Here is a 279,682-nt window from a genome sequence, read left to right as displayed (position 1 = left end):
TTTCTCTAATTCACTTAGTCAACATTTATCAAGCACCAAAATGTCTTTGGAAACAAAGACAAATAAAACCATAAAATAAATTCTTTCTTCAAGGAATTTTGGTTCTAAAAGGGAAAGTAGACACACAAACAAATCATTAAAATACAAAAGTGCAAGAATGCAGATTTGCACAAAGTATGTAGTTGGAGCATTGATTGAAAGAATAAATGAAGAATAAATGAAAAAGGAAGTGGCAAGTACACTGATTAGGGACATAGTGGGGTGGGAGGTAATCACAAGGAAGGAATATTCTGAGAGAAGTAACATTTATACCAATCATAAAGGATTATAAATTGCCTTTTTCCTATAAAAATACACTGTGAACATTAATCCATGTCAATAGACATAGCTCTAAATCATTTTTGACAACAGCAAAGCACTTCATAAGAGAAATATACCATAACTTAATCATAGTTCATACATTTACATGTACAGATTCCACTTTTGCACCATTTAAAGTACTTAATGACCAAAGTTGAGCACTCATGCAATTATTTTCTTAGGATAAATATTTATAAGTGGAATTACCAGGTCAGTGGATATGTACCTTTAAATTTTTGAGTGTCCTTCAGAAAGGTATTAATTTGTACTCCCACTAAGAGTGAATGAGAATGCATCTTTCCCAAAATATCCTTCCTAAATAGATCAATCTGGTAGATATATAGAGAATGAATTAGAGGATGGTATGGACTGAATTGTGTACCCCCCAAATCCATATGTTGAAGCCCTAAGCCCCAGTGTGAATGTATTTGGAGACAGGGCCTTTAAAGAAGTAATTAAGGTTAAATGAGGTCATAAAAATGGAAGCCTATTCCAATATGACAGGCATCTTTCTAAGAAGAAGAGAGACACCAAAGATGTGTGCCCACAAAGGGAAGACCACGTAAGGACACAGTGAGAAGGCAGCCATGTGTAAGTCATGGAGAAAGGTCTCAGGAGAAACCAAACATGCTAACACGTTGATTTTAGACTTTCAATCTCTAGAAATGTGAGGAAGTAAATTTTTGCTGTTTAAATCACCCAGTCTGTGGTATTTTACTATGGCAGCCCTCACAAATTAATACAGAGGAGATTGAAACTGGAATCGGTAGGCCCATTTAAGATGCTGTGGCAGTAATCTGAGTAAGAAATACTGCAGTTCTAAACTGAGGCAGTGAGAATAGGGATGCAGTTAAGGAGTCAAGCTCAAGATATATTTAGGAGGTGAAGTTGTCTAGTATTGGTGATTAATGCTATGATGTAATGCTTTGGGAAATGTATCACTTAAAGTTCATGGCTGCTAGTAACAGACACTGGAAATACCAAGGCTTTTTAAAACTGTGTACGTTCTCTCCACACACACAAAAAGTGGCTGCACAGAGAGGGTGGCAGTTCAGAGTCAGTATGATAGTTCCATGGAGTCATCAAGGATACTGCTTCCTTCCATCTTTCTCTGGCCATCCTGAGGTGTCAGTTCCTGGACCAATATGGCTGTTAGAGCTCCAGCCATCATAACCTACATTTCAAGCAGAAGGAAATAGGAAGATCATTTAAAAAAAAAAAAAAAAGCTTTCCTAGAATTTCCACCCAATGAGTTCCACTAAATCTCACTGTCAAGAACTTAATCCTATGGTCAAGACTAGCTGCATGAGGTTAAGTACAATCTGGTCCAATGGTTGAGGGTTTTTACTAAGAAAGAATACTAGAAACCACACTGGCAACTAGTAAATGGTAGATTCTGCCATAAGATACGGCTCTGTTAAAAATAAAAGCTGCTGACATATTAACAAAGCTGTTAATTAAAAAAATGAGTTTGCCCAATAAACAGAAAAATATCTCATTTTCTAGCTGTTCACTCTTACACCAGCATGACCACATACCCACTTTCATCCAATATTTTCCATAAACTCTCATATTTCACTTTTTCTGTGTGACCAGTTAATCAAGAAAACTGAGCATAGAGATAAAAGATGATTTAAAAACTTCCAACAAACAAAAGCTCAGGGCCAGATGGCTTCACAGGCAAATTCTATCAAACATTTAGAGAAGAGGTAATACCTATCCTTCTCAAACTCTTCCAAAATATAGCAGATGGAGGAACACTGCCAAACGCATTCTACAAGGCCACCATCACCCTGATACAAAAGCCAGACAGAGATGTCACAAAAAAGAAAATTACAGGTCAATATCACTGATAAACACAGATGCAAAAATCCTCAACAAAATACCAGCAAACAGAATCCAATAGCACATTAAAAGGATCATACACCATGATCAAGTGGGGTTTATCCCAGGAATGCAAGGATTCTTCAATTTACACAAATTAATCAATGTGATACACCATGTTAACAAATTTAAGGATAAAAACCTTATGATCATCTCAATAGATGCAGAAAAATCTTTTGACAAAAATTAACACCCATTTATGATAAAAACTGTCCAGAAAGTGGGCATAGAAGGAAACTACCTTGACATACTAAAAGCCATATATGACAAACCCAGGGCCATCATCATTCTCAACATCATTCTCAATGAAAAACTGAAAGCATTTCCTCTAAGAACAGGAACAAGACAAGAGTGCCCACTTTCACCACTACTCTTCAACATAGTTTTGGAAGTTTTAGTCACAGCAATCAGAGAGAAAAAAAGAAATAAAAGGAATCCAAATTGGAAAAGAAGAGGTAAAACTATCACTGTTTACAGATGACATAATACTATACACAGAAAATCCTAAAGATGCCCCCAGAAAACTGCTAGAGCTAATGAATGAATTTAATAAAGTAGCAGGATACAAAATAAATGCATAGAAATCTCTTGCATTCCTATACACCAACAATGAAAAACTAGAAAGAAAAATCAGAAAGAAACACTCCCATTTACCACTGCAATAAAAAGAATAAAATACCTGGAAGAAAAAGATGGCAGCAAAGTAGAGGGACATGGAATGCATCCCTCTCCACAGATGCATTGGGAATGCACCGAAGGATGCAATAACTCCCACAGAGTACCAGATGAACACCAGCAGACAGCCTCGGACACCAGAAAGGACTGCAAGGAGCCCGACATAACTGGTAGGGAGGCATCTACGACGGCTCAAAGAGGGTGAAGCGGCAGAGCTGTGGCAGACAGCAGGGAGTGAGAAACATACAGAGGGTCTGCACTGCAGCCCAGCGTTCCTGGATGGAGACGTCAATCCATAGCTGAACAGAGGGTCCAGGAGTGGGAGCGTGGGAACCAGAGAGCTGGTTCAGGGTGAGAAACATTGTTGCCAGTAAGGTGATGGACCAAGAGGACAGGAGGGAAGAGGTCCAAGGCGAGGAGTGCCTGTCCCTGAGAGCTGCCCAGCCGTGATGGCGGCTGGAGGCTGCAGACTCATGGGCGGGGGGGAGGAGCCACGGGTGTAGCCTCTCTCTCTCTCTCTCTCTCTCTCTCTCTTTCTCTCTCGGCACCTCTGCAAGAGGCAGTGGAGAGACGCCCTGTGGGCCACCTAAGGTGCTCAGGGATAACAAGTACCCTCAGGCACTCGGGTGGGGCTAGATTAAAACCCCTTGGAACACCTGCAGCAGGGAGGCTGACGAATAAAAAAAAAAAAAAACAGAGAGAGGCCCAACTCTGAGACTTTCTGTTTACACCTGAGCCACCGGCGTCCCTCTGCAACAGGCACCCCCAAGCCCAACTGAAACAACAGTGCTCCTCTGCTCACTCACTCCCAGGGGAAGGAGCCACTATTATACCCTCTCCCTCTCCACACACCAACACTTACAGACGAACAATAAAGGAAGCTCTGCTGGCCACAGAATAATGCAAAAAAACCCAAGGTGAGTAGAAGGACACTTACAGCTGAGACTCTAAGGAAACAGAAATATTAGTATCAATCCTATTGAACTGGTCCATTCTGAGATCAGTTCTGGATTTTTTTTCTCTCTCTTTTTTTCCTCCCTTTTATTAATTACAATCTTAGTCCTAAGGGATCTACAAGTTTTATAACATAATTTTTTTAATGATATTTTTTATTCCATTTTTATTTTTTTGCCTTTTTATATACTTCTATATCTAGCTAAGTTTTTGGTAGTATGGACAATATATCTCTCATACTTTCCTTTCATTCCTATCTTTTATACATTTCTATTCCTTTCTTTTTATTTCCATATTTCCAATCACACTATGCTCTTCTGTTCCCCTTTCTTACAGCCATTTTAAGTTTATTTTATCTTAACATACTTATAAGCAACACTATTGATCTGCTCAGACTCCTTGCTCTATTCTCCAGGTGACACACCACCTTGGTAGGTAATATTAGCTTTTTGTCTTTATCTTAGTTCTTAGTACAACTGTCTAATTTCATTCTGAGAATCTCCATTCTGTCTGGTGGTACTCTGGCTCTTCTCTATATTTGATCCTAGGTTACAAAATCTCCCTGGATTAGTGCTTGTATATGTAAGGTGTTATTTGTTTGTTTGTTTGCTTTTGCTTTTGTCTCTGATTTGTTCTGTTTCAGTTGTCAATTCCTGTTGGGTGTCTTTTTGAATATCTGATAGCACACTGGGGTTCTGTCAGGTCATCCCAGAGCCTTATGTCCTAATGGATTCAGTAATTGTGTGTCTTATACATGTATGTGTTTCCTAGACTTAGTATTTGTTTAATCCAATACTTGGACATTAGTCTGAGGCTTGGACAGTCTTCTCTAAACACCTCTATCGCCAGGACAAGCAACCCCAAAAGTTTGGACAACCATGAGGAAACAAAGAAACACCATGCAGGCAAAAGAGCAGGGAAAAAACCCACAAGACCAAATAAATGAGGAGGAAATAGGAAAAATGCCTGAAAAAGAATTCAGAGTAATGATAGTAAAAATGATACAAAATCTCAATAACAAAATAGAGAAAGTACAAGAAACAGTTCATAAGAACTCAGAAAAACAAACAGCAATGGATAACAAAATAACTGAAATTAAAAATACTCTAGGTGCTATAACCAGCAGAATGATGGAGGCAGAAGAACGAATAAGTGAGTTGGAAGACAAAATGGGGGAAATAAACGCCACAGAGCAGGAAAAAGAAAAAAGAATAAAAAGAATAGAAGACAGTCTCACAGACCTCAGTGATAACATTAAGTGTACCAACATTCGAATTATAGGCATCCCAGAAGAAGAAGAAAACAAGAAAGGGTCTGAGAAAATATTTGAAGAGGTTCTAGTGGAAAACTTCCCCAACATGGGAAAGGAAATAATTCACCAAGTCCAAGAAGCACAGAGAGTCCCATACAGAATAAACCCAAGGAGAAATACACCAAGGCACATATTAATCAAACTAATGACAATTAAACACAAAGAAAAAGTATTAAAAGCAGCAAGAGAAAAGCAACAAATAACATATAAGGGAAAACCCATAAGGATAACAGCTGACCTCTCTACAGAAACTCTGCAGGCCAGAAGGGAATGGCAGGATATACTGAAAGTGCTGAAAGAGGGAAACCTACAGCCAAAGATACTCTACCCAGCAAGAATCTCATTCAGATTTGAGGGAGAAATCAAAAGCTTTCCAGACAAGCAAAAGTTAAGGGAATTCAGCACCACCAAACCAGTCTTACAACAAGTGCTAAAGGAACTTCTCTAAGGAGGAAACACAAGAAAAGGAAAACACCTACAAATACAAACCCTAAACAATTAAGAAAATGGTAATTGGAACACACATGTCAATAATCACCTTAAATGTAAATGGATTAAATGTTCCAACCAAAAGACACAGACTGGCTGAATGGATACAAAAACAAGACCCTTCTATATGCTGCCTACAAGAAACCCACTTCAGACCAAGGGATATATATAGACTGAAAGTAAAGGGATGGAAAGAGATATTCCATGCAAATGGAAGCCAAAAGAAAGCTGGAGTAGCACTACTCATATCAGACAAATTAGACTTGAAAGTAAAGACTATTACAAGAGACAAGGAAGGACACTACATAATGATCAAGGGATCCATTCAAGAAGAACATATCACAATGGTAAATATCTATGCCCCCAACACAGGAGCACCTCAATACATAAGGCAAATGTTAAGAGCTATAAAAGGGGACATCGACAGTAATACAATAATAATGGGAGATTGAACAACCCACTTACATCAATGGACAGATCATCCAAACAGAAAATAAATAAAGACAAACAAGCTTTAAATGACACATTAGATCAGCTTGACTTAACTGATATTTATAGGACATTCCATCCAAAAACGACAGAATATATCTTCTTCTCAAGTGCACTTGGAACATTTTCCAGGATAGATCACATCTTGGGTCACAAATCAAACCTCAGCAAATTCAAGAAAACTGAAATCATATCAAGCATCTTCTCAGACCACAATGCCATGAGACTAGATATCAATTACAGGAAAAAAAACTGCAAAAAATACAAACACATGGAGGCTAAACAATTCATTCTTAAACAACCAAGGAATCACTAAAGAAATCAAAGAGGAAATCAAAAAATATCTAGAAACAAATGACAATGAAAACACAACAACCCAAAACCTATGGGACGCAGCAAAAGCAGTTCTAAGAGGGAAGTTTATAGCAATACAGTCCTACCTTAAGAAACAAGAAAAATATTGAACAAACAACCTAACCTTACACCTAAAACAATTAGAAAAAGAAGAACAAAGAAACCCCAAAGTGAGCAGAAGGAAAGAAATCATAAAGATCAGAGCAGAAATAAATGAAAAAGAAAGGAAGGAAGCCATAGCAAAAATTAATAAAACTAAAAGCTGGTTCTTTGAGAAGATAAACAAAATTGATAAACCATTAGCCAGACTCATCAAGAAAAAAAAGGAGAAGATGCAAATCAACAGAATTAGAAATGAAAAAGGAGAAGTAACAATGGACACCACAGAAATACAAAAGATCATGAGAGACTACTACAAGCAACTAGATGCCAATAAATTGCATAACCTGAAAGAAATGGATAAATTCTTAGAAAAATACAATCTTCCAAGACTGAACCAGGAAGAAATAGAAACCATGAACAGACCAATCACAAGTACAGAAATTGAGGCTGTGATTAAAAATCTCCCAACACACAAAAACCCCGGACCAGATGGATTCACAGGCGAATTCTATCAAACATTTAGAGAAGGGCGAACACCTATCCTTCTCAAACTCTTCCAAAATATTGCAGAAGGCAGAACACTCCCAAACTCATTCTGCGAGGCCACTATCACCCTGATACCAAAACCAGGCAAAGATGTCACAAAAAAAGAAAACTACAGACCAATATCACTGACGAATATAGATGCAAAAATCCTCAACAAAATACTAGCTAACAGAATCCAACAGCATATTAAAAAAATCATACACCATGATCAAGTGGGGTTTATCCCTGCAGTGCAAGGATTCTTCAATATATGCAAATCAATCAACGTGATACATCATATCAACAAATTGAAGGATAAAAACCATATGATCATTTCAATAGATGCAGAAAAAGCTTTTGACAAAGTTCAACACCCATTTATGATAAAAGCTCTCCAGAAAATGGGCATAGAAGGAAATTACCTCAACATAATAAAAGCCATATATGAGAAACCAAAAGCCAACTTTGTTCTAAATGGGGAAAAATGGAAAGAATTCCCTCTAAGAACAGGAACAAGACAAGGGTGTCCACTCTCACCACTATTATTCAACATAGTTTTGGAAGTTTTAGCCACAGCAATCAGAGAAGAAAAAGAAATAAAAGGAATACAAATTGGAAAAGAAGAAGTAAAATTGTCACTCTTTGCAGATGATATGATATTATATATAGAAAACCCTAAAGACTCTACCAGAAAACTGCTAGCACTCATTGATGAGTTTAGGAAAGTAGCAGGATACAAAACTAATGCACAGAAATCTCTTGCATTCCTATACACTAACAACGGAAGAGCAGAAAGAGAAATTAAGGAAACTCTCCCACTCACCATTGCAACCAAAAGAATAAAATACCTAGGAAGAAACCTGCCTAAGGAGGCAAAAGATCTGTATGCAGAAAACTTTAAGACATTGATGAAAGAAATCAAAGATGACACAAACAGATGGAGGGACATACCATGTTCCTGGATTGGAAGAATCAACATCGTGAAAATGACTGTACTACCCAAAGCAATTTACAGATTCAATGCAATCCTGATCAAATTACCAATGGCATTTTTCACAGAACTAGAGCAAGAAATCTTACGATTTGTATGGAAACGCAAAAGACCCCGAATAGCCAAAGCAATCTTGAGAAGGAAAAATGGAGTTGGTGGAATCAGGCTTCCTGACTTCAAACTATACTACAAGGCCATAGTGATCAAGACAGTATGGTACTGGCACAAAAATAGAAAGGACCATCAATGGAATAGAATAGAGAACTCAGAAGTAAGTCCAAACACATATGGGCAGCTTATCTTTGACAAAGGAGGCATGAATATACAATGGAAAGAAGACAGCCTCTTCAATAAGTGGTGCTGGGAAAATTGGACAGCAACATGTCAAAGAATGAAATTAGAACACTTCCTAACACCATACACAAAAATAAACTCCAAATGGATTAAAGACCTACATGTAAGGCCAGACACTATCAAACTCCTAGAGGAAAACATAGGCAGAACACTCTATGACATCCATGAAAGCAAGATCCTTTTTGACCCACCTCCTAGAATCATGGAAATAAAATCAAGAATAAACAAATGGAACCTCATGAAACTTAAAAGCTTTTGCACAGCGAAAGAAACCATAAACAAGTCTACAAGGCAATCCTCAGAATGGGAAAAAATAGTTGCCTATGAAACAACGGACAAAGGATTAACCTCCAAAATATACAAGCAGCTCATGCAGCTTAATACCAAAAAAGCAAATAATCCAATCCACAAATGGGCTGAAGACCTAAATAGACATTTCTCTGAAGAAGACATACAGATGGCCAACAAACACATGAAAAGATGCTCAACATCACTCATCATCAGAGAAATGCAAGTCAAAGCCACAATGAGGTATCACCTCACACCGATCAGAATGGCCATCATCACAAAATCTGGAAACAACAAATGTTGGAGAGGGTGTGGAGAAAAGGGAACTCTCCTGCACTGTTGGTGGGAATGTAAGTTGGTACAGCCACTGTGAAAAACAATTTGGAGGTTCCTTAAAAAACTACAAATAGAACTACCATATGATCCAGTAATCCCAATCCTGGGCATATACCCAAAGAAAACCACAATCCCAAAAGAAACATGTACCATAATGTTTATTGCAGCACTATTTACAATAGCCAGGACATGGAAGCAACCATCAAGAAATGAATGGATAAAGAAGGTGTGGCATATATATACAATGGAATATTACTCAGCTATAAAAAGGGATGAGATGGAGCTATATGTAATGAGGTGGATAGACCTAGAGTCTGTCATACAGAGTGAAGTAAGTCAGAAAGAGAAAGACAAATATTGTATGCTAACTCACATATACGGAATCTAAAAATGGTACTGATGAACTCAGTGAGAAGACAAGAACAAGGACGCAGATGCAGAGAATGGACTGGAGAACTCGAGGTTTGGGGGGGGCGGGGGGTGAAGGGGAAGCTGAGACAAAGCGAGAGAGTAGCACAGACATATATATAGTACCAATTGTTTCAATAGATAGCCAGTGGGAAGTTGTTGTATAAGAAAGGGAGTCGAACTCGAGGATGGAAGATGCCTTAGAGGACTGGGACGGGGAGGGTGGGGGGGACTCAAGGGAGGGTGTAGGGGGAGTCGAGGGAGGGAGGGAATATGGGGATATGTGTATAAAAACAGATGATTGAACTTGGTATAGCCCCCCAAAATAATAAATAAATAAATAAATAAATAAATAAATAAATAAATAAATAAAATACCTAGGAATAAATCTGGCTAAGGAGGCAAAAGACCTGTATGCAGAAAACAATAAGACACTGATGAAAGAAATTAAAGACAATACAAACAGATGGAGAGATATACCAAGTTCTTGGATTGGAAGAATCAATATTGTAAAAATGACTATACTACCCAAAGCAATCTACAGATTCAATGCAATTCTTACCAAATTACCAATCGTATTTTTCAATTGTTAAAAAAATTTTACAATTTGTATGGAAACACAAAAGACCCCGAATAGCCAAAGCAATCTTGAGAAGGAAAAAAAGAGCTGGAGGAATCAGGCTCCCTGACTTCAGACTATACTACAAGGCTACAGTGATCAAGATAGTATGGTACTGGCACAAAAACAGAAATATAGATCAATGGAACAGGATAGAGAGCCCAGAGATAAACCCACACACATATACCTTATCTTGGACAAAGCAGGCAAGAATATGCAATGGAGAAAAGACAGCCTCTTCAATAACTGGTGCTGGGAAAACTGGACAGGTAGCTGTAAAAGAATGACATTAGAATACTTCCTAACACCATACACAAAAATAATCTCTAAGTGAATAAAAGATCTAAATGTAAGGCGAGACAGTATAAAACACCTAGAGGAAAACATAGGAAGAACACTCTATGACATAAATCACAGCAAGACCCTTTTTGACCCACCTCCTAGAGTAATGGAAATAAAAACAAAAATAAACAAATGGGGCCTAATGAAACTTAAAAGCTTTTGCACAGCAAAAGAAACCATAAACAAGACAAAGAGACAACCTCAGAATGGGAGAAAATATTTGACAATGAAGCAACGGACAAAAGATTAATCTTCAAAACATACAAGCAGCTCATGCAGCTCAATATCAGAGAAAACAAACAACCCAATCCAAAAATGGGCAGAAGACCTAAATAGACATTTCTCCAAAGAAGACATACAGATGGCCAACAAACACATGAAAAGATACTCAACATCACTAATCATTAGAGAAATGCAAATCAAAGCCATAATGAGGCATCACCTCACACTGGTCAGAATGGTCATCATCCAAAAATCTAGAAACTATAAATGCTGGAGGTGGTGTGGAGAAAAGGGAACCCTCTTGCACTGTTGGTGGGAATGTAAATTGATATAGTCACTATGGAGAACAGTATGGAGGTTCCTTAAGAACCTAAAAAAAGAATTACCATATGATCTAGCAATCCCACTACTGGGCATATACCCTGAGAAAACCATAATTCAAAAATACACCTGCAACACAGTGTTCATTGCAGCACTATTTACAATAGCCAGAACTTGGAAGCAACCTAAATGTCCATCAATAGATGAACAGATAAAGAAATGTGGCACATATATACAATGAAATTTACTCAGCCATAAAAAGGAATGAAATTGAGCTATTTGTAGTGAGATGGGTGGGCCTAGAGACTGTCATACTTCACTTCATACAAGTGAAGTGAGTCAGAAGGAGAAAAACAAATACCGTATGCTAATTCATATATATGGAATCTTAAAAAAAATGGTACTGATGAACACAGTGGTAGGGCAAGAATAAAGACACAGAGGTCAAGAACAGATTTGAAGACACAGGGGTGAAGGGGAAGCCGGGATGAAGTGAGAGAATAGCATTGACTTATATACAATACCAAATATAAAATAGATGGCTAGCGGGAAGCTGCTGCATAGCACAGGGAGATCAATTCGATGATTGGTAATGACCTAGAGGGGTAGGACAGGGAGGGTGGGAGGGAGACTCGAGGGGAAGGGGATATGGAGATAGATGTATAAATACAGCTGATTCACTTTGTTGTACAGCAGAAAATGGCACAACACTGTAAAGCAATTATACTTCAATAAAGATCTGAAGAAAGAAGAAGAAAGAAAAAGAAAGAAAGAAAGAAAGAAAGAAAGAAAGAAAGAAAGAAAGAAAGAAAGAAAGAAAGAAAGAAGGAAGGAAGGAAGGAAGGAAGGAAGGAAGGAAGGAAGGAAGGAAGGAAGGAAGGAAGGAAGGAAAGAAAGAATGAAAGAAAGAAAGAGAAAGAAAGAAAGGAAAGACAATGAATGCTGTTATAGCAGTGTGTATAGACTATTTTGTTTAATGTGAAAGTCAAAAGACCAAATATTTAGATAGTAATCAGGAAATGTAATAGAATAAATTATAAGAACATATTCGTTGCATGCTTCTAGTCAACTCAAGGTTCAATAGAAATATACCAAAAGTGCTGAAATAAAGTATGTAGATTAACAATCTCACTGTCTGTCATTGTTAAGAAAACAACATGGAAGATTCTCTAGACTTTTTCCCTAACAATACTATAGAATTAGGCATGTCAGGTTTGTCATGAACTCAGAATTTATTAAAAGAACTTATTGCATTTACACCTAGATTAGAATCCTTGCATGGATTACAGATTTGAAGGCTATTGTAAAATGTTTGAATATTTACTAGCTGCCTGCATCATAGAAAAATGGTGGGTGTGATTATTTTCACTTCCAAAACAGAAGATCCTGAGAGAATACAAGTTCCCTTCAGTTTCCAGTTTGAGATATGCTACAGGACTCACTTTTCTGTCGCCAGGATTAAACATTGTGCTTGTTCCTTCCAGCTAGGCCCACAGCTCCAATTCTATTTAGCAGTCTCTGAAGTGAGAAGTATATGGATGTCAGCTGTGTTAGCCTTGCATGTTATCAGCAGGGCCACTGTGATAACTGTGCAAAGTGTGAACTGCTCAGCTCTGAGGGATGCTGTCTCTTAGGCTGTGATGTGATGGTGCCCCCTGGAGTTGGGCAATGTTCTAACCTTGGCATGCTTTGAGTTGCATATCCTCTCCAAGCCTCAGTTCTTTCATGTGCAGAATAGCGACATTAAACAGAGGCATTTAGAGTATCTACCTAATTTGGTATTATGAAAATTAAGTGAGATAATGCATGAAAAATGTTTAGTATAGGACATGGATACATATGAAGTGTTCACTGAATATTAACAACCATTTTCAGTAGGGTTACTCTCAAAGCTGGCTTTCTGAAACAAAATACCACTGCAGCTTTTGTACATTGACCAGACTTCTTAGTATTTATGTACCTAGAATACAGATATTTCAACCAGTTGTACTGGAATCTTCCATGCTAATAAACCTTAATAGCAATGAGGATTAGAAATTTACAGGGTTTATTATCTGCGTCAAGAAACCATCTGAGAGGTGAGGAGAAAGAGAAAAATAAAAGTCTTTCTAGAGATCTAGTGTCACACTATTTTGAAAGGCTAAGGTTAGGTTATAGTTCATACTTTTGTCAACTGAAATAAAAATGTATAATGTGAGATCTGTGAGTTTCAGTTTCATTCAGGTGACTTAAGGAGGACAATAGGCTGGGAGACAGCCTCTCAGACAGCTCAGAAGAGGTAGGGGGAGAAGTCAGCATATATGTGATTTTAGCAAAGGGGTATATGCAACCAAACATACATCTTGGTAGAAGGTTATTGCTAGTGTTGCTGAGAAAAAGCTGGCCTCTGTTCACCAATGGCAAATAGAAATATGGAGACAGAGCTTTGGAGGAGTAGAAAGGAATAGCTTTATTACTTTGCCAGGCAAAGGGGGAACACAGTAGGCTAGCACCTCAAGCACTGTGCCCCCCTCTCTGGGGAATAGGGAGAGGTCTTATAGTTGAGGCTCTTGATCGGGGTAGGTGATAAGGATCAAGGTAATAACAGACTTGCATTCTTCTGATGGGTTGGTGGTGAGGTAAGTAGGAGTCTTACATCATCAACCTTCAAGTCCAAATGGTCTGGGGTCTACATGCTTGTGGGCAGCATACCATTGTTAATCATTAACTTCTCACACCTGGAGGGGGTTTCAAATTTTGCAAAATAGCCCAAAGATATTGTTGTGGGTATTGATGCTGGGGAAACATGACCTGCCCCAAGGCTGCTCTTGACTCTTTCTCCCAGGTCTCCTGCATCCCCTCCCTTCATTAATTAACAACTGCTTGAATCTGCCCACTGGAACTCATGGAAGGTCATGGAGGCTGAATGAAGGCTGTTTCCTATAATCAAAGAAATAGGGGACACAGAAAGACTTTGTGCCCAGGAGCCCCACAGGGCCATGCTCAGTGTCACCAGTCACAAGGAACAGATATCTCAGTTAACGATTTTAGTACTTTCTAAGTATGGGAGGAGGCAAGAATCCACGTTCATAAAATTTCTCCTGAAATATCTAACTAAGGGCTTGTTTTGCCTATTTTCCCAAAGCACAGAGTATCTTATCCTGTTCTTTGTCCTTGAATTCCTTTCAGGTGTGCTGCAAGTAAGCAACGACAGTGGCCAACGACTTAGTCCTTGTAGACCCGAATGGTGAGCGACATTTCCTTATTTTACACATCCACAGGGTTTTTATTTCTTTTGCATAATGTAAAATTAAGAGATTGCTTTTTCTAAGAATGAGGAAAGGTGAAAGCAAATATTTAGCATGACAAAAATGAGTAATGATTAAATTGGACTCCACACTGACACAGCTCATTCTGCTGAGATTGCACACTGACACAGCTCATTCTGCTGAGATTTCATAGCAGAATTCAAGTTACGTTCTTAGAAAAACTTTTCCTTTTCATTCCAGCTACTTAGTGGAACCGATTTGTTAGGATCCATCTTCCTCTCCCCAGGAAAGAAGAATCATTTGAATAAAAATATAAATTTGTACCCAGAGTTTTATGGCAGGTGGAAGATTTTGTTAAAGAATTTGATATTTTATGATTATTTACAACTATAAATTAATTTATTAAGAACAAAATTTCCTCTTTACTGTTAGAATACTAATAAAAGTGTTAACTTTTCAGTGTTACTTACTGTGATGCACCTACCTCTTATTTCCTGCTTTATCCCCACCTGCATCCCCCTTGATTATTTCTATCATTGATGACAGCATAACAGAAAAGATCTTAACTAAAGGACTCCTAGTTTCAAGACTGAGAACTGGGAACATAATACAGATTCTTTATATCCTTCACCAAACTCTAGAAATGATAAAATAATATACATGTGCACATTCATATACGTCACCTGTCCACACATACACACACAAACACACACATACATTATGTATGCATATAATGAGGATGTACACAGTTATGCTGAGAAATTCTAAGATGACCAGAAACTGAACAATACCTCATAGACTAAAAGCAAAGACTAAACGTTGGTGAAACAAACGTTCAGAATACATGAGGGATTCATGTGAGATTCCACTGGAGAGTCTGCCAAACTTTGTAAGAGCCCAAGCAAGGGAAAAGTCAGAGCTAAGGTGGTAAGAGCTAGGAGATGGAGAATGCCAATGTGCACAATCAGAGAAGTTAATTGACTTTCACACTGAGGGTTTTCAAGTCTCCTATCTTACTCTTCTCTCTAGCTTGAACACATTTAGACCAACTATGACTTTCTCCCCTCAAGTTTCCTATTTCTACACACACACTGTCATTTATTACTCCTTTCCACCAAAGAGCATCTCTCCTGAATTGCAGTTCCAGACCCATTTCCTTAAAGTTTATACTTTTAAATCTCTAACTGGTCAGAATCATCACTGATCCATAACTGTATCTTCTACTCACACACCCTTTCTTCATCTTCTCCCAAAGTATACGATCCCCAAGAGAAAATATACTTGTTCATTTATAAATCTTCCTATAATGTACATTCAATGTCAGCAGTGCTATATATCTAAAAATATGAAATACAGTAATAATACCATTATATTACAATATCATTCACTAAGCACTTTGTGTGAGATGTTTTAGATATATATATATATTTTATACAGATACACACACATATTTATATCTCAATAAAGGTATGTATGTGTGACACACACACATGTGCATGTGCACATAAAACATATATTTGTCGATCACCATGTAAGGTAGGTATTATTATCTCCAGCTCACAGATGTGGAAAATAGGGCACAGAAAAAATTATTGTCCCAAATTTTTACAGCTAATCAAAGTTTGTGCACTTAAGCACTACCCTTCACTGGTTGTACCCTCAAAGCCATTTTTTAGAATTTTTACAATTTCATTTTGAAATCTATTTTTATGATTTTCTAATTTCTGCAATATTAGCTTTCTTGATAAAAGTGTAACTGAGCAGGACCCTATGGGGCCTTTCGAGAACAGATGCCTCCCCTATGTCCTCTGCTTTATCTCCTCTCTGACTTACCTAGATAACAGTATTTGATGCACATTTCCTGAGTTGTTTTATAGATGTTAAAACCTCTACTAAATGGAAGACATTAACTACGTGATGACCATGAGCACATAGGCCTCAGGCCTAATGGATACTAAGGATTGATACTTTAACTCCACTTTAACCCCTGTGCCACCTCCCTGTTACCTCACAATCAACCAATTAGAAAACTGTGCATGAGCTGATCACATACACTCTGACTCCACTCCCTCACCTGCCCTTTAAAAGTGCTTCCCTGAAACCTATCAGTGAGTCCAGCACTAGCTGTCCTGGACTCCTTGCTTGGAACCCTGAAATAAAGCTACACTTTCCTTCACCTTCACCACAACTTGGTGTCAATAGATTGACTTTATGGCACACGGTTGAATGGATTCGAGTTTGGTTCAGTAACAAAAGAAGAGATGTGAATGATGCCAACTTTTCCCACTTTCTACTTTCAACAGAGAATGATGTCCAGAAAGACAGAAAACATTTTGTGACCAAAATGGAATGCTAAAAGAACTGCAAGAGAAGCTGGTCATAATTTTGGGGCAATTAACCAACATAAGAGGTTGCCTACCCCCAGACTTTCCTATAGGAGATAATTAAATGTTTTTAGAGGTTTCAATCCAGGATGAAGACATAGGAGGCTCCTGAATTCACCTCCCCCTATGGACATACCAAATCTACAGCTACACATGAAGCAATTCTCTCTGAAAGAAATCCAGAAACTAGTTGAGTAACTCCTATACAGAGTGAACAAGAAAATACATCAAAATGGGTAGAAAAGGCTGAGACACACTCACAATAAACCCTACCTCTGGCATGATGACATACAATTGGGAGGAAACTCATAACTCTCAGCTTCTCCCTGAGTAGCAAAGGGTTTGGAACCAACATCTAGCATCCCAACTTTCAGACTTACATCTGATGGATGGGCTGCCAAAACACCTAGCTCTGAAAGGCAACGGGGCTTATATCCAACAAGATAATAGCAAAAAAAAAAACAAAAAAGATTCTTAACAGGCTCAGTTCAGAGGGAACAGACAGAAACACCCATCTATCATGCTAAATGAAATAAGTCAGAGAAATATAAATACTGAATGATATCGCTTATATGTGGAATCTAAAAAACACAACATACTAGTAAGTATAATATAAAAGAAACAGACTTACAGATATAGAGAACAAACTGGTGATTGCCATGGAGGGGGAACATAAGGGTGGGAAGTTCAAACTATTGGGTGTAAGATAGGCTCAAGAATGTATTGTACAACACGAGGAACATAGCCATTATTCTTTAATAACTGTAAATGAAAAGTAACCTTTAAAAATTATATAAAATGAAAATGTTTTAAAACAGAATAAATCAGGCAAAAAAAAGAGAGAGAGAGAAGGGAAGGGAGGAAGGAAGGAAGGAAGGAAGGAAAAGAAAGGAAAAGAAATGCCCACCTCCCAGTCTTTCCCTGAAAAAGGCCTATTTGCATATTTTAAAAGCTGCTGCCTGCGGGTCAGGCTTCTAATTCTGCACACATTTAGGAGCTGACAGCAATCCTTCCCAAAGACCAAGGAAGGTGCCATCTTCACATTCTCTGTCTGGCTCTCTCTAGGTCACTAGTGTCTCCCTGAAAGGATCTTGTGGCTTTTGCAGCTACAGCCGAGAGGACATACCACTTGATAACCAAAGCATAAGGGTGAAGTTCAACAATATCCTCAACTTTTTCAAACAAAGATCCCTCATTTTAACAACAAAACAACAAAAAAACATGTAAATCAAAAGATAGGGAATCAAGACCACATTTGTCACGCCTACTGACCTGGGAAACAGAAATAGCAAAAAAGAAAAAGGAAAAGAAAAGAAAATAGGAAAAGTTAAATTTGCTTCGTTAACGTCAACATTTCTCCTAGAAATGTTTCCATGTTCTCAGGGTCAGAATCATGAAAACAAAAAGTATTTCATCAAGCAAGCTTTCTCTAACTGCATATTTTACATGGACCACTTTTGGAGATTTGAAAACGTTTCATTTGAAGCCATTTTTCGCCAGAATCTATAGAATGTACTGGCCATGCGATGTAAACAAAATAATTTCTTGCACCTTAGGGGGACTACAAGATGGACTAGAGCTCGGATTATCCCAGCAGGTGTTATCAAATACCACACAGACAAATGCAATGCAAAAAGGTCTCTAAGGATCGCAGTTCCCTGGCACCAAAGGGGAGATTCCCACCCATTGAAAAGGTACAACCTAAACCAATGTTCCACCACAGCTGAAACCCAACGCAGGGGAGAACGATACCTAGTGTGATCATATGCAAGCTCCGTTATTGACCAAAGACGTCTCAAGCACTCAATGCAAGTGCTGATTCACACACATACAATAACAGCAGAGGTCCCACAGGACTATAAAAAACAAAGAAACAGTTCTTAACCAGATATCATCCCAGGACTCAGCACAGAGGGAACATAGGGAACCACCCATCTCCCAGTCCTTCCCTGGAAGAATATCTGCATGTTTTAAAAACTGCTCCCTGAGGGTCCAGCTTCCAAATACTCTACTTCCAGACACTGACAGAGATACTCCCCTTTGAGACATGGACAGATCTTGGCATACCCTCAACTACTGGAATTCATAAGAACAAAGGTGGCAGCTTGGATAATCACAAGGGTTTGAGAGATGAGAGATAAAATATTGCCTGTCACATGAGTAAACAAAGGATGTCACAGTCATCAGCGATTACAGCCACCATCAAGGGTGAGCTGCTGAGCCTTGATAGAACTCAGGAAGGAAACAAGGAATACCTACCATCTAGCAGCCATCAAACTGCAGAAACTCCCAGTGGTGGACCCTGAGGAAACTCAGGATGTGAAAACACGGGATACTGATCCCAGATAGCTAAGATGCATATCAAAGAAAAGATTTCAATGAGGCCAGAATCTTGCATCTTCCCATACATAGAAAAGCACTAAATTCCTTAACTTGAGGTATCTAGTTTTCTTTTATTAATAGTAATTTTTTTTCCTACTACTGATGCAGGAGATAGATGGACCCCAGGCTGAGCAGCTGGAGTTTGTTCACTGTGGACAGATACATCAAGATAAAGATAACAGGAGGATAATAGGAGAGGCTGAGCCCTGCCCAGGTAAAATATAGAGGCCACATTTTTCTCATTCTTGAGGTCAAGGAGACCTTCCTAAATACACATGTGCAGAAAGGCTCCTTGGAGGTCAAAAGGGGAGTGATGTCAACCTACCCATAGGCCTCTTTGCTGGAATCCATCTTGACTAAGAGATACGCGCACACACAGGAGTATCCTGAGACATACCAAATATAGACTCAGAACCAGGCAACACAAAATGATTGGCCAAAGGAAACTCAGAAGAAATGCCCCATATAAGTGATTTAAACTACCACAAGGGCGTGACTCTCTCTCTGAGTCCGCCTGTATGTCTATCCACATGTACTCTTTTTCCTCCTAATAAACACTTTGTTTCACTACTTTCCATTTCTTCATGGAAATTTGTTTCTTCAAAGCCAAAGGGCCAGGACCTTGTCAATGGCCAGTGGTCTAGTGGTTAGGATTTGGTGCTCTCACTGCCATGGCCCAACCTCAATCTTTGGCTGGGAACTGAAATCCTGCTTTAAGTTGCTGCAGGCTGAGGCCACCAGAGATCACTACCTGACCTTTGTTGCAAAACTCCTACATACCCTAGCTTTCCTCTTGCCTCCCTGAAGCAGTTTTCTCAGGGTTACCTGAGATGCTGCCTTCTGGGCTTGAAGTCCTCAGTATGCCTGCCAAATGAAACAAAACTCTCAACTTTTAGTGTGTGCATTTTTTTTTTCAGTTGAGAGAGACAAGCAAGAGCTTCAACCAGTCTGACTGATAAGGTTAATCTCCTACACAAGATCACTCTGTCGAGAATGGAAGAGGTAGATGTTTTATCTAATGTGCAGAAACCAATACAAAGAGTCAAAGAAAATGAAGAGAGAAATACATTCTAAAAAAAAAAAGGATAAAATCCAGAAATGGAGATAAGCGATATACCTGATAAAGAGTTCAAAATAATGCTCATAAAGATGCTCACTGAGGTCAGGAGAACAGTGCATCAAAAAAGTGAGAATTTCAACAAACAGAGAAAATATAAGAAAGTACCAAATGGAAATCACAAAGCTAAAGAATAACATAACTGAACTGAGAAATTCCATAGATGTGCTGGCTTTAGCAACACATATACTAAAATTACAACAATACAGAGAAGATTAGCATGGCCCCTGCACAAAGGATGACATGCAAATCATGAAGCATTCCACATTTTTCTGTTTGGGAAAAAAGATTGCTAAGACTAAAGAAAAACTAAAAACCTTAAATTAATGAAAATTACCTCTTTCACTGCTGAAAAAAAATGAAACTTTCTGGCTTATAGTTGAAATATATGTGATATTCCAGACTGGAGTATATGTTTCATCTGGTACCATTAAAGCATCACTGACCTTGATTCTAAATATTCGTGAGTCCATGAACAATGAACTTTTGAGTAACTTTTTTTCTACCTGTATATACCCAAAGTCTAAAGTACCTGATTGTGGGGGAAGAGTCAAGATGATGGAATAGAAGAACATGGAATTTGCTATTGCTCACAAATACATCAAGAATACATCTACAGGGCTTCCTAGGTGGTGCAGTGGTTAAGAATCTACCTGCCAATGCAAGGGACATGGGTTCAATCCCTGCTCCAGGAAGATCCCACATGCCACGGAGCAACTAAGTCCGTGTGCCACAACTATTGATCCTGTGCTTTAGAGCCCATGAGCCACAACTATTGAGCCCATGTGCTGCAACTACTGAAGCCCATGTGCCTAGAGCCTGTGCTCCGCAACAAGAGAAGCCACGGCAAAGAGGAGCCCACGCACCACAAGGAAGAGCAGCCCCCACTCACCGCAACTAAAAGAAAGCCCGCGCACAGCAAAAAAGACCCAACACAGCCAATAAAATAAATAAATAAATAAATTTATTTAAAAAAAGAACAAGTAAAAGGGAGTAAACGAACAAAAAACTTTAAAAAAAGAAAAAAGAATACATCTACAAATGGAACAGTTCTTACAGAGCTCCTACTGAACACTAGCAAAAGACCTCGGACACCTAAAAGGATGAAAAAAATCCCCACACAAATGGGTAGGATTAAAGAAAGAAAGAAAAAGAGGAAATGGGGAGGGACTAGCACCCCTGGTGGGGAACTGAAGGTGAGGAGAGGTTCCTGCACTCAGAAAAGTCAATTCACAGTGGGGAAATCAGCTGGGGCAGAAAGGGAACTTTGAGGGATCAGAGCAAAATACAGCAACTTGTCTGCGGAAAGCAGAACAATTAAGAACTGCATGCGTAGTCTGTGCCACTGCCCTGTGCACCCCAGCCTGAGTCATGTGTCTCCTGGTGTGGAGGTGGGCAGGTGCTGGAAAGTGGGGTTTGGAGAACAGACCCAGGGAGGGGACAGCTGCTGGCTGTGAAGAGACAGGCTGAAAGGACAGGAGTAAGGAGCTCTACAACTTGGAACCTTTTCAGAAGAAACCTGGGGCACTATAGAAGGAAGGCGCCATTGTTGAATGGCACACAAGGGGTGGGGCCGCCATTGCAAGCCACTTCCCCACTCACCAGTCTCCTACCTCCGCAGGCACTGGGAGGGGCACCCATCTGAGCAGACTTGCCTGCCCAAGTCAAGGAGTTCTCTGCCACATAGGCTCTGGAGCTCTGAGCATTGCACAGTGTCCGGGGTCCTGAGTGCTTTCAATGCCAAAGCCTCTTCAACTGCACATAGGGCCCACTCACACTGCCCAAACCAAAGCCTCTTCCTGAATCAGTCCTGGGCACCCCAGCCTGAGATGGAAAGCTGCTAATGCTGGGGGGCTGGGTGCTAAAGTGTGGGGTTAGGAGAGTGGGTCCAGGGATAGGACCACTGTTAGCTGTTTCTTCGTTTTTGTTTTTTTATATTTTGATGTATTTTTTTGTTTTTCTATTTTTTTTACTGTGCTTTTTTGTTTTTTGTTTGTTTTATTTTTATTTTATATTGGACTATAATTTGTTTGTTTTTTAAGCTCTTTATTGGAATATAACCCTTGTACCAGGTTTTGAGGTACACCAAAGTGAATCAGCTGTATTTATACACATATATATAACATACAAAACATAACCACGAGGCTATGACTAAGAAAGGCATAATATACTACTGTAATAAGCTGTGGACCTAATATATGTTAGGATCAGAAGAACAAGGGCCCCTGAATGGCTCACTCAATTATTATACAATCTCACAGTTAGAAGTGTTCTGCAAAAGAGCAGGGAAAAAGAGATGAGATTCCCTATGTAGGAGCATTTATGCTATTGCATCAGGAGGAAAAGGAATCAGAGGGCTACCACCTTATGGTGCGGCAGTCTGAAAGCAAACCCAAGGGGAAGTCTGTTCCACAAGGGAAGAGGGAGAAAATGAGAGTGGGGACATGTTATTTCAAAACTTAAACCCCCCTCCATCCTATCCATCTCCCCCAGTGGCAGAGCATGTTGCACTGGCAGTTGTTCCAACTGCCCCCCACGCCCACCCCATGCCACCATCGTATTCACCACCTCCTGTTTCCCCTTCCCATGGGGATCAAATAGAAGTTTCTATGTTAACACCTGGAGCACAGGGACCTGGTTTAGTATCACCATCTAAGACCCGACCAGGCACCCAGTTTGGACTGGGAGCCACCTCTGCAGCAGGGCAATTTCCCTTGCCCCAATATCCTGTAAGAGGCCAGGGGACTTGAGGCATGTGATTCTGATTTCCCTGCAGGAGCCCTGGGTAATACTGACAGTGGGGAATAAGTTCACTGACTTTCTAATAGATACAGGTGCCACATATTCTGTGGTAAACACCAAGGTGGCATAGAAAACATTTCAGTCTATCCCACTCATGGGATTTTCTGGAGAAGTACAAAACCATTTGTTCTTACAAGCTATAGAAGGCCAACTAGGGGACCTCATCCTACAGGGCCATGGATCCCAAACAAACATGGATCCCTCCTCCCCCAAGGTACACGAACTTTTGGCTAGGCATTTCATGGCCCAGTCTGCCCCAGACAACAGGTGCAAAATTCAGAAAGTAACTGCTGGTCCTCAGACTCTAATGAACAATTTGTTCCAGTTGGCTTATTCAGGGATATGGCCCAAAAGGCTGAAAGCACTCAGAGAAATATCCAAAAGGCCCAAATGATTGCAGTGGTTTTGTCTGCTTAGAGACAAATAAAGGGGAAACAAGCTTTCCTGGGAAAAACTTGCCTGTATCTTTGAAATGCAAATGTCTTATCTGGCCTTCTCAGAAACTCTTACCTCTGCCATCTTTTTAAAATGCAAATTTTGAAAAAGAGCGTACAGTAATTTGGAACTTGACTTGTTTTCCATAAATATTAGTGAAAATGGTTTAGCCATCTAAACAAATGAGCTTGGTTTGTTCCATCTGCCAGAAACCCAATTTTAATCCAACCTCTTGTAAACTGATGGGTTTTACATTGCTGTACCTGACTCAGTGCTGAAATTTTGAAATTAGAACTATGATGTTTCTGTGTTTGTGTGTTTGTATGTGTCTTTATCTTTGGATAACACTGCTGAGGTTAATCCACAAATGAGCTTTATTTAATTGACTTAAAGAAAAGTAGGCACTTACAAACCAAACAATTCTAAATATAAGAGAAATTAAGCTAAATGAGTTTCAGGTTATGTTAAATGGGAAATATTTAGTATTAAATTAACATCTGTAATACCTGGAATTAATGTTTAAGTTTGTTGATCTAATTAATATAGTCATGTCTTTAGAGTCATCAACATTAAGTATAGTACTTTCACTGCACCTAGGTTTAATAGAAGTTAAATGAAATCTTGTTATATCTGTTGCAAATTTGTCAGCAAGAAAAATAACTTGATATGATGAAACTTTAAGTAAATGTAAATGAGATAAGAGCTTTTAGGTAAACTATGAGAATAATTTTGTTCTAAAAAATCATCTAAAATAGTTTCTTCAGATTTTGGTAACTATTACTTGTCTCTTGGTTTTCACTAGAAATTAACATTTTTAAGAGTTGGGGATCCTAATTTAAATATACAATTAAAGCTACTGAAAATAATAAAACATTTCAATATGGTAGAATGTGTGTTTTCAGTTAAGAAGTTACGAGGAATGGAATTACTTTTTACTGAGAATGTTTTGTACATAGTCAGGATTAACTAAATTTAGATTGAAGTTAACTAAGTGTATGGATTTTGTTAAGGAAGTTAATACAAGACTGGAATTTGATCTGTTGGAACTGCTCCTTTTTGATAACAGAATGTATGACTTTCTGTGCCCTTAGGTGACCTGTATGTGTTTTCTTTCAATCGTTTTGTAACTTTGGTTAAATGAATAAGTATTGTTTCACAGTGACCTACGATCCTGTTGTTTTCAAAACTTTTTGAAATTTTAAACAAAATTCCCAAATATCTAAATCTGACTAAAGCCTTTTAGCCTCCAGCTGACTCTGGGATACTTCAAAAGAACATCTTTGAGACATCTCAAACTAAGTTTACTTGGTATGTTAAATTACTTCAAAAGCATTGTCAAGTGATTGGAGATGAACCTTAGGTTATAGAGTAGGGATAAATGTCATTTATATAGATACTCCAAAATTTATATGGAATCCCTAACATCTAATATGTCCTGATATGTTATCAATCATAATACTAGTTATTTTAAACTGTTATAATCAAGTTTCCTAATTGCATTGTACTCAAATCTTTAAACATGCTCTTTTAAGTTTTGTCCTGATGCCTTTACAAAATGAAGATTTTCAAGAAGACTGATAAAAAAGGAACTTTTAACAAATATAAGTATCTGATAGTCTTTAGATACTATCACTAGACTGGGTAACGAATGACAAAACTATTGGAAACCTGATGATTTCATCCAGATCAATGGGAATTAATTACATGGGACTAAATGAAGTGGTAAATATAATTTACAACTTTATGACTTTGGGAAATATACTGGCTTTAATCCTTGTTTTTCAGAAAAACCTTTTCTCTTATGCTAATCATTGTTTTAATTTGTTCTTTGTTTCCAAGTTGTTTGTTCTTTGTGTCTCCCTGCTGCACTATGTCTTTGACAATATTATTAGCTGCATTACTTATATTCTGTCTACTTTACAATATTGTAGTCTCTTGCAGTACCCAGTGTGTAACCAGGGCTCCAACAAAACTTCTATGGTTAAACATCTAAAGGAAATAGATCACAGTTATAATATAAAATAACTGATGTGATTCTAGGTATGGGAAGAAGCAACAGGGGAAAATGTCTTCTGGGTCATACTTAGACAGAGGATCCAGAGAATCTTTAATTGTCAATAGGGCCTAATCTGAAAAGTAGCACCTGGGGTGGCATATCAAGAATTTTTGCCTGACCTGGGATGAGCCTCTGAGCACCATGGGACAAAATTTGATCATGAAATGTCTTCCAAATATTGGTCAAATTCCTGACTAAGAGGAAAGTATCAGTCATTAGCAGCTGCAGCTCTCCAATATGAGCCAGTGAACCCTGAGAAAACTCAGGAAGGAGAAGAATACCTGTCATCTAGCAGCCACAGGACTGCAGCCACACCCTATGGTGAGTCCTGAGGAAACTCAGGATGTGAAAGCTATGGTACATATCAAAAAGAAAAAAATGATTTCAGTGAGCTCAGACTCTCACATCTTCCCATACATAGAAAAATGCTAAATTCCTTGGGATGTGGCCTTCTGGGCTTGAAGCCCTCAAAAATTCCTGGTAACTCTCAACTTTTGGGTTGTAAATATTTTTAAGTCTACAGGTGGAAAGTAGACACTTCTGAAGTGGAACAAAAGACAAATCTCAACATTTGGAACACAGACACCAGTGGTGGACACTCCCAGAAAGATCCATCTGATGGAGCAGTTAGAACATAGTCACCCCTTTTCCCACGAGATTGTGGAGTGGACATTGACAGTGGGGAATTGTAACAGGGAAGAGCTAAATCGGACTCCATGTTGGATCTGTTTCTTTGACTTTAACCTTTGCTTTTTGTTGCTTTTGTTATTATAATCATACATGATGGCCTGCCTCAGGGAACTCTGCCCCTCTGCCTGAATGTTAAACTAAAGTGTCACTGTTCAGCTCACAGGCAGACTATCTACCCTGCCCACCTGTGAATGGCTGCAGAAAAGAAGAAATTAACACATCCCCTCACCGAGGCTAGTCATACAAGGAGTTTTGCAAGACTGAGCCCTTTTTACTTTACTTCCTCACCTCCTCTCCCTCTATGATTCTATAAAAGAAACTGGCATCCAGACCCCAATAAGATGGTTTTTTGGAGACACAAGTCTGCCATCTTCTCAGTCTGCTGGCTTTCCAAATAAAGTTGCATTCCTTGCCTTAACACCTTGTCTCCAATTTAATGGCCTGTCGTGTGGCAAGTAGAGTGAGCTTGGACTTGGTAACAAAGAGATATGAAATGTTGCACTAAATTGTTTGGATGTTCATCTCCCCTAGACCTTCTCTGCCTTGTAAGTTCTTCTGTACCTTCAAGCAGGTGGGTTGGTTTTGTATATTATGTACATTTTCCCAGATATTTTAGTTTTCCTATGTGAAAGTTGACTCAAATTTCCCAGTCTGCTATTACCATAGTGACAGCTTTGGTCAAATCTTTAACACTGGAGTCTAAGATGTGTTCCAGGCAAAGAAAATTCTACTGGATATTTACTTTCATCTTCTCGCCTATTAATACTACATGCATTTTTATTGGCACTCATAACAAATAATGTTTTATATTTTTTGCAAGTTAACTTCTACACTAAATTTATACATTTTGTAATATTTGCTGACAGATTATTGAATTACTTAAATATACTCTGTAATATTATTAGTAAGGCCATTGATTTTTTGGGGGGAAGATTAAAATAGGCATCAAATTTCTCAAGCTGAAACTATAATGGCTATTATTTACCTGGCATCAGGCCAAAATTCTCCAAATGATATTCTGGATATCATGAGATTGAGGTCAACGTCATTATAACTTCCTGCATGTGGTGATTACAAAGAAGTGTATTAACACCAGATGTCAAAGAGAATAAAGCAATCTTAAAACATACACTTGCAAAAAACTCAGCAAAATAAGTAGAATAAATGCAAAGGGTTCCACACTCAAATACATAATAGTAACATTTTGAAAGAAAAAAAAGAGTAAATCTTGGAAGCAGCAAGAGAAAAACATTACGTACATGGGAACTTCAATAAGATTAATAACTGACTTCTGATCATAAACAAACAATGGAAGCAAGAAAGCAGCAGGTTTATATGTATTCACAGTGCTCAAAGCAAAGAGCTGTCAACCAAGATTTTTATATAAAGCAAAACTATCTTTCAAAAGTGAAGGTGAAATAAAGACATTGCCAAATATAAACAAAAACTCAGAAAATTTGTTGCACGTAGACCTACCTTACAAGAATTTCTAAAAGAAGTATTTCAGGCTGAAAGTAAGTTACACAAGACTGTGTCTTTACACGCACACACACAAAAATCAAAGAGCAAAGAGATAAAGGTGTTTATGTAATTATAAAGATGTTATAACTGCATATTTTTCTTCCTTCTTTTCTTAACTAATTTTAAAAGTAGCTGTATAAAACAACATGTAATGTATTGTTGGGCCTATGTCATACAGAAATGTAATTTATTTGTCAATGAGAGCACAAAGGAGATGGGAGGGAACCAAGCTGTATTGGAATAATAAAATGACTCTAGATGATAACTCAAAGCCACAGGAACAAATTAAGAAAACCAGAAATGATAAATATGAAGGTTAATATAACAAACTCTCTCTCTCTCTCTCTCTCTCTATATATATATATATATATATACTTGCTCTCCCTTCCCTCAACCTCTTTAAAAGACACAATATTAAATAATAATTGTAAAAATAACCTATTGTAACATATATAGATATAATATGTATAACAATGATAGCACAAAAAGGGAGAGAATAGGGGATAACATCTTAATGAAACTAAGTTGTAATTCTAAAGTAGACTCTGATAAATTAATATGTATTGGTGAGTCCTAGAGCATCCACTAATAAAATAAATGTTAAAATACAGTGAAAAATATTAAAGGAATTTTTAAAATTACATCAGAAATTATTCACTTAATGCAAAAGAAAGTAATAAAGGAGGTACAGAACAAAAACCACAGACATATAGAAAATAAATGGCACGTGAGAAATACAAATCCAACTATATAAAATTAAATGTGAGTGGATTAGATAATGCAATAAAAAAGCAGAGACTATCAAACTGGATTAAAAAAACAAATTCCAACTACATTGTATCTATTACAGGAGACACACTTTAGATTTAGATATACAAATAGGTTGAAACTAAAAGAATGAAAAAAGATGTCTGGCAAAAAGCAATCATAAGAAAGTTGAAGTGACTATACTGATATCAGACAAAACAGACTTTACAACAAAAATGTTACTAGAGATAGAAGCACATTTTGAAACAATATAAGGAACAATCCATCAGGAAGATACAACATTTATAAAGATACATAAACCTAGCAACAGTCTCAAGATACATGAAGCAAAAAAATGACAGAATTGAAAGGAGACATAGACAATTCAATAATTGTTAGAGACTTCAATATCCTACTCTCAATAATAACCCCAATAACCCTCTCTCAATAACGAACCACTAGGCAGAAGATCAACAAGAAAATAGAAGACTTGAATAACACTATAAATCAACTAGACCTAACAGATGTCTACAGAACACTCCAACCAAAAGAAGAAGATACAGTTCCCCTCCTCCCCTGCCAGTGTGCATGGAACACTCTTTTAGATAGACCATAAGCTAGGCTACAAAACAAGCCTCAATAAATTTAAAGGTACTGATATTATACAAATTATGTTCTCTAATCATAAAGGAATGAAATTAGAAATGAAAAACAGAAATAAATTAGGGAAACTCACAAATATATGGAAATTAAACATCATGCTTCTAAATGAAAAAAAAAGGGCCAAATCACAAGGGAAATTAGAAAACAGTTTGAGATGAATGAAATGAAAACACAACATACCAAACTTATGAGATACAGATAAAGCACTACTTAGAGGGAAATTTATAGCTGTAACTATCTACATTAAAAAGAAGAAGAAAGACCACAAATTAATAAACTAAACTTCCACCTTAAAACACTGGGAAAAGAAGAGCAAACTAAACATAAAGCAAGCAGAGGAAGGAAATAATAAAGATTTAGAGTAGAAATGAGTGAAATAGAGAAAGGAAAAACAGTAGAGAAAATCAATACATCAAATGCTTTTTCTCTGAAAAGATCAATGAAATTGATAAACTTTTAACCAAGAAAGACAAGATACAAATTCTTAATATCAAGAATTAAAGTAGAGATGTGGGTTAGATGTGAAGTGTGGGAAGCCAAAAGGAAGACTGCAGTAGTAATGGTGTCCCCTCTCCCTGCAAAAATATACGACCTAATCTCCTGAACTTGTGAACAGTACCTTACTTAGAAAAAGGGCCTTTACATATGTAATTAAGTAAACAATCTTGAAATAAGCTCAATTAACTTTCTTGGGTGGGCCTTAAGTCCAATGACAAGTGCCCTTATGAACAGATACATACACAGAGAGAAGGATATATGAAGATGGAGTCAGAGATTGGATTATGCTGCCACAAGCCAAGGAAGCTAAGGAATTCCAACAGTCACTAGAAGATAGAAGAGGCAAGGAAGGATTCTCACCTAGATGCTCCAGAGGGAGTGTGACCCTGTCAACACATTGACTTCAGATTTCTGGCTTCCAGAGCTATGAGACAATAAGTTTATACTGTTTCAAGCCACCCATTTTGTGGTAATTTCTTACATCTGTGCTAAGAAATGAATATAGAAAGGATGCTAAGATAATGCTTAGTGATGAAACCAGAGAATGCTTCTTATGGTCAAAAACAAGACAACAATTTCTATTCAACATTGTACTGGAGGTTCTAAAAGGGCAATTGGACAAGAAAATTAAAGTCATTCAGACTGGAAAGAAAGAAGTAAAACAATTTCTCTTCACAGATAACATAATCGTGTATATAGGACAGTCTCAGAAATCCACCCACACATATAGCTACAATAATCAAGCCTGTGTAGTACTGGTATAAGAAGAGACATATAGATCAATGGAATAAAACTGAGAGTCCAGAAATAAGTCCTAATACTTATGGTCAATTGACCTTTGACAAGCTTGCCAAGGAAATTCAATGGGGGAAAATAATTGTCTTTTTAACAAATAGTGCTGTGACAACAAAAATAGTGCTGGAATACCCATAAACAAAAGAATATAACTGGACCTCTTTCTCACACCATACAAAACATTTACCTCAAAATGGATCACAGACCTAAATGTAAGCACTAAAACTATAAAATTTTTAAAATGAAAATCCTTATGACCTTGGGTTAGATCCATATTATGACCTTCTAAGGTATGACATTGAAAAGCACAAGCAATGAAAGAAAATATTGAAAAATTGGACTTAATAAAAACAAAACTTCTGTGCTTCAAAAGATGCCACACAGCTATTTTTTAAAAAAAGTGAAATAGAAGATATTTGCAAATCACATACCTGATAAGGATTTGTCAGAATACATAAAAGAGTTCTTACAACTTGTTATTGACTGAATGTTTGTGTCCTCCCCAAAAACTCATGCTGAAGCTCTAACCCCTCCCCCTCTCTCCCTCTCCCTACCATGTGAGGACACAGAGAGAAGATGGCTGTCTACAAGCCAGGAAGAGAGCTCTAACCAGAAATCTACCATGCTGGCACCTTGATCTAGGACCTCAGGCATCCAGAATTATGAGAAAATAAATTTTCGTTGTTTAAGTCACCCAGTCTATGTTATTTTGGTATGGAAGCCCACATTGACTAAGAAACAACTCAATAATAAAAAGACAAATAACTCAATTTTTTTAAATGGGCAAAAAAAGCTGAAGAGATATTTCTCCAAAGAAGGCATACAAATGGCCTATAAGTACATGAAACGATGTGCAACATTATTAGTCGTTAGGTAAATGTAAATCAAAACCAGAATGAGATTCCACTTCACATCCACTAGGATGGCTAAAATCAAAAGGATAGATAATAAGTGTTAGCAAGAATGCACAGAAATTGGAACCCTTAGAAACTGTTGATAGGCATGCAAAATGGTCCATCACTTTGGAGCCTGAAAGTTTCTCAAAAGGTTAAATGCAGAGTTACCATATAACCACTACTTTTCACATACCTAGAAGAAATTAAAACATATTTCAACACATATACTTGCATGCAGATGTCAGCATTATGTATAATGGCATGATTGTTCATAATAGCCAAAATTGGAAACAATTGAAAATGTCTATCAACTGATGAATAGATAAGCAAAATGTAGTATATACACACAATTGAATATTTTTTAGCAATAAAAAATAGTAAGGTACTAAAACATACTACAAGATGGAGGAACCTTGAAAATACTATGATAAGTAAAAGAAGCCAGTCACGAAAGACCATGTATTGTATGATTTCATTTATGTGAAGTGTCTAAAATAGGCAAGTCTACAGCAAAAGAAGGTGACTTAGTGGTTTCCTAGGGCTGAGGAAATTAGGGGAAATGGGCATAGAATTTCTCTCTGGAGTGATGAAAATATTCTAAAATTCAGTGATTGTGATTGTGTTGATAGTTGTATAATTTTGTGAGCATATAAAACCCATTAAACCATACATTTTAAATGGGTAAATTGTATGGTCTACAAATTATATCTTAATAAAACCATTTAAAAAAAACCAAGTCACTGAGCATTCTTATCTTACTTCTGGATTTTAGCTGGAAAGTATGCAGTGTTTTCCAATAAATAAAATGTAATCTTTTGGACTGAAACATACCTATTTTTTAATGTTAAGGAAATATCCATCAATTCTTCTTCTGTGAAGTGTTTTTAACATGAATGTGTGCCAAGTTTTGTTATATGCATTTTCTGGATTATAGAATATGATCATGAGTTTTCTTCTTTCACTTATGTGATTCAATTATATGACAGATACAGAGAACAAACTAGTGGTTACCAGTGGGGAAAGGGAAGGAGGAAGGGGCAAAATAGGGGTAGGAGATTAAGAAGTACAAACTATTATGTGTAATATAAATAAGCTACAAAGATATTTTGTACAACACAGGAAATATAGCCAATATTTTATGGTAACTTTAAACGGAATGTAACCTCTAAAATTGTAAATCACTATGTTGTACACCTGTAACTTATATAATAAAAGTAAATAAAATTTCCTAATATTGAACCAGCCTTATATTCCTGGAATAAAGCTCATTTCACTATGTTATTTTTGTAGTATGTTGTTGAATAGGGTTTGCTACTATTAAAATATAATTTCTACACTAATATTAATAAATGATATGTATGTGTAGTTTTCTTTTTTGGTCCTTTTTTTATTTTTAAGTTTAGAGATCACAGCATGCCCACTTCATAAAACAAGTTTGGAAATTCTTCTTCTATACAGTGAAATAGTTTAGGTGCACTAGGATCACTGGATATTTACAGGATTAGTAAAATCCACTGTAAGATTATCTGGGCCTAGTTCTTTTTGTTCTCGCCATTACTTTGGTTTTCTTCTTCAAAGTTTTTTTGGTTTTTTGTTTTGTTTTGTTTTTAATTATTATATTTATGTTAGAGTTTAGCCTATCTTTCTCTTGAATCTTTTAAATCTTTTATTTAAAATTTTCTCCTTTACATCTTATTATATTTCTGTTAAGTTGTTACCTGCCATGTTTGTGTTTTTTCTAGTTTGCCTTCTTTTTGAAATAATTTTTTACTTTTTAAACATTTCCTCAGTATTGCAGCTCTCATTTAGTTTGTTCTCACTTCCTTTACTTCACTCCATTTCTGATGTTTTACAGTTCTGATATACACTGTTTTCCTTCTTATTTTCTATCATTTTCTTAAAATTTTAAGCTCATTTTGAATAATGAGGTGCAGCTTTCATCTGTTTGGGCGTGCATTTGTCTGAATTCTCATTGTCTGCAGGAAACTTATCTGGCTTCTATTCTTTTCTGTCTTATAAAAACTGTTCTGTCATTTATTTTTATGTTCTGTCATATTTTTTAAATTAATTTATTAGCTGTGTTAGGTCTTCATTGCTGTGCACAGGCTTTCTCTAGTTGTGGTGAATGGGGGCTACTCTTTGTTGTGGTGGGCAGGCTTCTCATTGCAGTGGCTTCTCTTGTTACAGAGCATGGGCTCTAGGCACGCAGGCTTCTGTAGTTGTGGCACATGTTCTCAACAGTTGTGGCTCATGGGCTCCAGAGCACAGGCTCAGTAGTTGTGGCACATGGGTTTAGTTGCTCCGTGGCATGTGGGATCTTTCCGGCCCAGGGATCAAAACCATGTCCCCTGCACTGACAGGCGGATTCTTAACCATTGTGCCACCTAGGAAGTTCCTGAAATAGTCTTTTTGGTTAATTGCTTTGAATTGGTCAATTGGATCAACATTAGTATTGTATCTTCCAAAAAATAAACAGCTTTGGAGGCCTTATTTACGTGGATTCAAGATTGAACAAGAGAGAACCTCTAGGTAGTAAAGGAGAATGGCAGCTACTTACATCTTTGTCTCCCTATATCCACCAGAAACAATAAAGAACAACAAGAACAACAAAGTTTATACAAAAATCATACCCTCAGCCTGAGGAAAAGATAGGTATATCCAAACCTCAAATTACAGTTGATCCTTGAGCAATGTGGGTGTTAGGGGTACGTCAACCCTCCACACAGTTGAAAACCTAAGAAAATAACTTAGAGTTGGCCCTCCATATCTGCACTTCCTCCACATCTGTGGTTCCTCCACATCTGTGGCTCCACATACGCAGATTCAATCAACCAAGGATTCAACCAAGCTCTACCAAAACAAAAATCATAGAAAACTGTAACAAAACAGATCAAACTGAATTAAAACACTCAAATAGCACTTGGGTACATAAAAACCTAACTAATTTGAAAATTCAAAAATTAAAAAAAAAAGAAATAGGTAAAAAAGCTGGCATAATTGAAAGAGAGATGGTTAAATTCAAGAAAGAAATGGAAGATAAGCCAAAAATCATATCATAAATGAAGATTAAATTACAAGGTGCCCATAGAGAACAGACTAAATGAAAATTTAAAAGGTAAAGAAGAATGCAAAAAAATAAGCAGTATGAGAAAGGAAACAGGGTCAGAAAGAGTGAAATGGAAGGTGGACAAAGGAGAAATTACACATATAACTGGGAATCTCTGAAGAAGAAAATGAAAACAATATAACAGAACTAATACTTAAAATTACAATTATGAAAACTTAACCAAATATAAAAAAGATCTGAATTTACATTTTGAAAGGGATCTCAAGGTAACTGGAAAAGTAAACCTAGAATGTCAACTCTGAGACATATCCTGGTAAAACTATTTAGACTTGAAATTTTTCAAAAAAATCCTCAAGGATTATAGGCTACATGACCAAATAAACTGTAAGGGCTAAAGAATTAGACTGGCATCAGTCTTCTCAAAATCATATATATGGCAAGGAACAGAATTTACAGAAAACTGAATAAGTGTGAATCAAGGATTTTATATTCAGCTAAGCCATCCTTCAAGTATCAATACCATAGAAAAACATCTTTAAACATAAGAACTTAGATAACTGTGTACCCATGAGCCATTGATGAGGAATCTAGTAATGAATGAGCTTCATTCAAGCAAGAAATAACTTGAGAAAACTTCACCCAATAAATAAATAAATAAAAATGATGCTGCGCATTTATCACATTTCATAGAAGCTTTAAGACAAATGAATAGTAGGGATGACAGTGCAAAACCAATAAATATTTTATGTTGTGACCAGGTAGAAATAAGATAACTAAAAAATGGAGCATAAAGAAGCAGAATAAGCTCATTGATTACTGTATGCTTACAGGCAATAGATGTGAATTAAGGGTTTTAAAAACCTGATAAATCAGAGTAAACATTTAATGAAAATGAGGATAAAGTAAAAAGGTAACCACTAGAACAAAAATTCAAACCTTCCTAAATATCGAGTTTTTAATAAAATAGCAAATAATGTACATTATATGGAGAAATAAACATAGCAAATGCAATAATTATAAAATTTTGTAAAAGACTTGAAACCTAACATTCAGTCATATTAATAAATATAAATGGGTTTGACTCATCTATTAAAGGAAAAGTGTTTCCAATCTGGCTCTCAAAGCAAGAACCAACAGTATGATACATGTAAGAAACAAAGTGACTTAAGAAGGCTAAAAATAATGGAATGGACAATGGAATGCTAGGTAAATGAAAGCAATAAGAAAGTGAGGGTACCAGACAAAGTATAATCCAGGCCAAAAAAGGAAAATTGTGACAAGGAAGGCCCTCTTTTAATGCTAAGAGCCACATTCACAATAAAGGTGTCATACAGAGTGAAGTAAGTCAGAAGGAGGAAAACAAATACCATATGCTAATGCATATATACAGAATCTAAAAAAATGGTACTGATGAACCCAGTGGCAGGGCAAGAATAAAGATGCAGATGTAGAGAATGGACTTGAGGACACGCTGGGGGGAAGGGGAAGCCAGATGAAGTGAGAGAGTAGCATTGACATATATACGCTACCAGATGTAAAATAGATGGCTAGTGGGAAGCTGCTGCGTAACACAGGGAGATCAACTTGATGATGGGTGATGGCTTAGAGAGGTGAGATAGGGAAGGTGGGAGGGAGGCTCAAGAGGGAGGGGATATGGGGATACATGTATAAATACAGCTGATTCACTTTGTTGTACAGCATAAACTGGCACAACAGTGTAAAGCAATTATACTCCAATAAAGATCTGGAAAAAAAGGATAATAATTATCTATGTGCCAAATAACACTGTAACCAGAAGATGCAGGAAGATAAAGACAGATATGCACTAATAGTAGAAGACGTTAACAAACAAAACAAAATACAAGACAAAATAAGTGTACAAAAAATGATTATGTATATAGAAGACCTAAACAACATAAAGTAGACTCTATGATTATAAATCAAACTTTACATCCTGATAGTAGACTGTATACCATCTAAAGTACATATAAACTATTCATAAAAAGTAAACTTATGAGGCCACAAAGTTCCACAAAGTAGAAATATTAACAAAAAATATCTGATTACAATATAGTATTAGAAATTAACAAATTCAAAAAGCAAAAACGATCTATTGAAATTAATAAACCTTATTTTAAATAATCCTTGGGTGAAATGAGAAATATGAACTGAAAGTAAAATTTTCTAAAAATAATAATGAAAACAGAATCTATGGCATGTAGGTAAAAGAATAAGCAGAAAAATATGGATCAACATATGCATTAAGAAATGAATTAAATTCATAAATTAAGGGAAGCCTCAATGAGTTTACTAAACTTTCAGAATTGTCACTAAAACCCCATGAAAAGCAAAAACTCAGTCATTACCCATATCTTTTTCCTTTTATTTGCCTCCCTTTTCTTATTGAGAAAATACTGGAAATGGCTGGAGATAAATGGGCTAACTTATGAAAAAGTGGACAATGGAGATGACTTTTTGAAGTGAATGCTCCAGTGCTAAACACTGAGTTGGGAAATAAGTTAAATCCCACATATCTTTCCCAATGGGAATGGAAAGATTTCTACTAGACAATATGAACTCTGACACAGAGTATTTACTATGTCAGAGAGAGACTACAGGGCTCAGCAGTTCTAACAAAACATCTCAATCATATCTCCCCTCTCTATCCTTCCCCACAGTTCCTTCAGGCTACGAAAAAGTAGATAGAACAGGAACTATTCAGACTTCAAACTACAGTGCTATGGAAAATAAAATGGTTCACGTTAAAAAGTATGAAGAAAAGCGAAGCAATTTTATTGCTGATAGAATATACAACACAGACCTACAAGCATGAAGAAGATGAAAAGAAACATCCTGACAACTCTGTATACACACCATGGCCAAAAAAAAAAAAAAAAAGAGTAAAAGAATAAATGCATAAATGAACTGAAACAAATAATGCAAACTACAAAGAACATGATTAGAAGAAAACACACAGAAGAAATTTCTATAAAGTGCTTCTTGAGCAACTTGATGAAAATCTAAATGTAGCAAAAGCTCAAAACCAAGATGATTTAAAAAACTGAATTAGGAAGATCACTTAGCTATAAAAAAATTAAAAACCAAAAAAAAAAAGTAAATAACATTGCTACAGAATCAACAAATAAATTAGGAACAACAGGATTCAGGACAGACAAGGCTAAAAAAAAATCAAACTGACTTTATGCCCATTTACTCAGGTGACACCAAATGTGAATTTGGATCAACTAAAAGGAATGCACAGTACTGGAAATTGCAATGGTTGAGTAAATATAACTTTTTTCCTCATTAAAAAATTGCTTTAAAATAGGTGTTTAAAGCAAAAATAACAAGGTATTCTGTGGATTATAATAGACACAGAAATAAAATGTAGAACAACAAAGGGCAAGATGGGAAAAATGAAAGAAGAAAGTTTTAAGGTTCTTAAAATGTGAAGTGGCGTATTTTTGGTGGACAAACTCTTAGGGTGGCCTCCATTATATTCCAATCCTGGTGTTCACAACCTTGTGTGATTGCATCCCCTTGAGTGTGGGTGTCCAGGGTCTGTGACATGTCTCTAACCAATAGTATATGGCAACAGATGTATGTGATTTTGTGTATTATGTAAGAGTTCAGCTGCCATCTGAACTCTTTCCAGAAGAATCTTCCTCTCTGTTGCTGGTTTTAATGAAGCAATAGGCCATCTTAGGGAACCACATAGGGTAAGAAATTACTGATGCCCTAGAGGAGCAGAGGGCAGCCTCTGGCCAACGGCCATTAAGCAACTGAAGCTCTTAGTCCTTGCTGCAAGGAGATGAATGCTGCAAAGAACTATGTGAATGGGGAAGTGAATCTTTTCTGAGTTCAGTCTCCTGGTGAAAACTCTATCCTAGCTGACACCTTAGCCTGGTGAGATCCTAAGCAGAGAGGACCCAGTCAAGCTGTGCCTAAACTCCTGACCCACAGAAACTGAGATATTAAAGATGTGTTGCTTTAAGCTGCTAAGATTGTGATTTGCTATATGGCAATTAAAAATGAATATTGATATAATGTTTAGGTTTAAATCTATTATCTTGCTATTTGTTTTCTCTTTATCCCATCTATATTGTTTCCTTTTTCTGCCTTCATTTAGATTATTATTTTGTTTCATTTTATCCTTTGTTCGGTTATTGCTATAAATATTTGCTTATTTTATCATCTTAGGATCTGCTTTAATTATATATCTTTATCACAGCCTACGTTCAAGTTATATTATACTGTTTCAAGTATAGTGTAACATCCTATAATAGTATACTTTCATTTCTCCCCTTCCCACACTTGTGCTATTACTGTGATTTATTTTGCTTTTACATGTTATAAACCTCACATCGCATTTGTTTATAACAGCAAAATATTTTTTAAAGAAATCTAAATAAGAAAAAATTTTTAAATATTTATCCATGTAGCTGCTTTCTTTGCATGCCTTGTAAATTTTGACTGGATGCCAGACACTCTGAATTTTATATTGTGACTCCTGGATATATATATATATTTTTTTAATTATTTTTTTTTTTGGGGGGGGTACACCAGGTTCAATCAACTGTTTTTATACACATATCCCCATATTCCCTCCCTTCCTTGACGCCCCCCCCTCGAGTTCCCCCCACCCTCCCTGCCCCAGTCCTCTAAGGCATCTTCCAACTCCTGGATATATTTTTAATCCCATAAATACTTTTGAGTTCTGTTTCAAGATGCAGTTGAGTTACTTGGAAACAGTTTGAGACTCTTACCTCTTGCTTTTAAGATTTGTCAAGACTAGATCAGTGCTAACTCTTGGAATAATTATTCTACACTACAAATTACCATCTGTGTCCTCTACCCAATTCCTAGTCAATCTTGAAATTTTCCATTCTAGCTATCAAGGAATGTTACGTCTAATCATCTCAGGTAGGTCAATGTTTTCCCGGCCTTGGGCAGTTTCTTCACATGCACACATTAGAATGCATTAGATACCTGAAGGGGACATTTGAAGATTCTCTAGAGTTCTCACTCTGCATAGCCATCTCTTCTCTAGTAATCAGTCCTGTTGTCTTAGTATCCACAGACTTATAGTTCTACTTCCTCAAGTTCAGCAGGCTCTGCCTGGATTCTCCCAACTTGGACCACAAGATGGAAACTCTCACAGCAATAAGACAGGGTAATCACAGGGCTTACCTCACTCTTTCCCCATCTCTTAAGGCTCATCATAGTTTCTTGCCTGATATTCCATGTCTTAAAAACCATCCTTTCATATATATTGTCTATTTTTAGTTGTTTTGGATGGGAAGATAATGTGGTTACTTTGTCTTAGCTGCAAACGTCTAGGTCTTGAGTTATTTCTTATGAAAAACAAAGGCTGACTCCAGGTTGAACCAAGAGTGCAAAGGGCAGAGCAAGGAGACCAATGGAATCATTCTCAAGAAACAGGACTGGGGCCCTAATCAAGCAATTGGCAACATATGCCTGACTTAATTTTAGAATAGCTAGTGAACAGTGACTGCAATGTGCCTCAAGTTTTCCAACTTTTTCAATGAATGTATTTACTGCAGTAACTATATACTTCTTTTACTATTGTAAATTTGATATGTGTGTGCGTGAGGGTGTGTGTGTGTGTGTATGTGTGTGTATGGGGTACAGATAATCTGTCTTAAATTCACAGGTCTTCAGATTGAAGCACCTGAGTAACTTCATCTCCATCCAGGCCTGATTTAGATGTGATCCTGAATCTTGAGCCTAAGCCTAATGCCCTACCAGAATGGGACTTTCCTGGGCAGATTTGAATATATCTTCACATAGGAGGAGTATAAATTTGTGGCCAGATGGTGGACTGTGGTAGATTAAAGACGACCACAAATTATTTGACACTACTCCCAATGAGATGTAGGGTTATGACCCCTCTTCTTGAATGCAGGTGGGCTCTGTGACAACTTTAATAAAAAGAATACAGCAAAAATTAAGCTGTACCAGACTCTGGAAGATTGGCACCTTCCACCTCTTATCTCTTGGAACTGTCTTTTGGAATGCTTGCTCTGGAGGAATCCAGAAGCCATACAGCAGGTCCAACTACCCTGAAATTGCCAGAGGAGAAAAGAGTGTTATCATCCCACCCCTAGCTGTTCCAGTCATTCCAGTATAGGCATCACACATGTGAGTAAAGGAGCCATTTCCACTATTCCAGCTCCAGCATACACTGTATGAAGAACAGAGGATCCAGACATATGACCCCAGTCATCTTCAGACATCTGAGCCCAACTGAGGCCCTGGACATCTTGCAGCAGAGGCAAATCATCCAGTTGAGCCCTGACCAAACTTCTCACCTACAAAACCATTGTATAATGAAATGGTTGTTATAAATAACTGGAACAGGAAGAAAATTAGGAGTTCGGTTTGGATATGCCCATTACCGATACAGTTACAGAACAGATGTCAAGTTGGTATTTGGATATGTGATTCTGAAGTTCAGTGAAGATGTGCAAAATTAACACAAACATTTGGGAGACATCCTTTGTTCTATTTTCCTTTTTCCATAGTACTTATCACCTCTGACATTTTCTAGACAATTTATTTATTATTTAACGTTTACTATCTGTCTTCTCTGATACAATGTAAACTCCTCAAAGACAGGGATTTTTGTTTTATTCACTAATGTATCCCCTGCACAGAGATCAGTGACCAGCATATAGAAGACACTCAAATATTTGTTGAATAAATGAACCAGCTTAAAAACAGTATTTAAGATGATTTTATTAAGAAAATTACCTTGGGAGAGAGTGTGTACAGTAAAGTTAAGATTTGAGAATGGGCATTTCAACACTTAGAAGTTGACAAGAAGAGGAACCAGCAAAGGAGACTGAGAGGATGCAGCCAGTAAGGAAAGAGGATAAATAAGAGACAGTGATCTAGAGCAAAGTAAAAATAGTGTTTCAAGAAGAGGGAGAGATCAAGTATGCCAATGAAGCTGATAGACAGAGTAAGGTGAGCACGGAGAATAAATTATTCGATTTGGCAATGTGGAAGGAACTAAGGACCTTATCATAAACAAAACTAAAACTAGTAGAATGGTGAAGATGAAGTCTAACTGTACTGAGAATAGGAGGAAGGTGGAAGGAAAGGAAACAGATTTTTTTTTAAATCAATTCTGCTTAACTGGAGAATAGAAATGGCGAGGAGCAGCAGTATGATGCCAGGGCTTGCTGTTGATATATTATAAAAGGTTTTATATGCTAACTGAAATAATCTTATAGAGAGGAAAAAATCTAATAATTCAGACAGTAGAGGCATTTGAGCAGGTGAAAAAGGATGCAATCTAGTGCATAAATGAGCCGATCAGCTCTAGATAAGGACAACAAAATAATTTACCTACAGTTATCAAGAGGAAAAATAGAGTACATGGGTGCAGCTGCAGGTATACTGATTAGATGTGGTAGAAATTCCCTTCTATTTAGTTCTATTTTCTCAGTAGAACAGGAAGCAAGATTCATCAGCTAAGAATGAAGACAGCAGAGGTGTAAAACAGTACTTTAGCACTGTGCTCAAATACACTTGGCACATATCTTGCATTAGAACTTCTATTGTGCTGTAATTATTTTTGTACATGTCTTTTTCACCACTAAACTATGAAACAATTTAAGGTATGGGAAGTAATTTTTATTTTTGTACTACCAGTATGCAACAAAGTGCCCTGAAAACAAATGTTTGTTAACTCACTGATTGAATAAATGAATGTTAAAGATTCCTCTGAGATTTTGCAGCAAGGCCAAAAGAGTCTCAAAGTAGCAATAAATAAAATACTACCAAGTATCAATTTGATAAAAATACTTAAATGCAATCTGCAAATATTGAGAATCTGAAACCATTAAACTTCTGACTTTTATTAAAATTTTATAACTGCAGATAGGACACAGACATTTCTTCTTTTTTAAGATAATAAAGAAATGAGATTTCAATATTAAAAATAACTATAGGGTTATGAGTTACTACAGTACATATCACATTGATTCTAAGTAGTCAACATTTCATGACAAAATGTCAAGGTTTGGCTCCAAAAAAATCAACACCTTTGAAAAAGGCTTCCTACAAAAATAAAGTAGGAACACTCTTAGAGACCATGGCCATATTTTATATGTATAGAGTTTTTCTCTTCACCTACAAAGTATGAAAATAAAGGAAAATGAAGAACCTTAGATCAAACGGGACAACAGAATGTGCTCCTGACAGTTAAAATACATTACTTAAGATTTTGTAATAATCAATATAACCCCAAAATGATAATTTGGCTAAAATTTTTAACTTTGATACAAACCCCAAATAACTGTAAACTCTAATTTTTGGAACAATTACTTTTAAAATCACCAAAATTCAAAGATATTATTTAAAAATGCAGAAATAAAAACAAAAAATAAACATGTTATATACCTCATTTAATTCTTTATTACTTTTGGGACATTCTTTTCTCTTTTAATAAAAAGAATAGCAGTGATATATATGCCATTGGTAGAAAATTAGGAACTTCTATAAAATGCTGTGAAAAGAAATTTCAATTATTAGTAAATATGCCAACTCTTAGTTTAAAAAAATGCAAAAGAAGCTAGTCAGCAGACTGAACAACCTTGAAGCAGACCCACTTTCCTCTGAGCCAATGATTTGCTATACTTCCTAGATAATCCTTCAGAAAAGTCTTTCTATATGTTAACTAAATAGTTCAGAACACCAAGACATAGGTACAGAACAGGACATGAATAGGTCACCCAACATAACTGGTCTTGCTCCATGGTTACTACAGTGAAGTCCACAGAAGCAGGTGTGGAAGGAAACTGATACAAATCAATGATGCAGTTGTCAGAAACCCAGATCGTGACTCTCTTTTCCTATTACCTGATAGTCAGTTGTTTAGATAGATGCAATGGAAATAATACTAAAAGAAATCTGAAGAGGAAATAAAAAATGAAAGATATGCCTCAACATTTTTAACTTTTGGTGAAGTCAAATGGTTTCCACCACTGAGCAAACTGCAGTGCTTTCTTCCTCTGATCCTCAAAGCTTTCTCGGATCCCTTTCTTCCAAAGTCTAGGTTCTATATCCAGCATGCCACCAATGATTTCCTTTTAAAGAAGAGAAAAATTTCATGTATAAATACTGAAAACAGGAATGAAACTATTCCTATTTATTCTGTTACTAAATATAACATTAAGCGGTTCTCTGTGAGGATGCTCAAATTTTACACAAATATCAGTTTTAATTTAAAAAACCTTGTTTTCATTTAGTTCTAACTATGCAAACCCTGTGATTCTAGAGGTCCTAGCTGTGTCTCCTGTCAAACAATTTATCCATTTTGTTGCTTGGTAGCACATCTATCAGACAGCAGCAAAGAGGAGGGAGAAAAATAAAATTTAATAAATTTGGTCCTTATTAGCTGCTCTGGTAAAAGTTTTAAGAAAAAGTTGATCAACATGTAGCAATTATTAACTTGGTTGTTCAACTATAGCTGAATCTCAGGCTAATGTTTTCTCTACTACCCAGTATATTTAAAAGTCAGTTTCTTCTACTATTAGCTGGAGATCTTTTTTCAGGAAACAAAACCATATTTTTGTACTAATCTAAGTAAACCAAGAATTAAAAGTTACAAATCACCTTCATTTAAAAAGTCACATTCCTGGACTTCCTAGGTGGCCCAGTGGTTAAGAATCTGCCTGCCAATGCAGGGGACATGGGTTCAATCCCTGCTCCAGGAAGATCTCACATGCCTTGGCACAACTAAGCCCATGAGCCACAACTATTGAGCCCATGTGCCACAATTACTGAAGCCCACACACCTAGAGCCCATGCTCCACAAAAAGAGAAGCCACCAAAATGAGGAGCTCATGCACCACAATGAAGAGTGGCCCCTGCTCGCCACAACTAGAGAAAGCCTGTGTGCAGCAACAAAGACCCAACACAGCCAATAAACAAATAAATAAATTTATTAAAAAAATTAAAACTGAAGAATCTTAAAAATTAAAAATAAATAAATAAATAAATAAAAAGTCACATTCCCAAGCCTTGAAAGGAATGGATTTCTGATTGTCTGCTCATTATTCTAGATCATTTCCTTCATGATCCTCTTCCTGTGCTACAGAAATTAATCAAATTTATGATAGTGATTATTCATGTACAGAAAGATATGGAGAAGATTTGTAATCCTTTGAGGAAGAGAAGTAAGGTAATACAGGAAAACCCTGGGCTAAGGGTTGAATTCTGCATATTCAGTCTAGGTCTACAGGATTGTGTGGTAAGACTTTGGACATAACCACTCTAAGACATAGGTTTTTCATCTTAACAGATATACTAAAAGGATCTACTATGTACAAGCAAGTGCCAAATATTGTAGGGGATATAGAGATAACTAACATATATTTCTCAGTCTTCAGAAAGCTCATAAAAGAATGCAGAGCTGTGGTGGGAGCCACAAAAATAATCTAACTTTATAAAGGACTGTCTCATAAAGCAGAATAAGGCAAATGCCAAAGCAGACTACATGGAGACTCAAAAAGAAAGATTCTTTTAGATAACACAGGAAAAGGCTTCATGGAAAAGGAAACCTTTTTTCCTTGGGAAAGGCAAATAAAGGGGCCAAGAGAGACATAGTTTAAAAAGAGGGCAAACTTAGATTTAATGAAAGGGTTTCTTGGCATCAGTCAATCACTAACAATGTAGCTTAAGAAAACCTAGCTTATAAATTAACCTAAAACTGTGCATAAAACATCAAGTTTTGTCTCATGTGTACCATATAAGGATTGATTCTTGTTCTGTTACTGAAACAGATGTTAATGGAAAGAGACCAACCCTTCTTAGCCTCTAAACAACTATAGGCTGAAGGGAGTTCTTGGTCTCATAGGCTGTGTTTTTTTTAAGGAATGTAAGTTTATTTATTCATTTATTTATTAGCCGTGTTGGGTCTTTGTTGCGGTACAAGGGCTCCTCATTGCAGTAGCTTCTCTTGTTACAGAGCACAGGCTCTAGGCACACGGGCTTCAGCAGTTGCAGCACGCAACATGTGGCATCTTCCCAGACCAGGGATCGAACCCATGTCCCCTGCACTGGCAGGCAGATTCTTAACCACTGTGTCACCAGGGAAGTCCTCATAGGCTGTTTTTTGAAAGCAAATTTTGGGGAAGATGGATCAACAATGTAATGCTAACTAAAGAAGTTTTCCTTTTAATATTAAAACAGTATCATATAAACCATAGTATATGTATAATATTTGGAGGGGGACAATCTCCCAATTAAAATTTATGCAAAATAAAAAATGGATATTTTATTTCATTTTCACGAGAATCAAGTTTTTTAAAAAAAATAAATGCAGAGTCATAAAGCTTTGAGTTATAAAGCTCTACTGAATAATGGCAGAATTTTTCACAGCAATGAAAACAAATTTCTTTCTAGTTAACTCTGGGAAACAATATTCTGAAAAATTCTCAGAGAAGTTTCTGTAACATATCTCAACAATTCAGAGATGAATGTGATTTTGGGCCTCTAGTTAACCTTTAAGGATAACAGCATAAAAATTTTTGAGTCCAAACCTCTTACGCATCTCTATTCACTACAGAAAATGATCTTACGCTAGAGATGAAATTGGGGAGGAAGAACAGGGAACCATGGACAGAGTTCACCTAGGCTCCTCTAATTTAGAGAGAAAGGCCTGAACTACACTAGATTGAAAGGTCACTTCTAGATATATTGCCCAGATTTCTTTTGACTGCTTCAATGACTACATTAATTTCATTCTAGTCCCTGATACTAACTTACATACTTCCCAGATACGCAGCAGACCTTAAATTTAAAGACTATACCCCTAGAAGGCAATCTGCAGTAACGGAAAGAATCCACTAGCAATTGAAAGATCTACACTCTAGTATCTGCTGAGAAACTATCTGTGTGAAATGAGTGATATACTCTTCTTGGACTATATGGTGCTTAATTATAAATGAAGATGTGAGACCATTTGTTCTCTAGTTCAACCATAAGCTTATGCACCCCTTATTTATATCACTTATTAGCATACGACCCTGGGGAATTTATATAGCCTTCCTGTAACTCAGTTTCATCATCTATAAAACGAAAGTATAAAAATATCTTTACAATAGAGTTATTGTGAGCATTAAATGAGTGCTCAGAACAGTACGAGGCTCACTATAAACCCTCAATGAGTGGGTTACCATCACTACCAATTATCATCATTCTCAGCACAAGCCTGGCTGACTCCACAGGAAAACACTACAGGCACCATTGACACTGTCTACAAATGTTTGGTTTCCAAAGTGATATTCCCGACAGTTACAAATATTCTGGGATATATTTATTAATAGTTTCTGGGTACTCCCTTTGAAACTTGGGTGGAGTAGTAGTCACCAACTTCGCTGTATATTGTGCCCAGAGTTTCGTTTCCTTTCAAAAGAAAACTGTTAGAAAATTACTAAAGTCTGGAATTTTACTAAATTTGTGAGCATACCTTTCCAAAGTAATGAGGGAATTTGTGTTGATTTTCAATGACGTGGGCAAACCCTCCATGGAGGCCAAAATTCACAGAGAAGTAAGGTAAGCCTCTGGGTACCTAAACAAACAGATAAATCACACATGAATATAGCATGAAATCATAAAGCTATGCTTAATCTCTCTTCCTAATAAAAAATCCCTCAACACAAACATATACAATGAATTTCTATAGATATTTAAGCAATAAGCTAACTTCTTAAGCAAAACACTTCATTTGGTAGCCTTTCAGCCAGACACTGCTTCATAATACCAGCAATTATAATCAGAATCAATTATTTTTCTGTCTTTGGGGAAAACAGGAAAGAAAAGGCACTTTTTAAATATATAACAACAGTAATTTTCCTTAGACTATGCAAATAGAGATTAAGGATATGCTTTCCTGTATTTTCCTCACTATGCAGAGCACTCAGCCATATACTTAGAGCTTTGCTTGTAACATCCCTGACATTTTTACTACTATTTATTGATCAAAGATAAATTAGAACAATTCAAGATGGCGGAGTAGGAGGATGTGAGTTCACTCCCTCTTGCAAGAGCACCAGAATTACAACTAACTGCTGAACAATCATCAACAGAAAGACACGGGAACTCACCAAAAAATACACCCCACATCCAGAGACAAAGGAGAAGCCACACTGAGACGGCAGGAGGGGAGCACTCACATTAAAATCAAATCCCATAAATGCTGGGTGGGTGACTCACAAACTGGAGAACAGTTATACCACAGAAGTCCACGCACTAAAGTGAGGGTTCTGAGCCCCATGTCAGGTTTCCCAACCTGGGGGTCTGGCAATGGGAGGAGGAATCTCCAGAGAATCAGACTTTGAAAGCCAGCGGAATTGGATTGCAGGACCTCCACAGGACTGGGGGAAATGGAGACTCCACTCTTGGAGGGCACACAAAAAACAGTGTGCTCACTAGGACCCAGGGAAAAGGAGCAGTGACCTCACAGGAGACTGAACCAGACCTACCTGCTGGTGTTGGAGGGTTGCCTGCAGAGGTAGGGGGCAGCTGTGGTTCATGGAGGAGACAGGGACACTGGCGGCAGGAGTTCTGGAAAGTACTCATTGGCGTGAGCCCTCCCAAAGTCTGCCATTAGCCCCACCAAAGAGCCTGTAAGCTCCAGTGCTGGGTAGCCTCAGGCCAGACAACCAACAATGCGGGAACACAGCCTCACCCACTGGCAGACAAGCAGATTAAAGTTTTACTGAGCTCTGCCCACCAAATCAGATTAAAGTTTTACTGAGCTCTGCCCACCTAGCCCAAACCACCATCAGTCCCCCCCATCAGGAAGGATGCACGAGCCTCCTAGATAGCTTCCTCCACAAGAGGGCAGACAGTAGTGTCAAACAGTATCAGCAGTATTTCATTCTGTGGAACTGAAAACCACAGCCACAGAAAGACAGAGAAAAGGAAAAGGCAGAGGACTTTGTACCAGATGAAGGGACAAGATAAAACCCCAGAAAAACAAACTAAATGAAGAGGAGATAGGCAGCCTTCCAGAAAAAAAATTCAGAATAACGATGGCAAAGATGACCCAGGACTTTGAAAACAGACTGGATGCAAAGATCAAAAAGTTGCAAGAAAACTTTACCAAAGACCTAGAAGACTTAAAAAACAAACAAACGAGATATACAACACAATAACTGAAATGAAAAATACCCTAGAAGGAACCAATACCAGATTAACTGAGGCAAAAGGGAGAATAAGTGACCTGGAAGACAGAATGGTGAAAATCATTGATGCGGAAAAGAATAAAGAAAAAAGAACAAAAAGAACTGAAGAGACCCTAAGAGACCTCTGGGACAATGTTAAACGCACCAACATTTGCATTATAGGGGTCCCAGAGGAGAAAAGAGAAAGGACCAGAGAAAATACTGGAAGAGATTATACTTGAAAAATTCCCTAACATGGGAAAGGAAATAGCTACCCAAGTTCAGGAAGCACAGAGAGTTCCAGGGAGGAGAAACCCAAGAAGAAACACGCCAAGACATATAGTAGTCAAACTGACAAAAATGAAAGACAGAGAAATGTTATTAAAAGCAACAAGGGAAAAATGACAAATGACATACAAGGGAACTCCCATAAGGTTCACAGCTGATTTCTCAGCAGAAACTCTGCAAGCTAGAAGGGAGTGGCACGCTATATTTAAAGTGATGAAAGGGAAGAACCTACAACCAAGAATACTCTACCCAGCAAGGATCTCATTCAGATTCGACGGAGAAATCAAAAGCTTTACAGACAAGCAACAGCTAAGAGAATTCAGTACAACCAAACCAGCCCCACAACAAATGCTAAAGGAACTTCTCTAAGCGGGAAACATATGAGAAGAAAAGGGACCTACAAAAACAAAAACAAAACAATTAAGAAAATTGTAATAGGAACATACATAGCGATAATTACCTTGAATGTAAATGGACCAAATGCACCAACCAAAAGACACAGACTGGCTGAATGGATACAAAAACAAGACCTATATATATGCTGTGTACAAGAGACCCACTTCAGACCTAGGGACACATATAAACTGAAAGTGAGGGGATAGAAAAAGATATTCCATGCAAATAGAAATCAAAAGAAAGCTGGAGTAGCAATACTCATATTAGAAAACATAGACTTTAAAATAAAATATGTTACAAGAGACAAGAAAGGACACCACATAAAAATCAAGGGATCAATCCAAGAAGAAGAGATAACACTTATAAATATATAGGCACCCAATATAGGAACACCTCAATACATAAGGCAAATGCTAACAACTATGAAAGAGGAAATCGACAGTAACACAATCATAATGGGGGACTTTAACACCCCACTTACACCAATGGACAGATCATCCACACAGAAAATTAACAGGGAAACACAAGCTTTAAATGACACAATAAATCAGCTTGATTTAATAGATATCTATAGGACATTACATCCAAAAACAGCAGATTACACATTCTTCTCAAGTGCACATGGAACATTCTCCAGGATAGATCACATTTTGGGTAATAAATCAAGCCTTGGTAAGTTTAAGAAAATTTAAATCATATCAAGCATCTTTTCCGACCACAACGCTATGAGATTAGAAATCAATTACAGGAAAACAACTGTAAAAAACACAAACACATGGAGGCTAAACAATATGCTACTAAATAACCAAGATCCAAAACCTATGGGATACAGCAAAAGCAGTTCTAAGAGGGATGTTTATAGCAATACAATCTTACCTCAAGAAACAAGAAAAACCCCAAATAAACAATTTAACCTTACACCTAAAGAAACTAGAGAAAGAAGAGCAAACAAAACCCAAAGTTAATAGAAGGAGCGAAATCATAAAGATCAGAGCAGAAATAAATGAAATAGAAACGAAGAAAACAACAGCAAAAATCAATAAAACTAAAAGCTGGTTCTTTGAGAAGACAAATAAAATTGAAAAATCTCTAGCAAGACTCATCAAGAAAAAGCGGGAGAGGACTCAAATCAATAAAATTAGAAAGGAAACAGGAGAAGTTACAATGGACACCGCAGAAATAACAAGCACCAAAGGAGACTACTACAAGCAACTACATGCCAACAAAATGGACAACCTGGATGAAATGGACAGATTCTTAGAAAGGTATACCCTTCCAAGACTGAATCAGGAAGACATAGAAAATATGAACAGGCCAATCACAAGGAATGAAATTGAAACTGTGATTAAAAATCTCCCAACAAACAAAAGTCCAGGACCAGATGGATTCACAGGTGAATTTTATCAAACATTTAGAGAAGAGCTAACACCCATCCTTCTCAAACTCTTCCAAAAATTGCAGAGGAAGGAACACTCCCAAATTTATTTTATGAGGCCACCATCACCCTGATACCAAAACCAAAGATACTATAAAAAAAGAAAATGACAGACCAATATCACTGATAAATTTAGATGTAAAACTCCTCAACAAAATACTAGCCAACAGAATCCAACAACACATTAAAAGGATCATACACCATGATCAAGTGGGGTTTATCCCTAGAATGCAAGGATTCTTCAATATATGCAAATCAATCAATGTGATACACCATGTTAATAATTTGAAGGATAAAAACCACATGATCATCTGAATAGATGCAAAAAAAAGCTTCTGACAAAACTCAACACCCATTTATGATAAAAAGTCTCCAAGGTGGGCATAGAGGGAACCTACCTCAACATAATAAAGGCCATATACAACAAACCCACAGCAAACATCATTCTCAAGGGTGAAAAACTGAAAACATTCCCTCTAAGATCAGGAACAAGACAAGGATGTCCACTCTTGCCACTACTATTCAACATAGTTTTCGAAGTCCTTGCCACAGCAATCAGAGAAGAAAAAGAAATAAAAGGAATCCAAACTGGAAAAGAAGAAGTAAAACTGTCACTGCTTGCAGATGACATGATACTACACACAGAAAATCCTAAAGATGCCTCCAGAATACTACTTGAGCTAATCAATGAATCTGGTAAAGTTTCAGGATACAAAATTAACATACAGAAATCTCTTACATTTCCATATACTAACAATGAAAGATCAGAAAGAGAAATTAAGGAAACAATCCCATTCACCAGTGCAACGAAAAGAATAAAATACCTAGGAATAAACCTAACTAAGGAGGTAAAAGACCTGTACTCAGAAAACTATAAGATACTAATGAAAGAAATCAAAGACAACACAAACTGATGGAGATCTCTCTCCATGTTCCTGGATTGGAAGAATCAACATTGTGAAAATGACTATCCTACCCAAAGCAATTTATAGATTCAATGCAATTCCTATCAAATTACCAATGGCATTGTTCACAGAGCTAGAATAAGAAATTTTACGATTTGTATGGGAACACAAAAGACCTCGAATAGCCAAAGCAATCTTGAGAAGGAAAGACAGAGTTGGTCGAATCAGGCTTCCTGATTTCAAACTATACTACAAGGCTACAGTGATCAAGACAGTATGGTACTGGCACAAAAACAGAAATATAGACCAATGGAACAGGATAGAAAGCACAGAGATAAACTATGGTCAACTAATCTATGACAAAGGAGGCAAGGATATACAATGGAGAAAAGAAAGCCTCTTCGATAAGTGGTGTTGGGAAAACTGGACAGCTACATGGAAAAGAATGAAATTAGAACACTCCCTAACACCATACACAAAAATAAACTCAAAATGAATTAAAGACATAAATGTAAAGCCAGACACTATAAAACTCCTAGAGGAAAACACAGGAAGAACACTCTTTGACATAAATCACAGCAAGATCTTTTCTGATCCACCTCCTAAAATAATGGAAATAAAAACAAAAATAAATAAGTGGGACCTAATGAAACTTCAAAGCTTTTGCACAGCAAAGGAAACTATAAGCAAGATGAAAAAACCCTCAGAATGGGAGAAAATATTTGCAAACGAATCAACCAAGGCATAATCTCCAATATATAGAAACAGTTCATCCAGCTCAATATCAAAAAAACAAACAACCCAATCAAAAAATGGGCAGAAGACCTAAATAGACATTTCTGCAAAGAAAACATATGATGGTCAAGAAGCACCTGAAAAGCTGCTCAACATCACTAATTATTAGAGAAATGCAAATCAAAACTACAGTGAGGTATCACCTCACACCGGTTAGAATAGGCATCATCGGAAAATCTACAAACAGGAAATGCTGGAGAGGGTGTGGAGAAAAGGGAACCCTCTTGCTCTGTTGGTGGGAATGTAAATTGATACAGCCACTATGGAAAACAGTATGGAGGTTCCTTGAAAAACTAAAAATGGAATTACCATATGACCCAGCAATCCCAGAGAACACCATCATTCAAAAAGACACATGCACTCCAATGTTCAATGCAGCAGTATTTACAACAGCCAGGACATGGAAGCAACCTAAATGTCCATCAACAGATGAATGGATAAAAAAGATGTGGTACATATATACAATGGAATATTACTCATCTGTAAAAAGCAATGAAACTGGGACATTTGTAGAGACATGGATGGACCTAGAGACTGCCATACAGAGTGAAGTGAGTCAGAAAGACAAAAACAAATATCATATATTAACACATATATGCGGAATATAGAAAAATGGTACAAATCAACCAGTTTGCAAGGCAGCAATAGAGACACAGATGTAGAGAACAAACATATGGACACCAAGTGGGGAAAGCGTGGAGGGTTGAGGGGTGGAATGAATTGGGAGATTGGGATTGCCACATATACATTACTAATAAGAAAAATATACCAAATTGTACACTCTCAAAAAAATAAAAAAGATAAATTAGACATGAACAATCAGTTTTTTATTAACTGGTGAGACAAGTATAGCAATATTTAGTTTACCAACCTTGTTTGAAAATATTTCCAGGTTTAGCTCTTATCTTTCCCTCTCTTTTTTCCCTCCCTCTTTCTCTTCACACTCACACACAGACACAGATTCACACACAGACACACACACAGATACACACACACAAACACACACACACATGTGCATGCATGAAGTATTTTAAACTCTATCTTGATTGGAAAAGGCCATAATTTCTAGCTTTATAAATTAAGTAGATCTTGTGTCCTTGGAAGTTTTTCCTCCAAGCCCTAATTCTGTTACTAGAAAGTATTCAAATTGGTCAATTTAAAGTGATCTCTCTGTCCTTTAATTCCCTCATACAGTCAGTATTTCCCAATTTTGGCAGTGAATTACATATTTCTACTTAACTATATATATTTTGTCTTATGTCCTCAGGAAGGCATGACTTGGAAAGAGATAGTATGGTATGGTGGAAGAAGAGGGGTCATCTTGAAATAGTATAAAGCAATTAAAATTGGGGCTTATAAAGAGTTGTTCAGGTTATAGGAAAAGTGTAAGTAAAAAAAAACTGGTTTACAAAATAGTATACAAGATAAAATGCAGAGAAATGGGTTACTACTTTGTGCTTTTTTGGTTAATATTTTCATATTTTAAAATAAAATGTAAAACATGTATGACAGACAATTAGGAAAAAAAAGAGACAGACATGGCTCTACTCAGCTGATACTTATAACTATGTAACTTCATGCAAGTTATTTAACATCTGGGAGTCTCATGAGAAATATGAAAGGCTCAGAAGTTTCTGTGAGGATCAAACAGAAAAATGCATATAAAGTAGAAAGCCTAAACTTGGCACAGAGAATATTATTCAAATACTACTTTCGCTTCCATCTCCTATTAACAGTGCTTAGTGCAAATCTGGTAGTCAAAGAAAAAAGAATGGAAGGCTCCATTAAAATATTTTTGCTATCTGAAGTAGATTAACATGTGTGAAACATGAATTTGAATGGCTAAAATTATGTTGCAGACTACATCAATTAAAGAACAGTACTTCAAGGAAGGGATAACTTGAGGAAGCAATTTATGATGACAGTGCCCATGCTTTTTGTTTGTATCATACTGTTTGGCAGAAAAATGGCTTCCTAAATATGTCAATGCTCTAATCCCCTATTTGCCATGAATATGTTACACTATATGGCAAAAAGGACTTTGCAGATACAATTAAGTTAGGTATCTTGAAATGGGGAGATTATCCTGGATTATACAGGATATGCTAGGACGGTTTGAGTCAGAGAAAGACTGATAGATCCTATACTTGTTGGCTTTGAACATGAAGGAAAGGACCACAAGCCATGGAATGTGTGGCTTCTAGAAACTGAAAAAGGAAAGGGAATGGATTCTCCTTGAAAGCCTAAAAAAAAAAAAAAGTAGGCCTGCTAACACCTTGATTTTAGCGCAGTGAAACCCATTTCATATTTGTGACTTTCAAACTATGAGACAATAAATGTGTTGTTTTTAAAGCACTAAATTTGTGGTAATTTGTATATATGAATACATACCAAAGCTCAACAACATATAATTGCCAAGATGGCATTAAGAACAAACTACTTCTACACAAAGAACCATTGCTGCTACCAGCAATTCTACTCTCATTGCATGCTTTGAAAGGTAAAACCTACTGTCTTGCTAGAAGAGTTGTGAGTCAGTGGGCTTTGCAAAGGCTCCAGTATCAAAGCATATGTACATTTAGCACTTTCCTTTTCCTCCCAGCCAGAGGGATAGAAGTTGGAACTCTGGTACTATCATGAAGAGTACTGACAAAATTAAAGCAAAAAAATTTTATTGATGAAAAAAAACAGCAGTATTTGAGTTTTCCCCTTTTAATTTTCCAGATTTTAATCCTGACTTCCTATAATTGCCCTCATATTTGAAGGTCTCAAATTTTCCTTGAGGTGGGCTTTGCTTAGTTTTGAAAGTCAAACCCAAGATGTCTTAGATGTTTTTCAACTGCTATAGTTATCAAAGAATTAAATTTATAAATCACATTAAAAAGTTGAGGAAGAATTCATGTGAAATCTCAATAAAATTGTCTTGTAAAAAAAAGGCCACTTTCTTGACAAGTTACTGAATATCATGCAACTCCTCTGCAATGAACATTCAGATCTGTTTCCTTTGCGTATTTCCACGAACTTCACACTACACTGCAAAGAAATCAAAAGACCCAGAGAAAGTAAACAAAATAGACATAAAATGAGAAACTTATACTCACACAAATAAAAACATAAATCAACAGAGAATCAGAATGAATTACAAATATGTGAATCTCTACTAACAGCCAAGAATCCACTATGAAAAAAAAAAAATCACCACACCCCCAATACACACATAAAATACTTTAACTACTAAGGACATAGAGTTTTTTAAAAAGAAGCATAATGAGGTTTCTTCAGAATAAAAATAATGTTAAAATGAATCAAAATTGTTCACTTTATGCTCAGAAACACGATTATCATTTAAAAAGACACTGGAAAGCTTATTAACGTTGTAAAAAGTGACCTGCTTTGAAATTATTCTTATACTCAAGTTCTCTTCACAATTCCATCCACATAATTATTAAATCCTAAGCTAAGAGGGACTTCAAGTGGTCATCTGGTTCATTCCCCAGCTGCTCTCAAATAGTCTCAGATGAAATGCTATGTGGTGATTTTAGAAAGGAAAACAGTTCAAAGTTGAATATACAGCAACCATTCCAAGAAGAATCTGTATGTGTTTCTTACTTTCTATACTGATTAAAAACCTCTAGGTACTTATTTCAGGTATATATCTAGGTTTTAAAAAACAAACTTACAATAGGTACTAGATGGCTTACCAGCAAAAATACTGCACATACAGTGGTTAATCATGGAGTTCATACATGATCTGATCTACTTGTTTTAAACTGGTAGTCATTTAAATTCAAAGACATTCTAAAAGATCTGTATTTTTTACTCCCTCTCCATGTTTTCTATTTTTGATGTCATATTTTACATTTTTATGCCTATCCCTTATTTTTTGTAGTTATACTTAATTTTATAATTTTTGTCTTTTAACCCTTCATTTAAGTGGTTGATCCACTGCCTTTACTATATATTTGCTTTTAACAGTGGGGTTTTTCCCTTCCTATATTTTCTTACTTCTCGTTGCAGTCTTCTTTTTCACTTAAAGAAGACCTCTTAACATTTTTTGTAAGGTCAGTTTAGTATTGATGAACTCTTCTAGTTTTTTTTATCTGAGAAGCTCTTAATCTCTTCTTTAATTCTGAATAATAACCTTCCTGGGTAGAGCATCTTAGGTTGTAAGTTTTTTCCTTTTAGCATTTTAAATATATCATACCATTCCCTTTGGCCTGCAAAGTTTCCACTAAAAGAACTGCAGATAGCCTTATGGAAGTTCCCTTGCATGTAACTGTTTTTCTCTTGTTGCCTTAAAAATTCTCTCTTTATCTTTTCCCATTTTAGTTATTGTATGTCTTGGCGTGGTTCTCTTTAGGTTCATCTTCTTTGGGACTCTGTGCTTCCTACACCTGGATATCTACTTCCTTCTTCAGGTTCAGGATGTTTTCATCCAAAATTTCATCAAATATATTTTCTATTCCTTTCTCTCTATCCTCTTTCTGTGATCCCTACAATGTAATTGTTAAAATGCTTGATGTTGTCCCAGAGGTCCCTTAAGCTAGTCTCATTTTAAAAAATTTTTTATTTTTCCTGTTCTGATTGGGTCATTTTCACTCATCTATATTCCTGATTGCTTATGCATTCTTCTACGTCACCTAATCTGGGGTTAATTCCCTCTAGTGTATTTTTCATTTCAGTTATTATATTCTTCAGCTCTGACTGGTACTTTTTTATATAATTTCCAGTTCTTTGTTAAAATTCCCATTGTGTTCATTTTTTCCCCAAGTTGAGTTAGCATTCCTATTACTACTGCTCTGAACTCTTTACCAGGTAAACTATTTACCTGTGTTTCAGTAGGGTTTTATTCATTTTTTCCCCTTGTTTCTTCATTTGAAATATATTCCTCTGTCTGTATGACGGTAGGCAAAAGAGCTGCCTATTCTGGTCTCGAAGATATGTCTTTGTGTGGGAGCATCCCAATGCAATCTGAGTGTGCACAGTGGTTTTCGTGGGAGCTGGATCTGAAGTGAGCCCAGGATGCCCTGACAGCCACTGCCTTGGTGGGAAGTAGAGCCAGAGCCATGTTCAACCTGGAGCTTTTCCTATGCTCAATGGTAGTCACTGCCCTACTGGGGATGGGATCCAGGCCCAAGGGGCTGGAGCAGGAGCCCTGAGGGACTTGCATTTCTCCTGGGTGTGATGGCAGTCTCCACCTTAATTGTGAGCATGGGTCAGGGATTGAGGGCTTGGGGCTGCATTTTGAAGTGGTTCTGCTTTTTCCTTGGTGCAGGTACTTTGGTAAGAGGCTAGATCAGGGCTGGAGGAGTTGGAAACACACTATTGAGGTGGTTCCACTCCTTCCCAAGTGTGAGCATGGACATGCACACATGAAATGGCAGTCTCCACCCTGGAGCTGATCCTTCTCCCTTCCAAGTATGTTGCCCCCATCTTAGTCAGAGGCAGGGCCAGGATCCAACCAAGCTCTGTTCCCTCCAAGTATGTGCACTTTTGCTGGCAACTGTAGCCCTGACCTCAGCAGAAAGCAACAGCAGAGCAGAAGGGGCTAAAATAGGAGTCCAGTGCAAGCTCAGGGATGCACTGGCAAGCTGACCAGAGCATCATGAAGTTTTCAATCTGCTGCCTCCACCCTGGGACTGGGAGCAAGCAAGTCTGTGTATGAACTCCTCAAGAACAGAGTCTCAGTTTATTACAGCACTCAGAGAAGCCCCACTGGTTTTCTAACCCAGATAGGGCTCATCTTCTCCTTGCTAGACCACAGGGCTGGGGTGCCTAATGTGTGGATTGAACCCTCTGCTCCCCAAGGAAGATCCCAAACACGTGATATCTCCTTCCTCTTCTAGGTCACCCTCTAGGGGTGTCGGTCCCAGCTAGATCCCTTCTCCTTGCCTCCTGCCAGTCTCCTGTGTGGCTCTTTCTTTACACTCTAGGTTGCAGAATAGCCATTCTGCTAGTCTTTAGGTTACCTTCAGTAAGAGCTGCTTTATATGTAGTTGTAGTCTTGATGTGTTTACGAGGAGAGGTGGGCTCAGCATTGTGCTACTGCACCATTTTGATCCCACCCCTCCCCTAAAATATTTTCAAGTGCCATTAAAGTCATGTTCTAGAAGAATATTCAGTGGCACTGGAAATTATATGAGAAATGAAGAACTCAGGCACAAAATATGTATGTACATTAGATACCTTTTTCTATAGGCTCATGAATCAGACATTTGTGGGGGCCTTGTTTTGTCTTTTAATATACTGTCTGCCCCAATTCACCAACAAGGGAAGAGAAAAAGAATATAGAGAAACTAAAATTTTTTGTCTAGTTCTGTGAAAAATGCCATTGGAATTTTGATAGGGATTGCACTGAATCTACAGATTGCCTTGGGTAGTAGAGTCATTTTAACAAAATTGATTCTCCTAATCCAAGAACACAGTATATCTTTCCATCTGTTTGTGTGATCCTCAGTTTCTTTCATCAGTATCTTATAGCTCTTGGAGCAGAGCTCTTTTGCCACCTTAGTTAGATTTATTCCTAGGTATTTTATGCTTTTTGATGTGGTGGTAAATGGGATTATTTCCTAAATTTCTCTCTCTGATAGGTCGTTTTTAGCATACAGAAATGCAGAAGATTTCTATATATTAATTTTGTATTCTACAGCTTTACCGAATGCACTGATGAGATCTAGTAGTTTTCTGGTGGCGTGTTTAGGATTTTTCCATGTATAGTATCATGTCATCTGCAAACAGTGACAGTTTTACTTCTTCCTTTCCAATATGGATTCTTTTAATTTTTTTTTCTTCTCTAATTGCTATGGCTAGGATTGCCAAAACTATGTTGAATAAAGGTGACAACTGTGGAATCCTTGTCTTCTTCCTGATCTTAGAAGAAATGCTTTCAGCTTTTCACCATTGAGTATGATGTTTGCTGTGGGTTTGTCTTACACGGCCTTTATTATGTTGAGGTATGTTCCCTTTATGCTGGCTTTCCCGAGAGTTTTTATCATAAATGGATGCTGAATTTTATCAAAAGCTTTTTCTGCATATGGATTTTACTCTTCAATTTGTTAATGTGGTATATCACATTGATTGACTTGCAAATATTGAAAAATCCTTGCATTCCTGGGTTAAATCTCACTTTATCATGGTGCATGATCTTTTTAATGTATTGTTAAATTCACTTTGATAGTATTTGTTGAGGATTTTTGCATCTATGTTCAATCAGTGATACCTGTAATTTTCTTTTCTGTGATATCTTTGTCTGGTTTTGGTATCAGGGTAATGCTGGCTTCATAGAATGAGTTTGGAAGCATCCTTCCTCTGAAGTTTTTTGGAATAGTTTCAGAAGGATAGATGCTTGGTAGAATTCACCTGTGAAGCCATCAGGCTCTAGACTTCTGTTTGTTAGGAATTTTTAAATTACTGCCTCAATTTCAGTACTGGTAATTGGTTCACCTTTTCTATTTCTTCTTGATTCAGTCTTGGGAGATTGTACCTTTGAAAGACCCAGAATAGCCAAAACAATCTTGAGAAAGAAGAACAAAGCTGGAGGAATCAAGCTCCTGACTTCAAATCATACTACAAAGCTACAGTCATCAAAACAGTATGATACTGGCATAAAAACAGACACATAGGGACTTTCTAGGTGGCACAGTGGTTAGGAATCCACCTGCCAAAGCAGGAGACATGCGTTTGATCCCTGCCCCAGGAAGATACCACACGCCACGGAGCAATTAAACCCATGCACCACAACTATTGAGCCTGCGCTCTAGAGCCCGTGAGCCACAACTGTTGAGCCCATGTGCCACAACTATTGAAGCCCATGCGCCTAGAGCCTATGCTCTGCAACAAGAGAGGCCACTGCAAGGAGAAACCCGTGCACCACAACGAAGAGTAGCCCCTGCTCACCACAACTAGAGAAAGCCCATGTGCAGCAACAAAGACCCAACACAGCCAATAAAATAAGTTAATTAAATAAAATAAATAAATTTATGGGAAACAAACAAACAAACAAAAAACAGATACATAGATCAATGGAATAGAATAGAGCTCCCAGAAATAAACCCACACACTTATGGTGAATTAATATGACAAAGAAAGCAAGATATACAATGAAAAGACAGTCTCCTCAGTAAGCAGTGCTGGGAAAACTGGATAGCTACATGTGAAAGAATGAAATTAGAACACTCTCTAACACCATACAAAAAATAAAATTCAAAATGGATTAAAGACCTAAATTTAAGACAGGAGCTCCTAGAGGAAAACACAGGCAGAGCACTCACTGACATGAATCACAACAATATCTTTCTGGATCTGTCTCTTAGAGTAAATGAAGTAAAAACAAAAATAAACAAATGGGACCTAAGCAAATTTAAAAGGTTTTGCGCAACAAAGGAAATCATCAACAAAATGAAAAGACAACATACTGAATGGGAGAAAATTTTTGCAAATGATATGACCAATAAGGGATTAATATCCAACATATACAAACAGCTCATATAACTCAATATCACAAAAACAAAAAATCTGATTAAAAAAAGGACAGAAGAAAGGAATAGACATTTTTCCAAAGAGGAAATGAAGATGGCCAACAGGCATGTGAAAAGATGCTCAACATTGCTAATCATCAGGGAAATGAAAATCAAAACCCAAACCACAATGAGATATCACCTCACATCTTCAGAATGGCTATCGTTAAAAAGAAAACAAATGACAAATGTTGGCAAGGATGTGAAGAAAAGGGAACCCTCCTACACTGTTTGTGGGAATATAAAATGGTGTCGCCACTGAGGAAAACATTATGGAGGTTTCTCAAAAAACTAAAAATAGAACTACCATATGACCCAGCAATTCTTCTCCTGGGTATACATACTGGAAAAAAACAAAAACAGTAATGTGAAAAGATATATGCACCCCAATGTTCACAGAAGCATTATTTACAATAGCAAAGATATGGAAGCAACCTAAAGTGTCCATCAACAGATGAACTGATAAAGAAGAAATGGTATGCATATATACAACGGAATACTACTCAGGCATAAAAAAAAAATTTGCCATTTGCAGCAACATGGATGGAACTGGAGGGCATTATGCTAAGTGAAATAAGTCAGAGAAAGACAAATACTGTATGATATCACTTACAAGTGGAATCTAAATAATACCACAAACTACTGAATAAAAGAAAAAAGAAGCAGACACACATATAGAGAACAAACTAGTGGTTACTGGTACCAATGCAGGGGACAATAAGGGTGGGGGAGTTGGAGGTACAAACTATTGGGTGTAAGATAGAGTCAAGGATATATTGTACAACATTGGGAATACAGCCAATATTTTGTAATAACTGTAAATGGAAAGTAACCTTTACAAATAGTGTTAATTTTTTTTTAATTTGTAAAAAGAGAAAAGACTATAGACAATGGTTTTACTTTTGAATTAAAATTATCTCCAATAATGCAATGAAATTTCAATCTTTTGTCTGGGATATATAAATATAATAGGGAATTCTATCAGTCATATATGTATCAGGAGTCTGGCTTTCCAAAAGAAGAAATGGGAGAGAAATATGCTAGTGACATAAAATTTTGCTGACCCCTGTTCTGCTAAAAAAGGGGTCGGCAAAATTTTAAAAACTTATAAAACCTTTAAAAAGCTATAATAAAAATTTTAATTTGAATAAAACAATTTTTTTGTTTTGTTCTACTATGTATAAAAAGCACTTAGAACAGTGCCTGGTAAATAGTAGGCACTCATTAAACAATCATATAATACTCTTTGAATCGAAAAAGGAATCCACAGTTCTATTATATATCATCTATTCCATTTGAAGTGTATTTCTAGAAAAGAGGAAGATCATTACAGAGGTACTCAACTTAAGTGTAACTTGTATCTAAAATTTGATCTGCAAATTACGATTCAACTATGAAGCACGGTTAGTAAAGTCTCTAAAAGAATAATGCACCTATAATCTAACTCATCTACTATTTTAAAGAAACATAACAGTGAACCTTTGTATAAATTAAAAAAAAAAAAAAGAGAGAGTTCCAAGTTCAAAACAGAGCCTTTAGGAAAATGTATTTCTCATTATAATTTCAGTAACAAGAAGGCACTTCTCATTTGTCGCACAGAGGCGGAGAATCCCATAAGAGGAGCTTTCATGGCAGTCTCATGACTGTCATAACCAATTATAGGGACTACAATGGCAGAGGGCCAGAAGATCAGGAATAAACATTCAAATAAGCAATTAAACAAATAAGGATTTGCCAGACCAGGTAGGATGAAAATAATTTCTTCTTTATTTGTAGAATTATATTTACTTCACGTTTGGTCACTCAGCCAAATGGTCTCTCAAATAAGATAAGGAAATTACAAAGATCCTAAACAGTAGGGTTATTTCTTATACTAAAAAAAGTAATACTTACAGACTTTCTGATATCTTTTGAAGAGAGATCAATCAATTTCTTATTCATAGACCATTCTTCATCACTTTCCATTATAGCTTTCTAAGAAACAGCCATTTGTTAATGAAAAAATAATATACAAGTAAACACAAAGAGACAGTTTAAAAATAAAGTAATATAGTGAATTAATTATAGGGTATAATATACATGTTACGTTATTATTTTTGAATGAACTTAAGCCTTTAAATTCTGTTATTTAAAACTGAAATTTCTTGATCTCATATAAGTCCTATCTTTAGCTAAAATAATACTATTTTACTCATTCTTAACCTTTGTACTAACTTTATCTCACCTTTACATGACAAAAACAATCCTTAGTAAGACCAAGCAATTTAATATTGAACATAATCTGTGAATACAAAGTTCACAAATTCCTTACTCCATTCACAGACATCTACTCAAATAAATTCATTTTGTTTTATTGCTCTTCTTCCAAATATAAGAACAGTAATTTATGTGCTTTCTGGCAACCAAATACTTGAACTATTTCTGGCCATAGGAAAAATGAGTAAAAATGCATGGGAAAAAAATACATAGAAATGGAATCATAAGACTTTCTAAGCTAATCAATATGACTAGCATTTATGGTAAAGAAATATGTGATAGAAAGAAAAGCCAGGGTAATAAGTATAAAATAATCTCATTTTTATACATCATTATTAATGAAGCAAATTTGAAAGGTGAAATTAACATTCAAATAAGCATAGTTTAAATACACCAGGTATACTTGCTGCTTCCTATTCAAAAGACATGGATTGCTTGTATTGACAGTATAATGTAGCACACTCAATACAAAATTGAAGCCAAATCAAATAAATACATCTTTAATGATCATGTAAAAGATTTAGTGCAGAATAGGAAAATGACATACCATTCTGCTAAGAGATAACATTTCTGTCACCCACCATGAGCAACAGTAGCTGCTCTATGTTGTGCCCTGCGTACTTCAATATCTATAGTCACAATCTCCTAGGACTCTACTGAGGAAGTACAAGAGAAAAAGAAAAAACGGAAGTAAAGCCTAATAATCTCTTTCTCAATCAATTTTGTTTAACACAGGACTGGCATGGTTTTGGGAATTATCTGGCTTGTTCTCCTATACTTTAATAGCATGACTTTTCAAAGCAAATAATGAGATTGTTTTTAAAAATTTCTATAAGAAAAGTGGATTTTCACCACCTCATCAACTTTAACAGGTTTTATAATCCTTTTTTTAAAATAATCCTTTTTATTGGGATTTACAGTCCACATTAAACTTTACCATTCTATACTGTCTAAATGTTGCATCTGCAAGTTTCTAAACCACCTCACAAAACATTATCTTCTTTTTTAAATGTACATGTTACTATTTCATATAAGGTTCTTCATTTACAAATTTATATGAGTCTATAAATTATACTGCACTCAGGTCAGTATCAAAACAAACTAAATATAGTTAAATGTGCTTGAATATTATAAGGACACAATTGCTTAAGAACTCTAATCATTTATTACTATGTTCAAAAATGTATGTCAAGGTTTGATTTTAGTTTCTTTTTACAAATAGCATGATGAGGTATTAAATACTAAAACTTGCAGCAATAACTTGTCTCAGCAATTCTAATTTGCACTGTTTGCACGTAACTATCTTTGGCTCTGATGAGTTTTAATGATGAGTTTTCTAGAGGTATGACTATAATTAGACTTGAAAGTACTTTAAGGTAGAACTTTGATTTTTCATTTGAGAAATGAGAAAATAGAAATTATAAATTACCATTTGATAGTATAGTCACACTTACAAATAAGCATGCTTTTTAAAGGTCAAAATTCCAAATTTCTTTCTATAGAAATCTATACAGCAGAATTTTTTTGTGCTTTACTTCATTTCTTTATATGATGTAAAATTTGATAAGCATATAGGAGAAAAAAATATCAGAATAAAGATAACCATATTCATAAAAGCATAATACAGCAAAAAAATAAGTATGCATGTAAAATTATCTGTAAATACCTTAAAATAGATGGGAGCCATATCACCCACTTCCTTTGGGAGAGGAATGCATTCATAAACCATATGATACTGTTTCTTCATGTTCATATTTGTTTCTAAAAAGATACAGTCCAATCCTTTATCTTCAAACATCTTTACCAATGATTTTCTAAACATCTGAAGAGAGGAAAATGGCTAGGTAAATAAAGTACTGACAGGAGATTCAAAATATGAAAACAATAAAAACTATAATAAATTCTTTTAAAATAAAAAACAAATAGTAAATGATGTTTGAACTGTATAATGTTACTTTATATGTTACTTTACTTTCTAAATCTACCACATAATTTCGCATAGTTAAGCAACATTTTTTTTAAACGGAAACTCACTCTACTCAGTATTATGTATATATTGGGAACAGTTCCAATAAACTAAAATAAGAAAAGGAAGAAATAAAATTAAGTTTAGGTGGTAAAATATACAGAATTGACGGTAAAATCATAGGAAAACATCCATAAACGAAAAAAAGGTACTCTGAGCCAGTAGGCATCCTTAAATACAGTAACAAACAAGCAGAATTCACTTCCAATTGTTTTTCTATCCTCAAAGTAACTTCATTTGCTAGTTCCCTTCACATGCCTGCTGATCCTTCACTTGCAAATTTTCGCTCAGCATAATTTCCTAGAGATTCAACCAGGTTGTTGTTGAGACTCTCCCTTGTTACTGCCACATGGAGACAGAAGTTCAGGTTTTCCATTCAAGCCTCTGTTGACACCCAAAAAGCGGAAAGACTACAAATTAATGCTGGGTAGTGGATGGGAGTTCTGGGTTCTGACCAGGTCTCCTTGATCACTTATTATTGATCACTCATCACTATTCTATTTTCCACTCATTTTATAAAATAAGAGCAAGTAGGAAAAAAAAAATCAGATAATTATAATTTGAGGTGAACTAAAAAGGTACCTAGTAAGCAAAAGATAGGGGATTCATTCTACATTTCTAACCACATCTATATATAAATTCAGCAGTCTCTTTAGAGTATATTTTCGTAAGTCTTTCCCGGTTTAACTGTTGGATGACTGTTCTAGAGTCTATCTGGACAATAGCAAAGAAGACAGACTTAAGATGTCATGGATTATAAATGAAAACTCAAAAGTACTAAATTACGGGGAGGGGGCGGAATGCGGGGATGTGTGTGTGAAAGCAGTTGATTGAACCTGGTGTACCCCCCAAAAAAATAAAAAAATAAATAAAAAAAAAAAAGTACTAAATTAGTAGTTATGCAAGAATAGTTCAATATTATAAAATATATAAATAAACATAATACTTATAGCCTGAAGGAGAACACATACACACTTTTAAGTACTTCTTCTCCTTTATATATATACATAAAAGACTTTAATTTAAAAATATGAGTTTAATGGTATAATTTGAGGTTATCAACTCCATTAAAGTAGGACTTCCCCAAGTTCAATATAACAAATACACTATATACACAGTTAAATAATACGCATTCTTTAAAACTTATATGAAAACTAAACAATGAAGAAAATGTTTTAGCTCACTATCATAAAATACCAAAACTATTTTATGCTTCATAGAGGTATAAAGGTTTCACGTTACTTGGTGACATAATGAAATTATTGCCTTTAATTGTCGAGAACTGCTCAGTACCAGGGCTGGACTTAATCACATAAGTTGTATTATATAGCATATTACCTGATGATTGCCATTACAGTTACTTATCAAAAATCTTACTCATTAAACAAAAGCCAGTGAAACCATACATTTGATCCCAAAGCACCTGACGAGGCAACTAAAGGTGTGGATTTAACAGATCCCCAGAATAAACTTTCTTCAATCAAGGTAGAAAGCCAAACACTGCAGTCATCACCAGGAGAGCTCTCTTCTTCCATTGGCTGTATCCTCTCACCTGTTTTGTTTAAACTACTAAAGCAGTTTAAATAGTTGTGCATGCCTAGGGGATGAAACTAGTATGTAGTGTAAATGAACCTGTTTTATGAATAAAGTAAAATTGTTTTATAAATGTAAAAAAATTCCCATATTCCTAGTAGAAAACATATCATCCTTCGAGTAATCATTATTTTCTATATTTCTAAACTATGATTACTCATCTAATTGCTATTTCTCATTTAGTTAACACATCTGGACTTATATTCCGTACAAATATTTAAGTAAACTATACCACAGAATGCTACAATTCCTACACATTACAAATCACGTTACAAAAAAAATCAGATAAACATGAGTAAGGGAATTTAAAATAAATATTGAAGTATTTTTATTAAAAATATCAAAGCTATTTAGGGCTAATGATATAATATTAACACTATAATTTATTCAAATTTTTTAAATAGAACATGTCTAAAGATTATCCAAAGATAAATGTTATGCAACAGTACAGAACATACACATTTAATTCTATACCATTTATGAAGTGACCCCTCAAAAATGACATTAAAATGATTTTCAAAACAGCACAAAGCTGTCAGAACACAGAAAATGAGGGAAAATATGCTGAAAATCAGATCACCCCATAATATCTGACTTAAACACTAGAAAGCTGGTTCACAGTTGGGTGGTGTAGAAGGAGGGGGTTTAGCAGGGATGGTAAAGAAGAAAGCCATGCTGTACTGCAGAATCCTCAAAAGGCTCAGGAATTGGCAACACCAAGGAATTATGGAACTAGAAGTGAAGATAGAGTGAAAAACAGATGGCACAGATTAAAGTCTTTTGAAAAAATAATAACTAACACACCAGATCCCCTCCTCCACACCAGCAGAACACTACAGGATTATCTTTTAGAGAAGGCAAACAATAAGGTTGCTGGGTTAGAAAAACAAGACACAGTTGAGGGTATACAGTCTGAAAACAAGGGCATCATAAAAAATGTTACTTAGTGTTCTTAAATGTTTGACATTCTGCCACACCAGCCTTCTTCTCCAACTCAGCTCCCAGAATACTGGAAAGCAGACCTAGATGCTCTAGGCCAAAAGACTCAAAGAGTCTTTTCTAGAGAGTCTGACTGGCCTCAAGAAAAAGACCTAAAGGCACTAAAACTGGAAGTTTTCAACTGAAATGGCCCCACAGTGAAGCCCACTGTAGATAAGCATCAATGACCCCACCACCATACCGCTAATTTGAGATATTAAAAAAAATGAACCTACGGTGTCTAACTATAATATATGTTCAAGCACATTTGTCAAACTGATAGGAATAAACTTAAAGGGGACCAAGTTTCACTATATATTTAATAAAACTAAAACTTCAGATCTTATTCATTAGAAATCTGTGATTATTCCCACATGCTCTGCTGAATATCTGTGCATCTTCTATTAAATACAAGGTCTAAAATTAAATTTAAGTGTTACTGGAAGATGGTGATAAAAATCACTTGAAGGACATGGCCCCTGCATTTGCAAACATAATTTTTTGCTAAGTCATTTTTAAAATATATTCTCTAAAAGAGGTGAACAACCATAAGGGTATTAACGAGAGCATAATTAATTTGAACAAAAATCGAAAAAACTACATTTCTTTAAGTAAACTAAAATTCAGATATTTTCTTCATTCACTATCTCAGAGTAATTTACATCTTCTAGCAACTTTTCCTTTTATCACAAAAAAGATCTATGATGCCATTATTTGCATAAAACAATTTGGCTTTTCCTCCCTCACTTAATTTTCTATAACACATCTGGCTTACAAATTCTGCTGAACCATAATGTAACCTGTACTAGTATATACCATACCTTCAGGCAGAATTAATGAGTAATTTTATCTCTGCATTTCTCACAACACCTGGATTATCTTTCACTCATGCACTCAGTATCTGTTGAACTGAATAAATTTCTTCTTTATCCAACTCAGTGTTTTTCATCAAGTAGCTTAATTTCTTACAGAAACAAAACACTAAATTTCTGTATTACTTAAAATCTTTTTGGCACTGTATTTTTGCCCTAAGTTAAGTCAGTTTTACATGTATACATTTTAAAAAAGCATTCCAGAAAAGTTCCCAAATAATTTTGAAAACCAAATCTGCAACAGTTTCCACTTTAAATTATTTACTGCACTGGCATCTACTATTCGAAAAAAAATTTTTTTTCACATGAAATATACTTATCCACACTCTTACCCTTGCTGGGCCATAGATCTATTAAAAACAGTCTGCCCCTTAACTTTCACAGCATAAAATAAACATTTCAGAGAGTAAGAGAATGAATTTCATAAAATGCAGTCAAAATCTCTCCTCTCTTGGTATCTTTATCAGCATGATGCAAAGACTAGTATTAGTCTCTTTAGAAGTCTTAAAATTTTCATGTTTTCTAACTAGGGCTTCCTATAACCCCTATTCATTTGTCAGTCATTAGAAAAACAGGAGCTTTCTTTCTTTCTTTTTTAGTCATTATAAGGTTTTGAATTAATTCAGCAGCAATTTCACCATGTTGTGCCTTTCAATTTCTTGAAGAATCAGACACACACGCACACACACAAAACCCCTGAATCCAAAAGTGAGCCAGGCTATAAGGGAGAAGTGTGGAAATTAAAAGCTGGTAACAAAATCACGACAAAATCATAGCAGCAGAAAAGGTCAATGCCATTATAGGAAAATATGAAAACTGCTGAATATAAACCACTACCTTCCAAAAGTTATTTTTTATTATCTGAAAACATCTTTCCTTTTGCCTGTAATTTATTAGCTTACTGTGGTAAGAATGATTACTTCATGTTCCACAAAAGCAAATATTAGAAATCTTACACTGATTTTTTTTTTAAAGTAAAAACAATTATTACTTGGTCATAGTTTATTTAGTAGACAAAAGCTTTCAGTTGTATATCTGAAACTAATATATTATATGACAATTATACCTCAATAAAAAAAATTTGTTTAAAGGCTTCAATAAAGTAGAAAGGTAGTGACTGGTGAGAACATCACGACCCACAGATATACACAACTATGGAAACATATAAATGTTTAAATTCAGAAAGTAAAATCACTGAATGAAAATATAAAACTTGTTAGAATTTATCACAATAGTGTGTAAAAACTGCTCTTGATCATGACAATGGCCATGATTATTATCATGCTGACCTGAATTTCCTCCCAGATGTCTTCATCCAATAAGGTAGCTGCTCTATGGTGCTGCAAAGGGACTATCAAGCAGTGCCCTTCAGTAAGAGATCGTAAGTTGGGTAAACATAAATAAACCTATAGGAAAAAAGATGCAAAGATGAAATGTTATTGCTATTTATTCTCAGTTCTGAAAGATGAGCTCCTTGTAGGTTAACATGGCTATCATTTAATAAAATATACCTGTTCATAAGTAACGTATTATAGTTTAATATTTTAAAGACATTCACTATTTAAAATTTCAAAACTCATGAAGATATCTTTCAATAAACCAGAAATTTATTGCATAAGTCTCAATTTTGACTGCTATACCTCAAAGATTAAGTTTACCAAAGCGTAGAATGAACGACACTTTACCCTTCATCTGAGAAAGCTATATGTCTTCAAAGCCCTTGAAACAACAAAAATTTTGCAAGAATGAAAAAAAATACATGAGCTCGTAACAATATGGAAGTTAAACTGATGCCTATTAATCAGGTCTTCCTTCTCTCACTGGCTGAGAAAAGGGAAATAATCTCTGTATGGCTTTACAGCACTGGTTAAGTTCTATTTGTTTACATACATGTATTACCTACAAGCTGGCACTATTTTTCCATTTTACACCAACTGTTTTTTTTTAAAAAAAAGGTCAATTAATATGGATGTAGGAACCAAAAGGTGTTCATAAGGACCATAAATATTCTTCAGAGGCTTGATCCTATTTTTTAGAATTTTTTGTCAGGCTTTAGCTAGAAAAATTTTATATAAGAGAAGTAATTAATGAATTAATAAATTTTATTTATTTATTGCTTTACAAAATAATGCAAATTTTTAAAACTTTGCTATAAGAGGAAAAACTAGGAGTGTATGTGGATATGGCTATCTACTTAAATTTACAGTTAAATCACAACAATACTTACAATTAAAAACAATATCAGGAATAAGCATTGGAGAGATGGCCAAGATGGTGGAGTAGGAAGACCCTGAACTCACCTCCTCTCACAGGCACAACAAAATTACAACTAATTACAGAGCAACTATCTGTAAGAACAACCTGAAGACTAGCAGAAAAGATATTCCACAACTAAAGACATAAGGAAGGAACCACAATAGAGACAAGTAACAGGGGTGGAGATGCACTATAGTCAGGATCTATACCCCCAGGTCAGCAACCCATAAACCAGAGGAATTTTACAATCACAGAAGTCCTCCACAAGGAGCAAGGAGTCCAAACCCCACACTGGGCTCCCAGGCAGGGGGCTTGCACCATGAAGATGAGTTCCCAGAATGTCTAGCTTTGAAGGTTTGCAAGGCTTGAATACAGGAGAGACCCCGAGGGCAATTAGGAAATAGAGACTCCATTCTTAATGTCTGTCTGCAAAATCTCACATGCTCTGAGTCCCAGCACAGAGGCAGTAGTTTGAAAGCAGCCTGGTTCAGACCCACCTGCTGATCTCGGAGAGCCTCCAAAACAGGCAGGAAGCAACTGTCCCTCTGGGGACAGAAAAGCTGGCAGCAGTCACTTTTGGCAGCTCATTCTACCTCAATAACACCAGCACCAGCAAGCACCATTTCAGAATCCTCCCTCTAGCTTATTAGTGCCAAGGACCAGGCCTTCCTTCCAGCAAGCTGGCACCAGCCCTAAGCCCTGCTGGGCATGCAATGAACCACTTGAGAAGCCTACCCCAACCACCAGCAAGACAGCAGCAGCCCCACACCCCACAGGGAGACACAGGTAACCATGAGGAAAGCCTACTCTGCACTCCAGTAGACCTGCAGTCATGCTGAGAGGCACCACAGGCAACCAAGCTGGGGGCCAGCCCCACATACCAGCTCCCGAACAGAAGTCGATCCCACCACAACAGAAGGGTACATGCAGCCCATATAGGGGGCACCCCTAGGAATTTGGCTCTGGTAATCAAAGGAATGCATGCTGCTGGGCCCCACAGGATGTCTCTTATATAAGGCTACTTCTGAAGATGGGGAGAAGTAACTGACCTACTTAACACAGAGTAATAAGAACACAGAATTGGGTAAAATGAGGAGATGAAGGAAATGTTCCAATTGAAGGAACAACACATAACCTCAGGAAAAAAAACAAAAAACAAAAAACAACTAAACAAAGATAAGCAACTGACACAGTAAAGAGATCCAAGATAATGATCATAAATGTGGTAAGTGAACTTAGGGGGAGAAGGAAGGAACACAGTGACAATTTCAAAGAAGATTAGAAAATATAAAGAAGAACCAAAGAGAACTAAAGAATACAAGAACTAAAAGAAAAATATATACTAGAAGGAATTGACAGTAGATTACACGATACAGAAGAACTGATCAGAGATCTGGAAGACAGAGTAGTGGAAATCACTCGAGCGCAACAACAACAACAACAACAGGACTATAAAAATGAGGACAGTTTGAGAAAGACCTCTGAGACAACATCAAACATACTAATATTCACATTACAGGGCTCCCAGAAGGAGTAGAGACAGAAAAAAGGGTAGAAACTGTATTCAATGAAATTAAGGCTGAAAACTTCACTAACCTTAAGAAGGAAACTGATATCCAGGTACAGGAAGCATAGAGACTCCCAAACAAGATGAACCCAATGTGTCTGCACTAAGACATATTATAATTAAAATGGCAAAAATTAAAGATGAACAGAGAATCTTAAAAGCAACAACAGAAAAGCAGCTACTTACATATAAGGTAATTCCCATAAGGCTATCAGCTGACTTTTCAGCAGAAACTGCAGGCCAGAAGGGAATGGTGTGATATCTTTAAAGTGATGAAAAGAAAAAACCTACAACCAACAATACTCTACTTGGTAATGTTATCATTCAGGTTTGAAGGAGATTTAGTGTTTTAGGGAAGCTGCTGCAAAACACAGGGAGATCAACTCCATGATGGGTGATGACTTAGAGGGCTGGGATGGGGAGGGTGGGAAGGAGTTGTGGGAGGGAAGGGATATGGGGATATATGTATGGATGCAGGAGGGAAGGGATATGGGGATATATGTATGGATGCAGCTGATTCACTCTGTTGTACAGCAAAAACTGGCACAACAGTGTAAGGCAATTATATACTGATAAAGAGCTAAAAAAAATCAATAGAAACAAACAAACAGTGTTTTACGGACATACAAAAGCTAAGCGTTCAGCACTACTGAACTAGCTTTATAAGAAATGATAAAAGGACTTCTCTAAGTAGAAAAGAAAAGGACATTAACTAGAAGTAAGAAAATTATGAAAGGAAAAATCTCACTGGGAAAGGCAAACATACATTAAAGGTAGTAGATCAACCACTTACAAACTAGTAGGAAGGTTAAGAGACAAAAGTCATAAAATTATCCATATCCACAATAAGTAGTTAAGGGATACACAAAACGGAAAGATGTAAAATATGAAAAAAACCTTAAACATGGGGGGAAGGCAGTAAAATGCAGTATGGTTAGAATGAGTATAAACTTAATGGATCATCAATTTCAAATAATGATTTTATATATACATATATATGTAAATATATATGCTGTTACATATGAACATCATGGTAACAAAAAAATCAAAACCCTGTAATAGACACACACACACAAAAGAAAAAGAAATCCAAATGTAACACTAAAGATAGTCATCAAATCACAAGGAAAGAGAGCAAAAGAAGAAGGGGCAAAAAAGAACTACAAAAACAACCCCAAAACAATTAACAAAATAACAATAAAGACATAGAGCAACTAATCCAGTAAAAAAACAAGAATGATATATATGCTGCTTACAAGAGATTCACTTCAGATCTAAACATATGTACGCCAAAAGTGAAGAAATGAAAAAAGGTATTCCATGCAACATGATACACCACATTAACAAAGTGAAGAATAAAAATCATATGATCATCTCCATAAATGCAGGAAAATCTTTAGACAAAATTCAAAACTGATTTATAACAAAAGCTCAACAAAATGGGTGTACAGAGAACATACACCAATATAATACAGCCATACATGACAAATTCACTGTCAACATTATACCCAACAGTGAAAAGCTGAAAGCACTTCCTCTAAGATCAGGAATAAAAACAATGCCCACTCCCACCATCTGTGTTTAGCCACAACAATCAGAGAAGAAAAAGGAAAAAAAAAAAGAATGCAAATTAGAAAGGAAGAAGTAAAATTGTCAGCGTTTGCAGATGACATGATACTATACATAGCAAACCCTAAAGATGCTACAACAAACTATTATAACAAATAAATGACTTCAGTAAAGTTGCAGGATAAAAGATTAATATACAGAAATCTATTGTTTTTCTATACACTAATAATAAATTATCAGAAAAAGAAAGCAAGAAAACAATCCCATATAAAACTGCATCAAAAAGAAGAAAATACCTAGAAATAAACTTAACTAGTCATGTGAAAGACCTATACCCTGAAAACTATAAGACACTAATGAAGGGAACTGATGATACAAAGAAATGGAGAGATAGGCTGTGTTCATGGATTGGAAGAAATAACATGTTTTAATGTCCATATTACTCAAAGCAATCTACAAGTTTAATGCAATCTGTATTAAATAACCATGATATTTTTCACAGAATAAAAGACCCTGAATAGCTAAAGCAATCTTGAGAAAAAAGAACAAAACTGTAGGTATCACGCTCCCTAAGTTCAGTTGATCCTACAAAGCTACAGTAAAATCACAACAGTATGATACTGGCACAAAACAACACAAAGATCAATGAAGCAGAATAGAAAGTCCAGAAATAAACCCATGAACCTATGGTCAATTAATCTATGACAAAGGAGACAAGAATGGAGAAAGGACAGTCTCCTCAATAAGGGGTGCTGGGGAAAGTGAACAGCTACACATAAAAGAATGAAATTAGAACATTTTCTTGCACCATATACAAAAATTAACTCATAATGGATTAAAGACAAAATGTTAAGACCTAAATCCATAAAATTACTAGAAGAACACTACAGACAGAACACACTGTGACAAAAAACAAAATGGTACGTTTTTGGATCAGTCTCCTAAGGCAAAAGAAACAAAAGCAAAAATAAATACATGGGACCTAATTAAACTTAAAAGCTTCTGCACAGCAAAAGACACCATCCACAAAATGAAAAGACAACCTACTGAATGGGAGAAAATATTTGCAAATGATATGACTAATAAGGGGTTAATATCCAAAATATATAAACAGCTCATAAAATTCAGTATCAAAAAACACAAAACCCAACTGAAAAATGGACAGAAAATCAGAATAGACATTTTTCCAAGGAAGATATACAGATGGCCAACAGGCACATGAAAAGTTGCTCATTATTTCTAATCATCAGACAAATGCAAATCAAAGCCATAAAGATATCACCTCACATCTGTGAGAATGGCTATCATCAAAAAGTCTACAAATAACAAATGCTGGCAAGGATGTGGAGAAAAGAAAACCCTGTACACTGTTGTTGTGAATGTAAACTGGAAGTCACTATGGAAAACAGTATGGAGGTTCCTCAAAAAACTAAATATAGAACTATCATATGATTCAGCAATTCCACTCCCAGGTATATAACCAAAGAAAATAAAAACAATAATTGAAAAGACACATCACCCCAATGTTCACAGCAGTACTATTTACAATAGCTAAGATATGGAAGCAGCCTAAGTGTCCACCATAGATGACTAGATAAAGAAGATATAATATATAAATACACCCACCCCCCACACACAGATATACACAATGGAATATTACTCAGCCATAATAAAAGAATGAATTCTGCCAAATGTAAAACATAGATGGACCTAGGAGGTATAATGCTTAGTGAACTAAGTCAGACAAAGAAAGACAAATACTGTATGTTATCACTTATGTGGAATCTAAAAAAATAAACAAATGAATTAAATAAAACAGATACAGAGAACAAACTAGTGGTTACCAGCAGAAAAGGGTGGGGGAGGGGCAAAATAGCAGTAGGGGTTTAAAATATACAAGCGTCTATGTATAAAATAAATAAGCAACAAGACTATAACGTACAGAATAGGGACATACACCTATTATTTTGTAATAACTTTAAATGGAGTATAATCTATATAAATATTGAATCACTATGTTATAAACCTGAAACTAACATAACATTGTAAATTAAGTATATTTCAATAAAAAATAACAAATAAATAAAATACAAAGAAAAGGAAGCCCACTCTTGCCACTTGTATTTAGCCACAGCAATGAGACAAGTAAAAGAAATAAAAGGAATCTAAACTGGAAAGAAAGAAGTAAAACTCACTCTTTGCAGATGACATTGATACTACATTTAGAAAATCCTCAAGATGCTACCAAAATACTATTAGAATTAATAAATGAATTCAGTAAAGTTTCAGGATGTAAAATTAATGCACAGAAATCTGTGGCATTTTTATATACCAATAACAAACTATCAGAAAGAAAAATTAAGAAAACAGTCTCATCTAACAGTTGCATTAAAAAGAACAAAATACCTATAAATAAATCTTACCAAGGAGGTAAACAAGTTGTACTCTAAAAACTATAAGACACTGATGAAAGAAAATGAAGATGACAAAAATAAATGGGAAGAAATTCTGTATTCACAGACTGGAATTAGTAATATTGTTAAAAATGACCATACTACCCAAGGTAACCTGGAGATTCAATGCAATCCTTAACAAAATACTAATGGCATATTTCATAGAACTACAATAAATAAATCTAAAATTTGTGTAAAAATACAAAAGACCCCAAACAGCCAAGACAATCTGGAGAAAGAAGAACAAAGCTGGAGGTACCAAATAGAGAACCCAGAAATAAACCCATGCTTACATGGTCAATTAATCTACAACAAAAGAGGCAAGAATATACAAAGGGGAAAAGTCTCTTCAATAAATGGTGCTGGGAAAACTGGACAGGTACATGCAAAAGAATCAATCTATAAAAAAATAAAAAAAATAAATAAAATAAATAAATTAAAAAAAAAATAAAATAAAATACATTTTGGAGACCTTAAAAAAAAAAAAACAATCTAGACTACTTTCTCATACCATATAAACAAAATAAACTCAAAACAGATTAAAGATTTAAATGTAAGACTTGAAACCATAAAACTTCTAGAGAAAACACAGGTAGTATACGGTTTGACATCGATCCTAGCAATATTCTTTTGGATATGACTTCTCAGGTAAGGGAAACAGAAGCAAAAATAAAGAAATGGGATTATGTCAAACTAAAAAGCTTTTCCATAGTGAAAGAAATCATCAACAAAATGAAAAGGCAGCCTACTGAATGAGAGAAAATATTTGCAAATGATAGATAAGGGGTTAATATCCAAAAATATACAAAAGAAGTCATACAACTCAAGATTAAAAAAACAAACAATTTATTAAAAAATGGGCAGAGGACCAAATAGAAACTTTTCCAAAGATGATACACAGATGGCCAACAGACATATGAAAAGATGCTAAATCTCACTAATAATGAGGGAAGTGCAAATCAAAATCACAATGAGATGCCACCTCATACCTGTCAGAATGGCTATCATCAAAAAAACAAGTAACAAGTGTTGGTGAGGATGTGGACAAAAAGGAACCCTGCTACATTGCTGGTGGGAATGTAAATTGGTGCAGGCACTATGGAACACAGTGTAAAGCTTCCTCAAAAAATTAAAAATAGAACTGTCATATGATCTAGCAATTTCACTTCTGGGTATTTACCTGAAAAAAACAAAACACTAATTCAAAAAGATATATGTATAGCAAGCTATATGTTCACTGCAGCATTATTTGCAACAGCCAAGATATAGAAGAAACCTACGTGTCCTTCAATAGTTGAATGGATAAAGAAGATATGGTATATGTATATGTGAGTATATATAGGTGTGTGTATACATATATATGTACCATATATACAATGAAATATAACTCAGCAATAATGAAAACAAAATCCTGGCATTTGCAACACTATGGACTGATGTGGAGTGTATTATGCTAAGTGAAATCAGACAGAGAAAGATAAATACCATATCACCTCACATATATGTGAAATAAAAAAACACAAATGAACAAACATAATGAAACAAAAACAGACTCACAGATACAGAGTACAAATGGGTGGCTGGCAGAGGGGAGAGTTTGGGGATGGAGGTGTGAAATAGGTTTAGGTGAAGGGGGTAAAGAGGTATAAAACTCCAGTTATAAAATAAACAAGTCATGGGGGTATAATATACAGCATAAGGAATATGGTCAATAATGTTGTAATAACTTTGGGGACTGATTTTTACTAGACTTTTCATGGTGATCATTTCATAATGTATGCAAGTAAGTCAATATGCAGTACACCTGAAACTAACATAGTATTGCACATCAACATCAATTAAATAAAACAAACAAAAAACAGTACTGATTCATTAGATGTAAGAATTTTACTATACTAATGTTAAGATAGAAATAATAGAGGAAACTGGGCGCAGGGTATACGGAACTCTGTACTGCCTTACAATTTTTCTATAAATCTAAAGCTGTTCAAAAAATCAAAGTATTTTTTTTATGTAAAGGATAGTATTAAGACAAGAAGGGGATAGATAACTTTCGTTTTTAAAAAAGAGGGAGAAGGTAGGGACAATTTATGATCAGAAATTTTTGTAACTGTCTGACTCCAATGAGTACTCATAGATTCATTAATACATCTGGATTTAAGACATTAACTTTAAATATCAGAAATTCAAGCTGAGTGAGAATTATTGAATTGCTTTAGAATACTGTTAATTATTACTACCTAACGCAAAGTAATTCCTTAGAAACTCATAATCATATATAATTAACTAGGTAATAACTAAAAGGAATAATTTCTTATTGTTTACTCAGATTACTAAAATAACCTATTAGCTAAAACAGATGGGATAAGCAGTCAGATATTGTAGGAAATAGATGAAATTCCTTCTAATCAATATTTCAAACATTTCTATATTAAAATATTCACAGATGAAAGGCTGAAGCTAGATAGTAGTTTTTACAGCTAAGATAGCATAATAAAGCACAGATAGAGAAAAGAGATTCAAATGGTGTTAATATGAAACCAGAATGAAACGAATAGTCCCAGAGGGAAGAAACAGATCAGCTGATGCTCAGCAAGTTAAAGACAAAATGAAGACTTAATACCTTTAAAAATATCTAGTTGGAAAATGTGGATTACCTCACAGCAGAAGAGGAAAACTGAGAAGAATAGGAAAAGGAATGTATGAAATAATATATGAATTGAAGAAATAGAAAATGTCTCTTTGCTAGCCAACAGTTTCCTTTCACTAGTTAATTGAGAAATATACTTTGGGACAGAGCCTATAAAGCAGGAGGCTAACAAAAGGTTTGTACCCTTCACACCTCTGTGCTTCCCTGTACCTAGCCTGTCTTCAGTGCATTAGGGAAAATGAAGTCATTGAAAAAAACCTGAACTTCTTGTAAAGAATTATTGAAAACTTTGTGTTACTTTGTGTTTAATTTATTCTTACATTTTTTAAAGGCAGGGACTCGACTAAAAGGAAATGAAATGTTTATGCATAACGTCATAATTATGAAAATGTAAATGTTTATGTAACAGTCTGGAAAAGAACATGGAAAAATTAATAAAAGTAACTAGTTAAGGTGGGGTTTTTGACTGACTAAATTTTGAATGGAATTTTTTACTTTTATTTTTCGATAAAGTCTAGACGAAAAGAAAGAAAAAGAAGGGTAAGGAAATAAAGAAACCAAAATCCAAACTCATAAATTGACTGTCTTAATGACCTAAAGATATTAAAGACTAGAATTGGAAATGCCAGTTCTTTGGCTACAAAGGGGGGTGTGTGTGTGTGTGTGTGTGTGTGTGTGTGTGTGTACAACAAATAAATTAATATGTATATGTATATTCCCCAACTATTAGTTCCTGAAAACTAGCATTCCTTCATTAAACTTACTCTCCTACCACTTTTTCTCACTCACTCCACTCCAGCTACACTGGTCTTTTTTTGTTCCATAAATGCCTACCTCATTTCCTCTTCAAGGCTTTTCACTCACTGATACCTCTTTCTGAAACATTATTCATTCATATCTTCATGTTGCTTGTTTCCTCTCATCTTTCATACCTTTACTAAAATACCTTCTCAGAGAAGCCTTCTAGACCAGGGGTCCCCAGGTCCCCCCACCCCCCTACTCCGGGGCAGCACAGAAGGAGGTGAGCAGTGGGCAAGCAAGCAAAGCTTCATCTGCCGCTCCCTAATGCTCCCCATCGCTCACATTACTACCTAAACCATCTCCTACCACCCCCCCCACCCCCCCACACCATCTGTGGAAAAACTGTCTTCCATGAAACTGATCCCTGGTGCCAAAAAGGCTGGGGACTTGGTGTTCTAGACCACCTTCTCAAAAAATAGTTTCCCAATATTTTATCACATTTCCTCTCTATATTTGCTTCATAACAACATTTTCTTAAATCAGGGCACTCATTATTACATTTTTTATTTCTGCTCTATATCACTAGAATACAAGCTCCATAAGTATATCTGATTTTCTGCTTTTCTCCAGTGACTAATTAGGTTTTGGCATACATCAGGTACACAATAATTATTTACTTAATATAAGAATTACATTACCAAATGCTGAAATAAGTGACTATTATTAGTGACTATTAAATGAGTGATTACTAACATTTATTGAAAGAAGTAACTATAAACATACATGCTTGGTATATAATGGGATACATGTGTGGTATACAATGATGAGTAACAGAACTAACAGACTACTGGGGGAGACACTCAACAAGTAAAACAAAATACAGTTGACACTTGAACAACATGGGTTTGAACTGCATGGGTCCCATTATATATGGATTTTTTCAATACATACTACAGCACTATATGATCCGTGGTTGGCTGAATCCACACATGTGGAACCCCAGATATAGAGGGCTGACTATGGGACTTGAGCTTCTGCGGATTTTGGTATACAGGGACTGCTGGAACCAATCCCCCGTGGATACTAAGCAACAAGTGTACAATAAACTTCTTCAAATTATGAGATATTCTACAAAAAAAACAAAAGGTTCTATGAGAAAGTAAGGGAAGAAGCAGAAGCTACTTTAGACTAAGTAGGTCTGAAGTGATTTTAATACTGAGGATCAAGAGCCAATCATGAAAATAAGATCACACAGATGGTAAATGGCAGAGTAAGAATTTGAATCCAGGTGGTCTGGTTCCAAAGTCTAGGGCCTGAAGCACTACTCAATGCTGCCTTTCTATAGAGCAGAATTACACAAAATGTGCACTTCATATCATTTAAATATTTATACTCTCTCTAAAGAAGATTCTAAGAATCATGGGAACTTAGAAAAGAAAATATATGAAACACAGAATGAGACAAGACAGATTTCTTAGAATCTTAGAAGTATGAAGAGGAAAATTTACATATACCAGTAAATCGTTTCCTTGCGGCAATAAACATATTTCTTACCTTAACACCTATTGCAACAATAAGGTGCTTGGGAAATTGAGAGCTATCAAAACAATACAGACATTTTTCCATTTGTGCAGCAAGACTCCGGTGTTCAGCAATAGCTTTGTTCCTCTGATTCTTTTCCTCTTCACCAAAACTTTCTCTCTCAGCTGCTTTGGAGACAAACATGTCATCCAGAGTGTAATAGTCTCCATCTGTTTTTCCCATAAACTGAAAAACCAAAATAATAGTAGTGGTGAGAAGGTAGTAGTTAATTCAATTTATTGTACTGTGGCATACTGAAGTCATATCTGTAAATCATGTGATAAAACTCATATTAAAAGAAAAAAGAAAAAGAAAATATGATTAACATTTAAGCTTGACCTGCAGGGATCAATTTATCATCATCATCATCATCATAGCTAAAGTTTACTGAGTATTCACTATGTGCATTCCATGCAATATGATTGTTTTATACCCCTATGAGGAGGAATCCATTATGATTTCTATTTAATAGTGAGGAAATTGAACCACAGAGAGGTTAAGAACAACCTTCACTTTAAAATTAGCATACACTCTAATATTAAACTTACCAGCCAATTTGCTAATATATATATGGAGAGCAATGCTCTCCTTTCTCTTTTAAAAATAATTTTCTTTTTTATTTTTATTGAAGTAACGATTTATAAAATTATATGTTTCATGTGTACAAAACCAAATTCTTTAAAAACACTTTTCTAACATCCTCTTAGTGAGATATCCTGCAGTTCAACATGGTGTGCATTCTGCCTTGCTGCAATAAGTAATAAACCCAACTTGTTTAACTCTGTGTGCCCCTGGTGGTCTTTGGCTAAAACCACTGACAGTATCAAGAAATACTGTTAATTTGGGGGTGTGTGATAATGGTGTCGTGATAATGCTAAAAACTTCTGTTAAAAGTTTATCTTATTGAAATGTGGTTGGTTTGCAATGTTGTGCTGGTTTTGGGTGTGCAACAGGGTGATTCAGTTATATATATGTTTATATATATATGTGTATGTGTGTGTGTGTGTTCTTTTTCAGATTCTTTTCTACTATAGGTTACTGCAGAATGTTGAGTGTAGCTCCCTGTGCTAATCAGTAGGTCCTTGTTTGTCTATTTTGTATATAATAGTATGTATCTGTTAATCCCAAGCTCCTAATTTATTTAAATTAGGAATTAAATGTTTATTTTTATTAAAAAAATAAATCCCAGAACCTCATCTATAAAAAAAATTTAAAAATAAAGAAAATTAGCATACATTCCACATAGAACATAAAACATTTTTCAACCATATCTCAAGGCACCTTCTTCTATACCTCCCCCAACATGAACTGTAGCCAGGGTGATGTCTTTAAAACAAAAATTTTATTTATTTACTTATTTTATTTATGTCTCTACTTAAAGTCCTCAAAGAGCTCTACATTGTGAATACATCAAGTTCAAATTCTTGGTTGGCCTACTAAGTTACAGACACAGAACAACCATGGTAAAATTCTATCTCCTGTCTGTATAATCTTGGGCAGTTATTTAACCTCTCTGCGCTCTCTCTAAGCTTTATTTCCTCACTTTACAATAGTTATAACAATATTATTCATTTAACAGGGTTATCTTTCTTAATCCTTACAACACATGCCTGGCACACAATAAGGACTCATAAATGTGAGTCACCTCAGTCACATGTGATCACATCCCTATTCAAACTCTACACCTTGCCACACTTTTAGTCCCCAAAAGTACTGTTACCTTCAGGCTTTGCACATATTGATCTCTGACCAATTCTGCCCTTAATTTTGCCATTCCTTCTCTTACTCGTTTTTTAATCTGAGGCTTAGATTTAGTTGTCACCTCCATGAAAGAACTTTTCTAGATGGTTCAAACTCCTTCAGTACTATACTCACATCAGTTTCATAAGGACCACACTGTATCAAAAAAGCTCATTAACATATTTTTCTTCCATTAGACTAAGTTCTAAGTTCTAGTCTACTAAATACCAAAAAGAAAATGACTTTTTCTATCTTAACAGGTATTTTAAAAGCTATGAAGAAAGCCAGAGTGCCTGTATTCCTGTCAGAGAAAGTAGATTTCAAAGCAAAGAATATTATGAGGGACAAAGAAGGTCATTTCATAATGATAAAAGGCATATCATCAAGAGGACAAAGTAATCCTCAAGTTTATGCACCTAATAATAGTTTCAAAATATATGAAGCAAAAATTTGACAGAACTGTAAGGGAAATAGACAAACCCACAACTTTAGTCAGAAATTTAAATGCCACTCTTTCTACAATTGATAAAACAAATACAAAATCAATAGGCACATAGAAGACTTGAACAAACTATGAACCAATTTGACATAACAGACAGTGTATCCAACATCAGCAGAATAAACATTCTTCTCAAGTGCACAAAGAACATTTACAAAGATAGATGACAGTCTCAGCCTTAAAACAAAGTTTCAATAAATTTCAAAGGATTCAAGTAACATAAAGTATGTGCACTGAAAACAATGGCTTTAGACTAGAAATCACAACAGAAAGATATATGGAAAATTGCCAAGTATGTGAAAATTAAATAGTGTACTTCCAAATAAGCCATGGATCATCAAAAAAATAAAAAATAAAATCAGAAAGTTTTGGAACTACAATAAAACAAAAAGAGAACATATGAGAATTTGTGGTGTACTGTGAAAGTAGTGCCTAGAGGGGCAATTACAGAATTAACCACCTATATTAGAAAACAAGAAAGGCCTTAAATCAATGATGTCATCTTCCAACTTAAATTAGAAAAAGAACAGAAATAAAACTAAATGTAAACAGAAGAAAATTTCTAAAATGTCATTATTGATAGAATCAGCTAAAAAGATTATTATCAGTAAGGTACCTCTCAGAGCACATTAGCTTCTGTGTCCATACAAGGAATTAATTATCTTCTACTTTTTCTCTTTATCCTTGTATATCTCTCTGTTCTTTCAGGTTTGTCTGTTTATATGTACTCCCCTGACTTACTAATTATTATTTTAACTTCAGACCTTTATCTCAGCCATAATATATCACATTTTAAAAAATGTCAAACTGGTCACTAAAATTTCCATGAAAATAGTGACTAACTATATGATAGGTATTAACAGAAACTTTATCCTCTCAGCCAAATAGCTCTACAACATAGGAATTGTCATTGTCACTTAATATTAAAAAACTAAGGCTAAGAGAGACTAAATAACTTAATCAAAATCACACAATTATTAAGAGACAGAGCCAGGAATCAAACACAGGTTGACTTGATTGTAAAATTGAGAGTGCCTGGCATATAGTAAGCCTCTCTCACTTAAGAAACCCATCTTTAAAACATATAAAGAGAATATTGTGAATATAGTCTATGAAACAGAATAAAAAATTAGAAGAAACCTTATATTTCATCCAGAATACACATACCCAATCATGTTAAGGTACTTATCAAAGAGAATACAGATATCTAATAGGTATTTATCTTTTCTAAAATATATTACTGAGCAGAACATACACTTCTACATGTAACTTTACCTTCATATGATATATTATTATAAAAATATTGTTATTAAAAATCAGTTCATAACTTAGAGAATATATTCAATTCAAATAAAGTCATTTGTACATGGAAGATAGTACTTCTACTTTTTAAGTGCACATTCCATGAATGCTGCTGAACTTCTATGACCTATTCATAGTTTTTGATTCAAATAGGGGACACTTTTACAAATTAAGTCTGAATGATTCTTCAACACAACTGAAATATGATACTCATCTAACCCAGAACAACCTCCTCCTACATCCTCTAATTCTTTGCATTTTCCCATTATCTTCTCTTTGGGATTTGACCCAAAATGTTTTTACTTTATCAGTCACAGACACATCTATGACCTTCCCCCCTCCTCACTATCTTCCAATATTTGGCAACAACAATAATCAAAAATTTTTAATAGACAGACTGTTAACAGATAGTGGAGAATGTAAGTCCAAGAAGGGGAAAAGTGAAAAAATTTGCTGGAGGAAAGGAGGTGAAGAAAACAAGAGGGGCATGAAAATATGCCTCTTTATCATTTAAATAGAGTCTTAAAGAAAACTGATGAGATGATACAATACCAAGATGGTACATCATAAATTTTAGAACTTTGAGAATCTCTGTTCTAAATAAATAAGAAAAACGTGATAAAGTAGTTATAATATTAAAATGAGGAAGCTAAAATAAAGGAGAGTAGATGTCAATACTACCCTAAGTGATCTACAATGCATGCAATACCTATCAAAATCTCTATGATGTTTTTTGCAGAAATAGAAAAATCCATCTTAAAATTCATATGGAATCTCAAGCGACTACAAATATACAAACTATCTTTTGACATATATACACTACCAAATGTAAAATAGATGGCTAGTGGGAAGCTGCTGCATAACACAGGGAGATCAACTCGACAACTGGTGATGACCTAGAGGGGTGGAAATAGGGAGGGTGGGAGGGAGGATCAAGGGGGGAGATATGGGGATATATGTATAAATTCAGCTGATACACTTTGTTATACAGCAGAAACTGACACAACAGTGTGAAGCAATTATACTCCAATAAAGATCTGAGGGAAAAAAAAGAACAAAGTTGGAGGTCTCACACTTTCTGATTTTAAAACTTACTACAAAGCTACAATAATGAAAATAATTTGATACTGGCATAAAGAAAGATATATAGACCAATGGAATAGAACAGAGAGGCCAGAAATAAACCAATTCATATATGGTCAAATGATTTTCAATGAGAATGCCAAGACCACTGATGAATAGGGAAATGACAGTCTTTTAAACAAATGGTGTTGGGGAAACAGGATATTCACATGCAAAAAAAGATGAAGTTGGACCCTTACCTCACACCATATAAAAAAATTAACTCAAAATGCATCACAGACCTAAACTTAAAACCTAAAACTTTTAAACTTTTGGAAGAAATCATAGGGGAAAAGCTTCATAACATTGAATTAGGCAATGAAACATAAAAGCTTTTGCACAGCAAAGGAAACCATAAACAAGATGAAAAGACATCCCTTAAAAATGGAAGAAAATATTTGCAAATGAATCAACAGACAAAGGATTAATCTCCAAAATATATAAACAGTTCATCCAGCTCAATATCAAAAGAACAAACAACACAATCAAAAAATGGGCAGAGGACCTAAATAGACATTTCTCCAAAGAAGACATATAGATGGCCAAGAGGCACATGAAAAGATGCTCAACATCACTAATTGTTAGAGAAATGCAAATCAAAACTACAATGAGGTATCACCTCACACTGGTTAGAATGGGCATCATCAGAAAATCTACAAACAATAAATGCTGGAGAGGGTATGGAGAAAAGGGAACCCTCTTGCACTGTTGGTGGGAATGTAAACTGATACAGCCACTATGGAGAACAGTATGGAGGTTCCTTGAAAAACTAAAAATAGAATTACCATATGACCCAGCAATCCCACTATTGGGCATATACCCAGAGAAAACCATAATTCAAAAAGACACATGCACACCAATCTTCATTTCAGCACTGTTTACAACAGCCAGGTCATGGAAGCAACCTAAATGTCCATCGATAGTTGAATGGATAAAGAAGATGTGGTACATATATACAATGGAATATTACTCAGCCATAAAAAGGAATGAAATTGGAACATTTGTAGAGATGTGGATGGACCTAGAGACTGTCATACAGAGTGAAGTGAGTCAGAAAGAGAAGAACAAATATCATATATTAACACATATATGCAGAATCTAGAAAAATGATATATCATAGTTGCTGTCCAACCTAAAATAATTTCTGACTTCTCAGTATAGGTTAGGACACACGGTGTTGATCTCAAAAGACTTTCCACTTGTCTTTCACAGTAATTTGCATATCTGCAACTACTAAATTTATTTTTCATAATTATTTATTGAATGCATTTTCCTCACTAGCCAACAAACTTCTTAAAGGCAAGGATCATGTCTTCCTTATGCACCAATGTACCCCCAGAACATCTCACACACTGAATGTGATTATTTAATATATGTTGACTGAGTAAACAAATAAACAGGATCTTGATCTATATCAACTATTTCTGACTGCTTACCTCTCTCAGGGTCCTTTAAGATCCACTTTCCTAAGTAAAAAAAGCCCAAATTCAAAGACAACTGCCATGAAAATATATACCATTTAGACATCCTAGACCAGGGAATGACAAACCATGAGCCACAGACCAAATCAGGACAGCCACCTACTTTTGTAAACAAAGTGCTGATGGAATATACCCATACTCATTCATTTATATATTGCCTACAACTGTTTTTTTGGCACAATAGCAGAGGTGGTAGTTGCAATAGAAAACTGAAAATATTTACTATCTCACACTTTACAGAAAAAGCTTGCCAACCTCTATCCTAAACTAATGCCTTTCAACTATTAAAAGAAACATAGGGTAATGAGCTTTCGTTATCTCTTCATGAAAATATTTAACATATTTGAACTCTATACCACTGATATTACTAGCTCAAAAAAAAAACCCCACAATAACAGCTATGTTAGTTCATAAACTTTTAAAAATGAAGGGATTAAGCACAATATTAATAGAAATGGTCAATACTCCCAATACTTGCCTTTTATAAGCTTTTAGTATTACTTCAAATTTTTAGTAGAGATGATTTTAATTATTATACATACAAAACATTGCTACTGTTGTCAAATCAGCATTTCTATAATAACTTGTGAGTCCATTACCTCTACTGCATATAGGTACGGACTGGCATTACTTTATGTATTTAAAAAAAAGTTTATCTTTTTGTATGAGAAATTACCTAATATGATTCAAGTCAACATTCTTCCATCTGCTATCATATACAAATCAATCTTCAGCCAAAAAAAAAAAAGGCATAAAAAAGTTAAAACAATTGATAAAACAACTGATTATAGGAGAGGAAATGGAATGGTACCTACTGCATTTCCTTAACTGCTACAACCAAATTAACCACTTCATTAAATAATACAAAGAAAACAATTTGTTTGAATAAAAACTACACCCTTGTAAAAATTTTAACTACCGCAAATTTGACAATACATAAATTGGGTCAATGTTCTTTTTCAAAATCTGAATTTTATATGTATCAGTTGCACACTCAAAAGTATGTCCAGTTTGTAGGTTTACTTATTGCTATCAGTTCTGGCAGATTTCTGCCAAAAATCATCAGGTAATATCTAAACCATATTCAAAAACAGTATTTATTTAAAAATACTGTAAAGAATGTACAAAAGGTAGAGAAAAAACATTTATTGAGTGCCTACTGTCTATCCTAGGAAGACTTCTTATAAATCCACTTAATAAGGATGATTTCATGTGACTATTTAATCCAAAACATGTCATTTATAAAACTGGGATATTATTTTGCATGTCAAAAGTTTCAGTTGTAACTTATATAGACTGGGAATGGAACTTTTAAGGGTCAAATACCATTGACAAAATTTTTCTAGCTTTACTGACATGATAATTGTCATATAACACTGTGTAAATTTAAAGTGTACAATGTGGTGATTTGATACTTACAAATTGTAAAATGTATTTACTACAATAAAATTAGTTTAACATATCCTTCACCTTACATAATTACCATTTTGTTATTACTGTTGTTAAAGTGAGAACATTAAATCGCTACTCTCATAGCAACACTCAAGAATACAATACAGGGCTTCCTAGGCGGCGCAGTGGTTAAGAATCTGCCTGCCAAGGCAGGGGACATGGGTTCGATCCCTGCTCCAGGAAGATCCCACATGCCGCGGAGCAACTAAGCCTGTGTGCCACAACTGTTGAGCCTGTGCTTTAGAGTCTGTGAGCCACAACTACTGAGCCCATGTGCTGCAACTACTGAAGCCCACGTGCCTAGAGCCTGTGCTCCACAACAAGAGAAGCCACAGCAACGAGGAGTCCGCACACCACAACGAAGAGTAGCCCCCACTCACCGCAACTAGAAGAAAGCCCACGTACAGCAAAAAAGACCCAACACAGTCAATTAAATAAATAAATAAATTTATAAAAAAAGAAATGCTGGAGACCAAAAACACTATAATAGAAATGATAAATGCCTTTGATGGATTTATTAGTGATGGGACAAGGCTAAGGAAAAAATCTCTGAGCTTGAGGATATGACAACAGAAACTTCCACAACTGAAAGGCAGAGAGAACAAAGACCAAAAAATAAAACAAAAAACCCCAACAATAAACAGAAGACAATATACAAGAGCTATAGGACAACTACAAAACACAAATGAGGTCATGACACTGTCCCACTAAAAGCCTTCAAATGGTTTCCCATCATTTAAAACAAAAACAAAAGCTCTTACACCATGGTCTGCAATACCTGACATGATCTGACCATTTCATGTTCTACATCACTTTCCATTCTCCCACTATTCACAGTCACATGTGTCATCTTGCTGTCTTTTAATGTTTGTCAAGTTTGTCTCTTCTTCAGATCCTCTATATTTGTTGTTTCTTCTGCATGAATAGTCTTCCCCCAGGTATCCATACAGACCACTCCCTCACTTTGTTCAGAAGTCTGCTGAAACATCACCTCCACAGAGAGGCTTTCCTTCAGCATTCTTCTGAAAATACCATCCTATCTCCTTCTATTTTATTTCCTACAAAAATATTTTTTATTTTGTGATTTAGTATTTACGTTATGTAATTTCTGTATCATGTATTTGTTCATTTTCTGTCTCACCCACTAGAAATATAAGCTTCTCGAGGGGGGGACCTTTTTTACTTTGCTATACCCAGCATCTAAAACGGTATCCAGCATAAATTAGGTGCCCAAAAAACAAGTTTTTAATTAATAGATTATTTATTTTTATATTAATAAATTTTAAGTTTTTTATTTTGTATATAAATGTAAATGGGTTATGATAAAATCACTAAAACTATATTTAATTCAGACTTCCAAATAAAATGATCTGCCTCATTTGTGAGAAGGAAATTTTCATAAACATATGTCCTTCTTTCTGCAGTGAACTTCTAGACCCTAGAAAATTTCTAGTATTTCCTCCAAAATAAAGAGAAGTAAAATTATCCTAATGGGCTAAAGTAAAGATCCCACACAATTTTTGGTGATGAGAAGAATACTCAATTCGATTTAACTCGTTTGTTTTACTCCCTGTGATACACACATACATACACTGATACCTTGGTTACCTTTATTCTAGCTCTCATTAAGTTAATTTTTTCACCAGGTAATATATTCACGGATTTAAAAGAAAAAGTCTAACAAGGTATACAATAAAAAACCTCCCTCCTGTGCCTCAGATACCTACATTCAAATTCCCATCACCAATGGTATCATAAGCAAAGACGGGCAATTTCTTCTGTCAAGTGCCAGATAAAAAGTACTTTCAGTTTTGTGGGCTATAAAGTCTGTAACAACTATTCAGCTCAGCTGTTATAAAGCGACATGTAAACAAAGATACATAGTTGTGTTCCAATAAAACTTTATTTGTAAATACAAGTAGTGAGCTAAATTTTTCCAGTGGGGTCAAACCCTAAGTTTAAATATGTGTCTTTGATAGAAAGTGTTAATGGTAGTGTTTGAAGGGATTGCAATGGAAGGGTTTGCAATAAAGAATTCTATTTGAAATACAAAATTCATCGTACTACCCATGAAACACTGATATACATTTTTAAAACAATACAAAGTTTTCATATAGACTTAAGATTATTCCAAGATACCTTATCTATAATATATATATATTATACATATATATAATACACACACCTTGTGGCATAATTATGAAGAACTGGTGGAACATCAAGACAAAACAGACTGATAACCTAATTAGCAGCACGTTGTCAACATTAAAGTCTGGCCCCAAAGTTCCCTTAAATGGTAGATCAAACATATAATTTACATTTCCATGGAATATATTAAAAAATTAACCCAGAATTCCTATTTTTAAAAAAACTAAATCCCAAACAAATCAATTCTAAAATGCACATTTCCAATATGTCTTACAAAGGATTTAATTTAATAAAATAAATCAAGATTAGAAAAAACCAGCTGTCTTTGAAAAGTAGATCACTGTAGACTGAGTAACCAGCTTCTCAAAATTCAAAGGTATACTAGGAATATATCTTACCTTGGATGTCATTCTCATAAAAAGTTTGTTTTGGTTTTCTGCTGTTCCCATCTTTTCATTCTTGACTAAATCATTTAGGCTTAGATTATCATCATCATGGAAGTATCTGACCCTTTCTTTTTCCTCATGGGTTGAAGCCTATGACAAAATGAGCATTGTTAGTTTAGTGAAAACGTGAGTCTGAAGTATTTTAATGAATTACCTATAAATCTGATATTAAAAATAAAAATTCCACTCTATCACAATCTTTCCTTCCAGTTTATCCCTATTCTACTTGCATCCATGTGGAAGAATTTCCATTAGAATAATACTCCCTACTGCTTCTGTCCCTTTACCTTCCTCTTTCCCAGGGATGGAGGCATGATAGTATCTGATTTCTGACTTTTAGGGAAAGCTCAGAATTTCTTTCTGCCTTCTTCTTTCCTTTCTGCTCTTCCCCTCCTTGTAGTAAAAATTCCCTATCACTGTGGAAGGAAGTCAGCCATTATCCAGAGACCTAAGCATAACAAGAACAAAAGTGAAGTACTAGCAAACCTATTTCAAACAGCTCTATCAGAAATGAAGCTGATATTCTGATTCTTATCTAAATCAATTCTGGGTTTGCCTATCAGTTGGTTCCACACCTACATGAAGAAAACAAAAGAGCTATGTATTGCCTACCAAATCAAATCTCCCCAACAGTGTTCTCACATTCCCTTATCCAAATAAAACCTGTTATGCAACTTCTTTGGAACCATGTTCCCAATATTTTTTCCCCACATCACATGACTTCAATCACTCTCTGGATCCCCACCCCTTTCTGGTCGTCTTATCCTTTCATTATACTCAAACAGCAAACCTAAATCCTGAATGAATGTCTCTACCCTCTTTACTCTTAGACCTAGATTACTCAGTAGTAAGCAACTCAAAAAAGAGTATTCAATGCCATTTGGCAATGCATCTATGAATCCCTAGCCAGTTCTGTCATTTCATACAATTCAAATCTTTACTATTCTCCTGCCACTTCTCCCTTCCAAACCCCTAATAATTCCCATTTCGTTAGAAGACTTATCTATCCCATTTCTGTTTGCTGAACAAATAATTTACTATCTCTAGCAGCACAGGCACTCAACAGGCAGATAATAAACATTCGATAGAAAAATTCTAAATGAACAAATCTTCTGTGGACCCAATTACCACTTACATGATCTTTCAAATTTAAAACAAAAAAATCTAACTTGGGAAAACTGAATATGTTGTTTTTGTCATTTTAAGAGCCTCAAAGTAGTGCTAAAAATTAACTGCTGCAGCTGGAAGACAGAAAAGAAAATTAGCTTTATAAAGGATCTAACACAGATAACAGGTCTATGGGACCAAGGTTCCCCCCAAGAGCTTTGATAAGTATGTAAAAAGAAGCTAGAAACAATGTCAAAGAAATATACACTAAAATTAAAATTGCCTTAAAAAATCCATGTTCACAATTATTTGAAAATTATTGAATAAGATTTCATTTTGTAAAAGGCAAAGGAATATAACTAAAATAAAAGTAACAACATAAATTACTACCTTCTGATGTGTGCATTATTAAGTAACATTTCAGAAAATATTCTGAAGTATAGTTGGCCCTTAAACAATGAGAAGGTTAGTGGCAGTGACCCCCATGCAGTTGAAAATCTGCATGTAACTTTACAATTTGTCCTCCATATCTAAATTTCCATATCCACGGATTCAAACCACCACAGACTGTGTAGTGTTACAGTATGTAATCTACTGAAAAAGTTCTGTGTATAAGTGTGCAGTTCAAACCCATGTTGTTAAAGGGTCAACTGTAGACTGATACAAAGGGGAAAAAAGGAATTCTGAATTAACAAACAAAAGACATATGTTAAACATACAATCTGCCTCTTCCTTCTTCCTCCTTTAGATTCTAGATGTTTTCCTGGGGTGTCCACAGGCCAGACTCTTCCAGAATGGTCTGTTCTGACAAGAATCACTTCTTGCTGATCTTCATTCTATGGAAAAATTTAGAGGTAACAACTGAAATTATTGAAAAGAGTGCTGAAAGCTTATATTTAATAGCCAAAAAAGAATAAAAATGATTCTAGTTTTCACAAAACATTATGGATTATCTTAAGCCTCATGGACTTTCATTATCCGCTATAATGTAAAGTGATCAGAATCTTTTCAGGGAAAAGGTGGGGGAAAATATCTAAAGTTTATTAATTTTTTAAAATAATTACAGAAGCAAACTTCAAATATAGCTTTCATCTAGACAATATTAAAAGATGACAAAGCACCAATATTCAAACAGGCATTGTATGAGATTGCCCATCACCTATGGAGCAGATGTTGTGTTTAACTAATGTTTCCTCAATTTAAAGATCCTGGCTTGCCAACAGGATGGCAAAGTAGAATGACGTGGGCTCAACCCTTATTACAGAAACACTGAAATCACAAGTAACTGAACAACTATCAACCAAAAAAATGCTGAAACCTATAAAAAAAGATCCTACACACAAAGACAAAGAAGAAGCCACAAAGCTTCTGGCAGGTGGTAGGTGGGGCATAATCACAATAAAATCAAATCCCATATGCGCCCGGCGGGGAACCCACAAACTGGAAAACAATGCCACAGTAGTTCTCCCACAGGATTGAAAGTCTTGAGCCACAAGTCACTCTTCCCAGCCTGTGGATCTAGCAACAGGAGGAGGAGCACCCAGTAATCTAGCTTTGAAGGTCAGGGAGGTTTGATTGCAGGAATTCCACAGTACTGAGGAAACAGAAACTCTGCTCTTAAAGAGCATACACAGTGTCTCATGAGCACCATAACCAGGTAAAGAAGCAGTGACCTCAGAAGACACTGAGTCGAATGTACCTGTTAGTATTGGAGGGTCTCCTGAGGAGGCAGGGGATGGCTGTGGCACAAAGAGAGGACAGAGACACTGGCAGAGGCAGCTCTGGCAAGTACTCACTGGTGTGAGCCCTCCTGGAGGGCCGCCATTACCCTCCTGAAAACAAAGCCCAACCCAAAAGCCTATAGGATCCAGTGCTGGGATGCCTCAGGCAAAACCACCAACAGGGCAGAAACAGCCCCACCCATCAGCAGATAAGCTGCTTAAAGTCTTCCTCATCACGGCCCAGCCCAGCAGACAGACAAGACCCAGCTCTACCCACCAGTGGGGAGGAACCAAGCACTCCCACCAGGAGGTCTACACAAGCCTCTTAGACAACCTCATCCACCAAAGGGCAGACAGCAGAAGCAAGAAGAATTGCAACCCTGCAGCTTGTGGAACAGGAACCACAGTCACAGGAAATTAGACAAGAAGAGATGGCAGAGGAATATGTCCCAGATGAAGGAACAAGAATAAAACCCTAGAAGAAAAGCTAAGTGAAGGGATATAGGCAATCTACCCAAAAAAGAATTCAGAGTAATGACACTGAAAATGCTACAAAATCTCTGAAAAAGAAAGCATGCACAGATTGAGAAGATACAAGAAATGTTTAAAAAAGACCAGCAGGGACTTCCCTGGTGGCACAGTGGTTAAGAATCCGCCTTCCAGTGCAGAGGACATGGGTTCGATCCCTGGTCTGGGAAGATACCACAGGCTGCAGAGCAACTAAGCCCATGCACCACAACTACTGAATCTGTGCTCTAGAGCCCGCGAGCCACAACTACTGAGCCCATGTGCCACAACTACTGGAGCTTATACACCTAGAGCCTGTGCTCTGCAACAAGAGAAGCCACTGTAATGAGAAGCCAACACATTGCAACGAAGAGTAGCCCCTGCTCGCCACAACTAGAGAAAGCCTGTGTGCAGCAACAAAGACCCTGGGAGAACACAGGGCACACCTCAGGCTCACGCCGACCTCCACTGCTGCAAGCACTCTCACAGATTCCAATTAGACTGCCACATCCCCCCTCCCCCCAGCCTGAATATGCAAGTGAGCTCCGATCACCCTCTTTCACCCCCTCTTGCCTGGGCAGGAACCGACACCTGAGAGGAGCCCACACGCAGAGAAAGGACCAAAACCAAAACAGATCTATGAGAACTGTAGGACCAAAGAAAAGAAAAGGAAATAGTCACAAGAGGAGCAGATTTAATACCCACAATAGGCTTGACAGACCATGCATCTGCGAATTACCTGAATAGATGAGTGTTTCTACAATAGAGACTATAGACTTAGGTGGCAACTGTGGACTGTGGGGGCAAACACATGCAGGACTAATACCAGATCACAGTGTGAGCTCTCCACAGTGCCCACAGCAAGTACATAGACCAAACGAGAAGTACTGGAGGACTTCCCAGTTTGTTTGACTTGTTCCTGGTTTTATGTATTCATTAATCTTTACTGAATATATTTGTATGTGGGTTTGTCTTTTGATTTGATTATTCCCTTTTCTGTTTTCTCTTTTTCTTTTCTTTTTTTGCAAGTACAAGTGTGTACGTCTCTTTGTGTGATTTTGACTGCTTAGTGTTGCTTTTACCACCCATCTTGGGGTTTTGTCTCTTCTTTTCCTTTCTTCCTTTCTTCTTTTTGTTTTCTCTTCTTCTTCCTCATTTTTGTCCATGTGGTGCAGCTACCAGGGGCTTGGTGCCCCAGCCAGGGGTCAGAACTGGACTTCTGAGGCAGCAGAGCTGAGCCCAGGAAGCTGGACCACCAGAGAACTCCTGGCCCCATGGAATATTAATCAGCAAGTGCTCTCCCAGAGGTCTCATTCTCAACACGAAGATCTAACTCCACCCAAAGGCCAGCAAGCTCCAGTGCTGGATACCTCAAGCCAAACAACTGTCAAGGCAGGAACATCACCTCACCCATTAGCAGACACACTGCCTATAGTCATACTAAGCTCACAGACACACCCAAATACAGCAAAAGACCTGGCCCTGCACATCAGAAGGATAAGATACAGCTCGACACACAAGAACACAGGCAGCAGCACCCCCCTCCCACGAGGAAGCCTACACAACCCACTGGAACAACCTCCCCACTGGGGACAGACAACAGAGTTAAGAACTAGGACCCCGCAGCCTGAGGAAAGAAGACCCAAAACACAGTAAGTTAAACAAAATGAGAAAACAGAGAAAGATGCAGCAGATGAAGGAACAAGGTAAAAACCCACAAGACCAAGCAAATAAAGAAGTGATAGGCAATCTACCTAAGAATTCAGAATGATAGTAAAAATGATTCAAGATCTCAGAAATAGTATTGAGGCACACAAGGGGTAAAGGGAATAAATGTTTAACAAGGAGCTATAAGAACTAAAGAGCAAACAAACAGTGAAGAACAATAAAATAACTGAAATTAAAACTACTCTAGAAGGAACGCAGAGCAGAATAACTGGACAGAAGAACAGATAAGTTACCTGGAAGACAGAAGGGTGGAAATAACTGACATGGAGCAAAATAAAGAAAAAAGAATGAAAAGAATTGAGGACAGTCTCAGAGACCTCTGGGACAACATTAAACATACCAACATTTGAATTATAGGGGTCCCAGAAGAAGAACAGAAAGAGAAAGGTCCTGAGAAAATATCTGATGAGATGATAGTCGAAAACTTCCCTAACATGAGAAAAGAAATAGTCAATCAAGTCCAGGAAGCACAGAGTACCATACAGGATAAATCCAAGGAAAAACACACCAAGAAACATAACTAATCAAACTATCAAAAAATAAATACAAAGAAAAAATACTAAAAGCAGCAAGGGAAAAGCAATGAATAACATACAAGGGAACTCCCATAAGGCTAACAGCTGATCTTTCAGCAGAAACTCTACAGGCCAAAAGGGAGTGGCAGGATATATTCAAAGTGATGAAAGGGAAAAAACTACAACCAAGATTACTCTACCCAGCAAGGACCTCATTCAGATTTGAAGGAGAAATTAAAAGCTTTACAAGCAAGCAAAAACCAAGAGAATTCAGCACCAATAGACCAGCTTTACAACAACTGCTAAAGGAACTTCTTTAGGCAGGAAACACAAGAGAAGGAAAAGACTTACAAAAACAAATCCAAAGCAATTAAAAAAAGGATAATAGAAATATACATATCGATAATTACCTTAAATGTGAATGTATTAAATGCTCCAACCAAGAGACAAAGACTGGCTGAATGGATACAAAAACAATACCCATAAATATACTGTCTACAAGAGACACACTTCAGAACTTAGGGACACAAACAGAATGAGAGTGAGGGGATGGAAAAAGATATTCCAATCAAAAGAAAGCTGGGTAGCAATACTCATATCAGACAAAATAGACTTTAAAATAAAGACTATTACGAGAGACAAGGAAGGACACTACATAATGATAAAGAGCTTAATCCAAGAAGAAGATATAACAAATGTAAATAATCTATGAGCCCCACATAGAAGCACCCCAATATATAAGGCAAATCCTAACAGCCATAAAAGGGGAAAAGGATAGTAACACTATAACAGTAGGGGACTTTAATACTCCACTTACACAAATGGACAGATCATCCAAACAGAAATTAAATAAAAAAGCACAGGCTCTAAATGAGACATCAGACCAGATGGAATTAATTGATATTTATAGGAATTTCCATTCAAAAACAACAGAATACACTTTCTTCTCAACTGCACATGGAACACTCCCCAGGATAGATCAAATTTTGGGTCACAAATCAAGTCTCAATAAATTTAAGAAAATTGAACTTGTATCAAGCATATTTTCTGACCACAACACTATGAGGCTAGATATCAATTACAGGAAAAAAACTGTGAAAAATACAAACACATGGAGGCGAAACAACATGCTACTAAATAACCAAGAGATCTCTGAAGAAATCAAAGAGGAAATAAAAAAATACCTAGAAACAAATGATAATGAATATACAATGACCAAAAAGCTATGGGATGCAGCAAAAACAGTTCGAAGAGGGAAATTCATTGCAATACAGTCCTACATCAAGAAATAAGAAAAGTCTCAAATAAACAACCTAACCCTACACCTAAAGCAATTAGAGAAAGAACAAAAAAGGCCCAAAGTTAGCAGAAGGAAAGAAATGATAAAGATCAGGACAGAAATAAATGAAAAAGAAATCAAGGACACAATAGCAAAAAATCAGTAAAACTAAAAGCTGGTTCTTTGAGAAGATAAACAAAATTGAGAAACCATTAGCCAGACTCATCAGCAAAAAAAGGGAGAAGACTCAAACCAACAGAATTAGAAATGAAAAAGGAGAAGTAACAATTGACACTGTAGAAATACAAAGAATCATGAGAGACTACTACAAACAACTATATGCCAATAAAATGGACAACCTGAAAGAAATGGACAAAATCTTAGGAAAGTACAGACTTCCAAGACTGAACCAGGAAGGAATAGAAAATATGAACAGACCAATCACAAGCACTGAAATTGAAACTGTGATTAAAAATCTTCCAACGAACAAAAAGCCCAGGGCCAGATGGCTTTACAGGCCAATTCTACCAGGTATTTATAGAAGAGCTAACACCTATCCTTCTCAAACTCTTCCAAAATATAGCAGAGGAAGGAACACTGCCAAACTCATTCTACGAGGCCACCATCACCCTCATACCAAAACCAGACAAAGATGACAATATCACTGATGAACATCAATGCAAAAATTCTCAACAATATACTAGCAAACAGAATCCAACAGCACACTGAAAGGATCCTACACCATGATCAACTGGGGTTTATCCCAGGAATGCAAGGATTCTTCCATATACACAAATCAATCAATGTGATACACCAAATTAACAAATTGAAGGATAAAAACCATATGATCATCTCAAAACATGCAGAAAAGGTTTTGAATAAAATTCAACAGCTATTTATCATAAAAACTTTCCAAAAAGTGGCCACAGAGGGAACCTACCTCAACATAATAAAGGTCATATATGACAAACCCACAACCAATATCATTCTCAATGGTAAAGAACTGAAAGCATTTCTTCCAAGATCAGGAACAAGACAAGGTTGCCAACTCTCACCACTATTCAACATAATTTTGGAAGTGTTAGCCACAGCAATCAGACAAGAAAAGAAATAAAAGGCATCCAAATTGGAACAGAAGTAAAAATGTCACCATTTGCAGATGACATGATACTATATACAGAAAACCCTAAAGATGCCACCGGAAAACTAGTAGAGTTAATGACAGAATTTGGTAAAGTTGCAGGATACAAAATTAATGCACAGAAATTTCTTGCATTCCTATACACCAACAATGAAAAATTAGAAAGAGGAATTAAGGAAACAATCCCATTTACCATCACAACAAAAAGAATAAACTAGGTCTAAATCTACCTAAGGAGGTAAAAGACCTGTATGCATAAAATTATAACACACTGATGAAAGAAATTACAGATGACACAAACAGATGGAGAGATATACCATGTTCTTGGAGTGGAAGAAACAACACTGTGAAAATGACTATACTACCCAAAACAATCTACAGATTCAATTCAATCCCTATCAAATTATGAATGGCATTTTTCACAGAACTAGAACAAAAAATTATACAATTTATATGGAAACACAAAAGACCTCGAATAGCCAAAGCAATCTTCAGAAGAAATAACGGAGCTGGAGGAATCAAGCTCCCTGACTTCAGACTATATTACAAAGCTATAGTAATCAAGACAGCATGGTACTGGAACAAAAACAGAAATGTAGATCAATGGAACAGGATAGAAAGCCCAGAGATAAACCCATGTACATATGGTCACCTTATTTTCAACAAAGGAAGCAAGAATATACAGTGGAGAAAAGAAAGCCTCTTCAGTAAGTGGTGCTGGGAAAACTGGGCAGCTACCTGTAAAAGAATGAATTTAGACATTCCCTAACACCATACACAAAAATAAACTCAAAATGGATTAAAAACCTAAATGTAAGGCCTGACACTATAAAACTCTTAGAGGAAAACACAGGCAGAACATTCTATGACAAAAATCCCAGCAAGATCTTTCTTCACCCACCTTCTACAGTAAAGAAAATAAAAACAAAAACAAACAAATGGGACCTAATGAAACTTGAAAGTTTTTGCACAGCAAAGGAAACAATAAATATGACAAAAAGAGAACGCTTGAAGTGGGAGAAAATAATTGCCAATGAAGCAAGTGATAAAGGATTAATCTCCAAAATATATAAGCAGCTCATGCAACTAAATATCACAAAAACAAACAACCCCATCCAAAAATGGGCAGAATACCTAAACAGACATTTCTCCAAAGAAGACATACAGATGACCAACAAAGACATGAAAAGACGCTCATCACTAACCATTAGAGAAATGCAAATCAAAATTACAATGAGGTATCACCTCACACCAGTCAGACTGTCCATCATCAAAAAATATAGGAACAATACATGCTGGAGAGGCTGTGGAGGAAAGGAAACCCTCCTGCACTGCTGGTGGGACTGTAAAGTGATACAGCCACTATGGAAAACACTATGGAGGTTCCTTAAAAAACTAAAAATAGAACTACCATAAGACCCAGAAATCCTACTACTAGGCATATAATCAGAGAAAACCATAATTCAAAAAGATACATGTACCACAATGTTCACTGCAGCATTATTTACAATAGCCAGGACATGGAAGCAACCTAAATGTCCATTAACAGATGAATGGATAAAGAAGATGTGGCACATATATACAATGGAATACTACTTAACAATAAAAAGGAATGAAACTGAGTTATTTGTAGTGAGGTGTATGGACCTAAAGTCTGTCATATGGAGCGAAGTAAACCAGAAAGAGAAAACAAATACCATATGCTAACACATATATATGGAATTTAAAAAATTGGTATTGATGAACTCAGTGGCAGAGGAAGAATAAAGACACAGATGCAGAGAACAGACATGCATACACAGGGAGGTGGGGAAAGAGAAGCTGGAACAAAGTGAAAGAGTAGTATTGACATTTATACACCACCAAATGTAAAATAGATAGCTACGAGAAGCAACTGCCTAACACAGGGAGATCAACTCAATGACTGGTGATGACCTAGAGGGGTGGGATAGAGAGCGTGGGAAGGAGATTCAAGAGGGAGGGGATATGGGGACATATGTATAAATACAGCTGATTCACTATGTGGTGCAGAGGAAACTGGCACAACAGTGTAATGCTATTATACTCCAATAAAGATAGAAAAAAACAAAAACAAAAACAAAAACACCCCAGCAATTTTGAGAAGAGGATAGTACAAATGCAGAAAACTGGAAATGCATTTGAAATTAAAACACCAGCAAATTAAAACGATCTTGTTAGATACAGCCTGCTATATCAAATCCTCATGGTAATTGCAAATCGAGAATCTTCAACAGATATACTTACAAAAAATAAAAAGGAATCCAAACACAACAATAAAGTAAGTCATTAAATCACAAGAGAAGAGAATATAAGAGGAATGGTAAAAAAAGAAAAAGAAAAAAAAAACCTACAAAAACAAATCAAAACAATTAGAAAAATGGAAATAGGAACACACATATCAATAATTACCTTAAATATTAATGGATTAAATGCTTTAACCATAAAAAAAAAAAAAAAAACCCTGACTGGTTGAATGGATAAAAAAACAAGACACATATACACACTGTCTAGAAGAAGCCCACTTCAGATCTATGGACGTTTACAGACTGAAAGTGAGAGGATGGAAAAAGGTATTCCATGCAAATGAAAATCAAAAGAAAGCTGGAGCAGCAATACTCATATCAGACAAAACAGACTTTAAAATAAAGACTGCTATAAGAGACAAGGAAGAATATTATACAATGATCAAGCAATGATTTCAAGATGATATAAAAACTGTAAATATATATGCACCTAACAGAGGAGCACTGCAATATATAAGGCAAATACTAACAGCCATAAAAGGAGAAATGGAAATCAACTCAAGAATACTGGGGGACATTAACACCCCGCTTTTAACTATGAACAGATCATCCAGACAGAAGATCAATTACGAAACACAAGCTTTAAACGATACATTAGACCAGATACGCTTAACTGACATTATAGAGCATTCCAACGAAAAGCAGCAGAATACACTTTCTTCTCAAGTGCACATGAAGCATTCTCCAGGACTGACAATACACTGGGCTACAAAGTGAGCCTCGGTAAATTTAAAAAAACTAAAATCAAATCAAGCACCTTTTCCCACCACAGTGCCATGAGATTATAAATCAACTATAAGAAAAAAACTGTAAAACATGCAAACACATGGAGGCTAAACAATATGTTGCGAAACAACCAATGGATCACTGAAGAAATCAAAGAGGAAATCAAAAAATACCTAGAGATAAGTGAAAATGAAAGCACAATGATCTAAAACCCATGGGATGCAGCAAAACCAGATCTAATAGGGAAGTTAGGGAAGTTCATAGCACTACAATGTTACGTCAGAAAACAAGAAAAATCACAAACATACAACCTAACCTCACACCTAAAGCAATTAGAGAAAGAAGAAAATACAAAACAGAGTAAGCAGAAAAAAAAACAAATTATAAAGGTCAGAGCAGAAATAAATGAAAGACAACAGCAAAGATGATGAAACTAAAAGCTGGTTCTTTGAGAAGATAAACAAAATTGATAAACCTTTAGCCAGACTCATTAAGAAAAAAAGGAAGAGAGCTCAAACCAATAAAATTAGAAATGAAAAAGAACCTTCAACAGACCACAAAAATACAAAGTATCATAAAAGACTACCTCAAGCAACTATATGCCAATAAAATGGGCAACCTGGAATAAATGTACAAATTCTTAGAAAGACACAATTTCCCAAGACTGAACCATGAAGAAATAGGAAATATGAACAGACCAATTACAAGTAATGACATTGAAACTGTGATTAAAAAATCTTACAACAAACAGAAGTCCAGAACCAAATGGCTTCACAGGCGAATTGTGTGAAATATTTAGAAGTTAACATCTATCCTTCTCAAAGTATTCCAAAAAATTGCACAGGAATAGTCCCAAACTCATTGTATAAGGCCATCAAAAGCCTGATACCAAGACCAGACAAAGATACCACAAAAAAAATTAAAAAGAAAGAAAGAAAATTACAGGTCAATATCACTGATTAACATAGAGGCAAAAATCCTCAAACAAAATACTAGCAAGCCAAATCGAACAATACAGCAAAAGGATCATACACCGTGATCAACTTGGATTTATCCCAATATTGCAAGAATTTTTCAGTATTTGCAAATTAAGCAGTGTGATACATCACATCAACTAACTGAAGAATAAAAACCATATAATCATGTCAATAGATGCAGAAAAAGCTTTTGATACAATTTACCATCCATTTATGATAACAATTCTCAAGAAAGTGATTACAGAAGAAACATACCTCAACATAATAAAGGCAATTTATGGCAAACCTATAGCCAACATCATATTCAAAAGTGAAAAACTGAAGGCATTTCCTCTAATATCAGGAACAAGACAAGGATGTCCACTTTCACCACTATTTATTTAACAGTTTTGGAAGTCCTAGCCATGGCAATCAGAGCAGAAAAAGAAATAAATGGAATCCAAATTGAAAAAGATGAAGTGAAACTGTCACTGTTTGCAGATGACATGATACTATACATAGAAAATCCACATGAAAATACCAGAGAACTACTAGAGCTCATCAATGAATTCAGTAAAGTTGCTGGACACAAAAGAATACACAGAAATTTGTTGCACTTCTATACACTAACAATGAAAGATCAGAAAGAGAAATTAAAGAAATAACCCCATTTACTATTGCAACAAAAAGAATAAAAATACCTAAGAATAAACCTACCTAAGGAGACAAAAGACTTATATTTCAAAAACTATAAGACATGATGAAAGAAAATCAAAGATGATACAAACTGATGCAAAGTTATACCATGTTCTTGGATTAGAAGAATCAATATTGTCAAAACGAAAGTACTACTCAAGGTAACCTACAGAATCAATGCAATTCCTATCAGATTACCAACGGTATTTTATCAGAACTAGAACAAAAAAATTTTTAAGTTTGTATAGACACACAAGACCTCAATAGCCAAAGCATTCTTGAGAAGGAAAAACAGAGCTGGCAGAATCAGGCTGCCTGAATTCAGACTACACTACAAAGCTACAATCATCAAAACAGTATGGGGCTGGCACACACAAAAAAAACAGAAACATATATCAATGAAACAGCATAGAAAGCCCAGAAATAAACCAATACATCTATGGTCAATTAATCTATGACAATTGAGTCACTACTTTACAATGGACGAAAGATAGTCTCTTCAATAAATGTTGCTGGAAAAACTTGACAGCTACTGTTAAAAAAGTAAACTCAAAGTGGATTAAATACATACATATAAGAGCAGATACTATAAAACTCTTAAAGGAAAACATAGGCAGAATACTCTGACATAAATCACAGTACTATCCCCGAATGGTCAAAACAATCTTGAGAAAGAAAAACAGAGCTAAAGCAATCAGGCTCCCTGACTTCAGACTATACTATACAATCTAGGAAGCAGGGGTGAAATCTGAGCCCTCTCTCTGTTGCTGTGTGATCTGCAGATTTACAACACAGCCACCAGGTCCTATGCGAACTCTGCGAACTCAGCACCTGCAGGACATCTTAGCGGACTATGGGTGTGCATGTCGGGTATTAGCAGTTGTGGGTATCATGGGTGAATGCACAAGGAGGCGGGACTTGGGTCTGGGCTGCTTCCATAACTCCCACAGCAGGTCAAATGCAGTGCTACTGCAGTCCTGGTACCTGACTTCAGTGGATCTGTGCCTACAGTTCTGCGCTGGTGGCTTTGTGAACACAGCACTTGAGGGACACCAGGGTTGATTGCGTGCATTCCTACAGTTGAAGTAGGGACAACGGCAGTGCCAACAACAGTATACTTTGTAAGCCTGCATAATGGGTGACAGGTGACAGCAAAGAGCCCACTTCCAAGTGGACAGATCTGGCAAAGGAATATTTAGTGGCTCCTTTCCCAGCAGGAATGCTCCAGTCCCACCTACCTCACAGCACAGCTGAGAAATGGACCTGGAGGCTTCTGCTCCAACATTTGGGAAGCAAATTCTGCTCCTGACAGGGTTGTGACAACCACAGAACAAAGAGGAGGCTCCACGAAATATCCAGTGCAGGTTCTGGTCACAACACCAGTCACACCCCTACCAAGGGGATAATGACCAGCACACACTGAGGTAATAAGTAGCAAGAATCCATACTAAGAACAGATCTTGAACCAAAAATATTAGACTCACACAGCCTACACAGGAATGCTCCCACATAAAAATAGCCCTCCAAGACCACATTACATAACTCTTTTTCCTAAACTCACAGAGTTAGAGAAATATAAGTAAAATGAAGAAACAGAAGAACAAATCCTGACTAAAAGATCAAGAAAATGCCCCTGACAGAACAATGAAACAGACCACTCAAGTATAACAGACTCCAAGTTCAAAAAGGAGATAATAAAAATAGTGAAGGAATTAAGAAGGGCCATCAATAGAAATGCAGATTACTGTAAAAAAGGAACCAGAAACGATAAAGAGGAACCAAGAAAAATTAGAAAACTCATTTGCCAAGATGAAAGCTGAACTAGAGGCAATAAACAGCAAACTGAATGCTGCAAAAGAACAAATAAGGGATCTGGAAGATGGAATAATGGAAATCACCCAATCAGAACAGAGACAGAAAGACAAATGAAAACAAAAAAACGAAAACAATATATTGAGACCTATGGGATAATACAAAGTGTTCCAATCTTCTCACAATAGGGATCCCAGAAGGAGGAGAAAGAGAATAGAGGATCAAAAATGTATTTGAAGAAATTATGGCTGAAAACTTTCCAAACCTAAAGAGGGAAACAGATATCCAGAGAAGCAGAGGGTCCCAAACAAGAGGAACCCAAGCAGACCTACAACAAGACATGTTTTATAATTAAAATAGCAAAAGATAAAGAAGATTCTAAAGTTAGCAAGAGAAAAGCAAAGAGTTAATTACAAGGGAACCCACATAAGGCTATCAGCTGATTTCACTACAGAAATGTTGCAGGCCAAAAGGGAGTGGAAAGATACATTCAAAGTCCTGAAAGGGAAATGCAACCAAGGATATTCTACCCAGCAAGATTACTATTTAGAATAGAAGGAGAGAGAGAAGGAGAGATTTCTGACAAGCAAAAACTAAATGAATACAGCAATACTAAACCTATTCTAAAAAAGAAAAAAAAAAACAGAAAGAATATTGAAAGGTCTTTTCTAAATACAAAAAGGCTGGAATCTGAAGGAAAGAGAAAAATGATAATTGGAAAGTAAATCACTTAAATAGCCAGTACACACATTTTTTTTTTAAAAAACCAAAAATTTTTGGGCAAGTGCTAACTATGATGAACAGCAAAAGGATAATCATGAAGATGTAAAAGAGGACATTAAAATCTTACACTGTTGTATAACAAAGGGAGTCCAACTCGAGGATGGAAGATGCCTTAGAGGACTGGGGCAGGGAGGGTGGGGGGGACTCGAGGTGGGGGAGTCAAGTAAGGGAGGGAATACGGGGATATGTGTATAAAAACAGATGATTGAACCTGGTGTACCCCCCAAAAAATAAAGAAATAAAAATAAAAAAATAAATTAAAAAAAAAATCTTACACTGTGAGGGAGGAAAATAAGAAAACATACATTTCTTTTTTTTTTACAATGCATTTCAGCCTATATGACTATCAGTATAAAACAAGTAGATATAGGAATGGGTTAATAACATACTTAAAAAACAAGGTAGCCACAAATCAAAAACATAGTAGATTCACCAAAACCAAAAAGAAGAGAACTTAAGCACAACATAAAAAGAAACCATTAAACCACTAAAGAAAAACCAAAAAGAAAAAGGGACAAAGAAGAAATATAAAATCAACAGGAAAACAAAGTTTAAAATAGCAATAAATACATACCTATGTATAATTATCTTACATGTCCATGGACTAAATGCTCCAATCAAAAGACATAGGATGGCTGACTGGATAATAAAACAAGAGCCTACAATAGACTGCCTATAAGAAACCAACTTTAGGGCAAAGGACACACATACATTGAATGTGATGGGATGTAAATGTGATGGGATGTAAATGTGATGGGATGTAAATGTAATGGCAAGAAAGCGGGGATAGCCATACTTTTATCAGACAAAATAGACTTTAAAGAGATAAAGAAGGACACTGCATAATGATAAAAGGATCAGTACAAGAAGAGGACATTATAATTGTTAACATATATGTACCCAGTACAGGAACACCCAAAGACATAAATAAATACTAACAGACACAAAAGGAGAAACCAATGAGAGTACAAAAATAGTATGAGACTTTGATACCCAACTCAAATCAATGGACAGATCTTCCAGACAGAAAACCAATAAGGCAAGAGAGAGCCTAAATGATACAAAAGAAAAGTTAATTTATGTTTTCAGGACATTATATCCAAAAAACCAGAATAGAAATTCCTCTCAAGTGTTCATGGAAAGTTCTCTAGAATTGACCATCAGCTAGGACACAAAACAAGCCTCAATAAATTTAAGATGACAGAAATCATTTCAAGCATCTTTTCTGACCACAATGGCATGAAACCAGAAATCAAACACAGAATCAGAAATGGGAAGAAAACAATTACATGGAGACTAAACAACATATTACTTAAAAACTAATGGGTAAACGATGAAATGAAGAATAAACTGAAAAACACTTTGAGATAAATGACAATGAAAACACAACCACAGAAATTTTATTGTATGCAGCAAAAGCATTTCTTAGAAGTTCACAGCAATAAAGGTCTTCCTCAAAAAACAAGAAAAAATGTCAAATAAACAACCTAACCTACCACCTAAAAGAATTAGACAAAAAAAATACCTAAAGTCAGCAGAAGGAAGGAAAAAACAAAGGTCAGAGAGAAAATAAATAAAATAGAGATTATTTTAAAAGTAGGAAAAAAATCAATAAAACCAAGAGCTGGTTCTTTGACAGAAAAAAAATCAATAAATCTCTGGCCAGGATCTTTAAGAAAAGAGAGAGGACACAAAAAATCAAAAAACAAAAAAGTTTTTTAAAAAAAGGATAAAAGGAGAAATAACAACTGATATCGCAGAAATGTCAAAAAGAAAAATAAGAAAACACTGTGAACGATTATACGTGAACAAATTGGATAACCTAGAAGAAATGGACAAGTTTCTAGAAATACAGGGCACACCAAAAATGAATCAAGAAGAAAAACATAATTTGAACAGACTGATCAATTTCACTAGAAGGGAAATAGAATTTGTAATTATAAAAAACAACTCCCTGCAAACAAGTCCAGGACCAGATGGCTTCCCTGGGGAATTCTACCAGGTATACAAATAAGAAATTATGCTGATTCTTCTCAAATTCTTCCAAAAGACTGAAAAGGAAGAAACACTCCCAAAATCATTCTATCTGACCGCCACCCCGATAACCAAAACCAAACACGGACACTACCAAAAAAGAAAATTACAGGCCAATATCTTTGATGAATATAGATGCAAAAATTCTCAAAATACTAGCAAACCAAATCCACCAACATGTAAAAAAAGATGATACACCATGACCAAGCTGGATTCATCCCAGGGTAACAAGGATGGTTCAACATACACAAATCAATCAATGTGATATACCATATCAACAACAACAACAAAAGACAAAAATCATATAATCATCTTAAGAGATGCAAAAGAAGCATTTCAAAAAATTCAACATCCATTCATGGCAAAAATTTTCACCAAAATGGGTACAGAGGGAACATATCTCAACATAATAAAAGCTATTTATGACAAACTCACACCAATAATACTCAAAGGTGAAAAGCTGAAAGTGTTGCCACTAAAATCTAAAACAAGACAAGATGCGCACTCTCACCATTTCTATAAAGTATAGTATTGGAAGTCCTAGCCACAGCAATCAGACAAGAAAAAGAAATAAATGAAAGGTATCCAAATTGGAAGGGAAGAGGTAAAACTGTCATTATATATGCAGATGGTACTATATACACAAAACTTTAAAGACTCCACACAAAAACTGCTAGAATTGATAAATGAATTCAGCAAGGTAGCAAGATACAAAATTAACATGCAGAAATCTGTTGCATTTCATTCCACTAATAATGAAATAACAGAAAGGGAAAGTTAAAAAAAATCCCTGTTGAAATCACATTAAAAAAAAAATTTAGGAATAAACCTGATAAAGGAGGTGAAAAGATTTATATGCTAAGAACTTCAAAAAATTAATAAAGGAAACTGAAGATGATTCAAAGAAATGGAAAGACAGCCCATGCTCTTGGATTGGAAGAATTAATACTGTTTAAATGGCCACATTCCACTACTGGGCATATACCCAGAGAAAACCATAATTCAAAAAGACACACACACCCTAATGTTCATGCAGCACTATTTACAATAGCCAGGTCATGGAACCAACCCAAATGTCCATTGATAGACGAATGGATAAAGAAGATGTGGTACATATATACAGTGGAATATTACACAGCCATACAAAGGAACAAAATTGGGTCACTTGTAGAGATGTGGATGGACACAGAAACTGTCATACAGAGTGAAGTAAGTCAGAAAGAGAAAAACAAATATTGTATATTAATGTATATATGTGGAATCAAGAAAAATGATATAGAGCAACTGTGTCTAGAGACACAGATGTAGCCAACAAACATATGGACACCAAGGGGGGAAAGTGGGAGGGTTGGGGTGGGACGAAATGGGAGATTGGGATTGCCATATACACATTAATATGTATAAAACAGATGACTAATAAGAAAAAAACATCAAACTGTACACTTTAAATATACGCAGTATATTGTATGCCAATTATATCTCAATAAAACTTTTTAAAAGAAAATATAAATAAAATAAAATGGCCACACTACCCAAAGCAATCTACATATTTAATGTGATCCCTATCAAATTACCCATGAACTTTTTCACAGAACTACAATAAACACTCCTAAAATTGATATGGAGCCATAAAAGCCCCTGAACTGTGCTGAGGAGAAAGAAAACTCCAAGACTTCAGAAGATACTACAAAGCTACAGTAATCAAAACAGTGCTGTACAGGCACAAAAAAACACAGAATGGAACAGAATAGAGTCCAGAAATAAACCCACACACCTACAGCCAATTATCTTTCAATAAAGGAGGCAAGAATATACAATGGACAAAAGACAGTCCCTTCAGCAAGTTGTAGTGGGGAAGCTGGACAGCTGCATATAAATCAATAAAGTTAGAACACCTTCACACCATAAAGAAAAATAAACTCAAAACTGCTCAAAGACTAAATATATGACATGATACCATAAAATCCTAGAAGAGAATATAGGCAAAAAACACTCCCTGACATAAATCATACCAATATTTTCTTCAGTCAGTCTCCCAAGGCAATAGAAATAAAAGCAAAAATAAACAAATGGCACCTAATCACACTTATAAGCTTTTGAGCAGCAAAGGAAACCATAAACAAAATGAAAAGACAGCCTATAGAATGGGAGAAAATATTTGCAAACAATGAAACAAACAAGGGCTTAATTTCCAAAATATGTAAATAGTTCATACAATTCAATAACAAAACAGCAAAGAACCCAATCAAAAAATGGACAGAAGACCTAAATAGATGTCTGTTTCTCCAAAGAAGACATACAGATGGCCAATAGGCACATGAAAAGATGCTCAATGTCACTAATTATTAGAGAATTGTAAATCAAGAGTACAATGAGATGCCACCTCACACTGGTCAAAATGGCCATCATTAAAAAGTCTATAAATAACATGCTGGATAAGGTGTGGAGAAATGGGAACCCGCCTACACTGTTGATGACAAAGTAAATTGGTGCAACCACTGCTGAATACAGCATGGAGGTTCCTCACAAAGCTGAAAATAGAGTTCCCAAAGGATCCAGCAATCCCAGTCCTGGGCATATATCTGGACGAAACTGTAATTTGAAAAGATACATGCACCCCTATGTTCACAGCAGCACTATTTACAATAGCCAAGACATGGAAGCAACCTAAATGTCCATTGAAAGATGAATGGATAAAGAAGATGTCATATATTTATACAATGGAATACTACTCAGCCATAAAAGAATGAAATAATGCCATCTGCAGCAACAGGGATGCACCTAGAGATTACCATACTAAGTGAAGTAAGTCAAAATGAAAAAGACAAATACCATAGGATATCACTCATATGTGGAATCTAAAATATGACACAAATGAACTTATTTATGAAACAGAAACACTCAGAGACATGGAAAACACACCTGTCATTGCCAGGGGGAGGGGGTTCTGGGGAGGGATAGATTGGGAATTTGGGTTTAGCAGACGCCAAGCATTATATATAGAATGGATAAACAACAAGGTGCTAATGTATAGCATGGGGACATATACTCAATATCCTGTAATAAACCATAAAGGAAAAGAACACAAAAAAGAAAAAAGAAAACTATGGGGAAGAAAATAAATCAAGGACACTCATACAACAAATATTTCAATTATTTTCTGGTTGTTTACAATATGCCAAGCATTACCCTTAGGCATATATATGAAATGAAAAAAATAGCCCTAAACAATTCAACTTCTAAAGGGTAAAAGAAATAAGCAAATCAATAATAACAAGTGCTGATGGTTTTTCACTAAAACCAAAATGATATTCATAGATCACTGAATCAGGAGATTTACCCTATTCATACAATCTAACATTTCTAACAAATAAGCTTAAAAAATGAAAAGATTCTTCCCTGTTCAATGTTCTATGAGTGGGATTTTCTTTTCTCTAAAAGGGCAAAATTTCTATCAGAAGTATTTCAGAACTTTCCTCTAAAATATCAGCACACTTCTGTGTTGTAGTAAACAACTTTGTACCTACTTTCATTTTTTAACAAACTACTTTGAAAGGTAGATAAACCAAGGCACTGACCCTGATAGAATAAATGACTTTAATGGCAGTAGAGAATTCTTTCAGAATTGTTGGTAGAGGTTTGTTTTATATATATGCTGGTAAAGCCTGAGCTAAATGTACAAGTGTCCTATCTCTGCAGAGAAGATGAAATTTTCTTTTCTGGTCAAAGAATCCTTAGAATATAAGAACCTGCTGTATAGCACAGGGAACTACTCAATATTCTGTAATGGCCTATATGGGAAAAGAATCTTAAAAAAAAAAAAGAGTGGATATATGTAAATGTATAACTGATTCACTTTGCTGTACACCTAAAACTAACACAACACTGTAAATCAACTATACCTCAATATAAATATATACATACATACATACATACTTGTAGCCAAAAAAAAAAAAAAAAAAGATAACCTACAGGTGTAATTTCAGAAATTGCAGAAAAATACCCTTCCCTGGCCACCCTGTATAGCTGTCTCTCCCACATTACATCCACACACCACCATCCTCAAAAGAAAAACACTGCTTATACCTGAAATTCCTATAATTATCTATTTGTTTGTCTGAATTTAATTGGTGCTTTTTCACAGTTAAACTGTGAACATTCTGGGGGTGGGGGAATTGGTGTAAGGTGCTCAAAATGTACAAACTTCCAGTTACAAATAAGTACTAGATATGTAACGTACAACATGATGACAATAGTCAACATGCTGTATGGTATATGGGGAAACTGTTAAGAGAGTAGATCCTACATCACAATGATTTTTTTCTTTTCTTTTTATTATATCTATATGAGATGATGGATGTTAACTAAACCTATTGTGATAATTATTTTACAACATATGTAAATCAAACCATCATGCTGTACACGGTACAAGCAGTGATGTATGTCAACTATTTCTCAGCAAAACCAGAAAAAATCTTAAAAAAGAATCCTTAGAATAAAACCTTTCTATTTGAAGCTTCAATGGACTATACAGTTTCCAAAAGAGACTCACAAATAGAAATTCTACTTTGAACACAACTTTGAATTCTGATCCCCTGAGTTATGAGCTACAATACTCAAAAGCTAGGAGGAGCTGAAGAAAGAAATCAGTAACAGTATAGAGAGACACGCTCAAGGGATGAAATATAGTCTATTAATACTCTACGACATCCTTAGAACAGTGGAAGAAATGTTATTCAGTGGAAGATCTGCATCAATTTTTTCAAATGAATTGCTTTCAATTTCAAGAATCCCCTGAAATTCAGCCTCAACTTTAGAACCCTCCCATACAAAGTGACAAGTATCAAGAAAGAGATAGGTATAACAAGATACAAATATATATAATTTGAAAACATAAATTCCATACATAATATTTTAAAAATCTTTAAGTTTCAAAAGAGGAGAAGGTTACAACTTTCAAAAGGATGAGAAATCATCATAAAATCTAGAAACAATAAATGCTGGAGAGGGTGTGGAGAAAAGGTAACCCTCCTGCACTGTTGGTGGGAATGTAAGTTGGTACAGCCACTATGGAAAACAGTTTGGAGGTTCCTTAAAAAACTAAAAATGGAACTACCATATGACCCAGTAATCCCACTGCTGGACACATACCCAGAGAAAACCATAATCCAAAAAGAAACATGTACCATAATGTTCACTGCAGCACTATTTACAATAGCCAGGACATGGAAGCAACCTAAATGCCCAACCACAGATGAATGGATAAAGAAGATGTGGTACATATACACAATGGAATATTACTCAGCGATAAAAAGGAATGAGACTGAGTTATTTCTAATGAGGTGGACAGACCTAGAGACTGTCACACTGAGCGAAATAAGCCAAAAAGAGAAAAACAACTCATACATATGGAATCTAAAAAAATGGTACTGATGAACCCAGTGACAGGGCAAGAATAAAGATGCATATGTAGAGAACAGACTTGAGGACACAGCAGGTGGAGGGGTGTGAAGAGGCAGCTGGAATGAAGTGAGAGAGTAGCACTGACATACATATACTACCAAATGTAAAACAGTTAGTGGGAAGTTGCCACATAACATAGGGAGATAAACGCGATGATCAATGATGACTTAGAGGGCCAGGATAGGGAGGGTGGGAGGGAGTCGTGGGAGGGAGGGGATATGGGGATATATGTATAAATACAGCTGATTCACTTTGATGTACCTCAAAAACTGGCACAACAGTGTAAAGCAATTATATTCCAATAAAGAGCTTAAAAAAAAAAAAAAAAGGATGAGAAAAATACTTCATAATTGAGACAAAGACAAAATGAAAAGTGGATAGCCTCAAGAGGGTGATATCCAGCACAGATAATATGTAAATATCAGAGACATGTAGGTTACATATAAAAAAGCTTTAGAGGTGAGGCTGGAAAATGGGGTTATACTTTGGAAGATATTCTGCAGGAAGATCTAGTACTTAATATAGTTAGCACTACGAAACCACATAAAAGTTTCAGTTAAGAAACCACACAAAAGTTTCAGAGTACAAAAGTATTATGACCACAAAGATACCTGAAAAAATAAATTTGGCAAAAGTGTACACAGTATACCTAGTTTTAGCTATACTCTTTTTAGTTCCTACTTTTTAATCCTACTTATAGTTTCCCATTCTCTTTCTCTCTTTTTTTTTAATTAATTTATTTATTAACTGTACTGGGTCTTCATTGCTGTGCATGGGCTTTCTCTAGTTGCAGTGAGCAGGGGCTACTCTTCCTTGTGGTGCATGGGCTTCTCCTTCTCACGTGATGGCTTTTCTTGTTGCAGAGCACAGGCTCTAGGCACGTGGGCTTCAGTAGTTGTGGCACACAGGCTCAAGAGTTGTGGCTCACGGGCTCTAGAGCACAGGCTCAGTAGCTGTGGCACATGGGCTTAGCTGCCCTGTGGCATGTGGGATCTTCCTGGACCAGGGATCGAACCCGTGTCCCCTGCATTGGCATACAGATTCTTAACCACTGAGATACCAGGGAAGTCCCTAGTTTCCCATTCTCAATTCCTTAATCTGTACAAGAAACTCCAAATTATCCACCTTTTAAAAACATTAGCTAGCACAACTTAGTAAAAGCAGCCAATTTCATAAACATACTCTCTGTACTATTATCTAATCAGTAATAATTGCAGCTTGATGAAAATTATATGGAACTTGACTTCATAAGATTCTCACCTCCTCTCATACTACCATTAAATTATATAAATTAGTTTTTGAGAACAGTCCTTTATAATCAGTTATAAACCTCTTTATAAACTTCTCAACACTGTAATGCAACCAAATCATCCTTTGTCTTTTTCTATCTACATTTACTTCTGTGGTGATTTCATACAGCATTATGAATTTATATTTACTAACTCCCCAATTTCTATTTCCAGCTCAGGTTTCTCTCAACTCCCAACTATATCCATCTGCCTATTTGACAGCTCTCCTTGTTTCACATCTAAAAGCCATCCAAGCTCAACATATCCAAAACAGAACTTCCAATCTTTGATCCAAAACCTACTCTTTCTCCCACATCTCAAATAATGGCCATTCTATTCTTGTAGCTGTTCAGGCAAAAATCTCTGTAGTCTACTTTGCCTCTTTAATTCATACTCCCCTCCCATCTAAACCATCATAAAAATCCTGTCAGCTCTCCTTCAAATTTTACACAGAAAACATTTATGCATATAAAAAATTCAATCACTTCTAACCATCTCTTCAGCCACTATCTTGGTCAAGTTAACTATCATTTCTTAAATGTATTATGGCAAAAGCTTAACTAATTCCTGTGTCTGCCCTTATTTTCCTTCAATTTACTCTTAGAAAAGAAGCCAGGATGGTCCTGTCAAAGATACATTTTCTGCTCAAAAATCTTAAACCTGCTTGAAAAATCTTTACCTCTCACCCAAAATACAAACCCACTGAATACTTCCTTAATATGACTTTTAAGCTTAACATGATCTGGCCTCCCAGTCTTTCTAATCTGGATTTTCTACCTTCCTCTCTTTCATTCATTCCACTCCAGCAATACTGGTCTTCTTGCTGTTCTTCCTACATAGTGGACACATGTCCCATCTTTGGGACTTTAAATTTTCTCTCTTATGTCCTCAGTGCTCTTCACTCAGATACACAAAAATCACTATTTAACTTCCTTCAAGTCCTTGCATCAATGTTACTTTTTCAATGAGAATTAGCCTGTGCATCACAAGACATACACTTACACATAAACATACAGCATAACTGGCACTCAAGATCCCTACTACCTCAAGGAAGGGAGGGAATACGGGGATATGTGTATAAAAACAGATGATTGAACTTGGTGTACCCCCAAAAAAATAAATTAAAAAAAAAATAAAAAAAATAAAAGATCCCTACTATCCCACCTAAGATATATAACTTTCTAATATGCTGTATAGTTTATTATTTTTATCACTTATTATCTCTTTCTTCCTACACAAATAAAACTCCATGCAGACAGGTGTTTTTTTAATCTGTTTTATTGACCAATAGATAGGTGAATGAATCCTAGAACAAAATATTTTACATGAAATGGATACCAAATTTCAGTTTCTCAATTTGGAGGGGAAGAAGTAAATGACCAGTTTGACTTGTACAAGGTCAGTCCGTAAATGGCAAAGCCCAGAATAAAACCAGGTCTCCTTGGCCCTAGGCCTAGGCTTTTTTCCACCAGGACACAATGGTGGAACATAAGAAAATACATACGAAAATAAATTTTAAAAACAAACAAGCATAAATACATATAAACACACCAAAACAGATATAGACACATTTAACATTAAAACATTACCATTACCAAGTAGAAGTAATACACAAGGAAACTGACTACCTGTAGACAAACTTTTATTACTTACCTCTACCCCAGATTTTTTTGATGGTATCTTCGTTATGGTGTCTTCGAATTTATTTGCCTTATCAAGTTGGGCTTTAAGTTGTTCAGCTAATTCCTTCGAATAGAAAGACAAGAAAAAGAGTTGCGATATATGGTTTAATTCTTCATTCATAGATTATTTCAAATTCATATAACAATAGGGAAAACAGCATAGCAAACATCCAAGTAGCTATCACCTAAATTCAATTACCAACTCACAGCCCAGTATATTATTTTTAATGATTAAAAAATTCTCAAATACCTATGGAAATTGTTTATAGTTTGAAGGTAATTACAAGGACATATATTTGAGGGAAGATAAGGAAATTAAAGAAATACATAATCTTAAGAATGGCATTTTTATAATTCCTTAGATATTACAAACTTCCAATACTCAGAATTTCAGTTATTTGTAAAAAGAAAGCAATCACAAGATTTAAAATATTACCTTCTTTATTGTTGATGAGTTATTTAGATAAAAATTCTGAATGTATTTCATTTTTACTCTAGAAATTATAAAAATTTATATTAAAAAAACTGATATATAAAGCAATAAATCACAATAAAATAAATTAAACAGAATTATATGACAAGCAAAGACAGCATTCTCCACTGCAGTATTTTCGTGTACACAGAACACTTCTTTTAACGTATGTTAACCTCCTAACTTGGTGACCTCTCTTTCACTAGTTTAATTTCTTTGTGCTTTCAAAACTCATGTTATTTTCTTGCTGTTGGTGGTGGTTGGTGGTGGTGGTCTGTCTTGCTTACTAATTTCTGGGTTGAACTTCAGTTGAGTGTTACCAAGGACCAGATTCAAAGAGAGAGAGAGAGCAGCAAACAAGATATGATTTTTATTAGAGATACAAACTAATAAAAACACAAGTACCTTGTTTGGCCACTTTTTGTTCTACTAAAGAGCGTCATACGGATAGTACACCAAAACAGAAGACTACTTAAGATCACTTATATTTGGACTTGAGATGCATACATACATAGGACCATGAGGGAATCAATTTTGTCAAGACATGGAAAGCTGCATGACTTTGCTATTCTGCCATGTGCAATGTAACATGTATTTGTATAATATGAATGTGACAATATAACAGACAGATAGATGCCACTCTTACCAAGTAATTCTGATTTATATTCAATTGTAGGTTAAGTAAGTCTCAAATTACAACATTATTCTGGGAATTACATGAGATAATCTACACAAAACATTTAACACACTGTCAGGCACAAATCTATGTTGCCTTAAAATTTGAAAAAATGAATTAACCATTCTTTTTATTAGCTCATTTTTAAAGTTCCTAAGTAAGGGAATTTAAGAAAGTAATATACATTCTTAACAAAATATGACTAAAAAAGGGAAGGAAGACGGTGACATCTTTATTACTCTCAAATATGCTCAATAAGTTATAAACACAAGAATAAAGCAAATATCCAAGTTGAAAAGAAAATTAAAAAGTAGTTCCCTAGAATCTTAAATTTCAGAAATTTGACAAATTACATAATTTACTACTTAGACAGTAGTGTTCTTAGAAGTGTTCAAGAATTTCTTCAAAGAATCAATAAGCGGCAATTATCTTCAAAGGGTGCTCCATCCACATAGCTAAGGAACTCCATAAATTACTTGTAAGAAGTTAAATATTTACTAATTATTCTCCAAAAGAACAATATATAAGTCTTACCATATTTCCCATCATCTCTGCCTTGATAATCTTGGCTCCCAACTTGTTCTTCTCATCAACACTCAAAATGTGGATAGAGTCATCCACTGGGCTGCTCCTGTTTGAACAGGACAGATTAAGAGCATATGAAATATAGGTACATATTAACAACAAAGTTGTTGTTGCAAGTAACATCACTAATATGCAAATGTTATTTTAATTGACCTTAACAAAGCATTCAGCACAAACAGATCATGATTCTAGTACATTAAATAAATAACCCTCCATGCTCTACCATAAATCAATACTTAAAGATTCTCTGTTACAATGCTATGATGGTCTATGCCAGTTATACTCTTTGACCAAAGATCCAGTAGCAATGAGAAAAATAAGTCAACTATTCGTTATTACTTAATATTCCCATACTCATTCTAAAAAAGAAACAAAAATTCAAACACTAGAATCAGGCCATATATTCTACATAGCTAGGGAAACTCTTCTCATTTAATGTGATACATTACTGATAACCTAAGAAACTATAATCAGAAAATTACATTTAACTGCATTTGAAGAATAAAAACAGTGACCATGTGCTCTTTTGCAAAGTTAACCCGAAATTAGACACTATAAACTAATTTATAACCAATATCACGTGTGAAACCTATACTATGGAAGCATCACAGAAGAAAAGAGAAATTTCCAGGCAAGGTCAGATTCCTGGCATATACAAAGTTGTCCCAACTTACTGCCTTGAGAAAGATTTGAGAATACAGTGCAGGGAGGGTGAATCCAGGCAGAGCCTGAAGGATTCCTTAATGAAAGAGACATAGCTAAGAGCCCAAGGCAGCTAGCGAGGGGAGAGCTGCACAGTGAAAAGAAACCCAGAAAAGTGCGGAGAGTTCCCCTTGAGAATTCAGCAAGAAACTACCTGTAGGGAAAGAACTATCCCAAAGGATTAGAGGAACAGTAGTCAGCACTCCTGGTTATAGTGCTGGTCCCACAAGCCAGACTAGGAAAATTCATAATTCTGAAAACACCAGGTAAAGTATTAAGGGTCTTGCTTCATTAGTGGGAAATAAGTCCTAGACTAAATGCTGCTCTGTGCCCACCTAACAAATATTAAAAGCAGGAGTCAAAAGGACCAGTTTGCAACCAAGCTAACAGTGTCCCAAAACAAAGCTCAAGAGTACTTTATAGGAATGCAAAAATATCCAGCACTCAATAAAGCAAAATTCATAACATCTAGAATCCAATTAAACATTATCAGACATGCAAAGACATAGAAAAGTAAAATCCATAATCAGGAGAAAAAGCTATCAATCAAACCAAGAACTGACACAGATGTAAGAAACAGCAGATAAGGGCATTAAAAGTTATTATTATAAATTTATTCCACATGGTCCAAAAGAGACAACTGAGATATAAAATAGATCAGAATTTAATTTCTCCAAGTGAAAATTACAGTGTCTGAGATTAAAAATATACTGAGTATGATAGCATTAGAAACTATACAAAATGAAACACAGAGAATTTTAAGAGTTTTAAAACCGGAAAAGAACAACAGAGAGCTATGGGACAACCTTAAATATCCTACTAGTCATGTCACTGGAGTCCCTGAAAGAAATAGGAGACAAAAGAAACAAAGGCCAAAATCTACCATATTTGTTGAAAACTAAAAAACTTTCATACCCAAGAAGCTCACAAAATTCCATGCACAAAAACAAAACAAAAAAACTACATGGAAAAAAAACTACAGCAAGCACACCATAATCAAATTGCTCAAAACTAGTGACAAAGAGAACATTTTAGAGCAGCCATAGGAGGGGTAGAAAAAGACACTTACACACATTGAAACAAAAGAAAGTATGAGAGCAGATTTCTTATCAGAAAAAATGTAAGCAAGATTTCAAGACCCCACTCTCAATACTTGATAGAATAAGTAAAGGGAAAATCAGCAAAGATATGGAAGACCTGAATAACACTAGCAACTAATATGACCTAATCGACATTCACAGAATACTCCACCCAACAATAGAATATACATTTTTATCAAGTGCGTATAAAACATTTACCAAAATAGACCATATTCTGAGCCACAAAACAATTCTCAATAAATGTAAAGTCATACAAAGTAAGTTCTCTGACCACAGTGAAATTAAATTAGAAATCATTACCAAAGACATCAGCAAAAATCCTCAACTATTAGGAAACTATTAGACACGTAAATAATCTATGGGTCAAGAACAAAATCAAAGAGAAATTTAAAAGTATTCTGAACTGAATAAAAATATAAACACAAAACAGAATTTGTGAGATGCTGACAAAGCATTACTCACAGGGAAATTTATAACACTAAATACTTATATTAGAAAAGAAGATCTGAAATCAATAATATCAGCTTACAACTTAAAAAAGCAGAAAAAGAGCAAATTAAATCCAAACTAAGCAGAATTATAAGAAGTATTAAAAACCAAAGTGGAAATAAATAAAAAACAAAAACAGGAAAGAAATTCAATGAAACCAAAGCTTATTAAGACAGTCAGCAAAATTGATAAACTTCTAGCCTGACTGATCAGGACAAAAAAAAAAAGATACAAATTACCAATAAAGAAATGATAGAAGCAAAATGACAACACATTCTAAGCACTTTACAAAAAAGACATACAGATGGCAAATAATCTCATGAAGAGATGCTCAACATTAACAGTCATTAGGGGAAAACAAAACCATAATGAGATACTGTTACTCATCCTCCAGAATAGTGAAAATTAAAAAGACTGACTATTTCAAGTTCCTGCAAGAATGCAGAGGAATTGGAAGTCTAATACATTGCTGGTGGTAATACAAAATGATACAACCACTTGGTAAAATAGTTTGGCAGTTTCTTAAAATTTAAACATATAGTTACCATATGATCTAGCTATTCTTCTCCTAGATATTTACTCAAGAGAAAAGAAAGTGTACGTTCATATTAAGACTTGTACATGAATATTTAAAGAAGCTTCATTTACAGCAGCCAAAAACCAAAAACATTCTAAATGTCCACCAACAGGCGGATGGAAAAACAAATTGCAATACAATATATCTACTAATGGCATACTATCCATCAAGAAAAAGGAACAAACTATTGTTATATGCAACAATACAGATGAAATTCAAAATAATTATTCTGAATAAAAGAAGCCAAAGCAAAAAAAAAAAAAAAAGTGTGTAACATATGATCCCATTTATATAAAACTCTAAAAATATGAACTCTATTCTACAATTAAAAAAAAAAAAGATGCATAGTTGTCTACAGGCGTTGCCAGGGTGTGTGGAGGGGCAGGAGAGATGATTATGAAAGGGCACCAGGAAACTTTTCGGGGTGATGGTTTTTTTAAGAATACACACATTTCAAAACTTTCCAAAAGAACTTTAACAGCTATACGTGGAAATTATATTTAAATACTGAATTCCTTTTGGGCAAAAGAAAAAAAAAAGAAATCTGTTAATAGATCGCACTTGGGGTTTTTGTTTGACTTGGGGTTTTTTTTTTTAAGACATTAATCTCTGGAGGAATTTCAAAAAAATCATTTCTACTCATGTTGGTGAAAGGAAAGGCAATATTATCATGCTTAGACTAAGAAATGTAAAATATTTCAGGTAAAGCACCTGAAAAACATGTTTTTGTTCCCCCTCAAGTTCTTTCCGTCTACGTTTTAAAACCAATGCAGTGGGGACACTGCAGTCATGTAAGCAGGAGAACGTAATTAGTTTTTTTTTTTTATTTTTTTTTTGTTTGTTTTTTAAGCTCTTTACTGGAATATAATTGCTTTACACTGTCGTACCAGTTTTTGCTGTACAACAAAGTGAATCAGCTGTATTTATACGTATAACCCCACATCCCCTCCCTCATGTGCATAATTAGTTTTTATATGCTTTAATAAAAGGTATTGCTTGTATCATTAGTTGTACTATTTTGTATGGAAAATATTTTCCAGTAACTTTTTTCAAATTCAATTCTGAGGTACACATCATTTTTATTGTATTGTAAATGTAATTTGTTTGAATTTCAGGCAACTCACTAACATGTCAATAAAAATTTCAATAAACATGAGATGAATAGCAGAAGGAATCTGTCAAAGTCATCTGATTTAAGTTCCAAGGAATATCCCTGATAGAAAAATAACCTCCCCTTGTTACTTCATTCTTTGTCACACAAGACCAGATAATTTTTTTCAAATTTGAATGAGTAAAAGAAACAGTCTATTTCTCTTTCAGTTTCTAAGGATGACTTAAAGGAAATGTGCACATGGAATAATTTTAAGGCAGTTTTATTCCAAAGGTTCATTAATATTTTTTGGTAAAAAAATAAGCTTATAGCAGTAAGTCATAACAATGAGAGGACATTTCCATTTTATGAGCTGTGTGTAAACCAAATTATCACATCACTCTTTGTGAATGTGGTCCACATACAGACAAAAAGGGAACACCAATATTCTGGGAATCATGTGTTAAGAAACACTAAGTCATCAAGAAAGAATTCCTATAATTTTCTCCCATCACCCACCTCCGTAGCCACACTTTCCTCTTCTTTAACATTTCCACTCAAGGCTAATCCTTCTCCTTGTGTGAGTACACTGGATGATACAACACCCACATTAACCTTGAGATGCTGCTTGATGATCCTTGAGATCTATATGTTTAGCTTCTTCTAAAACTCAGAGTGACTCTTTCCTACTAACATATAAACATATTCAAGTACCTGCACCTTAAAAAAAAAATGGGAGTGAGGGAGGCACTTCATTTAACCAATACCTGCCACATATACTTTCTATCTCTACCATATCATAACCCATAGCCATAATATTGACTATGAAACTGGCTTATAAATCCTCTTTTACAATGATAATATTCTTGATTAAATTGCCAAAGACCTCTAATATTGTCTATCCAAAGGCACACCCTTGTCATTCTATCAGACTCTTCCCTGTTTTTGAGAAACTTTACTTTTCTCTTCACTTCTCAGTAGGCAAGCTTAAAGAATCAATCAAGAGAAGGCAATCAAGAAGGTATGCTGAAGTCCAACCAAAGCTTACAAGTTTCAAGAAGATAACTGGAATCTCAAGAGACCTTTAAAGGGGCAACTTTCATAGTCATGAAATTCGTACTCCACACATCTTTTTTTTGTTGTTTTGACTGGGGTGGGGGGTGGGTATTTGCTAACAGAATGGTTTATTAGCATATGGAACATAGATCAGGATAAATGAGATGATACACAAGAATTCTGAACATCTCTGACATTTTCAATATTAACAGATACTTCAACACACTTAAACTGATAGAATAGTAATAGGTATCAAAGACATTAAAATGAAAGCTGTTGGACATCAGTGACTAAAGAACACATTATTGTTAACACATAGCAAAGACACTGCTCTGCAACAAACAGCAGGGACAGACTCTTGCATTTATAACGGAAGACTAAGCATTTATAATGATGAGCAGATACTCTGAAAGAAACATCACCATGACATCTGCAGTTATCCTACAAAAAGAAAAAAGTACAAGCATTTCTCATTTTCCAGTATTACTGCTATATTTCAAATGATTTCTTCACAATTATTTTCTAAAAAGCAAATCCTATTTTCCCATTAAAATATACTCTCTTTACAACACACACACACACACACACACAGATACACACACAACACAGACTCTGGCTGAAAACTTTTAGGAAAAAGTAATTTAAAAAGCTCCAGACCAATGACATTTCAGAAGACTTAAGTATATTGCAATTATTCTTTGCCTGCTGACAGTGTTCCTAGATCTTGTCCCTTTAATTATTCTTTTCTTACCACTTGTTCTCAAATTTTCTCCCCTAAGGATCTCATGACTAAACTCAAACCCTTCAAAACCCAGTATCCTTCTTTTGTCCTCCTAGGCTATCATAGCAAACTCTGCCAAGGTTTTTAACCTTTTTAACCTTATATAATATTTTATATTATATAAAATGGGTTAGTTCCTGATAGCAACTTAGATAAAATCTAAATTAAGGACATCACATTAGTTTTTGTTCATATTACATACTACCCTAGGTTTCAAACTCTTGAAAATATACAGCTAATATATTTTCCAATAAAACAAAACTATATACAAACACATTGTTTCGAAGAATAAAAAGCTTAAAATTCTTAATCACATGGGCCACTAGTAGAGGATGTTTTCCAGCTACTTAAGGGCCTAAAAAGGACAAAGGAAAAGAATGATAAATCTGATCACAATAAGAATGAATGAAAGAATAGATGAAAAAAGACAGAAAAGAGGAAATCTAAAAACGATGAAAAGATTATAGATATCACATGACAACTATAAAAGTGCTCACAAAAAAAAAAACCTCAAGAAGTAGGCAAAACATACGACTAGTTAATAAAATAAAATTAAAATAAACACTTATAAAAATATGCCAAACTTCACCCATGCTTACATAAATGCAAATCAAAGAAAGCTTCTGTTCCTCAACAATGTATCTATGGCAAAGATTAAAAACCTCAACAATACTATCGGCAAGGAAGCGAAAAGCCATTCTCATACATGACTAGTAAGAATGTAAACTGCTTAGTACAACAGAATATATAAATATAATCCCACTCCTTGGAATTTATTTTACAGCTATATTTAAGTAGCATGAAAAAATACATATACGAAACTATTCACTGTAGCATTAATTAGAGCAACAAACTAGACACTACCTAAAGTCCATCCATAGGAAACAGATGAGAAATACTAGCTTATCTCTAAGCTTTACAACAGAATATCAAAGAAACTTTAAAATGAAAAAAAGCATATACATGTGGGCTGGTGTGAAAAGATCTTTAAGATACACTGACTGGAAAAAAAACAAGATTCAGAACAGTACAGTCCTATGTTAGTATATTCCAGGACCCACTGCCAATACTAAAATCTGCAGATGCTCAAGTCCCTTATATAAAATGGCAGTCAGCCATTCAGCCTCCATGGGATCCCCATCCTTAGATTCAACCAACCATGAACTGAAAATATTTAGGAAAAAAATTCCAGAAAGTTCCAAAAAACAAAACTTAATTTGCCGAGAGTTGGCAACTATTTACATAGCATTTACACTGTATTTACAACTATTTACATAGTATTTACATTGTACTGGGTATTATAAGTAATCTATAGATGATTTAAAATATGGGAGAGGGGACTTCACTGGCCCCTCAGTGGTTAAGTCCTCGCCTTCTAAAGCAGGGGGTACACATTCGATCCCTAGTCTGGGAGCTAAGATCCCACACACCTCACAGCCAAAAAACCAAAAACATAAAACAGAAACAATACTGTAACAAACTCAATAAAGACTTTAAAAATGGTCCACATCAAAAAAAATCTTAAAAAAAAAAAAATAGATAAAGTATATGGGAGAATGTGTGTAATACTTTTTATATAAGGTACTTGAGCATCCCCAGATTTGGGTATCCACTGGGGTCCTGGAAGTAATCCCCTGGTGGATACCAAGAGATGACTATAATTACATTATATGTTATCTCTTGTAAAAAGGTCACAGACCCAGGAAATGGCCAAGTGTTACTTACAGTTGCCAGATAAAACACATGACACCCAGTTAAATTTTAATTTCAGGTATAAAATAATTTTCTTTTTTAGTTTAAGTATGTCCAAACATTTTTATTTGCTAAATCTGGCAACCCTAGTTACGTAACATTGTGCAAGTCACAACCTCAACTGCCTCAGTTTCTACAACTGGAAAATGACCAGGTCAAGTCTATGATTTCTTTTAGTTCTAAAATCAGTTCTATGATTTTTTTTTTCTAGTTCTAAAATTCACTGGTTTCAAAGCTCCCTAGATTTCTAGCATTTCATAAAGAATTCAACATACACCCAGGACAATGTTCAAACAAATTAACAGCTTCTAACAACCCTTCACTGAATCTTTCCACTTCCTGAAAACAGGCATTCTTCAAGGTCCTACCCTTGGTTTCTTACTTTATATGATTCTACATGCTCAGGAATTCTTTTTTGTTTCACATAAATGTGAATGATTCCTAGATTGTCCTTTCCCGCTCCAGTTAATCATGGAATTCACAGAAAGCCTCAAAACATCTGTAACATCAAAATTAACATATCTAACAAAGAATATTGTCTTCAGACCAAAAAATAAAGCCTTTAGTGAGTGTCTGTATTACAGTGTATCTATTAGAAGCTTACAATACAATATACAAACATGAAGCAATCATAGAACCAAAAGGAACACTAACAATGTATGGCTGCTTACATACTCTGCTTAGCTGCAGTCACAGAAGTAAACACCTAAAGATCAACCAAATGTTAAGCCAACCCTAATGATATCAGGAAATAAGAGGATCATCCCACTAGCAACAGGTGACTGGAAATAGTCTACCCAGAGTTAAGCCTGGAAAATTATATATGTACACAGCCTTAAATATTCTCTAATCTCTGCCATGTTTATCCAGTCACTACAACTGGATTTCTCCTTTCATTTCCTGGGAACAAAGCCCTAACTTGAACCAGAGCCCATATGACTGGGCCTCCCATCATTCAGCCCAGATTTTGCCAGCTTCCCTTCCTCCCTCCTACTGAAAGCTATGCACCGTGTTCTATAATCCACGGCTTCAGATGGCGTCACTAACAATAGTGATTTACCAGACTCATGACCCCAAACCACAATGCTTATACATACTACTGCCACCAATGAATTCTACTATTTTCTAAAACCTCTTCCTTTAGTGTCCCATTCATTTGGTGGTATTTTAAAACATATCTGAATGATCATTCAAGTATAAGTTGGTTATTATCCTTTGGATACTCATTTTCTATTTATGGTTATTTCAAACAGTGCCAGTCCTACAGCTAAATCAAGTTTTCCTAGGTTTGATCCCACTCAGCCTGGGCTTCCTGATGGACTGACTCAGCCCCATATATAAGTGCTACAGGTACAAGAATAATAAAACCAATAAGTGCTACTTATTTTCCTAATCATTATAGGTACACCACTATCCTATCTATATTTTGCTTTCAAAACTCTAACATTAGGGGACTTCCCTGGTGGTCCAGTGGGTAAGACTCCACACTCCCAAGGCAGGTGGCCCGAGTTCGATCCCTGGTCGAGAAACTAGATCCTACATGTATGCTGCAACTAAGAGTCTGTATGCTGCAACTAAGGAGTCCGCATGACACAACTAAAGATCTCGCATGCCACAATGAAGACCTGGCACAAAAGGGAGGGAGGGAAGGAAGTGAGGGAGGGAGAGAAGGAAGGAATGGAGGAAGGGAGGGAAGGGAGGGAGGGAGGAAAAAAAAACCTGGCAACTACCACAGTGGATTTCTTTCTCTGCAACACAAGCACCAAAATTCATGCTTCCCTCTGCAGGATCTTTCACACATCTTTTTCACTTCATATTTGGGCTATGGCAGCATATTTTTCTTCAGTCTTCTAGACCTTCAGTAGGCATGTAATATTTACAAATACGATTATACTTAAAAATGTAGCAATTTTCTTTGGAAGTAATATGGCAGTACTAACAAAATCTACCAAAATATTTCTTGTAGCATATCCATTTAAAAGAATTACTAAACTTATTTAGTTTTTTAGATTGTAAAAAAGCAACAAATTTTGAGGAAATATAGCTACTGAATTCATCTTCTGGCTCTTTTTGTTAAATACACTGTGAAATGAAATATAATCCATAAAATGAAACTACTGAACTGTTAAATGTGCATCTCTTATCTCTTCCATCAAATTTAAGAAACAGAAGGTCTTAACTCATCTAATTAGTAACTGATGCTCTAAAAATACAGTTCAGTTCCATGAATCCTCTGGACCTTAATATTCATTTATCAGTTTAGAAAACAGATGACAAAATACCCAGTAAATGAAGACTTTGTATCCTGTAGATGTTCTTTTTGCAGAGAGTTCTCTCTCAAGCTTTCATCCTGTGATTTTTCTCTCACGTCTTCTGAACCATGTCCATGGTCAACACTGTGACTGGCTTCTAATGGTTTTCGATTTGAATGTTTCCTGTCTCCTTCTCTCCCATCAGATCGACTCCACCATGATAAACTTTCTTTGCTGCTCTCTTTGGATTTTCGAAAACCACAATGCACAGAATCCTGAGAGACCAGTGCTGAAGATGAACTAGACGGTTCGAAATTTCTGTTCTTGCTATGAAATGACAGTTCTTCATCATCAGAGGGTCTTAAGAATTTAGGTCTCAAATTTACATAAGAAAACTCTTGATTTTGCTTTGAACTGGATTCTCTTCTACATGTTTCTAAAGACCCAGATCTAATATCTTTTTCATTACCACTAAACTTATCTCTATTGATATTGTTTGCAATATCTGTTGTATTATATCTATCTCTTGAACTTTTATTATATTTTACCAAGTCTGATTTTCTACTTTCTTGACTACTTTGTGCTTTATCTGAGTATGTTGGTTTCCTCCACCGTTCTCGTCTACAATCTTCTTTCATAAATGCAGTTTTTTCAGCTTCTTTTAATTTCAACTGAAATATTTCCATTGACTAGAAAAGAAGAAAAATTAAACAAGAAAATTAAACAATTTTAAATAAAATTAAAAATGGCTCAATGACTTATAGCCCACATGCCACTGTGTCATGATACACTGTCATGCAGCACAATGAAAGAAAAACCCAACAAAGGAGAATAAAAGAACCAATCATTACATCTGACATAGGCTGAAATATGTTCCCCCAAAATTTACATGTTGAACCCCTATCCCCTAGTACCTCAGAAGGTGATCACATTTGTAGATAGGATCTTTAAAGAGGTGATTAAGTCAAAATGAGATCATTTGGTTAGGCCCTAATCCAGTATGACTGATGTCCTTGTAAGAAGAAATTTGGACACACAAAGAGACATGAGGAATGCACACATGCAGAGAAAAGATCATGTGAGGAGAGAGCAGGAAGGCAGTCAGTTATGAATCAAGAAGAGAAGCCTCAGAAGAAACCAAAGCCTCTAAAATCTTGATCTTGGACTTCCATTCTCCTGAACTGTAAGAAACTAAATTTCTGTTGTTTAATCCACCCAGACTGTGGAGCTGTGTCATGGCAGCCCTAGCAAGGAAACACACTACTATAAACTGAACTTAAAAAAATATGAATAACCAATGAAAAATTGCCAAATAATGGAAAAATTCTGGGAGCTCAAAAGGAGCCACTTAGACCAAATGACCAGCACTAAAAATATAATTCAAAAAACAATAAAAACATAGTTTTTAAAAGAACAATTCCTACTGTCAGTGAGAGTCAAGATGTTACTACAATGCTAAAACCAAACAGACTCTCATGAAAAAAAAGAGCAGTCCAAGAATAAGAAAGACATAGATTAAACTATCTTCAAAAACATGCAGGAGAAGAACAGAAAGTGTTGAATCCAAATTCATGAATTCAAGACTAGCCTGGGAATTTGTTATACTTAGGAAAAGATGGTAAACAGATGTAAGTTATAGGGAAAAGACACATGGACAATTAATTCTACACAATCTAGCATACACTAGTACTTTCAGAAAGAAAAAGCAAAGATAACAGAAGCATTAACAAAAAAAAAAAGGGGGGGAGAGAAAAACTTTCCCCAAGTAATTTTCTAAATCCAAAGGGCTCATCCAACAGCCTTAGGAGAGGGGAGAAAGCGAAGCATACAAAGATTCATACATAAAAAATTCGAACTCCTGAGTCTCAAAATTCATTCAGAAAAAAAATCCTTCACAAGGATTGGATCGGGGAAGGAGGGAGTGTGAGCATGTAAACGAAACAGAGTTAGGTAAACAACATATTGCCTACAAAGGACAGAAAGTTAGACTGTTATCAACTTTTCACTTACAATACTAAATGCTAGAAGATAATGGAATAAAGATAAAATTTTGAAAAAGAATTATAAGGCAGTAATTCTATATATAGAATTCAATTCAGTCAAATTATCCTTCCTTGACATAGACAAAATAAAGTCATTTTCCAAAATAAAAGGAATCAGAAAGTAAATCACTAATTAATTCTGGGGGAAAAATTACTCAGGATCATTAAGCCAAACCATAAACGAATTAAGGCAAAGATCTCTTAAAAAAGGAATGTATGCTATAAACCAAATGGCAAATGTAATGGTTAAGTCTAAATAATTGTTCTTGTAGTTGTGAAGAATACAACTGTCAAGAATACCATGCATATTTTTTAAATTTATAGTAAATTGTAATTAAAATTTTAAATTTTCAATAAAATCTGAGAGTTGAGATGGAAAGTTATTATAGTCTAGACAGAAATAATACATTATATTTCACTTTTTCAAATTATTTCAAAAATACAGGTTTAACATGTTTCTTAAGTTTAATGATAACATGAATAGAATGAAAATAATGGCAGCGGGGAGGAGGTGTTTTCATAATTTAAGCATTGCCTCATAGGCAACTTTTTTCTTTCTTGGTGATACATAAATTAATGATGTATCTACAATTAGTGGCTTCTTAGATTCAATGAAATATAGTAATAATAAAAACAACAAAAACAGCAATTACCACAATTTATCCAATGTTTATTGTATTATATCTTTTGTATTTTTTAAGTGGGCTTTACAAACAATGCCTAGGTTCAGATTTACTCAAGAACTACATAATCTTGGTTATTTAAACTCTGTCTGCCTCAGTTTCCTCATTTAGAAATTATATGGGTTTCCCTGGTGGCGTAGTGGTTAAGAATCTGCCTATCAATGCAGGGGACACATGTTCAAGCTCTGGTCTGCGAAGATCCCATATGCCACAGAGCAACTAAGCCCGTGCACCACAACTACTAAGCCTGCTCTCTGGAGCCCACGAGCCACAGCTACTGAGCCCACATGCCACAACTACTGAAGCCCACACACCTAGAGCCCATGCTCCACAACAGGAGAGGCCACCGCAATGAGAAGCCCACATACCAAAGCGGAGAGCAGCCCCTCGCTGCAACTAGAGAAAGCCCATGAGCAGCAATGAAGACCCAACACAGCCAAAAAATTTAAAAAAAAAAAAAAGAAAGAAAGAAAGAAAAAAAATTCGGAAATTATATAAGGGACTTCCCCAGCAGTCCAGTGGTTAAGACTCGCCTTCTAGTAGTACAGAGGTGGGAGGGTTTGATCCCTGGTCGGACACCTAGGATCCCATATGCCTTGTGGCCAAAAAACCAAAACATAATGCAGAAGCAATATTGTTACGAATTCAATAAAGACTTTAAAAATGGTCCATATTAAAAAAAAAAATCTAAAGAAAAAAGTTTAAAAAAACAAGAAATTATATAAAACGTTACAATTCAAAAAATAAACTTATAATAACTCCTAAAAAACATAAAAAGAAGACTAAAGACAATTATATGTATAAATAAAGAGATAAATTCAAAACAAAATATTAACAAATTTAATTCAGTAGTACATTAAAGGAAATGCCATGATCAAATATTCAGGCAATTCACCTCATTAACAAAAGAGAAAAAAAATCATAGTATCTCAAAGGTTACCAAAAAAGTTATTTCATAAAAATTAGACACCCACTCCTAATTTAAAAGCAAATTAACAAAAAAGCAAATTCAAAAAACTCTGAATGCATGGATACTTTTTAAAGATGACAATCTTCATTTTAAATGCAGGAAGTTATCACTTAAACACAGAAAGAAAAGTATTTTTAGTAAAGTTCTGAAATTCTACTTCAAAAATACAAGAAAGTTTAACTATTGTAATAACGAATAGGAAAAAGCAAAAGTACTCACCATTTGCATTTTTCCAGATAACCCAATTAAAAAAAATGGATAACCCAATTGAAAAAAAAAACTATAGGTTTAATGACAAGAGTTAAAAAATGAGCAGACTATCACCAGGTGAGTCAGAAAACATAAGGGAAGAAAGATTCAATATACAATTGCTGCCTATATCCTATAAATTGACAATTTCACTTTTAATAAGTCATTTAACAAAACAGCCAGATAAGTATGTAAAATGCATTGGAAAAGATGGCCAGCACAGTGCTGTTTAACAGGGGAAAAAATAAAAACATATAAATGGCCCTCCACTGACAATTAAATAAAAAAATAACGGTAAAACCATATAAATAAATATGTAAATATTAAGAGATTATTAAAATGTATATATTTGCTGGCATCCAACTACTTCTGCTTGTGTAAGTGAAAGAAGCAGGATGTATTCTATAAGCCTTTATTTTATAAAACCCTTTATTTTAAAAGTATATAATAACCAGAAAAAAAAATCTAAAAAAAAAAAAAATTAACAAAAATTCTCTTAAAACAAAGGATAATTTTTCTCTCTTTTTTTTTGTTTGCCTTCTCCTTTCTAAATCTTCTTTCTTCTGAAATTAAAAAAAAAAAAAATAGGACACCAATCACCAATAGCTACTGAAACAAGAAAGATTATTCACACATGGTGAATGGGGGAGCTGGTTCTAAAATATATTACTGTATGATTCCATTGTCTTATATACACAGACACACACACACACACACACACACACACACATGGTAATCGTGTCATGATGTATGCAAGTTAAATCATTATGCTGCACATCTTAAGCTTATGTAGTGCTATATTACCAAGTATATCTCAATAAACCTGGAAGAAAAAAATAAGCAAACATCACTTTTTCATAGCAAAAATAAAAAGTATATACACACACCCTCTAAACAACAACCAAAAAAACAACTGTTACAATCTGAAACTCTGGGATTACAACAAAAACTCTTAAATAAACCAAAATCTCTGAAATATACCAAATTTTCAACAGTGGTCATGTCCAGAGGTATACTATGAAGACTCTCTTATAGTATTTAAATTTCTTCACTGGAAAATGTTGCTTTTACATTAAACACAAGCATACTTAAATTTTATATACTTAAGTTTTTTATTCATTGAGTTTTATATTTAAATATGCTACATCGGTTTACATAAAAATGAAAAGCAAAAAATGGCTTCAGCAACATACAGACTTGAAATTTAATATCAGGTCAATTCAAAAGTGCTTCCTGGCACAAAACACTGACAAAGTCATTTCTCATATAACTCTGAAAATATGTATCTCCTTAATACCAATACTTACCCCATATCTTTCAGCTACAATGTCTTCAAAATTTCTATTTTGTTTCTCAGCTTGTTCCTTCATTCTCTGGTAAGACTTTCTTAGCCAGCTTAAACCACCATCTTCTACTACTGAAATTAAATTCCAATATTAAATGTCAGTTATACTTTTCATGTGGTTATGACAGAATATTTATTGCTACTACAATGATTCCTAACTATAAAATTACACATCATTCCTTGAACTTTATAAAAATCATAAGTACATTTAAAATTCAATATATCTTTAAGTGCCTATATATGCAAGGTACAGTTTTGCAATTATGAGAATGGAAAAAATAAAACTACCCTCAAAAACCCTGCAACCTACGAGAATGAGGGTAAAAGGACATAATTATAACAAAACAATATTTGATAAATATTATAAAACTTATAAAGAGTTATATAAAAATGAAAAAAGGGAAGGATTACTTCCAAATGTGAGGTTAGGGAAAATTTCACAAACCAGGCTGAAAAAAATGAGTTGGATTTCTATAGACAAAGATAAGAGTAGGCAGGGCATTTCTCGAAATAAATAAGGAATAAAGATACATACATGGGGAGAAAAAGCTATTTCAGATGCAACACAAAGAACAAATAAGGAGCTGAGAGTAGTCAAGATGGCAGAACAGGAGGATCTAGGATTCACTTTTCCCCACAAGTATATCAAGAATACATCTATAAATGCAATAATTCACATAAAGCACCTGCTGAACACTAACAGAGGATCTCGGACACCTAAAAGGACAAGACAAGACCCCTGTGTAACTGGGCAGGACAAAGGAGAGAAAGTGAAGAAAAGGAAAAGAGGAAACGGGATGGGACTGGAACCCCTGGCAGGGGGCTGAAGGAGAAGAGAGATTACCACACCCAGGGAAGCCTCTTCACCAGCAGTAAAATACAATGAAATAGAGGCGTTTCAGGAAGAAAGTGCCGTCTCCTGTGGTAGTCAGGAGAGAGCATGACTTGTACCTCAGCCTGAGACGGGTGTCCACCAAGGTGAGTGGGGGCTGGCTGCTGAAGCAAGATGTCAGGAGAGTGGACCCAGGGAGAGAACTGCTGTTGGCTGCGTGGAGACAGCCTGAAGGAATGAGAGTGAGGAGCTCCACAGCTGGGAATGCTCCTGGAAGAAGCATGGACTGCCTTAGAAGCAAGGCGCCATTGCTGAGTGAAGCACAAGGGGCAGGGCTGCCATCACAGCCTCTCTCGCCACACACCAGCCCCTGCCTCCACTGGCATGGGAAGAGATTCCCAAAAGAGCAAGTGTGCACACCCCAGTTGTTGCCACCTTGCCCCCCTCCTGTTTCAGCAAGCATGTTAGCTCCCATCAGTCGCCACCTCTGGCCCATCCCACCTAAGTGAGCAAGTGTCCCACAGGCAATTGCTGCCTTTTCCCCCTCTCACCTGGGAGCAGCAGATGCCTGAGGGTGGCCCACACGCAGAGGTGGGACTGAAACCAAAGCTGAGCCCCAGGGACTGTGCAACTAAGGAAGAGGAATTGACATCTCTCCATATAGCTACAAAAGCCACTGATTAAATGCTCACAATATCCAATGCCTGCAGAATATGTGAATGGACAAATGCTCCCACAACTGAGACCAGTCTAGCTTTAGCAACTGTGGATTTTGGGACATGTGCACACAGGAGTTGGGCCAGGTCAGAGCCTGTGCTGCCACCGCACTGCCCACATCAGGTCCAGAGACCTACCTAGAGGTCTTGGAGTGCCTCCTGGGGAGATGGGGATTGGCTGTGGCTCACCATGGGGGCAAAGACACTGATAGCACAGACCCCAGGGAATTGTTTTGTTTTGTTTTTTTAATTACTTTACTTAATCTTAATTTTTAAATGTAATTTTATTGGTCTATTTTTAATATTTTTTATTTTTTTCTTTGCTTTTGTTGTCTTGTTTCTTTTTGTGTTTCTTTGGTTTTTTATGTGTCTTTTTGTTGTTTCTTTTTCTTTCTTTCTTCGTTGAGCTTTGTTTTGTTGTTTTTTTGTGTTTATTTTTTGTCTCCTTTGCTTTTTTTGTTCTTTTTGTTTTGTTTTTTGTTTCTGTTAGTTTTGTTTCTGTTGTTTGTTTTCATTTTGGGGTATTTTTGGTTGGTTGTTTTCTTCTTTTTTGTTTTTGGTGTGTTTTTTGGATTTGGGAGGTTTTTTTTTCTTTTTCTTTGGTTTTGTTTTTATTGTTTGTCTTGGTTTTTGTTTGTTTTCCTTTTTTTGTTTTTCCATCATTTTTGTGTTTATTTTTTTTCTTTGCTTTTTTATTGCCTTTGTTTTTTCTTTTTGTTTTTGTTAATTTTGTTTTTATTGTTTGTTTTGGTTTTGGGGTTTTCTAGTTTCTTTGGTTGTCTGCTTTTTTCGTGGTGCTTTTTGTTTCTTTTTGGTTTTGTTTGCTTGCTTTTGTTTTTCTTATTTGTCTTGGATTTTCTTTGTCTGTTTTTTTTTTCTTTTTTTTTTTCTTGGCCACGCCCTATGGGTTGCAAGGTCTTGGTTTCCATGCCGAGGGTTGACCCTGGCCACTGGCCCACCAGACAATTCTCCGCCCCAGTGAATATTAATCAGTATGACATCTCCCAGAACTCCCCATCTTAGCACCAATACCTGCCTCGACCAACCAGCCTATAAGCTCCAGTGCTAGGCATCTCAGGTCAAACAACCAGCAAGATAGGAACACAGCTCCACCCTTCAGAAGACACACTGCCTAAAGTCGTCCTAAGCTAAAAGACACCCCAAACCACACCCCTTGACACAGCCCTACCTATCCGGCTCCACCCACCAGAGCGCAGGCACCAGGCCCGCCCATCAGGAAGCCTACACAAGTCCCTAGACCAATATCACCCACTGGGGGCAGACACTAGAAGCAGCAAGAGGAACAACACTGCAGCCTGTGGAAAGGAGATGACAAAAACATTAAGTTAGACAAAATGATCAGACAGACGAATATGCTGCAGACAAAGGAGCAAGGCAAAACTCTACAAAACTAAATAAATGAAGAGAAAATAGGCAATCTACCTGAAAAAGAATTCAGAGTAATGACAGTAAAGATGATGCAAGATCTTGGATACAGAATGTAGACACAGATCAAGAAGATACAAGAAATGTTTAACAAAAACCTAGAAGAATTAAAGAATAAACAATGATGAACAATACAATAAATGAAATGAAAAATACACCAGAAGGAATCAAAGGGAGAACAACTAAGGCAGAAGAACCGATAAGTGAGCTGGAAGAAAGAATGGTGGAAATCATTGCTGCAGAACAGAATAAAGCAAAAAGAATGAGAAGAAATGAGGACACACTCAGAAATCTCTGGGACAACATTAAAGAAACCAATATTCAAATTACAGGTGTCTCAGAAGAAAAAGAGAAAGAGAAAGTGTTTGAGAAAGTATTTGAAGAGATTATTGTGGAAAACTCCCCTAACCTGAGAAAGGAAACAAGTTCAGGAAGCACAGACAGTCTCACACAGGATAAACGCAAGGGGAAACAGGCTGAGACACATGTTACTCAAACTAACAAAAATTAAATACAAAGAAAAAATATTAAAAGCAGCAAGGGAAAAGTAACAAATAACATACAAGGGAATCCCCCTAAGGATAGGAGCTGATTTTTCAGCAGAAACTCTGCAAGCCAGAAAGGAGTGACAGGATATATTTAAACTAATGAAAGGGAAAAACCTACAACCAAGATTACTCTATCCCACAAGGCTCCCATTCAGATTCTATGGAGAAATCAAAAGCTTTCCAGACAAACAGAAGTGAGGAGAATTCAACACCACCAAACTAGTTTTACAACAAATGCTAAAGGAACTTCTGTAGGCAGGAAACAGAAGACCTACAAAAACAAACTAAACAGAAAATGGCAATAGGAACATACATATTGATAATTACCTTAAATGTAAATGGATTAAGTCCTCCAACCAAAAGCCACAGACAGGCTGAATGGATACAAAAACAAGAACCATATTTATGCTATCTAAAAGAGACCCACTTGAGACCTAGGGACACATAAAGACTGAAAGTGAGGGGATGAAAAAGATATTCCATGCAAATGGAAATCAAAAGACAACTGGAGTAGCAATACTCACCTCACACAAAATAGACTTTAAAATAAAGACTGTTACAAGAGTCAATGAAAGATACTACATAATGATCAAAAAATCAGTCCAAGATGAAGACATAACGATTGCAAATACATACACACCCAACATAGGAGCACCTCAACATAAGGCAAATGCTAACAGCCATTAAATGGGAAATCAACAGTAAGACAATAATAGTGGGGGACTTCAACATCCCACTTAAACCAATGGACAGATCATCCAAAAAGAAAATTAATAAGGAAACACAAACCTTAAGTGACATGTAAGACCAGAAACACTTAACTGATATTTATAGGGCATTCCATCCTAAAGCAGCAGAATACACTTTCTTCTCAAAGTGTACGTGGAACATTCTCCAGGACAGATCACATCTTGGGTCACAAATCAAGCCTCGGTAAATTTAAGAAAACTGAAATCATATCAAGCCTCTTTTCCAACCACAATGCTATGAGATTAGAAATCAATTACAGGAAAAAAAAACTGTAATTCAAAAACACACAGAAGCTAAACAATATGTTACTAAATAATCAATCACTGAGGAAATCAAAGAGGAAATCAAAAAATACCTAGAGACAAATGACACCAAAGACACGACAATCCAAAATATATATAGGATGCAGCAAAAACAGTTCTAAGAGGAAAGTTTATAGCAATACAATCTTACCTCAAAGAACAAGAAAAATCTCAAAAAAAACCCTATCCTGACACCTAAAGCAAGTAGAGAAAGAAGAACACACAAAACCGAAAGTTAGCAGAAGGAAAGAAATTATAAAGGTCAGAGCAGAAATTAAATAGAGACAGAGAAAATAATAGCAAAGGTCAATGAAACTAAAAGCTGGTTCTTTGAGAAGATAAATAAAATTCATAAAGCTTTAACCAGACTCATCAAGAAAAAAAGGGAGAGGATTCAAATCAATAAAATTAGAAATAAAAGGAAGTAGTTATAATGGACATCAGAGAAATACACAGGATCATAAGAAATTCCTAAAAGCATCTGTATGCCATTAAAATGGACGACGCAGAAGAAATGGACAAATTCTTAGAAAGATGGAACCTTACAAACTGAATCAGGAAGAAACAGAAAATATGAACAGACCAATCACAAGTACTGAAACTGAAACTTTGATTAAAAATCGTCCAACAAACAAAAGTCCAGGACAAGATGGCTTCACAGGCAAATTCTATCCAACATTTAGAGAAGAGAGAACGCCTACCCTCTGGAACTCTCACAAAAAATTGAAGAGGAAGGAACACTCTCAAATTCATTCTAAGAGGCTACCATCACCCTCATACCAAAACCAGATAAAGATTCCACAAAAAAAGAAAATTACAGACCAACATCACAGATGACCATAAATGAAAAAATCAAGAGAATACTAGCAAACCAAATCCAACAACACATTAAAAGGATCATATACCCTGATCAAGGGGATTTATCCCAGGGATGCAAGGATTCAATATACACAAATCAATCAATGTGATACACCACATTAACAAATTTAAGAATAAAAACCATATCATCATCTCAATAGATGCAGAAAAAGCTTATGACAAAATTCAACACCCATTTATGATTAATAAGACAAAAACAAAAACAAAAAAACACTCTCCAGAAAGTGGGCTTAGAGTGAACCTACCTCAACATAATAAAGGCCATATACAACAAACCTGTAGTTAACATTGTACTCAATGGTGAAAAGCTAAAAGCATTTCCTCTAAGATCGGGAACAAAACAAGGATGTACACTCTCACAACTACTATTCAATACAGCTTTGGAAGTCCCAGCCATGGCTATCACAGAAGAAAAAGAAATAAAAGGAATCAAAATTGGAAAAGAAGTAAAACTGTCACTGTTTGCAGATGACATGATATTATACACAGAAAATCTGAAAGATGATAACAGGAAATTATTAGAGCTCATCAATGAATTTGGTAAAGTTGCAGGATATAAAATTAATATACAGAAATCTCTTGCACTGCTATACACTAAAAATGAAAGATCATAAAGAGAGATAAGGAAACAATCCCATTTACCACTGCATCAAAAAGAATAAAATACCTAGGAATAAACCTGCCTAAGAAGGTAAAAGACTTGTACTCAAAAAAATATAAGATGCTAATGAAATAAATAAAAGATGACACAAACAGATGGAGAGATATATACCACATTCTTGGATTGGAAGAATCTGTATTGTGAAAATGACTATACTACTCAAAGCAATCTACAGATTCAATGCAATCCCTGTCAAACTACCAATGGATTTTTCACAGAATTAGAATTTAAAAAGTGTACAATTTGCATGTAAATACAAATGACCCCAAATAGCCAAAGCAATCTTGAGAAAGAAGAACAGAGGTGAAGGAAACAGGCTTCCTTACTTCACATTATACTACTGATATGAAGCTACATTAATCAAGACAGTATGGCAGTGGCACACAAACAGAATTATAGATCAATGGAACAGGACAAAAAGTCAAGAAATAATCCCATGCACTAATGGTCACCTAATCTATGACAAAGTAGGCAAGAATATACAATGAAGAAAAGAGTCTCTTCAATAAGTGGTGCTGGAAAAATTATATATCTACACATAAAAGAATGAAATTAGAAGACACCCTAACACCATACACACAAACACACACACACACACACAAACTCAAAATGGATTAACAACCTAAATCTAAGGCCAAATACTATAAAACTGTTAGAGGAAAACATAGGGAGAACATGCTCTGACATAAATCTCAGCAAGATCCTTTTTGATCCACCTCCTATAACGAAAATGAAAACAAAAATAAACAAATGGGACCTAATTAATTAATTAAACTTAAAAGTTTTTGCACAGCAAAGGAAACTATTAACAAGATGAAAAGACAACCCTCAGAATGGGAGAAAATATTTGCAAATGAAGCAACCAACAAGTGATTAACCTCCAAAATATACAAACAGCTCGTGTCGCTCAACATCAAAAAAACAAACCAATCAAACAAAAAGTAGGTGGAATATCTAAGTAGACATTTCTCTAAAGAAGACATACAGATGGTTAAAAAGCACATAAAAAGATGCTCAACATCACAAATTATGAGAGAAATGCATATCAAAGCTACAATAAGGTATCACCTCACACTGGTCAGATAAGCTGTTGCTGGAGATGCTGTGGAGAAAAGGGAACCCTCCTACACTGCTGGTAGGAATGCAAACTGGTACAGCCACCATGGAGAACAGTATGGAGGTTCCTTACAAAACTAAAAATAAAGCTACCATATGATTCAGCAATCTCAATTTTGGGCATATATTCAGAGGAAACCAGCATTCAAAAGGATGCACGCACCCCAATGTTCATTGCAGCACCATTTACAATAGCCAGGATATGGAAGCAACCTAAATTGCATCAACAGAGGAATGGATAAAGAAGACGTGGTACATTATATACAATGGAATATTACCCACCCATAAAAAAGAACAAAATAATGCTATTTGCAGCCACATGGATGGACTTAATGATTCTCACTGTGAGTGACGTATGTCAAAGACAAATATCATATGATATCGCTTATGTGTCAAATCTAAAAAACAGCTACAAATGAACTTATCTATAAAACAAAAATAGAGTTATAGATATAGAAAATAAACTTATGGTTACTGGGGGGGTAAGAGGCGGGAGGGATAAACTGGAAGATTGGGATTGACATACACACTACTATTTATAAGATAGATAACTAATAAGGACCTCCTCTACTCAATAATATGTAATGGCCTATATGGGAAAAGAATCTAAAAAAGAGTGGTGTTATATGTATAACAGATTCACTTTGCTGTACACCTAAAACGAACACAACGTAACTCAATTATGTCCCAATAAAATTTTTAATTAATATATTAAGTTTAAAAAAATAAGGAAATTATAGATAATAATGCAGAAATATCTGTATTACTATAGATAAGAGAAATAATAAATGCAGAACTATAATAATCATAAAACAAATTATTCTAGTTTTGATTACCAACTACAGAAATCTGAATGCCTCCAACAAACTTTATTAGGCTGTTCATATTTCCTTCTATACACATCGCACTTTTGATTTGCATACAGGAAATCTTACCAATAAATAAGTCAAAACTGTTCCTTACTTTCCTTGTCCAAAAACAGAACTACTTTAGATCACTCCAGCTCTATAACCAACAAAATAGAGACCCCCAAAAGACATGTACAAGTATCTTGATAGCAAAAAATCTGTAGTAATCCCAGCCTAGAATCAACCCAAATGTCCATCATCAGTAAAATGAATATACATTACAGGGCTTCCTAGGTGGCGCAGTGGTTAAGAATCCGCCTGCCAATACAGGGGACATGGGTTCAAGGCCTGCCCCAGGAAGATACCACATGCCACGGAGCAAATAAGTCCGTGAGCCACAACTATTGAGCCCATGTGCTGCAACTACTGAAGCCCACGCGCCTAGAGCCCATGCTCCACAAGAGAGGCCACAGCAATGAGAAGCCCCTGCATCACAACAAAGAGTAGCCCCTGCTCGCTGCAACTAGAGAAAGCCTGTGTGCAGCAACGAAGACCCAACACAGCCAATAAATAAATAGATAAATTTATTTTAAAAAAAAGAGTATGTTTATTTTTAAAATAAAAAATAATAAAATAAAATAGAATATACATTACAGATTATGATATATATATTCCTAAAATAAACTGCTATATAGCAATGAGAATAAATGACTATATACCCAACAACACAAATGAATCTGAAAATGGGATAAAAGTAGCAGGAAACAAAAGAGGGCACAGTGTATGATTCCAGGAAAAGCAGATTTTTGGTGCTAGAACCCTTCTGGCAAGAGCACAGTGACTAGAAGAGCCACAAAGGGAACTTTTGGGATGCTAAAAATGTTCTGTTTCTTAAACTATACACTGGACTGCATAGATGCTTTCATTTAGTAAAAATACAGTTAACCCTTGAACAACATGTTTGAACTATGTGGGTTTACTTACACTCGGATTTTTTTCAATACTAAATACTACAATACTACACAATCTGCAGTTGGTTGGATCCATGGTTGGTTGAATCCAGGGATACAAAGGGCCAACTGTAAGTCATACTCACATTTTCAACTGTGCAGAGGGCAGGCACTCCTAACCCCCATGTCATTCAACGGTCAACTGTAATCACTCTGTATGCTAACAATTTGTATACTTTTCCATATGTGTTGAATGAAAATTATAAGTTTACTTTAAAAAAAAACATATTTTTCAATTCTGAAATTAATTCTGTGCTTCACTCAAATCTCAAAGGTTTATCTTTATTAAGCAATCTTTTCTAAGATAACAGGTCTTACTTTACATGTCTAAACTACTCTGTACTTCAAATCCAGGTTTCTAGTTAACTCAATGATTCACTTTCGTTCAAGTTTATTTTGCTCTTGCTCTTTTTTTTCTTATTTATATTTTCTGTGAGTTCAAAATTAACAATGCAGCTACTCAAGAAAGTTAGGCTAAATCTGCAATTTACACAGTGATAAGAGATACCCACTGTAAATGATACCCATCTTAATATTCCAGCCATATAATTAAATTTTTCATTCCAAGGACTATTCTGTGAAACTAACAAACTGATGGGCATAGTGAAAATTTTAATTCATGCTCATGGAGTTTTCACAGAAATGGGACCTAAGAAGGAATCAAAGCAACCAAGAGAAACACTAAATTTATAAGAAATTGACAGCACAAACACAACTTACGCTCTCGGTGCTTAATTAGTGAGGAATCTAAACTAAGTTTGGGCTTGGGGGTAGTAAATTAAAGAAGTAACAAGGTATGTTTGTATAGACTTTTTGGCCTCAAATTCCCTACCTTTGGTAATAAGAATTTTGCTCTACCCTCAGATACAGGAACTCTATTTTTCATATGAGATTTAATCCCTGCTTTCAGGAAGACACAGAGGAGGGTCAAAGTGTCCCTCTTGAATCAGTTCTTTCTTAAATAACTTTAATTCAAAATAATCAATATGCCACTGAGGCACACTTTGGGGCAATGTACCCTGGGCCCCAACAATAACAATAATAAAATATTTTTACCAAGAGAATTCACCAAATTGAATATTTAAAAAGCAAACAATAAATAAATAAATAATAAAAAGCAAACAAAAAATACCTATTTGCAGTACCATCTATCAAGAAATTCAATCCAACAAATATTTTGTGAACATTTACTATGAATATGAAAAACTGTTAAACACAGAAGGAAATCAAAACATAAGGGGGTAAAACGTGGGTGAATGGGGTATCTACTTATTAAAAAATAACTTTATTTAAAAAACAAACAAAAAAATCATGAATAAGGCATGGTCCCTGTCCTCTGTCTGAGATAAAGATATATCAAATAATTACAGTAAATTCATTGGTATGGAGCACTTAATATATGCCTGTATCTGTAGTCCGTTTTTTTTAAGTCAAAAATTAAGAGACTGAGTATATGCGTCCATAATTAAAAGTTATATAGTTAAAGACAAAATACAACTAAGGAATCTGGGCTACATCCTCATTTTTCTCAGAAGACAGGATAATATAAAAATAGCAACAAACTAAATATCAGCAGACCCAGATTTTAGTCTTGCTGTTATTACTAAATAGTTGTAAGATCCTAAGCAAGTCATTAACTCCTTTAAACTTTGCTTGTCTGTAAAACAAGGCAGTTGATTTAAATCACCTCTGAAATTTCTTCTCAAAAGATTCTATAAGAGAAAGCCAAAAAATAAAGAGGGAAAAAAACCTATAAGAATAAACAAAAATACATAGAATTTTTAAGCAAGAATTTCTACTAACTACATGGTAACAGAGACTTCTAATGAAAATCTAGAGTAACTAACCCTAGACAAAAATCAGAAGACCTGAGTTCTAGTACTACTCACATGGCTACAGGCAAATAACTTGACCAATTTCAGCCTTAATTTCTTGAAAATTAGGTATTAGCTTCCTTTACAATTGGGACATCTACTTTGCTACCTTATACGGCTGCTATTGAAAATAAGCTGATACAAAAATGTACCATGTAAACTTAAAAAGTGTACAAATATTACTAAATTACCCATTACTAAAATATGATATACTTTTGTATGGACACTGAAAATTTGCTTACTTTTCTACTTCATTTTCTCTAAGGAAAAAAATATCAGCAGTAACAAATTAAGTTATTGTGTATATGGCACCTCAATCATTACCAAAAAATCTGTTGATAAAATCTTCCCAAAACATTTCATCATAAGAACAAGTATTTGACATCATCATTATTAAGTATTTACTATATTTCAGATACTGTGATAAATCTTCACCATAACGATATAAAACCAGTACTATCATTATTCCCTACTACAGTGTTTAAAGTGGGCTCAGAGAGGTCACGAAACATTCCCCAAACCATAGAACTAACAAGTGTAAATACCAAAATTCTAATCCCAACAAGTCAAACTCCAAAGTCTAAGTCCTTAAATATAAACACTATGGCACCTCTACATACCTCCTTAATATTATTATTATAACACTTTTAGGTGCCTCACAGTTTCAGCTCTACCACTAGTCTAAAGAGCTCTACACTATCTGCATATGCAGAAAAATCTGCAGATCATTTTTTAAAACTTAATTAACTCTGGGATCTGAACCTCTGACAGACATTCAAAACTTTCTGTCATTCTTCCTCCTTCTAAATAAATATGAGAAAAGGAAATGGTGAAAGCATGATACGAAAGGGAAGGGAGAAAGGCTCTCTAAAATCTTTACATAAGGTCATTTTTCTCCTAGTGTCTTTGATTCTACTGGTTCAGTCAGCTGAAATATACTACCTAAGATAGAATTTTGGTTTTCTCCAATCAGTGAAGTTAAGAACCTGCAGATTACATATACTCAAAGACAGGATTTGTCAATTCTAAGACTTTCCCAAAGATGAACTTATTGACTATCCTCTGACAACAGGGGTGGTAAAAGCTTGGATCAGCCCTACATAAAAATGATTCGCTGAGAAAACTTATAATCCCCAAACTCTTACATTTCTAAAAATCAGTACTTCAAAGAGACCCATGTATGAATAAAATTATTATATAGCCCAGCAGAGACATTTCTGCCTATACTGAAAGGCAATAAAGAAAATGTTATAATTATTAATAACTTCAGTAAAACTAGTAAATACAAATTATAAAGGGATCTATAAAGTGGCTCCAGGGACATCTCTAATAAAATACAAAAGAATATGACAAATGGCCAAAATAAAAATAAACTATGCATAAAAAGCAGGAAAACATTCTGCTCAGAAATCATGAAAAAGAAGAGAGGATGACATAATACTACTATGTGTATAATGGGTTAATTGTAATTAATTAAACTTTTCATTGGGTTGTCAATGTAACACTTAATTGGCATATAGTATTTTTTTAAATTATAGTGGAAGGTATGAATATGTGACAGGTATTTTGTCTCCACCTGCCGGAAAGTAACAGCACTATCCTAACATCAATACAAATTTATAAATGCTGGCAAAATAAGAATTTCTGAAGATATGAAAACACATCTCTAATATTGATACATCATCTTCATGAAACTTCACAGCTTTAATACTTTTTACACTGTTATAGAATGGAAACAAACCAAAGCATTATTATATCCGTACAGAACCATACTTTTCATCAATCCATTCAAAATATAAACTCAAATATAAAAACACTATTAAGGACAAAAATATTTAATCAATTGCTATCATTTTATAAGACTATATAAATAATCTTCCCAAGTACTAATAATTTAAATAAGGCCTTAAAAGACTGCACATGTTTTATCATTGCTTTCCTATATGTAAACTGAACCTTTAGCAATAATCCATAGATGCTCATAATATAAAACCACACAAATTTCACATCAGAGAATCAATATACATCACTGTTTTGCAAATATATAAACAGATACAGATATTTGCGGACTTGATCAAAATTACAGCATCAAGTAGAAATATTTAAATAACTAGTGATAAAATTTAGATTTAACACATCTCAAAATCTGATTTAATTATTCATTTTTGGAATTCATAATACATCTTGCCAATCTACTAGCACACTCAGGTCATTTCCTTAGGAATACCAAGTTATAAGAAATGCCTGTGTGGCTACAATCAAAACATAAAGATACCTTTGGTAACTGATGACACACTATACTCTTCTGGTGGAAGACCTGTCCCACCATCCTTCCAGTATGGATTCAATTCTCTTTCCAGCAGTCTGAACTAGAAAAAAACATTTCCAAAAGTAATAATTTTAAAATGGCCCCACCATAAAATATATTAATAAATTAAAAATCTGAGACTCAGTTAACAATTGTAATCTTAGGGAAATATTTTAAACACTTAAAACACGCTTTTTCCAACTTGCAGGAAATAATGTCTAAATTAACATTCATTCAATGCTTTTATTGAATGCCTACCATGTATCAGAACTGTGCTAGATGCAGATGATGTAACAGTCAATATGCCTAACTCAGCCCTGGCTACCTTATATAATAGTGAGGAATACAGACAATGTACAAGTAACTGACAAGGGCTTTGAAGACAGAAGTACAGAGTGTAAAGCCATACACAATTCAAACTTCTCTCATGCTGACAAATCAAAGACTTCCTAGAGGAAGTAAGATAAGTAGTATTAGACCTAAAGATGAACAAGAATTATTAGCCAATTTCTTGTGTGGGAAAAGACAGCATTAAGATGTTCCAAGTGTAGGAATAAAAATGTGTTCGTAAAACCCAAGAGGAAACAGAGGCACTGCACTTTTAGGGAACAAAGTAATTCAGACTGGCTAAAACTTCAGAAGCATGAATGAGTAGCAATAAGAGATTATGTTGCAGAATAATCAGGAACTAGGCCACAGGAGCCACTTTAAACTGCTATTTGGAGCTTTATGCTGGGGCAATGGTGAGTCATAAACATGATCAGCTTTGTAGTACACAAAGAGAAAAACTGGTTTCAAAGTGGAGAAAAAGAATGGAGAAGAGCAACATTAGAGGGAGGAAACCAGTAAAAAGACTGTGGCAGTAATCCAGAAAGAGAAGACAGCCTAGTCACAATGCAAGTGTCTACTGTGTTCCAAACACTATGCCAGGCACTTGGGCTATAATTAATAAGCCAGGCATAATCCTTGCCATCAAAGAAATTACGGCCTTGAGAAAGGAGAAAGACGAGGAATATAGATGAGTGCTATGAAAGTAAAAGGCTGCTACAGAAACATATACTAGGGGTATTCAATTTGACTTAGGGGATCAGAAAACGCTTCTTAGAACTAATAATGGCAATTATCAGAAATAATAATGATAATTAGAAGGATGGAAAGAGTTAAATGTTAGTTTCCAGTAATATGAACCAACCTTTGAAACCAAACATGCTGGATAAAAAAAATTTTGAAAAGCATTTAAAATGTATTCATGAGCTGACAAAAAAGTACAGGATCTTCAAAGAACAAAATTTAAGTTAGGACACTCCTTCCTGCAAGAGCACTGGAATTGCAATTAACTGCTAAACAATCAGACAGGAAGACACTGGAAATCACCAAAAAAAGCTACCCCACATCCAAAGACAAAGGAGAAGCCACAATGAGAGGGTAGGAGGGGCGCAACCATGCAATGGAAAACACACTAGAAGGAATGCATGGTAGAATAAATGAGGCAGAAGAACAGATTTGTGACCTGGAAGACAGCATGGTGGAATTCACTGCTGCAGAACAGAATAAAGAAAAAGGAATGAAAAGAAATGAAGACAGCCTAAGAGACCTCTGGGACAACATTAAATGCACCAACATTCGCATTACAGAGGTCCCAGAAGGAGAAGAGAGAGAGAACGGACCCAAGAAAATATCTGAAGAGATCATAGTCAAAAAATTCCCTAACATGGAAAAGGAAATAGCCACCCAAGTCCAGGAAGCTCAGAGACTTTCAAGCAGGATAAACCCAGGAAGAAACATGCCGAGACACATAGTTATCACACTGACAAAAATTAAAGACAAAAGAAAAATTATTAAAAGCAACAAGGGAAAAATGACAAATAACATACAAGAGAACTCCCCATAATGTTAACAGATGATTTCTCACAGAAACTCTGCAAGCCAGAAGGGAGTGGCATGACATGTTTATTTTTTTTTCTTTTTATTCATTTCTTAAAAAAGTAATTGCATTACACTCTTGTACCAGAGTAATGGAAATAAAAACAAAACAAAACAAAAAAACAAATAGGACTTAATGACACAAAAGCTTTTGCACAGCAAAGGAAACTACAAACAAGAGAAAAAGACAACTCTCAAAATGGGAGAAAATATTTGCAAATGAAGCAGCAAAGGATTAATCTCCAATATATAGAAACAGTTCATGCAGTTCAATATCAAAAGAAAAACAAAACCCAATCAAAAAATGGGCAGAAGACCTAAATAGACATTTCTCCAAAGAAGACATATGGATGGCCAAGGGGCACATGGAAAGCTGCTCAACATCACTAATTATTAGAGAAATGCAAATCAAAACTACAATGAGGTATCACCTCACACAGGTTAGAAGGGGCACCATCAGAAAATCTACAAACAGTAAATGCTGGAGAGGGTGTGGATAAAAGGGAACCCTCTTGCACTGTTGGTGGGAAAGTAAATTGATACAGCCACTATGGAGAACAGTATGGAGGTTCCTTACAAAACCAAAAACAGAATTACCATATGACCCAGCAATTCCACTACCAGGCATTGTTGCCATAGAATCCATCTAGGGAGTGAATTCGTGATCTCTGAAGGAAAAGAATTTTTCCTCAGGACCAATAACAAGCCATCGCTCAGGTCAGAGTAGTAAAGTAGCAGTTTATTAGGTAGAGAATACAAACAGCTTCTGGCACAGACACCAGAAGGGGGTGGAGAGATGCAAGAAGGGGTCTTACATGAGTAGGTTTTATAGCATCAACCTTTGCCTAAAGTTTACTGTTTTTTTAGGAATTTACAATCATTGATAATTATCAGAATAAAGACTTTCATTACTCAGTGATCTGTGACGTCCCAGGTAACCACCACCCTAGTTGCTAATTGAGATCACAAGGGAGAGTCATAAGAATCAGTCTTAAAGAACGAGTGAGGTTAAGTCACGTTTTTCCAGTTCTTCTACCCCTTCCCCAGCCAAGTCAGCCCCTGGAACTCCCATAATCCCCCCCTCTTTGAGATGGAAATTAATGTTGCAGGGAAAAGGGGTGCCGTGTTCCTCTAACCACTTCCTGCTGAGAAGGGGCGTCGTCATTTAAGGGAAAGCAGCATTATTTCCATCATCCCTTCCGGGGGACCCCAGATCCAAAGGGCCTAAGTGAAATCCAGCATAGCCCGGGGGATAAACGGAAGAATGTCCCACAACCATCTGTAAGCTGAAGGCTTGTAGCCATCTGGAAATCAATCTGTTTATACAATTAAAAAGACAAGAAACAAACAATAAGAACAAAATGATACATATAGTAACAGTTAATAACATCTTTTCCCATGATGATCTAGTAATCTAGGACCTAAAGTTATCTCAAAGAGAGACTTCAGATGAACTTAAAGACTTTATCCAGCTTCTTAGGTGGCACAGTGGTTGGAAGCCTGCCTGCCAATGCAGGGGACACAGGTTCGATCCCTGCTCCAGGAGGATCCCACATGCCGCGGAGCAACTAAGCCCATGCACCACAACTATTGAGCCTGTGCTTTAGAGCCTGTGAGCCACAACTATTGAGCCCATGTGCTGCAACTACTGAGGCTCACGTGCCTGGAGCCCATGCTCCACAATAAGAGAAGCCACGGCAATGAGGAGCCCATGCACCAAAATGAAGAGTAGCCCCCACTCACCACAACTAAAGAAAGCCCGCGCACAGCAAAAACGACCCAACACGGCCAATAAAATTAATTAATTAATTTTAAAAAAAGACTTTATCATTTGACTCATGGTTAGTATAATGGGTTACATTGGAGCTCTCATCTGGAATATAAGTACAACATTCAGTAGAAATGACAGCACAGGTTTCCCCTTGAGCTGCTGTTATGCCTGATGCCATTTGATTTTGTAGCATCGCTTTCTGTACTTGAATCTGTTCTGTGTTAGGGGTCTTTATAGCCTTTATACTGTCATTTAAAGCTTGCTGAGTAAAATTTGTCAAGGCTTTTTCTCTAACCATTATGTCAGTAGCACCTAAAGATGGCACAAATATAGCAGCCAGGTAATCGTATCAATGAAAGACAGAACGAGTCCACCAAGTTTGTAAGTGAGGTAGATTAGCAGGTGTTTTAGATAGCTCAGTTAGAAATCTGTCTTGGGCAAAAGCTAAGCCCAAGCTGTACCGGCCCATCTATCCCGGAGGCAACCAAGGCCATAAGTTTGTTTTGCACACCCTGTGGGTTCCATTAGGGGCCACCCATCTCTAACCAGGATTAAACTTTTAATTAGTTCTAGGCCACACTGTAGTGGCATTAGGGTCATAAGTTACATTAAAAATAAAAGTACACTGGTCTGGGGCTAGATATCCCATGGGTTTTAAGTTATCAAGGGACACCAGGAAGTCATTATAGCCAACATACTGTTTGTTTTGTTCTCAGCACACAAGTGCAGGCTGAATTAGGCAGCCCTTTTCTGGAGTGATCCATATATACTGATCCCAAACCTGATAAAATTGATCAAAAAACCTGTTACTTTACTTTTATTACTCTCTTGTACAAAAGAATTGTCATCTGTATATAAAGGATCATCAGGATTATTTACAGGAGAATCTTTTAAGTCTGCTCTCGCAGCATAATTAAGTGACAAAACCTGAACACAGTCATGAGTTAGGATATCTGTCTTTTCCTCTGGCAAAAAAGGTGGCAGGGTTTATAACAATGTATACTTTAAACTGGGTTACTGGTCCTTCTAATAACAAAGACTGATATCTAAGGAGACGATTATCAGACATCCAAAGGTTGTTTTTAGAGTTAAGAAGCCCAGATACATCATGAGAAGTTAAGAACTGTCAGGTTTCAGCCATTAGTAAATGTGAGAGCTTCAGGTACAAGCAAAGAAATAGCGGCCACTATTCCCAGACAGTAAGGCCACCCCTGAGCCACCACATCTAAAGTTTTACTTAAATAAGCCACTGGTTGTTGTTGGGGTCTCTTAGGTTGGGTCATGACCCCAAAAGCTATTTCTTCTCTTTTAGTAATATACAGATTGAATTTCTGTCCTGTAAGGAGACTAAGAACTGGTGCCTGTATCAAGGCCTGTTGAAGAACCTTGAAGGCATTTTGGGCTTTGGATGTCTATAGTATCTGATCTGTGTTAGCCTCCTGGGTGTCAGTCAAGAGCTGATATAAAGGTTTAGCTAATTCCCCGTACCCAGGAATCTAGCTCCTACAATAGCCTGTGAGACCCAAAAATCTTCTTAACTGTCTTAAAGTGGCAGGTAAAGGATGTTCGAGAACAGGTTCTATTCTTTCCAGCCCTGAAGCCCCTGAGCCTTGAGAAATTATAAGACCCAAATATTTAACAGAAGATTTACATAGTTGAGCTTTGGTTTTTGAAACCTGATAGCCACAATCTGCCAAGAAATTTAATAAGCGTTCAGTGATATTTGAGCAGTAATCCTCGGTATCTGTACAAACCATAATGTCATCCATATATTGTAAAAAAACTGCTCTGGGGTCTCAGATTCTTTGTAAATCTTGGGACAGAGCCTGTCTAAATAAATGAGGGCTATCTCAAAAGCCTTGGGGCAGCACTGTCTAAGTGAGTTGGGTAGGGTCCTCAAAGGCAAACAGGAATTGACTTTCTGCCTCCAGCGGAATACAAAAGAAAGCAGCTTTTAAATCTAAGACAGTAAACCAGGAGGCATATTCTGGTGTGTCGGAGAGCAAGGTATAAGGGTTAGGAACTACAGGATGCAAAGGAATTACAGCCTCATTAATAATTTTCAAGTCCTGTACTAACCACCACTGACCATTGGGTTTCTTAATTCTCAAGACTGGAGTATTACAATGACTGTTATAGGGTATTAGTAGTCCCTGTCATTTTTGCTTTTCTATGATTGGCTTTAATCCCTCTTTAACTTCTGGTCTCAGAAGATATTGTTTTCGATGGGGAAAAAAACTAGAATCTTTGAGTTTGATTACCACAGGTTTTGTATATCTAGCCTTTTTAATTTTTCCTCCGAAAGCCCATACTTCAGGATCTACTTGTGTTTCTATCAGAGGAAAACATCGAGGAGCAGAGGCCTCGATATTTATATGCACCGATGCATGAACTTTCATTAATATGTCTCGTCTTAATAGGGGAGATGGAGTCTCAGAAACTATCAGAAAGGCATGAGAAAAAAGAACAGAGTCCCAATTACAGCTTAAAGTCTGACTAAAGAAATAGCGTCTTGTTTGACCAGACAGCCCCCTTACAGTGGAAGAACGAGAGGTAAGTGAACCAGGGGTCTCAGCAAGAATGGAGAAAGTCACCCAGGTATCTAATAAAAAGTTGACAGATTGGCCACCCACTGTTATTTGTACCTGGGGTTCCTCACATGTTATCATGACAGGGGCCTGTGTGGGGACCCCCGGGCCCCGTCAGTCTTGGGTTTCTGGGAGATCTGATCCCTGAGACCTTCTCCTCTGGGGGCATTTCCTTCTCCAGTGTGGTCCCTTGCAAATAGGACAAGGAGCCGGGGGCGGCTTTATAGCCCGGGGACACTCTCATCTGAAGTGCCCCTCCTTTCCACACAGAAAGCAGGTCAGTCCCTTGCTAGGGAAGCCCCAATTTGAGGAACCTCCTGGGCTCCAGGATGTCTCATTACAGCCTGGACTGCCATCACCAAGGCTTCAGCTTTCTCTTTAGTTCTCCTTTATTTACGTTTTTCCTCCTCAGCATCTCGACCATAATAAACTGTTTGTGCCAACTGTAACAGTCTGTCTAAAGTCTAGTCTGGTCTAAAATCATGTTTCTGTAATTTCTTTTGACTACCTGCTGCCGACTGAGTGAGGAATTTATCCTTCAAAATAATTTTGCCTTCAAGGCTTTCAGGATCTGAATCAGTAAATTTTTGTAGAGCTTCTATCAGCCTTTCTAAAAATCTGCTGGGAGACTCTCTCTCTCCTTGTTCAATATCTGCCAATTTAGAGTAATTCAGGGGCATGGCTCTTGTCTTTCGCAGTCCCACAAGAATACATGTGACAAAATGATTTTTATACCATTTACCCCTTTCAGTATCAAAATCCCAATCAGGCTCAGTCGGGGGAACAGCCTGCACTCCAAGGGGAAGTGCTTTATTTTTTTCCTCAGATTTCCCCCAGCATTTGATTTATACCATTTATCTCCACACTTTCGAGCTTTGGATAAAACTTGGTCTAGAGAGTCCTGGGTCAGAGTCTGACTTAGTAACATCATCACATCTTTTCAAGTCAAATCATACAAGTGACTAAGAGTCATAAAAGTCTTTAAATATTTATCAGGGTCTTCTAAATAGTCTCCCAAGTCCTCTCTCACCCTTTGTACTTCCTGATAAGGGTTTTTGAATTTTTGTGGGTCCAAACTCTCCATTAGCCACTTCTTGAAGAGGCATCATTTTAGGAGGTTCAGACTTGAGAGAGGTCTTAACAGGTGACTTATTATTTTTTCCCTGATTGGACGTTATCTCCTGGTCTGATTCCAGGGGAGCCGAGGGTAATTGAGGCATCTGCCTAGTTCCCTCAGGGGAGTCAGAATATGGGGGTAACTGAGAGGGGGGGGAGTCATCACCATGATATTATTTTAGTCACACATCTCAGGTCTATCCCTTAGGGCAAAAAACAGCACTACATAAGGAACTTCTACCCATTTTCCTTGTCTCCTACAAAACAGATCAAGTTGAAGGATTGTATTATAAATTAAGTGTCCCTCCCTGGGGCCATCATTCACCATCTCCCAAAGGGTATTGTGGCCAGGCAGTATTACAAAAGAAAATCAGGTGCTTTTTTTTTTTTAGACTCTGTGGATCAAACTTGTCCTAGTTTTTCAGGATGCAATCCAAAGGGGTGGGACTGGAACTTTGTAAAGTTCCCACCTGTAAGACAAAAAGGTGGCGTCCAGCGCCAACGTTCCTCCAGGAGGCATTCCTCCTAATCCCAGATGAGAGTGGAGGCAGACTTTTACCTAAAGCTTGCTTCTCCCTCCAGTCAGAGTTATTCTGCCCACTTTTTACCAACGCAGGTGCCCCTCATCCCTACTCGTTCTACCGACAAGTAAGGGCGGAGATGAGCTGGAGGCAGATCTAGCATCATCCCAAATTTGCTGCCAGTTCTTCATCAATAAAACCTTTATAGTATTCCCTCTCCACTTAACATGCCATCCTGGATGTAACAGGGTAGTTCACTGATAGGCTTCCAATGCTAATTGCTGAAGGGAGAGCACCTAAACTGTCCTCCTGGGGCATAACAGCAGAGGTGGGAAATCTCTGTGAAAGAGATATACCTTAATGGGTCAATTTTGAATTCCATAATGCTGTATCCTGGGGGTTTTGTACCAAGTAAGGTAATAACAAAAGAAATGGTGTAGGGATAGCCACTTAGGGCTGGGATATCCCAAAAGGAATTCTTCTGGATCCTCAAAGACATTTATTCATATGCAGCAAAAAGAACAAAAGGAGTATTGCAGCAGTTTCCTCAACAAGAGTTTAAGCACATATGGAGGCCCGCTGCAGGATGCTGAAATTAAAGGAAGGATCCCACTGCATTTCCAATCTGCCCAAATGAAGGGGCTCCCATTCAGGGTTATGAGAAAGTCCATACAAGTCATAAGGGTCTCCAACCACAGAATCTCAAGACATAGCCATTGAAGCGAACAATCTCTCCTAAGTATAACTCGGCTACTAGTTGCTAATAGCGTGATCTCTAGCTGCAGAGTGGTGCCTGGGGCTAGGGTGCCTCCCAACTCTTTAACACGCCTCTCCTGGCAGTGTACCAACAGACAACGTAAATGGAATCTTATGTCTATGGGGATGAGGCCGAGTACCCCAAGAGTGTTGTCTTGATATGGGAATCAGCAGAAAATGGCAATAACAGCAGGGAGAGCAGGTGCCCTGAGCCTTGCATAGCCTGAGTGTTAGGTTAGTCCCATAATTTCCCCAGGTCACAGAAAAGTGTTCAAAGAGGCCAGAAAAGAAAGAGGCAGATGGGGAGGAAGAAAGGGGACTCAAACACTTTATCCATATCCAGCTGCTCTCCTCTCAGGGACGTGGAGTGCTTCTTAGCATTGGCAGGTCAGTATAAGCCCCTGACAGGTTCCCTTGGGCTGCCCTTAGCCGTATGAAGACACTCACAGAACAGCGGAGCGGAACTCCACACTCACTCCATCCTCAATTTGACATCTCACTCTCTCAATCACTCATACTATAGTGAACAGGTTAGTAGAGACAGGAAAGGGCTGAAATCAGAAAAGCCTGAGCGACCTTACTCTGTCATCAATCCCAGACGAGCCCTCAAAATGTTGCCGTAGCATCCATGTAGGTAATGGATTCGTGATCTCTGAAGGAAAAGAATTTCTTCTCAGGACCAATAACAAGCCATTGCTCAGGTTAGAGTAGCAAAGTCACAGTTTATTAGGTAGAGAATACAAACAGCTTCTGGCACAGACACTAGAAGAGGGTGGAGAGATCCGAGAAGGGGTCTTATGTGAGTAGGTTTTATAGCATCAACCTTTGTTTACAGTTTACCGTTTTCTTAGGAATTTACAATCATTGATAATTATCAGAATAAAGACTTTCGTTACTCAATGGTCTGTGATGTCCCAGGTAACCAGCAGCCTAGTTGTTAATCAAGATCACAAGGGAGAGTCATAAGAATCAGTCTTGGACTTCCTAGGTGGTGCAGTGGTTAAGAATCTGCCTGCCAATGCAGGGGGGACATGGGTTCAAGCCCTGCTCTGGGAAGATTCCACATGCCACAGAGCAACTAAGCCTGTGCACCACAACTATTGAGCCTGTGCTCTAGAGCCTGTGAGCCACAACTATTGAGCCCATATGCCACAACTATTGAAGCTCACGCACCTAGGGCCCGTGCTCCACAACAAGAGGAGCCACTACAATGAGGAGCCTGTGCACCATAATGAAAGTAACCCCTACTCACCGCAACTAGAGAAAGCCCGTGTGCAGCAACGAAGACCTAACGCAGCCAATAAATAAATAAATTTATTTAAAAAAAAAAAAAGAATCAGTCTTAAAGAATAAGTGAGGTTAAGTCACGTTTTTCCAGTTCTTCTATCCCTCCCCCGGCCAAGTCAGCCCCTGGAACTCTCAGCATATACCCAGAGAAAACCATAATTCAAAAAGACATATGCACCCCAATGTTCACTGCAGCACTATTTACAACAGCCAGGTCATGGAAGCAATCTAAATGTCCATTGAGAAACAAAGAAGATGTGGTACGTATATAGAATGGAATATTAATCAGCCAAAAAAGGGATGAAACTGGATCACTTGTAGAGACCTAGATGGTCTCTAGACCTAGATGGATGGACCTAGAGACTGTCATACAGAGAGAAGTCAGAATGAGAAAAACAAATATCATATATTAATGCATATATGTGGAATCTACAGAATGGTACCAATGAACTGGTTTGCAAGGCAAAAATAGAGACAAAGATGTAGAGAACAAACATATGGTCACCAAGGGGGGAAAGCAGGAGTAGCACAGGGAACTCTACTTCACTGTATAGCAGAAACTAACACAACACTGTAAAACTACTATACCCCAATAATTTTTTTAAAAAAAGTTTAAGTTAGGGACTTTCTTGGCAGTCTAGTGGTTAAGACACTGCACTTCCACTACAGGGGGCACAGGTTTGATCCCTGGTCTGGGAACTAAGATCCCACATGACATGCAGCATGGCCAAAAAATAGAAAAAAAAAAATTTTTAAGTTAAAGGTTAACTTAGAGGAATAAGCAAAATAGTAACGACTTGGTTTCTTATACTGTATACACAAAAAGATTCTGTTACCTCCCTTTTTAGTCTACTATAAAATCTCACAGTATCTACAATCAAGAAATTTCTTCCAGTGGTCTTATTTGGACACTCAAAGAGAGACACATCAGATACTCAACAGGATAACAGAGTAAAACTACAAACTGACAACAGGTAAAACAAATTATGAGATACTATCTGAAAGTACACAAAAGACACAAGACTGAGTATATAAAGAACTACTATCAGTAAGACAAAGACAACCCCAGAACAAAAATCAACAAAAAACACAAAGAAGCAGCTCATACCATAAGAAATCTAAATGACAAAAAAAAAGAGAAAATAATCTCTCCTAATAATCAGAGGAACACATACTCATTCATGAAATACCATTTCTCACACATTATTTAACATGACAAAATTCTAAAGTTTGACAATACAGACACTAAGTATGGTTAAGAAACATACATTGTTGGGGCACAATAAATTGATACAATCTCTTTGCAAGTATTTGTAAAAAAAAATAGGTGCATACCTTATAACTTAGCAATTCCACTTCTAAATATGCACTATGGAGAAGTTTAACACTGTGTGTAATAGTTTGTAAGAGGGAAAAACAACAAAATATCCAACAGGAATGGATATTTACAGAATGGCAGAGCTAGATTATGAAAAACTATACAGTGATTAAAAGGAATGAAATGGAAATAAAATATATCAACATGAATCAATCTCTAAAACATGCTCAGTCAGACCTTCTAGTCAAGAGGTTTACTAAAGTGCAATTCATGTGGCCATGTTTGACCCTGCTCAGGACAAACAGAAAAAATATACAAAATTTAAAACATACTTAAGTGCAAAACATGATAAACTCATCTCTGTGGACCAGAAACAGAACAGAAATGCACAACAGTAAGTAGTACTGAAGCCACATGACTACTGGGCTCTGTGGGCAAGCAGAAAATGTCAGTCCTTAGTTCAACTTCTAAAAAATAATAAATACTAAAGGTGCTCCAGCTGGTATAGGGTAATGGAAACAGTCCCACCACAGGAGGCCAAACACTGGGTTGGGGAGATGTCCCACTTATGAAAGAAGGCTGAATAACTGGTATGCATCTCTATATGCTATAGGCTGGTTTTATAGATATGTGCTATAGATCTGTAGCTGGAGGACTGTAAGAAACCTAGATTCTGCTCATGAAGAGCACACACAAATATGATTACTCTCAAAACAATGCAGCAGAAGTAGGTTTAAACTGCCCAGGATTCTGGCCAGTTTCCTACAATACCCCCAGCCTGAGCCAAGTGCCCACTCCAGCCCCACTTGCTCTGTGGCACAGTTCCACATTGGGGCAAGGGCTGCTGCACCCAAGGAGAGTATACAGTTGTGAGAAATGAACACTGCTCGGACCTGGAACTGCATCTGAATAGAGTGAGGGCAGCCACTACAAGTGCTTGGAGAGGCAATGTGTCAGGAGCAGTCCATAACACTAACTGGGCTGGAACCACCACAACCCACTCCCCAACCCAAGCCAGTGCCCATTTCAGCCCCTCTTGCTATGCTATGCAATTCCAAATGGGCAAAGGCTGTAGGGCAGAGGGGAGTATGTGGTTTTGAGGGACAGAGCTAATCTGACCCAGATGGCATCTGACTGGGATGGGGGCAGTTGCTGCAGCTGATTATGGAAGCAGCTCATTGAGTGAGGTCTAGAACTCGGACAGGGGTCCAGATCACCACAGCCCACACCTGACCTGTGCCAAGCACCCACTCCAGCCCCTCTTGCTCCAGTACTGTTCCTCTCTGGGGCAAAGTTCTGGTGTTAGGAACGAAAAGAGTACACATTTAAAAGGAATGGAGCCAGCGCACTCCCAAACCACAGGGCTTCTGCTCCAGGATCTTGGGGCCCTACCCCACCTCCAATAAGGTGGTGTTGGTGACTGAGCAGAGAAGAACTCCAGGCTCACACCTGGCTCTGACTCTTCCCTCCATCGTCCAGTCTCACCTCCTACAAAGGTGATAGCTGCCAGTACACCCTAGGGAAAGATGTGACTCATGGTCATGTCAGATCCAGTTCTCCCATCAAAGCCACTGGGCACATGGAGACTGCACAGAAATGCTCCCACACAAGGACACTCCTTCAAGATCAGAGCAGGTACATGTTTCACCTAATTTCACAGACACAGAGAAAAGTTAAGCAAAATGAGAAGACAGAGGACTTTTTTTCAACTGAAAGAACAAGAGAAAAACCTTGAAAAAAAAACAACAAACAGCAAGAAACAATTTAATATACAAACAGATCAAAGCATCAGTAATAAGAATACTAACTAAATTAGAGGAAAGAATAGATGAACAGAGTGAGAATTTTAAAAGAAACTAAAAAAAAAATTCAGTTAGTGAGAACACTAACTGAAATCCAAAACACATTAGAAAGAACTAACAGCAGACTAAGTGATACAGAAGAAGATGGAATAAAAATTAACTTAATCCGAACAGAAAAAGAAAAACAAATTAAAAAAAAAAAAATGAGAACAGTTTAAGGGACCTCTAGGACAACATCCAGCATACCAACATTCACACTATAGGGGTCCTAGAAGGAGAAGAGAGAGAGGCGGGTCGAAAATGTGTTTGATGAAATTATGGCTGATAACTGCCAGAACCTGAAGAAGGAAACAGAAATCCAGCTATAGGAAGCACAGAGGGTACTAACCCAACCCTAAAAAAATGTTAATGGGTTTTCTCTAACTGCAAAAGGAAAAGCTACAACAAGTAAGAATCTATAGGAAAGGGAAAATCCCACTAGTAAAGGCAAATAATATAGTAAAGGCTATGGCTCAGTCATTTTAATAGGCTATTACTAAGATTAAGACAAAAAAATTGTGAAATCAACTATAACTATAAAAACAGTTAAGGGAAAACAGGAATATGTAAAATATGACATCGAAAACACAAAATGTGGTGAAGAGGATTAGAAAAATGTAGATCATTTAGAATCTGTGTGAACTTAAACAACTACCAGTTTAAAACACATAAACATTGTTATAGGTCAACATATATGAACCATATGGTAACCACAAGTCAAAAACCTATAATACACACAAAAATCTAAAGAAAAAGTCATACCACTAAAGAAAATCATCAAACCACAAGGAAAGGAACTAAAAGAAGAACAAAGAAAAACTGAAAGAAACAACCAGAAAACAGGTAACTAAATGGGAATAAGGACACACATATCAATAATCACTTTAAATGTTAATGGACTAAATGTTCCAGTCAAAAGACATAGAGCAGCTGATTGGATTAAAAGAAAAAACAAGACCCATCTAAGTGCTTCTTACAAGATTCACTTCAGACTTAAACACACACACACATACATACACAAACTGAAAATGAGGGAATAGAAAAAAATAAGTCATGCAAATGGAAATGACTAGAAAACAGGGGTAGGAGTACTCATTTCAGACAAATTTAAAACAAAGTCAATAAAAAAAAGACAAAGGACATTATTAATGATAAGGATTTCAATGCAAAGAAGAGGATGTAACACTCACTAACATGTATGCACCTAATATAGGAGCATCTAAATATATATATAGCAAATATTAACAGATATAAAAGGAGAAGTTGACAATAACAAATAATAGCAGGGGATTTTAATACCCTGCTTACATCAATGAACAGATCATCAAGACAGAAAGACAATAAGAAAACAGCGTCTTAAATGATACGTTAGACTGGTTGGACTTAATTGATATCTACAGGACATTCCATCCAAAAACAGTAGAATACACATTCTTTTCAAGCACATATAGAACATTTTCCAGGATAGATCACATAGCAGGCCAAAAAACAAGTCTCAACTAATTTAAGACAACAGAAATTATATCAACCATTTTTTCCAACCACAAGGCATGAAAACAGAATCAATTACAGGAAGAAAAAGGAAAAAACACAAAATGTGGAGACTCAACAATATGCTACTAAAAAAAACCAATGGGTCAATGAAAAAATCAGAGAAAATCAAACAAAACCTTGAGACAAATGAAAATAAAAAACACAACTTTCCAAGATCTATGGTACACAGCAAAACTAGTTCTAAAGGGAAGTTTATAGCTATACAAGGCCTACTTCAAGAAACAAGAAAAATCTCATAAACAACCTAACCTACCATCTAATGGAATTAGAAAGAGAACAAACAAAACCAAAGAGAAGAAAACAATTAAGATCAGAGAGGAAATAAATAAAACACAAAAAAAAAAAATAGAAGAGACCAATGAAACCGAGTCGATTTTTCAAAAGGATAAACAAAATTGGTAAGCCTTTAGGCAGATTCATCAAGAAAAAAGAGAGAAGACCCAAATAAACAAAATAAAAATGAAAGAGGAAATATAACAACTGCTATCACGGAGATATAAAAATATCATAATAGAATACTATGAACAGTTAATATGCCAACAAATTGGACAACCTAGAAGAAATCAACAAACTTCTAGAAACATAAAACCTTGTTACAAGACTGAATCAGAAAGAAAGAGACCATATGAACAGAAACATCACTAGTAGTAAAACTGAATTTGTAATTTTAAAAACTCCCAGCAAAAAGAAGTTCAAGAACAAATCCCTTCCTGGGAGAATTCTACCAAACATATATAGAAGAGCTCATACCTATACCTTCTCAAACTAATCCAAAAAAATGAAGAGGGGAGGACATTCCCAAATTCATTCTATGAGGCCATCATTAATTACCCTGATACTAACATAAGACAAAGACACTACCAAAAAAAAGAAAAATTACAGGGCAATATCTCTGATGAATGAAGATGTAAATATCCTCAACAAAATATTAGTAATTCAAATTCAACAATACATAAAAAGGATCATACACAATGATCAAGTGGGATTTATTCCAGGGATGTGGGGATGGTTGAATATTTGCAGGCCAATCAATGTGATACACCACACTAACAAGAGGAAGGATAAGAATCACATGATCATCTCAATAAACACAGAAAAAGCATTTTACAAAATTTAATGTCCTTTGATGATAAAAAATTCTCATCAAAGTTGGTTTAACGGGAAAATATCTCAACATAATAAAGGCCATTTATAACAAATCCACAGCTAACATCATACTTGATGAATAGCTGAAAGCTTTTCCTCTAAAATCAGGAATAAGACAATGTTGCCCACTCTTTCCACTTTCATTCAACATTATTGGAAGACCTAGCCACATAAATCAGACAAGGAAAAGAAATAAAAGGCATCAAAATTGGAAAGGAAGAAGTAAAGCTGTCACTATTTGCCCATGACATGATACTATATATAGAAAACCTAAAGTCTTCACCACAAAACAATTAGAACTAAGAAATGAATTTAGTAAAGTTCAGAATACAAGATTAACATACGGAAATCTGTTGTTTTTCTATATACTAATGATGAACTACCAGAAAGAGAATTCAAGAAAAAAATCCCATTTACAATCACAACAAAAAAGAATAAAATACCTCAGAATAAACTTAACCAAGGAAGTAAAGGACCTTTACTCTGAAAACTCTAAGACAAAGATGAAGGAAATTAAAGATAATACAAAGAAATGGAAAGAGATACCATGTTCATGAATTGTTAAAATACTATCATAATGTTCACACTACCTGAAACAATCCATCTCAAAATACCCCAGACATTTTTCAAAGATTTAGAATAAATAATCCTAAAATTTATATGGAACCACAAAAGACCAGAAACAGCCATGGCAATCTTGAGAAAAAAGAACAAAACTAGAGGTATCATGCTCCCTCACTTCAGACATCACTACAAAGCTACTGTAATCCAAACAGTATGGTACTGGCACCAAAACAGACACATAGATCAATGGAACAGAATAGGCAGCTAAGAAATGAACCCATGCAACTGAGGTCAATTAATCCACCATAAAGGAGGCAACAATATACAATGGAGAAAAAAAGACAGTCCCTTCAATAAGTGTTGCTAGGAAAATGGAGAGCTACATGTAAAAATATGAAATTAGAACATTCTTTAACACCATATACAAGAAAATAAACTCAAAATGCATTAAAGACCTAAATGTAAGAACAGAAACCAGAAATCTCAAAGAAAACGTAGGCAAAACACTCTTTACAATAAATTGCAGCAGTATTTCTTTGGATCACCTCAGGTAAAGGAAAAAAAATTAAAAATAAATAAATGGGATCTAATTAAACTTAAAAGCTTTGATACAGCAAAGGAAACCATCAACAAAAGGAAAGACAACCTACTAAATGGGAGAAAATACTTGCAAATGATATTTCTGATAAGAGGTTAATAGCCAAAATATATAAACAGCTCATACAACTCAGTATCAAAAAAACAAACAACCCAATTTAAAAAATGGCCAGAAACCTGAATAGACATTTTTCCAAAGAAAACATACAGACAGCCAACAGGCACATGAAAAGATGCTCAACGTCACTAATGATCAGGGAAATGCAAATCAAAATCACAATGAGATATCACCTCACACCTGTCAGAATGGCCATCATCAAAAAGACCACAAATAACATGTTGGTGATGTGGAGAAAAGGGAATCCTAGTACATTATTGGTAGGAATGTAAATTGGTACAGCCACTATGGAAAACAATAAGAACATTCCTCAAAAAACTAAAAATAGAACTACCATATGATCTAGAAATTCCACTCCTGAGTAAACATTCAAAGAAAATGAAAAGACTAATTCAGAAAGATATATGCATCCCAATATTCACAGCAGAAGTATTCACAACAGCCAAGATAAGGAAACATAAGTATCCATTGATAGATGAATGGATAAACAAGTTGTGATACACACACACACACACACACACACACTGAAATATTACTCAACCATAAAAAAAGAATGAAATTCTGCCATTTGCAACAAAATGGATGGGCCTACAGGGTATTATGCTTAGTGAAATAAGCCAGACAGAGAAAGACAAATACTGTAGTTATTACTTATATGTGGAATAAAATGAATGAATATAACAAAACAGAAAGAGACTCACAGATATACAGAACAAACTAGTGGCACCAATGAGGAAAGGTAAGGTCGAGGGGCTCAACAGAGGTAGCGGATTAAGATATACAAACTACTATGTATAAAATAACCTACAAGGATATATTGTACAGCATGGGGAATTATAGCCACTATTTTATAATAACTTTAAATGAAGTACAATCTATAAAAATATTGAATCACTATGTTGTACATCTGAAACTAATATTGTATATCAAACATACTTCAAGTAAAAAAATTACTTAACTCTGTATGACAGACTCTAGGTCCATCCACCTCACTACAAATAATTCAAATTTCATCCCTTTTTTATGGCTGAGTAACATTCCATTGTATATATGTGCCACATCTTCTTTATCCATTCATCTGTTGATGGGCATTTAGGTTGCTTCCATGTTCTGGCTATTGTAAACAGTGCTGCAATGAACACTGTGGTACATGTATATTTTGGGATTATGGTTTTCTCAGAAATTAAAAACACAATAACACTTTTAAAGATTGATTATAGGACTTCCTAGGTGGTGCAGTGGTAAAGAATCCGCCTGCCAATGCAGGGGACACGGGTTCGAGCCCTGCCCTGGGAAGATTCCACATGCCATGGAGCAACTAAGCCCATGTGCCACAACTATAAAAAAAAAAAAAAGATTGATTATAAAAATAAAAATGCTAATCATCATCTGAAGAAAATATGTGGATGTTTGAAAACTGGCTTGTCTCACTCATTAGTCTAGATGATTTACTTCTGTACACAATAATCTGAGTTCTTACCTAAGCAAAAATCAAAAATTACTACAGGTTATCATACATCAGGACTAAATCCGGGGATTTAGAGAGCAGCAAAATAAATTTATGGGTAAAAGAATAATATTCTACAACTTCAAATATACAAAAAATAAAGAAATACCAATAGTCTCCTAAAAAGTTTATAATCTCATAAGGGAAACAGGATAAAATTATTAAATTATAGTGCTTTATAGAAAACTACAAGCACCATACAGTAAAGGAACAAATAAAGTGCTATGGAAACATAAAGGAAGAAGAATTTTATTTCGATCAACAGAAACAGTAGGAATTTCAACATACATATATACCAAATTAGGTGCTGAAGGATAAACAGGATGAAGTCATACAGAGATAGAGGGCATGGACTTAGAAATATCCAGATGAACAAAAATTCAGAGACAGGAATTTGAAGAGAAATATAACAGATTATAATTAAACTATTTTGGTTCAGGTGCAAAATCACCCAAAGGAAAGAGACCAATCTAATGTGTTTGGACTCTATTTGTAGGTAGCATTTTGTGGTCTTTAAAAGAGAGTAATAAATATAGCACCTTTCTTTTCAATCTAGACGCTGAGCAAGTTAAGAAACAAAAAAAAAAAGCATAGGAAGTAAAAGACTAAAATTACCTTTATTGCTAATGAAAGCTAAATTGGAATTTTTCTTTCAGTGAACATCAAGTGCATCTGTTAACTGAACCCCACAATGAGGCACTTTCCCAGGTGTAAATGCACTGAAGCAACCCCCACTTCATCTCATTCCCCACACAATCTCTGCAGACAGTCTGTCTGTTCCATAAGCATGAAAGGCAGGGCTAAGCCAAGTATGCCCAGTTCATTCTTTGTAAACTTTCTAATAGAAAATGTACTTCATATCCTCAAGGACAGAATGAGAAAGGAGGGTGGTATGAAACATCACTAGTGGAGCTTCATCCACAGAAAAGGAAATATTAGAAATGGCAAAGACACATTCTCCTTAACCTGAATCACTGATGATTTCCATGACAAAAGCTGTACTTTGAAAAAGTTAATCTGACATCAGTTACTGCCCAGGAAAGAATAAATTAGGACCTGAACCATGATAATATTTAACCTTAAATGGTTCTTAGTTCCAGGGGCTGTCCTGAGTTCACTACACATATCAACTCAGTTCCAGTAGAGATGACATAAACGAGGCAGAGAGGTGAAGACATACAACTAACAAATGGCATTCAAACTACAAGCAGGATTGGAAAAGATGGTACAGATGCAAAAGACAAAAACTACATAAGCAAATGAGCAGATCAGCAGATGCTGACTTACTTGAATCAGAGAAGTTTATATAAGAATTTGTAAGAAAAGATTATATAATTAGGAAGCCTGTATTCAATGCTAGAAAGTTGGTAAGATAAGCATGACAAAGTACTACAGTTTCTTAGGAAAGGAAAGATGGTTTTCTGTAACAATATTTCTAAGAAAAACTAATCACTATTTCAATCTATCAAAGATACTGAAGAGTCTACTATGTTCTATTGTCTGATATGGAGAACAGGCCTGAATATGTGCAAAACCTAAGATCATAAGCCAGGGAGACCCTAACATACCAGACCATTCATGCCCACAAACAGCAGACATGATTTCAGAACCAAGCATGTAATGACAATGGGTAAAATCAACTTCCTGACTTCATACACCTCCTCTTTCTTGCTCTACTGCCCACTGGTTAGCCCCCTTTGGTACTTTCCCTTTGAGTCCCAACTTCTTCAGGTCTAACTCAGAGACAAAACAGAACTTAGTAAAGATGTTCAAAAAACCCCTGGCCCCAAAGTTCCAAATGGGCAGCTACTTAATTATAAAGCCAATACAATTTACCACACCAACATTTTCAGAATTAAAACCAAACTGAGGGAAAAACAAAAACAAAAAACATTGATCATAGGACTTCATGATCACTCTTTCATATTTTTCATTTATTTGTGCCTCTATGCTGCATTCAAGGTAAAATTCTTAAAGACCACCTTCTTGTTCACTAATTCTGTCTTCACCTGTATTCAGTTTGTTGTTTCACCATTTTATGAGTTTCTGATTTCAACTCTATTATTTTTCATTTCTAATACTGGCTCTTTTTCAAATCTGCCTTCTTATTAATCTTTTATCCCTTATTCGTATTTTCTATACCTACTGTTACTATATAAAGCTATGAAATATTCCAAAAGATAAAGGTTTTATGAGTCTGATTCCGTCATTTATGGTTTCAGATGACTCTCATTCGTGGACTATCATTACATTTTCATGTATTTTATGATTTTAGATTATGACCTTAAATGCCTTAGAACTTATTTCTGGGAGACCTGTGAAGCTTAAATTGACAGTATCAAACTCTAGAAAGGACTGGTATTTACTTCTGCCAATCACTTCAAGGCACTACCAACCCAAGAATATTTTAAAGTAAATTCTCACCTTGAAGATTTCCAGACCACATATGTAACACAGTTCAAGTCCTTATAAATCCAAGCTGTAAACCAAATTCTATACTCAACCATATATGCCCTAGATTTATAAATATAATATACATTTAAACTCATTTCCTACAAAAAACCTTATTTTAAAAGAACATGTATCACATTTCATAGTTGTTCCCAATGATTTTATTAAATACCACAAAAAATGATATCTTAGTAAAACTGCATTTATATAAATGTGTATCAGTTCAAGGCAAATTAGAAAATTAAAATATTTGAAATATTCTCTTACCTGTTCAAGTGTTTGGGTTTTCTCTTGCTCTGTTTTCCTTACAGTTTCCTTTTCAGCTTTGAGTGATAATGATGACACAGTCTTAATAGACATAAAATCAACAGTCATCCATTCATCCCTCTGTTAAGAAAAAAAAGTCACTTCAATCTAAATTGATTAGAACTGTGGGATGAACTGGGAGATTAGGATTGCCATATATACATTACTAATCTGAAAAAAATATCAAATTGTACACTTTAAATATATGCAGTTTATTGTATGTCAACTGCATCTCAATAAAAGTTCTTAAAGAAATATAAAGTTAGATGTAGGTTTTTCATAAAGCCCTTAAAAAAATAAAATAAACTGATTAGAACAACACTAAACACTTAGTAATAAATTAGAGACTCTGGAAGACCTCAAACCTAAATTAAATCCCACATGGCTGTATAACTTGAAACAAGTTTCTTAGTCTCTCTAAGGCTTCTTCTCTCCCCTGTAAAAAATGTTTTAAAATACCTACCTTTCAGGAATGTTTTAAGGACTAAACAAGAAAATGACGTAAGGAATCTAGCCCAATGCCTGATACACAACAGGCAATCAAACATTAGTTCTTTTCACCTTTCTTTCTTCACTGTTGCTAGCAGTGTAAAAATAGCACTCTTCCTCAGGCATATGAAAAATAACTCAAAATTTGTGAACTATAAGCATTGCTAAGAAGATTATGGAATGAAGTGAAGGTAAAGAAAAACTGTGACTGAACTCTACTAACTGTAGAAAGGTCAGATAGACATAACAATACAAGGCTTCAAGTTCATAAGAAGAAAAGTGCCACTTCCCTATCAACAACCAGAGGTAGGAAACCCTTTGAGGGACTAAAATAGGGATAAATGCTAACTTCCTCACAAGAGAAGAAGGCGAGTCCAAAGGCTCAGCAGACAGCATTACTGCTAAAATTACTCGTAAAAATATACTGTTTACAAAGTCTGATTTTTCTACTGAAGAAATTACAATCATCTTTCATTTTAACATTCATCTACTCTTGTAAGTTCACACTTCTTTGTCTAAAATCAGGTGGCTTACCTGAATAACTTGGTTGTCTTCTTTCTCTGACTTTTCATCTTTCACCTTCCAGGCCTTTTCCTTGCCAGAAGTCTGGACAGCCTCAACCCACTCATCTTCAGAGCTCTAAGAATATTTAGCATGTAAGTAAAATTCTCAAATTTACATACTTTCATATAAAAACTCTGTGTGTTTGCACTCTTCCTCCTTTTCTCAACTCTTAAATATCAACCTTATTTGGGTTTCCAGTCTTTGCCCACTATACTTATTAATCTCTAAACATTTCCCTTGGGACACTAAATCTACTCTCATAGCTTAAACTGCCACAATCATATCGATATCTTTCTAATTTATCTACCTAAAGTTTCAGTGATTTAAACAACTGCCTACAATATTTAAATGCCATACTGAACTCAATAAGAACAAAAAGTAAACCCAGCATCTACTTTCATAACACTTGTTCCTCCTTCTATATATTTGAATTGAGCTACCTGGCATCACCAACTTACCCGAGTCAGAAATCTCAGGATCATCTTACCCCTCCCATCTAAACCTACTATTGTCATTTCCAAAAGATTTCTCAACTATAGTGAACACCAAATGATTATCATGGAAGTTCACCTTCATCCCTGGCCACAGCTGATTGTTTCAGAGGTAGGCACCTGAACCAATTAATTTCAATCCCAGTCACTCTCCAAGAATTTGAAATCAAGGCTAAATGGTTTACTCTATAACTAAAGAGAACTGGAAAGGCATTGGCAGAGATCATTTCTGTCATGAAGCATAGAATTCAGCAAAGATTTATCTATATCAAGAAAAACAAAAATAGAATTCAGAGGGGAAAAAAAGGAAGATGGCAAGAACTCATAAAAAGCATTCATGACTCTAATTCCAGCTATTTCTAAAATCCAGCTGCATTCCTACATGTCCTATCAGATTTTTGTGCTTTAATAATAAATCCCCCCCTTTTGGTGGGGGGAGGTTAAACTAACTTAAGTTTGGTTTCTGTTACCTGCAACCAAGAGTCCCAACTAATATATACCCCTTCCTCCCCATCCTTAAAGCAGCAGCCTTAGATCAGATCTGCTTATCTCTCACCTAGACAACTGGAAAAACCAAATTAGTCTCCAGAACCCCAGTCTTTCCTGCTCCCTTTCATTCTTTAACCACCACCCTAAATACATTTAGAGTAATAAAAAGGGCACATCTGACCACAGTACTCCTCTTCTTTGACTCCCTGTCATAAAGACTTGTTACTCCTCTTCTTTCTTACCAATAGAACCCAATATCATTTGGAGATATAATGTGCCTCCCTTGCTGGAGAGTAAAGCCTTAATCAAGTCCCCAACAAGGTGGAAATGAAAGTATTGTGCAGGACTTCCTGGAAGTTACAAAAAAGATGGAATCCCCTTTCCTGTTATCTAGACTAAGAGGCACTTTTTAAAGACAATGGAGGGCTTCCTAGGTGGCGCAATGGTTAAGAATCTGCCTGCCAATGCAGGGGACACGGGTTCGATCCCTGCTCCAGGAAGATCCCACATGCCATGGAGCAACTAAGCCTGTGAGCCACAACTATTGAGCCCATGTGCCACAACTACTGAAGCCCATGCGCCTAGAGCCCATGCACCTAGAGCCCACGCTCCACAACAGGAGAAGCCACGGCAATGAGGACCCTGTGCACCACAACAAAGAGTAGCCCCCACTCGCTGCAACTAGAAAAAGCTCTCACGCAGCAACAAAGACCCAACACAGACAATAAAAATAAATAAAATAAATTTATTAAAAAAATAATAAAAATAAAGACAATGGAGAAACAAAACTAGAAGCCTTGGTCCCAGAAGACCACACTAGCACAAATTGCCTACCTGATTTCTTTCATGTGAAAAAAAAGTTAACTATTTTTATATTCTATATATTTTATATTAATCAATGGCTATTCTGGGGTTCTCTAATAAATACAAATGAACCTAATTTAATGATACACTCACTCCCTACTGAATATATCAAATTTCTTGGTTTACAAAGTCCTATCAACTCTCACAGTTTCATCTCCATTCACTCTCCTCTTGTTTTATAATCTAATACTATTAAGTTGCTTACACTTGTATATACATACATATATACATACACAAACACACACATGCATGCGCGTGCACACACACACTTTTATACCATGTTATTTCTTACTTCCATCCTTTGCTCTCACAATTCCTTGTGCACACACACCTCTACGTGCCAGACTGATTCTTACTTATCCTTTAAGTCTCAACTCAAGCATCATTTTCTCAATAAACCTGCATATGAAATTCCCCTTCCCTTAATACCCTGAAATGCCATGGCATCATGAGATTACATACTGAAAATATATGTCTGTTTAATTAGAAAATGAGTTCCCCAAAAGTTTGAACTCTATACATTTACATTCCCCATGTATATAAAAATGTCTGGCAAAGAGTTGGCATTCAATAAATGTGGACTAAAATTAATTGAATCCACTTCTGCAAAAGCGCAAGTCAGAAACTTTAAGCAGCAGCCTGCATCCAAGCATTAAATACCAGGCACTGAATGAAAGAAGCATATGTGATACAATTGGTACTCTTCATTTACACAACAATGACACCTGGACCATTCTGTACAACTCTCCAGCCTCCATTCCCTTTCTATTAATTTTGTTGCTAATTTTCACTATTATTCACTCACCTCACCACTTAAGCATGATTTCTGTTCCTCTCTCCCCATGCTATGACCTAGGTTCTCTTGATAATTTTAGTTTCAATCCTCCAACCTACCTTGAAAAACTCATAAACCATCAATGTGCCTCTTGACCTAAAACAGCTCCCAGGACTCTTCTTCTCATGTACAGACATCATAATTAACCACACTCCTAATTCCATCTAACAGTCAAAACCTAAATATAGAACCAAGACACAAAAGTGCCATCAATAAAAACATATGTTAATGTACATATTTTATATACATATATAAAATATTATATGTATATAAAACATACACATGTAAGCTCATATATGTATAATATATACAAGATGTGTCTTATATGTAAAATATAAAATATGTATATAAATACATATATTCCTAAAAGGTACTTGAGGACTTCTGCACTGACCATGAAAAAATAAATGCCACATCAGACAAGAAATATACAGAAATGGACATAAAAATAGAAAATATAAGAAACTGTTTTTAGACATTGAATCTCAGTTGTGCAAGACTGTGATCCCTGAGAAAAGGGAAACAAACGAGATGAGTGCTACAACTACACGCTACTGCTTTCTGCCTGGTGGCACTTTCTAGACCATGGCACAAGGCACGGTAACTCAAGCCCAATATGACAATCTCACTAAGCTAAGAAAACAGAATTTTAACTTTGTGATGGCTGAGACAGAGTATCCATGAAAAGGGAGCTACACAGAGAAAGAACTCCAGAAAGCTATATGAGATCCCTGCAGTCTTTAACTGAATACCAAACTGAACATGCTTAGCATACAAGTCTACAAGGATAGACAAAAAATAATTACCATAGAAGGAACAATTATTAGAGTGCTATAAGTAGAGAAATCCCCAGAGCCCACAAGGACTAGAAGACTTTCTAGCTCCCACCAACCAGAACAGAGAAATTTCCTTGAATACCTAGGGCCATCAACAGAGAAACCACTAAGATCACGCCTTAGCATGTCTTAGTAGTAATGGTTACTGTAGATGCACACAACCAAAACGTAAACACCAGCCTTAAAAAGTACTAAGCTAATATACAAGTAACCTACTCCCCGCCAAAAGAAAATTCAACACCCTTGAAAGGAAGACAACAAACCCAGTAGTCACACTATAGCTTTCACAAGGTTTAACACCTGATTAGAAATTACTAGACATTTAAAGCAGGAAAATGTGAACCAAAGACAAGAAAAAGAATCAGTTAATCAAAACAAAACAAGAAATAAAGAGATAATGACATAGCAAACTAGGACTTTGACACTGCTGTTGTAAATACAACCAAGGAAAGGAAAGCATTAACAAACAGGAGGCAAATTGAAGATATAAAAATGACCCAAATGAAACTTCTAATGATGAAAAATACAATAACTAAAATGAAAACTTTAATGGATGGGGATAACAGCTAACTAGATGTTACAAAAGAAAAGGCTAGTGAACTTTAACCTAAAGCCACAGCAATAAAACCTATCCAAACTAGAGCACAGAAAAGGCTACAAGAAAAGTAAATAGAGGTTCAGTGACCTGTGGGACAGTATTAAGGATACCAGCAGAATAAGAAGGGACAGAAAAAACATTTCACAGAACAATAACCAGAAAGTTTCAAAGTTGATGGAAACTATGAACTCATAAATCAAAAAAGCACAATGAACCCAAGGCAGAATAAAGATGAAAAAGAAAAAAAAAGTATAAAGACATATCATAATTGATTTGCTTTTTAAAAAAAAGGTAAAGAAAAAACTTTAAAAGCATTCAGAGCAGGAAAAAATATTACATACAAAGGGAAAGGGATAAACATGACTACAAATTTCTCTCATTAGGAACAATGTAGAGCAAAAGAGAGTGGAACAACATTTTAAAGCGCAGGAAAAGAACTATAAACCTAAAATTATCTATCAAGGAAAAACACTGTTTAAAAATGAAGACAAAACAAAATAAATGTTCAGACAAGCAATCACTTAGAGAATTGTCACAAAATAAGCCCCAGTAAATTTAAGAAAATTGCAACCATATCAAGCATCTCTGCCAATGCTGTGAGACTAGAAATCAAGTACAAGAAAAAAACTACAAAAAACACAAACATGTGGAGGCTAAAGTATATGCTACTAAAAAACCAATGGGTCACTGAAGAAATCAAAGAGGAAATAAAAATACCTAGAGACAAATAAAACTGAAAACATGATGATTTAAAACATACAGGACCAGAAAAAGCAATTCTAAGAGGGAACCTTATAGTAATACAAGCTTATGTTGGGAAACAAGAAAAAACTCAAAGAACCTAACTTTACACCTGAAGAAACAAGCAAAAGAAGAAGAAACAAAACTCAAAGTTATTAAAAGGAAAGAAACCATAAAGATCAGAGCAGAAATAAATGAAATAGAGACTGAAAAAAGCAACAGAAAAGATCAATGAAACTAAAGACTTTTCTTTAAAAATATAAACAAAATTAATAAACCTTTATCCACATTCATCAATAAAAAAAGAGACATGGTCCAATCAGGAATGAGAAAGGAAAAGTTACAACAAACACCACAGAAATACAAAAGATCACAAAAGACTACTAAGAACAACTATATGCCAACAAAATGGAAAACCTAGAAGAAACAGACAAATTCTTAGAAAGGTACAATCTCCCAAGATTGAACCATGAATAGAAAAATATGAATAGACCAATTACCAGTAATGAAACTGAATCAGTAAAAAAAAAAAAAACAAACAAACAAAAAATCAAACTCCCAACAGACAAAAGTCCAGGACCAGATGGCTTCATAAGTGAATTCTACCAAACATTTAGAAAAGAGGTTAACATTTATCTTTCTCAAATATTCCAAAAAAACTGCAGAGGAAGGAACACGTCCAAACTCATTCTATAATGGCGGAATCACCCTGATACCAAAACCAGACAAAGATATCAAAAAAAAAAAAATTACAGGCCAATATCACTGCTGAACATAGATGCAAAAATCCTCAACAGAATATTAGCAAACTAAATCAAACAATGCATTAAAAGGATCATTTACCACTGTCGAGTAGGATTACCCCAGGGATCCAAGGATTTTTCAATATTTGCAAATCAATGTGATACACCACATTAACAAAGTGAAGAATTAAAACCATATGATCATCTCAGTAGATGCAGAAAAATCTTTTGATAAAGTTCAACATCCATTTATGATCAAAATTCTCCAGAAAGTGGGCATGAAGGGGACATACCTCAACATAATAAAGGCCATACATGACAAACCCACAGCTAACCTCATGCTCAATAGTGAAAAGCTGAAAGCATTTCCTATAAGATCAGGACCAAGACAAGGATGTCCACTTTTGCCACTTTTATTCAACAGTTTTAGAAGTCCTAGATACAACTGGACAAGAAAAAGAAATTAAAGGACCCAAATTGGAACTGAAGAAGTAAAACTGTCACTGTTTGGAGATGACATGACACTATACACAGAAAATCCTAAAGACGCTACCAGAAAACTACTAGAGCTCATCTATGAATTTGGTAACGCTGCAGGATACAATATTAATATACACAAATCTGTTGCATTTCTATACAATAACAGTGAACTATCAGAAAGAAAATATAAGAAACTATCCCATTTGTCACCACATCAAAAAGAATAAAATATCTAGGAATAAGCCTACCTAACAAAGTAAAAGATCTGTACTAGAAAAAATATAAGACACTGATGAAAGAAACTGAAGAAGACACAAATAGATGGAAAGATATACCATGTTCTTGGATGGAAAGAATTAATATTGTTAAAACGACCATACTACCCAATGCAATCTACAGATTCAATGCAATCCCTATCAAATTACCAATGGCATTTTTCACAGAACTAGAACAAATAATTTTAAAATTTGTATGGAAACACAAAAGACATCAAATACCAAAAGCTATCTTGAAAAGACCAGCAGAACTGGAGGAATGATGCTCCCAGACTTCAGATTATACCACAAAGCTACAGTAATCAAAACAGTATGGTATTGGCACCAAAGAAAAAGACACATAGATCAATGGAACAGGATACAGAGCCCAGAAATAAACCCACACATCTATGGTCAATTAATCTATGACAAATGAGGCAAGAATATACAATTGAGAAGACAGTCCCTTCAATAAGTCGTTCTGGGAAAACTGGATGGCTACACATAAAAGAATAAAATTGGAACATTCTCTAACACCATATACAAAAATAAACTCAAAGTGGATTAAAGACCTAAATGTAAGACCTATACTATAAACTCCTAGAAGGAAACATAGGCAGAACACTCTTTGATAGATATCACAGCAATATATTTTTGGATCCATCTCCTAAAGCAAAGGAAACAGAAGCAAAAATAAACAAATGGGACCTAATTAAACTTAAAATCTTTGGCACAACAAAGGAAACCACCGATAAAATGAAAACACAACCTACTAAATGGGAGAAAATATTTGTAAATGCTATGACCAATAAGGGGTTAATACCCAACATACAGAAGCAGCTCATACAACTCACCATCAAAAAAAAAATCAAATAACCCATTAAAAAATGGGCAGAAGAACCGAAAAGGCATTTTCCAAAGAGGAAATGAAGATGGCTAACAGGCACATGAAAAGATGCTCAACATCATTAATCATCAGGGAAATGCAAATCAAAACCACGAGATATCACTTCACACCTGTCAGAATGGCTATCATCAAAAAGAATACAAATGACAAACAATGAGGATGTGAAGAAAAGGGAAACCTACTATACTGCTGACGGGAATGTAAAATGGTGCAGCCACTGTGGAAAAGAGTATGGAGGTTTCTCAAAAAACTAAAAATACAACTACCACATGACCTAGCAATTCCACTCCCACGTATATACCCACCCACCCACCCCAAAAAAACCCACTAATTCGAAAAGATACATGCACTCCAATATTCACAGCAGCATTATTCACAATTGCCATGGTATGGAAGCAACCTAAATGTCCATCAACAGATAAATGGATAAGGAAGATATGGCAAATATATACAATAGAATAATACTCAGCCATAAAAAAGAATGAAATTTTGCCATTTGCAGCAACATGGATAGACCTGGAGATTATTATGCTAAGTAAGTCAGAGAAAGACAAATACTCCATGATATCCCTTATATGTGGTACCTAAAAAAAATACAACAAACTAGTGAATAAAACAAAAAAGAAGCAGAATCACAGATATAGAGAATAAACTACTGGTTACCAGTAGGGAGAGGAAGGGAGAAGGGGCAATATAGGCATAGGGGATTAAAATTAAGGGTTATTATGGGATTATATGAAATCATGTCTGTGAAACTTTTGAAAAGCATAAGGCACTATAGAATTTTAAAAATCTTTCATTCAACTAAAAAAAACCAGAATGAATGAATAAATAAATAAGAATACTAAAAAAACAATCCATATGAAGCTAGGAAAAAGAAGAGAAAAAGGAATACAAAACAAATGGGACAAATAGAAAAGAGAATAGAAAGATGGCAGATAAACTCAAACATACCTGAAATTACATAAAACATAAATAATCTAAACCAGCACTATCTAATAGGATCTTTCTATACCTACACCACGCAATATGGAAGCCACTAAACTATCCATATGTGTCTGCGAACACTTAAAAAATTTGGCTAGTGAGACTGGAGAAATGAACTTTCAACCTGATAAAACTTTAAAAAAAAAAAAGACTTCAATAAATTTTAACTAAAAATTTAAAAGTCAGTATGGCTATCATATTACATAGTGGAGAAAATCCTCTAATTTAAAAGGAAGAAATTGATAAGCTAGATAAAAAGCAAAGCCCCAAATATAGACTGTGCACAAGAAACATACTTTCAATATAAAATAAAGATATATTAAAACTAAAAGAATAAAAAAAGATACACCATGAAAACAAAAAGGCTTTATTTATTAATATGAGACAAAAGTAGACCTTAAAGAAGAATATTATCAGAGATAAAGAGAAACAGTTCATGATATCATAAACATCAATTCATCAAGTAGATACAACAATCCTAAATGTGTATGCACCTAACAAAACTTCAAAATACATGAGGCAAAAACTGACAAAACCAAAAGAAGAAAAAGACAAATCTACAACACAATTAAAGATTTTACTACTGTTCTCTCAGTAACTGACAGAAAAGGAAAACAGAAAATCATTAAGAATACACATGACTTAGCACTATAAATAAACTTTACTGAGTTGATATTCATAGAACACTACAACTCACAACAGCTGATTATACATTCATTTCAATTACACAAGGAATTTTCACCAAGATAGAGCATAAGCTAGGCCATAAAATTAGTCTCCATAATTTTTTTTAAAAAAACTAAATTATACAGAGTATGTTCTCTGACAACGACAGAATTAAATTCAAACTCAAAAACAAAACTGGTTAAATCCACAAATACCTGGAAAATTCTAAAATTACAGGTTACATATATAGTCTGTAAGGTTAAAAAAAAGTAACAAAACCAATTAGAAAATATTTTGAAAAGGATAACAATGAAAAGATAACACATCAAAATTAGTTAGATGGAGATACAACAGTGCTGAGAGAAAAATTTGTAGATTAAATACCCATTAAAAAATAAGGAAGATTTAGAATCAAGGACCTAGGTACCCACTTCAGGAAGCTAGAAAAAGAGCAAATTAAATACAAAATAGGTAATAGGAAAGAAGTAATAAAAAGACAGTGGAAATCAATAAAATAGAGAATACACAAACAGAAAATCAATGAAAGTAAAAGGCAATTCTTTGAAAAGATTAATAAAATTGATTAACCTAAAACTATACTGACCAAGGAAACAGAAAATAGAAACAGCCAAAAATCAGGAATGAAAGAGGGGAGATAACTAAAGATTCAACAGACATTAAAAGGACAATGAGGGAATATTAAAAACAAAACTGACAAATTCAACAATTTGGATGAAATAAATTCCTTGCAAACCTTAACTACCAAAACTAACCCAATAATAAAGAGAAAACATTTAATACAGATATTAAAGAAATTAAATCTGTGCTTTAAGCATCCCACAAAGAACTTCAGGCCCAAATAGTTTGACTAGTAAGTTTTAACAATGATTTAAGGAAGAAATCACACCAATCTTGCACAAATGCTTTTACAAACAGAAGAACAGGGAATATTTCCTAATTCATATGTAAGGCCAGCATTACCCTTACACCAAAACCCAATATCTTTCATAAATACAGATACAAAAATTCTCAACCAATTGTGGGCAAATAACATCAGAAAAAATATATATATATAATAAAATGTATATGTAAATATATATAAATAAAATATTTTATAAATAAACAAAAATGACCAAATAGTTTATCCCAGAAATTCAGGTTGCTGTAACATTCAAAAATCAACCAATGTAATTCTCCATATTAACAGAATGAAAGAGAAAACCATAGGATTATATTAATAGATGCTGTAAAAGTATTTGACAAAATCCAATGCTTATTCAAAATACCAACTCTCAGAAAAAAATTAAAATAGATGAGAATTTACTCAGCCTAAAAGGGCATACATAAAAGCCCACAGCTAACATCACGCTTAAAGGTGAAAGATAAATGCTTTCCACTTAAGATAAGGAACAGGTAAGGATGTCCACTCTCACCACTTCTATTCAACATTATATGAAGTCCTAGCTAGTGAAATAAAACAACAAAAAATTAAAATGAGATAAAAGGCAAAGAGACTAGAAAGAAAAAAGTGCCTTTATTCACAAATAACATAATCATATACTAAGAAATCAACTAAAAAAAGCTACTAACACTAGTACTTGTGAATTTAGCAAGGTGACAAGATACAAGGTGTATTTACAAAAATCCATTGTAAATGTATATACTAGCTGCAAATAAACAAAAAATAAAATTTATTTTTTTAATTCCATTTCCAACAGCACCCCCAAGAAAATAAAATACAAAAAACTCTACACTGAAAATTCTAGGAGACTGTGAGAGAAATTAAAGAAGACTTAAAGAGATAGAGAGAGATACCACATGCATGATGGATTGGAAGACTCTCTATTTTAAGATACTAGTTCTCCCAAAACTGATCTACTGATGCCAAACAATTCCAATCAAAATATCAGTAGATGCTTTTGTTGAGAGTGTATTTTGGAAATGAAAAGAACTTGCAGTAGCAAAACAATTTTCAAAAAGAACAAAATCACAGAACTTATACTACCTTATTCCAAGACTTACCCTAAAACTGCAGTAATTAAGACTGTGTATTTACTGGCCAAGGAGAGTCATGCAAGTCAGAAGAATAGAACAGAGCCTAGACATTAACCCACAACTATATATACTCAATTGTATTTAAAACAAAGGAGCCTAATTCAAAGGTTAGCTTTCTCAACAAATGATGCTAGAACAAGTGGAAATCCATACAGAAAACACTAGACTCTCACACTTACTACATACTATAAACAAAAATTAAGTCAAAATGAATCACTGATAACAGTTGATTGAACCTGGTGTACCCCCAAAAAAAATAAAATAAAATAAAAAAAAAAAATGAATCACTGATAAAAAAGCCAAAACTACAAAGCTTCTCAAAAAAAACACAGGAGAAAATCTTCACAACCTTGAGATGTGCAAAAATTAGGACATCAAAAGCAGTAACTAAGAAAAATTAATGATAAAAGAAAATAATTGATAAATTGGACTTCATAAAAGAAAACAGAATGGCCAATAAAGACTTAAAGTAATGCTCTACATCATTGGTCTTCAGGGAAATATCACATGAAATATTACTACACACAAAGTAGGATGGCCAAAAAAGTAAAAAGACTGAGAATGCCAAGCACTCACAAAGATGTAGAATAACTGGAACTCATATACTGCTGGTAGGAGTGTAAATGGTCCAAACACTTTGGAAAACAATGACGTTTTTCCAAGAGAAAAACACGTCCACAAAAAGACTTGTACACAAACATTCATAGTAGTTTTATTCATATTAGCCACAACCTAAAAAACAACCCAAATGACTTTATTTATTTATTTATTTATTTTATTGGCTTTCTTTTTAGTTGCGGTGAGTAGGGGCTACTCTTCGCTGTGGTGCACAGGCTTTTCATTGCCATGGCTTCTCTTGTTGCGGAGCACGGGCTCTAGGCGCGTGGGCTTTAGTAGTTGCAGCACTTGGGCTCAATAGTTGTGGCTCATGGGCTCTAAAGCGCAGGCTCAATAGCTGTGGCGCACGGGCCCAGTTGCTCCGCGGCATGTGGGATCTTCCTGCAGCAGGGATCGAACCCATGTCCCCTGCATTGGCAGGCGGATTCTCAACCACTGCACCACGTAGGAAGCCCCCCAAATGACTTTGACAGATAAAATAAGCAAGCAAATTATGGTATAGTCATTCACTAGAATACAGAAATAAAAAGGAAATACTGATAAATGTCATTACCTGAGTTGAAAAACCATTACTTCGGACTTCCCTGGTGGCGCAGTGGTTAAGAATGCGCCTGCCAATGCAGAGGACATGGGTTCAAGCCCTGGGAAGATTCCACATGCCATGGAGCAACTAAGCTTGTGTGTCACAACTACTGAGCCTGCACTCTAGAACCCGGGAGCCACAACTACTAAGCCCATGTGCCACAACTACTGATGCCCGAGCACCTACAGCCCATGCTTGGCAATAAGAGAAGCCACGCAATGAGAAGCCCACGCACTGCAACAAAGAGTAGCCCCCACTCACCACAACTAGAGAAAGCCCGTGCACAGAAACGAAGACCCAACGCAGCCAATAAATAAATAAATAAATTTATAAAAAAAAAATTATGTCAAGCCAAAGAAGCCCAACACAAAAAAGATTATATTACAGAAGACCCTTGAACACGTAGGGGTTAGAGGTACTGACCCTCCACGCAGTGGAAAATCCACGTGTAACTTTATAGTTGGCAGTCCATATCTATGGTTCCACATCCACAGGTTCAACCAACCAACTGCAGATCATGCAGTACTATAGTACATATTTCTCGAAAAAGATTCATGTATAAAAGGACCTATGCAGTCCAAACCCATGTTGTTCAAGGGTCAATCATATAAGAATATTTATATGAAATTCTAAAACAGGGAAAACTCATCTATAGTGTGCTAATGCAGACCTACAGGAGGAGGGAGGGTGAGGAGGAACTGATTGCAAAGAGCCATGAGGAACTTTATGGGGAATGGAAATGTTCTATATCTTAACTGACAGGTTTAAACAGATGTATTCATTAAACAGTACACTCAATATAGGATTATTTTATTATTTGTAAATTATACTTCAGTAAAGCTGATTTTAAAAGTTAAAAGAAAAAAAAAATAAAGAGACCTTGACATTCAAGACACGCTTTCCAGCCTCACATGGACCCTCAATGGTTCCCAGCAATTCATTTGCTTCTTTTATGACCTAAGCTGTTTCAAATCTACACTATTTCCTCAATCCTGCCATTCTACTTCTACTCTCAAGATGTCTTCTCAGATGATGATTTTGCCTTCTACTTCACAAAGGAAACAGAGAACATCAAACAGAAACACCATCAATAATCTGTTCCCCTTCTTATTTATCTGCTACCTCCTCATTTAACTGTATTTGTATACAACTTTACTACTTCCCTGCTAGCTCAGAAGAGAAAGTGATCCTACTTCCCATCTAAGGTTACCCCTTCCCCTGGAATTTTGCGCACCCAAACTTAGAATTCTTCTCAATACTATTTATCCTTCTCTCCCTAAAAAACTTTTCTCCAAAAGACCTCCCAACCAACTGGATGCCCCTAGCTATTGTTCTGTTTTTCCTCCCCTTCACTGTCAGTACAAGTTTCTCTTTTCTTCTTCAGTCAACCTCAATGTGACGTGGGCACTGAGCCCCCATTCAAACTACTCTCTCTAAGGTATATGTTATACAACTTAATAGGTATGTATAAATGTACATGCTATATGTTGCAACAAAAAGACTAATGTATATTCCAGAAAACAACAACAAGAGCAACAAAGAGGACAGTGTGTCTCTAATAAAGGGAAGCAAGTACCCTTAATCAAATGACATAAATGTTTAGTCACCCTGGCAGATATATCCCCATAGGATGGGGATTCTTAACCTGTGATCCTTGTGTAAACTCCTAAGAGTTTCACAAACTCCACTGAAATACACAACTTTGTATATAAATTTCTTTTTGAAGATCACTTTTATCAGATTCTCAATGGGGTCAGCAACTCAAACCCACAGTTGTGGAAATACTGCCTCTACCTTCTTTTCACTTTAAGATTTTCTAACTCCCTTTGCCCAGTTATATCCCCCCCAGAAATCTTTTTCCATATAATACTCCTACCTTACAAAATATGCTAGATACTCGATAAAACTATCTAGCTGTATTTCTCACTATGAATTAAGACACTGCATTCTCATATAAGACAGGCTTTCATGAGCCAATTATCATCTCAGGGTACACTGCCAAAAATTTAATTTCTGAGACTACAAGAGGGCCAGACTGTGAAATATGATGATTCAACTGAGAGTATAACCCTCTGAAGATCGTACCTAGGAGTCCAATTATCCCTAAACATCTCTACCTCATCACTCATTAAGCACAACATACCTTCCTCTTCCTGAAAATAAGCACAAGGGTTTGGCCTGCTTTCCTTTCCTCTGTGAATCCTCTCACCTCAGACCTGGCTACAGACACAGCAGACCCAGCATTCTCTTCCTTTTTATCTCAAAGATAAATACTTAAAAACAACCTATTTTAAAGACTTAAATGTTAATTTCTATGAAAAGCAAACACAGGTAACAGACTCTGAAATGTCTTGGCACTCTTTTCCCTTATTTTACAGTACTACTCTTTCCTGCTTCTCCTTCTAATATTCCAACTATTGGATTGGCCCAAAAATTCGTTCAGGTTTTTCTGTTACATTTTACAGAAAAACCCAAACTTTTCGGCCAACTCAAAACTTCTACTTAATACCTTTTACTTCCTGTCTGGCTCCTCAGTATTGGTATTCTTCTTTCTTTTCAGTTTCCCTAGGCAATTCAGCCATTCTAATGGCTTCAATGAGCAATGATTCTCAAACCATATGTTCATCCTCTTACCTTTATCTATAACCTAAGATCCATATTTCTACCATTTCCTGGACATCTCCAAGTAGATGTCTCCCAGACATTTTCATATCCTAACTAGTAATATTATCTAAATTCTCATATACATTTTAGGTTCCCACATGTTTTTCCTTTAAATACAATTTTTTCAAGTAGCTGCTTTGGTTAGTTCTAGTATATACTTACTGATGAACTGTCAGTTGACTCGTTTTTTTCACACTTTTGCTTCTTGCTCTTTTTTTTCTTCTCTTTTTTTACTTTCTTTGAATGCTTGTCTTTTTTCTTTTTCTTCACAGAGTGTTCCTATAAATAATCATTTCAAATAGGTAAGGATTTAGTTTTAGCTTACTTTAAAAGGAAGTACTTTGAGGAAAAGAAAGATCTATGTTCCAAAAAACTTTAAATCTTTCATGAAAGGAGACAAGGAATATGACTAAATAAATCACTTCTTCTAAGAAACTGTAACACACTTCTGTAATATATGCACTACCAATAAATCATATAGCTAAAATTTCTTAGAAAAATATGAGGAATATTTTAATTTATTTGTAGATACATTGACAGAAAGTCAAATAAACACGTATATGTCAAATAAACACATATGTGCACAAACATACATGTGTGTATGTATATCTTCTTCAACGGGTCCAAAAGAACTTATAACATTATATATATTTATAGAATATATAAACTGATATAGTTTAAAGAGAATTTTACTAGCCACATAAAATATAACAAAATAGCATAACTGTGGGAAAAGAAAACAAGGATTGAGACAACTCCCCTTAAAACAAAAGAAAAAGAAACAAAAGCATGACATTACACTTGAAATGCATAACTTTTTATATCCATAAGCCTGCCACAAGTGGGCTAGAAATTTGAAGTTAAGCTTTCTACCAGCCAACTCAAAATCTTTCCAATGTCATAATGTCCAAAATATTAAAACACACTACTTTGGCCAGAGAGATAAAATATTCAGTAATACCAAAGTGACACTCATTCTGTAACTTGTAAAAATAGTCTATAAAGTTGCTCCTCCAATATTAAATTGAATAAGTGCAAAAAAAAAAAAAGAAAAAAGGACAGATAAGCTTACATCAAGTAAACCTGTTAGTATTCACCTGTGAGATTTGTTCAACTCGCTTATTCACATCAGGTAGCATCCATGTTTCCTCACCTCGAAGTCGTTTCAGTTCTTTACACCTCGCTTCCTTTTCAAAATTGGCTTTAGCCTAAAACAGTGAAGAAAAAAAAGTTAACAATTAATCCACCTGCTTTTCACAGAAAAGCAAAACAAAAACTTCTCCCACTTTCATGTAAGGCTCACCAGGAATTTGCTTCTACCAAAGTGTAAGAAAGATTTAAGAAACAAACAACTCTCCTTCCACATTACCAATTGCATTACGATTTACCAATCTCTACTGAAATGAGCCACCAATCAAGGACAGAATCCTGGGACCTATTGTAGACCCTTCCCTCTCCCTAAAGCTCCCTACCTTAAATATGACTTGAGTCTCTTTTTCCTTCACTATCCCACTGATACCACCTGATACTTTTGTAACTGTGAGGAGACTGACCTCCACACCTTCCATATGAAATGCCCATACCCCTCTACCCACAATCCCAAAATGTTTCAGGAAGAATCGCCTTTCTAAAAACAAATGATCATATTGCTAATTTTTATTCATCTTTCAACAACAGTCAAAGTAAGATGTTCCTAGGAAGTTGTTCCTGCCTTTCATTCTCTCCCTAAATTTCAAAGCTGGGGTTGGTCCTTTTCAAAACTGTACACAGCTCTACTACACGATTTATCACAGCTTACAAACTCTAATCTCTCCAAAAACTGCCTGAAATATCACGGATGAAGGATATTTATTATACACATATATTACATATGCTGAAATCAGGGAACAATACCAACCTTTCCCTTAAGACATATTGCCCTCTCTTCCCCTGTAAAATCTGACTGTAGTCATGATTCCTTATCCCTGTCTCCTATACCGGCTCCTTCTCATTTGCATTTAAACGCGTTTTAAACTGTTCCAGCTTAAATAAAACAAAAACCATCACTTGTTTCAACCTTACATTGTTCTCCAGCTACAACTTTTCCCCTTCATTGCCACACTTCTTACATCTTGTCAGCTAATTCAATAGTACAGTTTACTTCCTCCATTCTTTATGTTATCTCTACGCATCTCAATCTTAATGAGAAAAACAATGCTTCTCAACCTTTTTCGAGGGGCTAAATTCTCTGGCCCTCCTGTCTCAATCCTTGTTTGGATCACTAAGGGTTTACAATAAGCCGATAACTGATATAAATACTTTAAAAAGAGAATAAAATGGTTTACTCTAATGCGCCTTACATGTGTTCCTGAAAACGGAAAATTTCATTTTGGATATAGCAAGAGCGAGGACTGAGGCTGTAAAACACGCAGAGCGAGTCGTTATAACTGGTGGAGTCCCTCAAAAGTGCGCAGCCCAGGTGATCAGATGGTAGAAATGTCAAGAATGGATGATATAAAAGATAAGGAAATTCAGAGAAAAGAAACAAGTCTTCCTGAAAAGAATATGAGCAACTGGAGCCTGCCAGAGCATCTGGGAGGCAGAAGATATCCAAGAGTTTGCTGGCATCCAAAAGGGAGACATCAACCCACACACAACCAGATAAGGTGAGATACTGAGGGAGTGAAAGAAGAAAGGGTGCGGGGAGGCAGAGGCAGAAGAACCAGAGGCGTGGCTCCCAGAAAGCCTCCACTCTCTCAATTCTAAATAGTTCCCAAGGCCCCAAAACTGAGGTACCTGTCGCAATACCTCGGTCCTGGCAATCCGGGTCTGTTCTTCACGCTCTTCGATGCTCCTCTTACTTTCAAACCCACCAGTCGCAGCCGCCATAGTTGTTTTCGTCGTAAAGCTAGAAAGCCTCAGTTTACGACTGTCGTAATTTAATAAACAAACCAGGACTTCCGACTAGGAGGAGGAGGGGCGCGGCTCCACCAACAGAGCATGCGCAGATCTGACTGTCCCTATTCCGGTGACTTGTCTAATCTCTATGTTTAGAGGAGACAAGACGGTTAAACCGAGGAGTCGTCCTCCTTCGTTTGTTGGGATTGCCCGGAGCAGGACTAGTGTCTGTATTTTTGTTACGCGCTTTGCACGGTACTGACGGTATGCTCAGCTATCTCCTCTTAAAATCCCCGCAGTAAATTAGACGCTCAAGGAGGTTAAATCCGCACCTCTCAAAGATTTCCACCAAAGAGGTTTCCCTGCGCTCGAGGAATGGAAGGAAGGCTTGCTAGAAAGGCAAAATTACTTTGAAAAGTCAGTGTTTTGCTTTGGTGGGCTTTTTTAAGTACAGTATATGAAAAAATCATGTGAATTTTCCATTGCATTTCATAATTTATGCGTGCTTAAAGTGTAACCTTTTTTTCTGACCTCGTATTATTTGTTCAGACTTAGTTACCTAAGCATTTTTCATTACGGTATGCAATTACCTGTTTATTTGTGTGATTTGTTGTTGTTTTATGTTTCTGTCTCCCAAACATAAAACTGTTTCATGAAGAATAAGAAATTCTAAAGTATTAATCAAGTGCTTTGAGACTATAAAACACTGAGTTTATTTATGATTACAAAGATAAAGAAGGTTGGAGAATAATGACAAACTAGATACTTTTAAAACATTAAAAGTAGTTAAAACCAGATTGAGGTATGTGGACTAAAAAATTATTCACAACCTGAAAGTTGAGAGTTATGTTTTATTCAGCGGGAATTTTTAGGACTTCAAGCCCAGATGCAGCATCTCAAGTAATCCGAATAGAACTGCTCTTAGGAGGCAAGGGGCGGAGCCAGGATATATAGGAGTTTTGCAACAAAGGGCAAGGTAGTCTAACCATCAAAAGATTATTAATTAAAGAACACCAGATCTGTCAAATTAAGGAATTTAGCACTTTTCTATGTATGAGAAGATGCAAGAGTCTGGGCTAACAGAAATCATTCTTTTGATATGCACCTCAGCTGTCTGGGGCCAGTATCTTGTGTTTGCATGTCCTGTTTCCTCAGGGCTCACCCTGGGGAATGGCTGTAGTCTGATGGCTGCTAGGTGGCAGGTAATCTTTTCCTTCCTGAGCTCCCTCAGGGTTCAGCAGCTCACCATAGGCTGTGGCTGTAACCTGCAATCGCTGATGGTTGACTTTTTTATTTACTGATATGGCTGGCAATATTCCATTTATCAGTAAATATGCTTTCTTTTCAAGTTTCATAAAACTGAATTTTTGTTTGCAAGAAGCTTTCCCAGGCGTTTCTTCTTCATCTCTGTTGACTTAAAAAAAAGTGCACAATGTGAGAGTTGCAAATTAAGTTTTATTTGGGGCAAAATGAGGACTGCATCCCAGGAGACATCATTTCAGATAACTTTGGGAAACTGCTCCAAAGAGGTAGGGGGGATGGTCTGTATATATGTGATTTTAGTGAAGGGGGAGTACGTGCAATTGAGCACACATTTTTTTGCAGAAGGTTTCTGCTAGTCACGAGGAGCAGTCGTCACCATTGTCAACTACAGTTGGCAGTTGCCATTGGCACTTGCCATCTACCTCTACGAGGTAAATCAGGCACTGCTGCAGTTGCTAACTTCCAACACCCCCTGAAAGGTGTTCAGGGTGGAGAGCACTCTGTGCTCTGGGAAAAACTGGCAGAACATGTATTTAGATAGATATTTTCAGGAGCTGATTTTATGAGCCCAATTCTCGTATCTCCTCGTATCTAGAAAAACACTAAAATCCTTCATGGTGACGTTTGCTCCTCATGACTAGCAGTAACCTTCACAAGACTACAGAAACCTTCTATAAAGAAAAATATGTGTTTGATTGCATGTTTTTCCCCTTCACCAAAATATATGTATCCTGACCTTCCCCCATACCTCTTTGGAGCAGTTTCTCAGAGCTGAGGTGCTGTCTCCTGGGCTGCAGTCCTCATTTTGCCCCAAATAAAAGTTAACTGCCAACTCTCACGTTGTGCAGTTTTTTTTTAAGTCTACAGTAATGGCGACCACAAAAGAAGGGATCCAGAGTGTGTGGCAACAAAAATAGGAATGAGGTTTTGTTTTGTTCTGTTTTGTTTTGTTTTCCTCTCTGGGTAACCAGGAAAATAAAGGGAACAGTGAACAGGCTAGAGAAGAAACATAACCTGGCCTGAAAGAGTTAATCACTCCTTGTTTTATTTTAACTGTCACTAATCTTTACTGTCTGTAACTAGATTTGTACTTCACAAAGCTAACCTCACTCCCTGACTCTATGTAAATTACATTGGACACCTATCACCCCTAACTCTGTGTGAGTTACATCCTGCCTCTCACTCCCTAACCTCATTACTTCAGGGCACTTACATTCTATACACCCCTTGTAACAAATCAACCTCTGTAGTTTTTGCATTTCAGAAAGAAGGCCACCAGCTTATAAACCAGAAGCAAATGGATGCAATTGCCAGACTGCCAGACCCCAGTTACTGGGTGGCCTGATGCCAGCTATGACTGTTTTGAAATAAAGGGAAAAAAAAAAAGAATGCAAGACCTTCACTGCTTTGATCTTTATCATATACCCTGGACTGCAAACCCCATGTATAAAATCTTCCCTGATTCCCAAGGAGGAGGGGGCACAGTTCTTGAGGCGCTAGCCTGCTGTGTCTTGCCTTCTGCCTGGCAGAAAAATAAAGCCATCTCTCTCTTCCTTCAAAATCTCTGTTTCCATATTTCTGTTTGGCCTAGGTGCACAGAGTAGCCATTATTGCGGCAACAAGTGGACTTCTCTCCTTCACCTGAACTCTACAAGGAACCGGAGCCTTGGTACCAGCAGAGGCCCCTTGAGCCCATCCACCTCCTTGGAGTCCAGAGGAATTTGGGTAAGTCTCTCCTGGTTCTCAGATATCCCATATTGGTTGATGATCCTGAGTTTTATTTGGTGGTATAGCAGGTACCTGCCTCCTCCCAGTTGAAGGATACTGGGGAGAGGCCCAGGTTGAAAGATACCAGGGAAATAACCACCTAGGTGAAAGATACTGGGTGGGGCTCAGTTGAAAGATACTGGGGAGAGGCCCAGGTTGAAAAATACCAGGGAAATATCCACCTAGGTAAAAGATACTGGGTGGGACTCAGTTGAAAGATATGGAGGAAAACTCACCAGGTTGAAAGATACTGAGGGGAGGGGGAGAGGGTGGTTGAAAGATACCAGGATTTGCTCAGTTGTAGGAGACTGAGTGGTCTTGGCTGAGTGGTTAGGTAAGAGGCTGATCTGATGCTTTTCCTCAGTTCAGCTGCCTTAATAGAATTTGTCCAAATAAAAGTGAAGATATTACATGAGAGCCTTGCTTCAAAGAAAAGATACAAGACTCCTCCCAACTGGTAACAGCTTTCTCCAGCAACTCAGAAATTTACAGGAGTGGTGGAGGCAGAGTCCTCATACAGTGCAGGAGTCCCATAGGGAAACCTACTCATTAATTAAAGCATTTGCTCACCGGGGGTTGCAAATAAGAATTGGCCATTCAGCGATCCAAGAACCCATGGTGGTCTTAGACTGCCAATGGAAGAAATCAAGACATGTAAGAGGGCTGAAATGACTCTGGAGTGATGCCTGGAGGAGTTAAGCTCTCAAGCAGCACGCTGGCCCACCACACAATTTCACTAGTAAATTTTATCCCTGACAAATTCAACTTAAAATGGTAAATAGAATCTCTCAAACACAGAAACAAGGGCTGTCAGAAAAACAACTTCTAACTAGCACCCCAGCCAGATTCATGTACAATACATACAGAGCTCATCCTTACAAGTACCTAGTAAATTGAGGAAATTATACTAAAGGAGATCTCAACCTAAAACGGCCAAATTGGGGTTCTTTTGATATTCCAAAACTGAGATTTTTGTGTGCACAGTTAGAATAAGCAGGCCATAAAATCAAACAGACTGTATGGAATGCGTACTTTGGTATTTAGAAGCTTCTAAAAGAGGAAATGATAGAGTAACTGCAGGAAATGAACAAAAAATTGCTTAAGACTATGTCAGAACTAAAAAGGCACTGATTCTCTCTCTCCCTCTGCGCCTCCCACATATCCTCTTCTATCTGAATTGCCTGGCCCTGATGCTATCTCTTTTTCTCTTCCAACTCTTCCTCCTCCTGCTGCTCCCCTCTCCGCAGTAAAGAGATAAAAAATCAGAAGTGATTATGGCTCCTTTTAAGGAGAAACCTATTACAGGGAGAGATGAACTGTCCTTGGTGCTTACATACACACCCTGGACCTGAACAGAACTTAGAGCCTTAGCTAAGGAATTTCCTGATCCAAGTCAGGATCCATTGGGATTTGCTAAGGAATTTAAACTAACTATCCAGACATATAAGAGTGGGTTTTCAGATCAATATCATTTAATACAGCTATTAGTTTCTGAAAGCAAAGCAAGGGAATGGATAGAGAACCCAGAATGGAAATGCCCCTTAATGGATTTTTGAATCACATAGTCCAGAGGTTCACACTGAATGCAAGGAATTAACTCAGAATTATTTGAATGCATCCCAGAGCTTTTTCCAAAAACTGTAGGCTGGACAAAGATTCAACATTGCAAGCAAAACCTGGATGAATTAATTTCAGACTATTATGAAAGATTTGGAAAAAAATTTGACAATATTCTGGCTTGACACCTGAGTCATTCTCTAACTGCCAAAATGATCCCTTGCTTAATTCCACCTTTTTAGAAGGCTTAGATCAGGATTTGGCTACTCTGGTCAAAAGACACAATCTAGGTTGGTCTGCATTGCATACAAATGCCCTTGTTACACTGGCTGACCAACTTTTCAAAACCATTAGAAAGAAAGAAAATGGTTCACGTCTACAAAAATCATGAACCTTCAACTGCGCCAATGAAGTACTCAACATCAGTCAAAGGTCAACCAACCCCATTTAATTCTCAACTGAGAGCGAAACAAAACCTTTGCTTTTAATGCAGAAAACTAGGACATCAGAAAATGAATTGTAAATTAAGAAGGAGAAGCCTACAAATACAAAAGAAAAAAGAAAAAAAGGAGAAGCCTAGAAGGAGAACTGGATTTTAGACCAGAATTTTGAGTTAAACAAGAATAGGGCTGCTCCAAGGGAACATGGGAAGTCTTTCCCCTTCGCCTCTCTAACACCCTGGGAGAAGTAGAAATGATTACACAACGAGAAACAATGAAAGCCCTAATAGATACAGGGGCCACCTTTTCAGTTTTGAACCCTACCAAATTAAAGGCTCTCTCCCTCGGACTAATACCTCGGTACAGATGGTAGGGGTTTCTAATGAGCCTATTAAGTCTCTTAAATCATTACCTTTAAAATTCTACTTAGGGGAACTTAAAGGAAGACACTCCTTTCCTCTAATAGAAAGTGCTCCTGTTCACCTATTAGGTGGAGACCTATTAGAAGATTATGAAGCCCGTATTTCCTTTACTCCTAAGGGAGAAACGTTTCTAGATCTAACGGATCAATCAGACTTCCTTCATCATATAATGTTAATGACTCAAGATGAGGATGACGCTGAACAAGACAAATCGCTAGGCTTAGTACCTAAAGAACTATGGGCACGTCATTCTACTGACATTGGAAGGATAATATGCTACGTCCCCCATCAAAATTACTGTAGATAAGGATAAGCCCCTGCCCAATATTCATCAATATCCATTAAGGCAGGAGGCCATAGAAGGAATAAAACCTTAATTATCAGCTTACATTGAGAAAGGGCTTATTGTGCCTTGCCAGCTCTGTACCACTCCTATTTTGCCAGTTAGGGTAAGGATTGGAGATTTACACAGGACTATCAATTCTATTAATGCTATTATTATCAACGTTGTTATTGTCCCTCAACATTCTGTAGTGCTGAACCCCCATACCTTACTGTCCTGTATTCCTAAGTTCAGTGACTTCCTTTCTGTGATAGATCTCTGTAGTGCATTTTTTAGTATTCCTGTACATCCTGATGATCAGTATCTTTTTGCCTTTACTTGCAATGAATGGCAATATACATGGATGGTAATGCCACAGGGCTATACTAAAAGCCTCACTTATTCCAACCAGATATTAAAAGCCGATCTAGATGACCTGGATTTCCCTCATACGTCAGTTTTGTTACCATATGTGGACAATTTACTGCTGTGTTCAAGTTCTTTGATAAACAGCCAGGAAGACACCTTTTTGTGGAGCCCTATATCAGAGTCACAATTTGGAGTTAATTTATGGCCTAGCAACTCAATTCTAGAGTTAGTCTGACCCCCTAGCCACGTTTGTTTCCTAACTTTGGCAGTGTTTCCTGACGTAGGCTGTATTTCCTGACTTAGGCTAGCTGATAACAAGACCCCTTATTGGGGAAGGTATTCAACGTATAGGATCCTGGCCTATCACCGAACGACACCCTTTGCCTTATGGCACACTGACCAATCAATAAATGCCATTCTCCTAGCAGGGATTTTCTTTGTCTTGGGATTATAAAAGCTTGCTGCGAGCCCACAAGAGGGTTGGCTCTCCCTGGTCTGCCAGTAAGTCGGCCCACTGATTTTTCAGCGCCTTTCACACTCTCTCTGTTCCTTGTTTTCAATAAACCTACTCTTTCCTACGCTGCTTGTGTCTGGAAATTCTTTTCCAACCCACACTTGTATTTACTTCAGAAGCTAGCCTTAAATGTAAAATGTGCAAAGAAAAATTGCAATTCTGCAAGACTAGTGTTAAATATTTAGGACATAGCATAGCCAAGAAGGACTTTTAACTGATCTGGATAGAGCAAAAGGCATTCTAGCCTTCCCCGCCCCAAAGACAAAAAGACAGTTAAGGGGATTTTTAGGACTTGCAGGCTACTGTAGGAATTTGATTCCAAATTTTTCCTTAATTCCTCAGCCACTGTATAATCTACTCAAACAAGACCAACCTGAACCTCTTTGCTGGAACGCAGAACATTCTGAAGCCATGGAGACTTTGAAAAACTTCTGGCCAAGGCACCAGCCCTGGGCATACCCTTCCTCTTCTTTGTTCACAAAAACAAGGGGGCTGCATTAGGAGTACTAACCCAGCAACATGGTGGTTATTACTGGCCAATAGGATATCATAGCCAGCAGCTAGATTCGATAACCAGGGACCTCCCCCCTCACCTCCAGGCTATCACAGAGACAGCTGTGAGCTGTGCTGTGTCAGGCCACAGATGTGATAGTCATGAGTCACCTTCTTTCAGTCTTTGTTCCTCACTCTGTAGAAGCCTTACTAAACTCTCTTCACACACACTATTCTGCAAGTCGATTAACCTCCCATGAGATTGTCTTACTCTCACCGTCACAGATTTAGCAAGCTTAATCCAGCCACCTGTGAAGAGGTGGGAATAATAGAAGATGAGAAGACCCTATGAAGCTTCAATTAACTAATTAATCCAGAAAAAAATAAACGAGTGAACTTTAACATAGCTTTTAATGAATTAACAATTTTTAAAGTAACTATCCTCCAATAAAAGTTAACTGAGGAGGGAGAAGGAGGGGAGGAGGTGGGGGAGGAGAAGGAGGATGAGTAGCAGGTGGAGGATACTTGCAGGTAGAAAGGTACAAACTGGCCAGTGAAGTGGTTACTGCCAAATGCTACTCCCTCACAGCCCCAGGGCTCTGCAAAGTCCCAGCACCATGACACAATGGGACTTGTGTGTGCGGCAGGCAAAACCAAGAAGTGAAAAGTCTGGGACGGAAAAGGATCTTGGGAAGGAGTGCATTGTCCAGGAATCGAACCCAGGTCTCCCTCGTGGGAGGTGAGAATTCTACCATTGAACCACCAATGCCCGTTCCTGCCCATGCCTCTGACTGCTCTCCAGAAAGAATCTCCAGAGCGACCAAGAGACCCGCGGCTGGGAAACAAAGAGGTTCCAAAATTGGCTTACACCCCTGTCTTTGGAAGAGAGATCACAGATTGACATGCACTCAAAACAGAGGCTTGAGAAGAAGGCCTACAATTGGGCAACAGCATCAAGTGGGAACATTCAAATGAAAATAAAATATCGGCTTCGTCAGCTCACACTACAACTCTGAGAAAGGCCCTTTCTAACCATACAACAGATCCCTGCAGAAAACACATCGGAAATTCATCCAGATCTCTTGTTTATGACCCTATACCTTCAACTGTCAACCTCAAACTCTTACCTTAGATAGTCTGAGAAAATAATCCAACTTGCTAGGTTAAGCAAGTGAAATTCTAATCTAGGCAAGAAATAAACAGAAGCAGAATTAGACTGGAATTAGAAGAAGGAAAGTGCCAGAATCAAAATAGAGATAATGAAGAAACAAAAAACAAAAAAAATTATATGAAAAAAAAGGATTTCCCTGGTGACACAGTGGTTAAGAATCTGCCTGCCAATGCAGAGGACACAGGTTTGAGCCCTGGTCCAGGAAGATCCCACATGCTGCAGAGCAACAAAGCCTGTGCGCCACAGCTACTGAGCCTGCACTCTAGAGCCCGCAAGCCACAACTATAAGCCATCCTGCCACAACTACTGAAGCCCGTGCACCTAGAGCCTGTGCTCCACAGCAAGAGAAGCCACCACAATGAGAAGCCTGTGCACCACAAGGAAGAGTAGCACCCATTCGTTGCAACTAGAGAAAGCCTACATGCAGCAACGAAGACCCAACACAGCCAATAAATAAATTAGAAAAAAAAAAAGTGAGCAGAAAAGAAAAAAAAACAATTTTGGTTGTGGTGACTTTAGAGAATAAAATCACCTCTGAGTGATTAAAGTTTAGACTAACTAGTCGAAATGCTTTATCACCTGCTGTTATAAAACCCTGATCAACGGAACAAGTTTTACCAAGCATAACAGTGTAATCGTATTCTAGGGTTTATATCAACAATGCAGTTTATGACCTTGATGCTGGATCAGGACATTTCAATGGTATAACTGCTGTTAATGGTCTGTTTGTTCAATGTTAAAGTCCCACGTGATCTGAGTTCAGACTATAGTCATCCCGGTCGCTTTCTGTCTATTATAGATTTCTCCCAGTACGAAAGGACAAGAGAAATACAGCTTACTTTACAAAATATCTTCAAACTAAATGATGACATCATCTACATTCAATTAATTTATACACACCCTGCTGTAGAACAGGGTTTGTTATGGTGGCAGAGCCTGTAATTGGATAAAACAAACCTTTATCTGCAGTGGTTCAAGTCCTCTTCCTAAGAATATGTTTATAATCAACATTCCTTTCACAAATTACCCCATTTAACTCACCAAAGCATTCCTTATATTAACTGAATGGAAAATCCTAGGCTATGTACAAATCCAGAAAGGGCCAAACATCATCAACCCCTGTGGATTATTACAACCCATTGCTGAGGCATTCAGATTATTTATTAAACAACCACTATGACCATCAATATCATCAATTTATATATTATTGCCCCAATGCTAGCCTTAACCCTGGCTCTCACAACGTGAATTCCTCTTCCCATATCTTATCCACTAATTAATACAAATGTAGGCACACTATTTATATTAGCCATATCGAGCCTAGCCATTTATTCCATCCTCTGATCTGGATGAGTTCCAGATTCAAAATACTCACTCGTGGAAGCTCTATGGGCAGTAGTGCAGACAATCTCATATGAGGTAATGTTAGCAATTATTCTCTTCTCAGTCCTACTGATAAATGGATTATTTACACTTTCAACCATAATTATTACACGAGTACCAAGACTAATTTTCTCCTGACCCCTAACCAGAACTTGATTATCTCTGTACTAGCAGAAATCCAGTGAAGCCCCACTTGATTTAACAGAAGTAGAATCAAAACCTGTATTTGGCTTCAATGTGGAAAATATAGCAGGCCCATTCGCTGTGTTCTTCCTAGAGAATATATCAATGTCATTATAATAAACATTTTCACAACAATCTATTTTAGGACAATCCCTATGTGCCAGAAATATAAAAAAACCCAAAGTTATCATTAAAACACAACTAACAACCTCCTTTCTATGAATTTGAGCATCCTGCCCACAATTTTGATATGATCAACTTATACATCTCTAATAAAAAAAATTTTACTACTAACCTTAGCACTATGTATATGAGAATTTTCACTACCTGCTATCAAACCAGGCAACCCACCACAAACTTAAGAAATATGTCCAACAAAAGAGTTACTTTGATAGAGTAAATGATAGAGGTTTAAATGCTCTTATTCTTGGAACTGAACTTACTTCTAAGAATTTTACGTTCTCCATGCTACCACATTACACCACATGCTATATAGTAAGGTCTGCTAAGTAAGCTATCAGGCCCATACTCACAAAATATTGTTGTATATCCTTCCTGTACTAATAAACTCTATTGTTTTTACTATCATTCTGCTGACCGTTATCTCAGGAAACATAGCTGTAGTAACAAGCTCACATGGGTTAATGGTATCCCCATTCTAATAAAAAACATGAACCCATAAGCTATAGAAGCATCCAACAAATATTTTCTGAAACAATCCACCATATCAATACTGCTTATAATGGCTATTATCATTAATCTAATATACTCTGGTCAAGGAAGACAATGAATTACAAAAATCTTTAATCCAGTAGCATCCACCATCATAACAATAGCCCTTGTCACAAAAGTAGGACTTTCCTCATTTCACTTCTGAGTGCCTGAAGTAACACAAGGCATTCCATGAACAGCGGGCCTGCGGCTATTAACATGACAAAATTACACCCCATCAGTTTTATACGTGTCACCATCCATCAACCTAAACATACTATTAATCATAGTGATACTATGAATCATAACTGGAGGCTGAGGAAGACTTAGCCATACTCACCTAGAAAAAAATATGGCCTCCCCATAGAGGATGAATAACAGCTATTATAATGTACATTCCAATTATAACAATCCTAAACATGCTAATTTATAACAACACTATCTTGTTACTATTTATGCCCAGATCATATACTACAACAGGATCATCATCACATACATGAGATAAAACACCTCCTATCACAGTCCTTATCCTCACCATTATAGTATCATTAGGAGGTCGCCCACCACTATCAGGGTTTTTACCCAAATGAATAATTATCCAAGAGATAAAAATGATAACATCATTCTACCAACACTAATAGCCATCATAGCAGTACTCAGCATATATTTCTACTTACAGCTAACATACTCCACATGACTAACTATATTCCCTTCAATAAACAACACAAAAATAAAATAATTTGAACATACAAAACAAATAACCTTCTTACCATTACTAATGATAATAACCACACGATTATTACCCTTAACACCCATTCTATCAGTGTTGGGCTAGAAATGTAGGTAAGTTTAGACCAAGAGCTTTCAAAACCCTAAACAAGTACAACTTACTTAATTCCTAAAAATAAGGATTGCAAGACTCTAACCTACATCAATTGAATGCAAATCAAACATTGTAATTAAGCCAAATCATTACGAGATTGATGAGTTTTGACCCCAGGAAATTTTAGTTAACAGGTAAATCCTCTAGTCGACTGGCTTCAATCTACTTCTCCTGCCTCCAAGAAAGAAAAAAAAAAAAGGCAGGAAAATCACCAGCAGAATTGAAGCTGCTTCTCTGAAGTTAAAATTCAATTTGTTGATTCACCACCGGGTTTGCCAAAAAGAGGGCTCAATCTCTGTCTTTAGATTGACAGTCTAATACTAGTTCAGTCATTTTACCTCTATTCTTAAACTGCTGATTATTTTCAACAAATCACAAAGATATCAGCATTTCATGTTTACTATTTGGTGCTTGAGCTGGAGTAGCAGGCACCACCTTAGGTCCATTAATCCACACTGAGCTATGCTAACCTGCAGTGCTACTTGGAGATGATGAAATCTGTAATGTAGTCATAACAGTCCCTGCACTTGTAATAACTTTCTTTCTGGTTGTACCCATTATAATTGCAAGGTTTGAAAACTGACTTGCCCCACTAATAACTGGGGCACCTGTTATAGACATTTCCCTGAATAAATCATATAAACTTCTGACTATTTCCCCCATCATTCTTACTCCTACTCCAATCACCAATAGTAGAAGCTGGTTCTGGTACCAGTGGAACCATATATTCAGCTCTAGCCGACCTAACCATTTTCTCTTTACATTTAGCAGGTGTCTCTTCAATTCTTGGTGCTATTACTTTTATTACTGTAGTCTTTAATATAAAACCAGCAGTCATATCCTAATACCAAACACCATTATTTGTTTGGTCTGCCCCAACTATAGCCATATTACTGTAATTATCACTCTCAGTCTGAGCACCAGCACTGCCACACTGTTAACAGAAACCTAAACACTACTTTCTCTGACCTGCAGGAGGAGACCCAATCCTATACCACCTATTTTGATTCTTTGGTCACTCTGAAGCCTGTGTTCATAGCCTACCAGGGTTTATTATAATCTCACATATCATTACATACTATTTAGGACAAAAAGTGCCTTTCAGCTGTTTGGAAATAGTATGAGTCATGTCCACTGGCTTTTTAGAATTTATCTTGTGAGCCCATCATATGTTTACTGTAGAATAGGTGATGACTCATGAGCATACTTTGCATCAGCTACCATAATTATTTCTGTCCCTACAGGTGTAAAAGTATTTAGCTGATTAACAACTCTTCACAGGGGTAATGTTATGTGACCTCCCACTGTATCATGAGCTTTAGGCTTTATTTTTCTTTTCACAATAGGTGGTTTGACAGGAATCGTCTTAGCCAATTCATCTCCAGACATTGTCCTCCACAATACACACTCTGCAGTAGCACACTTCCATGGCATAATGTCCATGGGAGCAATCTGTGTGGGACCTCAGGCCATGTAGAACAAGGCACGTGTCCAGGACCATCTCACCACTGTTGTTTTGCCCATTCAGTTTTCTCTCCTGTGAAATGCTGTTCATGACTGGCCCTGTTTTCTGCTGGGCTGTGTATTATTAGGACATATGTATGGCTGTTGATTGTTGGATTAATTTACATATGTGTGTGTTTACATCAACATATATGTAGGTTGATGTATATATATACATATGATGTATATGTGTATATATATATATGTGGATACATAATGTCATGTATCCACGATTATGGTATCATACAGAGTATTTCTCTGCTCTAAAAATCCTCTGTGCTCTGCCTGTTGGATGCCCTCAGCCCCTGACAACACCACCCTCTTATTGTCTCTGTAATCTGCCGTCCCCAACATGTGATTTTTTTGGAATCCCACAGGATGTAGCGTCTCAGACCACCTTCTTGTTCTTTGTTTATTTGAAATTGTCTTTTCATTCCACATCACTCAGAGAATGTTATTCTAGTGCAATGGACTTTGATGCCTAAAAGTCTCATTGATTACCCAGCATATCTATGCTTATAAATAATTAAATTTTTGTTTTATTTACTATGACCATAGAGTTCTAAGGGTTAAATTTTTTCAGAATTATTATTACAGTTATAAGTAGTTCTAACTCATTAAAACAGTATATATATGATTAACCATTTTAATAATTACTAAACAAAGATAAATGCTTATTTGAAACATCTTTTAATAGAATGAATGTAACTGTTACCACGTGGAGCTAAATTGGAACCCATGTTAGATCTGTTTCTTTGACTTTTGTTACTGTAATCATACATGATGGCCTGCCTCCGGGAACACTGCCCCTCTGCCTGAATGTTGAACTCAAGTGCCTCTGTTCAGGCCACCGGTGGACAATCTGCCCTGCCCACCTGTGTGAATGGCTGAAATTAATATATCCCCTCACTGAGGCTGGGTATTCCCGAAGATCTTTTGTAAGACTGATGGCCCTTTAACTTTACTTCCCCACAGCCCCTCCCTCTCTGGCTCTATAAAACAAACTAGCATCCAGACCCCAATAAGATGGTTTTTTGAGGAGACACTAGTCTTCCATCTTCTCAGTTTGCTGGCTTTCTGAATAAAGTCGTATTCTTTGCCTCAACACCTCATCTCCGATGCATTGGCCTGTCGTGTGGCGAGTAGAATGAGCTTGGACATAACTTTTCCCTTTTATTTTTATATGTATTCAAGGATGACCATGATTAATTTCCAGGAAGAGAAAAAATTCAATACTTAGATCTATTCCTAGTTTGTATTTTTTAGATATTAGCACTGATATTATCTTTTTCAGATAAGAGTGGGAGTTTTGTTACAAAAATTTCACATTCTTTCAATTCCTTCCCAATTACATACCCAAATATTACACAAGAGGTCTGGTCACCTATCAGCTGACAATACGATTAGCTTTTTTTTCAATCTTATTGAAAGCAAACCATGGGAAACTTTCAAGAGGATTTATGAGAGTCACTTTTCAGTGTCTGGGAAGCAGGACAAAGGCTTCACCAGGCTCAGCAACTAAGCAACTGTTGATTTGACCAGCTACTCTTTCACTGAGAAAGTCTTGCTTAACCTGATGGTCTGGGAAAGTTGCGACACTCTCTCTCTTATTCTGCCTTTGTACACATGGTATTTTATTTTAATAAATGGCTCTTACTGCAGGATGTGCTTTAAATGCATTTTCTTCAAATCTGCACATTTAGCTTATTCTGCTTGTGGAAGATGATTGGCATGTCCATCCCTGCCTGCTTGGCCCACCAGCGTCGTTGAATTCTCTGATAGTCAAGACTCATGTCAATGCTCACTGCAACAAACATGTGTGTTTGTGTTGAGAGCAGGCTCACCAAACCGGTGAGAGGCAAAGTGCAGGACGCAACCCTAAAAGCAGCCCCGCAGAGGTCAGAATAAGATGGAGCTGGGTGAACATGGTTCCTATTTAAGTCACAAGAATAGGAGAGATCAAAATGCCGCTTCTCATTAAGCTGCTGAACAGGCAATGATGCATTATTACCTAAAACTCTGGGATGTTTTAACATCTTTATCGAGGTGTAATTGACATACAACAAATGCACACATTTAAAGTGTGCAGTTTGATAGGTTTTGAAACATGTGTACCCCACCTAAATAATGATTATACTGTTGATGAAAAACCAATCAGTGGTCAATTTAAGAAAGAAATGCGCCAATGGAAAATTTTATTTGCATTAACCTGAGGATTCTAACCCAGGAGACAGTTTTTCAGAGAGCTCTGGGGACTGTTCTGAAGAGGTTGGGGGTGGGGAGCAGTATATATGTGATTTTAACAAAGGGATATGTGCAACCAAGCATGCAGCTTGGTAGGAGGTCACTGCTATTCAGGAGGAACAGATGCCTTAATGGTTTTAGTGCTTTTCTAAGTGTGGGAAGAGGCAAGAACCCAGGTTCATAAAAATTTTCTCCTGAAAATATCTAACTCTCTGAGGGCCAGTTCTGCCAGTTTTTCCAGGGCACAAAGTGCTTTATCCTGATCTTTGCCTTGAATTCCTTTCAGGGTGTCCTGTAAGTCAGTGACTGTGGTGGTTGATGACTTAATTCTTATGGAACTGGGTGGTGGGCAACAATCTTTATGTTACAACACCCGCCCTTTTGGTCTTAATTTTGACCAAGGTTTAGGAGGCATTTCATGACCGAGTCATTGGTGCTAGGAATGCTCATTCCCAGATCAGGCGAGGATTTCCTTGATGGGCCACTCAATGTGCTGTTACTGAACTAAGCTCTATTAAAATAGCCCAAAGCCTCTGGGCCAGCTGTCCTGCTAATCTGTTATGGTCCTGGAAGTGATTGCCTCTTGTGGTTTCTTCCCATATCTAGAGTTACAGTATTATAATCACTGATGTTATAGAACTATGTGATTGGTCAATTGTTTTAAGTGACCTAGTCATCATTATTTTTAGCAGAGGCTCAGTCACACTTTTGGTAATGTAAGAAACAATAGTTTTGTAAAATAGGCAGAATACAAGTAATATAGCTAGTGACATTAATAAGGTCATAAGTAAGTATTTCAGCTAAGAACTCCAGTATCTCCCCAGGTTGTCTGACCAATCTGTTCTGCACCAGTCATTATCTTTAAGGGAAATGACATATTGGTATTGTCCATAAAGTCCACCGAAGGTGTCTGCACATACAAGGAGAGTAGTGGGTCATCGTGACCCCTTACAGGATAAGGAAGTGAATGTTATCTTCTAAGGATCTACATAGCTGTTGCTAGAAAGAGAAAAATTGATTTTTGTGGCTGAGCAGATATTTCTGCCACTGGGGAGGTCAGGTTAACACACAACACAGATGCACAGGGACACTAATGGGGAGGGAGGAGGCCAAAGGGCAGAGAAAAAGTTTATGTTTTAAATTTTTTTTGTCTTGCCTAAAAATAAGAATTTTTATTTCATCAATACCCTCATCCCCAGAACTTTGCTCCCACTCTCCCCAATCCAGGAAAACTTGGATCTGCTTTCTGTCAATACAGATTACTTTGCATTTTCTGGAAATGTACATGTGACTGTGTGTGGGAGAGTATATCAAATTTTGGTTTTCAGCTTCAGGATAAGTTACTAAGAAGACATAAAGACATGCCTTCAATGACTTTATCAAGGTCAAACTTTAAGGTAGTAGGAAGGTATTTGCTGGGGGTGGGGCAGGGCAGAGCAGGTCAGCAGGTAGAATACACTGTATTAATAGAAAAGTGTAAAGATAGATACTCTATTAATAGAAAGTTATAAACATATTTTAAGGTTTGATGAGGACCAGCCACACAGGGAACTAAACAAAAGAAGCTCTGGCGGCTCCAGGAAAGCACACCCACTGGGAAGAAGTCACATAGTGCTTGCTCCAGGGCAGAGCCTCAGTCCAGGACAGCATGACAGTGGACAACCCATCCTGTCCTGACTTTCCCAGGGCCTTTCCTTTCACTTAGAGAAATGCTGAAAAGAACTGCTTGTGTTAAAAAAGTGACACATTTTTGTGTTCACCCCTCTCACCAGCACTGCGGACACCTTGTCCTCGCAGGCTCCACTGGGGGCAGTGGTTCTCATGTTATTGGAGGATGGACGAGGCATGAGTGAAGAACTGTCCTGGCTCCACCCACAGCTGATTTCCTGCTGCCCTGTGAGGCCACCTGCCCCATCTCCTGTCCTCGCCCTTAAGACAAATGACCCTGGGCCGGGAAAGGCAGGCAAGTCTTATGTTACGGGCATGTGCCCACTGTCCTCAATCTTCACAAGTTGTGTCCTCACTCCCAGGACCTCAGAATGGGACTGTGTTTGGAGACAAGGTCTTTAAAGAGGTGATTAAAGTAAAATGAAGTCACTTGGGTGGGCTGGTGCCCTTCTAGGAAGAGGAGATTAGGACACAGACACACACAGAGGAATGACCATATGAGGACACAGGGAGAAGACAGACTCTACACACCAAGGAAAGAGGCCTCAGAAGGAACCAGCCCTGTTGACACCTTGCTCTGGAGCTTCCAGCCTCCAGGACTGTGAGAAATAAGTGTCTGCCATTTAAGCAGGCTTCTGTGTTGTATTTGCTATGGTAGCCAAGTTAAGACATCTTGCATTTATGGAGACTTAAGGATTTGATGTCCTGGGGGGGGGGGGGGTGCTATACAAGCATCCCTCTGCATGTGAGCTGCTCTGCACACAGGAGCTCCAGGGAGGCCAGTTTCAGGGGCACCCGCAAAGTGACTCCTTCCAAACCATGCGCTCTCCTGCACCCTGGCCATGGGGAACATGTCCCTGTTTGGTAACCTCTGGTCTCAGCTGGCTTCTCCCAGGCACACGTGGAATTGTGCATCTGTGGTCGACACAAAGGTTGGGGTTCTTAGGCACATTGTGGGGTGCCCTGAGTGGCTAGGCATCCTGCAGGAAGGGCTCCCCCATGCCTACCCATCCTTCCTAGGAAGGACCTGACCATGATTTTTCTGAGCCAAGAATCTGACTCTGTTGTACTTCACACACAAGTTATTTCTGTATATCTTTAAGATATGCTAAATTTTGCAGGAGTAAATACTGATGTGATTCTAGCAAAGCTTATTCCCATAGTTATTCAGAACTTAACCAGGAATTCTCTTACATTTTGGAAAATCGAATCTCCTAGTAAAGGGGCTCAGAGTTTCTGAATTGCCAGTAAATACACCAGGATTACTGTCACCACAGTAATAAAAATTACATACAAAGATGCCTATTTGTCCTCATTTAAAAATATTAAATATAAAGGTTGAATCAAGTTGAATGTTATCTGTCTTTTCTTAAATCTAAATTGAAGGAAAATGTAAGTAAAAATCTGATTACTTACTGTAGTTGAAGCCAAGCACTCACCTATTAAATTAGGTATTATTTCATTAAAATGTGTTTATCTTGAATTTTCCTCTCTATTATAACTATAGCTGCATACACACATATACATAATTATACTTAAATTATATGTGTAGAGAGATTATGTTATCTCTGCATCTGATTTCCAAAAGTGAGGGGAGCGTTACAAAGTACTTGATATAAAAGGGATGAGGGTCTGATGGGCTGACAGAACCCCCATGACATAGCATTTCATTCCCACGAAGGTGCTAGAATCAAAAAGACAAACAATAATAAGGGGAGAAATTGAATCTTCAAACACCGCTGGTGGGAATGTGAAATGGTGCCACTGTTTTGGAAAAAAGTCTGGCAGTTCCTCAAAATGTCAAACATGGAGTCACCACATGACCCAGCAATTCCACTCCTACATATAAACCTAAGAGAAAGAAACACATGTCCACATAAACACTTGTACACGCATGTTCATAGGAGCATGATTCACAACAGCCAAAAGGTGAAAACCACCCAAATGACCATCAAGAGGTAAAGAGAGAAGAGATATACACACTGTGGTCCATCCACACAGTGGAATATTACTCAACCATCAAAAGGAGCAAAGCATCGATGCTCACTACAATGTGGATGAAACCTGGAAACACGATGCTTATTGAGAGAAGCCAGACACAGAAGGACACTGTCTTAGTCTGTTTGGGCTGCCATAGCAAAATACCAGGCTGGGGGCTTCAACAACAGAAATGTTTTTCCTACAGTTCTGGAGTCCAGAAGTCTGAGATCAGAGTGTCAGGATGGTCAAGTTCTGGTGAAGCTCTGTTCTTGGCTCCAGATGGTGTCTTCTCACTGTGTCCTCACATGGAGGAAGGGCAGAGGGAGCTCTCTTGGGTTTCTTTTTTTTAAAAATATATGTATGTATGTATATATTTTTGACTGTTGGGTCTTAGTTGCTGCACAGAGGGTCTTCATTGCAGCATGTGGGATCTTTCATTGTGGCACACAGGCTCTCTGCTTATAAAGCACAGTCTTCTCTCTAGTTTTGGTGTGCGGGTTTTCTCTCTCTAGTTGAGATATGTGGGCTCAGTAGTTATGGTGTGCCGGCTTAATTGTCCCGTGGCATGTGGGATCTTAGTTCCCTGACCAGGGACTGAACCCATGTCCCCTGCATTGGAAGGCAGATTCTTTACCACTGGACCACCAGGGAAGTACTGGGGTCTCTTTTATAAGAACACTAATTCCATTCATGGGGCTCCACTCTCATGACCTTATCACCTCCTCAAGGCCCAATCTTCTAATACCATCACCTTGAGGGTTAGGATTTCAACATGTGAATTTTGGGGGGACACAAACATTCAGCCCAGAATAACCACAAACTGTATGATTCCATTTATAGGAAACATCCAGAACAGGCAAATCCACAGAGACAGGAAGTGGGTTAGTGGCGCCAGGTGCTAGGGGAGGGGAAGAGAAATGGGAAGTGACAGCTCATGGGGACAGGATCTCCTTTGGGGGGCTGAGAACGTTTTGGAACCAGATAGAGGTAGTGCATGCACAACATCTGAACATGATATATGCCACTGCATTGCCACTTTAATGGTAAATAGTGAGTTTTGTGTGACATATATCTTACCACAATTAAAAAAAAAAAGTCACCATTCATCACATCAACAACTTGACACCATAGAGAATTCCCATTTCTGCTGAAAGACCCCGTCTGCTTGCCCAGGTGACTCCTGGGTGACAATGTGGGGGCTGTGAAGTGTAAATGAGGGTGTGAATGACCCCACGCCGGGACAGTCCAGAGGCAGACCCAGTGCTCAGCCCACATGTAGAAGCATCCCAACAGTGCAGGACAGAATCCACTGGGATGGCTGGCCGGCTTTATCATGGAGCTGTGAACAGCCTCCTGGGGCTGGTGGCTGTGCACTGGCTGACTGCCTGACCGCAGCCCTGGATGCTGGGGCCTGGGGCCTGATTCCTCTCACCCCGAGTCTGGGATCTGCCAGGTGGAGTGGACGCCACTGCAGTCAGTCCATGGTCACTGCTGGGACACGAGCACGGCTGCAGAGTAAAACCAGAGCACCTCCAGTTTACTTGAAAGCCCACATGGTAGAAATATGATTTTTACATAACGCACAGGAGCCATGAAAGGTTATTAGGTGAGCTGATAACACTGCCCTGTCCACATGGGACGCCCACTGTCCTGCTAACCTTCACTGCAGTGGTTGGAGTTGAGCCCTGCCCCCCACCCCAGAATTGGCCCCCAAGTCCTCCTCAGGGTCCTCCCAGAACCCTGAGGATGTGTCCTGTCTGAGGCTCTTGACACAATATGCTCCCACTCAGGCCAGCCTACAGAGGTCACACAGAGGTCTGAGCAGTCAGGCCCCAAAGCAGCAGGACGTGACCCTGGACAGGGACGTGTCCCCCTTGCACAGCAGGGTCTCTATGAGCAAGTGTGAGGTCACTTCTTAGGGCCACCTGTCCCATGGAGGTGCAAGGCCTGCCCCACTACCCGGCCCACACCTCTTCCTCTATGGCACCTGCGGGACTCAAGCCTTCCCCATCTCTGCGTCCTCCCGTGTCAGCACTGTGAGCATAACTGATGCTGTCCTGGGCCCATACAGCTTCCCCTGCCTGCTGGCTCCAGAACTGTACTGTGTGGTCAACTACTTCTCTGTCCTCCAGGCCCTTCTAGTTAATAGAGACTGTGTAATAATCATTAGGACAAGATGGCTTCTATGCTTTGTTAATCCCCAAGCAAGGAAGACCTTTGCTGATGTGTTGCTGACGCCCATGAGACCAGTTACTCTTCAATAACCTTGACTTAGGAATGCACATCCTGTTTGCAAGGACGCCCCCACCCCACCCCACCCCACCCCAAGTAAAGTATAAATTGTCTCAGTGATTCCTCGGTCATGCGGAGCGCAGCTGCAAATGCTTCCAGTCGTCCCCCATCCTGGTCCCACCCTGTAAGTTACCTGATAATAAACTGATCTACTGATTACATGGAGCTGACTGCCTCTGTGTTTATAGACCCAGCCTTGGGAGGAGGGCACTGAGGGGAGGGCACCTGCTCGAGGGAGGATGGACGGGCTCCAGTGACCGACACTCACTGACTGTCCCCTTGCCCATCCCCGTGTCCTAGGCCCAAGCCCTTGTCCTGTCCACCCCTGTCCTTCTCTGGCTCCCTGTGGTCTTGTCCCACAAGGAACCTTCCTCTCTAGGCTGTAAGCGCCCACACTTATGAAAACGAGAGTGAACACCCGGCACGGGCGTTTCCAGCAGTGTGCATAGGACTTCCCTTCTTTTCCTGCCTGGGGTCTGGTGGGACAGGAGGTGGTTTCCAGCGGTGTGGGGCAGGGCTGGCCCGGGCTCTGGGGGTGGGGCTGGGCCCAGGCGCTGTGGGCAGAACCGGGCCCTGGGGCTCTGGGGACCGGGCCAGGTTTGAGACAGCAAAGAGCAGCATTGGGTACCCAGGCCTATGGCAAGCCTTCTGGTCTCTCTGTCCGACCATCGGGCACAACGTTCACCTTTCCCTGTTGCCTGGGCTTGCCTAGCTTCTGTCGGGTGGTACGTTCTTCATCCCAACCGCCATCACCCCCAGGTCCACAGCTTCTGTTCAGCCTCAGGGCTGACCCAGGACCATCTCCTGGCTCGCCTGGGCTCCCACGCCTGCCTACCCTTGGTTGGTGTCCTCAGTCCACTTGTGCTGACAGATGACGGCTGCCTCCAGACGCTCCCAAATACTTCACCCATGCATGACCCTGCCCCAGGACACAGGAAAGGAAGCCCTACCTCCGGATGTAGGGAGGCGTGACTGACCACAGGGTGGACCTCAAGTCTTAGCTCACCTTGCAAGGGCAGCAGTGTTCTCGTTCCTCTGGCCCTTTCTCAACTGACCATACCCGACTTTGTTCCCATACCCCCAATGGCCTCGCTCTTGTGAGCAGACAGGAGAGTGTGGTCAGTGGTCACATGCTGAGGCACACAGACGCTGGCTGACCTGCGTGCACCCATGCTGACCACACGGAACAGGCACTGCACCAGGGTCTGTGCAGTGCAGGTTCACCTGCCCACAGAGAGGCGGGGCTTCTGCTTCTGGCCCCAGGAGGTCACTTTGAGTCTGATGGGAGTGTCCTTGCTCCGTGGGCCTCTCTCCAGACTGGTCTGTTCTGATGGCATGATGCCTGGGATTCCTGAGTCCCCCAGAGGGGCTGAAAGCTGAAGTTGGGCACATGGTGGTCCCCATGTTGATGTGACAGACCCCGATAAATGCACCTCAGGACTCAGGTGGGCTTCCCTAGGTGGCTACACCCAAGGGACCACCGACCCTGCGCCTAACCTCTGCCCTCAGCTGATTTTAATCTGCATCCTAGGCAACTGTGTGCCCGCTGCAAAGAGAGGGAACTTCTTCCCAGGCCCCTCCCAGTGCACGGGACTCTCATGGGCAGGCCCCTCCAGGGATATGGAGCTCACCTGGGCAGGCACCCCAGCAGGGTTTGGCGCACAGGAACTGTGCACATAGCCATGGTTGCAGATGCCCCCCAGCCCACCTGCTGGTCAGAGCGGACCCTGAGCACCTCAGAGCAGGACTTGAGCTAACAAACTACAGCTCCTGGATGGGTCTGTGACCCTGGGCTTCACTCTATGTGGTCTCCCCCCACCAGGTCTTTCAGAGGCTTCCACAGCACCCAGGGCACCAAGCCCCTGTCTCCACCCACCACCCCCCGTCTCCCTGACTCCTGGAGTCCTCTTGTGAGGAGAGGGTCTTCTTGAAATTGTCTCCCACTCATGGGGCCAGTTAAAATGATTAGAAAACAAGCCAGAGCTGCAGCCACATGTCCATCCTGACCCTCAGGACCCCACACCTGTTCCTTGGACCTGGCCAGCACAACAAGGTCCATTTTCTCAACTATGAGCCCCTGATGGGTGAGGATTGGCTGACCTGGGCAACCTGATCTGGCCGGCCAGCCCGCCGTAGGTGTGCCTGGGTTGAGGTCTGTATAAACACCCCCTCCATGCAGCAAGAGCACCTGCCGTTATGCCTGAGGCCATACTTCCTGTGCCATCAGTGGCTGCGGGGCTGGGCTGGCAGGAAGAAGCGAGGGGCCATAGCCTTGTGGGTGGCCCGGTCGGAGCGGGCCTCTGCTGTACCTTCCACAGGAATTGCCTGGCTGCTCCCTGCTAAAGATAAGGATGTGTTGCCTGTACCTGCCATTGGAAGTTCTCCCCAGGCAGAGGTGAGGAAGCAAGAAAAAGGCAGTGGGGGCCAGAACAGGAGGGGTAACTCAGGGAGGTAAATGGAAAGCTTTCAGAAGAGCACCTGGGCCCAGGACCATCCCGCGTGACCTGCAAGAGCCAACTCAGCAAGCGTGCTGTCGCTGGTGTGGCTCTAAGCCCTTTCCTTCAGCCTGTAAGGTCTTTGTGTATATTTAGGCATTTTACCTGGGGAGGGTGGATAAGGTTCAGGAGCAGCTGGCCTGGGGGTCAGCTAGCTTTTACTCAGACGCCTCCTCATGGTCCACCAGATTTCCAATGAGAAAATTCCTTGTGGGGGGCTTCTGCTTGCATGTAAGAAAGTCCCCACCTCTGACCAACTTCGGAATTGTTCATCCGTGTAGCAGGTGTCCTGATAGGGTTTTCATCTGTGTAACTGGCAGGTTCTTAATTAGCAACATGAACGGTGACATCAAAGGTCCTGAATCAGGGGTTGAAATACTTGCCCCCAACATGTACAGATGTAAGAACCTGGGGAGGTTGTGAGCAGACAGCACCCTTAGGGATGGGCTTTCAATGTGACCCTTCAACATTCTGGTGTCCAGCCACTGCTTTAGGATTTCTGGGGGCCCAATGCTGACTCTAAAGGTTCCATAATCTGGCCTCTAGTGAGTCCCACACTTCCAGGATCCTACAGAGCAGAGTCTGTGTGACTGTTCTGTGGCTTCTCAACAAGTGTCCACAAGCTGGGTGGTTTAAAACAACAGTAATTCATCCTCCCACAAGCCTGGAGACCAGACATCTGAGATCAAGGTTTGCAGGGCTGAGGTCCCTTCAGAGGCTCCAGGATAGGGTTTTTCCTGCCTTTTCCAGCTTCTGGGGGCTCCAGGCGTCCCCAGGGTTGCGGCTGCTTCCCTCCCATCTCTGCTTTTGTCTTCACGTGGCTTCTCTGTGTCTGTGTCTCTCCTCTTTTGTCTCTCATAAGGACTCTCAGTTGGATTGAGGGCCACTCTAACCCAAGATGACCTCACCTTGAGATCCTTAACTACATCTCCAATGACACTTTTCCCAGATATGGTCCTGTTCACACGTTCTGGGGGGCACACATCTTTTGGGGCCTCCATTCAACCCATTACCCGTGTATAAAATAACCCTCCTTTTAGGAGATTACCAAGGTCCCATACAGACTGGCACAGAGAGCCAGCCATGCGGGCAGGGGTCTGGGGAGAGCCTGGAATCACCTGGAAAGGATCAAGGCCTGCCTGCCTTAGAAGGTGAGCTCTTCCACCACGGGGCTCATGAAAATAGCCACTCCCTCCTGTCCATGGAAAGACACCTAGTGCCAAGTCCAGAAGTGGTTACCTTGCAAAGCTGGCTTTTCTGGGATTTCATCATCAATAGCATCATGTAACCAATAACTGCGGGCTTGGAGGAGTCACTTTCTGGCATGTGATGATGGCACTGTCACTTTAGGCACAGCAAGCCTAGAAGAGAAAGAGAAGAGTTAGGGAGATTGCAAAGCTTGGTTGTCAAAGAAACTGAGCAGATCTATCAAGGTTGACAAGGAAACTTCTCCTTTAAGCTGAAGGCAGAGCTGGGGGAGCTGAACTCCAGGGATCTTTTAAAGGGGCTGTTCTGAAGCACCATCACCTGGGTAGTAGTCTCAATGTGGGCTGTGGGTTGAGAAAAGTGTGATGAAATTAAGCCTTATTTCTGTTACAGTTGGGAAGGCATTTGCAAAGCACCTTGGCTTTTAGGGCAAAGGTTTGTTACCGGAACAAAGTGTCCCCCCCAAATGGACTGAGGCTCAAGGTGTCTCTTCATGTGAGAGTCCAGGACAGGTGGATGTCAAGGCCCAGGCTCTGTCCACCTTTTTTCTCTTCCCTGCTTCTGGGTGGAGGGCTCCAACCAGCAGGGTGGGGTGACCGCATGGGTACCATGCCCTTTGTTCTAGGATGCAGGCTGGCCAAGACCCTCACCACCTCCACCACTTCCCCTTGGTAACACAAGACACTGTGCCCCAGCTGCAAGGGGTGGGAAGGCTGGGTGGTGCAGTGTAGCCATGTGCAGGAAAAAGGAGAATGAGTTCCGGTGGGCAGTTTGGCAGCACCGCCATAGCAGAGACCCCAGATACCAGCACCTAGTCTCTGGGTCCTGTGAAATGTGATTACATATCATCATCAGTTCTTTGATGCTTTGTGCTTCTGGAAATCCAATAGGAGGTTGTCCACAGCAGGGGAAGCTAATCCTCTCAGTAGAGGTGGTGAAGCCAAAAGTCTGCAGTTCATACTGAAGGTGCCCATGGGGGTGTACATGTAGAACAAAACCATCTCGTGTGGATACAGTTCAGGCATAATGAACATGAATGGAGTCATGTTAATGCCTAACATCTTCTATCTTGTGCCTCTTCTCAGGGATCCCCTCCTCAGTTCCTGGGGCTCCTGTAACTCACATACAGAGGAATGGAGAGTGGGCACTGTCCAGTCTGAAACCTGAATTGCCCTGTGTGTGTCTGCTCGGGGCTGCTGTAACAAATACCACAGACAGGGTAGTTCAAACAAGAGACCTATCTCCTAGTCCTGGATGCTGTGTGAGATCAAGGTGTTTCTCCTGAGGCTTCTCCTTAGCATGTAGACAGCCATCTTCTCCCCATGTCCTCACATGATCTCCCCCTGTGCCTATCTGTGTCCTAATCTCTTCTTGTAGGACATCAGTTCTATTGGATTAGGATCCACCTTAGTGACCTCATGTTTACCTTGATCGCCTCTTTAAAAACTCCATCTCCAGCTACAGCCACATCCTGGGGTCCTGGGGGTTAGGGATTCTGCATATGAATTTTGGGGGACACAACTGAGCCCACACCATCCTGCTTAGGAACTACCATGTGCCTCAGTCCCTCCTTCCCTGAAGTCCCACTGGGGTGATGTGATGGGCAAGGGAGAAGCTATTCACGCAGTGTTTGTGTCCCAGTTGGGGACCCCTTCTCTGCTCTCTCTGACCAGGCAACAGCAATGCCAGCCATGTCCCGAGGTGGGCAGTTCTTGGGTTTTGTGCCCTGTTGCCTGGCCTGCTGAGGTGCTCAGTGTCAGGGAAGCCAGAAGCCAGCAGCCTAGTGGGGGTGCTGGGGGCTTTCAGGGCCATGGTGGATGCCTCTGCCATCATAAACCCTCGAAAAAGTGAGGAAACCCTGTGGGGGGGGTTTCCAGGTGGGAGAGAGTCAAAGTCTTATTTATGCTTCAGAAAGACCACATTGTGGTGGACTGTGAGATGCACTTTAGGGGCAGGGAGCTCTGTCAGGGCCTGATGGAGGAGTTGGGCTTAGGCCAGAGCTGTGTGTGTAGAGGGGAATTAGTGTGGGAACTGGCCAGAGGCTCAGTTGCAGGAGCTGACGGTCACTGGGGCACAAGGAGAGTGGGAGCCTGGGAGGCCCCAGTGTTACCGAACCGATCTTGGGTCCACTTGCCCGAGTGCAGTAAAACCAATCTACTGACACCGGGTTGTGGTGAAGGGAAGTTCAGCATTAATTGCAAAAACACCAATACAAGGAGGACAGGTGGCTTGTGCTTTAAAATCCCGAACTCCCTGAAGGGTTTTAGCAAAGCAATTTTAAAGGCCAGGTGAGGGAGGCAGGTTGCAGGGTATGTGATCAGCTGGTGCACAATTCTCAGGTTGAAGGTGAGGTAACAGGTGGTTAACATTATAAATTCTTAGGCAGTAGTAGGTCTGGGGGCTCTGTGCTCAGACTCATCAAGTAGTTAATTTCTTCCATTTAGTGGTGGTTTTAGCATCTTAAAACATCAGACACTGTTCTGCAGGAACTTCAGAGAGGAGCTACAGCAGAGGATATGGGGGCGGGCTCTGTCCCAGGAAGACCCCCATAGTGTCCTGCTAGGTTACACCAGGTGTCTGGGCTTAGCAACCAGGGGAGGTGGGGCTGCTTCTTGGGGTGTGGGAAGCAGCAGGGTCACAGTCCTCTGAGGGGCCTGTTAGCTCCCGAGGTTAGACAAAGATGCGGTAGCTGGACAGCTGCATCTGACCTGGGAGAGGGGTCCAGGCTGGAAACTTCACTGGAATCATCACAGCGAGAACGAGGAAAGGCCAACTGGGGGCAGGTGGGTCACAGCAGACTCCATGCAGGCAACTGAGGTCCTGATGGAAGCAGCTCAGAGCCAGAAAGAAGTGGCCATCCGGGGCTCAGCTTCATTGTCTCGTTCCTTTGCTTCTCTGTAACTTCCCACTCCCACAGTGAGGAGCCTGGCTCCATCTGCCACTTATCAATTCATTCCTCCCTTTCAGATTACTTATACAGTGGTTTCAAAATTATTAGCTACTACACCCTGGAAAGAACTTCATAAAATAAAGCCCACTATTTGTGTATGGTCCCTTTTGCCTTTACAGGTTCTGTTCATAAAGTTAATTTAGGTCAGCACCTTTTACCCCATCCCCTACAGTGAGTTTTTTCCATACATTTCTAATGCAGTTTGATTCTGTCGCATTGTGTAGTCCATCCTGTGACACTCCTACATTGTAAACAACTAAATTGAAATAAATTATGATTGACCCCTTGGGCTATACTAATCTGCGGACTTAGACAAGTGTATAGTGACAGGTATCCATCCTAAAGTATCACATGGAATACTTCAACCCCACCCCACCCCATGATCTACATATTTGTGTAGCCTTGCCTTTCCTAGATTGTCATAAATGGGGACATACTGTGTGCAGCCTTCTCAGACTGGATTCTTTCACTTAACAATATATACTGAAGATTTATCCGTGTCTTTCAAGGGTTGATGGTTCATTCTTTTCTACTATTAATATTCCATTGCATGTGTCTGGAAGAAAAAACAATGTTCCCTCTACCTTTCTAGGTTCTTGGTTGAGACTCCCCTGCACCCCAATAATAAAAGACAGATGACCAGGAGGAAAACAGAAGTTTGATAACGTGTATACCTCCTGTATACAGGGGAGATACCAAGGAAAACTGAGTCACTCCCTGACGTGACCAAAGCAATCACCTTAAATACCATCTTCAGCTAAAAACAGAAGGTGTTGGGAAAGAGGGAGAAGCCAGTTATACCAGGTTACCATGCAAAGCACTGTAAACAAGGATATGATTGTTTGCAGATTTAAGTCAGGACTTCTCCATTGATAAGAGTTACTTGAGATTTAATTATCCTTCTATTTCTGGTACAAAGAGGGCCATACTCTTACAAATGAAGATTTCTCTATTGTAGATGTCCTTCACAAAAGGGCAATCTCAGTTTTCTGAGGTTGCGTTTGTTTGTTTGTTTTAGCAGAGTGAAATAATTCTTATGCCAGAGAGGCATATTTTGGGGTGGCATCTTCTACTCCCATTAACGTGGATGTACCCCAATTTGCTTATGCATTCACCTATTGAAGGACATTCTGATTTCTTCAAGTTTTTAGCCATTATGAGTAGAGTTCTTGTGCATAATTGCATCTTTGTTTGCATTTGGACATAGATTTTCAAAGCAGTTGCCTAAATACTGGAAGTGTGATTGTTGGATCCCAAGGTGAGACTTGTGTAGTTTTGGAAAAAACTGCCAAACTGTCTTACAAAGTGGCTGTACATACATCCCATCAGCAATGAGGGAGAGTTCCTGTTGTTCTTCACTGTGGACTTAAAAAACAAAATATGTACAGCATGAGAGTTGTGAGTTAAGTTTTATTTGGGGCAAAATGAGGACTGCAGCCCGGGAGACAGCATTTCAGATAGCTCTGAGAAACTGCTCTGAGGAGGCCAGGGGAGGAGCCAGGATATATACGAGTTCTGCAACAAAGGACAGGTAGTCAGGAATGTCAAGAACTTATCATTAATTAAAGAAAACCAGATATCACAAATTAAGGAATTTAGTGCTTTTCTATGTATGGGAGGATGCAAGCTCTGGGCTCACTGAAATCGTCCCTTTGATATGCACCTTAGCTATCTGGGGCCTGCATTTTCACTTCCTGAATTTCCTCAGGGCTCACCACAGGGAGCAGCTTGCAGCCTGAGGGATGCTCTTTTCAGCCCTGAGTTTTCTTGGCTCCTGTTGGAAGGCTGCAACCCTTGATGACTGAGACATCCATGTTGATATGGCAGGAAATATTCCATTTATAAATATTCCATTTATCAGTCTCTCCTCTTGGTCAGAAATTCGACCAATGTTTGGGAGACATTTCATGACCAAATTTTGTCCAACGGCACTGGGAGGCTCATCCCAGATCAGGTGAAATTTCTTGATACGCCACTCCAGGTGTTAATTTTTAGATTATGCCCTGTTTGATCATTAGATTAAAGATTCTCTGGATCCTCTGTCTTAATCTATTATGATCCAGGAAATGTTTTTCCCTTGCTGTATCTCCCATATCTAGAGTTGCACTATTACAGTCATTGATCACATACAGAACTATATATTTGATCAACTGTTTCAAGTTGCCTAGTCATCATTATTTTTTGTTGGAGGCTCAGACACACATGTAGTAATACAAAAACAATAATCTTGCAAAACAGGCAAAATCCAAATAATATAGCTAATGACATTAATAGAGTTATAAGTAAATACTTAAGCCAAGAGCTTTTTAATGCCAAACAAGTTTTTTAAGAGCTCATCAAGATTTGGGAGTGGGTCACTTAAGGCAGAAACCTGATTTTTCATATGGTTAATTAAACGTGTTATAGTAGAGATTCATCGAGTATGAAAACACAGCATTCAGTTTGAATCATGGCACAGGTACCTCCCTGAGAATGTAGGGATGTCAAGGGCCATGTGGTTTTGTAGCACTGTTTTTTTTTTCGTTTTTGGTTTTTTTTCTCTCATAGAGACCTAAGAATTCAGTAGGCTAGTATATTTCTCAAAGTCATAAATTTATAAATCATATTCATCAGTTCATTTAATCCCATGTAATTGATTCCTATTGATTTAGATGAAGTAATCAGGTTTTCTGTCATTTGTTACATAGTTCAGTGGTATCATCTAAAGGCCATCAGAAACTTATGTGTGTCAAAAAGTTCTTTTTATGAGTCTTCTTGAAAATCTTCATTTTCTAAGAGCACCTGGACAAAACTTACAATAACATGTAAAGGTTAAAGATTTGAGTACAAAGTAATTAGTAGGAAATCGGATATTTCTGTGACATATAACATTTTAGAATAACTAGAATTATGACATTATATCAAGACATCTCATAATATGTATCCATGCATTATAACCCAAGGTTCCTCTCCAATCACTTGACAATGTTTCTGAAGTAATTAAACATACCAAATAAACTTAGTTTAACATTCATCTCTGAAATGTCTTAAGATACTCCTTTGAAGCATCCCAGAGTCAGCTGGAGGCTAAAAGAGCTTTAGTTAGATTTTGAGACGTTTGTTAAAAATATCGAAAAAGGTTTTAAAACACAACAGGATCATAGATCACTGTGAAACAATACCTATTCATTTAACCAAAGTCACAAAATGATTAAAGGAAAACAAATACAGATCCATGAAGGGCACAGAAACCCACACAGTCTGCTTCACATATCTGCATGGTGCCTACTTCTCATGTGGAATCGTCTGGGAACAAAAAGTCCAGGGTAAATGCAACCACTCAACAATGCCATCGGGAAATCAAGTCCTACATGTTTTCTGACATCACAATTATAACTTTCAGGATAGAGTCAGAAACACAGGGTCGCCTGATATATTATAAGAAGATATTCACTACACAAATCAGACCCCATACAAATATGTTAAGAACTGGAGAAAAGAGAATGTCAGAGAAAATTATCAATCCAAGAAAGTATAAAATCGATGGTATGAGTGGACATGTTGGAGCTTGCAGGAAGATACACTGGAACATAATAATAGAAACAAATAAAATTATCTAACATTCCATTAGTCACATATTTTAAAATACACTTTAGGGAGACTTTCCTGGGCAGAAATCATTTTAAATAACATTGTCATCAGACAAGGCCACTGGGTGTGATGGAGTAAGGCACAAGCAAGAGCACCCTGTGATCATGTCATCACATAGGATCAAAAGAGATTTATGCAACCACAGAAATGATGAAATACAAAACTGACTTGTTTCCTTAGGAGTTAATTTTACTTTTAGTCCCTTCTTTTGCCATCCAAATAAACCAACCACTTCTAAGACATGCTTTCTTTCTTTCCCCTCAATAAAATGTAATCCATTTCCATATACCTTCTTTCTTTTTCTTTCTTAATTTTATTTGTTTATTGGCTGCATTGGGTCTTCATTGCTGCGTGCAGGCTTTCTCTAGTTGTGGTAAGCAGAGGCTACTCTGTTGCAGTGCGCTGGCTTCTCATTGCAGTGGCTTCTCTTTTTGTGGAGCATGGGCTCTAGGCACCTGGGCTTCAGTAGTTGTGGCACATTGGCTCAGTAGTTGTGGCTTGCAGACTCTAGAGTGCAGGCTCAGTGGCTGCAGTGCATGGGTTTAGTTGCTCCATGGCACATGGGATTGGCAGGTGGATTCTTAGCCACTGCCCCACCAGGGAACTTCCTCCTCATACCTTCTTTACTGAAAACGCACATTTAATTTTCCCACTGTAAACTGAAATGTTCCCATATTGTTTCTATTGGCTTTTGCGTTTCCCACATAGAGAAAGCTCCTTTAGCAATTGTTGTAGGGCAGGTTTGGTGGCTTTTGCTTCTCGTAGCTTTTGCTTGTTTGTATAACTTTTGATTTCTTTGTCAAATCCGAATTAGAGCCTTGCTGGGTACAGTGTTCTTTGTTATAAGTTTCCCCTTTCATCATTTTAAGTATATCATGCCATTCCCTTCTGGCCTGTAGAATTTCTGCTGAAAAATCAGCTGATAACCTTATTGGGGGTTCCCTTGTATGGTATTTGTTGCTTTTCGCTTGTTGCTTTTAATAGTTTGTGTTTGTCTTGAAGTTTTTTCAATTTAATTAGTATGTGTGTTCCTTCTTGAGTTTAAACTGCCTGGGACTCCCTACACTTCCTGGCCTAGAGTGAATGTTTCCTTTCTCATGTTAGGGAAGTTTTGAGTTATAGTCTCTTTCTCAGGCCCTTCTCTGTCTCTTCTTCTTCTGGGACCCCTATAATGAAAATATTGGTGCATTTAATGTTGTCCAGAAATCTCTGAGACTGTCCTCATTTCATTCTTTTTTCTTTATTATGTTCTGTGGCAGTGATTTCCACCATTATGTCTTCCAGGTCACTTACTCATTCTTCTGCCGTAGTTATTCTGCTGTTGATTCCTTCTCGTGTATTTTTCATTCCAGTTTCTGTATCGTTCATCTCTGTTTGCTTTTTAAACCTTCTGGCTCTCTGTTAAACATCTCTTGTAACTTCTCGGTCTCTGCCTCCATTCTTTTTCTGAAATCTTAGATCATCTTTACTATCATCACTCTAAATTCTTTTTCAGGTAGGTTGCCTGTCTCCTCTTCAGTTAGTTGTTCTTGTGGGTTTTTGTCTTGTTCCTTCATCTGAAACATATTTCTCGGCTGTCTCATTTTGTCTGAACTTCTGTGTTCCTGGTCTTCTTTCCACTGGAGAATCGTAGCACCTCTTGCTTCTGGTATCTTCCCTCTGCTGGGTAAAGTTCGTCCTGAGGCTTGTGCAGGCTTCCTGGTGGGAGGGACTGGTGCCTGCTCACCGGTGGGTGGACCTGGGTCTTGTTCCTCTGGTGGGCAGGGCAGTGTCAAGCGGTGTGTTTCTAGGTGGCTGTGAGCTCAGTATGGCTTTAGGCACCCTGTATACTGATGGGTGGAACTGTATTTCTATCCTACTGGTTGTTTGGCCTGAGGCGTTCCAGCACTGGGGCTTGTAGGTTGTTGTGTAGGGTCAGGTTGATGCCAGAATGATGACCTCTGGGGGAGCTCAATCAATATTCTCTGGGACCTCTGCCACCAGTGTCCTTGCCCTCCCAGTGAGCCACACCCAACCCCTGCCTTCCCAGGAGACACTTCAAGACTTGTAGGTAGTTCTAGCCCTGGACCCTATGGAGTTACTGCTTTGTCCTGTGTCCCAGTGTATGTGAATACTTGTATGTGTTCTCCATGAGTGGAGTCACTGTTTCCACCAGTCCTGTGGAGGTCCTGCACTCAAACCCCGCTGGCCTTAAAATCCAGGTGATTTGTGGATTCCTCCTCCCCATGCCAGACCCTCAGGCTGAGGCACCTAACATGGGGCTCAGGACTCTCACTCTTGTGGTAGAATCTCTGCAATATAATTACTCTTCAGTTTGTGGATCATCCAGCCAACAGGTATGAGATTTGATTATGTGGCAAAAGTGGCCCCTCCATCTAGCTGTTCCTTCTTCTTTGCCTTGAGTGTAAAATATCATTTTTGGTAGATTCCAGTCCTTTTGATCGATGGTGTTCAGCAGTTAGTTGTGATTTTGGTATTTTTGTGAGAAGAGATGAGCCCAAGTCCTTCTACTCGACCCTCTCTTCTGGAATGAAGGGGCTAATTTTAGTTTGGATGCTTGCTGCCTCTTTCCTCAGCATGTGCTCATTGTTGTCCCTTCATATGGGGTATACAGGTACAGAGGCTGTTGCGTGATCCTGGAACAGCCAGGGTAGAGCCTGGTGTCTGCTCCCAGGTTTCCTGGGGCAGGTGCTCTCGATGCACTCCCAGGACAGTGAGGGCAGGGCCTGGCACCTGCTCATGGATTTCCTAGGGGCATGTGTTATCTGCACCCTCTTGGGTTAGGAGGGTCAGGGATTGGCCCCTGCTCACCTCTCTCCTAGAGGCAGCCATGCCCCACCTCTGGAGCCCACAATTGTGATGGTGACTTGGGCTTGCCTCCAAATTCCCATTGGCAATGTCCTGTTGCCCGGGAGAGTTCACAAGAAAAGAAGCCCTTATGGTGGTCCCACCTTGCTCATGTGTTCCCAATAATGGCACCTTGACTCTCTGTTGGCACCTTGACTCTCTGAAGCCTAGGCTTCTTCCAAGTATGCCCTCACTTGCCAAGCCCAGCCTCTTCAGCAGTTTGCACACAGCCAGACCTAAGCCTCTCCCTGGGCCTGACCTCTGAGGCCTGAGCTTCAGCACCTGGCCCCCAGCTGCCCTGACAGAGGAGTGTCTCAGGCTGGGGAAGGCAGGGCGGTGGTGCTACCCTTCTGTGCAGGCCACTTTCCATTTTGCCTTATACAAACTGGTTGTTCTCTCCTTCTAGCCTCCAATGTAGCTGTGTCCAGTCTGATCTACAACGGAGTTGGAGACTTCCCAGAGTTCATCATGCTCTTTGTTCAGCCAAGTTGTGTGGGGTATTTGGGGAGTGGTTCCTAAGCCCAGCTCACTGTTTAGGTCGGATTCCCCAGAAGCAGACACAGACATAGGATAGGAGCCCTGTGAGGCTGGTGTGTTGAGGACATGCCCAAGGGGGGAACTGGAGACTCGGTTGGGGCAGCAGAGCGAGGAGGGGAAACAGCTAAGCAGGGTATGATCCCCACCAGGAGCAGCCTCAGAGCCACCCTGCAGGGCAGCAGAAGTGACGCCCCGCGTGTGTTCTGCTTAGAGCAAGGAGCTGGGCTTTCCAGTCGGTCTGGGCTGAGGGCCTCCGGGGTGCTCAGGGTCAGGGCCAGACATGCACACTCACGGTGTTGCGCTACTCGGCTTGTGGGACAGTGCTGTTCGTAAAGCCAGGAGCCCCAGGAGAGGTGCAGGGGCAGGTGTTACACAGAAAGGTTGACAGGAGCCCAGAACGGGGTGGAGAGCCATGGGGGAGGGAATCTGCTGGAGCACCAACAGTGTCCCTCACCACCCTCAGGATCCCTCCTCACATTTCAGGATCCCAGGTCTTTGCCAGCAGTGCTGGATGGACAGGGGAAGGGGTGAAGGCACGGATAGTCTGGGAGCCTGAAGCTGCAGGTGAGGTGGAGCTTTGGAGCGAGATTGGAGGGGCCAGCATCGGGGGGCCCCAGGGAACAGAAAGTCACCGTTTGGCAGGACTGAGGGGCTTGACTCTCCTCCAGCTTCTCAACAACTTCTTTGCACATGTATGGAGTCACACACACAGCCGTGCACACTCAGACACACGAGCCAGGAACACACTTGTGTGAGTGTGTGTGGAGGTCAGGCACTGGTGCACACAGACATGCTAACACAGACATGCTTGGGCAGGTGCAGACAATGATATGAGCCCAAATACACACTCAGATCCTGATGTAGAAACACATCCATAGAATTTCACCACCCGTTACATGTGCAAATTCCAGAACTGACGCCTGAAGCATGGCCAGCCAGGTCTCAGGGGAGGGGGAGGTAGGGGATTGGGCAGGGTCCAGGGCCAGGCTGCTTGCAGCTTTCACAGCAGTGTGACCTAAGCGTGAATGGTGCAGATCACACACTCCCAAAGCCCAGGCGTATATCTGTCTGGGGTTGCTTCTGGAGGACGTTAAAGAGTGTTGTGAGCTCAGCTGATTCTTCCTGCCCAGTGCATGTCCCCAAGGTTCCACTCCCAACTTTGACCCAGGCCTTAGTCTATCAAGAGCCAGGGGCCTCTCGCCCTCATGTGCAGATGACGCTCTGCAGTCACAGAAGGAATGAAATGGGGCTCCTGACATGCAGCCCCAGGACCTGACATGTAGCCTGCATCCTCCCCAAATGGCAGGAGCCAGCAGGAGCAGTGCCAGTAGGAAGCAAGAGCCATCAGTGCAGAATCAGAGTGACCTTGGCTCCGAGGAGCTCCCAGGCTGACGGAGGTCATAGGTATTTACAAAGCTTGGTCAGTGCTCTGCTGGAAGGAATCAGGGGACTATGGAAGCCCAGCAGAGTCACCTAACAGCTTGGAGGGGGTTGGATCAGGGAAAACTTCTGGAGGAGGAGCTGTCTGAAAGGACTCCTGAATGACCAAGAGGAATTACATTTGGGGAAAATGTCTTCCAGGCAGAAGGAACAGCTTGTGCAAAATGCTGGTGCTAGGGGAAGCAGGATGCCCTAGGAAACTGGAAGAAGCTCAGCAAGGCTGGAGGAGGGTAGGGAACAGCTGGCCAAGAAGGCAGAGCTCACACTGCAAAGGGCAGTCAGCCGTCCAAGAGGCTAGAGGCACCCTGAAGGCACAGAGAATCCGCTGGGCAGTTTTCACCAGGGCACTGATGTTGTCAGACCTGCACTGGGGAGGTCCTTCTGGTTCTGAAGTGCAGGGTGGATCTTGGGGTGGCTTGAAACTGATTTGGATGGAACATAGGACAACTAATTAATGGGGGATGGTGGGGGTTTTGCAGGCCAAGATGGAATAAAGTACTTTATGTAGTACATATTTAACAAAAGACTAAATGTCCACAAAATTTTAATTGACAAAAATCAGAGTAAATAATTGAATACAGTTCTTTGTACTGCAGGTGTAATGCTGAGAAGGGCAGGTTCATTAGAGGATGACATTTCACCTAACTGGGGCACAGTCAGCATTCCCTACAATCATATGATAACAAACGTTCATCTGTACAAATCATTCTTAGCTCACATGTCATTCAGACAGAGATCATAGTTTGCTGACCTGGGTCTACATCAGTAGGGCTGGGTGGAAGAAAGTGAGAACCAAAGAGGCTCTCCCCTATCCCCACAATGGACCTCCACCGGCCTGCCACTTCCTTGAGAGAAGACACTTCTTCCAGGGGGCTCAGTGAAAATCATCCTTGTTACTAGGAGGGACTGAGATTCTTTAGCAATAGGAAGATCCCATAAATGTGAAGCTCTATAATCATCGCATCTCAGGGTAAGAGGGACCTCAGAGGTCCCTGCCTAGCACTTGCCCAGGGCAGGAGTAATATACATGAGTTTCTTGGAAATGCAAAATATTGCAGATTTGGAAAATGACCTCTGAAGTCTTGTTGCAAGAGCTGGTATTTGAATGCAAGTCATAGGATTCCCAGCTGGGGTACTTTTCCCTATACAATTGTGTTGTTGCCATGGACCCTGGCTTACTTGGAGAGGAGGAGCGCACAGGGAAGGATTAGGGTCAGGACTCATCTGCCCAGGACAAGATGCTCCTCAGGCTCCTGCCTTCCCCAGCTAGTGGTCCAGGGGCAGAGCAGGTCTCCTAATTTACATACATTTGCACACATAACTTTCCCTGGTGAGGAATCTGAGGCTCCAAGAGAATGAATAGCTTGCTTGGCATCTGCGGTGGGCTAAAAAGGTGGTCTCTCCCAAAGATATCTGTGTCCTAACCCCTAGACCTGTGAATATTACCTTATGTGAGAAGATAATGGGTCTTTGCATGTATGAATGAACTGAGGATCCTCAGATGAGAAGATTATCCTGGATTATCTGGATGGGCTCTGAATGGAATCACATGTATACTTATCAGGCAGGCAGAGAGAGATTGGACTAGATCCAGAAAGCAGAAGGTGATGTGACAATCGAAAGAGAGATTTGAAGGTGCTTCTCTACTGGCTTTGAGGATGGAGAAGGGACCAGGAGCCAAGGAACCTATGTAGCTCTAGAAGCTGGAAAAGGCAAGGACGCAGATGCTCCCCAGGGTCTCAGGAGGGAACACGGCCCTGCCAACCATTTGTAAAAGTGGCACAGTGTAACTGTGAAGCATCCACCTGAACTCTAGTACATAGTAGGTCTTAGAAAGTGGCTCAAGGAGCTGACTCTGCCCTTCCCAGGGCTCACTCAGACAGATGCCCAGGTCAGCTTGAGGCATCTACTGCCCTTCTATCTGGCCCACGAGCCTTTCCTGCTCAAGCACCTCTCAGAGCTCCTCCCTACCTGGGGATCAAATCTTGACTCCTCAACTGGACATTGGTTCCCCCAGGCAACAGACCAGGCATCGTTAGGGACCCTTGTCTGCCCTGTCCTCCCTCTGTCTCAATAGAAGGTTGCTGCACAAAGGCCTAAACCTTAGCCTGCTGTTCTCTAAATCTCACCTTGACCCTGACCCTCACCTGTTAGTCTTACCCACGTGTGCTCTGCCCCTTCCCTCCTCTCTGCCTTTGCTCCCTTAGGTGCGCCCATGTTCCTGGTCCTGCCTCCTTCTGATCCCTGGCAAAGTGCAGTTCCCCTGAGAGGGTGAAGCTGGACCAGGACACGTGGCTGCTGACAGCACTGGGCTACGTGACGCCTGTCCCATGTGTCACCATCAAGCAGTGTCAACAGGCTGGGCCCCAGCAGGCACTTTGTCCCCTTGGGTAATGATGAGTGAGAACTTCTCCCAGGTCAAAGGGCAGCCTCTTTTCAGGAGGAGACTGCAGCTCTGCCCATCCTTGAGGGCCTCTGAGCCTCTCTACCACAGTGGACAGGTCCTGTGGTCCTCGGGCTGTCTGAGTCAGTGAGTGTGTTGGGTGACAGATCTTCCCACAAGGGCAAGGCCCCTCAGTGGGAGCCCTGAGGGGGTGTCAGGTAGCAGGTTCTGTGTAATGTTGGACCCTGGCTGTACAGCTCCTGGCTCGCTGTGTTGATGGGGAGGCCAAGTGCTTAACAAACACCCCGGTGTCACTGCTCAACACATACAAGGACATTTTTATTCACAGAGTCTAGTGCAGATATTCCTCTTTGGGTACCTCTCTAGGCAGCCATGCTCTGAGATTAGGCTCTCTGCTCCTATCTTGTGCAGCTTAGCTCTGCCTGCAAGGTTGCTATAAAGGGGGGCGGGTCCCCTTTCCTCTGGCCATGCCAGTCTCTCCGCATCCCATCATCTCACATCCAGGGCTGTAACTCTGATGGTCACCTTCTACTGCATCCCAGCCAGGTCAGGGGTCATGGCCATGATTCCCACCTCTGACCTTTGCTCATAACTTTAGCCCACCTGGGGCCCTGCTGTGTGGCCAGCTCAGGCTCTTTCCTCCAGGTAGACTGCTTTCTGCAGTATTCACAGCATTGGGTTTTCCCAGTCCAGTCTCTGAGGGTCCGGGCGCTGTCGCTGTGGTAGCACCAGCAAGATGCCCCAGTGACTTCTTCCCCGGGTATCACACCCTCCTGTGGAGTGTGGGCTGGACTTAAGGCCTTTTGTCAAAGTGTTGGAATTAGGAGGCAGAATTGTTGGCGTGTGACTCAGAGACCAGACTGTAGAAGACATTTGACTTTTTTCCTCTCTCTCCCTCCCTCATGATTTGCTTACTCTGGGATAAGCAGTGTCATCAACAATTGGCAGCCCTTTGGAGAGGCCCCCTGTGATGGTCTCAAGCCATCTGCTAGCAGCCTCAGGGACGAGCTTGGGAGTGGATCCTGCAGCCCCGCTCAAGGCTCTGAGACCACAGCCCTGGAGCAGCTTGCTGGGCTCCTCGTGAGACACCTGAGCCTGAACCCTCAGCTCAGCCCCTCCAAGATCCCGACCCTCAGACACTGTAAGGCAGTAAATGTTGGTTGTGTAAAGTAGTGACGTTTTAGAGTATTTGACCTATAGCAACAGAGAACTAGTTTAATCACCTGAGGGCAAGTGCCAGTCTCACCCTCAGCCCTGCCCAGGCCTGGCTTGCAGAGCCCAAGAGGAGGTGCCCTGTGAGTCATTTATGCAACGTCCCATGCTCACTGGGGATGCTGAGGTGCCCAGGCCCTGTGTGGGGCCTGGGTGGGCACTGAGGGTCACAAGGAGGAGGTCTAGCCTCAGGGTTCCCAGTCCCCTGGGAACATGGTAGTCCACTCATCCATTCCTGGTCATGGCCATTTCAGCTCTAAGCGAGCCCACAAGATAGGTAACCAACTGTGATTCAGGGTAGTGGGGCAGAGTGCAGGGTTGAGGATGAGTGCAGTGTTCTGAGGTTTGACAAAAGATGTGACTTTGACCAGGCGGAGGAGAAACAGCATGTGGAGAAAGGGGTCAGCAGGTCCCAGGACATGGCAGGTGGGAGAGCAGGAAGACTGAGAAGAACCAGCAGCCATCCCACAGATGTGTGGACGTATTAAGTCCTTGCCTACTTTAGCCACTAAGGTCTGCAGTGGTGCATTACCGAGCGATAGAAAACTACAGAGGGCAGCCCCTTCTCTCCTTGGCAAATCTTGCCCATCTTTCAAGGCCCCGCCCACCTGCCACGTCCTCCCTCTTCCCCTGGTGGAAACCATCACTCCCCCTCTGAACCCCACTGCTCTTGATTCTCACCTCTCTTGTGACCCTATGGCACCCACCTCATAGGGTCGGAACAGGCCATCATGAGATGCTGGGCACGTTTTTGACCTGATCCCCAATTACACCTACTCCCCACCATTTCTCACAGGACAGGAAATGGCTAATTATGTCATAATACTATCTATACCCAGAAAACCAAGCAGGGTATTGTGATCCTTATTTCTCCAATGACAAAACTTAAGTTTGGATGGCATGTGAATTACGCAGAGTTGCTGAAAAGCCTTGGGCCAGGCTTAGACCCAAATTTATATTCTCAAACCCCCCCCCCATTCGTACTTATGGGTGTGATTAGCTTCTGGAGGGAAGATGCCTTATTTTTTCACTGCAGGTGTGGGAGTTCACAGTAAAGGTCCTACCCTACCATCCTGTCCCCTCACTAATGACACATGTCCCAGTCCCAGGAACCCAGAATTCTTCTCATCAGAGATGCGTCCCCATCTACCCTGCTTGCAGACACAGAAATATTCACTCCTCATGTCTGCCTTCGTTTTCTGGCTCGGCTACCCAGTATCTTTACATAACCAGTCCCCTTCTCTCCCATAGGACAGGCCAGAGGTGATAAGCTGGAGTAGACGGGTCAGGAAGAAAGAGGCAACATACCATTCTCTGGCCCATCTGTTTCACCATCTGGGAAGGAGAGACAGGGCAGCAGGGCTGTGGGGCCAGGCTGGGGATCAAAGGTGAGGCTATGACCAGCCCTCATAGTTAGGGATGGAGAGGAAGAGGAGAAGAGTGAAACAGAATTTCATTGATGATTTGATATTTATGGAGCCCCCTTCTTGTGCCAAGATCTAGGCTGAAGTTACAAAGGATGCCTAGGAGCTGACCCAAGGAGCTCTCGGCCCATGTGACGTCAGAACTGATTTCAGAGATCATCTTAGTCACTTGGGGAAGCTGAGACTCAAGGGGAGGACACAGAAGTCTGTCCCCAGTCATTCGGCCAGTGACAGAGCACAATTCTCCTTCCCCACCATCTGTGACCCTCTGGCTGCCACTCTGGGCCCAGAAGACTCAGAAACTCAAAGGTACCCAGGGTGAGTGCAGGGGCTTTGTGGCCTTGCCCTCCCCTGCAGCTCAGGGAGGGAGGAGCTGGACCAGGCAGGATGCAGCATGCAGGATGAGGGAGCTTGTAGGAGAAAGGGCTTCAGCTCGTGGCTTCTTCTGTGCTGTCACTCAAGGTAGAGGAAGGAAAACTTGCTAACTGGAGCTGCTCTTTTTCCTGCCCATTGAGTGACAGGACTGCAGAGTAAAGAGACCAGACATCACTTTCTCCCAGCATCTCTCTTATTTCTCAGATGGCAAACAAAGGATAGGGTCTCTTGCAGAGGAGTCACAGCAGGAGTGCAAATCACCGATGCCAGAGTCTGGTCTCCTCTGCCACATTGCCAGTTGTGACTCAGGGCCTGGCATGGGTTGGAAACACAGGAGCCATGGAAGGCTTTGGAGAGGTGTTCAACAGATACCTTCAAGAGACCTTCTGGAATCACAGCACTTCCCATATTCTTAATGCCAGCCCTGCCCTTTGTGCCATCCCCGCCTCCTGGGAGGCGCTAACAGAATTCCAAGTGTTGGTCACTGGGCACATTGTACTTGAGCTTGTGGGCTTCAAAGAGGTTGCTCAGCTCCTTCATGTAGCGCTGGTGCAGCTCGTCCACCTCTTCCTGTGAGGGATGCGGTGTCTTCTGCACCTCAATGGGCTTCCCCACTGCAAGACACAAAGGAGAGTGGTGACCCAGAGCAGGAACCACTGAAGTTACAGGGGTCCTTGGGGTTCCCACCACAACGGTCATCCATGCAGGGAAGTGCTCTTAATGCCTCCCTTTCAATTCTCTTTTGGGTGATGCATTGTAAGATATTAGGGAACTCCAAGATTCTGATATATTAACCATACCAGCAGCTGACATTAACCAGCAATATCTTCTATAATCATCCTAACAATCCTACAGGGATAGAACCTGCTCTTATTCCTTTGACAGGTCAGGCAATGAGGCTCAAGAAGCTTAAGTAACTGATTCAAGGTCACATAGCCTGGAAGAATCAGTGCCAGGTTTTAAGCCCTGGGGCTGTGCTCTTAACCTCCGTACCAGGTGGTTCTGGGAGCCTCAGATGCCATGATTGGAAGCACCTGTATGTCTGGGGGGAGGCAGCCCACAGCCCAAGTGCCCTTCTTCTCTCTTCTCCCTCCATGCTGGCCTGCAGTGCCCCCCATTCTAGGGAGGAGGTGGGAGGCCCTATTAACCTCCTTCCACTGGTTTTGTTGGCTCAGAAAGAAACTCCCCCGCCTTCTTCCCCTGGCAATGGCTCTGGAGGCAGCAGTTGTGAATTATATTCTTGAAGCCATTACCACACAAGCCAGGGAAAGTGATGATGCAGGGGGCTGACCAAGTCTGTATTCAACTAAGAAATGATTGGCTGGTTGGTGATGAACAGACCTCTCTCTACAAGCTTTGGCATTGGAACCTACTTGGAATCGAAGATGACAGCAAATGAGCTGTCCTCAAGGTGAAAAGACGGTGCTAAGTCCATACACTAAAGCCCATGTCCATTATTTATAGGAAAATCCCGCAGGTTCTCATTCATAGCCTGCTGATTGCTCCTTTACACACAATTCTAACAGACCTGGCATGCCCTTCCCTTTATCCATTGTCTTTGATAAGCCCTCTGACAGCCTCCAGTCAGAATGAAACCCTCCTTCTTTGGCATAATAAAAAGTCAAATACATTCTGATTCAAGCCTCAACTTTGTTACCCAAGAGCCCAGGGACCTTTGGGAAGTGATTTAACTTCTCTGGGTCTCAGTTTGCCATCAAAAAAATGGGGATGATGGTCCCCGCCTCCAAGGTTGTTGGGATAACTGAGCTGCCGCATGTGAGGGGCTAGTGCAGTGCCTGGCACACAGCAGGTGCTCAGTAAGCAGCAGTGGCTACTGTTTTCTCTGCCTCGGTTGAGTTCTCATCACAGACTGCCTTACATCAGGGTTACCTGACTGTGTGTCTGTTTCCCAGTCTAGAATGTGAGATCCATGAAGTCAAGAATGTGTCTGGCCCATGTCCATTCCCCTGGCAGCACACACCCCACCCCCATTGCTCTGTAACCCACCCCCACCCAGTCCAGGCCTTGGCTCACCCACGGTGGTGATGGGCCGGCGGTGGGGCACAACACCAAAGCGGTACTGGAAGTGATCACAGCCAAGTATGACTTGGAGGGAGGAGCTCATGATCTTGTATAGCTGGTCATGGACCCAGTGCGACCAGGAGCCAGGGGCGTTCTCAACCTGGTCAAATATGTCATTCTCCCCAAAGGAGAAGATTGGCACTAGAGCTGCGCTGGAGGGAGACAGGAGAGAGGGTGTATGGGAGGTGCAAGAAGGTGCAAGCTTGCCACCTAGCTCCTGCAGGGACCCAGGGACCAGGAATTGCAGCAGAGGACAGGGACCTGGGCAGGAAGTAGGAGGCCTCAGGTGTCTCCCAGACCTGCTACAGCCTTGGCTATGTGACTGTGCGCAGATTCCGGCTCCTCTCAGGGCCACTGCCTGGCGGTTGCAATATGATAGGGAGACCAGAATGCTGAGAGAGTCCTCCCAGATGTAAAATATTTACAACCTCTGGAAAAATCTATTCTGCCTCTGCTAGCTTGTATTCTTCAAAGGTGCTCCAAGGAAGGAGAACATCTCTAAGCTACACCCCAAACTCCATTCTCACAGATGCCCTAAGTCTCAGATCTAATGCCAGCTTCAGGCACTATGACTCTTCACACCTAGTCCCTTTGACGACTAAATCTTCCTTCTAGAATATTCTCTGTGTATCTGGGCATGATACAGTACATCTATCAGCAAGATAGAATCATCTTTGTGAATTGGCTCAGCATCTCTTGACAAACTAGGATCTACATTAGTCTCTGCTGTCTTCCCACCAAAATACACTCCTTGCCCATCTCAGCTGAACCAAGAGGCCTCTTCCCCGATACCCATGGCTCAGGGAGAGCCTGATGAAGCCCTTGCGGTTCCGCAGCACCAGCTTGTAGGTTCCAGGCTTCGTGTGCAAAGCTTCCCGGGCGCCCCCAACAACGATGGCCAGCAGGTTGCCGCCTCCCTCCCTGCTCAGAATGTGAGCAGCGCTCTCCTTGTCTGCTGAGACCAGCCCTGGGGAGAGAGGATGGTGGTCAGACAAGGATAAAGGGGGCAGGGTCTGTGGGGGGGGGATGTGCTCTCACCTCCACCCCCCAAAACTGGGAGTTTCCTGAGGACTAGGACTGAGTCTTCTTCCTCTTCCCAACCCCTCACTGAGCTCACTGCTGGGCACAGAGCTGTGGGAAGTGCTTCCTTTGGTCTAGCCTCCCTCTAATACACATGCTCTTGGAGGAAGCACAGAATTGTTGGCATCCCTCCCTCATATCCCTCCTCCATGCCTCCAGCCCTCATCTTCCTGGGAAACCCAGAGGTTGGTAGTCTCACCGCATGACATCATGCAATCCCTGAAGAAGGGGAACCAGAAAATTATGTTCAGTGTCACAAGATATGGGCGGATGCCGGGGAAGACCAAGGAGAAGCTGGTGCTCTCGGTACACAGGTTGGCAATAGCTCCGGTGGGTATGATCCCATGAGGGTGGAAAGCAGCAAGGTAGTTCCAGGAGGGGTCCAGCTCGGCAGTCTTGACCAGCTGCAGGGACACGAACCTGGTGACTAAGCGCTGGATCTCATGCCCCCCACTGGTCTCACTGCTGACTCCTGTACTGACATCTTCTACGTGTCCCCTGTCCCCAAGTGATTTGTCACCACCATGTGAGTGTTTTGAGATTAGAGACGCCCTGTCAGAGGCATTCTTGTTCCCGGTGCAGTCCTGGAGCACAGGAGATGCTTTGGAAAACTGTGGAATGAAGGAGGCAAAGAAAAGACCCATGAAAGGAAGTGGCTGATGCAGCCCCCCTGGAAAGGAAGGCCCCCTGTCCAAGGCAGAGGTAGGACCTCTGGGAGGGAGATGGGAAGACAGGTCCCTGTCCTATGTGAGGGAAGAGCTGGTCACAGGCAGAGCCCTCTCATAATGATGGAGCCATCGCAGGACGGAATGAGCCTCTGTCGAAGGGCTCTATCACCTGGAGTTCCGTCCTGGGTGGAGGGCTGAGCCCTGAGTCCCTGTGACTCGATGTAAGAGACCCCAGTGTGCTGGGAAGTGGGGGGCAGGGAGGAGAGGCACAAAGTCCCTAGGGAGGCCTGCATGTGTGGGTAGGGAGGGGTCAGGGAGGTGTCCTGCCACGTCTGCAGCATTTCCTGACACCAGGTCATAGCCTGGCCACAGCACTGCACCCCTCCTGAGGCCTTGGCCTGTGTAGACAGGGTTGCTCCAGGGTAATGAAATCGTCACGGGAGAAACCACTTCCTGGACTGATCTTCAGCATGAGGTGGAGACAGCTCCTCCGGGGGGAGCACTGCCTGATTCTCCACCATTAGCTCTTTAGGAAGCCCATAGGGTGCGTTTAGATCAATCCAATGCTCGGAAACAGGTTCCTAATTTTGCTTGAAATTCTACCAGTAGGCTTTAGCTCATGAAATCAGTAAGAGCTGAAGGAAGCTCAGAAATACATGCCCGTTTGACATGGAGTGCAGAGGTTTATGAATGTGGGGGAGCACCAGCAGAGTGGAGGCTCCCTACCTGGGACCCCCTCCATTCTGTCCTCCCCTAGATCCCTGCAGGGCCTGAGCTGCAAATATGTGTGGATGAGCTGCAGGGTCTCCTGGGAGGTGGTAGGGTCTCAAACGTGCAGGCCAAAGCCCCACTTGCAGGCTCTCAGCCCAGCACAGGTGAGTCAAAGTGCATGTCATCCCTCCCTCTGCTGGCCTCGTACTTGCTGGTACGGCCCACCCTCTGGACGTGCTGATGCCACAGAACTGCGGTGGGCAACAATCCTGAACACTGTGCAGGTGGAATTTCTGCAAATCAAGTTCACTGTCCCATCGGTGTCAATAGTTTTAGGGTTGAGAACCCTCCCTCGAGAGCAACCCTGCTGGGAAAGGAGCAGGAGAGGGGTGGAAAGGACAGGCACAGAATTGCTCTGCATCATTTGTTTGCCAGTCATGCATTTGACAGCAGCTCCAGGTGTGAAGAGAGCCAGATGCTGTCTTCTGGAGGCCCCAGGATGGCCTGTTGTCTCATGGAATTCACAAAATCCAGTGACGTATGTGGCATCATCTCTACTTTATATATGAAGAAATCAAGCCTCAGAGAGACTGTGTAACTCAACCAAGGTCATGCATCTTTCTGTCCATCTTCAGAGGCCACACTCTATATATTTCTTCTCCTCTGTGTGCAGAGGAGGGCCTCCTGCCCCTGCCTGGCACCACTCTGTGTCCCTACTGCCTTCCTTACCCTATCTGGTCAATAAACCATCCCTTCCCAGCTGCTTACAAACAAGGTTTAGTCTCTGTGTGATACAGGAAAGAACAGAATGGTCAGTTATTCAATCAATAAGTCTTCTTCTATCAGGACTGATCTTTGGGTCCATGGTCAGGATTCTGCAATGGCCATGAGGTGCACAGAGTCAGAGAGTCAGTGATTAAGAGGCACTCAGAGTAAGAGGAATCAGACTGCTTAGGGGATACACAGGGAAACTGAGATCAGAATGAGGCAAGGTTTTCCAGGGACACATAGCATAACGGAGTTGGGACAGCATAGATCCTGAGAACTATTTCAGGGCTCTCTGCCTTGCCTCTTTACCCAGAAATGTACAAACTTTAAAAGCAGAAAAACAACTTGCCCTGTGACCTTGGTCACACCTTTCTTTCTCTCTGGGGTGACAGTCCCCCTAGATGATGAAACATAGGGCTAGATGGTCTCTAAGGACATGACTTTATTACCTGCCCCCCACCCCCAAGCATGGCTGCTGAGGGTTTTACATCTGTAACATACATACGTGTGCCAAACTACATGGCCCACAGGGTGCCTTCAAATCCTGTACATTCATCAATCCCCATTTTGGCCCCACATCCCTGCAGATGGGAAACCATGGCCAGAGAGAAGCGGGACTCTTCCACAGGTCACATAGTGGTAGAAGCCCAGCTCCTGCCCGCAGCCCAGGATTCTGCTCCGTGCACACAGGGCCACGCTTCCCCATGGACATGTAGGGGCACTAAGGTCCTGACCAGAGCCGAGCCCACCCTGTTACTCACCGAGATGGGGAAATAGTCCTTCACGTACTTCCAAATGAACCAGCGCCTTATGGCCTCAACACGTCTGCCCCCGTGCCGTGGCTTATCTCGGTCAAGGTACAACCAGGTTGCATATAGGACACTGAAGATCCAGAATCTTGTGAACAGGAGGCCTATGAAGACCACACTGCAGATATGAGCTGTGAGGGGATGCAGTAGCCATGAGTGATCAGAGGTGTGAAGGAAGGAGCTCTCCCCATGTGCCCAGCACTAGCAGGACTGTCCTCTCAAGCCCTCACCCCTGGAGGAACAGGTCAACTTCCCAGCCTCCAAGGAGGAGAGAATGCAGTCCAGGAAGTGTCACACTGGGAACCTGGATTGGAGGTCAGGTGGGCCTAACTGCAAACTCACATTTTCCCACTGTACCAGGCTGCCTCATTCAATCTAGTCTTCCCCCTCCACCTTCCTTAAGTAGTCTGTATTCAACAGATGCTCAATAAATGCCTGGTGGACCAGTTACCGCATGAATTCTTTCTAGTTTTCATTCTTTGTGACCACAGAGAAATGGAGACGTTCTTTCTGCCTAGTTAGTCCTCTTTCTGTCTACCCTCAGCCCATCTTTCCATAGATAAATCCCACCAGATCCCTCCTTGAATTAAGCTCTCCTATGGCTTTCTTGAAACTTTGAGGCACAGCCCAAGCAGTGCAGCCTGGCTTTCAAGCTGCCCACTGCTGTTCTGAATCCCCTCCTGCTCCAGCCTCACTCCTCCACATGCACCCCATGTTCCAGCCACACTAAGCTGCTCAGTGTTCCTCTGACTCCCTGAGCTCCTTCAACCTCTCAGCTTTCGCTCATGTAGTTTCCCCTGCCCACCATGCCCTTCCCTGCTGATGGAAGGAAGAAGAGGCCAACACCTGGCTGGACTGTGGGTTGGGGTGCAGCAGAGCTAGGACTGGGCCCAATGAGAAATTCCCCTCTCATCTTAGATTCTCACTCCCTGCCACAGGCTAATCCTGGCTTCACCTCAAGAGTCAGGCGCTCTGAAACCAATGGAGCCTAATTACTAGAGAATATTGCTCCATGGCCAACTCCTTTTCTCCTCCTGACCCCATGCACTCAAACTCTTCAAGAAGGTCAGCTTGCACCCATATTCCATTTGGAAGTAGGCTAGACTATGCTGTCATTCCTGGCAGGCTTCCAGGAGGAGGGAACTTTTGACTCTGTCTGAACAGCAGTAAAATGGATAATCCAGATGAAGTAAATTGAGGCTCACAGATGTTCCCTTCACACAGAACACCTATGATGTGCCAGGTGCTGGTGGTACAGCCATGAACAAGACAGCAATTCCTGCCCTCCTGGAGCTGCCTCCCTCAAATCTGGGGGAAGGAGACAGGATGCCATTGGGAAAAGATGGCCAGGAGTTTGACATAAATTTTATAATCTTATTTTCTCACTACAAATGTTTCAGGTGAAAAAAAATAAAGACCCCAGCTAGCTCTCTGCACTTGGGCAAAATCAAGAGTCTGTGTTGGTTGCTCCCACTTTCAGAAAACCAGCTCTAGAGAATAAAACCAAGTTGCTATTAGTGGCTCCCTGGAAGGTAGGATTTGGGGAAGTGTTTCACTTTGGGTACACATGTTGTTTGAATGTGTTACAACAACATGTATTCATTTTGTAGCCAGAAAAAAAAGGTTAGGAAAAAACCCACATTTGAGTCTTTTTCACTTGACCAGAAAGACATCCCACTGCCCCAACATCCCCCTCAGCCCTGGGCTCATTCTCTAACTCCTGTCAGCAGGCAGACACCAAACTTGGCAGTTTTTCAGCCACTTAGGAAGGAGACTTTTTCGTCTCATAATACCAAGGGGGAAAATGTAAAAACCAACTGTACCAAGGCCCAGAGAGGGTGTGCCAATTGCCTAAGCTCATACAGCAACCTAGTAGGATGGGATGGGGCATTCAATACTACTATTTTGTCTACATTGTGCTACCAACGTTCATTCATTCAGCAAACACTTATCAACCAACTCTTCTAGGAGCTGGAGACTCAGCTGAGAACAAGACTAACTATTTGAAAGGAGCTTACTCACCTGCCTTTGTGAGGTGTGAGTTATAGAGGAGAGGAAAGGCAACAGAGTAAACAAGTCACCCACTGGAAACTGTTGGTATCTGGGCCCTGAGATCTCAGTGACAGGTCCTAGTTGGCCACTTCTTTGTCCCTCGTCGAAATGCTTCTTCTATGTCCAGTGTGAACGAGCCATCACTGCATGTGTGGTGTTTACTCCCCAACTGGAAGCCCTTACTCTCCTGTCAGCCTTTCAGTCCTGCCCTGTGGACCCATGTCCTACTCTCTCCGGAAAGGGGCCCCTTCTCTCCACCTACTTCCAGCCTCCTTAGAGCAAGGGAGGCAATCTTTCACCTAAAGTGCCAGATTGTAAATATTTTAGACTTTACCATTCAAGAGGCAGCTTGGAGGATATGACATAGACATGGGATCATTTAAAATGTAAAAACCATTCTTGGCTCATGGGCTGTGCAAATACGAAAACAACCAGTGGGCCCAATTTGGCCCACACCACTTATGTTGGTGACCCCTGTTGTAGACTGTGGCAGCTCCCTGCTGTCAGTCTGCCCCCCCACACCTCAAACACAGTCAACACCCCAATTGCAGCCATAAGGACCTGTACAACACAGATAGGATCTTGTTGCTCTCATACCTAAAGACTTCCTGGGACTCCCCTTTTTCCCCAAGACAAGGGACATGGTACAAGCTTCTGGTCCTGGCACAAGTGGGCCCAGACCCTTTCTCAGCTGTCCTCCCTCTAGCTCCAGGCCCAGGGCTCCTTGCCTTCTCTGTGCTGTTCCTGATACTCCTAACTTCCCTGGATGGGCTTGGGGTGGGCACAGCCCAACAGACATCGTCCTGCCGGCAAAGCTCCCCCAAGGCCAGCTGGGAGGATGTCCCTCATGCCCCATGATCCCCAGGCCTCAGCCCACCTGGCTCTGAGCTCCAATGCCCTTTGTCCAGGAGTCAAGGGACTTGCCGCCTGCCCTGGGGATAGCCCTCCTTGCCTGGCTGCACACCTCTTCCCACACGCTCAGCCCTCTCTCCTCTCTCTGTCGCCTTCCTTTTCCTCCTCTGGCAGTAGGAGGCACCCAGACCTACGGCCTTGGGCACTTAAGGTTCTTGGCTTACCTGCTCATCAGTGTAATGAGCATAAACCAGGTATATTCTAAATATTTAATGACCCTTAGGGCAGAGACACAAGTCAGTCATCAGGGCTGCTAAGGGCAGGGAACTGGAGGGCTTGCTTGCTGGGGATGAATGCTTCAGCTGCAAAAGTTGGGGGCAGTTCTGAGGGAGCACGTGGTGTAAGTGTGCTGTGTATGTGTGTGTGAGCTTGTGTGTTGGTGTGAAATGGCTGTAGACCAGCCTGTACAGAGTATGTCCATAGTTTCACACCAGGATAGTGGCATCTGTGTACAGGCTGAACACCAGTGTGGGGGGAGCAGTTCCTACCCAGTCTCATACCAGCAGGTGAGATGAAGAATCTCACACAATCCCACTCACACTTCCTTCCCAATCCTCAGCCCTGGGCCCACCTCAAAAATGTTCCCTTCAGCAGAGCTGGAGTTGGGGCACTTGTGGCCTCCCTGTCACAATGGATGTGTTCACTCTAGGGGGTGGGTTAGGTACTGGGATGAACATACCCTCCTGTGGGATCCCTGCCCGGGGCCAGGCCAGGGCTATGTTGAGCAAATGAGCACACTTCTTCATTTCATGGCACAGCCCCCCTGTAAAGTCAGCATTCTTAGGCTCATTCTGCAGATGAGGAGATGGAGGCAGGGGAGGTCAGGCATGGGTCCTCCAGGGTCCCACAGCTGGTCAGTTTCCCAGCTGGAGTGTGGCCCAGGTGTGCCTCTCACTCCCCAGTCCCCTCTCTGCACCAGCCTCACTCCCCCTCCTGTTCTTCCCTATTCCCCTCTCTTTCCCCTTCCTTTCTTCTCTGAAAGAAAGGAAGCAACTCCATCCTATCTGAGCAGTCCAAGGACCCCAAACATCCCAGAATCATCTATTCCTTCCTCACAGCACCAGGCATCCTGAGGTGGGACTCTGTCATGGCAGTAAGGTGGAATCCACAGTGCAGGAGGGCTAAATACCCTGCCCAAAGCCACAGTGAGAGCTTCTACCCCACGGACCCAACAACTTCCCACCCCAGGAGGGCCAGTAAGTTGAGCAGTCCCTTTAGGACCTGTGTCTTTCTCCCATCAGTGCACTGTGTGTACCCATACTCTCCCGTCCCCCAACCCAGCCCCCCTTACGCAGGACCGTTGTGAAGAAGAACATCTGTAGGACCACGAAGGTCTGCAGCCTGCGCTCCCATTGCTTGGACAAGGGCATGAACTCCACCATGCTGGCTCCTTTGCTGGCTCCAGAGGCTTCTCTGAGCTCTGCTATGGTCTGAGACACCTGCTGGTTTTCGTTGCTGACGGAGGTTTTACAAGCCTCTGTGGTGGCTGGGAGTGGTGTCCAGTCCGGATAGTGCCAATGCCTCCCTGCCCCCACTTGGCAAGGACCTCTTTCCTAGGAGAAATCTTGGAACCCAATGCCCCGGACACAAGTAAAGATGGGGGAAGAAAAGGACATTTGTCTCCTCAGGCAACATTTAATATGCCAGATTGCTTTTGGTCAAATCTTGCCCAAAACTTGGCAGGTGAACACCAAGTATAGTGCCATCCTGTCCTCTTCATACCTTCCTTGCAATAAATAATTGTCTCCTCTCTCCTGCCAGGTTCACTGTTCCCCTCCACAAATATGTAGTAACAGCTCCCATCCAAAAATCCTGTGTTTATGTTCTCAAAGAATCAACTTTTAGTTTTAATAGCCTTTGCTATTGTTTTCCTTATTTCTATTTCATTTATTTCTGCTCTGATCTTTATGATTTCTTTCCTTCTACCAACTTTGGGTTTTCTTTGTTCTTCTTTTTCTAGTTGGTTTAGGTATAAGATTAGATTGCTTATTTGAGGTTTTGCTTGTTTCTTGAGGTGATCTTGAATTGCTATAAATTTCCCTCTTAGAACTACATTTGCTGTATCCCATAGGTTTTTGGATCCTCGTGTTTTCCTGGTCATTTGTTTGTAGCTATCTTATTATTTCTTCTTTGATTTCTTCAGTGATCTCTTGGTTACTTAGCAGCACACAGTTTAGCCTCCATGTATTTGTGTTTCTCACAGTTGTTTTTCCGATATTGATTTCTAATCTCATAGTGTCGTGGTCGCAAAAGTTGTTTGATACATTTTCAATTTTCTTAAATTTTCCAAGGCTTGATTTGTGAGCCAAGAGGTGATGTATTCTGGAAAACGTTCCATGTGCACTTGAGAAGAACGTGTATTCTTCTGCTTTTGGATGTCCTAAAAATATCAATTAAGTCTATGCTGTTTATTGTGTCATTTAAAGCTTATGTCTCCTTATTTATTTTCTGTCTGGATGATCTGTCTATTGGTGTAAATGGGGTGTTAAAATCCCCTGGTATAGTTTTGTTACTGTTGATTTCCCCTTTTATGGCTGTTAGCATTTGCTTTACGTATAGAGGTGCTCCTATGCTGGGTGCATAAATATTTGTTATTATGTTTTTTCTTGGATTGATCCCTTGATTATGATGTAGTGTCCTTCCTTATCTCTTGTAACAGTCTTTATTTTAAAGTCTCTTTTATCCGATATGAGTATTGCTACTCCAGCTTTCTTGTGATCTCCATTTGCACAGAATATCTTTTTCCATCCCCTCATTTTCAGTCTGTATGTGTCCCTAGGGCTGAAGTGGGTCTCTTGTAGATAACATCTATGAGGTTCTTGTTTTTGTCTCCATTCAGTCAGTCTGTGAGTTTTGGTTGGAGCATTTAATCCATTTACATTCAAGGTGATTATCGATGTGTATGTTCCTATTACCATTTTCTTAATTGATTTGGATTTGTTTTTGCAGGTCTTTTTCTGCTCTTGTGTTTCCCACATAGAGAAGTTCCTTTAGCATTTGTTGTAAAGCTGGTTCACTGGTGCTGAATTCTTGCAGCTTTTGCTTGTCTGTAAAGCTTTTGATTTCTCCATCAAATCTGAATGAGATCCTTGCTGGGTAGAGGATTCATGGTTGTAGGTTTTTCCCTTTCATCACTTGAAATATATCATGCCACTCCTTTCTGGCCTGCAGAATTTCTGCTAAGAAATCAGCTGGTAACCTTATGAGAGTTCCCTTGTATGTTATTTGTTGCTTTTTCCTTGCTGCTTTTAATATTTTTTCTGTGTGTTTAATTTTTGTTAGTTTGATTAATATGTGTCTTGGTGTGTTTATCCTAGGGTTTATCCTGTATGGGACTCTCTGCACTTCCTGGACTTGGGTGGCTATTTCCTTTTCCATGTGAGGGAAATTTTCAACTCTAACCTCTTCAAATATTTTCTCAGACCCTTTCTCTGTCTCTTCTTCTTCTGGTACTCCTATAATTCGAATGTTGGTGTGCTTAATGTTGTCTTAGAGGTCTCTGAGACTGTCCTCCATTCTTTATCTTTATTCTGCTCTGCAGTAGTTCTTGCCACCATTCTATCTTCCAGGTCACTTACTCGTTCATCTGCCTCAGTTATTCTGCTATTGATTCATTCTTGAATATTTTTAATTTCTAGATTATTGTGTTGTTATTGTGTTGTTCATCACTGTTTGCTCTTTAGTTCTTCTAGGTCCTTGTTAAATGTTTCTTCTATTTTCTCCATTCTGTTTCTGAGATTCTGGATCATCTTTACTATCATGACTCTCAATTCTTTTTCAGGTAAGATGCCTAATTCATCTTCCTTTATTTGTTCTTGTATGCTTTTCCCTTACTCCTCCGTTTGTAACATATATTTTTGTCATTTCTTTTTTTCCCTTTTTTTCTTTTCTTTTTGTTTTTTTGTTTTTTGTTTTCATGGTTGGGGCTGTATTCTTGTCTTTCTGGTTGTTTGGCCTGAGGCATCCACTGAAGTTTGCAGGCAGTTGGGTAGAGCATAGTCTTGGTGCCAAGATGAGGATGTCTGGTAGACCTCATTCCAAATAATACTACCTGGGATCTGAGGTTCTCTGTTAGTCCAGTGGTGTGGACTCCCAGCTCCCACCACAGGAGCTCAGGCGTAACCCCCAGCCTGGAAACCAAGATCCTACAAGCTGTGTGGTACTGCAAAAGAAAAAAAGGAGAAGGGCAATAACAAAGAATAAAAAATAAGATTAAATTAGAACAATAAAGAATATATTAGGAAAAATAAAAATGATTGAAACAGTGTCAACAAGGTGAAACAAAACCACAACAGAAAAAAGAAAGAAAAAGAAAAAAATAAAGTGGGGAGGAGGACAAGACTAAAGGAGCAGAACAATAACAAACTATAAAGAATAAAATAAAATTAGAAAAATAAAAGATTTATTAGAAAAAAATAAAAATATAAATGAATCAACAGCAAGGTAAAACAGAACCCCACCCTTAAAGAAGGAAAAAAAATAGAAAAAAATATAGGAGAAAAGATAAAAGTCCAGAAAAGGCCTTGCATATGGGAGACAGAGCTTAGGCAGGGGGTGGAACTTAGGCAGGGGTGATGTTTACAGAGAGGGAGGGGCCTAGGTGGGGAGATGTTCAAGCATGGGGTGGGGCCTTGTCTTAGGACCTGTGCAGCAGGGGAGAGTCAGCATGTCCAGTGGAGGCCTTGGAATGTGGAGTTCCCGAGTCTGGAAGTATGGCCCAGGGTAAGGGTGTGTTGGTGGGGTTTAGAAGCAGTGCAGTAGGAGGGGGTCTCTGAGTGCCATATGTAAAAGAAGATCAGCATAGAAATAAGTGAAATAGAAACTAAAGAAACAATAGCGATGATCAATAAAAATAAAAGCTGGTTGTTTGAGAAGACAAAAAAGTTGATAAACCTTTAGACAGGCTCGTTAAGGAAAAAAGGAAGAGGACTCAATAAAATTAGAAATGAAAAAGGAGAGATTACAACTGACACCACAGAAATACAGAGGATCATAAGAGACTACTACAAGCAACTGTACACCAACAAAATGGACAACCTGGGAGAAATGGACAAATTATTGGAAAGGTACAACTTTCCAAGATTGAACCAGGAAGAATTAGAAAAGAGAAACAGACCAATTACAGGTAATGAAATTGAAACTGAAATTAAAAATCTTCAAACAAACAAAAGTCCATGACCAATAGCTTCAAAGGAGAATTTGACCAAACATTACAGAAGAGTTAACACCTATCCTTCTCAAACTCTTCCAAAAAAATTGCAGAAGGAGGAACACTCCCAAACTCATTCTACAAGGCCACCATCACCCTGATACCAAAACCAGATGAAGATATCACACACAAAAAACAAAATTCCAGACCAACATCGCTGATGAATAAAGATGCAAAAATCATCAACAAAATATTAGTAAACAGAATCCAACAATACATTAAAAGATCAAACATCATGATCAAATGGGATTTATCCCTGGGATGCAAGCATTCTTCAATATACACAAATCAATCAATGTGATACACTTTATTAACAAATTAAAGAATAAAAACCTTATGATCATATGAATAGATGCAGAAAAAGCTTTTGACAAAATTTAACACCCATTTAAAAGCTTCCAGAAAGTGGTCATATTATGTTCTTACCTCAACATAATAAAGGCCATATATGACAAACCCACAGTAAACATCATTGTCAATGACGAAAAACTAAAAGCATTTTCTCTAAGATCAGGAACAGGACAAGGTTGTCCACTCTTGCCACTATTATTCAACATAGTATTGGAAGTCATAGCCACAGCAATCAGACAAAAAAAAGAAATAAAGGAATCCAAATTGGAAAAGAAGAACTAAAACTGTCACTGTTTGCAGGTGACATGATACTATTCATAGAAAATATTGATGTTGCCAAAAAGAAAAAAAAAACTACTATAGAAAATCAATGAATTTTGTAAGGCTTCAGGATACAAAATTAATGCACAGAAATATCTTGCCTTCCTACATACTAACAACAAAAAGCCTGAAAGAGAAATTAAGGAAACAGTCCCATTTACCATCACAACAAAAAGACTAACATACCTAGGAATAACCCTGCATAAGTAGGCAAAAGGCCGTATGCAGAAAACCATAAGACACTGATGAAAGAAATCAAGATGACATAACTAGATGGAGAGGTATACCATGCTCCTGGTTGGAAGAATCAATATTGTGAAAATGACTATACTCCCCAAAACAATCTACAGATTCAATGCAATCCCTAGCAATTTACCAGTGGCATTCTTCACAGAATTAGAACAAAAAAATTTACAATTTGTATGGATACACAAAAGATCCCAAACAGACAAAGCAATCTTGAGAAAGAAAAACAGAGCTGGAGGAATCAGGCTCCCTGAATTCAGAGTATACTACAAAGCTACAATAATCAAGACAGTATGGTACTGGCACAAAAACAGAAATATAGATCAATGGAACAGGATAGAAAAACCAGAGGTAAATTATCCTTGACAAAGGAGGCAAGAATATAAAATGGAGAAAAGAAAGCCTCTTCAAAAAGTAGTGCTGGGAAAACTGGACAGCTACATACGAAAAAATGAGACTAAAACACTCTCTACCACCGTAAACAAAAATACACTCAGAATGGATTAAAAACCTAAATGTAAGACCAGACACTATAAAACTGTTAGAGGAAAACATATGCAGAACACTCTATGACATAAATGACAGAAAGATCCTTTTTGACCCACCTCCTAGAGTAATGGAAATAAAAACAAAAATAAACAAATGGGACCTAAAGAAACGTAAAAGCTTTTGCACAGAGCAAAAGAAACCATAAACGAGATGAAACGACAGCCCGCAGAATGGGAGAAAATGTTTGCAAACAAAGCAACTGACAAAGGATTAATCTCCAAAATATACAAGCAGCTCATGCAGCTGCATATCAAAAAAACAAACAGTCCAATCCAAAAGTGGGCAGAAGACCTAAACAGACATTTTCCAAAGAAGACATACAGATGGCCCACAAACACATGAAAAGATGCTCAGCACCACTAATCATTAGAGAAATGCAAATCAAAACTACAGTGAGGTATCACCTCACATCTATCTGAATGGCCACCATCAAAACATCTAGAAACAATAAATGTTGGAGAGGGTGTGGAGAAAAGGGAACCCTCTCCCACTGTTGGTGGGAATATAAGTTGATACAGACACTATGGAGAACAGTATGAAGGTTCCTTACAAAATAAAAATAGAGGGACTTCCCTGGTGGTAAGGTGAGTAAGAATCCGCCTGCCAATGCATGGGACTTGGGTTCAATCCCTGGTCCAGGAAGATCCCACATGTCGCAGAGCAACTAATCCAGGAAGTCAAAACTACTGAGCCTGCACTCTAGCGCCCACGAACCACAACTGCTGAGCATGCATGCTGCAACTACTGAAGCCCACCCACCTAGAGACCATGCTCTGCAATAAGAGAAGCCACTAAAATGAGAAGCCTGTGCACTGCAACAAAGAGTAACACCCGCTCACCACAACTAGAGAAAGCCCATGCACAGCAAGAAAGACTCAATGCAGCCAAAAAAATAAACATAAATAAATTAAAGAAAAAAAACTGAAAATAGGACTACTATATGAGGCAGCAATCCCACTACTGAGCATAAATCCTGAGAAAGCCATAATTCAAAATACAGTTGTGGGATTTTACAGAGTGAAGCAAGACACCGAGGCTATATGCAGGAAGCAGAGTTTATTTGTGCCAGCACAGGCTCAGCGGATTCATATCCAAAGGCTGAGACCTGAAAACAGTGGAACACCCCCTTATGTACTTTCATTAAACTCCTATACACTGGAATGTTTTTGTCTCCCAAATAAGGTAACAAGCAAAGGAGCATAAAACCTTATTGGATACTTCCCCTTCTATGGCCTCTGGGCTGTTGCTAAGTTACAGAGTTAGGTGGGAGTTACATAGCAACAGATTTATGCAGGAACCATGGGAGAGGGACTTCAGGGTTAATGGGCAAGTAAAGATAATGGCAGGATCCAATTACACTCCTTTCTAGTTAAGTGATGGCCTCTGGGCCCTAGCGTTACTTTGTTCTGCGGGAGCTCCCACCACAACACATGTACCACAATGTTCATGGCAGCATTATTTACAATAGCCAGGACATGAGGGCAACCTAAATGTCCCTCAACACTGAACAGACAAAGAAGGTGTGGCACATATATGCAATGGAATATTAGCCATAAAAAGGAACTAAATTGAGTTATTTGTAGTGAGGTGGACGGACCTAGAGTCTGTCACACAGAGTGAAGTAAGTCAGAAAGAGAAAAACAAATATCATATGCTAACGCAAATATATGGAATCTAAAAAAATGGTACTGATGAACCTAGTGGCAGGGCAGTATTAAAGATGCAAACATCGAGAATGGACATGAGGACACAGAGGGTGAAGGGAAAGCTGGGGCAAAGTGAGAGAGTAGCACTGACATATATAAAACTACCAAATGTAAAATGGATGGCTCGTGGGAAGCTGCTACATAACACAGGGAGATCAACTCTATGCTTTGTGATGACCTAGAGGGATGGGATAGGGATTATGGAAGGGAGGCTCAAGAGGGAGGGGATACGGGGATATATGTATACATATAGCTGATTCACTGTGTTGTACATCAGAAAATAACATAACCTTATAAAGCAATTATAATCCAATAAAGATGTGAAAAATAAAATAAAAATTTAAAAAACAAAATAAAAATTCCTTGGCCTCCCCATCTATTCCACCTCCTGCCCTATTTTTCAGCTTGCCTGCACAGCACAACTCCCAGAAGAGCCATCTGCATTCCACACCCCCCCCTCCCATTCTGTCCTCCCTCCTCCAGACTTCAGATGCCACTGTTCCATGGAACTGCCCTTGAAAGTTCACCAATGGCCTCCATGCTGCTGAATCCAGGGGTCCATTCCCAGCTGTCATCTCAGCTCTCACCTCTCAGCAGCCTTAGACTCAGTTGGTCCCTCCCTCCTCCTTGAAAGCACTTGGCCTATAGACGCCGCACTCTCCTGGTTTCCTTCCTGCCCCTCTGGCTGCCCCTGAGTCTCCATTGTGGCTCTTATCCTTCACCAGGCTAAGTATTGGAGTGCCCTCCTGCCCCTTCAGTCCTTGGATGCATCCACTTCTCTCCACCCTCTCTCCTGCAGAGACTTCATGTCTATGTATAGGATGAACACTTTCAAACTGAATTCTCCAGACCTGACTTCCCTCTGGGGCTCCAAACTGGACTATCTAGGTGGTTACTTGACATCTTCCCTGATAGCCTGCTTGGCACCTCCATCACAGCCTGTCTAAAACTGAAATTGACCTCTCCTCACCTGCCCAGGCTGGCCTTCCCTCTGCTCTGTGTCATCTCAGGAAAAGGGTCTCCAGTGACCTGGTTCCTCAGGCCAAAACCTTGGAAACACAATAGATTCTTTCCATCCCTCCCCATACAACTCTCTCAGTCAGTTCTCCTAAATCTCTCCCTTTAAATGTACACTTTGCACTGAAATACATCAAACATACAGTAAAAGGCACAGATTCTAAGTGTAGGAGTGATACACTGTCACAGAGTGAACAAACTGGTGTGACCTCTATTCTGATGGACAAATAGTACCAGACCAACACCTATGTCCTTGTCTGTCACTCATCTCCTCCACGGACCTCACACCAGCCTCATCTCTGCTTTGAACTTTATAAAAGTGAGTCTTACACAATATACCTTTTGAGATGGACTCTTTTGGCTCTTTTGAGAGTTATCCAAATAGTGTTTCTTTCTAAACCATTTGTTCTTATTGTCATATAGGACTTCACTGAGTGGATATGCCAGAATTCATTTATTTCACTGCTGAGAGGTATGTGGGCTGTTATCTGTTTCTGGCTATTGGAAATTGTGCTGCTATAGGCTTTCTTTCCTGTTTTTCTTTTTCTTTTTCTAATCAAGTTGGGAAAGAATTGACACACATCACTGTAGAAGCATAACGTATCCAGTATTATGGAATGATTTGCATATATTGTGAAATGATTACCACAATAGATTTCATTAATATCCATCATCTTACATAGTACAATTAAAAAAAAAGAAAGGCACATTCTCCTTGTGATGAGAAGTCTCAGGATCTACTGTCTTCACAACTCTCCTATGTATCACGCAGCAGTATGGGCATACTGTACACAACTTTGGGTGCACATTTCTATACATTCCTGTTGAGTGTATGACTGGGAATGGAATGGCTGGGTCTCCTTGTTTAAGCCACATGTTTTCAAAAGTGATTATACCCACAAGCCCTCTGGTTGCCCCACATCCTCCTCAACATTTTAGCCATAGTTGTGAGTACATAGGGATACTTCATTGTCTTTAAAGTGATTTTCTAATGCCTGAGGGGTTGAGCACATTTTAACATGTTTACTGAGCAGTTGGATATTATTTTATGTCAAGTTTATGTTCTAGTCTTTTATTTTGTTTTGTTCTTATAAATTTATTTATTTATTTATTTATTTATTTATTTATTTATGGCTGTGTTAGGTCTTCATTGCTGCATGCAGGCTTTCTCTAGTTGCAGTGAGGAGGGGCTACTCTTTGTTGCAGTGCTCAGGCTTCTCATTGCGGTGGCTTCTCTTGTTGCAGAGCACAGGCTCTACATGCATGGGCTTCAGTAGTTGTGGCACACAGTCTCAGTAGTTGTGGTGCACGGGCTTAGTTGCTTCGAAGCATGTGGGATCTTCCTGGACCAGGGCTTGAACCAATGTCCCCTGCATTGGCAGGCATATTCTTAACCTCTGTGCCACCAGAGAAGCCCTCTAGTCTTTTGTTGATTTAAATATCTCTTGCATTGGAAAGCTGCTTTCCACCCCCACAGCCAGTCTCCTTGATCGACTCTGATACCAGCTTTCTCACTTGTCTCTGTCACTGTGCTCTCTCCCTCCCACCAACTCAGCAGCCTGAGGGACTGCTGGGTCAAAGAGTATGTGATTGCATGATCTTGGAAGTAGTAGCGCCAGAGTTTTCCCAAAACAGCAGCACCAGTTTATACCTTCACCAGGCATATAGGTGAGATCTCATGGATGCATATCTTCTCTGGCCATTGGTGTGGACAGTCTTCGAATTATTTGCTGCCATGTAGAGTTCTACATGCTAGGATGTAGCATATATCTGGTTCAGATCTTGATTTATATTTCCTGATCATGAATGTTGAACATGGCCTTTTTCATAGGCATTTCCTCTCTGTGAAAATTCCTTCTTAATTTTTGCCCATGTCTCTACAGTGTTGTTTGGTTGTGCATATTGAGAATCTCTTTTTCAATTTCTAGCTTTCAGTTTCAAGCTTGTGTTTTAAGGTGTCACTGCATGAAAAAACATTTTAAAGTTTAATGTATTTATATTTATCAGCTCTTTATTAAATAGACATTGCTTGGTCTGGTTTAGAAAATCTTCTTCATTAAGAATTTAATGTTTTGTTTTACATATATAAATATTTAATCATGTGGATATTTACATAGTATGAGTTAGGTTCCACTTGTACCTTTAATATTGGAGACCTTTTCAGTTCCATCTCATTTATTGAACACCCCTCCCTTTCCCAATGAGGTAATGTGCCATCTCTGTCATACAAGAGAGTCCAACACATACCCAGTCTGTGTTGAGGCTTTTATTCTCTTCAGTTGGTCAATTTATGTATCTCTGTCAATGCCACCCCCCCCCCCCAATTATTTAGTTCTAATATCCAGGAGGCAAGCTTCCTGGCTTTTCAATCTTAGAAGCATCCAAGGTATAATTAACAATTTATTTTTCCACATATACTTAGAATCTTCTTAATAAATTCCAAAAATTCTCTCTTGGAATGTTAGAATTCATAGAATGTTGAATCCACAGATCATTTTGAGGAAAGATATATGCAAAAAAAAAAAAGAAAGAAAGAAAGAATAAATAAATTAATGTCCAGGTCTTAAAATTTAGCAAAAGTGCAGCAAAGAAACTCTAAGGAAAGCACAAAGAAGTAAATAATAAAGATAAAAGCAGATATTAATGAGAATGAGATTTTTAAAAAATAGATCTTATTAACGAACTAAAATTTTGATTTCTAAAAAATTAATTAACTAATGTAGTCAAGAATAAAAGAGATTAATCACACATACAAAATAAGAAAGCACAGTGGAGATATAATTAAAACAAAGAAATATTAAATGTCCCAGAAACTACTCTGCAAACATTTATGGAAATAAATTTTCATTCTTAGATGAAATTGGTAGTTTCCAGGGAAAATACAATATACCAAACTGACCGAACTAACATTAGGCCAAACAGAACAATTTCCATGGAGGAAACAAGAATTTCCTCACAAAATTGCACCAGCACCAGATATTTTCAGATAACAATTTTACTAAATCTGTAAAGACTAGATAGCCCCACAAGTAGTCTCAAAGTTTTTCGTTGAAGAAAAACTTCCAATTTCCTTCTGTAGCAAGTATCATATTGATATTCAAACATGATTGTTCAGGAGAAAGCACACAAAAAGGAGAATTATAAACTCTTTGAATTGTATGAGTATTAAGACAAACTATTTTAATAAAATATTAGAAACATTATGTTAGAGAATATTAAAAAACAATTCAACATCACACTACCAAATACTATAAAAAGGTTGGTTAGGGAAACCATTACTATTAGTACATCAGATTAATGGATTTCAGATGAAAGTCATAGACAAAAAGCTCTTGACCAAAATCACAATAGAGTAATATATATATATGCTTTCTGGCTAAAGCTAGAATCTACCTTAGTGGGGAATCTTTGGGGCATTTCCACTAAGAGCCACAGTAACCAAAGAAAACCTCTGCTATTCAACACTGTACTGAATGCATTAGGCAAGGCAGTGAGAGAAGAAAAATCAGTAAGAGGCCTAAGAATGGGGGAGAAAAGGGGTATAACTTTCCCTTTCAGTTGATACAATTGTGTACCTGGAAAGCTCTAAATGTATTTGTATTTGTCTTCATTTTCACCATTTCTGGAGTTGTTCATTTCTTGGCACAAATCTAAGTTTTTATATACTATCATATTCCTTCTCCCTGAAGAAATTCCCTTAATATTTCTCATAGCACAAGCCTGTTGGGAATTATTTCTCTTGGCTTTTGTTTTTTAAAAAACATCAGACGTTTGCCTTAATTTTGAAAGAGATTTTCATTGGGTAGAGAACTTTGGGTTGACAATGTTTTTTCCTTTCAACTCTTCAAAGATGTAGTTCTTATCTTTGCTCCTCTGTGTCTAATGTATCTTTTCATCTAACTGCCTTACAAACTCTCAATTTACCTTTGGTTTTTAGCAGCTTTAATATAATGTGTCTGGGTTTAAAAACAAAAACAAACAGCAAGAAACTATCCTGTTGAGAGGCTCTGAGTTCTTGGACCTATGGCCTCATATCTTTCATTATTTTTGGAAAATGTTCAGACCATGCCTTAAACATTTCCTCTGTTCTATTAACTCCATTTTGAGATTTCAATTACAGTAATATTAGACTGTTTTTTTACCACAGATCTTGAATGCACTGGTCTGACTCTAAATAAGACAGGATAGGATGTTGAAAGAAGGGACAAATATATCAATGGAACAGAATAGAGAACTCCAAAATAGGCCCACATACAGATCATTAACTGATCTTTGACAAAGGAAAAAAGGCAATACACTGGAGAAAAGGTAGTCTTTTCAGCAAATGATGCTGAAACAAGTGGATATCAACATAACAACAACAACAACAAAAACCCTCCTCCAAACACAGACTTCACACCCTTCACAAAAATTACCTCAAAATGGATCATAGACCTAAATTTAAAATGCAAAAACCTAAAATTCCTAGATAAGATAGGAGAAAATCTAGTGAACTTGAGAATGGCAATGACTTTTGAGGTACAACATCAAGGGCAAATTCCATGAAAAATTGATGAGGTGGACTTCATTAAATTAAACTCTTCCACTCTTCAAAAGACACCATCAAGAGATGGAGAAGACAAGCCACAAACTGGGAGCAAATATTTGCAATAATCATATTTGTTAAATGACTTCCAAAATGTACAAAGAACTTTTAACACTCAACAATAAGAAAAGGCACAACCTGACCTAAAAACAAACAAACAGGCAAAAGATCTGAGCAGACAAGTCCCAGGAGAAGATGTATAGATGGCAAATCAGCATATGGAAGGATGCTCCACATCATATCTCATGAGGGAAATGCAAATTGAACAGCAATCAGATACCACTGCACACGTATTTGAATGGTCCTCATCCAGAACACTGACACACCAAATGCTGGTAAGGATGTGAAGCAACAGCGACTCTCATTCATTGCTGGTGGGAATGCAAAATGGTACAGTCACTTTGGAAGAAAGTTTGACAGCTTCTTACTAAGTTAAGCATACTCTTCTCTTACAATGCAGCCATCATGCTCCTTCATATGTAGTCAAATGAGTTGAAGACATATAGCATTCAAAACCTTGCACATAAATGTTTACAGCAGTTTTATTTATACTTCCCAAGGTTTGGAGGCAGCCATGATATCCTTCATTAACTGAATGGATAAAAGAATGGTGGAATATCCAAACAATGAAATATTATTTAGGGCGAAAAAGAAAGGGGACATCAAGCCATGAAAAATATGGAGGAACATTTAATGCATATTAGTAAGTGAAAGAAGTCAATCTGAAGTGGCTACATAATGTATGATTCCACCTGTATGATATTCTGGAAAGGGCAAAACCACAGAGAGAGTGAAAAATCAGTGGTTGTCAGGGGTTAGTAGTGAGGGATGGATGAATCCACAGAGCAGAGAGGATTTTTAAGGCAGTGAAACTATCCTGTAGGATATGCTGGTGGATACATGTTATTATGCGTGTGTCAAAACCCATAGAATGAAAAACACCAAGAGTGAGCCCTAACGTAGACTGTGAACTTTGAGTGACAATCTGTCAACATAGGTTCATTGATCATAAAAAATGTATTGCTCTGGTGCAGGATGTGGATAGTTGGGGAGGCCGTGTGGCTGTGGGGACTGAAGTATATGAGAATGCTGTACTTTCTGCTCAATGTTTCTGTGAACCCATAACTGCTCTAAAAATTAAAGTCTACCAAAAATACAGAGCGACAGTTAAGATGGCAGAGGAGTTGGAGGACATGGAATTCATCTCTCTCCAGAGATGCATCAGGAATACATCTATAGATGCAACAATTCTCACAGAACACTGGCTGAACTCTAGCAGAACACCTTGGACACGAGAAAGGACTATAAAGATCCCTGAATATCTGGGTAGGATGAAGAAAAGACGAGAGAAGGAGGAGGAGAGGAAGGGAAGCATTTGAGTCTGTCAGAAGAGTGTGAAGCAGCCAATCTGTGACAGATGGGACAGAGTGAGAAATACACAGATGGTCCATACTGCAGCCCAGCATGGGCTGGACTGTGAGGTGTGTTCACAAGTGTGCAAGGGGGCTGCAAGCTGGAGTGTGGGGGTTGGAAAATAGGCCCAGAGTGAGAACTGTTGTTGGCTGTGTGGAGAAGGACTGAGGGGATGGGAGGGAGGAAATCAGCAACGGGGAGTGCCTATGGAAAAAGACTGGACTGCTATAGTAGCAGGGAGCTACTGCTGAGTCACATGCAGGGGGAGGAGCCACTATTGGAGCTTCTTTCTCTTCTTCAGTTCCTGCCCGCAAACAATAAAAGAAGCCCTCTCAAGGCAGGTTCTCATGTGCCGGTCGACAAGCAATTAAAAAAACCCTCTTAGGGCTGGCCCTCACACGCCTTATGCTGGATGCCAGAAAATGCCCTCACTAAGGTCATATCTGTTGCACCCATGGTTGTCGGCCTCATTGTGCATTTGGCGCCACCAGGGTTCCTGTGATTCAAGCATTCATACCACCTCTGCACGCTGTCCTCACTGGGGCAGACCCAAAAGCTCCATGGCAGCCTCAGGACCAGACTCCTGTCAGTGGACCACATGAAGAGGTGGAGATAAAACCAAAGCTGACCCCCAGGAGTGGGGCCACTACATAAGAGGATTGAAAATCTTTCCATCAGCTGTGCAAGCTTCAGATTAAATCCCCGTGATCAGGTAGGTAGACCCTGCATCAGTGGAATATCTGAGTAGACGAGTGTTCCCACAAATTAAAATGGTCTGTCTTTGGCAGCTGTGGACTTTGGGGGCAAGCACACACAAAAAATGGGCCAGATCAGAGTCTTACTGCTCCCCATAGGGCCTGCAGCAGATCCAGAGACCAGCCCAGAGGCAGAGGAGGGCCTTGTGGGGAGGCAGAGGTGGGCTGTAGCTCATGGTGTGTACAGGGACACTTATAGCTGAGACCCCATGGAAAAATTATTATTATTATTATTATTACTTTTACTATGTTTTGATTCATTCTGTTCTTGGTTTTGGCTATTTTGTTTGTTTTTGTTTTGTTTTTTGGTGGGTTTGTTTTTTGTTTTATTATTTTTTAAATTTAGTCTTCTGAGATCTTTGTGTTTTATAACATATTTTTATTTTTTATTTTTTATATATTTCTAATTTTACTTTACTTTTCTGTTGTTCTGTGTTCTTTTCCCTTATTTTTTTTTCTTCTTTCTTTTTAATATATATTTTTTTATTTTTCTGTTGCTACTTTTCTGTTGTTCTGTGTTTTTCACTTTTTATTTTATTTTATTTTAATCTTTTTTTATCAGTTTGTTCTGTTGCCTTGCTTTATTCATCAGTTGGAACACTGCTTTGGTTTTGTTTATAGGTTTTCTGTTTTTTAATTCTGATTCCAACTGTTTGATTTAGTTTTGGGTTTCATGTGTTTGCCTGGTTGTCCTCTTGCTGTTTATTTTATTTGGTTCTTTTTTTGTTTCTTTTGAATGTGTGTATGTTTCCTTGTTTTTGTTTTTGTTTGATTTTTTACCATTTATCTGGGGTTTTCTCTTTTTTTGTTTCTTTAATAATTTTTTTTACATTTCTATTTCTACTTTGCTTTTCTATTGTTCTGTCTTCTTTCCCCTTTCTCTTTTTCTTTTTTTATCAACAATGTCAGTTTGTTTTTTCTCTTTGCTTCATTCTTCAGTTGGCACTCTGCTTTGGTTTTGTTTTTTGGTTTTGTGTTTTTGTTAGTTTTCTTTTTAATTGCTTGCTTTTGTTCTTGGGTCCTTTTGTTTGTGTGGTTGCTCTCTTGCTTTTTGTTTTATTTCATTTTGTTTTTTTTCTTTTGTGTGTGTGCATGTTTTCTTGTTTCTGTTTTTGCTTGATTTTATTTCTTACCATTTGCCTGGGGTTTTGTTAGTCTTTTTTTTTTTTTCAGTTTGTTTCCTTTATTGCTGGGATGAGCTACTTGTGGGGTCCTGGTTCCTTGACCAGAAGTTGGGCCTGAGGCTCTGGGGTGGGAGCACCGAATCCCAGACCCTGGACCACTAGAGAATTCCCACCCCCGGCAAAATTAATCTCAGAGAGCTCTCACTGAGAGCTGTCTGAATCCAAGACCCAGATCCACCCAACTGTTTGCAGTTCCCAGCACTGGACACCTCACACCAAACAACAAACAAGAGAGGAACACAAACCCACCCATCAGCACATTGAATACCTGAAGTCATACTAAGCTCACAGACACCCCAAAATACACCAACTGACATGGCCCTGCTCATCAGAGGGAAAAGCCTCATCTCCACCCACCAGAATGCAGGTACCAGTCTCTCCTACCAGGAAATGTATGCAAGACACTGGACCAACCCCACCACTGGGGACAGAACAGAAGCAAAAGAAACTATGACCCTGAAGCCTAAGGAAAGTAGACCTCAAATACTGTAAGTTAGACAAAATGAGAAGACAGAGAAATATCTTGCAGGCAAAATAACAAGATAAAATTCCACAAGACCAAGTAAATGAAGAGGAAATAAGTAAACTACCTGAAAAAGAATTCAGAGCATTGATAGTAAAGATGATCCAAAATCTCAGAAACAGAATGGAGAAAATGCAAGAAATGTTTAACAAGGACTTAGAAGACCTAAAGAGCAAGCAAACACTGATGAATAATGCAATAACTGAAATTAAAACTACTCTAGAAGGAATCAATAGCTGAAGAACTGAGGCAGAAGAACAGATAAGTAAGCTGGAAGAGAGAATGATGGAAATAACTGCCTCAGAGCAGAACAAAGAAAAAAGAATAAAAAGAACTGAGCACAGTCTCAGAGACCTCAGGGACAACACTAAGTACATCAAGATTCGAATTATAGGCATCCCAAGAAAAGAAGAAATAAATAAAGGGTCTGAGAAAATATTTGGAAAGATTATAGTCAAAAACTTCCCCAACATAGGAAAGGAAACAGTCAATCAATCCAGGAAGCACAGACAGTCCCATACAGGATAAACCCTAGGATAAACACACCAAGACACATATTAATCAAACTAGCAAAAATTAAACACATAGAAAAAATAGTAAAAGCAGCAAGGAAAAAGCAACAAATAACATACAAGGGAATCCCCATAAGGTTAACAGCTGATTTCTCATCCAGAAAGGAGGGACAGGATATATTTAAAGTGATTAAAAGGGAAAAACCTGCCAGTAGGATTACTATACCCAGTAAGGATCTCATTAAGATTTGGCAGAGAAATCAAAAGCTTTACAGACAAGCAAAAGTTAAAAGAATTCAGCACCACCAAACCAGCTTTTCAACAAATACTAAGGGAACCTCTCTAGGCAGGAAAACACAAGAGAAGGAAATGACCTACAAAAACAATCCAAAAACAATTAAGAAAATTGTAATAGGAACATACATATCAATACTTACCTGAAATGTAAATGGTTTAAATGCTCCAACCAAAAGACACAGACTGTCTGAATGGATAGGAAAAAAAAAAAAAAAGACCCATATATATGCTGGCTACAAGAGACCCACTTCAGCCTATGGATGCATAGAGACTGAAAGTGATGGGATGGAAAAAGATATTCCATGCAAATGAAATTACAAGAAAGCTGGAGTAGCAATACTCTATTAAATAAAATAGACTTTAAAATAAAGAGTATTGCAAGAGACAAGGAAGGACCCTACATAATAATCAAGGGATCAATCCAAGAAGAAGATAGAGCAATTGTAAATATCTATGCACCCAACATAGGAGCACCTCAATACATAATGCAAAGGATAACAGGGGAAATCAGCAGGCAAACTCCACAATAATAGTAGAGGACTTTAACAGCCCACTTATATCAATGAACAGATCATCCAAAGAGAAAATAAGTACAAACACACAAGATTAGAATGACACATTAGGCCAGATGGGCTTTATCAATATTTATAGGACATTCCATCCAAAAACAACAGAGACTCTTTCTTCTCAAGTGGACATGGAACACTCTCCAGGGTAGATCACATCTTGGGTCAAACATCAAGACTCAGTAAACTTAAGAAAATTGAAAATGTATCAAGCTTGTTTTCCAACAACAATGCTATGAGACTAGATACAAATTACAGGGAAAAAAACTGTAAAAACTACAAACACATGGACTAGACAATATGGTACTAAACAACCAAGAAATTACTGAAGAAATCAAGAGGAAAACAAAAAATACCTAGAAACAAATGACAATGAAAATAGAATGACCCAAAACCTATTGGATGTAGCAAAAGCAGTTCTAAGACAGAACTTTATAGCAATACAATCCTACTTCAAGAAACAAGAAAAATCTCAAATAAACACCTAACTTTATACCTAAAGCAATGAGAGAAAAGCACAATAAAACTTAGCAGAAGGAAAGAAATCATAAGGATTCGACCAGAAATGACTAAAAAAGAAATGAAGGAAACAATAACAAAGATCAATAAAACTAAAAGCTGGTTCTTGAGAAAATAAACAAAATTGATAAACCATTAGCCAGACTCATCAGGGAAAAAAATGGGGAAAATCTCAAATCCAAATAATTAGAAATATAAAAGGAGAAGTAACAACTAACACTGCAGAAATACAAAGGATCATGAGAGACTGCTATAAGAAACTACATGCCAATAAAATGGACAACCTGGAAGAAGTGGAAAAATTCTAGAAAAGTCCAACCTTCCAAGACTGAATCAAGAAGAAATAGAAAATATGAACAGACCAATAATCGCAAGCACTGAAATTGAAACTGTGATTAAAAATCTTGCAACAAACAAAAGCCCAGGGCCAGGTGGCTTCACAGGAGAATTCTATCAAACATTTACAGAAGGGCCAACACCCATCCTTCTCAAACTCTTCCAAAATACAGCAGAAAGAGGAACACTCCTAAATTCATTCTGCAAGGCCACCATCACCTTGATACCAAAACCAGACAAAGATATCACAAAAAAAAGAAAATTACAGGCCAATATCACTGATGAACATAGATGCAAAAATCCTCAATAGAATACTAGCAAAGAGAATCCAACAGCACAGTAAAAGGATCATACACCATGATCAAGAAGGGTTTATCCAGGAATGCAAGGATTCTTCAATATATGCAAATGAATCAAAGTGATACACCCTGTTAAGAAACTGAAGCATAAAAAAACATGATAATCTCAATAGATGCAGAATAAGATTTTAACAAAATTCAACACCCACTTATCATAAAAACTCTCCATAAAGAGGGCATTGAAGGAAACTACCTCAACATAATAAGTGTCATATATGACAAACCTACAGCCAACATCATTCTCAATGGTGAAAAATTGAAAGCATTCCATCTAAGAACAGTGACAAGACAAAGGTGCCAACTCTCACCACTATTATTAAACATAGTTTTGGAAGTTTGAGCCACAGCAATCAGAGAAGAAAAAGAAATAAAATGAATCCAAACTGGAAAAGAAAAAGTAAAACGGTCACTGTTTGCACATGACATGATACTATACATAGAAAACCCCAAAGATGCCACCAGGAAATTACTAGAGCTAACCAATGAATCTGGTAAAGTTGTAGCACACAGAACTAATGCACAGAAATCTCTTGCATTCCTATGGACTAACAAGGAAAAATCAGACATAGAAATTAAGGAAACACTCTCATTTACCATTGAAAAAAAGAATAAAATACCTTAGAATAAACTTACTTAAGGAGGCAAAAGACCTGTATGCAGAAAACTGAAGAGACTGATGAAAGAAATCAAAAATGAAACAAACAGATGGAGAGATATACCACGTTCTTGGATTGGAAGAATCAACATTGTGAAAATGACTATACTACCCAAAGCAATCTACAGATTCAATGCAATCCCTATCAAATAACCAATGACATTATTCACAGAAGTAGAAAAAAAATTACAACTTGTATGGAAACACAAAAGACACTGAATAACCAAAGCAACACTTGGATAGAAAAACAGAGCTGGAGGAATCAGGCTCCCTGACTTCAGACTATACTACAAAGCTACAGTAATCAAGACAGCATGGTACTGGCACAAAAACAGAAATACAGATCAATGGAACAGGATAGAAAGCCCAGAGATAAACTCACAAAGGAGGTAAGAATATAGTCAAGAAAAGACAGCCTCTTCAATAGATGGTGCTGGGAAAACTGGACAGCTACATGTAGAAGAATGAAATTAGAACATTTCCTAACACCATACACAAAAATAAACTCAAAATGGATTAAAGACCTGAACTTAAGCTCAGACATGATAAAACTCTTAGAAGAAAACATAGGAAGAACACTGTATAAATCACAGCAAGATCCTTTTTTGACCCACCTCCTAGAGTAATGGAAATAAAAACAAAAAATAACAAATGGGACCTAATGAAATGTAAAAGCATTCACACTGCAGTGGAAACCATAAATAAGATGAAAATACAAACCTCACAATGGGAGAAAATATTTGCAAATGAAGCAACTGACAAAGGATTAATCTCCAAAATATACAAGCAGCTCATGTAGCTCAACATCAGAAAAAACCAAACAACCCGATCCAAAAATGAGCAGAAGACCTAAATAGACATTTTCCAAAGAAGACATACAGATGGCTGCCAAACACATGAAAAGAACCTCCACACCACTAATCATTAGAGAAATGCAAATCAAAATCACGAGGTATCACCTCACCCCTATCTGAATGGCCATCATCAAGAAATCTAGGAACAATAAATGCTGGAGGACTTCCTAGGTGACACAGTCATTAAGAATCTGCCTGCCAATGCAGGGGACATGGGTTCAATCCCTGCCCCTGGAAGATAACACATGCCACAGAGCAAATACGCCCATGTGCCACAAGTATTGAGGCTGTGCTCTAGAGCCCAGGAACCACAGCTATTGAGCCCATGTGCCACAGCTACTGAAGCCCATGTGCCTAGAGCCTATGCTCTGCAACAAGAGAGGTGACCACAATGAGGAGCCTGTGCACCACAACAAAGAGTAGCCCCCACTCGACACAACTAGAGAAAGCCCAAGTGCAGCAATGAGGACCCAACACAGCCAATAAGATAAATAAATAAATAAATTTATAAAAAAAAATAAATAAATGCTGGAGAGGGTGTGGAGAAAAGGGAACCCTCCTGCACTGTTGGTGGGAATGTAAATTGATACAGCCAGTATGGAGAACAGTATGGAGTTTCCTTAAAAAACTAAAAATAGAACTACCATATGACCCAGCAATTCCACTACTGAGCATATACCCAGAGAAAACCATAATTCAAAAAGATACATGTACCACAATGTTCACGGCAGCAATATTTACAATAGCCAGGACATGGAAGCAACCTAAATGTCCATTGACAGATGAATGGATATAGAAGATGTGACACATATATACAATGGAATATTACTCAGCCATAAGAAAAGAACGAAATTGAGTTACTTGTAGTGAGGTGGATGGACCTGGAGTCTGTCATACGGAGTGAAGTAAGTCAGAAAGAGAAAAACAAACACCGTATGCTAACGCAAATAGATGGAATCTAAAAAAATGGTACTGATGTACCTAGTGGCAGGGCAGGAATAAAGATGCACATGTAGAGAACAGATTTGAGGACATGGTGGCAAAGCGGAACCTGGGACAAAGTGAGAGAGTAGCACTGACATATATATACTACCAAATGCAAAATGGATGGCTAGTGGGAAGCTGCTGCATAACACAGGGAGATCAACTTGATGCTCTGTGACAGCCTAGAGGGGTAGGATAGGGAGGGTGGAAGGGAGGCTCAAGAGGGAGGGGATATGAGGATATATATATACTTACACCTGATTCACTTTGTTGTACAGCAGAAACTAACTCAGCATTGTAAAGCAATTATACTCCAATAAAAATGTGAAAAAAATATACACATATACATACATACAAGTATATCTAAAATGAAAAATTACCCTAAACTTAGGACTTTAAATAGCAATCAATATTTATTATTTCACATAATTTCTGTGGGTCAGGTTTTCAGGAATGACTGGCAGGGTGCTTCTGCTTCAGAGTCTTCCATAAAGCTGCAGTCATGACGTCAGCCAAGGTTGCTGTCATTTGAAGGTTTGATTGGAGCTGGAGGATCCACTTCTAATTCGGGCCACTCCCATGGCTGATAGCAGGACACCTCAGTTCCTCATCATTTGGAGCCAAGCTTGCCTGAGTATCCTCCCAATATGATGGCTGGCTTCCCCAGGGTGGGTATCCCAGGGAGAGCAAGATGAAGCCATAATGTCTTTTCTGATCTGTCTTCAAAACTCACACACCATCATTTTCACAATATCCTGTTGGTTGCACGGGTCAGCTCTAGGCCGTATGGGAGAGGACACCACAGAGCTATGCACTGCAGGAGGTCAAGATTATTGTGGGCCATCCTGGAGGCTCCTACCACACAGGGTTTTTCAAATTTATCAGCAGACAGTAATTTCTAGGATTTGCCGACAAGTCTTTATATCTCTGCTATATCTACAATTGTCCCTCCTATATGCTAAAATTGTTGATGTGCGATTTTTGTTTCCTTGTTTGTTTTTGTTTCTTGATGAATCTGTCAGAGATTTGTCTATTTTAAAGAAGCAACTTTTGAATTTTTTGTCAGTCTCTAACATATACTTCTTTTTGACTTAATTACCTTGCATTTTCCTTTTTTTTCCCTTCTACTTTATGTTTTCTCTGGACGATCTCTAACTTCTTAAATCTAATCAGTAGAGTATTTTGAATCTTTCTTTGTTTCCAAAGTATATATTTAGGTGACTAATTTCCCAGTGAACATTGGTTTTGCTATATCCTTCAAATTTTGATATGTAATGTTTCCATTTTTTTGGCACCAAATATTTTCTAGTATACATTATAATTCTCTTTTAAACACATGAATTACTTTAGAAGTATTTTTTCTTTAATTTCTAAATATGTGGGGGTATGTGATTATCTTCAGTTAGTAGTTCCTAAATCATTGTCCTGTCATCAGGGACTTGTATGCGTCTTTGGCATTTGTTCATATTTGTTTTGTGGCCTAGGGCACAGCCAATTTTTATATATTCCCAGAAGTTTGAAAAGAATATGTATTCTCTAATTGTTATGTGCAGGGTCCATTAGATCAAGCTTATTAATTGTTAAAATCTTCCATATTCCTAGTAACATTTTTGTGTATGTTTTACTAGTTACTTAGATGTGTTTAAAAAAAATTCTCTCTCTGATGAAGATGATGGATTTGTACATTCTTTTTTAAAATTCTACAAAGTTTTGCTCTATACATTTTGAAGTTATATTGTTACATGCAAACTATCATATGTATTTCTGGTAAATTGTTTTCTCTATTTTTATATGTTGACCATTTTTATCCCCCAAAATGCTTTTTGTCTGATATTAATATACTGGTACCTGCTTCCTTTTGGTTGATATTTGCCTGGTACACATTTTCCATCACTTTTTTTGCATATTTATGTGTCATTATGTTTAAATATGTCTCCTGCAAACAATGTATACTGGCATTTTATCTTATTTGGTGTTTTTCTACCTCTAACACTCTCTATCTTTCAACTGGAAAGTTTTGATCATTTCCATTTACCAAATCACTAACATATTTGCAAATATTCCTCCCACCTTATACTCCATTTCCTCTTTGCCACGTTTTTTCCCAACACATATTTTACGCCTTTTCTGGCCTTAATAAAGTTGTCAATATTCCCTTTTCTTTCTCTCAATGAGTATTTTTAAGGAAATATAGATTTTAAGTTAGTAAGTTAACACACCTACACTCCTCTCAAACAACTAAGGACTTTGAATGCTTTCACTCTGATCACACCTTCCCATCTTACAAGATTTTTTTCCAGTATTTTAGTTCCACAGTCTTTTCATGTACCTCAAGTTAGTTCAAGCATGGCCAGAACCACATGCTAAAATGACAAAAGCACTAAACACAGACCCCAGAGCAGTGGTTCAAAGAAGCGAAAAGTGTATTCCTTCCTCACACGACAATGCAGAAGCAGACAGGTGGTGGCTGCCTGCTGGGAGAGCTGCCTCCTAGCAGGTCACCCAAGTTAGGTTTCCACTATCTCTTGCTCATGTTCTCACATACCCAGGGCTAAATCCTGGCACCACAAAGGTCTAATCCGCCATGCATGTTATAGTCACCTTAACCCCCAGATGAAAATTTAAGTTTACTGTGTCCACATTCTATGCTAGGGGAAGGAGAGATGAACCTGAGCAACTTCTTTAATTTTGTTTTAATTTATTTCTTTTTATTTTTTATTGGACTATAGTTGCTTTAAAATATTGTGTTCCTTTCTACTGTACAGCAAAGTGAATCCGCTATACTTATACATATGTCCCCTGTATTTTGGATTTCCTTCTCATTGAAGTCACCACAGAGCACTGAGTAGAATTCCCTGTGCTATAAAGTGTGTTCTCATTAGTTATCTATTTTACATAGTATCCATAGTGTATATATGTCAGTCCCAATCTCCCAATTCATCCCACCCCACCCTTCTTTCCCCCTTAGTATCCAAGAGTTTGTTCTCCATGAGCAACTTCTTTAAGGAAGGAGCCTGCAAGTGCATATGATTGCTCTTTGCTGTAGCAAAGTAGGAAGATATCATCTCTGGTTGAGTGACCAACAACCCAGCTACAACTTGGAGGCTTCTGTTCCTAAAAGCGAGAAGGAGAGAATGAGCTTGGGGCACAAACTGCAGTCCTCCATGGACATCATCGGAATCCTGCATCCTCTTCGGATTTTCTCTGTTTGCTTCAACCTTAGGCAGGTAGCCTCCCCCAGTGACAGCAAAGTTGTTTACTAACAACAGTAGCCTCATGGTCTCTCATGTAACAATCCACTAAAACAGAGACTGGCTCTTTACAGGTAGTTCCAGTCAAGTTTAGACTTCCTCCAATTGGTCCAATGTGGATCATATGCCCATCACTAAACTAGTGAACCAAAATACTTGTTTAATGGATCCAGAATTTCAATTTTGCAAGATGAAAAGGGTTCTGGAATGGAATGCTTGTGAGTGTTGCAACGATATGAATGTCAATGTCACTGAACTGTTCACTTTAAAATGGTTTAGATGTAAATTATATGTTACCTATACTTACCATAATTTAAAAGGTTGAAAATAAATCTGACAAGATAAATGACATTTTCTAACATGAAGAACAACATAGGGGTAAGCCTGTGTCATTTCTATTCACTTCAGAAAAAGGGAGGGAAACGCGGTGTGACTGTGCCCTGCAGTAGATTCACACACACCATCCCCACCCAGTTAACCCCCCTGTCTTGAGGACCCAGTAGGGCTCAGCCCTGGGATGGAGCTCTTGGGGAATCAGTTTTTTACTTTGTGAAGCCAGGGAGACATCAGAGTCGGAGCTGGTGGGACAGAAAAGGAAGGAAACAAATTAAACTCCCCCTCCACCAGACAGTGTGTCCTTTGTGGGAAGTCCTCTGGTTTTACAAGCAAGGGAGTTGTGTCAAGTCAGCAAGAACACGTGGCTAAGTCAGTTACACAGCCCCGCTATGGTCCATAACAAGAGCAAGAATAGCCACCAGCCCCCAAAGCTGACTGTGTGCAGGACTGTCCAGGGCTCTGTGTGAGTTACCCCCCATCATCCTCACAGTCTGAGGTTGTCCTCGGGCATCTCCAGTGACACAGGAGGAAATGAATGTGCTGAGGAAATGAGCAGCTGTTTTGTTCCTTCAGAGAGAGTGTCACACGCATAGGTGAGTTTGCAGCTTGAATCTTATGCTCTGAATGTTGTGTTCTCTGTTCTCCATTGCTGGCTTCACTGGCAGGGACACTAGGGCCCTCAGAGCATCAGCTGACTCTGTAAAGTTACTCAGCCAGGCAATGGGAGAAGTACCATTTTGGAATCAAGGATCTCAGTTCCCAGACTGGAGCCTTTTCTACCACACGAGCCCTCCTCTGAGGAAAGGAAGGTCTAGAATTTGTCCACTGGACCCCCATGTGCCTCCCAGTTGGACCCCTTGAAAGCAGCATGGGGAGAGGTGTTAGCAGAGCAACTCTTACCTCACTGACCCCACCTGGAAAGATGTCTCTGTTCTTGCTTTCTGACCATGATGGCTTCATTCTCCAAGGGGAGATGATGGTTTAAGGGGACACCCTCAGGAAAGGGGGACCCAGCCGGCTCAGAAACCTTCCTAACCCAGGGCTGTGAGGGTGCTGCAGAGAGGGCCTGGGGCCTAGGGTACAGATGAGGAGGGGTGGGGGGCGACAGCGAAGCAGGTAGGATGCAGCAGGCCAAGGGAGCCTCCGGAGACACACGTCCCCTTGTGGGCTCATTGCTGTCTTTGTTCAGCTGGGGTGTGTGGGGTAGTTGGGGTCAGTGGTTCCTAAGCCCAGCTCACTGTTTAGGTCGGATTCCCCAGAAGCAGACACAGACATGGGATAGGAGCCCTGTGAGGCTGGTGTGTTGAGGACATGCCCAAGGGGGGACCTGGAGACTCGGTTGGGGCAGCAGAGCGAGGAGGGGAAGCAGCTAAGCAGGGTGTGATCCCCACCAGGAGCAGCCTCAGAGCCATCCTGCAGGGCAGCAGAAGTGACGCCCCGCGTGTGTTCTGCTTAGAGCAAGGAGCTGGGCTTTCCCCCGTCGGTCTGGGCTGAGGGCCTCCGGGGTGCTCAGGGTCGGGGCCAGACATGCACACTCACGGTGTCGCGCTACTCTGCTTGTGGGACAGTGCTGTTCGTAAAGCCAGGAGCCCCAGGAGAGGTGCAGGGGCAGGTGTTACACAGAAAGGTTGACAGGAGCCCAGAACGGGGTGGAGAGCCATGGGGGAGGGAATCTGCTGGAGCACCAACAGTGTCCCTCACCACCCTCAGGATCCCTCCTCACATTTCAGGATCCCAGGTCTTTGCCAGCAGTGCTGGATGGACAGGGGAAGGGGTGAAGGCACGGATAGTCTGGGAGCCTGAAGCTGCAGGTGAGGTGGAGCTTTGGAGCGAGATTGGAGGGGCCAGTATCGGGGGGCCCCAGGGAACAGAAAGTCACCGTTTGGCAGGACTGAGGGGCTTGACTCTCCTCCAGCTTCTCAACTCCTTCTTTGCACATGCACGGAGTCACACACACAACCGTGCACACTCAGACACACGAGCCAGGAACACACTTGTGTGAGTGTGTGTGGAGGTCAGGCACTGGTGCACACAGACATGCTAACACAGACATGCTTGGGCAGGCGCAGACAATGATATGAGCCCAAATACACACTCAGATCCTGGTGCAGAAACACATCCATAGAGAGAGAAAAGATGGCGTGAGGTAGAGGGACGTGGAATGCATCCCTCTCCACAGATGCATTGGGAATGCACCAAAAGACGCAATAATTCCCACAGAGAACAAACTGAACACCAGCAGATGACCTCGGATACCAGAAAGGACTGCAAGGATTCCAACATAACTGGTAGGGAGTCATCTACAATGACTCAAAGAGGATGAAGCCACTGAGCTGTGGCAGACAGGAGGGAGTGAGAAACACACGGAGGGTCTGCACCATGACTCAGCATTCCCAGACTGAGACATCCATTCACAGCTCAACAGGGGGTCTGGGAGTGGGAGCCTGGGAACTGGAGAACTGGTACAGGGTGAGAAACATTGTTGCCAGTAGGGAGACAGACCTAGAGGACAGGAGGGAAGAGGTCCACAGCAAGGAGTGCCTGCCCCTGAGAGCTGCTGGGCCATGACGACAGCTGGATGCTCCTGGCTCACGGGTGGGGGAGGAGGAGCTGCGGGCATAGCCTCTCTCTCTCTCTCTTTCGGCACCTGCAATGGGCAGAGGAAGGACCCCTGTGGGCCAAGCTAAGGCACTCAGGGATAACAAAGGCCCTCAGGCCCTCAGGCCCTCCAGCAGGGCTGGCTTAGAGCGTTGGCAGCCGGGAGAAAAAAGGCCCGGAGAGAGGCCCAACTCTGAGACATTCTGTTTACACCTGAGCCACAGAGTCCCTCTGCAACAGGCACCTCCACGCCCGACTGAAACGACATGACCCAGACAGAGCGCCACTGCTCACTCACTCCCAGGGGAAGGAGCCACTATTGTACCCTCTCCCTCCCCACACACCAGCACTTACAGACGAACAATAAAGGAAGCTCTGCTGGTCACAGAATAATACAAAAAACCCGAGGTGGGTAGAAGGACACTTATAGCTGAGACTCCAAGGAAACAGACATATTAGTATTAATTCTAGTGAACTGGTCCATTCTGGGGTCAGTTCTTTTTTTTTTTTTTTCTTTTTCTTTGTTAATTACGATCTTAGTCCTAAGGGATCTACAAGTTTTATAACATATTTTTTATTCTATTTTTAATTCTATTTTTATTTTTAGCCTTTTTCTATACTTCTATTCCTAGCTAAGTTTTTTGTAGTGCAGATTATATATCTCTCCTACCTTCCTTTCATCTCTACCTTTATACATTTCTATTTCTTTCTTTTCATTTTCATATTTCCAGTCACACTACGCTCTTCTGTTGCCCTGTCGTCTCTCTTTTTTTAGTTTATTTTATTTTAACATACTTATAAGCAACATTATTGACCTGCTCAGTCTCCTTGCTTTATTCTCCAGATGACACACTGCCTTGGTATTTATTATTAGGTTTTTGTCTTTATCTTAGTTCTTAGTATAATTTTCTAATTTCATTCTGAGAATCTCCAGTATGTCTGGTGGTACTCTAGCTCTTTTTTATATTTGATCCTAGCTTTCAATATCACCCTGGATTTGTGTTTGTGTGTGTATGGTGTTATTTGTTTGTTTGTTTGTTTTTGCTTTTGTTTCTGTTTTGTTCTGTTTTGGTTTTGAATTTCTGTTGGTTTCTTCTTTGAATGTCTGATGGCATACTGGGGTTCTTCTGTCATGTTTTTCTAGTACCTTATGTTCTATTGGATACAGTAGTTTTGTGTCTTATACATGTATGTGTTTCCTAGACTTAGCATTTGTTTGACTCAACACTCTGCCATTAGTCTGGGGCTTGGACAGTCTTCTTTAAACCCCTCTATTGCCAGGACAAGCAACCCCGGAAGTTTGGACTACCATAAGAAAACAAAGAAACACCATGCAGGCAAAGGAGCAGGAAAAAAACCTACAAGACCCAGAGATAAACTATGGTCAGCTAATCTATGACAAAGGAGGTAAGGATATACAATGGAGACAAGACAGCCTCTTCAATAAGTGGTGCTGGGAAAACTGGACAGCGCTACATGTGAAAGAATGAAATTAGAACACTCCCTAACACCATACACAAAAATAAACTCAAAATGGATTAAGGACCTAAGTGTCAGGCAAGACACTATGAAACTCCTAGAAGAAAACATAGGAAGAACACTCTTCGATGTAAATCACAGCAAGTTCTTTTTTGACCCACCTCCTAAAGTAATGGAAATAAAAACAAAAAAATGTGGGACCTAATGAAACTTAAAAGCTTCAACACAGCAAGAGAAATTATAAGCAAAACGAAAAGATAACCCTGTTAATGGGAGAAAATATTTGCAAGTGAATCAACAAAGGATTAATCTCCAAAATAAACAGTTCATGCAGCTCAATATCAAAAAAACAAACAATCCAATCACAAAATGGGCAGAAGACCTAAATAAGCATTTCTCTAAAGAAGACATACAGATGGCCTAGAGGCACATGAAAAGCTGCTCAACATCACTAATTATTAGAGAAATGCAAATCAAAACTACAATGAGGTATCACCTCATACCAGTTAGAATGGGCATCATCAGAAAATTTACAAACAGTAAATGCTGGAGGGGGTGTGGAGAAAAGGAACTCTTTTGCACTGTTGACGGGAATGTAAATTGATACAGCCACTATGGAGAACAGTATGGAGGTTCCTTGAAAAACTAGTTACCATATGACCCAGCAATCCCACTACTGCACATATTCCCAGAAAACAGCATAATTCAAAAAGACACATGCACTCCAGTGTTCATTGCAGCACTATTTACAATAGCCAGGAAATGGAAGCAACTTAAATGTCTATCAACAGAGGAATGGATAAAGAAGATGTGGTACATATACAGTGGAATGTTACTCAGCTATAAAAAGGAGTGAAATTGGCACATTTGTAGAGACATGGATGGACCTAGAGACTTGTCATACAGAGTGAAGTGAGTCAGAAAGAGAAAAAGAAATTTCGTATATTAGCACATATATGGAATATAGATGTGGAATATAGAAAAATGGTACAAATCAACCAGTTTGCAAGGCAGAAATAGAGACAGAGATGTAGAGAACAAACATATGGACACCAAGTGGGGAAAGTGGGGGTGTGGGGTGTTAATTGGGAGGTTGGGATTGCCATGTATACATTACTAATAAGAAAAAAAATATCAAATTGTACACTTTAAATATATGCAGTTTATTGTATGTCAATTGTATCTCAATAAAAGTTCTTAAAAAAATGAAAAAAAAAAAAACCTACAAGACCAAATAAATGAAGAGGAAATAGGAAAAATGCCTGAAAAAGAATTCAGAGTAATGATAGTAAAAATGATACAAAATCTCGATAATAAAATAAAGAAAATACAAGAAACAGTTAATAAGGACTCAGAAGAACTAAAGAACAAACAAACAGTAATGGACAACATAATAACTGAAATTAAAAATACTCTAGATGCTATAAACAGCAGAATGATGGAGGCAGAAGAACAAATAAGTGAGCTGGAAGATAGAATGGGGGAAATAACTGCCACAGAGCAGGAAAAAGAAAAAAGAATAAAAAAGAATACAAGACAGTCTCAGAGACCTCAGTGATAACATTAAGCACACCAGCATTCAAATCATAGGCATCCCAGATGAAGAAGAAAACAAGAAAGGGTCTGAGAAAATATTTGAAGAGGTTCTAGTGGAAAACTTCCCCAACATGGGAAAGGAAATAATTCACCAAGTCCAAGAAGCACAGAGAGTCCCATACACAATAAACCCAAGGAGAAATACACCAAGACACATATTAATCAAACTAATGACAATTAAACACAAAGAAAAAATATTAAAAGCAGCAAGAGAAAAGCAACAAACAACATATAAGGGAAAATCCATAAGGATAACAGCTGACCTTTCTACAGAAACTCTGCAGGCCAGAAGGGAATGGCAGGATACACTGGAAGTCCTGAAAGAGAAAAACCTACAGCCAAGAATACTCTACTCAGCAAGAATTTCATTCAGATTTGATGGAGAAATCAAAGGCTTTCCAGACAAGCAAAAGTTAAGAGAATTCAGCACCACCAAACCAGACTTACAACAATTACTTAAGGAACTTCTCTAAGTAGGAAACACAAGAGAAGGAAAACACCTACAAATACAAACCCAAAACAATTCAGAAAATGGTAATAGGAACACACATGTCAATAATCACCTTAAATGTAAATGGATTAAATGCTCCAACCAAAAGACACAGACTGGCTGAATGGATACAAAAACAAGACCCTTCTACATGCTGCCTACAAGAAACCCACTTCAGACCAAGGGATACATATAGACTGAAAATACAGGGATGGAAAAAATATTCCATGCAAATGGAAGTCAAAAGAAAGCTGGAGTAGCAATACTCATATCAGACAAATTAGACTTTTAAGTAAAGACTATTACAAGAGACAAGGAAGGACACTACATAATGATCAAGGAATCAATCCAAGAAGAACATATCACAATGGTAAATATCTATGCCCCCAACATAGGAGCATGTCAATACATAAGGCAAATGCTAACAGCCATAAAAGGGGACATCGCCAGTAATACAATAATAGCAGGAGACTTGAACACCCCACTTACATCAATGGATAGATCATCCAAACAGAAAACAAAGACACACAGCTTTAAATGACACATTAGACCATCTCGACTTAATTGATACTTACAGGACAGTCCATCCAAAAATGAAAGAATACACTTTCTTCTCAAGTGCACACAGAACATTCTCCAGGATAGATCACATCTTGGGTCACAAATCAAACCTTGGTAAATTCAAGAAAATTGAAATCATATCAAGCATCTTCTCAGACCACAACGCCATGAGACTAGATATCAATTACAGGAAAAAAACTGCAAAAAATACAAACACATGGAGGCTAAACAATTCACTCTTAAACAACCAAGGAATCACTACAGAAATCAAAGAGGAAATCAAAAAATATCTAGAAACAAATGACAATGAAAACACAACAACCCAAAACCTATGGGACGCAGCAAAAGCAGTTCTAAGAGGGAAGTTTATAGCAATACAGTCCTACCTTAAGAAACAAGAAAATTGTGGAATAAACAACCTAAACTTACACCTAAAACAACTAGAGAGAGAAGAACAAAGAAACCCCAAAGGGAGCAGAAGGAAAGAAATCATAAAGATCAGAGCAGAAATAAATGAAAAAGAAAGGAAGGAAGCAATAGCAAAAATTAATGAAACTAAAAGCTGGTTCTTTGAGAAGATTAACAAAATTGATAAACCATTAGCCAGACTCATCAAGAACAAAAGGGAGAAGATGCAAATCAACAGAATTAGAAATGAAAAAGGAGAAGTAACAACGGACACCACAAAAATACAAAAGATCACGAGAGACTACTACAAGCAACTATATGCCAATAAATTGGAAACCTAGAAGAAATGGATAATTTCTTAGAAAAATACAATCGTCCAAGACTGAACCAGGAAGAAATAGAAACTATGAACAGACCAATCACAAGTATGGAAATTGAGGCTGTGATTAAAAATCTCCCAACAAACAAAAGCCCAGGGCCAGATGGATTCACAGGTGAATTCTATCAAACATTTCAAGAAGAGCTAACACCTATTCTTCTCAAGCTTCCAAAATATAGCAGGAGGAACACTCCCAAACTCATTCTACGAGGCCACCATCACCCTGATACCAAAACCAGGCAAAGATGTCACAAAAAAAGAAAATTACAGACCAATATCACTGATGAATATAGATGCAAAAATCCTCAACAAAATACTAGCTAACAGACTCCAACAGCACATTAAAAAGATCATACACCATGATCAAGTGGGGTTTAACCCTAGGATGCAAGGATTCTTCAATATATGCAAATCAATCAATGTGATACATCATATCAACAAATTGAAGGATAAAAACCATATGATCACCTCAATAGATGCAGAAAAAGCTTTTGACAAAATTCAACACCCATATATGATAAAAGCTCTCCAGAAAATGGGCATAGAAGGAAATTACCTCAACATCATAAAAGCCATATATGAGACACCAAAAGCCAACATTGTTCTAAATGGGGAAAAACTGAAAGAATTCCCTTTAAGAACAGGAACAAGACAAGGGTGTCCACTCTCACCATTATTATTTGACATAGTTTTGGAAGCTTTAGCCACAGCAATCAGAGAAGAAAAAGAAATAAAAGGAATCCAAATTGGAAAAGAAGAAGTAAAATTGTCACTCTTTGCAGATGACATGGTATTATACATAGAAAACCCTAAAGACTCTACCAGAAAACTGCTAGCACTAATTGATGCATTTAGTAAAGCAGCAGCATACAAAATTAATGCACGGAAATCTCTTGCATTCCTATACACTAACAATGAAAGAGCAGAAAAAGAAATTAAGGAAACTCTCCCATTTACCATTGCAACCAAAAGAATAAAATACCTAGGAATAAACCTGCCTAAGGAGGCAAAAGATCTGTATGCAGAAAACTTTAAGACATTGATGAAAGAAATCAAAGACGACACAAACAAATGGAGGGACATACAATGTTCCTGGATTGGAAGAATCAACATTGTGAAAATGACTGTACTACCCAAAGCAATTTACAGATTCAATGCAATCCCGATCAAATTACCAATGGCATTTTTCACAGAATTAGAGCAAGAAATCTTATGATTTGTATGGAAACACAAAAGACCCTGAATAGCCAAAGCAATCTTGAGAAGGAAAAATGGAGATGGTGGAATTAGGCTTCCTGACTTCAAACTATACTACAAGGCTACAGTAATCAAGACAGTATGGTACTGGCATAAAAATAGAAAGGAAGATCAATGGAATAGAATAGAGAACTCAGAGGTAAGCCCAAACACATATGGGCACCTTAACTTTGACAAAGGAGGCAAGAATACACAATGGAAAAAAGCCTCTTCAAGAAGTGGTGCTGGGAAAATTGGACAGCAACATGTAAAAGAATGAAATTAGAACACTTCCTAACAGCAATCACAAAAATAAACTCAAAATGGATTAAAGACCTAAATGGAAGACCAGACACTATAAAACTTCTAGAGGAAAACATTGGCAGAACACTCTATGACATACATCAAAGCAAGGTCCTTTTTGACCCACCTCCTAAAATCATGGAAATAAAATCAAGAATAAACAAATGGGACCTGATGAAACTTAAAAGCTTTTGCACAGCAAAAGAAACCATAAGCAAGACAAGAAGACAACCCTCAGAATGGGAAAAAATAGTTGCCAACGAAACAATGAACAAAGGATTAATCTCCAAAATATACAAGCAGCTCGTGAAGCTTACTACCAAAAAAGCAAATAACCCGATCCACAAATGGGCGGAAGACCTAAAAAGACATTTCTCCAAAGAAGACATACAGATGGCCAACAAACACATGAAAAGATGCTCAACATCACTAATCATCAGAGAAATGCAAATGAAAGCCACAATGAGGTACCTCACACAGGTCAGAATGGCCATCATCAAAAAATCTAGAAACAACAAAATGTTGGAGAGGGTGTGGAGAAAAGGGAACTCTCCTGCACTGTTGGTGGGAATGTAAGTTGGTACAGCCACTATGGAGAACAGTTTGGAGGTTCCTTAAAAAACTAAAAATAGAACTACCATATGATACAGTAATCCCACCACTGGGCATATACCCAAAGAAAACCATAATCCCAAAAGAACCATGTACCATAATGTTTATTGCAGCACTATTTACAATAGCCAGGACATGGAAGCAACCTAAATGCCCATCAACAAATGAATGCATAAAGAAGATGTGGCATATATATACAATGGAATATTACTCAGCTATAAAAGGGGATGAGATGGAGCTATATGTAATGAGGTGGATAGACCTAGAGTCTGTCATACAGAGTGAAGTAAGCCAGAAAGAGAAAAACAAATATTGTATGCTAACTCATATATACGGAATCTAAAAAAAAAAAAAAAAAATGGTACTGATGAACCCAGTGACAAGACAAGAATAAGGATGCAGATGCAGAGAATGGCCTGGAGGACACGAGGTTGGGGGGGGGGGGGGCGGGGGTAAAGGGGAAGCTGGGACAAAGTGAGAGAGTAGCATAGACATATATACACTACCAACTGTAAAGTAGATAGCCAGTGGGAAGTTGCTGTATAACAAACGGAGATCAACTCGATGATGGATGATGCCTTAGAGGGATCCTTAGTCCTGATCCCCAGGACAGGGAGGGTTGGGGGAGTTGAGGAAGGGAGCGAATATGGGGATATGTGTATAAATACAGCTGATTGACTTTGGTGTAACTCAGAAACTGGTACAAGAGTGTAAAGCAATTATATTCCAATAAAAATAAATAAATTAAATAAATAATTAAATAAATAAATAAATAAATAAAATTGGAAATTCAAAAAAAGAAAAAAAGAAACACATCCATAAAATTTCACAATCCTTTACATGTGCATATTCCTGAGCTCATGCCTGAAGCGTAGCTAGCCAGGTCCTTTTCATTCCTGGCTCTCAGAGGAGAGGGAGGTAGGGGATTGGGCAGGGTCCAGGGCCAGGCTGCTTGCAGCTTTCACAGAAGAGTGACCTAAACGTGAATGGTGCAGATCACACACTCCCAAAGCCCAGGCATTTATCTGTCTGGGGTTGTTTCTGGAGGACGTTAAAGAGTGTTGTGAGCTCAGCTGATTCCTCCTGCCCAGTGCACGTCCCCAAGGTTCCACTCCCAACTTTGACCCAGGCCTTAGTCTATCAAGAGCCAGGGGCCTCTCGCCCTCATGTGCAGATGACGCTCTGCAGTCACGGAAGGAATGAAATGGGGATCCTGACATGCAGCCCCAGGACCTGACATGTAGCCTGCATCCTCCCCAAATGGCAGTAGTCAGCAGCAGCAGTGCCAGTAGGAAGCAAGAGCCATCAGTGCAGAATTAGAGTGACCCTGGCTCTGAGGGACTCCCAGGCTGACAGAGGTCATAGATATTTAAAAACTTTGATCAGTGCTCTGCTGGAAGGAATCAGGGGACCATCGAAACCCAGCAGAAGCACCTAACAATCTGTAGGGGGTGGGATCAGGGAAGGCTTTCTGGAGGAGGAGGTGTCTGAAAGGACTCCTGAATGGCCAAGACAAATTACATTTGGGTAAAAGGTCTTTCAGGCAGAGGGAACAGCTTGTGCAAAATGCTGGCACTAGGGGAAGCAGGATGCTCTAGGGAACTGGAAGAAGCTCAGCAAGGCTGGAGGAGGGTAAGGAGTATTGCAAGAAAGGCAGAGCCCACACTGCAAAGGGCAGTCAGCCATCCAAGGGGCTAGAGGCACCCTGAGGGCACAGAGAGTCCTCTGGGCAGTTTTCATCTGGGGACTGATGTTGTCAGACTTGCACTGGGGAGGTCCCTCTGGTTCTGAAGTGCAGGGTGAATCCTGGGATGGCTTGAAACTGATTTGAATGGAACTTCGGGAAACTCATTACTGCAGGTTGATGGGGATTTTGCAGGACAATAGGAAATGGAGGAATTTATGTAATACTTATTCAACAAAAGAAGAAAGAAATGTTCACAAAATTTTAGTGAGAAAAATCAAGGTAAATAATTGAATACAGTTTTGTGTATAGGACTACTCTTGAGAAGGGCAGAATTTTTAGAGGATGACATTTCAATTAACTGGGGCTCAGTCAGCGTTCCCTACACTCAAATGATGGCAAATGTTCATCTGTACAAGCTATTGTTAGCTCACAGATTTTTCTAACACAGAGTGCAGTTTGCTGACCCTGGTCTAGACCAGTGGGACTGGGTGGAAGAAAGTGAGAAACAAGGAGACCCTTCCCTACCGCCACAATGGACCTCCACCAGCCTGCCACTAGTTTGAGCAATGGCATTTTCTAGGGGCTCAGTGAAAATCATCCTTGTTACTAGGAGGGACTGAGATTCTTTAGCAATAGGAAGACCCCATGAATGTGAAGTCTGTTATCATAACATCTCAGGGTACCAGGGACCTAGAGGTCCCTGACCAGCACCTGCCCAAGACAGAACTAACATACATGGTTTCTTGGAAATGCAAAATAATCCAGATATGGAAACTGACCTTGGAGTTCACATTGCAAGAGCTGGTATTTAAACGCAAGTCATAGGATTCCCAGCTGGGGTTTCTTTCCCTACATGACCATGTCCTTGTCATGGACCCTGGCTTACTTGGAGAGGAGGAGCGCACAGGGAAGGATTAGGGTCAGGACTCATCTGCCCAGGACATGATGCTCTTCACGGTCCTGACCTCCCCAGCTAGCGTTCCAGGGGCAGATTAGGTCTCCTAATTTACATACATTTGCATACATAACTTTCCCTGGTGAGGAATCTGAGGCTTCAAGAGAATGAATATCAAGCTTGGCATCTGTGGTGGGCTAAAAACGTGGTCCCCCCTATAGATATCCACGTCCTAACCCCTAGACCTGTGAATATTACCTTATGTGAGAAGATAATGGATCTTTGCATGTGTGAATGAACTAAGGATCCTCAGATGAGAAGATTATCCTGGATTATCTGGATGGGCTCTGAATGGAATCACATGTATACTTATCAGGCAGGCAGAGAGAGATTGGACTAGATCCAGAAAGCAGAAGGTGATGTGACAATCGAAAGAGAGATTTGAAGGTGCTTCTCTACTGGCTTTGAGGATGGAGAAGGGACCAGGAGCCAAGGAACCTATGTAGCTCTAGAAGCTGGAAAAGGCAAGGACGCAGATGCTCCCCAGGGTCTCAGGAGGGAACATGGCCCTGCCAACCATTTGTAAAAGTGGCACAGTGTGACTGCGAAGCATCCACCTGAACTCTAGTACATAGTAGGTCTTAGAAAGTGGCTCAAGGAGCTGACTCTGCCCTTCCCAGGGCTCACTCAGACAGATGCCCAGGTCAGCTTGAGGCATCCACTGCCCTTCTATCTGGCCCATGAGCCTTTCCCGCTCAAGCACCTCTCAGAGCTCCTCCCTACCTGGGGATCAAATTCTGACTCCTTGACTGGACATTGGTTCCCCCAGGCAACAGACCAGGCATCGTTAGGGACCCTCTCTGCCCTGTCCTCCCTCTGTCTCAATAGATGTTTGCTGCACAAAATCCTAAACCTCACCTCATGTTCCCTAAACCTCACCTTGACCCTGACCCTCACCAGTAAGTCTCACCCACGTGTGCTCTGCCCCCTGCCTCCTCTCTGCCTTTGCTAGCTCATCAGCACCCATGCTGCCACCTCTGCCACCTCCTGATCCCTGGCAAAGCACAGTCCCCCTGAGAGGGTGAGGCTGGGCCGGGCCATGTGGCTGCTGGCAGACCTGTGCTGGCTGACCCCTGTCCCACAAGTCACCATCCAGCAGTGTCACCAGGATGGGACCCAGCAGCCCTTTGTCCCCTGTGGGTAATGATGTGCGAGAACTTCTCCCAGGTCAAAGCGCAGCCTGATTTCAGAAGGAGATTACAATTCTGCCTATCCCAGAGGGCCTCTGAGCCTCTCTGCCGTGGTGGACATGTCCAGTGGTCCTCAGGCTGTCTGAGTCAGTGAGTGTGTTGGGTGGGAGATCTTTCCACAAGACAAGGCCCCTAGGGCAGGCTGGGAGACCTGAGGGGGTGTCAGGTAGCATGTGCTGTGTAATATTGGACCCTTTCTGCGCAAGTCCTAGCTCGCTGTATCGGTGGGGAGGCCAAGTGTTTAACAAACACTTCAGTGTCACTGCTTAACACATAAAAGGACATTTTGGTTCACACGGAGTCCAGTGTGGATATTCCTATTTGGGCACATCTCTAGGCAGCCCTGCTCTGAGATCAGGCTTACTGCTCCTACCTTGTGTGCCTGTCTTCAACGGGGGGCCTGCAAGGTTTCTATGAAGGAGGCGGGATCCCCTTCCCTCTGGCCAAGCCAGGCTCTCCCCATCCCACCATCTCCCATCCAGGGGCCCTAAGTCTGATGGTCACCTTGTCCGGCATCCCAACCGGGTCAGGGGTCACAGTCATGAGTCTCGCCTCTGATCTGTGCTCACACTTTTGGCCCACCTGGGCCCTGCTGTGTGAACAGCTCAGCCTCTGTCCTCCAGGCAGACTGCCTCCTGCAGCATCCACAGTGTTGGGGTTGCCCAGCCCAGTCTCTGAAGGCTCATGCATGGTCACTGTGGTAGCGCCTGCAAGATGCCCCCAGTGACTTCACCTCTGGGATTCACACCTGCCTATGGGGTGAGCACTGGACTTAGAGACTCACTTCTAATGGATAGAGTAAGGCAGAACTGATGGCGAATGACTCAGACACCAGGTAGTGGGGGCAGTGTGGCTTCTCTCTCTGTCTCTGTCTCTCGGTCTCGGTCTCAGTCTCTGGTTCTCCTTCGTGGCTGGCTTACCCTGGGAGAAGCCTGAGGAGTGGCAATTGGCAGCCCAATGGAGGGGCCCACATGCAGGGTTCTGAAACCTCCTACTAACAGCTGCATGGGTGAGCTTGGGAGTGGATCCTCCAGCCCCACTCAAGGTTCCAAGATTGTCGCCTCTGGAACAGGTCAGTAGCCTCCTCCTGAGAGACCTGAGTTCAAAACCTCCTCTGCTCCCAGCCTCCTGGGGACATAGTTGATCACTCACCCATTAACGGATATGGGCCTTTCACCCCCAAGGAAGCCCACAAGAAGGGTAAATAACTGTGATTCAGGGTAGTGGGTTGGGAGAGCAGGGTTTCACGTTGGGGGGTGTGTGCTAATGTCTGACAAAGGAGGTGACCTTTGCTTGATCAAATTGAGGAGAAAGAGCTTCT

The 279,682-nt window shown here is 38.5% G+C and overlaps 2 protein-coding genes, 1 long non-coding RNA gene and 1 other non-coding gene across 4 annotated transcripts; 2 read left to right on the top strand and 2 right to left on the bottom strand.

The window, feature by feature from the left end:
* The first annotated feature begins 20,321 nt into the window (after positions 1–20,321).
* Positions 20,322–20,428, top strand: LOC130829628 (U6 spliceosomal RNA). Its single transcript, XR_009047641.1, has one exon. It is a non-coding gene; the product is annotated as a U6 spliceosomal RNA (small nuclear RNA).
* A 20,640-nt stretch (positions 20,429–41,068) lies between these two features.
* Positions 41,069–187,632, bottom strand: CWF19L2 (CWF19 like cell cycle control factor 2). The gene is made up of 18 exons (XM_057748615.1): positions 187,472–187,632; positions 185,794–185,904; positions 184,859–184,975; positions 169,856–169,960; positions 168,794–168,913; positions 147,436–147,529; positions 134,141–134,250; positions 128,920–129,578; positions 119,040–119,136; positions 117,329–117,421; positions 93,421–93,537; positions 91,547–91,684; positions 81,378–81,590; positions 69,877–69,993; positions 64,785–64,940; positions 62,756–62,836; positions 46,829–46,930; positions 41,069–43,442 (listed from the first exon to the last, which is right to left on the bottom strand). Exons 1-18 carry the CDS (start codon positions 187,562–187,564, stop codon positions 43,308–43,310), a joined length of 2,658 nt encoding a protein of 885 aa, XP_057604598.1. The 5' UTR covers positions 187,565–187,632; the 3' UTR covers positions 41,069–43,307.
* A 78-nt stretch (positions 187,633–187,710) lies between these two features.
* On the top strand, positions 187,711–202,206 carry LOC130829153 (uncharacterized). The gene is made up of 3 exons (XR_009047464.1): positions 187,711–187,837; positions 190,428–190,561; positions 194,570–202,206. It is a non-coding gene; the product is annotated as an uncharacterized LOC130829153 (long non-coding RNA).
* Positions 202,207–229,716: 27,510 nt separating this feature from the next.
* LOC130861772 (2-acylglycerol O-acyltransferase 2-like) lies at positions 229,717–239,721 on the bottom strand. The gene is made up of 6 exons (XM_057750942.1): positions 239,631–239,721; positions 235,328–235,506; positions 232,619–232,823; positions 232,132–232,306; positions 231,292–231,491; positions 229,717–229,871 (listed from the first exon to the last, which is right to left on the bottom strand). The coding sequence occupies exons 1-6, from the start codon at positions 239,719–239,721 to the stop codon at positions 229,717–229,719; spliced, it is 1,005 nt and encodes a 334-aa protein (XP_057606925.1).
* Positions 239,722–279,682: the final 39,961 nt, after the last annotated feature.

Source organism: Hippopotamus amphibius, chromosome 9 (genome assembly GCF_030028045.1).
Source record: "Hippopotamus amphibius kiboko isolate mHipAmp2 chromosome 9, mHipAmp2.hap2, whole genome shotgun sequence".
Classification (NCBI taxonomy): domain Eukaryota; kingdom Metazoa; phylum Chordata; class Mammalia; order Artiodactyla; family Hippopotamidae; genus Hippopotamus; species Hippopotamus amphibius.
This window is presented reverse-complemented; position numbering and strand designations above follow the sequence as displayed.

Excerpts from the sequence above, each read along its gene's own strand:
- LOC130861772 (XM_057750942.1), bottom strand. The coding sequence starts at position 239,721 with ATGGTGGAGTTCATGCCCTTGTCCAAGCAATGGGAGCGCAGGCTGCAG. Across the intron at positions 235,507-239,630 it reads CTTCTTCACAACGGTCCTGC|CTCATATCTGCAGTGTGGTC; the intron begins GTAAGGGGGGCT and ends ATCCCCTCACAG. Across the intron at positions 231,492-232,131 it reads AGGCTCTCCCTGAGCCATGG|CGCAGCTCTAGTGCCAATCT; the intron begins GTATCGGGGAAG and ends GTCTCCCTCCAG.
- CWF19L2 (XM_057748615.1), bottom strand. The coding sequence starts at position 187,564 with ATGGCGGCTGCGACTGGTGGGTTTGAAAGTAAGAGGAGCATCGAAGAG. Across the intron at positions 69,994-81,377 it reads TTGTTGCAATAGGTGTTAAG|GTTTATTTATGTTTACCCAA; the intron begins GTAAGAAATATG and ends TTTTTCCTATAG. Across the intron at positions 62,837-64,784 it reads TGGCTCCCATCTATTTTAAG|AAAGCTATAATGGAAAGTGA; the intron begins GTATTTACAGAT and ends GCTGTTTCTTAG.